Genomic DNA, 287,402 nt, shown 5'->3' with positions numbered 1-287,402 from the left:
CCACTTCCCTGATCAGGAAGTAAAACGAGTCTGCGCCCTTACAGGCTGTCCTTGGCTGCAGGACAAATAGCTGACTGTCCTCACACTGAGGAGAGAAGGAAGATGAGACACCCCCTCTGTCCGAGACCAGACGCGGGGAGGTCTGCAGACACGTGTGCATGGGGGGTGAGAAGAAGGGAGTCCAGTGCCCAAAACAGACAAAGCCCTGAGCCCCAACCAAAGCTTCACACCCAGCCCTGACTCTGCCTGGGGCTGCAAATTGGCCCGACCTGAGTCTGAATTCCTAGCTCTGCCATCTACTAATACTGCAACCCCAGCAAGTCATGCTCTGAACCTCAGTTTTCACAATCTCTAAATGGGTTGTGAAATGGGTTCTAAATGACCAGATAGATAAAAGTCATATCAGTTTTCTGATCATAAAAAGAAATATATGGAGAGAATTTAGAAAATAAAAAGATGGAAGGAAAATAAAAGTTAAATGGTTAAAATTTTGTATACTCCGTTCCAGTCTTCTTTGCATTTGTACATATAAATGTGAATGCTGGAAGTCACAAACATGAAGCCCCTCAGGGTATTTTGTTTGACCCTCACGTAATTCATGTTCAATATGTACATACATATAAACATAAGGAGAATATGACTTATCTTTTAATTTCTTGTTTTGAAGATTAAATGAGATCATATGAGATCCCAGTACATTACCTACCATTTTCTTGGCAAGCCCACCTTCTAATGTCACGCTGTCACCCTGCATGCCTAAAATCTCTTGTTGGGGGTCCAGCATCTAACCTATTTGGAATCTTCCAGACATACCCACAGACCTTCCTTAAGCAAGACCACTCTTATCCTTCTACCTCAGGCCAAGTCTCAATCTTTTTGTGATTTTAACTATTCCTTTCGGAAATTTTCCTGGTTTTTCCTGGGAGGCCATCAGTTATGGTCTCATCTGGACCAAAAACAATGGGTCCCACCCACTGCCCATCTGATGCAGCCACTAAAAGTACTAGCATAGTGTTGGAGGAACTTTTTGTTGATTGTAGACTCATACAATCAACAAACTTGATAAACCTTTAGCCAGGTTCACCAAGAATAAAAGAGAGAGGACCGAAATAAGCAAAATAAGAGATGAAAAGGGAGAAAAGACAACCATACTACAGGGATACAAAAAATCGTAAGCAAATACTACCAACATTTATATGTCAACAAATTGGATAACCTAGAAGAAATGGACAAATTTCTAGAAACATATAACCTGCCAAGAGTGAATCAAGAAGAAACAGGCAATTTGAAGAGACCGATCACTAGCAGTGAAATTGAATTTGTAAGGAAGACGTGAATTTAAATCCCTTCTCTGCCACTTCCTGGCTGTGAAACATGAGCGAGACAACTTTTCTGAGCCTCTCCTTATACAGTGGGAATCATCACTGACCCTCTGTCAATGTAAAGTGGTAAAGAGCAAACAAGATTATGTCTGCAAAGCGTCAAGCCCAGAGGAAACACCTGGATTCAATAAATTAATGCTGCTTTGATAATGGCGATGGTGAACATGAGGCTAAAGCCCACACAGAGGGTAAATGTAGGAGACAGTGGGCTTCCTCACAATGTCTGGGAAGCCCCATAGCTTGGCCTGGGAGGGGAAATTCGATGAACAGACATCCAGCCCTTCAAATCCATTTGTAAATTCCTGATTCTAATGGATGTTGGCAAATCCCTTCAATTTTGTTTCCTAGGGAAATGCTATTTAAGTTCTGCGGGGTGAAACTCCCCAGTCAATGCATGAAAGACCTCCTCCGAGAAGGTTGATCCTAAAACCAGCATCTCCGGTAAACACGGCCCTGTTGTGTGAGATGCTAACAATTACTGCAGCTCTTTGTTCTGTGTCTTTTGGCTGACTTTCAGTTCATGAGAAAGTGTCTGTATTGAAGCCAATTTGAATTGATTTTGCAAGTAAAATTTCAGGGGACAATGTGCCAGGTGTCTCGGAGAGCTGGAGTCTGGTGGATTCTCTGTCATCTGCTCATAATAACCCTAACTCACGTTTGTTTGATGAGCCACAGCTTCCAAAGCTCTAAATTTTCACATGTGGCAATTTTATTCCAGCTACACAATAACCCTGTGGGACTAATATTGTTTTCTCAGTTTTCCCGTTTAATAGATGAAATGGTAAGAGCTCAAATGACGTGCCCAGGCTATATACGCAGTACCTGGCTGCTCTGAGAGTTGGACCCAGGATCTTATTTAAAAACACTATTTCAGCATTTCAGTGAGCATCTACTATGTGTCAGGGCTTCCCCAGTGGCTCAGCGGTAAAGAATCTGCCTGCAATGCAGAAGCCACAGGAGACGCGGGTTTGATCCTCGGGTCGGTAAGTTCTCCCGGAGGGGAGCATGGCAACTGACTCCAGTATTCTTGCCTGGACAATCCCATGGACAGAGGAGCCTGGTGGGCTACCCAGACATAGGGTGGTCAAGAGTCGGACACAACTGAAGGGCCGTGGCACGCATGCGGGCACTACTGTGTGTCAGGAGTGTTGCAGGAGGCACTGCAAAGGCAGAGATGAATAAGGCAGAGTGAGCTGCCTGGTTGGAAGGGGAGACAGGCATGGCCACCACAAGGTGATTTACATTATAATATACACACAGGTATTCCCCTTATAGCTCAGTCCATAAAGAGTCTGCTTGCAATGCAGGAGACCCAGGTTCAATTCCTGGGTTGGCAAGATCCCCTGGAGAAGGAAATGGCAACCCACTCCAGTATTCTTGCCTGGAGAATCCCATGGGCGGAGAAGCCTGGCGGGCTACAGTCCCTGGGATCACAAGAGTCGGACACGACTTAGTGACTAAACCACCACCAAGAGGTAAGCTACTTGCTCCTTACTTCAAGTCTCTCTTCAACATGTTCTCGACAGGCCTCCATTCACTTGAGACATCGTTCCCACCCCCATCCCAACCCCTCCAAAAAAACCCTGCTCTTATCAAAGTACCAACAACCTAAGATTGCCAAATTCAAGGATCAGTTCTTCATTCTCACTGAAAACTTAAGCTCTCAAAAACAAAATTGACAGAGTTGGTTATTCTCTTCCCCTAATACTTTCTCCTCGGACTTTCATAGAACCAAACACTCTTTAAGATTTTCCTTTATAGAAAGCCAAACTTCTCAGTCTCCTTTGCCGAGATTTTGCTTTTTCTCTGATCAGTTTTTAAATGTTGAGGAACCTGGGGCTCAGGCTGGGGCTCCCTTCTCCTGTCCAGCCACACTTTCCCTAAGTTCCCTTCTGGTCCCGTGGCTATAAACACTATCCATATGCTGAGAGCTCTCAAGTCCTCTCCAGCCCCAATCCCTCCCTCGAGTTCAGGCTCATGTATCCATTTATCTTATTGATATCCCCACTTGAATAAGTAATAGTCATCTGAAAGTTCATCATAAAGTTCAGTTCAGTCACTCAGTCGTGTCTGACTCTTTGCGACCCCATGGACTGTGGCACGCCAGGCCTCCCTGTCCCTCACCAACTCCCAGAGCTTACTCAGACTCAGGTCCATTGAGTCAGTGATGCCATCCAACCATCTCATTCTCTGTAATCCCCTTCTCCTCCTGCCTTCAATCTTTCCCAGCACCAGGATTTTTTCCAATGAGTTAGTTCTTCACTACAGGTGGCCAAAATCATCAGGCTTAAAACTCCTGATTTTCTCCCCGAAACCTGTTCCTCCACCAGTTAGTGGCACCATCATTCACCCAGTAATTCAGATCATAAATAGTCATGCTTGATCCCTCTGTATCTTCATAAACCACACCCAATCTGTCAATAAGTCCTGGTGGTACAGACTCCAAATTATGTCTTGAATCCAAGGCAGTGTAGAGGCTCTGTAAGTATTGAATGAAGTGTCAGGAGTGCTACCTTGAATTGGTTCCAGATTTTACTGACTGGTGGGGTCTAGAGGGCTAGGGGGCTTCTCTGGTGGCTCAGTGGTAAATCCACCTGCAGTGCAGGTGACGTGGGTTCGATCCCTGGAGAAGGAAATAGCAACCCACTCCAGTATTCTTGCCTGGGAAATCCCAAGGACAGAGGAACCTGGCAGGCTATAGCCTATGGGGTCACAAGAGTCCAGCACGACTCAGCAACTGAACCACCACCAGAGGGCTGGACCCTGAGCTACATCAAACCAACCACCCACTGCACCCCCTGGCTCAGAGAGGTCAAGTAACTGTCTTAGGATCCTAAGCCAGGAACTGCTAGAGTCCCACTATCCTTGTTTTGCTTACAATAATGGGTCTGGGCAGGAAGATTATGACCCTTGGTATGAATGTGTGTCTTCTCCTACTCCATCCTGAGCCAGGATGACCTGCTCAGGGGTCTGTCTCTCCCACTGGTCAGTGGGTTCACCCTCTCAGAAGAAGCCACGTTTTATTCATGTTACACCTCCCGGGTACCCAGCGCAGCCTGGTATGGGCCTGGCATGTTGCATTAAATATTTTGTTTTAAAATATCACTAGAACAGTTAAAAGAGAAAATACCACATGTTGGTGATCAGAGAGAGCAAAGCAGAACACTCCAACACTGCTAATGAAAGTGTAAATTGATACAACTACTTTGAAAGTCTTGGGCAGAACCTGCAACAGCTGAATATACACTTCCCCTGTAATTCAGTCCTTCCACTCCTGGGTGAATAATCAGCAGAGGCATGGACATAGATTACAGAAAGACACGTACAAGAGTATTAACAACAGCACCATTTACAGTAGCAAGAAGCAAAACAGAAACAGCCCAAATATCCATCAACAGTAAACTGTGTAACAGTCACATAATGGCATCTTCAGAGCCATTAGTATTGAACAAACTATTGCTACACACAACATGGATGAATCTCACAAATACAAGGTAGAGTGAAAGAAACCAGACACAAAACAGTAGACTCTACATTATTTCACATGTATTAAGTTCAGAAATAGGCACACTGCCTCTGTGGTGTTGGGGACAGAGGGGACGAGAGGGAGACTTCTGCAAAGGGTCACGCGCTGCTTCCTGGTCTAGGAGCTGATTAGATGGGTGTGTTGCTTTGTGACAATTCATGGAGCTGAACACATGATTTCTGCACTTCCCTGTATTATACTATACTTCATTTTAAAATATTCCTGATTATTTCATCAGGAAAGTTCCCAAGAATGAATTTTCTCTGTTAAGGCAATTTATGAGTTTTTGGCAAGTTGCACTATTGTGGGTTGGGTTGAATTGGGTCCCACTAAAATGTTGACATCTTAATTCTGGCTACCTGTAATATGGTTTTTTTTGGAAATGGGGTCTTTATAAGTGTAACCAAGTTAAATGTTGTCATACCAAATAAGGATGGGCCCTAAAATCCAACGATTGGTGAAGAAGAGGGGAGGGACTTCCCTGGTGGCCCAGTGGTTAAGAATCTGCCCTCCAATGCAGGGGACACAGGTTTGATCCCTGGTCAGGGAACTAAGATCCCACATGCCACAGGGCAACTAAGCCTGTGAGTTGCAGCTACTGAGCCTGAGGGCTCTGGAGCCCGTACACCACAACTCAAGAGAAGTCCGCATGCCACAACTGAGACCTGATGCAATCAAATAAATAAAAGTTAAAGAAAAAAAAAAAAGAGGAGGGGAGCTTGGAGACCCATAGACACAGGGAAGAAGGTCATGTCATGTGGGGCAGAGAGATCAAAGTTGTGCCTCTCTACACAAGGAAGGTTAGGTGCTGCTGCCAGCGAGAAGCTAAGAGAAAAGCGAGGAACAGATTCTCCTTCGGAGCCCCCAGGAGGAACCCACCCAGCCAGTACCTTGCCTCCTGAACTGTGAGACGTTTTTGTTGTCTTAAGTCTCTTGGCTTGTGGTAACGCGTTAGGGCAGCCCCAGGAATCTAATATAAGGACCAGATTCTAAGCAGGATTACATTTTGATCCCTACTCAGCGTCTTGGTAGAAGGCAGGAAATGTTCCCAAGTGGCAGTTATTATTTAATCATTTTGATAACTCTCCTGTCAACCAAGTCACTTCTCTGACCTTGCCCTGCAAATGGCAGAATCGGTCCATTCCCCCGAGCAGGAAAGATGTGTACTGAACCTGAGGCTCAGGAAGGCGGGGAGAGAGAGAGCAGAGGAGAGAAATGTGGCACAATTTTCAAATATCATCAGTCCCAATCCTCAACTATTAACTTTATGCAAAAATATTATTACCCTTTCTACTTACCTCCTTTCTCATTACATAATAATTCAGGTTTGCTTTACAACAATCAGGAAATAGAGGAAAGAAAATAAATGATTCATAATCCACACCCCAAAACATCCACTGCTTACATTTGAATGCATTGCCTGCCAGATATTTTCCTTCTGCACGTATTTATATTTTCTTTTCTTTTTTTTTTTACAAGAGAAATACCATGCCTTCCTAATTGCCTCCATGTCTTCGCTCCCTTTTTCTTGATAAACACGAATTTTAAAAAATACCCCTGAGACCCATTCTACTGCCCACACACACATTTCTGGTTTTGTTTTCCATCGCACGGTCCTCGCCCTGGGCCTCTTCCTGGACCAGCCCGTTCTTTCACACAAGGAGTCAATTCTCTCTCCAGCCCTGAGTTCACAAGGGGAGGCCTGGATTACAATGCAAATGGCACCAGGGAAAGGGGTGTTTTCCAGAAGCTTCTTTATTATGGTTGTTACCCTTCCCCAAATACCAGATTTGCTTTTGCTTTGAGACCTCAGTTGCAAAGAGTTGAGATAATTACACTCCTCCATGCAAGACATGATTATCCTCGACACCAGGACAGAGAACTATGTTCCTTTACCCGCTCCCTGGCCCCATCCCCCATTCAATCTATCCTGGAAGATGGTGCTGGGCAGCTTCTGTTTCCACTTCCAGACCCACTCCACATTTCTTTCAGTTCGTTCCAGGCCCCTGGAGGCTCATCTGTCGGGTGAACTTTAACAACTTGCTTGCCCCCTGGCTTCTCTTTTGGGTTTGGCCAGTGAACAGTCCCATCAGGACAGTCAGAAGGTGGCAGGAAAGAGAAGCTGGAGTATTTGTCCCCTTTAACTACCAGGGAGTAAGGTCCTCTGGTGGGAGCAGGTGTTGGCCGCATCCCTCAGCTTCTGCGGGGTGCTCCTCTCCAGGGAGCTCTCTCAATTCACTTGGTCCCTCAAGTCTAGGGCGCAGCGAGGTCCCAGGGCTCTTCATAGCTCCTGGACACTTTACCATTGAGGATTGCTTTTCCTAACACTGTGCCCACCTCTGTAAATAGTTCTTGTGTTAACTCCCCTATTATATAATATGTGTATGCCCATCTATTTCTTGCCTGGATCTTGGCAGATACACATATGTAGGTATCATCGTAAATTATGGAATGTTCCTTTGTGTGTACATGTGTGTGTTCCTGTGCATTTAGTGCGTAGAATATTACCATCTTCCAGATCTCACCCTGTCTCTTATTCATTTGGCATAACAGTTTCTATGGCCTGCATTCCCGTAACACTACATGTTGTTTTTTCTAACTGCACGCGGCATTGCTCCAGGCATCTCTCCTCTTACTTCTCCAGCCCCTGTTGAGGAACTGCCTCCAACTTCCGGTGGTCACATGCAACGTCAGGATAAATCTAAATTTTCATCAACTTTTTAACCCAGTATTTTTCAGTTCTTTTCTTGGTCTCAGTTCTGTATTTATGCCAAGCACAGCCATTTCATGAATAAATCACAGTGCTCAAACCTCAAGTCTATGTTGCTTCATTAAACAAAGTGACCTTCAGTTCACAAAAGGTGCTTTTGGAATGTGTTTTCCCTGATTTTTCCAGAGAAAAAAACTTTCCAATCTTAGGTTGTGTAATAAAAGAACTGAGAAGAATCACATAGGATACCATTTATTGAGCACTTCTACGTGCTAGGTTCTCTTCTAAGCCCCATTCTGAGCCATAGCTCATTAAAAGCCTGGGAGAGAAGGCAGCTTGGACTCACTCCAAGGGCTGATTGTTAAATTTTCAAGACTTTTGCAATCCAGCTACTAAACACAACAATTATTAAAAATTAAATTATGTTAACCCATAATTATTAAATAAGTTTACATTAATGACAAACGAACTAAAAATCGAAGACTCTTCGGTTCCTACTTATTTTACTACCTGAACTATTCTCCAGGCTCAAATTATATCTGTTGTATCTGGATAGTGGAAATATCATATAACAAAGCACATCTCTTTCCAACTCCCCGTTCAAAGATGTTACATTGGTATCTTAAAATTGGCTGTGGTGGGAATATTTGTGGAAATCAGCAAACGCTACAAATCAGGAATTACCCCATCCCCACAGCTGGTGAAGCACTTATCAGCAGTGCGATAGCCTTATGAGAATGGTACATTTTCACAAGTGAGGCTTAAAGGGGTTAAAGAGATATCTCGAATCCTAAAGCTACTGAAAGGTAGACTTGGGATTCCCAGGAGAACTCATATAACTCCAGGCCACACTCTCCCAAGGGACTCAGACCAGCGGGGCCAGACGTGATAACTAAAAGGTAAGGTTTTGTTGTATGGCACCTGCAGGCAGACCAGGAAGCTAGGCGCAGGGGGGTTAAGTTACTTGTCCAAGATTGTATCCTTAACAAAAAGAAAGAGGTGGGGAATTTCAAATCAAAGACTCCTGGCCCTAGAGCCATCTACCCACCAGCCTCGGATCCTCTATCGCACCAGAAAGGGCAGAGCCAAAGGACCACTTCTCTGTCCCTGCACGTCCCTCCTGCCTTTCCCTCTCTCTTGCCATGGGTATTCTCTTTATGTTTCTCCCTGCACTGGCTTTTTTTCCCTCTCTCTGCTTCTGCGCATCGTTTCTGCCCTCAGTTCCCAAGTCCTGGATTCAAGAACCTGCCCCAGGCTGATGACTGTTCGGGAAAATACCGAGTTCCCAAGACAAGGACTTACTGGCCCAGCCTGGGTCACATAGCTGCCCCTGGTTTAATCTATGAGTCCAGCAGGGTGGCCGGGCGTGTACCCCACCCTCACAAGGAAGGAAAGCAATGCTTGGGGTAGGGGGTGGGCTGAGCAGACACCCAGGGTACGGATACAGCCTTCTTCCCAGGTACCCAGCCAGAAGGACCACCGGGATGCTCACTTGGCCAAGAAGAAGGATGGTGATGATATTAATCATGCTTCTAGTTCTTAGAATGCACTTTACATGTCCTGACTCAGCTAATACAACAACCCCATGAAATGCATCTTATCCTCATCATCGTCAACCTCATCTTACAGAGGAGTTAACTGAGGCACAGGGCAGGTCACAGTGAGGGGCGAGGCCAGGATTCCTGTCCAGCTGAGTGTCCTTAAGGCTGGCCCGCTTATCTGCTAGATCTATAATCACTGCTCGCATCTGCCAGACCTACCTTTCGGGGCTGTCAGGAGGACCGAATTAGATAACAGTGCCTTGGGGAGCCTCCTAAGCTCTCTAAAAGCGAGAGTCCCTCCTCGGTTTCTGTGTCATCCTTCATGCTGGAATCAAGGCAGAGAGAAAGAAGCAGATGTGGGGCACATTTTAGGTCAGCCTGCCCTACCTAGCTCTCCTTCCACGTTCCCACCAGGAGACTCACCCGCGGGCCTTAAACCATGTCTGCCAAAGGACTCCAGTAAACCTTAACCATGTAACTCAGGAGAGGCAATTAGACCACTAGTCATGGCTAAGATTTCTCCAGTGGGGGCTGCAGGGAAGCAGGAGAGAAGGTGAGTGGAGCGTGCATATTTAATTCAAGATAGCTGAGGGAAGCAGGATTCAGGTGGAGAGGAGCAGGGCTCAAAGAGGAGCCTGGTGGAAGGCAGGGGGCTGCAGAGTGGATGCCGGGCTCTGCAGCAGGGTGAGTGCACTCTGCAAGCCATGGCATCCAGCCCCAGCTGTGTCTTTTTGGGGTCTTAGCCATCAGCCTCACCATGAGCCGGAAAAGGCCCAGCATTGTATAGGTGGGGAAACCAAGGCCCAGACCTACTGAGAACCAGGCCATCACGGTCTCTTTTCTGTTCACCTGGTGACCTCTATCAGCCCTTGAACAAAGCCCTGAACGTGTTCTTCCAGGAAGGCTCTCCCTGCCTGGGGCAGACCCCAGAGCATCACCCCCAGGGATACACAGACAGAGAGACACGGGGCCCCAAACCTGAGCTTCCTCAAGCCCCTCCACTTCCATTGTTCTTGTTGGATCAGAAGTTGTGCCCGTGGGGCAAGAACCTTCATTCTTGTAAGGCGTGGTTCCTGCGAGGCAGAAAAGGAAAGATGACCTCAACAGAAGTAGGTTACCTTTATTCAGGCAAGGAGGGGCGACAGTCGGCCTAACGACCAGGCTGAGCGCCCAAAGGGATCAGGGAGGCTTCATACTTACAGGGAGGTTTGTGGAAGCGATAAGGGAAATGTCAATCAGGCGGGATATTTTGAGTATTCTTTTGTTGAGATGACACTTGTAGTTGGGCAGGGGGTGATAAGTCTTCTGGGTGGGTGTAGGGGGTGGTAGGTTTTTGGACAGGGGGTGATAAGTTCCAGATAGATGCAGCTGGCCTGGAGCATCAGGATGGAACTAAAGTTATGCTTTGTTTTCTCCGAAGTTAGATGATTCAGCAAGAGGCCTTTGAGACTGTTGTTCTCTTTTCTAGGCCCAAAAGACTCCTTCAATTCTCCCTGTCACTTTACAAGAGAACTCCCAACCCTTCTGCCTGGCAGTCAAGGTCTCCCCTGCCCCTGTTCGTCAGCCTTCCTGTCCTTTCCTTGCCAAAAATGGGCAACACCTTCCACCACCCTGGCACCCAGAGCTGCATTCACTGTGGCTGAAGTTCCATGTTTTATATCCTGTCTTCACAATGAGTTCGTCAGCCTGAGGATGGCTCCCAGGTAAGTCTTTTCTGTGCCAGTCAATGAGGCTTTTATTTATCCACAGTCATGTCTTCTCTCCTCCCCCATGTCTGTTTCAACCCTTCTCTATTCTTTTCACCCCTGCAGTAACAATGGGGAGAGCTGCCCAGCATGGAGCCTCCCGCCTGTTAGGTACTTTTATCCACAGTTTCTTAAGGAATCCCCAGCAAGGGGGAGCATGGTCTTTTGTTTTGCAGAAGAGAAACCTGAGGCTCAGGGCTACTAACTGGCAGCTGATAGGTGGGTGGAGGTGGGGGGAGGTGGTGAGCAGCAAATAAAAGTTCAAGTCCGTGTCTGCCTGCCTCCAAAGCCCCTGCTATTGCAACCTCCACCCATTCACTTTGGCGAAGAACGTTGAGACCACCAGCTGTCTTCCATCTTCACTTCCTGCCTCTAAAGGCATCTATATCCACATTCACGGCCACCTCCCTTCCTGTCTCAGGGGATGACTATCCCAACTCCCCAGTGAGGCCAATCTCTCCGCCTGCATTCTTATTCCACTTAGAGTTTAATTTCATCCCACTTGCTCCAAGACCTTGCTCCATAAACAGCTCGCCTCTCTGTGTCCTCCTCTTCAGGGCACCCCTGCTCCCCAGCCCCTTAACACGCTCAAGTCTCTTCCATTATTCTTCAAAACAAATAGATGAGAAAAACTTGATCTGATTCCTCAGTAATAATAGAATCACCATATGACCCAGTGATTCCACTTCTAGGTGTTTACCGGAAAGAATTGAAAACAGTTTAACACTTGTGCACAAATGTTCATAGCAGCACTGCTCACAATTCCCAAACGGCGGGGCAGGGGGTGCGGGGAGGACGGAATCCAGATTTTTGAAACTAGAGAGAGGTGATGGTCGCACAGCATTGTGAAAGAACTAAATACCACTGAACTGTCCACTCTAAAATGGTTAATTTTTTTTTTATGTCCTGTGAATTTCATCTAGATAAACAGGGAGAAAAATCTTGAGCCTGTGTGAACCCCTCTAGCTATCACCCATCTTTCTCCTTCTGAGTCACCAACTGTCTTGAACATCAGTCCGTATTCACCATCTGTGCTTTCTTGTTCCTGATTCACTCCAGAACCCACTTCAATCTGGCTTCTCTGCCTCCGTTGCCTCCCTGAGGCTGTCCTGTCAAAAGCTACTAATAACTTTGTAATCATCAGATCCAATGACTACTTTTCAGCTCTTACCATAATAGTCCCTGACTATCAGACTAATATACCCAACTGTGCCTTGGGTGTCTGGTGGGTAACTCACACTTAATATGTCTACACCTAAACCCCACCACCACTTAAGTCAAACAACTTGCTTGTACAGCCACTGCATCTGTTGGCATCAAGAAAAGAACACCTAATTGAAAGGGATTTAACCAGAGGACTGCATTATTGCATGCATCTAGAAATTCAGAGGAAGGCATTTAGAATTAGTTAATTCAGTGTCCCATGGACCCAGACATGTAATTTCCATCTTTTGATTCAACCATCTGCAGAATAGTGACTTCTTAGGTTTCCCTACCACCTCTACCTCATGTTTGCAAGAGAGTTGCACAGTTCCAGACATCACATTGTAGACATTTTAATAGTCACAAACAGCAGAAGGAGAGGTACATATCCTAGCAGTTTTCTTACTCCATTGGTCAGGATCACTGATTTAGGACCTAGCTTCAAAAGAGGCTGACCAAGCACATATTTGACTTTCTTTTAAACCTTTGCTATGGGAAAGGCTTCCCTGGTGGCTCAGTGGTAAAGAATCTGCCTGCCAAAGCAAGAGACGTGGGTTCAATTCCTGGGCCGGGAAGATCACCTGTAGAAGGAAATGGCAACCCACTCCAGTATTCTTGCCGGGGAAATCCCATAGACATGGACAGAGGAGCCTGGGGGCTGGAGTCCATGGGGTTGCAGAAGAATCAGACATAACTTAGCGACTAAACAACAATAACAACAACACGGGGAAGAAGTCTGTGCCATTTACAACAAATTTTGGAGACTACTGCCCCAGCCCACCACTAAATCCTGCGTATTTTCTAAGTAATTCTCCAATCTGCTGCTTTTTCTCCATACTTTCATTGCTCTGTTGAGGCCTTCTCTATCATCTCTAACTTAGGCTGATGAGACAGACCCCTCTTAACTGGCCTCCCTGCCTCCAATCTTGCTGCCCACCCCCACCCCTCAGCAATTCCATCCCCAACAAAGCTGCTGAAATACAAATATGATCATGTCACTCTGCTTAAAGTCTCCTTTGCCATCAAAACCAAGTCCAAGCACTTGGCAGTCCACACTAAGTCCTTCATGGTGTAGCGCCTGCTGCCCTGTTGATGCCCACAGCATTCATAAGGCTTTGGAATATCAAATATAGTTCATTCTCTGCTATGGCCCCGCCATGGCCTTCACACCTCCTGGCCTTTGCCTGAAGCACCTTCCTCCATCCCTCCCTACTCCTCTCATCTGGCAAACTGTACTCATTTTGTTGAATTCTGTTCAACTGTCACCTCCTCCAGAAAGCCTTCTTAGAACTCACCACCTTCTGTGTACCCAGATTTTCCCCTGCCTGCCTTTTCCCCTGGATTCAACTAACCTTGGGTTGTGTGATAGTGGTGGTGGTCTAGTCACTAGTCATGTCTGACTCTTGTGAGCCCACGGACTGTAGCCTACCAGGCTCCTCTGTCCGTGGGATTCTCCAGGCAAGAATACTGGAATTGGTTGCCATTTCTTTCTCCAGGGGATCTTCCTGACCCAGAGATTGAACTCACGCCTCCTGCATTGCAGGCAGTCTCTTGTATCCCAAGCAAATTCTTTACCACTGAGCCACCAGGGAAGTCCTTGCACTGTGTAGTAATGCAGTATTTACTACTGGAAAAAGAATTCACAAGGAGGTAGACCCATGCGCTTCACACCCCCGCTGTGCAAGGGTCAACCGTATATATTTTTGAGTTTTATTTTTACTTTTTCTTTTAATTTTAAAATTAGAAATTATGGCATTGTAGAAAATGTATAAAAGATTAAAAAGCCTGAAGGAAAAGGTAGAATTCACTCATGACCTTTCAACTTACATTAATGTTGGAATGAATGTCCTCTCTTTTTTATGTGTAAGGTCTTAGGGAGTGGGGAGAGCAACTGTACACCGTGTGTGTTTAAAGCCCATGGTTCTCTGGGTCTCCTGTGGGCTAATTGACTATTAGGATGGCCACTTTAGCTGGGTCTCACTTTTTTCACACTGCGGGCAAACACTGGAGATCAGCAGTGAAGGGCCCTTGATTTCTGAAAATCAACCCTTCTGTCCCTCCAGGTTCTTCCATTAGTGGGAAAGCATATGGAATGCCTCATATATGCATCAGAGATCCTCCATTTAAGAACAATTTGCTGACAATCAGCCATAAGAACCCTCCAGCAAAGGAGACTTGCGTCTTGCCTCTTGGGAAGAGGCAAGGAAGTTTGTTCATCTGGGGCAGGGCTTAAGGAGGTCCCCCAACAAGGAGGGGTTCCCAAGGGACCACTTGTGCTCAGGCCATTTCGCTAGGGAAAGTCTGGGGTGAGTGGGAAGGAGCGTGAGCTGAGGGGTGAGAAGGATGCCTGAGAACATAGATGAGGCAGAGTCAGCACTGCTAGTGGGAGGAGAGGGTTCTTGTAAATCAGCTCCCATTTACTGATCACTGGATGCAGAAGGTGTTGAGGTTAGAGCAGGCTTCTGAGTGACCTACTGGAGTTCGATTTGTGGACAACTTGCTTTTTGCCTCTCATGATTCTGGTTTGCTGGGTCATCAGCTCAGAACCCCTTGCTTTTTAAAAAAAATAAACAAACTTTTTATTTATTTGGCTGTGCCAGGCCTTAGCTGCAGCATGTGAACATCTCTAGTTCCCCGACCAGGGATGGAACCCAGGCCCCCTGCGTTGGGAGCACAGAGTCTTAGCCACCGGACCACCAGGGAAGTCCCATTCCTGCTCTCACATGTGTTAACTTCTGGGCACTGGTTTAAGTTTTGGTTCCATCCTCAATTATCTGGGGCAGGTTTCTTATTCTTTTTCAGTTCAAGTATCTTTATCTATAAAATGTGATTGTGGTAAAGACTAAATTAAATGAGTCTATGAAAGTTCTTGGGTCTCAGCCCCCTTAAACTATTTCCGCTCCATCTCTCTTGATTTTGAGTCATTTTTCATTGCCGCTTTTAGCAAACCCTGCTGCATGTTCATTTTTGGAGGTTTTCCTGACGTGGATGCTATCTGATTTTGACCTGGAATTCCTAGATACCTGCCCCAGGGCCTTCACTTAAAACCTTGTTTCCAGCCCTTGCACAGACATTATCTCCCTTCTTACAAGGGCAGAGGCGAGTTGTCTTGATCTGATTCTTCCATGGTCACCCACTGTTCTGTACAATGAAGCACAGAGTTGGTGACACTGGAGAGTTGAAGCAGGCAACGGGATAGCCCTGGTTTCTCTGAGTTCCCCACACATGACCATTTGGGTCTGCCATTCCCCAGGTTGGAGGATGGAACAGGCTGACCAAGGCTTCCTACCATCAGAGCTGGGCGCACATGTGTACATGCATGTGTATAAGTGTGTGTGTGTGAGAGTGAAGGTTTTGTCCTTGTTTAGGGTTTTGAAGTGACCCCAGGAGATCCTGGGCCGTCTTAGATCCAGCCAGCTTTCCAAATGGTTCCTCCGTCTCCAAAAGTGGCTTCCAGAATTGGTTCCACCTTCTAAGGTTGTTTGCCTCTTATGCATAATAGATATCTGCTCTTCCTTCTTTCCCTCCCACCGCTGAACCCCCCTCCCTAGGCCACACTCAACTTGACAGCAGAGACTGTTTCATTTTCATACCCCCTGCCTATTGTTGGCCCATCCTCTCCACACACAGGTACACTCCACAACTAGCGTTTTGACCAACACATAAGAGGTGCCCATTCAATTTGTGATGAGTGAATAAAACCTGGATAAGCTTTAGGGGGTAGGGTCTTGATATCTCATTGAGCTCAAGGAGTCCAGGTAGAAGTTGGAAGGTCTTGTATCCTAGCCCAGCTCTGCCAGTATGTAATAATGATGACGATACAAATAATAGAATAAGAGCTAACATTTATTCACCAAATTCTACATTGCTATATGTACAAGCTCTTTCTAGCCATTTGTTACCTAACTCAGTCCTTCCTACAACCCTTAAAATAATAATTCTTACCTCCATGTTGGGTTTATCTGGTGGCTCAGACGGTGAAGAATCTGCCTGCAATGCAGGAGACCTGAGTTTGATCCCTGGGACAGGAAGATCCCCTGGAGACAGGAATGGCTACCTACTCCAATGTTCTTGAGTAGATAATTCCATGGACAGAGGAGCCTGGCAGTCTACAGTCCATTGGGTCGAAGAGAGTCAGACATGACTAAGCAACTAACACAACTAACATTTTACAGAGGAAGGATCTGATATCTGATGCTTAGAGGAGTCAGTTCACTTGCCCAAGCCGCCCCCACCCCCACCCTAGCTAATAATTGGCAATTTGACCCAGCTGGGCTAGCCTGACATCTGAGCTTTTTTACACATGTGCCACCTCTCTTGCATCTCCTTGCCCCTGGGTGACTTTGGCCAAATCACTTCTCTCTGGGCTGTGCTGGCCTCATCTGTGAATGGAAGGCCAGGGGACAGATGACATGACGACTAAGGTACCTATTAAAGCTCTCTTTCCACAAGATCAGTAGTAAAGCCAACTGGTAACCCCTCCTGTTTGCACAGGCTTTTACAGTTCATAAAGCCCTTACTCATCCTCCTCATTAAGCAGATTGCCTTGGAAACAAGATTTGCCTACATGGTTGGACCAGCTCCCCAGAGTCACTGCTCGAGAAGTCTTGGCAGGAGGGGCACTTCCAGGAGCATGGCTGCCTGTGCTTACCCTGAGATCCGAGGAGGCACTGTCTGTCCTTCAGGTTGTCTGCCCAGAGGCAGGGGTTCTTCTCGAGAGTAAGCGGTTAGACCAGTGAAGACACCTCCTTACACAGTCTGGGCAAGGAGGGACCGGCAACAGGGCAGTGAGGTTTTTAGAAAACACCTCATTCTGGACAGAAATGCTGTAAACAGTTCCAGGAGGCTAGACGCACCCAGCCCCAAGGGCTGTGGGAAGGGGCTTGACACCCATTCTGTGTAGTTCATGCATTCATTCATTCACACATTCGTTCATTCAACAAACAGATATTGAACATCCATGATGGGGCTTCACTGCACTAGGAACTTGGAATAAACAATGATGCCTCCTCTTAAGGAGCCCATTACTGGGGAAAGATGATTTATCCAGAAAAACAGATAAATTCAACACAATGCGGCATTCTGGCTGAGCGACACTAGAACATTTCATGTCTTCTCTGAACCTGTTTCCTCACCAACCAAACAGGGAAAATAATATCCTATCTCCTGCTTCATCTCCTTCACCAGCATCCCACATCCTATGGGGGCTTCCCAGGTGGCTCACTGGTAAAGAATCCCCCTGCCAGTGCAGGAGACACTAGTTCCATCCCTGGGTCAAGAAGATGCCCTGGAAGAGGAAATGGCAACCCACTCCAGTATTCTTGCCAGGATAATTGCACAGTCAGAGGAGCCTGACAGGCTACAATCCATGGGGTCGCAGGGAGTCGGACATGGCTGAGCAACTGAGCAGGCACACACATCCTGTGGATCACTTCCTGTTTCTGAAACTCACCAGACACTTGTATTCCCGTCCGTTTGCCTCACCATTCCTGCTGGTCTCTCTGCATGGGATGCCCCTTTCCCATACATGTCTTATAAATTCCTACTCTACCCCAGCATCTAGCACAATTAGAAGATGAATAAATATTTGCTCAATGAGTAAATCCCTCAAAATCAAGTTTCTCTCTCTCTCCCCAACCCCCACCCCACTCCTTTCCTCAGTGTCCTCTTTCTCCCTCCCGCCACTCTCCTTCCTCTCCCTCAGTCAGACCTGATTTCCCCAGGCAGAACAATTATTTGCTTGTCTTCCCATTAAAATGCAAGCTTCTCATGTGCAGACACCATGAATGACACAGAACCTCAGTGGTTACTAAACATTAGTAAAAGTGAAAAACAAGTTGGTCAGGAAAGGTATTATTATCTTCATTTAATAATGACTCTTAGGTTTTGAAAAATCCCCAAGAACATGCGAATCATCCTGGAAGGTTAAGTAACTCACCCATCACCCAGGGCCCCAGGCAGCCTCATTTTCTGACCTGAATCTGAGCCATCAGATCACAGTTCTCCTTGGCATTTAAGAAAAAGGACTTACTTTACAAATCCTAAAGCACATTTTCCAACATCTCAGAAATTGGGATGTGGTTTTCTTTCTTAAATGATCCCTAAAATAACAGTGATATATTTTATAAGCAATGTGTCCTTAGATGTGATGAAATCTGTTCATATAACTCAATTATAGGGAAAGCTGGAAGCAACCTGCATTTGGCAGCTATTGATTAAAGAAGTGAGGCACTTTTATGTAGCTGAATCACACAAAATAATGCTAAACATGTTAATAATTATGATTAATTATAAATTGTGTGTGTGTGTATCAAGAAAAACCACTGTGATACTTTGCTTTACTAACAAATCTTTGTTTAAATCTGATATTTTTCTTTTTTTCTTGATGCTTAGGTGCATTTCGAAAAACAATTCTGTATTGATGTGTAAAGCAAGAATGGTGTAAGCAAGAATCACCTGAGGTTAATAAAGTTGCAGGTGTCCTTTCTTTGCAGCTGAGGTTTAAAAGCTCCAAAATAGATAATTCCAATGTTATTTATATTTGATTATTTAAAAAGCGTACTATACTGAAAGAGTTTCTAACTCACAGGAAAGTGGCAAGAACAGTACAAAGAACACATGTATGTGGGAGCTGGGCGGGGAGCATCCTGCATTCTCCGCCTGGGGGCAGTCACAGAGGGGACTGCTCTCTGGGCCACTGCTCCTCCACTAGATCCAGAAGAAAGGCAATTCCTAGACACTTTCTCCCTCTCTCTCTCTTTTTTCTCTTTTCATTATATCATGAACTCTTAGCCTGAGGCCCACATTTCCTCCATGAAAATCTTCACTGCAGGCTTCCTCCCACCTCCACCCTCATCACACTTCCTGGGCTCCTTAGAGCTCAGGTCACATGACTTTGCCATCGGGTGTCACCTTGCCCCTCTGTGAGCTCAGGAGACCAGAGACCAGAACGAATGCTGTTTCGTTCTTGTAGCCTCAGCGCCAAGCATGGTCTCTGACAGCAGAGTTCAAGGAAGCCTAGAATGAATGAATGAATGAGAGCAGTCGAGACGGTTCAGTTGAGGCTGACCCAGGCGGAGGCAGAATGGGGCATCGGGATTCAGGGCTTTGCTCTGAGGCAGAGCAGTGGCTGACCACCTGGTCCAGACCACCCCCTGGCTCCTGCCCCCCGCTCACTAGCACATCACGCTGCTTGGATTTCTCCACGGCACTCCTCACTGCCTACTCTGTTATCTGTTGACTTGCTTGTCTTCTGTCACCCCCACCCTGGCCCTCTCCCTCAGCTGCTCCATAAAAGCACAGGGAACCTGTCCCCTTGCTCACCACTGTATCCCAGCCCTGGCACAGCCAGAGGCACACGGTGGGAGCTTTGCACTCTGTTTTTTTTTTTTTTTAAATTCTCTTTTTATTTATTTATTTTTTCATTTATTTTTATTAGTTGGAGCTAATTACTTTACAATATTGTAGTGGGTTTTGCCATACATTGACATGAATCAGCCATGGATTTACATGTGTTCCCCATCCTGAACCCCCCTCCCACCTCCCTCCCCATCCCATCCCTCTGGGTCTTCCCAGTGCCCGAGCCCTGAGCACTTGTCACCAGCCTGGGCTGGTGATCTGTTTCACACTTGATAGTATACTTGTTTCAGTGCTATTCTCTCAGAACATCCCACCTTCGCCTTCTCCCACAGAGTCCAAAAGTCTGTTCTATACATCTGTGTCTCTTTTTCTGTTTTGCATATAGGGTTATCATTACCATCTTTTTAAATTCTATATATATGTGTTAGTATACTATATTGGTGTTTATCTTTCTGGCTTACTTCACTCTGTATAATGGGCTCCAGCTTCATCCATCTCATTAGAACAGATTCAAATGAATTCTTTTTAATGGCTGAGTAATATTCCATGGTGTATATGTACCACAGCTTCCTTATCCATTCGTCTGCTGATGGGCATCTAGGTTGCTTCCATGTCCTGGCTATTATAAACAGTGCTGTGATGAACATTGGGGTGCACGTGTCTCTTTCAGATCTAGTTTCCTCGGTGTGTATGCCCAGGAGTGGGATTACTGGGTCATATGGCACTTCTATTTCCAGTTTTTTAAGAAATCTCCACACTGTTCTCCATAGCGGCTGTACTAGTTTGCATTCCCACCAACAGTGTAAGAGGGTTCCCTTTTCTCCACACCCTCTCCAGCATTTATTGCTTGTAGACTTTTGGATAGCGGCCATCCTGACTGGTGTATAATGGTACCTCATTGTGGTTTTGATTTGCATTTCTCTGATAATGAGTGATGTTGAGCATCTTTTCATGTGTTTGTTAGCCATCTATATGTCTTCTTTGGAGAAATGTCTGTTTAGTTCTTTGGCCCATTTTTTGATTGGGTCATTTTTCTGGAATTGAGCTTCAGGAGTTGCTTGTATATTTTTGAGATTAATCCTTTGTTGCTTCATTTGCTATTATTTTCTCCCATTCTGAAGGCTGTCTTTTCACCTTGCTTATAGTTTCCTTTGTTGTCTGCACTCCTTTTGAAGGCCTAGGTTCTGCTCTCAAGGCCTTGTTTTTGCCTGTCTTACGAATGCCCTTTAAATTTCAGATGCACCTTTCCCTAAAGGCCTCCTGGGGATAGGAATAACTTCAAGGTCTGTCTTCTTTTTCTCTCAATTTTCCTGACTGTCTTCCTGTTTTCATCCCTGAGTACCTGCTGTGAGTTGCACACTGTCCCGGACACTAGGAATACAGACACGACTCGGGTACACTGGTCCCGATGGATCACTGATGGAGGGTGTCAGAGGAGACCTGGAGGCCTGTGGGCACGTGAGGATGTGCTTCCTCGTGCCCTGAGCCCTATCTGCCTCGACTTGGGACCAGGCAACTACGTCTTTCAAAACTACTTGGGAGGTTGGTTAAACGTAAGCACTATTTACACAGTGGCATCCAGCGTGGTGATTTCTAGTTCAGGATGTTCTGTTCAAACATGGCTAGTTGACATTCTCACAGCAAAAATGCTAAAGCTCTTCTAAGTAAAAGCCTTATAAATCTGTGCCACCATGTATGAGACACATGGAGGGAAATGGGGGAAGGGAGGGTTCCCTCCTTTAAATATTTTTAAAAATATTTTTAATGAAGTATAGCTGATTTACTATGTTGTATTAATTTCTTTGTATACAATGAAGTGATTCAGTTTTATATATATATACACACACATACACACTTTTTAATTTCCATTATGGCTTATCATAGGATATTGAATATAGCCTCCTGTGCTATACAGTAGGACCTTGTTGTTTATCCATTCTATATCTAAAAGCTTACATCTGCTAATCCCCACCTCCAACTCCATCTCTCCTCCAACCCCCCTCCACTCGGCAACAAGTCTGTTCTCTGTGTGTGTGATTTTGTTTCTATTCCATAGACAAATTCATTTGTGGCATGTTTTAGATTTCACATATAAGTCATATTATATGGTATTTGTCTTTCTCTTTCTAACTTATACTTTGCTTAGTATGATGATCTCTTTGTATCCATGTTGCTCCAAGTGGCTTTATTTCTTTCTTTTCTCTGAGTAGTTCAGTTCAGTTGCTCAGTCTCCCTGTCCATCACCAGCTCCTGGAGCTTGCTCAAACTCATGTCCATTGAGTCAGTGATGCCATCCAACTATCTCATCCTCTTTTGTCCCCTTCTCCTTCCTTCAATCTTTCCCAACTTTAGGGTCTTTTCCAGTGAGTCAGTTCTTCACGTCAGGTGGCCAAAGTATTGGAGTTTCAGTTTCAGCTTCAGCATCAGTCCTTCCAATGAATACTCAGGACTGATTTCTTTTAGGATTGACTGGTTTGATCTCCTTGCAGTCCAAGAGATTCTCAAGAGTCTTCTCCAACACCACAGTTCAAAAGCGTCAATTCTTCAGCACTCAGCTTTCTTTGTGGTCCAACTCTCACATCCACACATGACTACTGGAAAAACCATAGCTTTGACTAGACAGACCTTTGTCGGCAAAGTAACGTCTCTGCTGGTTGAGTAGTAGTCCATTGTATACATGTACCACATCTTTATCCATTCATTTGTTGATGGACATTTAGGTTGCTTCCATGTCTTGGCTATTTCAAATAGTGCTGCAATGAACATAGGAGTGCATGTATCTTTTTGAATTATAGTTTTGTCTGGAAATCTGCCCAGAAGTGGAATTGCTGATCACGGTAATACTATTTTTAGTTTCTGAGGAACCTCCATATTGTTTTCCAAAATGGCTGCACCCACTTATATCCCCACCAACAGTATAGGAGGGTTCATTTTCTCCACACTCTCTCCAGCATTCATTATCTGTGAACTTTTTAATGATGGCATTCTGACAGGTGTGAAGTAGTACCTCACTGTAGTTTTGATTTGCATTTTTCTAATAATTAACAATGCTGAGCATCTTTTCATGTGCCTGTGGCCATTTGTATTTCACCTTTGGAGAAATGTCTATTTAGGTCTTCTGCTCATTTTTCAATTGGGTTGTTTGGTTTTTTTGTTGTTGAGTTTTAGAGTTGTTTGTAAATGTTGGAAATTAAACCCATGTCATTTATATCCTGTCATTTATTGATCCCATTCTGTAGGTCCTCTGTTCGTTTTATTTATAGTTTCTTCTGCTATGCAAGAGCTTGTAGGTTTGATTAGATCCTATTTGCTCATTTTTATTTTTATTTCTATTACCTTGGGAAACTGACCTAAAAAAACATTGCCATATGTCAGAGAATGTTTTGCCTATAGTCTCTTCTAGGAGTTTTGTGGCATCATGTTTTATATTTCCTCCTCTTCTTGAAAATAAAGTAGAAAAATTCCTCCTTGGATGTGGAAGAGATAGGTAAAGGAACATTTTTGATCCATTATATATTTTTTTCATGGGATTTCCCTGGTGGATCAGTGATAAAGAATCCACCTACCAATGCAGGAGACATGAGTTCTATCCCAGGTCTGAGAAGATCTCTTGGAGAAGGAAATGCAACCCACTGCAGTAGTCTTCCTGGGAAATCACGTGGACAGAGGAGCCTGGTGGGCTGTAGCCCATGGGCTCGCAGAAGAGTCTGACGTTAATTAGTGACTAAACAACAACATGTTTTTCATAACTTTATTCTGATTATAAAATTAATCTGTGCTAAATTTGAGGGAAGAAAACAGACCAGTATAAAGAAAAAAACAATTTATCTAAATCCCACACCCCTGCTAGATAATAAACTACCAGTATTTTTGGCACATTCTCTTTATTCTCTTCTTTAAGCATGAGGTCAGGTGTAGATCTTTGAGATTGTGCTGTTTGTATAATACCATCCTTTGTTTTTCCACTTGGTATGCCACAAGTATTTTCCCACATAATTAAGAACACATTATCAGGAAGGGAAGCAAGTTGCAGCGTTACACATTTAGCCCAATACCAGGAAACACAGTACCCAAAATAATGATGTGTATTTTCTATGCACACATGGAAAGTGTTTTTGTAAAGCTCTTATGGACACATTTCAAATTCAAAGTAGTGGTTACTCTGGAGAGGAGGAAGAAAGAGACAGATGTAGGAAAACAGGAGATGTTAGCTACACCAGCAATGCTCAAGTTGAAAGGAGAGAGAGAAATTTAAGTTTTTAAATATAACATATATAATTGAAATTATTTTTCAGTTAAACTTTATTATGTGCTCAGCTGCTCAATTATGTCCAGCTCTTTGCAACCTCGTGGACTGTAGCTCACCAGGCTCCTCTGTCCATGGGATTTTCCAGGCAAGAATACTGGAGTGGGTTCCGTGATCAGACTACAAATTCTACGGTAGTCATCATTATATTGTTTAATTTTATGTGGCGGCACCTTGTTTTACTGAAACTTTCTTTTCAGATCAGACATCAGAATTGTGTCAAGTTCTAGGGATTACCCTGGTGGTTCAATGGTTAAGACTCCATTCTCTTGATGCAGGGGGCTCAGGTTCAATCCCTGGTCAGGGAACCACGATCCTGCATGCTGCTTGGCACAGCGAAAAAAAAAAAAAAGTATTGTGTCAAATTCTTAACTATTTTCAATAATTTTGTGATGAACCTCTCTGGGTACAAATCTTTGTCTTAATGTTTGGTGATTCCCTTTGCATGGATTCCTACAAGTAGAATTCTCAGACAACGTCCTTCAATTTACACCCTACCAAGCATGGCACGCTACCATCTACCTCACATCTTCACAAAACTGAGTATTATCAGCTTTAAAAGTCATTAGTAATTTGGTGCTAACTTGCTTGATCTTAATTAGCATTTCTCTTTTACTAGTGGATCTAAACATTTTTTGGTACGTTCATTAGCCATTTTCCCTAAGGAAGGAAGGATGTCCCTTCCTCAGCTTAAAAGGGAGAATGAGAGGCAGACACTGTTCAAGGAGGGAGCAGTGGGGAACCACACTGAACAGCATTTGTTTTCATCCTTGGAGGTTTCTTCTTTTCCCTGCTTGGGAGAAAGCGAAGCTGAGAAAAAGCAGCTTGGGGGCCAGAACGGCAGAAGTAACATCAGCTATGAGTCAGCCTGAAGCTCATAAAGTTAATGTTCTGAAAACGCAGCTCTAACATCACTAACCTGCCCACGCCTTCATCTCCCCAACACCTGTCAAGAGAAAGTCCTCCTAATGGAACCCAATCCACCTTCTTAAGTGTTTTCCTTCATCTGCACGTCACATCTTCCCTTCAGTGGACCACGTGCCACCCTTCAAAGGCATAGCCTGAGTCCTGCTCTTTCCTTTGCTCACATCATTATTCCCTCCACCGCTGTGCCTTCTCTCCTTGATCCCCTCGTCAGTCTTCCCTTCCCTTAAGAACAATTCCAAAGGTCATTTCTTCTTCAATTGTGATTTTGCTCATCCCCTAAAATTCAAGGGTCTTTTCATTTCTTACAGCTTCCATTTTTTTTTGAGGCAGGAGTTAGAGGCAAAGATTTTTTTAAACCCTGTTTTGTTGGGGTCTCCCACTTTTCTATGTGTGTTCCTTGGGTAAGTTATCAAGGAGTCTGAGACTTTAATTAGAAAATTAAATGAGATCATGCAAATAAAGTATTCACAGCTCCTGGCACATAGTAGAATGTTCACCTGCTGTTAATTTCTACCTTGGTTCATTTTGTCTTGCATTAGAGTGATATAGACCATTTTCATACCATCCTCAGCTTCCTTCTAGAGACTTTGCCGGAAGGAGCCCAGTTCTTGCATTTTATATGCCCTCTGCACCATAATATCTGGCACAATGCTTTGTACTCAGTAGCTATTCAATGCAGAGTTGTTGAATTTGTATGAGATTAAAGGCAAATCATTGAAAATTTACTTTTGACCAAAATTTAATTGGTAAGTGAATGGTCTGTACACAGTTTCTATAATAAATAAACCAAGGAAGTAAAGAGAAATGATTGAGTGGGACCTAGGGTTCCAAGGCTGGATCTTCCACTCTTTAGCTGTAAGACGCTGGAAAAGCCATTTATTTCATGTAGAAGTCCTAGTTCCTGTGTCTGTGAAGGGAGATCTTATTAGAACTTACTTCATGGGAGATCTCCCAGGGAAAAGATCAGACATAGACAGTACGGGGCACATAGCAAAGCTATCATTTTATGGGTATAAAAGAAGGCAAAAGCAAAGAATTGAGAATTAGAGTTACTGATAAAGAGATTGAAGTAGGTGTCTCACTAGTCATATTTTCAAGTCCCTAAGAAAGTTACAGTGTTTGTTTAAACTTTGCCTGTCTAGTGTTTTTTTTTTTTTTGAGAGAAATATTTTATTAAGGAATGAAATGTTTTAAATAATATGAATTTTCTGGACTTGATGAGAGTGCCTTAATGCCACCATCTTAAGTCTTACAGAAAGCATATATCCTGCAGCTAGGATGACAAGATCGTAGCACAATTTCATTGTCTTCATTCATTATTGAGCATATATCATGTGTCGGGCATTTAACAAAGCATACTTAAAGTGCAAGGGCAACACATTTTTAAAAGTTTCAAATTAATCTTTTTTGGTATTAAAGCTATAAAATAAGACTCATGAGATTTTCAGAGTTATAGTGCTTCCCGATTTGAAGGAAATGGAGTATTTCTCAACTGAATAAAAAGCCAATAGGGAAATCTGGCTCTGAAGCTTTAAGAAAAAAGGAGAGTTCACACAACTTAACCATCCATTTGGTCTTCCCTGGTGGCTCAGTAGTAAAGAATTCACCTGCCACTGTAGGAGACTGGGTTCAATCCCTGGGTCGGGAAAATCCCCTGAAGGACATGGCAACCCACTTCAGTATTCTTGTCTGGGAAATCCCATGCATAGAGGAGCCTGGTGGGCTACAGTCCACGGGGTCACATAAGAGTCAGACTTGACTTACTGACTAAATGACAACATTCATCCATTTAGAGGAAGAAAAGAGGAAGGGGTGAGGGAGGGAAGAGAGGAAGAGAGAAACAGTAGGTTTGTCCCTACAAGTGAGAAAATCAGGAAACTATCTTTCCTTCCACCACCCCATTCCTAAGCAAAGATTTGCTCAAAATCCTCCAGTGGCTTTCCACTGAGAGTAGGAAAAATTCCAAACTCTAATATCATGTTGTGGATAGTATTTGTTGCTTACAGATTGAATAATATTCATTCTCCCCTTCCCAACAACACCTCTACTTGTTTGAGTAAACACTTGACTCCTAATTTCAAAGGGGATTTGAACTGTCTAATCCTCCAATGCATGGCAATCTCTGGTAATTATCAATGGTCCTTAATCAGTAAGGGAGTCTGTTGCTTCAGTTACTGCTGGCAGCCACTTTGTGACCGTGAGGAGAAACATGCTGAGAATGACAAAGCAATGAGCTAAAGATTCTGGCTCCACTGAATTAACCAACTCTGAAGCCACCCAACTTTGAAGCTCTCATAATGTTAGATCAGAAACTTTATTATATAAGTTAGTTTGGGCTTAGCTTTTGTAACCTGCAGAAGCAAAATCATTATAATGGTTATACACACTCTGAGGCCTTCTTACACGGTGCCTCCTTGTCCTGTCACGTGGTGTCTTACCACTTGATCTCAATGCTTTCTTGCCCCGTTCTCCTTTTGGTCCCTCAAATATATCCTGCTGTGTCTTTTGTCCAAGCCTTTACACATACAATTCTCTCTTTGGCTGGCTAATTCCAACCAATCCTTAGGACTTTGCCTAAATGTTACCTTCTCTGGAATCCCCTGGAGAAGGAAATGGCAACCCACTCCAATATTCTTGCCTGGGAAATCCCAAGGATAGAGAAGCCTGGTGGGCTACAGATCATAGGGTCAAAAAAAGAGTCGGACTTGACATAGCAACTAAATAACAACAACTGACTCATAATCTTGAGCTGAGCTGGATGTCATTCTCTGAGAGGTAATTACACATTATTGAGCTAACCTATTAACAGGATTAATTTATTGACATAGTATTGTATGGTAGGTTAATCAATAGATTCTAGAATCAGATTGCTTGGGTTCAAATCTAGGTTCTGCCTATTATTAGCTGGGTGATACTGAGCAAGTTACTCAACCCCCTTTGGTTTTATTTCTTCATATAGCAAATGGAGATAACAGTATCCTCCCCATATATTTTTATGGACTAATTCTGAGGACTAAGTGCATTAATACATTAAAAGCACATAATGCCAGTACAGAGTTATTTTTGTCATCATCACTGTTGCTAGAGAGGCAGCCTAGTAGAGAGGAAAAGGATCCAAGCCCAAGACCTGGATCACCAAATAATTATCTTTTGGCACCTCAACATCTTCCAGGCTTCTCTGGGCCTCTGTTTTTCTCACTTCTGAAAGGAGATTCCATTCTGTCATGTATATTCATTTACTCAATAAATGTTTATTGAGTACCATCCCTTTTATCATTATGAAAGTTCCCTCTTCCAGTGACATTTTTTAAAGGCTATCTTGTCTGATATCAGTATAGCCAACCAGTTCTTTTATGATTATTGTTGGCATAATATATCTTTTTCCACCCTTTTCTTTCAGCATTTATGTTGAACTAATGTTTGTCTCCTATACACAGCATATTGTTGAATATTCTGTTTTTTTAAGTCCCATCTGACAATTTCTGCCTTTTGATTAGATTGATGGGGCTTGCTTTTAAACACTGGAGATACTATAACATAACTGAACGCTGGGAAAAAGGATCCAGCCAAAGGAGGGGTGGCAAATGTAGGAGAACAATGAAAGGGAAGGTAAATGTAGTAGGTTCTTGAGAAGATCAGCAAGGAGAGGATCCAGAGTTCATATGAAGGAAGTTTTTACAGAAGAGATCCTTCCTCTGTGATGCCAGGAAGGAAAGAGAGGATGAGTACAGATGCAGATCCTTTTATAAGTGTGATGGTACAGAACTCAAAGCATTCACATATGGTGTTTTCTATATTCTCTTGTGGTACAACTCAGAAAATATAATTAGGATGGAAGTACTTTAAAAGCGTTCGAGAGACACAAAGCAGTGTTCTCACTTCTTCAGCCCCTTGTCAACTAGCACAGAGTGGAACTCTGCATAACTAACTGGGACCTGAAGACAGCTGGGTTTCGAGAGGATGGACGCAGGAAATCAGAGGCAGGCAGGGGAGATCTGGAGCCCTGAGCTTGGCCTGCTTGTGACTTGGACCAAAGCCAGGGCTGAGAAGGCAGTGTGGAGGAAAAGAGGCCCCTGTGGATTTGTGCCTAATTCCCTCCTTCATGTGGGCCCAACTCTGCTGGCAGCGCTCACTGGCTCTGAGCAAAGAGGGCTCTGGGTTTGCCCAGTCATTGCACAACATCCTGTCACGTCCACAACCAGAGGCTGCTCATCACCCTGGGTCTAGTGACCGTGCTGATAAGCTCTGGTGAGCAAGCCTCGACTGGACCGCGCCGACTCCTCATCCTGACTGAACTGCACAACCTCACAGGCCCGAAGGCTTTCCCCTCACTCACAGCCCAGCCCGCTTCTGATCCACCCGGCTGCTCAGTGGAGACGCGGGAGTCTGCCGAGCAGCTGAGCAAGCGCTCTGGTTTAATGCAGCTGCATGACAAATACTCTTCTTAAAACTTTTTTAAACAGAAATACAGGTTTATTGTTGAAAAAGCAAAATATGCATATAAAAATATCTATCACCCCCAATCCCCACCCAGAGGTAATAACGCTAACTTTTTGGTATATGCCCTCTCTCCGTCATGGGCTTTCCAGGTGGCTCAGTGGTAGAGAGTCCACCTGCCAATGCAGGAGACATGGGTTCGATCCCTGGGTTGGGAAGATCCCCTGCAGAAGGAAATGGCAACCCACTCCAGTATTCCTGTCTGGAGAACCCCATGGACAGAGGAGCCTGGCGGGCTACAGTCTATAGGGTCTGAGAGACTGAGTGCCTAAGCACCTATGCATGTGCTCCGGGTCATATACAGATATTCTGATGGAATAATATGAACACAAAGGTGAGGGACGGGGTGGGAAATGGAAATCAAGTGCTTTAAGGTCTTTGCGTTTTCTGGGAAGTGGTAAAAAGTGCATTATGTGAACGTGTCCTTTTTATTAACAGTAATAAGTCAAAGATGCACATTGAAATATCTAGAGTAACTGTGAAAAGAATGATAAAAAAAATATACAACTGAACAAGCTGACATAGAGGGATAATGAAGTAATAAGGAAGAAGAAAGGAGAGGAAAAAACTGAAAACATGACACATAGAAAACAAATAATAGCATAATAGATTTAAAACTGAACACGCCAGGAACCATATTAAAAGAAATGGGTTAAATATGTCAATTAAAATGCAAAGATTTTCAGGCTGGATAAAAAGAAAAACAAAATTCAACTTTACGCTACTCTGAGGGCTTCCCTGGTGGCTCAGATAGTAAAGAATCCTCCTGCAATGCTGGAGACCCAGGTTCGATCCCTGGGTCAGGAAGACACTCTGGAGAAGGGAATGGCCACCCACTCCAATATTCTTGCCTGGGAAATCCCATGGATGGAGGAGCCTGGCGGGCTACAGTCCATGGAGTCACAAAGAGTTGGACATGACTGAGCGACTGATCACAAGATGTATAAGAACTCTGAAAAGTTGAAAGGAAATGGATTGGAGAAGATATAACTAAGGAAATCTGGAGCAATGCAAAGGAGACTTCAGATCCCAATGTGTTATTAAAGATAGAGAGGGAAAGGACTTCTAACAACTGTAGAGTAAGGAAGCAATCCCCTCTACACAAAGAAGCAATAATAAACTGGGCAAAATTATGGGGAATATAAACAACAATTTTGGGGCACTGAAAGGTAACTAAAGGCAAAAAAAAATGTTGAGAAGTATTTATTCTTGAAAAACTACTAGCACTGCAGATGAAAACAGCAAAAGTCTCTGGCCTTCTTCCTCTGGCTACTCCTATTGAAGACACTTTCAGCTCAGTAGGGGGGAAATACAGCTTTATCGGGGCTTCCCTGATAGTTCAGTTGGTAAAGAATCCGCCTGCCAGGCAGGAGACCCCAGTTCGATTCCTGGATCAGGAAGATCCACTGGAGAAGGGATAGGCTACCCACTCCAGTATTCTTGGGCTTCCCTTGTGGTTCAGCTGGGAAAGAATCTGCCTCCGACTTGGGAGATCTGGGTTCGATCCCTGGGTTGGGAAGATCCCTGGGAGAAGGGAAAGGCTACCCACTCCAGTATTCTGGCCTAGAGAATGCCATGGACTGTAGAGACCATGGGATTGCAAAGAGTCGGACATGACTGAGCGACTTTCACTTTCACAGCTCTATCACCCCAGAACTGGCCACGGAAACCAGCAACTTTGATGCCAGCAGAGGATGGATTTGAATGAGGAGGCAATGCTTTCCCAACTGAAAGTGGTGGGATTGGGTGGGAGTGGGCCAGGAAAACTCACAGCTTTGTTGTCCCAGCTCAAGGCAAGCAATGAAGCAACTAGAGGTTTAGTAGGGGAGAGCCTGGAAACAAAAGGGTTAGAGAAGAGCTGAGATAAGGTCTCCGGACATCCCTGACTGAATGAGGAGCTACTCCTACCTGAAGGAGACAAGAGCCAACCCTGCAGAAAGGAAGAGCATGGTAGATTTAAGCCTGAATGCCTCGGTAACCATATTAAAAGAAAATGGGTTAAATATTCAAATTAAAATGCAAGGATTTTCAGATTTTGATGACATGAAAAACAACGTTCAACTTTATGCTCCTACAAGAGGTATGTAAGAACTCTGAAGTTTGAAATAAAAGCCAAGGAATCTTGAGAACTGACTTTGACCCAGTGAATACAGGGAGCAACAGAGGGTAGGAGGCTCATAGGCTTCAGGTGTCTGAGCATAACCTCTGCCCAGATTATTGATGATGACTAAATTATGCAGACACAAAGGTGAGTTCTCAACAGCCGGGCTAAAAAGAAACCACAACAAAGTCCAGAGTTTCTAAAACGTATCAGTCACAATGTCAAGTATACTACCCAAAATTAATTGGTACATATAAAGAAGAAAATGTGACCCTGTCTAAAAATTGTTTAAAGAGAAAAGACAATACATACAAATAGTCTTGTAACTCCGTTAGAGCACGCATCTGTTTTGTGCTGGGATCCTCAGATACACCCTTGAAGAAATCTTAATAGCTGTACAATATACCAATTAACAATATGGACTTTGGAGTCAAACAAAACTGTTTTTGCATCTTAGCTTCAATACATACAGGTCACTGATCTCAGGCTCTTTCTTTAACTCTGTGAATTACAATTTCTGCACCTGTATAATGAAAATGAGAGTCCCTACTGCATAGGTGGTTGTAAAGACTAAATGAAATGATAAATGGGAAATGCTCAGCACTCAATAAATGGCAGTGATTAGTGTCGTGATAGGGAATGGGGTCAAGTTTCAGCTGCAAATGCGGGCAAGTGTGAAAATGCACACAGGCTTGGAGCCTCCTGTGGTGAGAACAGGCTATCAGCAAAGAAACCCTTCCAGGGGCCAGCAGGACGACATCCCAAGCTTCCTTGGCTGCCTTGGAGTGGCTGTAAGACTTTCACAATATTAATAGGAAAGAAAACCAATTGCCTTTCTTCTGTTTGTCAGTGTGAGACCCCGGAACTCATCTCCCTAGCACCTGCCTCCTTGCTCCCTCCTGCAAGAGTCACAGAAGGCAAGTGCTCTCATGCCGGTCCTGAGAACATCGTGGAGGGCCGAGCAGGACATGTCCAGGAAAAGGGTTGGCTTCCTCTCAGACTGCCAAGAGCAAGGGCACCCAGGATAGAAGGAGAGTTGAGCTTGAGGCCAGAGAGAAGCGAGGGCAACATCAGCGCTCTTTCAGTAGCTGCAGAGAAACAGAAGAGAGCGGCAGCTACCAGCCCCTGCCTTTAGCTTGTCTTTCATCTTCCACTTCTTTCTTCTTCTCTGACCTCTGAGTCTAACTTTGTTAAAACTCTATGAATTTATTACCTATATTTGCATATTTTTTCATTCATCTCTTCACTTCTTCATACACTCTTTCATTCATCCTTCCAACCATCTACTTATTGATTCATTCACTCGTTGGTTCATGCATTTATTCAAGACTCATCCATTTGTTCATTCATTTGTTCATCCTTCCATTAAAATAACATTCATTGAGAACCTTCTTATGACCATATGTCAGGCACAGTGCAGGTAGTGTGCGGACAGGAAAAACTTCTCTCTTAAATATACACCATCGAGTCCCCAGGACATAGAAAGACGATTGTGGGTTGCTAAGATGAGAATAAAGAATCCATTCAGAGGGAGCAACATTTGGAAATGCACGGTGATGAGAGGGTATGGCTTCCTTGCACAGCAGTAAGAAGTTCCCTTTGGCTGAGCACAGGGTTTCTGGTGGAAGAAGACAGGAGATGGTGCCACCTTGTGTGAAGGTCAGGCCAAGGTGTCTGCCTTGATCCTGCAGGCACCAGACAGCTCACTGGTTTTCCATCAAGAGAATGAGATGCTTGTGTATTTGGGGAGGACACCTCTGAGAGAGGAGAAACTAAAGAATGGATAATCAGCAAGAAGGTTTAGGCTGAGGTCATATTGATGGAGATGAAGATGCAGTATTGGTGGGATATTTCTGAGGAAGATTTGACAGGTCATGTCTCCAAATTTCATCTAAAGAAATGGGATTTTTTTGGGGGGGGCAGGTAAAGCAATTTTACCTTGTATTCTCCATTCTCAGAACATATTAAAGCCATTAGGCAATCCACAACGTTAACTATTGCATGGACCCTTAGATAATAGTGACCAGAATGACTTCCTTGGGGGACAGCACAGACTTACCTGCAGTCCTGAGAGTAATGAAGGCTTGGATTTAAAGAGCTCTTTTTCTGCTCTTTCTTGATAGAATCTTCAAGATGCTCTCATTTTACAAACGAGCAAGTGAAAGTGTTGGTCCCTCAGTCGTGTCCAACTCTTTTGACCCCATGGACTGTGTAGCCCACCAGTCTCCTCTGTCCATGGAATTCTCCAGGCAAGAATACTGAAGTGGGTTGCCATTCCCTCCTCCATGGGATCTTCCCAACCCAGGGATTGAACCCAGGTCTCCCACATTACTGGCAGATTCTTTAGCGTCTGAGCCATCAGGGAGATACATACTGAGAGAGGCCCACAAAGATTAACTACCTTCTCAAGATCACACCGCTTGAAAGAGTTGAGTATAGAACCTGTACCTACTGATGACTCCAACCTTTCTACAATATTGTCAACTGTATGTTAATGGTCATGTAATCAGTAAGATTACTTAGGTAAAAATCATAGACACAGTATACAAAGAAAATAATCACTGTTATAAGAACCAATTTTTCAAACAGACATTTCTCCAAAGACATACAGATGGCTAATAAACACATGAAAAGATGCTCAACATTGCTCATTATTAGGGAAATGCAAATCAAAACTACAATGAGATATCACCTCACACCAGTCAGAATGGCCATCATCAAAAAGTATACAAACAGTAAATGCTAGAGAGGGGTGTGGAGAAAAGGGAACACTCTTGCACTATTGGTGGGAATGTAAATTGATACAGCCACTACGGAAGATGGTATGGAGATTCCTTAAAAACTAGGAATAAAACCACCATATGACCCAGCAATCCCACTCCTAGGCATGTACCCTGAGGAAACCAAAACTGAAAAAGACACATGTACCCCATTGTTCACTGCAGCACTATTTACAATAGCTAGAACATGGAAGCAACCTAGATGTCCGTTGACAGATGAATGGAAAAAGAAGTTGTGGTACATATACACAATGGAATATTACTCAGCCATGAAAAGGAATGCATTTAAGTCAGTTCTAATGAGGTGGATGAACCTAGAACCTATTATACAGAGTGAAGTAAGTCAGAAAGGGAAAGATAAATATCATATTCTAATGTATATGTATGGAATAAAAATGGTATTGAAGAATTTACTTACAGGGCAGCAGTGGAGAAACAGACATATAAAATAGACTTATGGACATGGGGAGAAGGTAGGAGAGGATGAGATATATGGAAAGGGTAACATGGAAACTTACATTACCATATGTAAAATAGATGGCCAACAGGAATTTGCTGTGTATTTCAGGAAACTCAAACAGGGGCTCTGTATCAACCTAAAGGGGTGGGATGGGGAGGAAGATGGGAGGGAGCTTCAAAAGGGAGGGGATATATGTATACCTACGGCTGATTCATGTTGAGGTTTGACAGTAAACAACAAAATTCTGTGAAGCAATTATCTTTCAATAAAAAAATAGATAAATGTTTTTTAAAAAAGAAACAATTTTCCATAAAATTTCTTTTTTAGTGCTTTAAAACATATTTAAGGATTACACACTTGGGCATATACCTTCAACAAATAAGCTTTGTTGTCAGAGGCATCAAAAGGGGGAAATAGGGACTTCCCTGGAATACTTGGATCATTCTATACAGAGTCAATGCCATGCTTCTCCTTATAAAACAGTTTTTTTAATAAAAGTAGTGTTGATAATAGAAACACACCTGAAACTGCAGATAAGACAAAAAGAAAACAGAAATTAGTCAGAATCTCTTTACCCACAGGTAACCTCTGTTAACACTTTTGCGTCTATCCTTCCAGTCTTTGTTCTATGCATTTAAATAACTAGGAAAGTGGGACTGTATTACCCCTAAGAGATTTATCATCTTCTTAAAAACTTAACAATACAGCATCAATGGCTTCTAACATTATCATCGCATGATCTTTAATAACCACATGATATTTCATTACATGTTCAGTTTATTTAATGAAGTCCCTATTTGTGGGTTTGCAGCTTGGGGTTACTTTTTGAACAATGTTTCAAAGAACCTCCCAGTAGACTTGGTGAACCACAAGGTCTGCCGAAGCCTAAGGCTTTTGTTTCCTACATTGATGTTGGGGCTGTGTCTCATTGTGCAGAGGTTCAGCTTACGCAGAGTGAGACTATGCTTTCAGGATAGACTCTCTCGGGGACAGGGACCTTATCAGGAATACATCACAGACTGAGGACCTGGAACTTCCCTGGTGGTTCAGTGAGTAACACGTCGCCTTCCAGTGCAGGGAGTACAGGTTCAATCCCTAGTCAGGGAACTAAGGTCCCAATTCCTCATGGCCAAAAAGAACAAAATATAAAACAGAAACAATATTGTAACAAATTCAATAAAGACTTTAAAAATGATCTGCATCAAAAAAAATCTTAATAAGAATAGGGCAAGTACCTACAATTTTACCATGCATCTAAACATTAGAGAGACTTGAATATGGATATGGATTGCTTCCAGTCCTTGGGTTCAAAAAACAAATAGTGCAAATTCATAATCAAGGAGATGTGATTTAGCTAGTGTGTGCATGTGTTAGGGGACAGTAAGGTCAATGGGCTAACAAGGCTGAGGCAGAAGTAACTTGGGGCATCTCAGGCTGCCTCTAACAGGAGAAAGAATAGGCAAGGGCAGCGTTGGGAGTTCGGCTCTCCTGAGTCAGACCACTGAGGAGTAGCATAGGCAGTTCTGGGTGCCCTAGTTCTGGAAAGATCCAGCAAGGTAGTGTGAACTGAGAAGAAGAGGGCCAAGGATGGTAAGGCTCCTCTTGATGGGGCTCCATGGCGGATGGTTAAAGGCACTGAGAGTATCTGGTTCCAGGGGAGACTTGGGGCCTGTGGTCTGAGAATCACCAACCCCCCAAAGGGTTGCTGGTGAAACCTGTTCTGTGGTTCCCCAAACCCAGGACGTGTGCAAATAAATGGGCGCCTCAGGCTGACAGATTTCAAGTCAGTCCAAGGAAGAACTAACAGTTAGAGGTGCTAATAAATCAAGCAGAAATTTTGGAGGGAGCACAAGAAACTGGGCAGTGGTTACCTCCAGGGTGTGGATGCCATCATCAACTTGATGGACATGAGTTTGAGCAAGCTCTGGGAGTTGGTGATGGACAGGGAAGCCTGGCATGCTGCAGTCCATGGGGTCGTAAAGAGGTGGACAAGACTGAGCGACTGAACTGAACTGAACTGAACTACCTCCAGGGAGGAGGGACCAGTAGGATACACCATTTGAAATTACCCTTGTTTGCATTTGAAAATGCTTTTAAACCAAGGGCATGAATTACATTTATGATGAAGAAAGTAATTTAATAATGCAACATAACAGAAAGGAAAATCAAGAGGATTTACCAGCTAAGGCATTTTGGTGCAAGCATCAAAATCCAACTCTGGCTTCTAAGCGGAACAAGGGGAAAAGGGGATTTAATGGAAGGATGCAGTTGCTCACAGAAATGAAGGGAAGGCTGAAGAAGGTCAGGAGCCCTAGCGCTGCCTGGAGCCCTCGTAGGTGGCTTCTCGTTGCTGTGACTTGGCTGCGTCAGTTTTCTATCCCTATCTCTCTTGGTACCAGACACAGATTCCAGCGAGAAGCAGTCAGAGTGGCCTAGTTGGGGATCATATACCCATCCTCTTGCTGACTGACAGCCTGTAGTAAAATCACTTGAAATGGTGTTGGGCAGATGCCCAAAGGAAACTTGGGATGCTGTTACCAAAGAAGGAAGGGATGTTGAGCAGGATAAACCAAGCCATTCATTACATGCATTTATCATGAATGGAGGGCTTCCCTGGGGGCTGAGTGGTAAAGAATCTGCCTGCCTATCCAGGAGACATGGGTTCAATCTCTGGCCTCGAAAGATCCCACATGCTGTGGGACAACTAAGCCCATGTGCCGCACCTACTGAGTCTCCGCTCTAGAGTCCAGGAGCCGCAACTACTGAAGCCTGAACCCTCTAAAGCCTGCGCTCTGAAGCAAGAGAAGTCACTGCAGTGAGAAGCCCTCACACCACAACTAGAGAGTAGCCCCTACTTGCTGCAACTAGAGAAAACCCGAGCAGCAACAAAGACCCAGCACAGCCAAATAAATAAAATTATTTTTAAAAAACATATAATGAATGGAAGGGCTTCCTAGGTGGCACTAGTGGTAAAGAACCCGTCTGCCAATGCAGAAGACATAGGAAATGTGGGTTCAATCCCTGAGTCAGGAAGATCCCCTGGAAGAGGGCATGGCAACCCACTCCAGTATTCTTGCCTGGAGAATCCCATGGACAGAGGAGCCGGCGGGCTGCAGTCCATAGGGTCGCACAGAGTTGGACACAACTGAAGCGACTTAGCACGCACAATGAACAGACGAAGCTCTCAGGAGGCAGTGATGTCTCCATCCCTGGAGGTATTCTGGACAGACTGGGTGAGCACTTGCTGACAAAACTGTAAAATGATTCGGCCTCTGATGGGGTTTGATGACCCCACATCAACATCCCTCCCAGCCCTGAAGATTTTTATTTATTTCTTAATTTTCTTGGCGGCACCACACGGCATGTAGGATCATCGTTCTCCAACCAGGGATCAAACCCATGCCCCCTGCAGTGGAAGAATGGAGTCTTAGCCACTGGTCCACCAGGGAAGTCCCCCAGCCCTGAGATTTTATGGCTTTGTGATTTGGGGAAAATGCTATCTTTTGGACAGGACAGATCCAGGACCACTGGGCCCACGCTTCTACAGCCAACATACATTTCAGAATCCCACAGTCCAGAGCCAACCAGAGTGAAACGATGTTCTTACTGGGTTCTTGTTTCTCATCTCTCCTTCGTCTTCTTGGTTTCAGTCCATTTTCCTTGCACTTCTGTTGCTTCTCATTTCATGGCTTGAGATCTCAAAGAGTTTATCAGAGAGGCCTGTCGCTGGGGTCAGACTTCAGATTAGCTCTGATTTATCCTTTGCAAACTGTGTGGGCTTGAGAAAATTACTCAACTTCTCTGGACTTACGTATTCTCATCTGTAAAATGAAAGTAAGAATGGTACCAACCTCATAGGGGTGTGGAAGGAATTAAGCAATACATCCAAAATGATTGTCAGAGGATCTGACATAGAAAAAAAGTTTCAAAAACCACCATCTGCCCCCCACCCCTTAGCAGCAATGTCCTCATCAACAAATACTATTGTTATTAAAAGAAGAAACTCCAGAAGAATCTGTCAGAAGTGATTTGGAATCTCTTTACACTTCCTGAGGTAAGAGGTCCTATACTGTTGATTTTCTAAATTCTTGTCCCTAGCAGATTTCCTGGTATGTATGGGTGCTTGAAAGTGAAAGTGTTAGTTGCACAGTAGTGTCCGACTCTTTGTGGCCCCATGGACTGTAGCCCACCAGGCTCCTCTGTCCAAGGGATTCTCCAGGAAAGAATACTGGATTGGGTTGTCATTCCCTCCTCCAGGGGATCTTTCCAACTCAGGGATCGAACCTGGGTCCTCCTACACTGCAGGTGGATTCTTTACCGTCTGAGCCACCAGAGAAGCCCATGGATGCTTAATAAAGGTCTAGAAATAAACTAGTAAATGCAAGAATAAATGAATCAATGAATTGAGGTTGAAAAGTAAGAGAATTTCAGACGGAGGGGGTTTCTGCCAAGGAACCAGAAGACAACAGAGGCCAGGAGAAGAGAAAACCCTCACCCAGTCTTAAGGGAAAAAGAATAGATGAGCATGTTAATCTCAGAGTGACTCACACAGAATAAGCTGCCAAAGAGGTGTCTCAGGACCCCCTTTCCACCACGACCTGGTGGTGGAAACGTTATTAGGTAGCAGGAGGCCCCAGGGGACCAGCTTGAACTATTTGGGTTTCGGGGTTGAAGGAACATGATGGAAGTTTTCAGACTGAGGCACTTGGGTGATCTATTTTGGAGGAATTATCTGGAGAGAAGAAAATGAGAACTGCCTGGTAACCTTTGTGTGACGGCCTTAGGCAGGAAGGGGTGATTCCAGGACACTCATAGCCTGATTTATCTGGCCCGGTGCGCCAAGGGACCCCCATGGGAATCAATGTTGGAAATATGACAACGTGACAATGTGTGAGATGGACAAGTAGAGGCGACAAAGTGCTCGTAGAAAAGAGATGAGATCTTAGACGGGAGGGGATTTTTTAAAGTAAATTTTTTGTTAAGAGATAACAGACATAGAGAAAAGTAATAAATCAGAAACATACAACTCCATGAATTTTCTATTTAAAGGGTGAATTTGTTTGTTTATATATTTATCAGTTGTGCTGTGTCTTCATTGTATTGCAGGCCTCCTCTAGTTGTGGCCCAGGGGCTCCAGAGTGTGCGGGCTCAGGAGTTGTGGGCTCAGCTACCCCAAGGCACATGGGATCTTAATTTCCCAACAGGGGATAGAACCCGAATCCCCTGCATTGAAAGGAGAATACTTAACCACTGGACTACCAGGGCAGTCCCTCCATGAATTTTCAAATGTAAACATGTTAACAGCACCGAGATAGGGAAATGGGTTTTGAATGTAGATGTCCATGAGAAACCCCTGCGGCGGGGGGATTCCCTTGTGGTCTAGTGGTTAGGACTCTGAGCTTTCACAGCTGAGGGCCTGGGTGGGGAACTATTCCACAAGCCATGTGCCACAGCCAAGAAATTAAAAAATAAAAATTAAGGGAAAAAAAAAATCAACCCTGGGGTACTTTGTGGGAATGCAGATTTCCAGGCCCCACTGTCAGGGATCCTGGTTCTGTAGGCCTAGCATGTGGCCTAGGAATTTGCATTTCTGCATGCATTCCCTTCCCCCCAGATTTAGATGATGGTGGAGCATGGACCACACTTGGAGATCCACTAGCCTATTGAGTGAGAACATGCTTTAGAGTTAAGCAGGCCTGGAATTCCACCTTTACTTTGAATGAATAACTTGACCTCACAAGGAAAGTGGGGGCAATGATACTTACTCTTAGGTTTGCTTTGAGGATTAAAAGGAAAAGTATGTAAACCCACGAGAGCTATTTAGCATGGTGTTGGGCATACAAAAAGCACCAATGAATGTAGCCAAGCAGACACACTCCTACAAAGGACAGGGTCTTCCCCAGAAGCCTAGGATGGTGCACAACCAAATAAGACTGAGGGTAGTGTCACACTAGGGTCAGCAACACAGGCTTGGTGTCAGACACCCTGGCGTGTGAGTTCAAATCCTGGCTTCACCACTTCCTAGCTGAGTGACCTTGGGCAGGTCACTTCACTCCTCTGACTCTCCATTTCCTCATCTGTAAAATGATATGCATCTGTAAAATGCATCTGTAAAATGATATGATTGCATCATAATGCCTACTTCACAGGGCAACTGTGGGCATGAGATAAGATGAACCAGTAAAGCCTTGAACCCATGGCCTGGCCCTTGAGAAGAGCTTGATTAAAGTTGGCGACTGCTGCTATGTGTAGCTGGAGCGGAGAAGGTACCACTCCTGAGCCATGGAGAGGTTATGGTCACCTCTCTGTGACAGCATGGGGCCGCGTAATGCAAAGGCTAAGGAGGGTATGCTTCTTACTACCGTGATTATGGGCCAGGCAGGGCCACCCAGGAACCCTCCTCAGGTGTTTATACATTTCAAGGGGGTGGAGACAGGAATGGAGGGCCGGGGGAGGCTTTGCTCCTGATATGGACATTCTTCTTAGCTTCTTCCAAACACAGAGGATGGGATTTGAATTCTTAAAGGGTTGAGGCCATAAGTCGCTTTCTGAGTACACTTCCCAATACTCACATCTGGGGTGGGGCACTATAAATCCGGCCTTTGCAGGGGTTTTCAGGGGTCACCCCAAGGTGCTTTATTTCTGGTGAACTGAATTATACTGGCCGATTCCCCAAGAGATGGAATACCGGCAGCACACCAGCTTAACGTTTACTCTCTCCCGCATGACATTGCTTGAGGCCATGGCTAGAATCAGAGGTTCCAGTCCCGCTACTGATCAAGCAGGGGTAGCCTTGAGCAAATCAGTCACCTTTCTTCAATGTGTATAAGCCCAGCTTTGTGCTAGATGCTGCAGAGTTCAAAGCAAAATATGACAAGTTCCTTTCCTGGAGAGCAGGGCTGCCATGCACAGTTGTGCAGGTTGGAAACTGCCCAAGCCATTTAACCAAGAGAGAGTAGGGGCTCAAGTCCATCCTTCACTCTGTCACATGGGTCAGACCCGTGCCATTGAAAAAAGGTGCTATATAGGCTGGTGGTACCTTCCTTGAGAAGGTCGTGTCTGGCTACTGACACAGAAATATAACTAAAAACTGCATTTCCTTTTAACATGAAAGCAAATCATTCCATTTTCTCATATGGAGGGTAGCTGAGAAAACCAAATAAGAGAATAGAGATGAAAACACTTTGTGATGACATATAAAACAGAGTACAGCTCTAATGATACCACAGCGTAATCATCTTTTGCAAACTAGCTGTGTGACCTTGGGGAAATCACTCACCCTCTCTGGGCTTCATTTTTCTCATGTAAAATGAATCAGTATCCCAGGTAATTCTGATGCTTGTAATCAGCAGGCTTTTCGATAAAACACTGGTCCCTTCCAGGTGCAACCTCCTCTGAACCTAAACCCCAGCATGCTGTAGCAGACAGAAGTTATGCTCGGGGGGATGATTAGACGGCCAGGAAATAATGTCATGATCCCAAACCTGAATGCAGTGACCTTACAGGCACTTGGCAGCCGTGGTTTTGTAGTTCTGTCCCTGAGCTGAACCGGCTGGCTCTGGACACTCACCAATTACACCCGAAGCTCATAGGTCATTCTACCTGGGCTGACACCACCCCTTATCCTAACTGAAAGTTAGGACCAACAGGCCCTAACAGGTTCCCCCTTGGTCTTGCTGTAAACACAAGTCAGTAAATGTCAAAACAAACCTATGTCCAACCTAGAAATTCTTAGTCATCAATAGGCTATAAACACCCTTGGTCAGAATTCACTGTTTGTACATTGACCTGTTTAGTTCCTGACTTCCTCCTCTGACTCACTTGTCAAACATCTACTAAGCCCGGCCTCTTTGTCAGATATTGTGCTAGGGGCCTGGAATATGGAAAAGAATAACAGGAGAGAATAGAAATCCCCCCCATCCCCAAACACACCCACTAGTGCATAAACCACTGTCTGGAAACCAAGCGGTATTTCAGGCTGGGAATCTTTTTTTGGGCTAGTAGGTTCCAAATGTGCCAACTGCCATCTTCATCTGTGGTCTGCGTCCTAGGAAAAATAAGCCCACTTAGGTAATGGGAAGCATCCAAAAGGGAGAAGAAACTCATTAACTTAGAAAAAAATGCAGCAGGGTTTCCCTGCAGGGCCTAGCATTGTGTTTCGTGGACATAAGTCAGAACATTCTGCAGCTGCCCATGTACATTCCCCTCTCCTGTTCCAATTGAAGTTTCGGTCTTACTGTCTGCAGGTTTGTCTGAAAGCCCAGTGGGGCTGACAGCGGTTGAAACAGGAACCACAGAGGCTGGATTGCTCAGTCCGTGACTATCAGATCTCAACCATAATGTCGCTCTAAGCCAGGCAGGGTTTCTTTGCCCTAGATTGCTAATTATTTGTAAAACAAACCTTTAGGTTCTCAAATGCCTCTTCCACTGATGGGAGGGTTGGGAGAAAGGCAGGGCACGCTCTTTCCTCTTCGGTGATGGAATGGGCATGGCTAGAAGTGAATTGGGGAGAAAGTTTAGTTAACACCTACTGTGTGCTCTTTACAATAGCCTTGTAACGAGCTTATACTAGTTTCCCAAATGAAGAAATTGCTGCCATGGTAGATTTGTCTGATTTGCCCAAACTCATACACCCAATTATTTAAAAAAAAAGAAAGAAAAACCCATCAGTTGCTGGTAAATTAACAGCTACCAGTATTGAGCTCTTCTCATGAATTAGGCCTGCACTAAGCACTTTTACAGATATTAATTTATTTATGTTTCCAAATAACTCTATAAGATGGCAATACTATTATCCCCATTTTACAGATGAGAAAACTGAGGTTTAGTTAGGTTGAAAACTTGTCCAAGGTCATACAACTAGAAGTGTGGAAGAGAAATTCGAACTTTAGTCATAGAACTACAATTCAGAGATCCTAGACTCTTGGCAAGCTGAGCTTGAAACTCTGCTGTGTGGAGGAGCAGATTTAATCAGATTGAGAAAAATAGAAACAACAAAACAAAACACCTGTTAAATGAAAGCAATTAGTGGACCAGCTTAATACACTTATCCCTTATTTCAGGTCTAGACTTTCAATATCTGAACTGAAGTTCACGGACAGATGATTGAAGATAGGTTAGTTGTACTGCTAATCAACGAGCTCTTTCTGGAAAACAACGGCTTCCATACTGGGCCAACTATCAGCTGTGGGTCTGATTCAGAAGAGAGCCCCTTGGTGCCATGAAGATCACTACTGAAATATTCTTCCTGGAACTGGCAAATAAAATAAAGCCAAAGTTTATGAGAGAGAGAGAGAAAACCCTCCACTGAGTACAGAGTTGCACTGAAGAAAAGATGTTGGATTTGGTCTCTACCCAAATTGGCTAGGGGGGAAATAGACAAGCAATTCTAACAGCAGTGATATAATTGCTAATATATCAACAAGCAAATCCTGAAAGAGCCCAGAAGAAGAAATGCTGATATTCAAGGATAAAACTGAAAGGTGTCACTAAAAGATGATGTTAGTTGACATGTAATATTTTCTTGTTTTAGACTGAGCAGTGGGCGTGCCTCCCAGCACCCATGACCCTTCCCCACTAGATAGCAGCCCTGAGTTCTGGTTGGTCCCGATCCAATCCCCAGGTTAGCTTCAGGTCCTGGCCGCAGATCCGGGAGATCCCCTGCCCATCGCCCCAGTTTAAAGCTGAGCACACGATCTGTGCTGATCTAACCACAGTAAAGCCAGGACTTCTGTTTGCTGGTTTCGAGCTGAGAACACTCTTCCTCTTTTTCTGGTGACACTTATCCACAAGGCCAGGAAACTCTGCCACATTTTTGCTCCTGGGGTAGCTAGCCTAAAGCAAGACAGCACAAGGAGGACCGCTAAACCGAGAGAGCTACGGAGACATGGAGCTGGAGCCCAGGTCCGCAGCCTACACACTTCTGGGCATCTTTAAGGCCAAACCAATGAATTGCCTTGATTGTTTTCGCCATTTAGAGTTGGGTTTTCTTTTGTCACCCAAAGCATTCTAGCTGATTCGAAGTTTGTTTTTCAAAATGTACAGATATACTCACAAAGTGTTTTACACCTGATATAATCAAGATCAAGTATCTGTTGGGAAGGGAGGGGTCCTCTGGTTTCACGACAGAAAAACTAGCCCAAACTAACAAGCAGAGATAGAATTTATTAGCTCAAGAACACAAGTAGTCAGTGAAGAAACTGGACTTCAGGCAAAGCTGAATACAGGAGTTCAGACAAAGTCACGGAGCTCAGCTTCTCCGCATCTCCCTGCTCAGCTCTGCCCTCCTGCACGTGACAGCCTTGTCCTCAGACACCAACTTCCTTCCCAGTTGCAATCTAGCTCTTAGGACCTCTCATGGTCAAGTCCAGTGGGAACTGGAGACCACATCTTTGGAGTTGTTCAAGCAAATTCCTGGTGGGGCGGGGGTTGGGGAGGTGGTGTCTCTGTTTGGGCCTTGACTTGAGCCCTGTTCCCACTTCTGGACCAAACCCTGTGGCCAGAAGAGTGATCCTCCCCATGATTCATGGCTGGAGGTTCAACTCCATGCAAAGCATGTGGCCGACAGTGGGAGTGGGTATTTCCCCCGAAACTAAATTAAGCAACTGGGGAAAGAGGCAACAAAACAACAGATGTCCCTGACAGCTCACTTGAAAACGCCTCTCGGCCAACATTCCTAAAATAACGTGGATTCACAACAGGTGGATTTCACAGAAAAGCTTGTTAGTCATGGCTCAGAAGTCCTCTCCTGCATTTGCTAACCTAAAACCAGACACAGTTTCTGTGAGATTTTTGTTCTTCTTCCATGACGTGCGTTCGTTGTTTCAACTAATGTTTTCTTTTTTTTCTTTTTTTAACCTGAGACAAATCTTTTCTTCAACTAATGTTTTCTGAGCACCGATGACAATAATGGTAATCATGATCATGCTTCCTGATTACTTACACATATTACATACATTATCTCATTTAATCATTATGTTAGCTCATCAGGTCTTAAGTAGAGACAGTTTCGCGTCCCTGCGGAACACTGGGCAGTGTCTGGAGACAGTTTTGACTGTCACACCTCGAGGAGTACTACAGCACCCAGTGTGTGGGGAGTCATGGATGCTACCAGACACCCTCTGATGCACAAGACAGTCCTTCACAGGAAAGAGTGATCCTGCTCAGAAAGTCCACAGAACCAAGGAAGAAAACCCCTTACAAGCTCACAATGTTGTCCCTGCTCTTATGGATGAAGAAGGAAACTCTGAAAAGCTCAACAACTTGTCCAGGCTCAAGCAAGTTCAGCAGGGGTGAAGCTGGGATTTGAATCCAAAGAACTTGCTTTTACCTAGTGATTGCCAATCTTGGAAATGGAACGCAGTGTCTCTCCACCCTGCCCTCACTCATGGTAAATTCTGGTTCAGTGGGCCAGGGCCCCCAGGAATTAGTTTAACAGGATCACAGGTGATGCAAATATAAGCGGCTAACTGAAGAGCATTTGGAGGCCCCTGCAAGGCACTACACACACCTATGCAACACGCAGCAAAGATGTAGCACACAGCCAAGTCAACAGACTCATGGCAACTTTGAGCTGCAGTGTGGTGAATGCCTAATGATGGGCATTTCACTCCTCTGGTCTTTGCTCCTGCATCCCCTCTGCTCAGAAGTCCTTTCTCTCTCTCTTTGCAAGCTGTTCATCCTCTGGCACATCTAGAATGCTTTCCTGACCTCCACCTCCATGGTCCATTTTAGATGCTCTTTGTGGTCCCAGAACACCCTGAAGAGAATTCTACTATCCCACTCACCACATTGTACCATAATTAGGGATTTACCTGGCTTTCAAATTCCCTAGACTGTAAGTTGCTTGAGAACAGAACCCACATCTATGTGCAGAGCCCAGTGTCTGGCTGTAGGCTATTTGTCCACTATTCCTCTTTGCCACTTGTCTATTCCAGGAGTCAGCAAACTTCCGTCAAGTGTCAGATAGTAAATATTTTAGGCTTTGCAGGTCCTGTCTTACCACAACTCCTAAACTCTGTTGTTGTAGCACAAAAATAGCCATAGACAATATGTAGAAGGTCGAACCTGAGTTCCAGTAAAATTTTATTTTCAAAACGAGGCAGTAGGCCAGATTCAGCTGTGGGCCATAGTTTGATGTTGTTGTTTAGTTGCTAAGTCACGTTTGACTCTTTTCGACCCCATGGACTGTAGGCCACCAGGTTCCTCTGTCCACGGGATTTCCCACACAAGAATACTGGAGTGGTTTGCCAATTCCTTCTCCAGGGAATCTTCCTGACCTAGAGATCAAACCCATGTCTCCTGCATTGACAGACAGATTCTTTACCGCTGAGCCACCAGGAAAGCCCTGTAGTTTGCTGATTCCTGGTCTATTATAATAGCCATTCTTCCATTGGTAAGTCCTCACTTTTAGCCATGCACATTGCAGTTCAACCATCTCCAAAACACATCTCTACTTCCCAGCTTCCCCTACAGCCACATATGGCCATGTGAATAGGTTCTAGCAAATGAGATGCAGGTGGAAACATTATTTGGGATTTCTTGAAAGGCTGTTTCAAAGGGCTGATTCATTTGGGAAGGGCCTCTTTCTGCATCCCCCACCCCACCCCACTCTTCCTCCTTCTTCCATCCTATGAAGGTCTCTAGCAGCTGTCCTGGACCATGAGGTGGCCTTGAGGAAGAAGCCACAAGCTAGGAGAGAGGAGCAGAAAGACAGGGACCTGAGCCCCTGATGACACCACAGAGCCTCCATACTTGTCCTGCATGGCCAACGTGTAGATCTGGACATGAGAGAGATAAACTTCTGTCTTGTGCAAGCTACCACGTATGTTTCTATTACTATATGCAGTAGAACGTAATCTTATCTGCGTGCTAACCCGTGGAAACACTCAACAAATATTTGACGAGTGAAAGGAATGCCCAAAGCATAAAGGAGCACCCCAGAGGAAATGAATTCTGCTGGGGGTGGGTGGGGAGCCATGGAAACAAACAAACAGCAGGGCCCCCTCAGGTTTTTCCGAGGTTAAGCACCCGGATGACTCAAGTGTCTGGCCAGTTCCTCCTGCTGCCGCTCTTCCTCCCCACGAGGGACTTTCCTTTTATAGTACCTCCCATCAACTGCTTTATCTTCTGGGGCATCCTTCCGCACCAAGATTGTCTGTTGCGGAGAATTCAATTTCCCGCAAGAGAAAGCACTATCCCTTGTTGTTGGAGAGGGGTTTTTACTACTAGACACCAAGGGGACGCAGCCTGGAGAATCCCCAAAACAACAAGAAGAGGGACGTCTAAGAGACTGAGGAAATGTAACAGGCCCTTATGTCATGATTTGTTTGCCTTACAAGTCAGTACTTGGGTGGCACAGAGGGAAAAGCCTGGCTTTGGCATCAGGCAACCTTGAACTTGAGCAGTGATTCGGTCACTTAGCAGTATGGCATTGGCCAAGTCATGTCCTTGAGTTCCCCCAACTACAAAGTAAATGAATAACAATGTTCTCATAGCAATCTTCTGAAAATTAAATAATGAAAGAGTGCCTAGCTTAAAGAAGGGGGCCAAATGATAGTTCAGAGACATCTCTGCCTGTCATCCTGACCATCCAGACAGAGGCGCCAGAATGGTAATTGGGATTTGGGTGGATCCCTGGCTTTGGAAGAGCAAAATCTTCCAGCCTTCAAACCTCACACTTCCTTCCTCTCCTCTATTCTGAAACGGCCCTCAAACAACTGTACTTCCCTTTAACCCCCTTCCCTGCTTTAAAGTGATAGCAGGGGGAAAAAAAAATCCAATTTTTTTTTCCAACATTATTTCAGCCCCACCGAAGTCCCATGTGAATGTCCAGTACCCCAAGGACACTCGCAATGTCACACTGGCCTCACACTTTCACTTTCTGATGAACGTGGCCTTGACACATCTCCAACTGAGTAAGTGGTCGAAACCTGGAGGCCCTTTCCATAAAGGTGGCTTACAAACGCAAAATAGTCCACATCCCCGGAGATGTCTGTAAAAGCTATTATAGCCATGCCGGAGAAATGAGCAATCCAAAAAAAGCTGCCAGCAAGGAACAGGATCCCGCTGCATTCACTGTGTGTGAATTGGGTTCCTAGAGCAGCTTGTTCACAAGCCTGTAAACTTAGCACCGCTGCCTGTAAATGGTGTCAAGGAGAAGTGGGTGACCTTCAGAGAGAGGGTAGCGAAGGGGACCCTCAAGCGATGGCTATTTGGAAGTGTTCTGGACAGAGCCACTTACAAGGGGAAATAAAAACAACACACCCAAAGGGAAAGAGGAGTGAATAATGGATATAGGTCTGAGTGGGAAGTAAGCAAACGATCTTTCTTTACTTTTTTTCCCTAGCACCTGTTGAAACAAATGTACCTGTTCATCCTACAGGACGTCCAAATATAACAAAAGACATGTTATACAGTAGGTAAATACAAACATAAGTCTAGTGGGGGCAGGGTGGACAAAAGACTGTGTGTAGTAAAGTCTTTCTCTTAGATTGTTAATGATAACTTGGAATAAACTCAATCAGGGACACTGGATAGTATTAACTCCCAGTGTATACGGGATGTTGTGTTAGACCCTGTACAGATGAAATATTAATAGAAGCCATTCTTTCAATCTTCATTCATTCCATGAAGACCAGTTTAGGTACTCAGCTTTGAGGTAGATGCTGGGAATTCAGTGGGGCACAAATGGCTGTGGCCTTTTCCCATATATGATTATCAAAATATTTATTTATTAACTTATGTATTTGGCTGCGACAGGTCTTAGTCAAGGCATGCAGGATCTTTGATCTTCCTCATGGCATGAGAATTCCTAGCTGTGGTGTGTGGGATCTAGTTCCCTGACCAGGGATTGAACCCCAGACCCTCTGCATTGGAAGCACAGAATCTTAGCCACTGGACTACCACCAGCGAAGTCCCATCCATATAAAATTGATGTTGCAGAGGGTAGAGTTGTAGCCATGAGCAGTACAGGTTCAAATCACCTGTGAAAAGTCCTGGTTCCATCTTACCAGCTGCATGATCTTGAACAAGGTTACCCTAACACTGCCATATCTCAGTTTCCCCATCTACAAAAAGGAGGTGCTACTGGCATCTAGCTCACGGGGTCACAGTAAGGATCAAATGAGATAATAGCCATGATGTACTCAGAACATTGTCTGCCAGTAAGCATGCTTTAGCTGTTTTTGTTGTTTTTATTACTGTTGGCAGAGGGGCTGAGCAGGCTAGCCTTGGGCAAGTAATGACAAATGCCTTAGAACTGTGAAGGAGAGGGGTAGGGCTGCATGTATTGGAAACACCGAGAGAAACTGATCTAGGAGGTGGATGTGCAGTTGGTGGCAGAGTCTAGACTAGGACCCAGGCTCCCAGGTTTTGATCGAGCTTCTTTTCTCCTGATGGAAACTTACTCAAAACACAACTACAGTGGAACTCTGATCCTCAAACTAAAATACAAAAGCCAGTACACTATTGTAACAGACATTAGTCTCACCTATAGCATGGTCGGGCTTCCCAGGTGGTACTAGCGATAAAGAACCTGCTCGCCAATGCAGGAGACATAAGAGACACAGGTTTGATCCCTGGGGTGGGAAGATCCCCTGGAGTAGGAAATGGCAACCCACTCCCGTACTCTTTCCTGGAGAATCCCATGGACAGAGGAGCCTGGGGTCACAAAGAGTCAGACATAGCATGGCCAAGCAGCACAAAGGTTTACCGGGGCAAATGGCAACCAGAATTAATGAGTCAGAAGGCAAACTGTAGAGTCCAGTGGGCCAGGACTCACTTCCTGGCTCCACCACTTGCTGGTTTCATGAACATAAGGAGACTACCTGGCTTCTCCTAAACTTTATTCCGTCAAGGTTTGTGCATGGGTTAGAAAAGAATTTCCAGACATGAGGCAGAGTGAGAGGAGAATAAAGTTTATTACAGTGGGAGACACTGTCTAGTAGCCAGCTTTTATAGCCTAATGATAGAGAAATCCTACTGGAATGGTGGCATTAGGTGATTGGTTAAGATGCTATAGGGTGGGAAATTGGGTGGGTATTTTATGCAATATAAAATACATTCCCTTGTGGCTCAGCTGGTAAAGAATCCACCTGCAATGCGGGAGACCTGGGTTCGATCCCTGGGTTGGGATGATCCCCTGGAGAAGGGAAAGGCTACCCACTCCAGTATTCTGGCCTGGAGAATTCCATGGATTTTATAGTCTGTGGGGTTGCAAAGAGTCAGACACGACAGTGACTTTCGCTTTCACTTTGTGTAATATAGTCAGGGAACTGGCCAGTTTAGATCCACAGGCTCTTGGCAACAGTTGCTATGGGGCTTGGTCAGTTCCAGAGATTCTTGTCCTGTAACCTTGGTACAAGGCTCCACCCCTGTGACCTTGGTACAGGGCTCCAAAGGTTCTTTTCCCTGTTAAGTGAGGTTAGTGATAGAACCCACATTGTGGGGTTATTGTGAGGACTGGATGGTCAAAAATAGCCTTTGTTGTTGCTGCTGCTGTTAAATTTCACGTGCAATTTACTGCGGACATTTCTTAATCATTCAGTTTTTATTATGTCTGCAGATTGGGATCGTAACATACACACTGTTCTGCAACTTGCTTTTAGACTTAGTATTTTTTCAAGCTAGTACTTACAGACAGACCTCATCTTTTTAACATAACATTTCAGAGACTCCTCATAACAGGCATTGTGCATTCTAAATGCATTTGTGCTTTGCATGTCACAACAGCAGCTACAGCTATTCAAAGAGTGTGATATGTGTACAAATGAGCCACACTATATCTCTGGAAATTAAGGAAGAACAACCAAATGAGAAAAGCAAGGGCTGTTTACAACAAGGGAGAGACAAGATGGTCACTTGCATTTTGCAGAAACCGAAAGGCAGGCAGGGGAGTGGAAGAGCTTTCTGGTGGGAGGAATTGGAGGGCTTCAGGTGTGCCCTGATTGGAGACCGTTGGCTTGCGGCAGCTCCAGGCTAACTGAAAGCAGGCTATCCTATTTGTTAGGGGTACATATGTAGCTTTCTCTGGTTGGTCCTGAGCTGGAAGCAGGGACAAAAAATTACAGAAGCTGTCATTTATTAATCAAGTCCTGGGCATTTGGGGCTGATTTTTTACAGAATTAGTGTTTAGCTTCCTGAATTGTCACTGGAAAGAACAAACCGGCTGCCTGCAAAAGTTTGACTATTAACAGGCTGACTACCTGAGTCATTTATTGTAGATAAAGGGTTGGGTTCCTGGGCAGGTTGCAGGTCAAAGTTCTACTTTTTTATGTGCTCTGACCATTGTTTATATATTGTCTCTCAATACATGAGGCTTGGTGGTTCATATGGATGTATGGACCCCTTGCAGTAAATTCATGGGCCACAAAAGGAATCTATAGTTCTAAAATGTCAAAAAACTATTTTTGGCATGTATCCTGGGACTTAGTTTCCTTTTTGTGGGTAGCAATCTTGTCTGCAAGTTTGCGCCCCCACAAAGACCAGATGTTTCCCAGGCTTGGAGCAGAGTACTCAGTCGGCATGCCCTTCTCTCCTGGGTGAGAGTTCAACGAGGTGGTTTTAGTGCTCCAGGGAGATGGTTTGTTGTGCCATGGGAGGAGGTTCTGAATTAGAAGCCCTGGGTTCTGGTGTAACTCCTGCCTCTTCTTAGCCCCGGGCCTTTGGGATGTCAACAGCTCCAAGCCCGCATCCACTTCTGGAGTCCAGCTTACTTCTTTCACAGCCATCTTCCTGGCAACACCATTTGGGAAAATGTTTTGAAAACTGTGCAGAGTTATGCAAATGTAAGTGAATATTATCAAGATGATAGAAATGTTATTGCCTGAAATCATCTTTCCAGCATTTTAAGGAATCCATTAATAAGATTCTTTCAAGAATTTTTTTTTCCCCTGCTGGCATTGTTCTCAGTCAGGCTACAGCGTGGAGTCTTACCTGATCAGCTATTAGGTCTTTTAAGCGATACACAATTTTCAAGTGAGTTATTCAATTAATCATTTCTGTCATATCTACCATGTCCCATTGGATTGTCTGCTTCTGGAAAGCATGGCAACTGGAGAAGGGGGTCCTAACTCCCTGCTCATCCTCCAAACAGATCAAATGGCCTCCGGGGGAAAGCCCTATTAATGGCCAAATGAATTAGTTGCAAGTTGGAAAAAAAGGAGAGAGCCAAATGGTTACCAACACAATTTACCTTCCTTTACACAATGAGGGGGTCCAGTAATTCAGCTAGCTAAATGGGATTGCTACAGATTGAATGGAAATACAGGGTGGGGATGGGGGTAGATTGCTATTTAAGGGCCCCTGGGGGGAATTACTTGATAAAGGATCTTTCCATTTTCAGGAATGAGTCCCCTGATAGAACTGCTTTCTGTAAAGTTGAATTTTTATAATCTAGCTTTCAAATGATTATTATATATTATAAGGTATATTAAAGGATAAACAGAAATTATATTATAGAATATATAAATATGTACATAAAATATGGTATATTCTATGTAACATATTGAATATAATTTTATAATAATAACAGCTATCGAGACAGTGGCCAAAGAGTACATGAACTGTGTGTCTATTTAAGTTTCTCCTCTGAGAGACAAGGTTTAAGGAAAGGTAGTGCCTTGATTATAAGTCCCTAAGAGATTCGTTTCAGTAAGGGGAAAAGATTCCAACTCAGGGTAAAGGAAATATTTCAAATAGCTATGATTGCCATTTTACAGTATTAACCTCCCTATCAGGAAAAAAATTTAAATTATGGAGAACAACTTAGTGGAAATGTGTTTTCATTTGATGATTGGGTTGGAATTTGTTCTAGAAAATACAGATATAGGAGATGTGAGATGGGCAGGCCTCTACTACTTCAATCTGTTTAGGTTAAAATAGCTTTAGGGTAAAATGCATCAAAGCAATGGAGGGGGGAAGTGCCCCAGTTTTAGGGAAGATGAGGTGATGGGTAGCCTTTGTCCTGCTTCGTCCAGTGATGGGTGGACTCCAGCTGTTTGCATTTATATGTACAACAAGGTGGGGGGCATGGGAAGGCTTAAGACTAAGAAGTCACTTTCTTCTTTCACTGAGTCACTGCCCAGAGCAAACAGCACCCATCCTTTCCCTAATCTCTTTTTCCAGCTGTCTCCCAAACAGAAAGACACATATCCACAGAGACAGACATTTATACCTATATCTAAAGCAGACACAGAATCCAGAGAGAGCCTAAGTTCAGTCTGCCGTTCACACGGCAGACACCTTTAACCTCACCTGGAAGGGACCAGTAGTAGTAGTAAGTGTTAGTCACTCAGTCATATCCGACTCTTCATGATCCCATGGACTGTAGCTCACCAGGCTCCTCTGTCCATGGAATTCTCCAGACAATACTGGAGTAGCTAGCCATTTCCTACTTCAGGGGATCTTCCCGACCCAGTGATCAAACCTGGGTCTCCTGCATTGCAGGCAGATTCTTTACCGTCTGAGCCAACAAGTCTCTCCTTTTCAAATGGGAACATTGAGACCCAGAGAGGATTTGTGACTCCCTCGGAATCACAAAGTCCTCTCTTCTGCCTCTGTCTCCTGATGGGCATCACTGGGGAGATTACTACGGAGCATCATTCCTGCCTTGGGGACAGGGAGCCGGGGGTGTTGGGCTCATTAGTTGGGTAATGCTTGCAACCACCTTTGAAGCTGCAGGATAGGATCAGCGGTAAGTATCATTACCTCTGCAAATGAAATGTTTCCCTATATACAACCTGTTTTCACTTGTTGCCCACAGCCACTGGCCACTTGCAGCTGCAAAGATTGCTACCGAGTTCCAGCTCACAAGCATCCATTTGCTCACAGGCTTCAGAAAATAGGAGGGTTGGGTCTGGTTCTTATTATTAAAAGCAAACAAACCCATTATTAAAAGTAAACAGGCAGAACTGCTTTGCAACAATTGAATAAATGTTTCCCAGCTCAGAGGCTGAAATTCACCTCTGTTACCCCAAACAAAGCCTCCCTTATTGGACTCTGAAAGGGGGATGCCAGCAGTGTCTTGTTAAGGAGACTGCCCCCTCTTCCCAGTGTCTGTTACAGGTTAGGCTCAAGAACCACGTTATCTCCAATCCTTAAGACTTAGTAGTTGGCGTTATATTTTGTGTTTTGCCAGTGATGGGAAGGACTGGTTAAGGAATTTGTTCGTGGACACAGCTGAAATACAAAGCCATGAGGATTTGAACTTGAATCTCTATGACTCCAAAACCCATACCCATTCCATCCTAGCATGTCACCACATTAAAGACAGGTCCCCTGTGTTGATTTCAAACAAAAGTTGCAGGCATAGGAGAAGGAAACTGGTGTCTGCCCTGGCAAAACCTCCTGAAATTGCAGGTATGCTTGTGGGGTTGCCAGGAAGAGGGAGCCCTGGACCACCTATGTCACTTAAATGTGTGAAGCGGGTGGAACAGAGACTGTTGATGCAAGTTCCTAGGGCTCAGCCTCTTACTTCCAGGTCTGCCTAACTCTTGGGCCACTTTATGTATTCTGCTGTCCAAACACATCAGAATGAGATTTATAGATCCAGGATCTTGGCCTTGCCAGTGAATCTAGAATTAACTGACTTAGTGATAGATTCCCATTAACCAAACTTATAAGAGACAGATGTACAGATAGAATATGAATTGGCTATAGTAGAATTCTGTTTACCTGGGAGTCTTAGTGCTAGAAGCACTTTAGCAATGGGATTATTCTAAAATAAGTTTTAAAATCTTTAAAATTATGCTACTAGAAACCTCAGAAAACAATTTACTATGAGTGAAATGCAGGGTAATAGGTTTACTATTCCATCAATGACTAGTTGGGGATGACACAGCAGGAAACTATCTTGATGTGGACGGGTGATGTCACCATTATAAATAGACAATGACTCCATCAGAGCTAATTCATGTTGTGAAAAAACGTTATGAATTATAAGGAGTATAAATCTACTTACTGGGAAACAGACAATTCTTCAAAAGATTACAGATAGATTTTCCATATGACTCAGCAATTCCACCATAGGGGGGATGCCCAGGAGAACTGAAAATACATGTCCACAAAAAACCCGTTCACAGTTATTCACAGTATCTTTATTCATAATGGCCAATAGGTGGAAACAATGCCAATATCTATCAACTGATAAATGAATAAACAAAATGTGGTATATCCATATAATGAAATATTATTCTCCCACCAAAAGGAATGTGGTACTGACATGTGCTGTGACATGGATGAACCTTGAAAACATTATATGCCACGTGACAGAAGCCAGACATAAAAAGCCACATATTTTATGATTCCATTTATATGAAATGTGTAGAATAGGCAAATCTATGTTCAAACTGGTTTTAGAAAAGGCAGAGGAACCAGAGATCAAATTGCCAACATCCGCTGGATCATCGAAAAAGCAAGAGAGTTCCAGAAAAACATCTATTTCTGCTTTATTGACTATGCCAAAACCTTTGACTATGTGGATCACAACAAACTGTGGAAAATTCTGAAAGAGATGGGAATACCAGACCACCTGACCTGCCTCTTGAGAAACCTGTATACAGGTCAGGAAGCAACAGTTAGAACTGGACATGGTAAAACAGACTGGTTTCAAATAGGAAAAGGAGTATGTCAAGGCTGTATATTGTCACCCTGCTTATTTAACTTATATGCAGAGTACATCATGAGAAACGCTGGGCTGGAGGAAGCAGAAGCTGGAATCAAGATTGCCGGGAGAAATATCAATAACCTCAGATATGCAGATGACAGCACTCTTATAGCAGAAAGTGAAGAGGAACTAAAACTCCTCTTGATGAAAGTGAAAGATGAGAGTGAAAAAGTTGGCTTAAAGCTCAACATTCAGAAAACTAAGATTATGGTCCCATCACTTCATGGGAAATAGATGGGGAAACAGTGTAAGACTTTATTTTTTTGGACTCCAAAATCACTGCAGATGGTGACTGCAGCCATGAAATTAAAAGACACTTACTCCTTTAAAGGAAAGTTATGACCAACCTAAATAGCATCTTAAAAAGCAGAGACATTACTTTGCCAACAAAGGTCTGTCTAGTCAAGGCTATGGTTTTTCCAGTGGTCATGTATGGATGTGAGAGTTGGACTGTGAAGAAAGCTGAGCACCGAAGAATTGATGCTTCTGAACTGTGGTGTTGGAGAAGACTCTTGAGAGTCCCTTGGACGGCAAGGAGATCCAACCAGTCCATCCTAAAGGAGGTCAGTCCTGGGTGTTCATTGGAAGGACTGATGCTGAAGCTGAAACTCCAATACTTTGGCCACCTCATGCGAAGAGTTGACTCATTGGAAAAGACCCTGATGCTGGGAGGGATTGGGGGGAGAAGGGGACGACAGAGGATGAGATGGCTGGATGGCATCACCAGCTCGATGGACATGAGTTTGAGTAAACTCCTGGAGTTGGGGATGGACAGGGAAGCCTGTCCATCCTGTCCAGCCTGTGCTGTGATTCATGGGGTCGCAAAGAGTCGGACACGACTGAGCAACTGAACTGAACTGAACTGATAGAGACAAAAAAGTAGATGAGTGGTCCCCGAGGCTGGGCTTGGGGAAGTTGGGGAGAAATGTGGAGTGATGCTAATGGGCAGAGAGTGACTTTGAGAAAGGATGAAAATGTCCTAAAATTGTTGTAGCGAAGGTTGCCCTACTCTGTAAATACACTAAAAATCAGGAAATTTTATACTTGCAAAGGGCACATCTAATGGTATGGGAATAAGAAAGCTATTTTATTTCATTTTTGGCTGCAGTGGGTCTTTGCTGCTGTATGCATGCTTTCTCTAGTTGCAGTGAGCAGGGGCTACTCTCTACTTAAGTGTGTGGGCTTCTCATTGTGGTGGCTTCTCTTGTTGCAGAGCACAGGCTCTAAACATGTGGGCTTCAGAAGTGGCAGCTCACAGGCTCTGGAGTGTGGACTCTGTAGTGTGGCACATGAGTTCAGTTGCTCTGTGGCATGTGGAATCTTCCTGGACCAGGGATTGAGCGCTTATATTGTGTCCCTTAGGTTGGTAGGCAGACTCTTCTCCACTGTGCCACCAGGGAAGTCCAATAATAAAACTATTCTCAAAGAAATGTACTGCTAAGCAGGAAATGCTAAACCTGTATTCCTTCACTAGCTCTCCATTTTTGGCTACTCTGCCTGGTTCCCCCAGGAAGCTGATGCTATGGATTGTATCAACAAGCTCCCTTATGCAAGCCATCAAATAATTTACTGTCTAAACTGAAACACTGCTGAGAAAGAAGACTCAGACAGTTAGTTTAGTTGTTCAGTTGTGTCCGACTCTTTGCGACCCCATGGACTGCACCATGCCAGGCTCCCTGTCCATCACCAACTCCGGGAGCGTGCTCAAACTCATGTTCATCGAGTCAGTGATGCCATCCAACCATCTCATCCTCTGTCGTCCCCTTCTCCCCCCAATCCCTCCCAGCATCAGGGTCTTTTCCAATGAGTCAGTTCTTCACGTCAGGTGGCCAAAGTATTGGAGTTTCAGCTTCAGCATCAGTCCTTCCAATGAATATTCAGGACCAGTTTCCTTTAGGATAGACTGGTTGGATCTCCTTGCCATCCAAGGGACTCTCAAGAATCTTCTCCAACACCACAGTTCAAAAGCATCAATTATTCAGTGCTCAGCTTTCTTTATAGTCCAACTCATATCCATACGTGACTACTGGAAAAACCATAGTTGTGACTAGATGGACCTTTATGGCAAAGTAACGTCTCTGCTTTTTAATAGGCTATCTAGGTTGATTATAGCTTTTCTTCCAAGGAGCAAGCATCTTTTAATTTCATGGCTGCAGTCACCATCTGCAGTGATTTTGGAGCCCAAGAAAATAAAGTCTGTCACTGTTTCCCCATCTATTTGCCATGAAGTGATTGGACCAGATGCCATGACCTTAGTTTTCTGAATGTTGGGTTTTAAGCCAGCTTTTTCACTCTCTTCTTTCACTTTCATCAAGAGGCTCTTTAGTTCTTCTTCACTTTCTGCCATAAGGGTGGTGTCATCTGCATATCTGAGGTTATTGATATTTCTCCCAGCAATCTTGATTCCAGCTTGTGCTTCATCCAGCCCTGCCTTTCACATGATGTACTCTGCATATAAGTTAAATAAGCAGGGTGACAATATGCAGCCTTGACGTACTCCTTTTCCTATTTGGAATCAGTCTGTTGTTCCAAGTTCAGTTCTAACTGTTGCTTCCTGACCTGCATATAGGTTTCTCAAGAGGCAGGTCAGGTGGTCTGGTATTCCCATCTCTTTCAGAATTTTCCACAGTTTGTTGTGATCCACATAGTCAAAGGCTTTGGCGTAGCCCATAAAGCAGAAATAGATGTTTTTCTGGAACTCTCTTGCTTTCTCAGTGATCCAACTGATGTTGGCAATTTGATCTCTGGTTCCTCTGCCTTTTCTAAATCCAGCTTGAATATCTGGAAGTTCGTGGTTCATGTACTGTTGAAGCCTATCTTGGAGAATTTTGAGCATTACTTTGTTAGCGTGTGAGATGAATGCAATTGTGCAGTAGTTTGAGCATTCTTTGGCATTACCTTGTTTTTCCAGTCCTGTGGCCACTGCTGAGTTTTTCAGATTTGCTGGCATATTAAGTGCAGCACTTTCACAGCATCATCTTTTAGGATTTGAAATAGCTCAACTGGAATTCCCTCACCTCCACTAGCTTTGTTCATAGTGATGCCTCCTAGGGCCCACTTGACTTCGCATTCCAGAATGGCTGGCTCTAGGTGAGTGATCACATTATCATTGTTATCTGGGTCATGAAGATCTTTTTTATATAGTTCTTTTGTGTATTCTTGCCACCTCTTCTTTATATCCTCTGCTTTTGCTAGGTCCATACCATTTCTGTCCTTTATTGAACCCATCTTTGCATGAAATGTTCCCTTGGTATCTCTAATTTTCTTGAAGAGATTGCTAGTCTTTCCCATTCTATTGTTTTCCTCTATTTCTTTGCATTGATCACTGAGGAAGACTTTCTTATCTCTCCTTGCTATTTTTTGGAACTCTGCATTCAAATGGATATATCTTTCCTTTTCTCCTTTGCCTTTAGCTACTCTTTTTCTCTCAGCTATTTGTGATGCCTTCTCAGACAACCATTTTGCCTTTTTGCATTTCTTTTTCTTGGGGATGGTCTTGATCCCTGCCTCCTGAACAATGTCATGAACCTCTGTCCATAGTTCTTCAGGCACTCTGTCTATCAGATCTAATCCCTTGAATCTATTTGTCACTTCCACTGTATAATCATAAGGGATTTGATTTAGGTCATACCTGAATGGTCTAGTGGTTTTCCCTACTTTCTCCAATTTAAGTCTGAATTTGACAATAAGGAGTTCATGATCTGAGCCACAGTCAGCTCCTGGTCTTGTTTTTGCTGAATGTATAGAGTTTCTCCATCTTTGGCTGCAAAGAATATAATCAGTCTGATTTCGGTATTGACCATCTGGTGATGTCCATGTGTAGCGTCTTCTCTTGTGTTATTGGAAGAGGGCGTTTTCGATGACCAGAAGAATGGAGGTGAACAAACTCTCCTGGGCAAACCAGGGGTCCTGGTTCTGTTGGGGTTTGGTCCCTGCAGGGCAGGTTGGCTGCCTCACTCTGCTGAAGCCGACAGCTCCTACCAGGTGACCCTCTCTGCGTGGCTGCCTCTCTGGGCTCCAGGCTCCAGCTCTCCTTGCCCTTCAGTCCCAGGAGTGGCCATGGCATCCTGCCTCGGCCCCCGGAACCGCACAGTCCCACTGGTTTCCTCCAGCCCTGCCCGTGTCTCTTTCTTAAACTTCCTCCATTTTCAGTTGCACTGGGCCATCTGTTTCCTGCCAGTACCCTGCTGATACAAAACTCCAGATAAACAGCCTGAAAGAGAAATTTGACAAGGAAAAGTGTGGTCAGCACAGTGATATCACTATCTCTTCCAAAGGGCCGTTGCACCAGCCCTCCTTCAGTTTCTGCAGATGGTGGTTAATACTGATAGTAAGTTCTGATAATAAGTGATTTTACTACACTCTCTAGCAGCAAGGATGTTCAGTAAAAACAGTTTTATTTTTTATTATTATTGTAAGTTTTTTTTCTCAAAACACTTTGAAGGAAATGAATATACAGCAGAAATTACAATTTTTCACTATAAGAATATATACATTCATTGAGTTTATCTTGTTCAGAATGTGATGTGCTACCTAAATCTGAGGATTTATGTATTTCATCAACTCTGGAAAATTCTCAGCCAATGTCTCTTGAAATATCTGTTTTCCCCTCCCCTCCTTTTCTAACATTAAGCTTTATTCTCCTTATGTCCTTGTCTCCTAACCTCTTTTTTTCTATTTTCTACTTTCTTATTTCTGCATGCTTTCTTCTGATCTTTCTGATCAAAAATTCTCTTTTCGGTTCTGTGTCTATTCGGCTTCCTAACCTGTCCATACAAAGTTCAAATACACATGGTAGTTTCAATGATTTTAGTTTTATTACTAGTCAGTCAACGTAATTCTTTCACAGTGCTTTTCCTCTTTTCATAGCGTGTTGTGCTTTTGTTTCCTCCTTTATTTTAACCATGTTAGATATACTTATCTCTCAGACTGTTGGATTATCTTTAACTCTCCTGGGTTAAATCTTGATATTAGTTATGTCCACTGACTCTTCTTATTAACATTTTCTTTCTTTGTGTCTGGTTTTAGTTGCAGCACATGGGATCTTTGCTGAGTCATATGGGCTCTTTCCTTGTGGCACATACACTCTAGTTGTGGTACGTAGGCTCAGTAGATCCAGCACTTGTGCTTAGTCACTCTGAAGCATTTGGAATCTTAGTTCCTCGACTCAGGGACTGAACCCATGTCCTCTGCATTGCAAGGCAGATTCTTAACCACTGGACCACCAGGGAAGTCCCTGTCTACTGACTCTTGATCTATTCCTTTATGTAATGTATAATTTTGAATTCTGAACTCATTCCGGGGCCTTTATCTGTGGGAATCCTATGAGGACTTGATTGAAAGTGGGTCCCCTCCAAACCATTTCTCTGTTGCTTCTGTTGGCTTACTCAGGATTATTTCAGGCCAGTAACAAGTTTTTCACATTAATTCTTATGTTGGGCATTTTGGATCTATTCAAGGTAAAAGAAATTCAAACTCCAAACGCAGCTGTGATGCAGGCCTCAGGTTGCACATTCTCAGTGAGAGCCTAAACCAAAGCTATCACACTTTGCATCGGCTACCTGTCCTGCTAGGCACATTGCTTCCTGATCCACCTGTCCCTGAAGCTGTGCCATTGTGGGGGGTGGTTGCAGGAGGGAGGGGGCTTCCTGACTCTGCAGAGGGCTCTCAGTTATGCATCCTTCATACATGGAGGATGTATGGGTCCAGGGCCTCTTTTTCTGATCCCCCTTTGTGGGTGAACATCTGGGCCCCTGGATTACTGAAACCAAGGGCTCCTCCCAGGGAAATAGAGGCATCAGCTCCACATATTCTCTGCTGGTTGTCAGCTTCCTCTTTGCTTCCAGCCTCTGAGGACTTCCTTTCTTTCATGCCAGCTCTGCCATGTATTTGAAAGGATTCTGGTTACATTGTACCTTGAGTGTCTTCATGGCTATAGCTGGAGGGCTTTCAGGTTATAGAATCTGCCTCTCTACAAAAACTGGAAGTCCCCTTTTCAGACTGTTTATATTACAAAATGTTGGGTTTTGTATAATGTGTACTATTTTCCATTTCTAGGTCAACTCAGATGCCTCTGATTGATTAGAAATAACTAGATGGTTTTTCAGTTGCTTCGCATGGTATGTTAAAGGTAGGGTGTTCTCAAATAATATGCTTTTCATCTTCTTTTATTGCTACTCTAACCAGAACTCATGTATTACATACAAAATGTTCCTTTGTCTCATCCGAGTTGTGTGGAACAGAAAAAGCTAAGCTTCAGAAGAAGAAGAAGTCAGCAGGCCTGGGACACTCTTGTTCTAAAAATGCAATGGCGATATCAACTCCCCTGGGAGCCCCGTTCTCAACATCAAGGCTACTCAGAAGCCAGGTTAGTAGTCAGCAGGCATTTGGGAGAATATAAATAAGGAGAAGGATGTCAGAGGTCCCTATATGCCAGTTGTTGTACTGTACCATTGTATTTTTCAGGGTACTGTACCATCAGATTTAAAGCATTTTCTGTATTTTTTATGTTTGTTTGCTTTTTTTTTTGTAATGACTAGTCTTTACTGGAAAGAAGAAATTCCATATCACATTCTGAGTGCGTTACTGTAATTGCTCAGTGGGCCAGCTGGTGTGGCACCAGCTTGTCATGGGTTCCACAGCTGGGGCAACACTGGGCCTCGCCTTTGTGCAGCCAGAACCAGATGACAGTACTGTTGTCTTCTTCACAGATGCAGCCCACTATCCGCTTGTTGGTTATGGAAGGGACTAAATTAGGGTCTTCCTTGGTACCTGAGGTTGCCTTTGGGGCAAGTATATTGTATGGGTCCTGTCCCTTGCATGCAGCCAGCATGACCTCCCTCTCCAGCCCAGTCGCCTGCTCTTCATCAGTAGGAACACCACCTCCAGACGCCATAGAGCGCACCACGGAGACTCCATTTGGACCCCGGGCCCTCAGGGCCTGGGAGGCCAAAGCTCCAGCTCGGGGGAGTAACCTTGACGCCATCACGCCCGCTACAAACACCAGCACACCGTTTGTTTGCTTTTTATGTACGTATTATTTTTGTGAAAAATATTACTAACCTATTGCAGTAGGGTACTATGGAGCCGATTGTGTTACTTGGGTAACCAGGCTAACTTCGCTGGACTTATGAACAAGTTAGACTTAAGAACGTACTGACTTATGGACACGACTGGGTAGGGGGGAAGGAAGGAGAGGGTGGGATGTACAGAGAGAATAACTCCATACGTTATTATATGTAAAATAGATAGCCAATGGGAATTTGCGGCATGACTCAGGGAATTCAAACAGAGCTCGGTAAGAACTTAGGGGGTGGGAGGGATGTTCACGTGGGAGGGGACGTGGGTAAACCTATGGCTGTTTCATGCTGATGTTTGACAGAAGCCAACACAATACTGTAGAGCAATTATTCTTCAGTTAAACATAAATTTTAAAAAATATGTTAAAAAAAAGAAAAGAAAAAGAATGTGCTCCCAGAACAGATCTTGTTCCTAAGTAAGGGAATTACTGTATTTGATTCCCATGATCAGAAGCAGCACACTGGTTTCCAGGCGAGTTTCTAAAAACAGGGAAATTTTAAAATATTTTGATTTGGGCAAACTTCTCAGCAAGGTCCAAGCTTTCAGCTCTACCAGAAGGACTGGAACATGTGGAAATTCAGGGCTCACTTTCCCATTTGGCCTTGGACTGGGGAAGGACTTGGAAGGAGAACTTGCTCTTCAGAGCTTGACAGTCTCCCTGACCAGGTGAACTTACACCTGGCCTGCTTCACTCAGGTGTGCTGCCTGACCCCTGTGGGCATGGGCTTGTGACCCTACTTCTCCAGCATTATTTGGCCTGGCAGCCAATCAGTTCATGAAGCGATAGCTTCTTTCATGAGTTTCCTGCCGCTGTGACATGTTCTGCCCACTGAGGTCACATTTGAGTGTCTCCCAGGCCACCATCCACAAACACATCCCAAACATCTCAAGGTGAGTCATTCCCACAGATAGGATTTGTTGACTCTTGCTAGTTTCATTTTCAAAAGGGGCTCTGACTCTACATTTGAGACAGTTTGATACACTGCGTGCATGCTAAGTTTCTTCAGATGTGTCTGACTCTTTGTGACCCTATGGACTGTGGCCTGCCAATCTCCTGTCTATGGGATTCTCCAGGCAAGAATACTGGAGTGGGTTGCTATGCCCTCCTCTAGAGGATCTTCCTGACCCAGGGACTGAATTCATATCTCCGACTCCTGCATTGTAGGTGGATTCTTTACCACTGAGCCACCAGGGAAGCCCTTAATGTACTGACAACTCCTCAAGGGATTTGGTGGCTCTGGGCTTATAAAGAGTTCTGCTTAGAGGTCATGAGAGTGAGCTTAAACCAATTTTATTTCATAGAAGAGCCATGCTAATGATTAATATATGTTAATAACTCGAGAATTCCTTGGCACTCTAGTGCTTATGCTCTCAAGCTTCCACTGTAGGGGGCCTGGGGTTCGATTCTTAGTCAGGGAACTAAGATTCTGCATGCTACATGGCCAAAATATTTTAAAAAATACTAATAACTAGCCTTTATTGAGTACTTACTATATACCAAGTACTAGACTAAGGAACGCCATTCAGGCCTCATACAGCCTTAATGCCTTGTATTTCCATGATCTGTTTTACAGATAAAGAAACTGAGGCACAGAAAGGACGAGGATGAGCCAGAGTTCAAAGCCAGGCAGTCTGATTCTGAGCCTATCCCCTCAACTATCTCACACAGCTCCCTCTAATGCAGGGACCCCTCACGAGGATCAGGGGTTTTACTAACATTGCCTGAAGTCTCGCAGCAAATTAGGGGCCTCACACACAATCTAGCCACACATTAGAATCAGCTGAGAAGGCTGTAAACCACACCTAGGCCTGGAGCAAATACCATAATGGGTTATCATCTGGGGACTCTAATGAAGAGTAATGGAGAAGCCCTGCACTCTCCTTATACTATTTCTGTACCTCTGAAGTTTCATCAAAATTTAAAAAACAAAAAGTGAAAGTAACTAAAGAACATAGTAGGACAATATTAGCTGAGCAGGAGGGATTTCTCCAGGAATTGTTGATAGCAAGAGGTGCTAATAAAACTGTTACTTACAAGATCCAGAAACGTGTGTGTGAGTGTTTGTGATGTGATCTCATTTATGTAAGGCAAATAGTGACAAGATACACACATACACACGTGCCTATACATCCTTTTAGGAAGATGGAAAGAAATCTGTATGATACATTAAAAAAAATTCTGGATCCCAGTCCCCAGCGACTCTACTTTAGTTATTTAGAGGTAGGACCTGGACATGGGTATCTTCTGTTCAATTTCCTTAGGTCAGGGTTCTTAAATTTGCTGTACATTAGACTTGTCTGGGAGATTTTAAATTAAAGTCCTGAGGCCCAGGCCATAGACCAGTTAAATCAGGCTCCCGTGGGAGTGGAACCCAAGCATGGGTGTTTTAAAATTCCGCCATGGCATATCAATTGCCAAGTTTGAGAACCACATCAGGCCCTTGTGCAGCTCACGCACCCAAGGCTAGGACTCACGTCTGGGAGGGAAGAGAACTGCGGTGTGAGGCATTACAGGGTAATAGGCCCATGGGTTAGGAACTCCCAAGAGGCTGACTGCAGAGATCATACAGGGTCCCTGAGGTCACAGAGCCAGGAGATGGTGGTGCACACCCTAGTCCACGGTCCACAAGGAGGGTGACGGGCACTGCTTGGGGAAGACTTCCTTGCCTTCCCAACTCTCCTTCCTAAGATCGGGGGAGTTGAAATTCCTTCAGTAGATTCATTACTTTATGTTCCTCCTCCTAAAAGTTATTAAAAAAACAAGCAAATACTCCTGGGATGAATTGCATGTTAATAATATCTTGATGCCTACTCACTGAGTGTTGGGTGTTTTGAAGAGAGAAAAACTTAGAGGGATGCTCAGACATGGGGGAAAGCATGTCATGTAGGGGTTGACAGTCTGATTTGTTATTTTCCTGCTCATAATACCTCCGTTTCTCAGACTCACCTTATTAAAAATGCCAAGTGTTATCTCACCTCCAGGCCTTTCCTGCCTTGTGGAAACTCCCAGACTCCCTCTCAAGGTGATTTGGGATGCTTCACTTAGTTGTGAAAGACAAGGGCCTGCCTCTCAGATCTGAGGCTAGCATAGAGCCAAAGAATAAGGAGGCAAAAGGGGTGAGCTTTGGAAAACACCGATAGAGTTGGCGCTTTGGGGGCATCTAAATGCAGGCATGTGGCAGGAAAGCTGGCCACAGGGTCCTTGGGCTTAGGTGTGGGGCTCTAGCCCAAGAGGGCTGGAGACTGGGTAGAAAGACCCCTCAGGCATGGGAGTCAGCCCTCCACAGCTGGAGTCCTGCCTGTCACTTTCCAACAGTAAAATAAAGGCTTGATTGACCACCTTCTTCTCAAGGCTGTGGTGATGATTAGATATAACACAGGTAAAACACCCAGACTGTATACAGTAGGCCCTCGGCCATGTCAGTGGAACATGCCAACATTACAGGCTTGCAACGTGCACTCTGGGACCAGGGTGAGAATCAACCTTGACCTGGTCCCTACTTTTTCAAAGTTTATTTCATTGTGGTAGGAACACATTTGATCTACCCACCTGACAGATTTTAAATGTAGAATATGGCATGGTTAATTATAAGCAGTGTTGTGCAACAGACCTCTGGAAGTTGTTCGTCCTGCGTAGCTGAGATTTCATGATCATTGATTAGAAACTCCCCATGCCCCCACCCTCCAGCCCCTGGTGACCAGCATTCTTATCTCTCCAATTTGATGAGCTTGACAAGTTTACACACTTCATATGAGCGGAATCGCGCAGTATTTGTCCTCTGACTTAGCTGTGTCTTGTCCCTTAGTGAAATGTCCTCAGTTTCATCCATGTTGTTCCATAGGCAGGATTTCCTTCTTTTAAAATGTATATTTATTTATCTTTTGGCCTCGAGGTATGTGGGGTCTTATTTCCCCGAGCAGGGATTGAATCTGCACCCCCTGCATTGGCAGCGTAGAGTCAGGGAAATCCTGGGATTTCCTTCCTTCTTAAGGTTAATGTCTCATTGTGTGTATAGACTACATTTCTTTATCCATTTAACTGCCATGGACATTTAGGTTGTTCCCACATCTTGGTTCTTGTGAACAGTGCTGCAGTGAATCTATTTCTGTTGATGAGATTTACTGAGTGCTTCTTTACTGTAGGCCAGGAGCTAGTCTAAATGCTCTATGGGTAATAGTGCAGGTAAAACTCGGAACAGGCCTATGAGGTTGACACTCCCTTTATCCCCATTTGCAGGTGAAGAAACTGAGGCCCATTTAGTATGGCCAAAGCTTATACCACACATAGGTTTTCACCTGGAGTTTGAACCCAGGCAATCTGGCCCTACAATCAGTGATTCTGATCACTATAATACTGATAATATTAAAATCATAATAATGATAATGATCAAAAGCAAACTATGTGTCAAGGTTATTGGCAAGGTAAAGATGAGAGTTATGCATCCAAGTGACCTTGGGGACAGGATCCAGGGGGTTGCCCAAGAGATGAGTTAATTCTAGCAGTAACACTCATGACTTGGGGAACAGGGGTGGAGAGGGAGATGACGACTAAGAATGGGGCAGGGTGGCCCAGAGGAAAATTATCTTCTACAGCTGTGATATTCAGCTCCATGCATCGCTTTGGTTCATGCAGTTTTCAAAGCCAGATCTTTTCCTATTTGAGTCTGATAGGAGCCTGTACAGCATTTTGCACACAGTTTCTTTTGTTACCCTCTCCCACCTATTTTCCTTTCCTCCTGTTTTGTGCTTCAAAGGATCAGCTCAAGGGTCAAGGGGAACAGCCCAGAGTTGGGGGCTTGTTTTCAGGTCTTTGCAAAGCTACTAATTTGACTCCCCTCCTCCTTGTCTATTTGGTGTTGATCTAAATGACAGAACTGGTTGCGTGGTTAGGCGGTGGAGCTGGGAAAACAAACCACCAGCTCCCAAATCAACCTGAGTCCAATGGTGCTGTTTCCAGGTTAAAACTCCCAGAGGGGCTCTCTGCAGTGACACCACCACCCGGATGTCCTCAGAGTGCCTGAAAAACCACAGACCAAGTCAGGGGCAGCCAGCAATCTCCATAAACTGATGAGCAGGACACAGAAGCGCAATGCCACTTATTGTGCAATGGCAAAAATCAATCTACTTTCCCATAATCCTGCAACTTATTGAACTCGGCATCTCGCTGCAGGATACGCCCCCGAACTCTCCCTAATTACGTATTTGGCTGCTTGCAATCGTGACTTAGCTCTGCAGCCCTGCTAGCAGAGAACGGGCCTCTTAGAAGCCTGCAGCAGCAACAGCAGTTTTCCCGCCCTACCGAGCGCTCCCTAGTTGCAAGGTACTGCGCTAATCTTGCCACCGTGCAAGTCCCCGGGGCCGGCGGCTGCAACCTCCGTGCCGAGCGCTCGCAGCCATTGTGGTGTGGGCGCTAGACCAGCCGCGTGCTGACACTCCCTCTCGGCTCTGCGACCCGCGGCCCAGGGGAGGCGGGGGGCGGGTGCTCGGCGGAGGAGGCTCCCGCGGGGGTTGGATCTTCTCCGCACCGCCCGCGCGCCTGCCGGCTCTTCTCTGCGGCCGGCGCCCCACGCGCCTCCCGGGCACGCGCTCCCAGCCCCGCCCGCGTGCAGCGGCCGCGCGGTCCCGTGCGCGCGCCCTCCCCGCGCCTCCGCGCGGACGCAAGGCCGCGAGCGCGCGTGCGCCCCTGCGAACGTCCCCAGTAGCCGAGCTGTAGCGAGCGCCGGGGCTGGGCGCGCAGGACAGAAAAGGAGGCGGCGGCCGCGGCTGCGAGCAACAGATCGGGGCTCCGCGAGCAGACCCACTCTGCTCTTGGGCGATTTTTTTTTGTTTCATTTCAGAAACATCGGTTAAATTAGAAAATCTTGCATTTTGAAATGGCGCTGGCCCCGGGTCAGCGGGCGATTTTCTCTGCTTCAAGATGGGCTTTGCCTTTTCTGTCGTGGGCACCAGTGGTGGCCTGATTGTCAGTCTTCTCCGGGCATTTTTAAGGCCAGGAGCTGAGCGCTGCCTGTAGGCGCCCTACAGAGCGGTTTGGCTTTTTAAAATTTTTAGTATTATTTTGGGCAGTGAACAGTCTATCTCGGGCATTTCGTCCTCTTTGCAGAAGAGGCTGCGAGTCGGAGGTGGGTCACTCAGAGGGTGAAATTCCTCCCGGGGTGAGCGATCCCCGGCCCCGCACACAGTCCAGGCGGCTCCGAGTGTGTGTCCTGCCCCTGCCCGCGCCGGGAAAATGGAGGCTGTGATTGAGAAGGAATGCAGCGCGCTCGGAGGCCTCTTCCAGACCATCATTAGCGACATGAAGGTAGGACGCTGGGTGAGCGGCTGCGGCCGCCGCTGCGCTGTGACCTCGCTGCGCGGCTTCGCCTCCGCCCCGGGCCAGCCGCCCGGCCCTTGCCTGCGCCGTGGCCGCCGGCCACCTGCGAGAGCGCTCCGGCCCGGGTGTCACCTGCTCACCCGGGGCGCCGCTCCGGGTTCTGCTGGGTCACCGAGCGGGCGGCTTCTCTTGGTTGGGGGGGGGGGGTGGTATCTGATGGTCGCTGCCCTCTCCCGCTCATTGTCCCAGGGGACCGCATCATCTTATTTCCCTGGGGGCCCGGGGCCCTGGCTCCAAGTTTCCATTGTCTGTCGCTGGTCTGAGTGTCTGCGACCCGCAGCGGGTGGATGCTTGGGCGGACACCTGATTCCCCGGGGTACGGGAGGGGGCGCCTGGCGCGGTGGTGGGGAGAGGGGAGGGGCTCTGCCCAGCTGTGGGAAGGAGCCCCCCCAGCCCGAGAGACTGGGAGGGAGACCTCCCTCTCCCTCGTGGGCTTTCAGGTCCACCTGGGGGCGATCTGAGCAAATTAGGTATTAATTAGGCTCTTCCAAAGCTGGTAAGGGTTTGCGTGCCTCCCCTCGGCCCTCCCCTGGGGCGTGGAGCAGAAGTTCCCAGAGCAGTCTTGCGGGGGACCCCACGTCCCCAGACTGAGGCTCCCAGCCCGTAGGCGGGACTGGGGCACCTTAAACAACTGTATCCCCCACCCGCCTAACACGCACAGACACCGGGTTTTCTCTTGGAAGGATTGTGAAGTGTGTGTGTGTGTGTGTGTGTGTGCGCGCGCGCCCGCGCGCCCGCTCGCGCGCGCGTGAGTGTGTGTGATGGGGGCGGGGAACAACACGCAGGCTTTTTCCTGCGAAGGGTGGGACTGGGGATAACCTGATCCTTGAATGTGGATTTTCTGTGCATAGAGATAGACCGGGGCCCTGTGTTACTAATCTAAAGGAAATATAACCAGCCGCGCGAGCTGGCTGGAGGTGGGAATTGGGGGCGGTGGGGGGAATTTTTTTTTTTTTTTTCTTCCCATGTGTATTTAGGGAGCTTCTCTTTGGCTCTAGCCCAGCCCCAGTTTGCCTCAACGGATCCGGGGAGGTGGTGTTTAATTAAAAGCTCGGCTTCCCAAACGAGTGGGCAGGTTTGGAAAGCTGTGCAGCGAGTGGGTGTGGACAGCCCCTCTTCAGCCGCTGCCTGCGCGCCTGGAGGTGCTTTTGTCTGTTGAAATGTAAGGTTTGGAGAGGACTGGGAGATAGACTTTGGGAAGGAATGCTCAGCTGTCATGGCCTGTTTTCCCCTCTTAGCGCCAACTGCCACTCAGCCAGGGTGAACTTTGCCAAGGTGCCTGCGTCCTGGTCTGATCCATTTTGAAATCCTCCTGCAGAGCCTGTGCCTTTTGTCAGAAATTGACATTCGTGGAGCATTCTGTTCAGCGACCCCGCTTGCTCAGGAATGCCTCTAATCCAGCCCCTTGGAATTAGATGGATTATGTCCTGTTCAAAGACAGCCCTTTCATTCCTTTGCCCCCAACCCCCATTGAATAATTGAGACAAAGCTTGGTTCCCTCTGTAGACTCTGGGATATTTCTTGTTAAGTGAAATCTACAGGCCTTGTAATCAAACAAGATTTGGTTGGAGGCACATGGGGATTCTGATCACCAGGGGAAGAATTTGAGATGGGTTAGGAGAACTGCCTGTGTGTTTTGGAGGAGAAATATGGGTGTTTCTAGTCCCTCTGTATAATGCAGACCCAGTGACCTGACCCATGTCCCCACTGCAGTCTCAGTGTGTTCACACCTGATTTTTTTCTCCTCTTTGTTCATTAATCCAGAATCCAGGCTCCGTTCTTACGGGTTGGAACCCGAAGCCCTTCAGAAAGTAACCCACTTCAGGGCGGGCGCCCATGCTTTCCACCGGGTGTCTCCTGGCTGCCCTGCCGTGCTTTCTGGCCAGGGAGGCCAATTTGTGGGTGCTAAGGTGGTGTACTTCTCCTTCCACAAGATTCCAGTTAAAAATAAAGACTTAATACCCTTTGAGTGCTGGATCTGTAGTTTATGATTCCTGAGCTCTTTCTCTGAATTGAGTCAGGTTTGTTCAACATCCTGTTGGGAAGGCATTTATTTTAAAAGTTTATTTTGTTTTGGCAGTCAAAGGTTTTCGAAGTGAAGTGGAGTGGAAGACGAAAACATGCCTTGAGATCTGCAGAATTTCAGACTTTTGGGGAGTAGAGAAATAAGGGAAAAAGGGGGGGTGTCTAATTTCCATGATTGTTTATGCCTAAGACAGTTGCAGAGTGTTTTTCATGGAGTTTTCTTTGGAAAAGACTTCTTCGTGGATTAGAAGGCACTGACATTTTAAAGGGAAATTTTAAAATTTGGGCGTGTAGCGTTGTGTGGTATGCTTATGCACGAAGTTGTCAGCAGTAAAAATCACTGTTTAATATCTGAAGTGGGCTGTCTTTCTAAGGACCTGCTTATCCTTTTTTCTTGAACTCCCACGATAGGTTTACGACGCTTGTGGTCCCCTTTCTGTTTGCTGTGAAGGACACATGTACGTTTTGGAAGCTCATTTGGAATGCCATCTTGAGAATTTTTAGGTTATTTTCTCAGAAGTGATGTTGAAGTGGGGTGAGGAAAGAGTAAGGAAAAAAAATTTTGTTTTAAAGTAGCATTTGATTCTCCAAAATGTACAGCAACACAGGAAGGGAGTCAATTTCCTCTTTGGAGGGAAAAAAAAAAAAAAGAAAACAACAGAAAATGGAGTAATTTCAAGGCTTAGCCCCATCCATCTTCCCAAACCAAAGAACCTCAAGACATGGAAAAGCTGGGGAGGATTCTTTCTGTTTTCTCCTAACAATCCTTCATCTGACTAAGTCCTGGGCTGTCAGGGTGTGTGGTTTATCCTTTTCAAGGGGACGGGAGCAGTGAAGAAACCCTTAGTTTTCTTCCACTGGGATCCCATAGCAGCTGTTAAATAACTTATTGATTCCTTGAGAGGAAACCTTGTGTTTTTTCCCTTTCTTCCACCCTACTGTGGTGGCCACTAATGAATGGTAGTGTGCAAAATCGTTTACTGGCTGCCTTTCCACATAAATCAAGTCGTCTGATGTGAGCTGGTCCCAGAGGGAAGGAGAGACAGGATTCATGTGGCTGGAGGCATGGGCTCATCGGCGGTTCATCTAGGGGAACTGTAGCTTGGAAGTGACTGTGGAAGACCAGATGACTGACTTCTGGTGTTTCAACCCTGTTGACTACATTGGTTGATCCTGAAATCTTTTTGGAATTTCTCTCCAAGTCCCAAGAAACAAAGCTAATGCTTCAAACAGCACATCTGTGCCATTACTTTCCTTAAAATTGAGCTGTGACACATAACATTAGTTTCAGGTGTACAACATACTGATCTGAGATTTGTATTTGAAAATCTTTTTAGTTAAGTAATTGAACCGGCATGTAGAATTCAGTGATGTTTGGAGAGCTTCTAAGACCAGGAGACCCTGGCCAAACTTGAGGTCAGTTCACCCTGTTGATGTCTGTCTTCTTTTAATAATTAACTTAGTTAAAAAAACAAGAAGTTGGATGCTAAAATCACATATTTTCCTCTGCTTTGTTGCTCAAGAGTCAGCATGTTAGGAGCTGTGTGGGGCCCGAATGCAGGGAGAACTTTGTACTGGGCTGGAGAGTGTGTTTGGGGTTATATAATGTGACTGGGGGTGAAAGAATACCTAACCCCACCTTGAATTCCCCACCCCACGTCTCACTTTAGACAAGGGTGTCCTGTTACCGGCACCTGTGCCAAGCAGAATAGGGGCCTTGTTCAGTTTTCTTACACTGCCCCCACCTCTGTTTGCCACCAGTATGCACCCCTCCTAAATTCTACCTAAAATTAGACCTGCTAAAGGGACTTCTTGAATTCCATGGAAATCTTCTGTGGTTCGAAGACACATCATGATATTTTCCCTTACTTATCACAAGATCAAGAATGGGAGCAGTGAATCCAGGGCTGGATAATGATTTCAGGGTTTTCTCCCCCACCCCCCTTACTGTTTTGTTTTGGGGTTGCTGTCAGACAAGAGGTTCACTTCCTCAGTGTTTGTTGAAGGCCTGCTGTGTGAAGGCCTTTTGCTGGGCGGTGAGGAGCCAAGGCTGCCCTTGGACTTGGAGACCTGCTTGTCCAGTTCAATTCAATATGGTGGCCATGAAGGAGGGGCTGGTCGTCCAGCCTGGGGAAGGACATTGGTCAGCCCCTGTCGGACTTCCTTTTGACTCTTTCAAAATAAGGGAAAAAGAAAAGTTTTCTCTAGAAAGATGCTGAAAGTCCAGCCAAGGCCTCCGGCAGTGGCCTGGTCTCTGAGTGAGGTGGGCTGCTCTGTAAACGGTGACATGCAAAGACAGACGAGCCAAGCCCTTATAAAGTACAGATGGGCCCCACATTGCTTTTTCTCTTAGCAAATGGCTGTGTTTGCCCAGGCTTTTACAGCTTCCTCAGTGTAGGCCTCTGGGAGAGGGAGGAGAAGTGAAGATGTCATAAAACCGGCAGCAGGGAACTGCCCGGAATGGTGCCTGTTCAGAGACACAGGGTTTGCTCTCTGTAGATCAGTCTCCGAGGGTTTTCAGGTATAATTTTTCTTGTCCCGGTTTGAGAAGAAGTCTTTTTTTTTTTTTGGTCTTGACTTGAGTGACTCAGTGGGGAGAAGCCCTTATACATCATATTTAACCAGATTGTTTAGAACTTGTTTGATTCTGTGAACCTTGATATTCTGAGATCCTAGTTGGTAATGCCCCAGTTGAGAGGAGGTCATTCCTAGTCACAGTTTGCATGGACGGTAGGCTGACTTTGAATTTTGCCCAGTTCAGCTATCACTTAGTTCTTTATTTTTTCCTATTTTTATTTATATATTTTTTAAGAGACTGATTTTATTTATTTTATGGCTTTGCCATGTGGTATGCGGGATATTCCTGACCAGGGATCGAACCCATGTCCCCTAAGTGGAAGTGCGGAGACTTAACCACTGAACTGCCAGGAAAGTCCCATCATTTAGTTCTCAGACTAACGTGTCCTCACCGTCCTACAGTATTGATCAAGCATTGGTGTCATCACAAGTGTTGAGCTTGATGTTGTATTTTCAGCAAGTAAAGATACAGGGTCCCTAGTTGAGTTTGTATTTCAGAGAGACAGTGAAGAATTTTTTAGTACGAGTATGTCCCACGCGTACTCTGCTGCTGACCTTTTAGTCTTCGAGCTCTTTTTGCCTCTTGGGGTAGAGAGAAGGAAAAAACTAAAACTGTCAATTTGGCCAGCTCACTTGAGGTCTTTAAAGTGCTTGGAGGGTGAAAAGGTTGAAACTATCGATTCATTAGGCTCTTTATCTGTAATCTTCACCTAGGCCCTTTCCATCTTCCCAGGGATGGGCAAGAGCTGGCCAGATTCCTTCTATAGCAAGGCCATTTAGATGTTCCGATCGGGTATGGGAAAATGAGATCATTTTGAGTTTGCCATTACTTCTCGGAACTGCCTTCAGGACACTTTCCCCTAAAGCCCACACCTTTGCAAAAACAGAGAAATACCTCTCCCGGAGCCAAACGAAAGCTCCAGGGCAGGTTCAGCTGCCTAGGACAGCAGACAGGACGCATTTGGGACCCTGGAAGGGAACTGTGATGCCTGAAGCCGTTTAACTCAGATTTTCAGATTGCACTGCTGATATGTCCTTATTAAGTAGCAAACTGGAGAGACAAATGAAATAAATTAATTGGATGAGCACTGAGGAAGCCCATTGTATTTGACTGCCAAGGTTTTTCCTTGAATGAGCTGGAGACTGTGGAAGGGTTCTTCTGAGTCTGTGTCACGCACACACATGTTACATGTTACAAACCCCCCAAAGCAAAATGAACCCACCCCTCCCACATTATCAATGTTTCCTACCTCTTAGCCCAGGGAAGGCCTTGGCGTGGGGCTGTGTCATTTGCTGCTTCTCAATTTAAGATGGTCTGGGGTGCCACTTGGTATACAGGTGCTCTGTATTTATTTGGGCTTCCCTGGTGGCTCAGTGGTAAAGAATCCTCCGCTAATCAGGAGACTCAGGTTTGATCCCCGGGTCGGGAAGATCCCCTGGAGAAGGAAATGGTGACCCACTCCAGTATTCTTGTCTGGGAAATCCCATGGTCAGAGGAGCCTGGCGGGGCTGCAGTCTATGAGGTCGCAAAGAGATGACATGACTTAGCCACTAAACAACAGCAACTGTATTTATTGCGTGTAGTGAACAGGGGGCTGGAAGGGACTCGATGAGAATCTATTACGTGCCAGGATTTCCTGTCATCCTCACATCACCCCCGCTTTACAGTTGAGAAAACTGAGGCTTTGAGTTGATCATTTGTTTAAGGCCCTGGTGAGGTAGACTGGCATTCAGACCTTGGTCTATTTGACCCTGAAGCTGGAGCTCTGTAGAGTATGCCTAAGGTAGAGAGGGGCCTGTGTATTAGTTTCTAGAAGGCAGCGTTTCACTTGCCTGAGTCCCACAGGAGACCCTAGCAAGGAATTGGGGTCACATCGCAGCTCCTGCAGCCCAGAGCCAGCCTGGGGGTATGAACCTGAGCTGAGAACACTGGGAGGACTCGGGGTGCAGGGAGCGGAGATGGGGGTGGGAGGCTCCCCTCTGGCTGTCACTTTTGTGGAAATGATTTAATTTATAATATATCAACGTGTTGTGGCTTCCCTGCTCCTCCTACTTACCAGTCTTCTCTGATACAACCTGTCTTTCTCTCTCCTCCCCTCCCCCTGGCTTCCTAGAAAGGAAAGTCACCCCCAACCTTGGCTTCTGTCCTTGTCCTCATACAAAGCCCCATGGTCGTCTCCGTGACTGGCCAGAGGGTCACCTTTATATGTCCATGGAGCCCATTGGTCCTTGAGGTTGGGTGACTATGCTCATTGGTACCCTCAATTACATGAATTAAGTAAATTCACCCAAAGTTGAGTTAACTCCTCAATGAGAACACCTTGCCTTGAATTCACTTTGTGTCCAGCCCTGGAACTCTCTTGTAAAAGGACTTTCTGTATTGAATTATTTCCCTGTCACCCTCCAGTTGGGTTGAGTCGGTCAAGCCATGGCAAGACTGTGTTTGGGGGAAGTTGATGGAATTCACCAGGAAAACCTCCCTTCTGTGCCAATTTCTTGGCATATATGACCTCCATCATAGTGTCTAAGTGGTTTTTCTTTTCCTGTCTAGTTTAAGTGGGTGGAAGAAAAAAAATCAATGGAGTGCCTTTTGAGCTCTGTGTCTTTTTATTTGCTTTCTTTCCCTTGAAGAATTTGGACAGCAGTGAAAGTATTAGCTGGGTCAGCACCAGCCGCCTCCCAAGTCCTAGAGGTGGATGGTGGGTTTTGCCTGGACCTCGCTCCCTGGCCACCTCCCCCAGGCATGGGTCTCCAGGGGGCCTGAGGGGTGGGTCTGGCTGGAGGAGGAAGAGGCGGTTCTGTGCCCCTTTTGGTAGAACAGACATGGTTACAGCGATGAATGGATTCCCTGGGAGCCATAAGATGCTGATACCTGGACCCTACTCCCCAGAGGGTCTGATTCAGTGCCTCTGGGGTACACCCTGGGCTTTAGGATTTTTAAAAGTACCCCCAGCTGTACACAGTCTGAGCGCCCTCGACATGTTTTCTCAACCTTGCCTCAGTAAAAGTGTCTTTCATGGTGACACAGCAGTGAGAATCTGCTTAACACTACCGGGCTTCAGGATGGTCAATGTTATGTGTATTTACTACAGTTAATAAAAATAAATTTATAGTGAAACAACCTTAAAGTGAATACATTTTAAAAAATAGCAACAGAAAAAAAGCATCTTTAGAATCCTTGGGTGTTTTTAGTTGATCTGTAATAGTCTTGTCGAGTACGGTTGTATACTATCGTGGAAATTGTCAGATACAGTAAGCACTAGCCTCATGTGACTCTTGAGCACTTGAAGTGTGGCTTGTGCAACCGAGGAACTGATTTTTCAATTTTATTTACTTGCAATTGGTTTCAATAGTCTTATGTGGCTAGTGGCCACCGTATTGGACAGCACGGATCTATAACATGACATCCAAGTGAAAACTGCGTGCTCAGCAGCACAGCTCCCTGCCCACATCCTGTTCCTTCTGGCTGCACCATTGCCCCCAAACCCCTGCTACGGAAATTCTGGAGCTGCTGCTGAGCTTGGAGGCAGAGAGGTGGTTTATTCACCAAGTCGTGTCCAACTCTTACGACCCCATGGACAGAGGAGCCTGGCAGTCTACAGTCCACGGGATTCTCCAGGCTAGAATACTGGAGTAGGTTGCCATTTTCTGAAGGAAATGGCAGAGAGATCTGGTTTTAAATCCTGTGGGCCAATTTCTTCATCTCTTTGAGCCTCATTTTCCTCTTCTGTGAAATGGGTCTCATAAAGTACCCATCTTTACAATGTTGTTGGGGCAATTCTGAAATGAGATTGCACTTGTAAAGGGCTTTGCACCATGCCTGACTTACATGCACTCAGATGTTGGCTGCGGTTATTTTCTGTCTTGCGTATTTGGAAATGAAGTGTTCCATAGTTTTGAAATCAATAATTATCTCCACCACTTCTTAGGGCAAACAAGACCCCACCCTTTACTGAGCTGTATTTAGAACTTGCAAATGAAGTTGCAGGAAATGGAGAAGTTGAGTTGTTTTTTTTTTTTCTTCTTGCTAAGTATATAAATCACTCCTGAGTTCATTATAACCTCATCTGGCTCAGCAGGGCCTATTGGCATTTCTCTGTTTGCAAATCTTCTGTAGATAAAGGTAGGGAAGGCCTGGGTGCCTGGCTGAGGTCCTCAGGGCCTTTAATGCTTTATTAAAAAATGCCTTATAAGAGATGTTTACACCAGTGTAAGGGGAGACAGTTGCTTTGTAACTGTCGTCTTTTCCTGTCCACCTTGTTTGAGTTGCGCTTTCTTTTTCTGGAGTGAACACCAGGAGAAGTGGCCTCATTTGCCTCCAGTCTGCATTTTACCAACAGCTTTGTACTGGCTTCTGTCCCTTCCCAAGGCTTGGCCATGTTTGGGTTCTTCCTACCTGCCTACTGGGGCTTCCCTGGTAGCTCAGCTGGAAAGGAATCCGCCTGCAATGCAGGAGACCCTGGTTCAATTCCTGGGTCAGGAAGATCTGCTGGAGAAAGGGTAGGCTACCCACTCCAGTATTCTTGGGTTTCCCTGGTGGCTCAGCTGATAAAGAATCTGCCTGTAATGAGGGAGACCTGGGTTCGATCCCTGGGTTGGGAAGATCCCCTGGAGAAGGGAATAGCTCGCCACTCCAGTAGTCTGGCCTGGAGAATTCCATGGACTGTATCGTCCATGGGATGGGAAAGAGTCGGACATGACTGAGCGTTTTTCACTTTCACTATCTGCCTACTAGCTGTCTACGGCCCACCTGTCTTAGCCAGGCCTTCAGGCCTCCCTGTGATTGACTCTAGTGGAGTGGCCTGCTCTGTGCCCAGTGTCCCCCAATCTGGATCCCCTGGCTTCTTTGAACACTTCCTGTGCTCTTCATTCTTGCTGTTGTCCCACTTGGAGGACCTTCTCTGCCATATTTTGAATTACTGAGATCTTTCTCATCCTTCAAGGCTTCACCAGAAAGGTCGCTCATTTCTCCATCCTCCTCTTTATACCACATCAGGCACTCTTGGGCATTTTTCCACATGCATGTTGATTCTACCTGTACTCACTGCATGCCGCCTTAAGTGGTTGCCCTTGGACTGCCACTTCCTAGCTCTATTACTCTGGGCATGTTACTCTTGTTCCCTGAGCCTTGATTTTCTTACCTGTAAAATGGGTGGAGTAATAGTCTCCTATTTAAGTTGTGGAGGATTAAAAGAGAAAGTGTATGTAAAGGGCTTAGCATGAAATGAGTGCTAGATAAAATGCTCTTATGTCTGAAAGTGAAAGTCGCTCAGCCGTGTCTGACTCTTTGCGACCCCATGGACTGTCCATGGAATTCTCTAGGCCAGAAAGCTGGAGTGGGTAGCCTTTCCTGTCTCCAGGGGATCTTCCCAACCCAGGGATCAAACCCAGGTCTTCCGCATTGCAGGCTGATTCTTCACCAGCTGAGCCACAAGGGAGCCCAGAAATCTGCTGGCAATTTCTAGCAGAGTACCCTGCCCACAGTGGTATTCAGATGCTTCAGAGAATACAAGAAACCTGTCCCTTCGCTTTGATAATGCAGTTGAGACAAGAGTGAAATGCTTTTCAACTTTCAGCATGTAAATAATTTGAGAGAATGCAGTACACATATTCGATAGATATGACAAAGTGCCTGCTCTCTGCCAGGCACTGCTGGCGGCAGGGGAAGGGGGGTAGAAATACACCCATGACCTTGCCCTAAAGTTGTTTAGTCTAGAGGAGTAACAGACAAGTAACTGGAAATCAGTGTGACCAGTGCCATAATAGATGTCAGCATGAGATTTTGAGAGGGGCCAGGGGAAGACCTCTGATTCTCATTTGGAGCTGGGGGACAGAACCAGGGGGAGGGTTTTGGTACAGGTACAAAACCCTCCCTGGTTTTATTTTCTTTACTTAACAAGCATTTGTATGGTACAAACAGGCCTTATACTAGTGCTTTATGGTTCTGTTAATCCTCCCAGAAACCCAGGAAGGTAGTTACAAATGCCTCTATCAGTGAGGGAGTTCCTGCCATAATTCCCATTTTACAGATGGAAAACTGAAGTGCAGAGTGGGTAAGCCATTTGCCCCCATCATACAACTAAGGAGAGGTACAGCTGGGAGTGGAGCCCAGGCAGTCTGGCTCCAGAGTCTGTGCCCTTAATCCACGGGGCTGAGCTGTCTCTTACAGCATTTTAGGATTTCCTTTTCAGATTCCATAGTGGGTATATGTCAATGATCGCTTTGATCATCGTCCTACTGATAACTTTAGGACTCAGGACGAACCAGATAAAGCAGTAAAAATCTAGGCCCTCCTCTTAGCTGCTTCAAGAGGCTCAGCGGGGCCTCCCTTTATTTCAAGAGGGTGTGGGACCAGCCAACAACATGAAATTGTTGGGTGGTGGACTCACCCCGGGGGGGCCGCTGACTCGTCCACAGAAGGAAGTGTGTGGGGCGCAGGCAGGCTGTGGTTCGCAAGGGTCTGACATGGTTGTCCGAGGTGACAACCGCATGACATATGTTTGTTTTGCTGGAGAACCCCCCCCCCCCGTCAGGGTCTCCCCAGTAACAGCTCTGCAGCCCACAGGATTGCACAACAGGAAAGGGGGACCGTGTAGGGGAGGCGGCTGGAATGGCGGCGAGATTAGTTCCCAGGAAGACCTCTAAGTCTCACTTCTGAGGCCCGGCCTGCTCCAGCCCGGCCGCAGCTGAGCGCGAGGTCATTAAGGAAGTCTTTGAGTTTGGTTTAATGGTCCTTCTTTGTTTTGAAGTGATTGTTTACTGAACCTTCAAAGCCCGCTCTCCAGCAGGATGTGATCTGGGGCCTGGATAATTGGATGAAGCACCCCAATAGGAAACAAGTAGCGGGGAGCAGGGCCAGGAGGAGACAGCTGATGGCCAAGCCCCTGGCATCCGGGCCCTGGGCGGCTCTGAGCCACTGCTGGGGGAAGGGGGTCATCCTGCCACCAGGAGTAGACCTGGAGCCAGGGTCCCTGGGAACCTGGCCTCTTTGATGTTGGGCTGGCCTTAATTAGGGACACCCTAATTAAATCACAGAGAAGAAAGCTTTCCCCTACATTTAGCATGAAGTGTTAGCAAATGTTTTGAGAGCGTTTCTCCAGGGATTACTTCTCTAAGATTATGCAAGTAATTGAAAGTTAATGGAAGAAAAAAAAAAACCTGAAGACCTCAGGTTAGTAAAAAATAAAAGTCACCCATAACCACTTGATTCCAAAGTGGGTTGTGGACACACCTTTTAGAGGAAGGCTTTTGAGGCCTTTGCCCTGCCAGAAATTTCTTTTTCCACTTAGCTTTTCATTTAACACTTTCCGTGTTGTAATTAGAAGCCGGGTTAGTTTTAATGGCTGTGTGGTGGTCTGTTGTTTTGTTCATAGTTAACTGATTTAGTTAACACCTATTGGAGAACCTGCTGTGGGCCAAGCTCAGTGTTAAGTGCTGAGGTGTGTGTGTGCTACGTCACTTCAGTCTTGTCCGACTCTTTGCGACCCCATGGACTGAAGCCCGCCAGGCTCCTCTGTTCATGGGGATTCTCCAGGCAAGAATACTGGAGTGGGTTGCCATTTTCTTATCCAGGGGATCTTCCTGACCCAGGGATTGAACCCACGTCCCCTGTATTGCAAGTGGATTCTTTACCTTCTGAACCACCTGGGAAGCTGTAAGTGCTGAGGACACAGCAGTTAACAAAACGGACTCAGGTCTCTGTCCTCTTGGGTCTTACATTCTAGTGGACAAGGGGTGGGCGTCTGGGACAGACAAACTGAATAAGTCAGTTGTGTTGTATTTTAGAAGGGGTGTGTGTGATGGGGAAAAATAAAGCAGGCCCCGTGTGGTTGTTTTTAAATAGGGTGGTTGGGGAAAGCCTCACCTCAAAGAGAAGGTGACATTTGGGTGATAACTTATGAAGTTTGTGGGCATCAGAGAAATAATGAATGTTCCAGGCCCAGAAAGAGCATGTACAAAGGCCCTGAGTCAGGAGCCCAGTTCCATAGTGATTTGTGATCAGGCTATGTCCAGTTTTTCACCATGAGCAGCTCTTCAGCAAATAGATCCTTGCAGTTACACCTTGAGTTAACATTGGTGGTTTCCCCAGAAAGATTTATCCTGGGTCAAAGGCACATACTTTCAAGGCTTTTGAAACCCGTTGCCAAATGCCTTTCAGAAGATGTGTGTGTGTCCACATTCTCCTGTGCAGGTGATTATCACCGGGGATTACTCCTACAGGGGCATGGCCTGTACGTCAGGACTGAGAAATCGCTGAGGCCACAGTATCCAAGGCCTCAGACAGCTGTGGCCTGTTATCTAGAGTGATGAGTCTCAGATCTGTGTGTGATTTCGGCCATCAGAGCATGAGTGTCCCCTGGGGAATGTGTTAAGTGCAGACCCCTGGGCCCCACCCCTAGGGATCTGGTTGTGTTGATTTGGGGCTGGGTGTAGGCATCTGTAGGTTTAGCAGGCATTCCCTGGTGGTGAGTCTCTGTGAGCTTGTGCTGGGAGTCTTCTTTGGGTTAGAAGAAGTGGGGGTGGCTCCTGGGCCTCCCTAAGCCACCACAAGCCTCCTCTGCAGCTCATGGATTGGGTGGGATCTCCCTGCTCTTCCTCCCCACTCTCGTCCCCCAAATCACACCTTCCCGGGATGTCTTCCAGCTGAACAAAGTGACTCATGTCTGAATGTAGCATGATCTCCTATGCTTCCTATCCTTGGCTAATTCTTTTTCTTTTGCAGGGAATGCTTCCTCCCTTCCCTTTTTTCCCCCTCTTCTTCCAGGCTTCCCAGGTGGCACTAGTGGTAAAGAATATGCCTGCTAATGCAGGAGACCCAAGAAATGTGGGTTAGATCCCTGGGTCAGGAAGATCCCCTGGAACAGGAAATGGCTATCCACTCCAGTACTCTTGACTGGACAGTCCCATGGACAGAGGGGCCTGGTGGGCTACAGTCATTTAAGACCCCAGTGAGGAATCACTCCCGTCCAGAAATTTGTACCAATTGCACCTTCTAGTGCTTTATATCTAGAGTGTGGTGCACTCCGGGATCAGTGGCTTACACGGCAGCATTCCTCAACACTCTGGCTTCTTTTAAGCCACACCCAGTGCCTGTGCATAGTAGTGTAAGTCACTCAGTCGTGTCCGCCTCTTGCCACCCCATGGACTGTAGCCTACCAGGCTCCTCTGTCCATGGAATTCTCTAGGTGAGAACACTGGAGTGGGTAATCAGTCATTCCCTTTTCCAGGGAGTCTTCTTGACCCAAGGATTGAACCCAGGCCTCTTGCATTGTGGGCAGATTCTTTACCATTTGATCCACCAGGGAAGCCCAACCTGTGCATAGTAGGTGCTCATTAAATGTCCAAGTCTGGGTGGCCTTGTACGTGACTCATTAAAATGGCAGTTGCCAGCATTTCTGGAGTTCTGGGTGTTAGTCACCCTTCTGCGCCCTCCTTTTCTTTGACTTACCCTCGTTAGGATCCTTTGAGGAGGGGACCACTATGGTCATCGTTTACAGATGAAGATAAAGTCACCGGATGACTGAGTCATGTCGGTCTGGGGAGATCTGAAGCTGGGCAGCCTGACTCCACCCACTAGACCACACTGATCCTTTCAGACACTGGGTATGGCTGCTTATCAGGGCCTTCTATCCAGGCACAGAGATGGACACTCAGTGGAAAGACACTAAAAAAAGAGTAAATGACTGTAGACATAACAGGCACAGCCCTTTTTGGTGGTTCCTGCCCTGGTGTTATTCCTAGCAGCCTGGGTGGGTTTTGGGGCTTGTGGAGTTTGGTGGGAGGGAAAATCTGTTGAAATGGGAAGCGCCAGCATCCATGAAGTGTGCACAGAGCTGTGAGGTTCTCTTCACAGGCATTTTATTGCTGGTGAGCTTGGGTAGGTGGGTGAGGGTGGGCGTGTAAGGAAGCAACTGCTGATTATCTGCAAGGCTGTCATCCACTTGATGGACAGGGGTAATTAGTGGATTAGGCAAGCCCCAGTCAGAAAATAAAAGCCCAGGAATGGTTTTATGATGGAGGGGCTTAAGCAGCGCCTTTCATCAGAGGACCTTGGGAACACTTCATCTTGCCGGATGGGGTGGGGAAGGGTGGCTTTGGGGACGAAGCTGTGACAGGTACCCACTCCTGGAAGTCGCAGATTCCTGCCTTGTGCTTCAAGAAGCGTGGAGTCCAGAGGTGCTCCTGCTTTGGTCAGAAACTTCCTCTTGGAGCTTTGTTTTTGTTTCCCTGAAGGCTGAGCTCACCTAGGGGTGTCCCTGGAAGAAGGGGAGGGATGCTGTGGACTGTGCCCCTCACACTCACACTGGGGAGGGACCTGGTGGCAGGGCTGGGGATGGAAGCCTGGAGAGATGCTCGGGACAGTCTCCCCCACCTCCTGTTAGAAGCCGATCAGTTCCAGTGTCCACAGGAAACCTGAAGACGCGACAGAATCAGCCATAATCACACTGCTGATGGTGGTGACTGAATATTTCCGGTGTGTGTCTATCTGGTGTGTGACATTTTCTGCGCAAAAGGCTTTTCTTTCATGTTTTCTTTTTCACATGGTTGAGGATCCTGACTATTTCTAGGGTGACATTACAGTTCTCCCAGGTCCTTTGCAGTTGCAATCAGGGGTTATATGTTTGGGGAGCCCTTGCTCCCCGCTCTATCTGGGCTTCTGATTGTTGTTCAGTTGCTAAGTTGTATCCTATTCTTTGTGACCCCCATGGGCTGCCACGTGCCGGGTTTCCTTCTCCTTCACTATCTCCCAGAGTTTGCTCAAACTCATGTCCATTGAGTCGATGATGCCATCCAGCCATCTCATTCTCTGTCGTCCCCTTCTCCTCCTGCCTCAGTCTTTGCAGCATTAGGGTCTTTTCCAATGAGTTGGCTCTTCCCATCAGGTGGCCAAAGTATTAAAGCTTCAGCAGCAGTCCTTCCAATGAATATTCAGGGTTGATTTCCTCTAGGACTGACTGGTTTGATCTCCTTGCAGTCCAAGGGACTCTCAACAGTCTTCTCCAGCACCACAGTTCAAAAGCATCAATTATTTGGCTTCTACTGAACCCAGATATAAAGCAGGACCCAACCTGCCTACTGGGCTTCCTGTAGCCCTAGGGCCAGGTCTGTGTATCTTGCTGCTTGCTCTTTCCAGAGTCAGGGTAGTGCCTAGAGGGGCAGATCAGGGATCACATTTCAGCCTAGAGTGCTAAGATGCAGCCTCTCTGGCCCTGGGTTTCTTCAGCTGTGGGATAACAGCAGAACCTGCCTCATGGGGTTTTTTGAACACGTAGTAAGAGTGTGTATCAAGCTGTGCCCCTCCAAGTGTGGTTTATGGACCGGTAGCCTCAGCGTCACTTAGATGAAAGATTAAAACATCCAGGCCCCACCTCAGACCAAGAGATTCAGAATCTGCATTTTTGCAGGATCTCCAGATGATAGGATTCTCAGTTAATGTTGGAGACATGCTGATCTCTTTATCAGGCACCTAGCAACTGTTCAGAACATGGTGATGTGTAATGATGACGGTGGTGACAGTGATGCTTGTCAAGGTGAAAAGGGGCTTGGGAGATGACCTGTCCAGTCATATATCTAACACTTGGGTTCTCATCAGCCGTGGCCACTGGTCAGCCAGCTCTCTCTGGAACCTGACTCCCTGTAACCTGTCCCCGCTGGTCCCTATTTCATTTTCAGCTGAGCCAAATCCTCCTTCCTCTTGAGAGTCCCCTTCGGTCTCTAGCTCCTCTCAAATGGCCCTTTCTCCAACCCAGGCTCCGGGCTCCTCTGTGTTCCCCAAGTGGCAGCCCTGCTGTCTGATTCCCTCAGCTGTCCCCGAGTTCCACTCTCATGTGGGCCGGGCTGGGAGAGGCAGTGGCTGCATTATTTATGGGGCACTGTTAACTCGCTGGGCCGGTTAGTTACAGTTTTTTTCTTCTGCTCCGTGTGGGATGCCATCCCGGGCCTCTGTTTAATACAAAGCTAATAGAACCCCAAACCAGCAAGTGGCCTGCCCAGCCGTTTGGCTGTGGGATATGTGGGGGAGAGGACCAGAACTCGGTGTCCCCAGAGCTCAAGTCTGGGTCGGGAAGATCCCTTGGAGAAGGAAATGGCAGCCCACTCCAGCGTACTGGCCTGGAGAATCCCGTGGACAGAGAGCCTGGCTATACAGTCCACAGGGTCGCAGAGAGTCGGACATGAGTGAAGCAGCTTAGCACACACCCAGGGCAGCCCACTTGCCTGTTTGCTTAAGTGGCCACCAAACTCTTGGGGAGTTGACCGAGATAGGTAGGCCTTTTTCTCAGAAGTAAGAAGATGGCTTTATTCTCCTCCCCACCCGCCAAGGGACCAGGCTGCCTTCAGGTATGTGATGGGGTCGCCAGGTTCTCTTGTCACCGTACTGGTTTGGGATTCACGTCACCCGCCGTTTGTATGAAGCCCCATTTGTAGTTCAACCCTGGCCCTTCCCCTAGACAGCTGCCCAACTCTCCTTGTCCGTCCTTCCATCTCCTGCTTCTCCCAGCACCACTGTGCCACTCTGGTGTCCCTGGAGGAGCCCACATGTGTCCTCCCCGTCTCCCTGTCTTTGCCCCTTTTATTGGAAATACTTTCCCTTCCCCCCTCTGTTTTTCTGTCCTCAAACCCACAGTTCAGTGGGGAAAACCTAGGCTCAGAGAAGTGAGCTGCGTGATGTGAGGGAAGTGGGGGGGGGGGCGGCCCCAGGATGCTCTGCAGGAGGTGACATTTGAACTGGGTGCTGATGGCTGAGGAGGAGTTTTCCAGATTGTCGAATATGCCCCCGGAGGATAGAAGAGAGCACAGCCGGTGTGGGTGAGGGTTCGGGGTGGGGGGCACCCTGCCTGTGGCTGCAGACTTAGAGCCTGTCTTCAGGCAGGCCCCGTTTCTCTCCTTGTAGGAAGTGGGCATATTCAGGCAGCTTGCTAAAGAGAGTCCTCCGCATGCTTGCAAACACAGCAGTTTCCAGCCACAGGGGTCTCTCCTTTCTCCCAGAACCTGGTGTGATCTGAATTCTATTCTCAACAAACTGCCAAGGCTTCAAAACCTCCCTGCCCTCCCCCCCATCCCCTGGCACCCCCAAAGAAATTTAAGAAGGAGATTCCAGAAGGAGAGTCTCGTTTCCCTTTGCCCGTGACTTTGGACTTGGCGGAACCCAGGTGCTCAGCAGGAGTCTTGTTTTCCTTGACTTTGGTCTGTCTGGAAAGCTGTGAAACCTGGCTGTGTTCTCTGGTGAACTCCACAGTGGGGTCTGTGTTGAGACTTTCTCGTAGTTTAGAGGATGCATCCCTGGAGGTTCCATAAATGTGAATAGAGCCCCGCCAGACACAATGTCAGGAGACAGCTTTCTGGGATTTCTTGGTAGGCAGCGCAGATTAGAAAATTAAGGACCACATTGGACTGGCTTTCTAAAAGCCCTCTCAGTGCATATGGTGTCTTGATTGGCAAATTTCTTCTGAAATTTGAGTCTGCTCTCCTTTACCCAGTCTTATTGTCTAGAACAACCCAGGGCTTTTTTCTCTCAGTTACCTTTTCATTTTCCAAGTCCCTTCTCCCTCCTTCCTCATTCCCTCCAAGCTTTTGAATTTTTGTAGTAAAACTACTTTCAGGTGGGTAGAAACTTTTTTTTTCCTTGAAAGAAACTTAAAAAAAAAAAATCTGGAACAACCCAACATCACCTTGCCTTTTAAATTTTAATAACATTTACACACTTACATTTCTCAACAAGGAGGTTTTTGTCTTCTGTTCTTAGAAGTTCTTTTTTTTTTAGAATCCATTAAATTATATATTGCCTAAAACAGGTGGGCCTGATACTCTTTGATAGACTGTCAAATATCTAGACTGTCAAATATCATTAAGTCGGGAGAGAGTGGCTGTTGGCAGGCTTCTTCTGGCAGAGTGGGTGTTCGTAGGTGGAGAGCTGGGTGCTGTACCCCCTAATTGCAGCAGGGACCCTCCTTTTGTTGCTAATTTGGTAAAGACTGAAATGAGGCTCCAGGTGGGGGCAGGTAAGTCATTTTTTTTTTTTTTCAATGTGTTATTCTTTTTTTTTTTTTTTTAATTTTTTTATTTAGGTAAGTCATTTTTAAAGTGGCTCTAGTGGTTGTTTTCAGGCACATTTGTCTGGGGTCTGAGTACTCCATCCGCCTTGTACTAGGAATGGCAGAGATGCTGACCCTGTGTGTCCCGCTGTCTCTTTCCATGTCTGCTTTAACTAAGGTGAACTCAGAGTAGGATGCATGTTCAGGGCTGTTCTTAGGATTGAGAATGAGGGATTCCAGCCTGTGTAGACCGTCTGACCTCAGGAGTTTTTTTTTGGCCACACTGCATAGCTTTTGGGATCTTAGTTCCCAGACCAGGAATCGAACCCCCACCCCCTTGCAGTGGGGGCACAGAATCTTAACCACTGGACACCCAGGGAAGTCCTGACCTGGAGAGTTGTAAACGTCTCTCCCAGCACCCCAAAGGAGATTGTTGGGAGCCTGCAGACGCTTGGATCAAACCTGTCAAAGGTTACTGAGCCCTTACAGAGTGCCCAGCATTGCTCTGGGCACTTGGGATGACTGACCTCACTTCCTCCTTGCACCAACCCGGGGTAGTGGTGACTGACCCATGCCAAGGTTGGACTACCTGCCTGCCGTCATGCGGCAGGTGGGAGAGCTCAGATTCTAGCCAGCAGATTGGCCTCCGGCGTTTGTGTTCCTTGTTTCTTCCCTACATTCTTTCAGTGTTGCGTGATGTCAGTGTTCAATAATGGTGATGGAATTATAACTTTTTTATTGTTGATCATCTTAAAGAGCTGACCTGAGAGGTCAAGTGACTTCCCCCCACATAGTTCACTGCCAGGGCCATGGCTAGAACTCAGGATTTGGTGCTCCTGCACATGGATCCTGCCGTTCTGGTGTGTTCTTGCTGAATGTGTCTCACCCTTTTCTTAAATGCTGTGGATCGTCTCAGTGACCTTCTGCAGGGGTTCCATGGATAGGAGTGGTTGGTGCTAGAGAGAGGAGGACCTAGTTCTCATCTCCTTCTATGTGCAGATGAGAGATGATAGTTCCTTTGACTAGAAGTTGATGCTCAGTGTCTGTGAACTCAGGCTTTTTGTAAAGCGTCTCATGCTGTCTTGTTGACCAGAAAGAGAAGGACTGGCTAGATGAGGCTGTAATTGGTTGGTAACGCTCTCATATTCTGAAGGATGCTGAAGTCCATCTGAACAGAGATCTCTAGTGCCCAGCCAGAGGACTCTGATCTTGGTCCATACCCCTCATTACCTGGATGTAGATATATTAATAGAAGGCATGTTCATATTTGGTATTGTTAACAAAATGGTAATTGCTATAGGTGGGATTTCCCATAATGTCTTCATGGGCCTGGAAAGGTAGCCTGAGCCCTTAGAGGTTTCATTCAAAGCAAATAAAGTTATACTCTTGGGTTGAAGAGACCCCCTGGGGCACAGAGATGGGATGGAGGCAAAGTTGTTTAGCAGATGATGACCAGACATGTGCATGAGTGTTGGTGTTAGTAGCTCAGATGTAGATGCCAAAGAACTTCTGCCAGGAGCCAGTCAGGCAGAATCCCTGGCCTGGTGCAGCTCAGCGTCCCATGGGAGCACATTGCTGCTTGGAGGAATAAATCCAGAGTGTGCAATTGGGCCGAGCAGGTCCCCAGTGCACAGATGCAGAATTGATGGATGTGATCTAGCAGCCCAGGTGAAACAGACTTTAGGGGCTGTGTGGATTGTAAATTCACAGTGCTGTTATTGCCAGAACCACTAATTTGATCTTAAATTTTTTTAAGTGTAGTGATGACTACATTGTTTTCATAAAAATGATGTATGACCCTTATTTTAAAAAAAAACAAAACAGGAAACTATAGCTATGGAGGAAAGTACAAACAGGAAAATAACACATTGGTCCAAATCTCAGCTCCCAGAAATATTCCATTTTAATGTTTGGTAGATGGTTTTCCTGACATCTCTGCACGTTTTCAGACAGATTTGATAGCTTGAGAAATACGTTGTTGTTCAGCCACTCATGTCTAATTCTTTGTGACGCCATGGACTGCAGCAGCCAGGCTTCCCTGTCCATCAACAACTCCCAGAGCTTGCTCAAACCTCATGTTCATCAAGTCATTGATGCCATCCAACCATCTCATCCTCTGTCACCCCCTTCTCCTGCCTTCTATCTTTCCTAGCATCAGGGTCTTTTCCAGTGAGTCGGCTCTTTGCATCAGGTGGCCAAAGTATTGGAGCTTCAGCTTCTGTCCTTCCAGTGAATATTCATGGTTGATTTCCTTTAGAATTGACTGGTTTGATCCTCTTGCTGTCCAGAAGACTCAAAATATATAAATGAACACACTTTTAGAACAGATATTCTGTGCAAGATATTTTCAAAGTAAAAATTATTTAAGTACCTTAAGAGAACTGAAATTGAAATTAAGTAATACTGAAGAAATTGCTGAGCTTCAGATAACTGTTTCTTCACCAGAAGAAACTCATTTCTGACATTCCTCTGAAGCAGTGGTTCTTCACCAGGGGTGATTTTGCCCTGTAGGAACAATGTCTGGGGGCATTTTGTCACATCCAGTGACATCTGTGAATGTTACTGACGTCTAGTGAATGGAGGTTGGAACAGCTGCTGAATATCCTGTAATGCGCAAGACAGCCCCCCACCTCCATCTTGACCAAAGGGGAAAAAAAAATTAGCTCAAAATGTCAATGGTGGCAAGGTTAAGAAAGTGTGCTCTTAAGAGTAAGGGGATGTATGGAGAGAGTAACCTGGAAACATACATTACCTGTAAATAGATAGCCAATGGGAATTCACTGTGGGACTCGGGGAATTCAAACCAGGGCTCTGTAACAACCTGGATGGGTGGGATGGGGTGGGAGGTGGGAGGGAGGCTCATGAAGGGGGAGACATATGTATACCTGTGGCTGACTCATGTTGATGTTTGACAGAAACCAACAAAATTCTGTAAAACAATTATCCTTCAATTAAAAAATAAATTTAAAATTAAAAAAAGACACAATATTATAAATCAACTATATTTCAATAAAAATAAATAATAACTGAAAGAGTAAGGGGGAAGAGGTTATTAAAATTATTAGGTGAAAAAATTAGCTGAAATCATTATGTTTTAACTCAGTTTCAGTTTTAGTCTATTTTGATGGGACTTATTTTTTCTTTTTTTCCTGGGCACAGCTTTAATTGGAAGATTTTAGTTATTTACAGAAGTCCACAGCTCCCACAGAAGGCCCCACTGTTCTGTGCTCCCTGCTGCCTGGGGATTGGTGGGGCTTCTATAATAAAAAAAATGAGATGATTCACTGTATTACAGTTTCTCCATCCTCTCTCCTTAATGACAAAATCAAGAGGTGTCATGTTATTTTTACCTTGTTGAGGTTCATAACATTTATATTCTATCCTACAGCTGTAATCCGCCAGGTGTTTAGGGTTAGTTCTATGTCTAAATGATTCAGTGCCAAACACTGCTTCTCTAACCATGGCTTCCTCTTCTCTGGGTTTATTTTGCATTGACTCTTAGTTGGCTACCTGATCTTGTTGTTGTTCAGTTGTTAAGTCGTGTCCGACTCTGCGGCCCCATACACTGCAGCATGCCAGGCTTGCCTGTCCTTCACTGTCTCCTGGAGTTTGTTCAAATTTGTGTCCATTGAGTTCTATGTTTAAATGATCTGGTGCCAGACACTGCTTCTCTAACCATGGTTTCCTCTTCTCTGGGTTTATTTTGCATTGACTTTTAGTTGGTTACTTAATCTTAGTATACATTTAATGTGTTATGTAAGACCCCACTCTGGTTTGCCCCAGCCAGAACTGCTCCTGCAGTTTAGAGTTTGTCTCAAGCACCATACTTAGAGGGCTTCCCTGGTGACTCAGATAGTAAAGAATCCATCTGCATTGCGGGAGACCTGGGTTCGATCCCTAGGTTGGGAAGATTCCCTGGAGAAGGGAATGGCAACCCACTCCAGTATTCCGGCCAGGAGAATCCCATGGCCAGAGGAACCTGGTGGGCTGCAGTCCATAGGGTTGCAAGGAGTCGGACACGACTGAGTGACTGAGTGACATACCATACTTAGAAGAGTAGAGACATGTGATGGAATATCCCCAGGACCCTGTGGGGATGTGAGACAGGGTCCTGTGTAGAAATGGAATTGCAGTTGGGAGCTGAAAGAAGGAATGCTGTGAATGAATGTGCTGGTTGTCCTTAGTTCTTTGAAAAGACAGATGTGGAAGCAGGATTGATTTAACTCTGTGGATTCCTAGGTTAGAAGTAAGACTGCGTGGATAGAAAGGAAAGCTTGGCTGATGTAGGTAGGTTGCCATGGAAGGTGGCGAGTGTCCTGTTAGCTGCAATATGCTGGGGAACCACCTGTAACCATGTAGTATGTAGATGATGGTCCCAAGCCATCAGCTGAGCAGCTATATTTAGGTAACTCCCCAACCTTGAGATTCTGCTAGACTAACGCTGTGCTGGATGCTTAGTTGCTCAGTCGTGTCCAACTCTTTGCAACCCCATGGACTGTAACCCGCCAGGCTCCTCTGCCCATGGGATTCTCCAGGCAAGAATACTGGAGTGGGTTGCCATGCCCTCCTCCAGGGGACCTTCCCAACCCAGGGATCGAACCCAGGTCTCCCACATTGCAGGAGGATTCCTTACTGTCTAATGCTTGCCAGTAGCCTCCTGTCCTGGAGAGGAGCTGCAAACACTCTGGTTCCCTCCTCCCTGCCTTCTGGGATAAGGAGGAGAACAGCCAGAGTCATGATCAGGTGGCTCCGGGTAGAGTCTTACATGTTCCACGTATTTAGAATTTGGACCCACCGATCATTGGAGCTGGGTGTGTTATTAGTGTCTTCATCAGATATCTATCCTGCTGGACTTACTGATCGATGGCTTTGTTTTGTTGTAGGGGAGCTATCCGGTTTGGGAAGATTTCATTAACAAAGCTGGAAAGCTGCAGTCCCAGCTTCGGTAAGTAGAAGCATGTCATCTCCGAGAAAGTGGCAGCAGCCTTAGACAAAGGATGCAAGAACAGGGACCCAAGAGTTGAACTAGGGTTACTTTTGGAAGTCTTCCAGGTTGAGAAGCATGCATTGGGTTTGCCACTTACTAGCCATGTGTCCTGACCACTGATTCCTATATGTAAAAGCAACTCATATCTGTTCTGCCTCCTTCCGCTGGAATTTTGAGAGTCAAATGAGAAGTCAGTTATATGTAAGGTAGTCAAGGATGACATATAGAGAGTGTTCCCTACATGCCAGGTATATGGTAACAGTTAAATCTCATGACTCCAAGAGGTAGGTATAGTTGTTATCCCATTTTGCTGATGAGAAAACTGAGGCAGGGATAAACTGAATAACTTACCCAAATTCACGCAGCTAGTAAATGAGAGAGCAGGGAATTGAACTGAGGCAGTCTGGCTCCACAGTTCGTTCTGCTTCCTGACTATTCTTACAGAGCTTAAAGTTTAGCTTGTATAATTCCATTTCCATGAATTGTCTATATAATGCAAATCTGTAGAGACAGATGGAGACTAGTGCTTTCCTGGGGCTGGGAGTGGGAAAGGAGGTTGACTGCAAATGGCCATGAGGGACCTTGTTGGGGTGATGGAAATATTCTAAAACTGGATTGTGGTGGTATTTGCATAACTCTGAATTTACTGAAAAATTGTTAACTTAGACACCTAAAAAGGGTGAACTTTATGGTATACAAATTATGTCTCAATAAAGCTGTTTTAAAACAATGGGATCTAATGCTGACCCGCTCTAAAGGGCTATTATTATTGCCTCATCATGTGCTTGTTAATACATCATTTGATATACAATAGGAAATATGGCAACATCTTCTTGTTAAAGCCGTATGCTTTTAAAATCAGTGGGGAGTGGGGTGTGATTGCATTTAGTGGGTTCTTCAAGAGAGCTGGCACATTTGAAGAAGAGGTTGTTTTCATGACCCTGGTCATGGCTGTGGGGATGACATGGGTTGGCTTGGGTATACGGGGATGGTTTTCCAGAGAACAAAGCAGGTAGGTGTTTTCTGGGATGAGAAGCTATGTGGATGGCAGACAGAGGAGGGAGGGGTAACATGATGTTCTTAGGACTTTGCCTGTTGACCTCAGGGGTTCCTGCCCAGAACTTTGGCCACAGGACTGGGCATTCCGTGGCTCCCCTGTAGATTAGGAGAGAACTTGAAAGATGTGGAAATTTCCCAGTCCATTATTCAGCTTCGTGGGGCCTGGGATATCCAGAGCCATGAGTGGGCATCCAGATGGACTGTGGGCTTCAGAATATGGCCCTCTTGCTGCTTGTTGAGTCCTTTGCCATTTCTTTGCTTAAGAACCTGTGATTACTTTGTCCTGGATCAAATCCAATCTCCTCTTCTCAGAATGTAAGGCCCTCTCCCCCAACTCTGCTGCCATCATGGTTCATTTCAAATAGGCTAGTCTCTATCCTGTAGGAGGTCGCCTCCTGTAGTAAAACATGTTAAGTACAACCCCTACCCCCCACACCTCTTCTTATCTGGCCTCATTTAATTTCTGGCAGGTTTTCAGGGTTGACCAGGGAAAAGGTGCTTTTCTCCTTTTACCAATGAACCAGCTAAAGCTTAAAATAATTACCTGATTGGCTGTCTTAAACATACAGAATAAGACTTAATGCAATCTAATCCCCACTGGTACAAAGTACATTATATAATATATTGGGGTTGGCCAAGAAGTTCATTCAGGATTTTCTGTTACAGCTTATGGAAAAACCCAAATGAACGTTTTGGCCAACCCTGTATAGATATAATATGCATATTATATATATAAAGTATTAGTTGCTCAGTCATGTCCAGCTCTTTGTGACCCCATGGACTGTAGCCCACCAGGCTCCTCTGTCTGTGGGGTTTTTCCAGGCAAGAAAACTGGAGTGGATTACCATTCCCTTCTCTAGGGGATCTTCCTGACCCAGGATCAAACCAAGGTCTCCCACATTGCAGGCAGATTCTTTACCTTCTGAGTCGCCAGGGAAGCCACACACACACACACACATGCACGCGCATGTGTACATGTATGTTAAACAATAGGCCCCGTGAGGCAGAGACCATTTCTTCATTTTGTCAAGCTACTATTACCTGGTTGAGAGCACCATGGGAACCTCAAGCCCGTGGTTTAATTTTCTGTATTAAGAGAGTGGATAAGGATAAAAGCAGAGAAGAGGCCGACTCTTGGAGCGTGTAAGCTGAATCACTCCTTTCTCCTGCTGATGGATGCATGTTTGCTCTGCGCCATCAGAGAGGGCTAAGATGTCCTGTGACAAAAGCAGTCCGTGAAATATGGCTCATCGGAAGGCGCTGTTTAAAAGCTCTTAATTCCTCACACTTGACCACAGTCTTTGTTTCCACGGGAGCCCTGGTGACCGTGTAATGCTTGAGGCACCTCTACAGCTGGCTCATTTGGAAGATTGGCCTTGACTTGAGTGAGAGTAAATCCAGCTGTTGGGTCAGATATTAATTATAAATTTGAATGAGTTGTTTATAAATCTCAAAGCGTAAAGCTAACTTTTCCATGGTTTGCAGTTGGTGCCAACTCTTCAAGAAATATGCTTTGAAGTGGGTTTTTGTTTTTGTTTAGTGTGTACGTCTTTGTGTGTGTGTGGTTTTTTTTTTTTTTTTTTGACCAGAATGTTTTCCTGCTCTACTGAAAAATATCAGGCCTCATTTTGAAGCTTGGCTCTAAGGGACTGTTGCCCAGGTTTTCCTGGGGACCATTTCTAGCACCTTCCAAGAACCTTTTGCTTCACAGCTACCTTGCTTAGGCTCAAAGGTCATTTCTTTCTCTTTTTTTTTTCTCCTCCATTTTGAACTTCCTTTTTAAATCCTTCTTCTCATCTTCTTCCTTTTTTAGTCCTTTTTCTTTTTCTCATCTTCTTCCTTCACAACTTTGCATTATTAGGGATGCTCTATAAGGACTGTATTCGTATGTGAACTACTTGGACGTTAACATCAGGCTGTAAACTCTGTTGTACAGTGTTCTTGTGAGTGAGCCTGGGGCTGGCCTGCTTGTCCTGGTTGTTCATAGCCCTGGGATGCAGTGGTGTTTACTTGGTTGAATGACATCTTGGACCATGATTCTAGGAACCGGTAGATCACAAAGTGCTCAAGGCGTCTCCCAGTGCTCAAGAGAACATGAAGAATTCAAGACAACTTCTAGGAAAGTAAATGAGATAGTAACCCCTCTTTGTTCTCAGCTTTTAGGAATTCAGGAGATGCTGTTGAGATAGCATTCTAATGTTGAAAATAATAATATGTCGGTTTCACTATAGTCATGATTTAGGGGGGAAAGTCACATAGCTGGGATCCTATAGTGGGATGAACATGGGATTGTAAGTCATGCTGGGCTACTAGTCTCAGCTGTGGTATGAACTGGTGATCTTGACAATCACTGTGTAGTTATGGTCTCAGTTTTCCCATCTCTAAGATGAATTGTTTAACCTAGATCTCTTCAGGATCCCTTCTACCAATCCATGTAGCTATATTGTTTTCCTGCTCTAAAGTATCTTTCAGCCATACCACTTATATATTTTTTAAAGATGTTTTTCTTTTTAGGTAGAAACACCTGTCTTTTCCTTCTTTGTGAAATTTTACTTGTTGATAATTTTATACCATCAGGTGAAATGGAGTAGGAAGAATAGTTAGCATTTGTTGATTAGTACTGCATAAGCCATACATTATTGGGGTACAGTGCAGTAGGAGAAAGTCTTCTTTAAAAAGTAGGTCCACACACAGTGGGGGAAGGAGAGGGTGGGATGAATTGAGAGAGTAGCTTTGAAACATATACATTACCATATGCGAAACAGGTAGCTCATGGGAAGTTGCTATATAATACAGGGAACTCAACCTGGTGCCCTGTGACAACCTAGGAGGTGGGGTGGGGTAGGAGTGGGAGGGAAGTTCAAGAGGGAGGGGAAACACACACATATACATATATAAAGATATATACACACACACACATACCAATGACTGATTCATGTTGTTGTATGGCAGAAACCAGCGCAACATTGTAAAGCAGTTATACTCCAATTAAAAAAAAAGAAAAAGGGTCCATTAAGCTGATGGTTGTCTATCTAGTCAGGTTTTCCCTCTTGGAGGGTGACTTTCAGTCCCTGGCAGAGACTCCAGCCCTTTTGCTATCACGCATGTGCTGGTGTGAGACATTCCTCATGCTTTTGTTATCTGTTTGCATTTTAGGACAACGGTAGTAGCAGCAGCTGCCTTCTTGGACGCCTTTCAGAAAGTGGCTGACATGGCCACCAACACACGTGGTAAGCAGATGGAGGGATGGCATTCAGCATGTGGGCTCTTACCCTTGGCGGCTTCACTTGAAGATGGAGCTTAAGTTATCAGAGCTGAGCTGACTCATATTTTAAAATATATATATTTTTAACTCTGGGGGATTCTGCATAGTAGATGCTGCAGATCGTTCTTCAGATAATAAAGCACATGAGAAGAAGGAAAAATAAACAAAAGGAACCAGTGTTTATGCCTGAGATGGCTTGATGTGTTTGTCATCACTTTTAACAGCATGCTGGTTGCAGAGTCGTGAGCTGTGTATTTGGTTGCAATTTGTTTTTCCTTCCTCATATGTATCGTCTTAAGATTTTCCTCATTCCCTTGTGGAATGAGAAGCAGTGAGAATGATGGGTTAGGCCCTTTTTTCCTGGGTTCCCATAAAATGAGGAAACCTATTATAAGTAGCATCCTATTGTGTTGTATGTGTCTCCCATGTTTGACTGCAAACCCCTCAAGGTATAGACTGTGACTGGTGTGTGTCTGAACTTTCCCAAAACATAGCACTTGGCACACAGCAGATGTTTAAAGTGTGTTTATTAAATCAGTGAACAAAGGGAATTCTTTTGAAAATTTGTATTGGTTTCAGTGACTATTAAATCGTGGAAAAGAATTTTTATAACCTGTGAAAGGTCTGTAGAGAAGAAAGTAAAACTTTCTCTACCCAGCACCAGCATTAGAAGTATGACATTACCCATAACCTAGAGACCCCCGTTCAAAGGGGGGTGCTTCCCATTTCATTCTGAGACAGAGAATCTCTTCTGCCTCTTTTTTTTTTTTTTGCCTTCTTTCTGGGTCTGCTTGTTTACTGACAGCTACAGGTCTGTTCTTGTTACCATCGTGATGACACTGGAAAATGTGGGTGTCGGGGGCCGGTGTTGGGTGGGTTTGATCCCAGTCATACTAGAGTTAACCTGTGAAGCCCACGATGGGTATGTACCTCTAGCGGACTTCAGTATGTTCTCATTTATCATAGTACTTAATTAAATATTGAAATAAATTTGCAATGAGGGCTCTTCTCATTCAAGATGCTTGAAAACTACTGATATTTCAAGCACTGTCTTGTGACCACAAAAATCAGCATGTTATATTCTGCATCCTGGAGGGGCTTGTAGTTTTTGGTGTGGGGGGAATGCTACCTGCAAATCAAGAATCTCAGTGTAGAAATAATATGTTTGATATGGTAATAGTGGTAGAACAGAGTGCCGAGGGAATATGGAAAAGTGAGCAATTAGCTCAGCTCAGGGAGTCAAAGTTCTCCCAGGAGAGGTAATGTTTCTCCTCATTTCCAAGATGCCAGCGGTGTTTTCAAAGGTTCCCTGGGAGAATGTGATGGAGACCCAGAGCGTTGGTTTCTTCGTCTGGTTTGTCAGCTTGACCAGGGTCTTAACCAGTATCTTTTTAAGACCCTTAAAAAAACTTTCTACATACCACATGTGTGTTTGTTATAAAATCTTTAGGATATACAAGTATAAAGAGGAATAGGACATTCATGCCAGTGTCCACTGCTGTTAGTGCTATTGGGTCTGTTTTATCATATTTTTTTCCATTGCAGCAGCATCTGGGACTGGACTCACCAGTCATAAGGATGTCTTTCTAGAATGACCATCAGAGTGTGTCTTTCTTAAAGAATTTCTCTATTATTTTATGAAAACTTAAGTATCTGATTCTTCATTTTTGAGGCTCTGTGATTCATAAGTTTAAGTTTTAATGTTTAATTACTCAGTGGAACCTAGAGGATGGAATAGAAAGGTATTCTATGATTGTCCATAATTTCCTGCAGTAGGAACCTGGGTTTTTGCAGAAGTTGCTGCCAAGAAGGGTTCTTGGTGGGAAACTGAAAGGCCTGCAAGTTCTTATGGTTGAAGGGAGGAAAAACCATTGTTTGTGCGAAAAGAAATCGGACTAACCTCTGTGGTGCTGTTGGAGGTAGAGGAGTTTGGAGGCGATGTCTTTGACAGAAGACGAATAATGTCGCAGTGAACAAGATCCCTACTTGGATCTATTTTTAAACCATCTGATTTCAGTCATTTTTTAGTGATACCACAGTACTTTACATCTCGAGATGTCTAGAATCTATGTGCATTTGAAGGAAATAACTTTCTGTTAAATGTAGGAGTGTGAGAGCTTACATGACTGAAAAAATGTATGGTTGATGCAAAGAAAGGTATATTTTATGGTGATAAGAGAGAAACATGAAGGCACATCTGATGTTCAATTAAATGTAAAATTAGTTTTATTAAGTTAATTTTTTACTTAATAATTGCTTAACAATTGAAAAATGTAGAACATGCTCCTTAGTTTAAAAAAAGTTATGTAACAAAGTATATAAAGTCTACCCTCCGAGTACCCTCTGCAGAGGTGGGGTTTAGTGTCATTTATAGACTTTTTTGCATTCTTAAACATATATATATAGCAGGAAAAATTAATCATAGAACACTATGTAAATTGATATATAGAATAAAATATATTTTTAAGATCTTTTTTCAAAAAGTGGCTTATAAGAAACATTGTTCCTGTGTTTTTAGTTCCCAGTATAATTATCTTTCTATGTCAGTGCCTGGAGAATCTACCTCATTCTTTCTAGCCACCAAATGGAATTTCTTGTCTGGATATAGCACAGTTTAATCATTCTTCTATTTAGGGATATTTAGATTATCTCCACTTACTGTTAGACATCACACTGCAGTTAATACCCATGTGTACATGCTTTTAGAGATCTATGGGTAATCTCTTTTTAATGGTTGTATGCATCTCCAGGGAAATGAAGAATCTGTTAAAAAATGCTTCAAGCTGTTTTGGTCAGCAGCAAATGTATTTTGGCTCACAGTCATTACAGGCTGCAGCTCTAATACAGTTTGCAGCTCTAATACAGTTTGCAGTTTGATACCTACACACTGTGGAAAGGCCAGTCTCTTGCTTAGTGCGTTTATTTATTTTTGGATGTGCTGGGTCTTTGTTGGTGCATGCAGGCTATCTCTAGTTGCGGTGCTCGGGAGTCTTATTCCAGTGGTTTCTCTTGTTACAGAGCGTGGGCTCTAGGGGTCACAGACTCAGTAGGGGCTTCATTGCCCCGTGGTATGTGGGATCTTCCCAGACCAGGGATCAAACCCATGTCCCCTGCGTTGGCAGGCAGGTTCCTAACCATTCGACCGCCAGAGAAGCCTGCTTAGTGCCTTTAGATGCAATACTTTTCAAGCCCTTGTTTTAAGTAAGAGAAGGGAGTAACAGTTATTCTTATGTGTCTCTTTTGGACAGGCATCCAGAATCTCAAACTAGCGGGTCTCTGGTTTCCAAAATATTAGCATTCCATATTGTTTCCCAGAGGAAATGGCTCTGAAAAGTTTTTGTCCTTTTTAGCAAATATTTCGCACTGGCTGTGAAAATAATTTATTTAGAAAAATCTTTTAAACGCTAGTCATTATGACAGCAAAGTCAATCTAGTCCTGTAACTATAGTTAAGTAGCTATGAATGTGGAAATAAATTAGAGCTGTTTTGTTCATTTTTTTTTTTAAAGAGTATATGCTGCTACTGTAATGTGTGTGTTTAGGTTAATAATTAAACTATAATGGAATTTAAGAATTAACACCATAATACATACAGTTCTGTATTTTGTTGATCTTTGCATTCTGGAATGAATATCCAGCTTGTGCTCAGTATGATAGTATACCTGTTTGCGTGTTACTGGCCACAGAGAATTAGTGTCTTGGCATTTGGTGTACAAAGAATGCCTGACTTCGTGAAGCAGGGTCTCCATTCTCCTCGTGTCCATGATGGAGCAGCACATGGGCTGTCATGAAAGTGGTTTGAACTGACTGGGGCACAGTGGTCTGAGTTACTTAAAGAAAAGAGAAAGCACAACAGTGCAGGGAGGCTTCTCAGCCCTCGGTGGTCAGTACTGGGGAGCAGTGTGCCTCCTCCTGTAAGCGTGCAGCCTGGTGCCCGCCAAGCCCTTACCCACCCCTTTCACTGCAAGGCAGGGGCACGTTGCTGATGAAATGCTCCGCCTTAGTCAGCACTGGCCCTTCGTGGCCACTGCTTCATTTGCTGGTGTCAGCATGGGCCTTTGGAGAGCATGATGCTGGGTGACTTTCATTGCTGGCTGCCTCTGTGTGCTTCTGTAATTACTTTATAGCTTTGAACAGCCATCTCTGGGATGTTGAGATGATGATGCACCAGACCCAGAGTGAGGAGTTTAAGATTCTAAGAAGGAAGGAAATGGATCCCGGCCGACTGGATGGTCTCTAATCACCTTTGTTGAATACATAACACAGGCCAGGCTCTGTCCTACATGTTTTACATGCAGTGAGTCTTTTTATTCTCAGAACAGTTCTCTGAGGTCAGTGCTTATGATCTTCATTCTAGATGATGAAATCTGGATGAAGAGAGCTTATCTAAACCAGCCAAGGTCATATAGCTTGGAAGTGGAGAGACTGGAGCCTGGCCCAGAGTCTGGATTTTAACAACTAAATTATGATGCTTTATGTAAGAAGCTACTGGGTTTAGTATAAACTTAAGTTTGCTTTTTTGGGGGGATCTGCATGGCTTGTGGGATCTTAGTTTCCTGACCAGGAACCCACACCCTTGGCAGTGAAAGCGTGGAGTCCTAACCAGTGGACTACCGAGGAAGTCCCTTAAGTTTGCTTTTAAATTTATTAATCGTGATTGCATTGACAAGAAACCAATCTATGTAGCACCTTGAAGTGATGACTCGGTCGGAAGTTGGATGCTGTGTTTGTCTTCTGCTTGGCCAGCTCTGTAACCCTGACTGATTTTGTTTCGCTTCTTCAGGCTTTGATTTCCACATTTGTAAAAGGGGTTTTCCCAGGATCTAGTCGGGCCTTAGATAGTTGCAAGTAATCTTTTTTTGGCTCTAATATTCTATAATTTAAAATCTCGCTTTGGCCATATTAAATCTTAAAATACAAATTAAGTTGGACAGTCAAAATTTTCTTTTTCTGTATTATCTTTACAGTTTCTGATTTTTGCTTGGGGGACAAAGGAAGTGGAGGTAAGCAGATGATAAGGATTGAGAAGGTTAGAAGAGACCCTCTGTGTATGCGTGAGGAGGGCAGATGGAAGCTGGAGCTTTTAGGACACCCAGCGAGGTCCAGACAATCCGAGGTGGACTTTAACCAGTGAGCCCGGATTGTTGAGGTTCTGTGAACTGATGAAGACAGTCTCCAGGACGCAAAGTGAATAGAGCGGTTGTGGTTCATAAAATACGTGATGTTTTTTAGTATGTGCTTAGTCGATCGGTCGTCTCTCACTCTTTGTGATCCATGGGCTGTAGCCCGCCAGGCTCCTCCCTCCATGGGATTTCCCAGGCAAGAATACTGGAATGGGTAGCCATTCCCTTCTCCAGGGGATCTTCCCAACCCAGGGATCGAACCCATGCCTCCTGCCTTGCAGGCAGATTATTTATCATCTGAGTCATCAGGGAGGCCCTTACTCTGCTGCTGCTGCTAAGTCGTTTCAGTCGTGTCCAACTCTGTGCGACCCCATAGATGGCAGCCCACCAGGCTCCCCCGTCCCTGGGATTCTCCAGGCAAGAACACTGGAGTGGGTTTCCATTTCCTTCTCCAATGCATGAAAGGGAAAAGTGAAACTGAAGTCGCTCAGTCGTGTCCGACTCTTTGCAACCCCATGGACTACAGCCTACCAGGCTCCTCTGTCCGTGGGATTTTCCAGGCAGGAGTACTGGAGTGGGGTGCCATTGCCTTCTCCAGGGGATCTTCCCAACCCAGGGATCGAACCTGTGCCTCCTGCCTTGCAGGCAGATTATTTATCATCTGAGTCCTCAGGGAAGCCCTTACTCTAGAGTTTGATAAATGCTACGCTCCCCTTATGTCACTGATGGATCTTAGTTACTTAGGAAGCTTGTTTTAAACTACAGATTTCAAAGGCTACATATGCATGTATGGCTCAGTTGTTTTGCTGTCCACCTTGAAACTATCACAGCATTGTTAATCAGCTATACTCCAATATAAAATAAAAAGTAAAAAAAAAAAAAGTACAGATTTCAGAGTCCTGCCTGAAGATTATTGATTAATTGAGTGGAGCTTAGACCCCTTAGATTTTCGAAGGCTTCGCAGGAGAATAAGGCCTCTTGCCATCTTGCTGTTACCCACCTGCCCAGTGACATCTCTGCCCATGGCCGGCAGTTCCACCCACAAAAAAATGCCCTTGGCTCCCTGCATCCCTTTAAACTGTTGATCCCTTCCTTCTTGCACTTGTGAATTCCAGACCCAGGGTGCCCTTCCCAGCCCACCCCCTCTCCACCCCCTTTAGATGCTTGAGGATCTTTGGCTTATCTTCCTAGAGCCAGTTTAAGAGTCAGGTTACCTGTGAAATGCTTGCCCTCACCGCCCCCTCCCTCTGTCCCCAGGGTAAATGGGGTCTCCCTGCCTCCTTGTGTAGTCACCATCCTCCCCGCTAGACTCAGCCACCTCCAGGGCAGGGTCTGGGTCCTGCTCCTCTCTGAGGAGCCCAGGTACCCAAGTGCTAATAAGTATCTGGTATTTAGGAAGGTGCAGACCACATTGCATGCAGTCCTCGGTGGGTCTGGGTGAGGAAGGCTGTCATCTCTGGAGGCCGGAGCCTGGTGACATGGGGTCTTTGGCCAGATTCCACTTAGGAGTTCAGAATTCGAATCTTGGGACCCCTCTCGGTGGTTGAGTCTCTGGATTATGTGACTTTATAATTCACTGTTGCCCAAGAGGGCCCAGCACATCCATGATGGGGGTCACAGGAAGTGGGCAGGTGGATGCATGGCAGCTGTCTGCTCTTGGCTGGAATTGGAACAGAAGGGGAAATCTTCCTTTTTAGGGAAGGAGGTGCCAGCAAGCTATTTCCAAGAGACAGCCATACTGGTTTTGTTTGCCCACAAGTTTTATTTTTTTTTATTTTTTTCCAACTCCATCAAAGCTCTATTAGCTGGAAGCATTTTCAACCCGTTTCTTATCTCTGACAATATTCCAGCAACAGCAGTCCCACAAATAACTGGGCCTCATTACTTGAAGGTAACTGCTCCTTGCCGCCGCTCCCCCCCCCCGCCCCGCCCCGCTCCCCATAATCATATCAGGCTTGAGTCTAGCACTGGCAGTCAACCTAATACACAAAATCTGAAATTATCCCTCAAATGTCTTCGGAATTCTCCAGTCTCTTAGGATATTTTCCTACTATTACATATCACTTTTCACCACGCTTGTCAGCAATCCAAAAGTCAGCATTATCCCCACTGGGTTTCATATCACTGGAAAACATGCAACCAAAACCCACTTCTTTAATTCAAAGAAAATTGCAAACACTAGTATCAGACCAAAGGGGCTCCCCAGGTGGCTCAGTGGTAAAAAATCCGCCTGCCAATGAAGGAGATGCAAGAAAAAGGGGATCCATCCCCGAGTTGGAACATCCCCACTATTAGGAAATGGCAACCCACTCCAGTATTCTTGCCTGGGAAATCCCATGGATTGAGGAGCCTGGCCGGCTACACTCCATGGGATCCCAAAGAGTCAGACAAGACTGACCACAGAGAAGATTTCTATTTCTCTTTGAGTCTAGTGCTCATACCAGTAAGTAGCAGCACTGAAAATAATTTCCTAAAATGAAGGCCCATTGTAGTCGATTTAGTACCCTGGTCATATAAACCAGAAAGGGACAGTAATATGGCTCCCTAACACTGAGAAAAAATTCCAGCTCCACCAGCAGTCCCAAAGCTGAAATTATAAACTAGTTCCTGCTCTCCCTCCTCCAGCTTGTGTCTGATAGCAGGCGCAAGCACAGCGGCCGCTGCCGGACGCCATGTCTGCCGGTCGGTTGGTGTTTCTCTGAAAGTCGGTGCCGTGGAACTTCCCACCATGGCTGAGTTAGATCCGTTCGGCGTCCCCGCTGGCGGTCCCGCCCTGGGGAACGGAGTGGCCGGCGAAGAGGACCCTGCTGCGGCCTTCTTAGCGCAACAGGAGAGCGAGATTGCGGGCATCGAGAACGACGAGGCCTTCGCCATCCTGGACGGCGGCGCCCCCGGACCCCATCCTTACGGCGAGCCGCAGGGGGTTCCAGATGCTGTTGATGGCGTGATGAATGGAGAATACAAGAGTCGGCTTCGGAATTTGCTGTAAACTCGCCTGCGTCGTGTAGAGACGCGAAAGACTCCTCTGCCCTTGGTACGAGACGAAAGCCCCCACAAGTTTTATTTTAATGAGGTTGTTTAACTGAGACTTCATTGACTCTTAACTTCTGGATTGACTTTGGTGTTTCAGACCTGAACTCTCTTTCATGTAATTAAGGCAGGATTTCTACCTAGGAAGCTGCTCAGCCACAAACTGAAAAAATAACAATAAAAAAGGTCATTGTGTTTGTGCATGCTCAATCTTGTCCAACTCTTTGCGACCCCATGGACTGTACTCCACTAGGTTCCTCTGTCCATGGGATTTTCCAAGCAAGAATACTGGAGTGAGTTGCCATTTCCTTCTCCAGGGGATCTTTCTTCCCGACTCAGGGATCAAACCTGCATCTCCTGTGTCTCCTGCATTGCAGGAATCTTTACCTGCTGAGCCAACGGGGTAGCCCCAAAATAGGTCATAAAAAAACTTTTTCATGGGCCTGGAACTGCATATTCTTTGAAGATGACCTTAAAGAAACCTGGACAGTTTCATTCACTTAATTAAAAAGAAAAAGGCATAAAACTGCAATCTACTGATCTCTAGATGTGGCTGTTGATCACCAAAATGGTTTTATACTCAGATAGTCCAGTTCAGGTTCCTTAATCATTTTTGGTTATTGTCCTTAAAGACTCTTAAAAGAGGAGAGTCCTTATGAGTATTTGAGGAAACAGCTCAGTTGTAATTTTTCTTTAAAAGCCAAGTTTATGGTTTTGAAACATTCAAGGATAGTGTATTCATTTTTCTGATAATCTTATTCCAGTTGAGGCTTTAGAAGTATTGGGGAGCAAAAGGAGCCCAGCAGAAAGCATTACAAGCCTCAAAGTATTACGGAAAACTGGCTGGTGTGAATTTTACTCAGAGTCTGGATATAGTTCTCATAGGGGCACCTTGACAACCCTACACAGGCTCTAAGTAAAATTAATGCCAAGCTCTAATATTCTGGAACCCTGGCACGTTATAGATGCCCAGGAAGCAGTTGCTGATTTGTTAAATAAAAACTGATGAAGTGAAGTACTTTGTATCTTGTTTACAGAGTGGATGGACCAGCAGCTGTATTCTCTGACATTTTAAAACATGAATCTGGGCAGATTGTATTGACAGTGACCTAGAAACTCTATTGCCTTTCATTTTCGCGGTTTTGAATTTGACCTCTTGATTTTGATTCACATGAATTATTCCGAGGAAGCCCGAAGCCAATTTTGCTCTGCTGGTAGTTACATTTTGAAAATTCTCGTTGTTGTGTTCTAGGTGGGTATGGGGCGTGAGAACAAAGCTATGAAAAATAAGAATATTTGTAGTTGATTAAAGCAGGAAATTGGCAAGGCCAAGACAAAGCAACGCTTTTCCTCTTATTTCTTGTTTATCTCTTTCTAATTGTGTTGCTTTATGCCAGAGCTTGACGTGTCCTGCGTGCGCTGTGGTGAGTGACCCCAATGTGGTCCTGGCCTCTTGTGGAGCTTTTAGGTTGGGCCACGGCCATTCTCCGTGATAGAATTTTCTATGGTGATGACAGTGTTACACATTTTCACTGTCCAGTATGATAACCAGAAGCCGCCTGAGGTTATCAAGTACTTGGAACATGGTTAGTATAATTGAAGAACTGAATTTCTGATTTTTAAATTTTAGTTATAAACAGCCACATATACCTAGTAGCTACCGCATAACCCAGCATGGATGTAAGGGCTATAACAGTGTCTACAAAGAAAGGCTTATTTTGCCTTTAACAGTAAATGTACTAGTTTATGAGTCACCTGATTTATTCTGTTTTATATCTACTATATTGAGAGTTTACTAGGTACTTGGTAAAGAATGTAAAGAGGTGCTGTTTCTGAGGCATTGGGTCAGTGGGTGGTAGAAGAATCTAGACAGGCATGTAAGCAATAATAATTCCCAACAGTGAATGCTTCCCACTTGTTTTTATAGCATATCTGTTTCATCTGTTTTATGTATTCACGATGGATAAGATATTGTTCCAAAGGGGCAGGGGGTAATTGGATCTTGAGTAGGGAAGGAGGTCTTACCCTTTTTATGTATCAGGTACAGACATGCATACAATACATATGCAAACCTACACACATCTGTGAAATTAACATTTTATGAGGAAGGGGGCTGATTAGGAAAAATGTGTCCAAAAAGGCTCTTTATGGGAGCAGAAAAAAGGGACAAGCTTGACAAAACTGCTTTGTGATGAAGCCTAAGCTTTTAAGACATTAGGTTAGCCTTTTGCTTCTTGTCTCCTTCCAAGTACATTTAAGTAATTTTCATGAACTTGAGAAGGGTGATTGCTATTGGTGTATCTCCTTTATTTGAAATAACTTGGCAAAATGAATCCATATTAACAGACCGTAGACTCATCGAAAAGTTACCTAGTGTTGAATAATAAGTGGATTCAGAGGTAGCCAAGACTGAGTGTCCACCTCACTGTTATATGTTCACTATTTGTAAATATTCTTAACCGTGATGAATGCAGAGAACAATTTTAATCCTGGGTTGTATCAAACAGTCCTTTAATAATTGGGCTTTATAGCTGTAATCCTTTCCGTGAAGATGTGTGTGTTTGTGTCTGTCTATACACATAGTATCTATACAACCAATATCTATAACATATATAACAACCTGTCTATATAACATAAATATATATATACACACAAGTATGTGTGTGTGTGTGTTGTTAGTTGAAAGAATTAAAACATTAGATTGGTCTTAGAAGTTTCTTGCCTAAAATGACAGAGACACAAATTCTGTGCTCCAGGATGACTGGTTTCTATGCAGAGCTCATCCTTGATATGCTTACGACTTTGCTGAGGGCTCTGGGGGGACCAAAACCTGGAATAGTTTTAGTGTAGCCTCATTAACAGAGCTTCCCTGGTGGGTCGGTGGTAAAGAACCCGCCTGCCAATGCAGGAGGTGCAAGAGACGTGGGTTAGATCGCTGGGTTGGGAAGATCCCCTGGAGAAGGATATGGCAACCCACTCCAGTATTCTTGCCTGGGAAATCCCATGGAAAGAGGAGCCTGAAGGGCTGCAGTTCATAGGGTCTCAAAAGCGTTTGACATGACGGAGCGACTAAACAGCAGCAGCCTCATTAACTTCCTTAAAGCCCCTCAAGCTACTCCAAATTTGAGTATGTGTATGTACATCTATATTTATACTGAATACCTATGAGTTTCAATCATATGAAGTGTGAAAAAACTTTTGTGAATTATTGCTGTTTCTAATAATATGTAACCTAGCTAAAACTGTATGCCTATTATGTAAATACAGTTTCAAGGAGCTATCATTGACCTAGTAAGTGGTGACATAAAAAGATGTAATGCCTTTTAAAATGAGTTGATAAATGTACATTTTGCTTTGAGTTCCATCATTTTGGTGTTTTACTCCTCTGATGGTGATTTAGTCAGTAAGTCATATCCGACTCTTGCGACCGCATAGACTGCAGCCTGCCAGGCTTCTCTGTCCACAGGATTCTCCAGGCAAGAATACTGGAGTGGGTTTCCATTTCCTTCTCCAAGTGATATTTCCCACCCAGGAATCCAACACAGGTCTCCTGCACTGCAGGCAAGTCCACTCTGATAGACCTTGAGTATTTTAACTCTTTAGCACAATACATTTATTCCTGCATGTTCCGTTTAGGATAAAACAGTTTTTGTTTTTTTAATGGCACTATGAATATGAAGTTTGTCTTAACCATTTTCCATTTTCTTAAAGTTGTTTTTTGGTTTGTTTTATATGATACTCAGACTTGGTGTTGAGTCTAGCACGGTAAGGTGGTTAAACATTTTTTTCTTTTACAAATCACACTATAGGTAAGGACTAGAAATAACAAAGGAATCCACATATTTAGTGAGTATTTTTATTTAATAAACTTCTAAAAGAAAATTTTATTTTCTGTTCCCCCCCCCATTTTTGGGTCGAAGGAGTTGGGAGATGGGGACTTTATGTATCTGATGGGCAAATTTGTGTATTTCAGGAAGTTTGGAATAGTGAACTGACATCACTACTGCTGAAATGAAAATCCCTCCTCTGCGTCCTCACTGATCTTGATGTTAAAACTGATCCCTGACAGCAGCACTGGTCTCCACTCTACAAGTGGTTATTATTGTTGATCTTTGGTTGGGTAGCAACAGTTGCCAGAGATGGGCTGTTTCCTTGTGGTTCCTTATGTCCCGCCTAGATGGTATTTGACTTTTCACTGCATCTTCTCAAAATGACACTTGAACAGTTATTGTGTGCTCACCAGCAGGGCACTAACCTGACTCCCACATTTACTTACCGGTATCCCAGATGTCCAGGGCAGGATGTCCCCAGAATCCTAAAATCCTCTACCAGGGAGAGCTCAGGATGGAAGAATCCCACACCCATGGCCGAGTGTCCGGTTAAGGCTCATCCTCCCATTAACCAAGAGAAGCATTTGCTCCCCCTGAAGTCAGTAGTGTTTCCTCTTTTTGTCTTCCTTGCCCTGGCGATGCTTGAATTATCATGCGTACTGTGCCGTTTAACCCCAGCAGCCGTAATAAAGGCTGGTGAATTACGCGGTGGTGGTGGCCGCGGCGGCAGTGGGGAGGAAGGTCCAAGCGTGGTAGGGATGTGTGTTTTTATGGGTGACTGAGTCGGTCCGTGCACGCGGTTGTTTGTGTTGTTAGGCAGTTTGCATAATGAAGTGGTTTACTCAGCAGCTCCGTCCTTCCAGCTGCTTGCAGGGCTGTCTGCCTGGGGCAGTGGGGACTCTCCCACCTTCCTGCCGACCCTAGCTCTTTCCCTTTGCTTTTCATTTTGGCTTAAAATAACTAATGCCCCTTCACCCCATCCTGCTAACCACACACACAGTCACGTTTGGTAAAACATAAATTACCATTCATGAAAAAGTGCAGTTATTTCAATTCATATACATGAGGCATTTTTTGTTTTTTTAAACAATGCTTGTAGAAGATTGTTTGCCATAGAGTTGTGAACTTGGTTTGTTCTGCCTGTTGTAAAAATAACCATTTGGAGTGTAAATGTGCATTGGAAGACACTTGGACTTGTCAAAGTAGTGTTTTTCTAGGCTGAGTCTGTTTTGCCTGATCGTGTAGCTGCCTCCCCTCTGCTCTGACAAAGCCCCAGCCTGAAAACATGCACCAAACGTGAAAGCTGCTATGAACTAAAATTTTCACCTTAGCTGTTTTCGTGTGCTTTGCTGGAGGAAAGATCTGGTGTTGGGAAATTGCTCAGATAAGAGAGAAAGAATATTCAAAAGGTCTTCTGTCACTAGGAATCTAGCAGTGAATTCTCCTGGTACATCGTAAAGAAATTTGATTTTTATACACTACTTTTGGAAACATATCTGTGACCTGACATGAGAATTACCTGGAGTCTGTTGCTTTGTTTAAGGCTTTGGTCTTTGATTTTTAGAAGGTGGAGAGGTCTGTTCTAGACCACATATATCTAGTGCAACCTTTTCATTTTTACAGGGTAGACTGTGAGCTGAAGTCATTTGCCTGAGGCTTCTCGGCTCACGGAGGGACAATGGGATTCTCACTCTATGGCAAGGCCTTCTGTCCCATGTTTTCCCTGAAAGCCTCCTGGCCCACTTGTTAATTTCGCCTCTTGAGACCATTCAAGTAGGAAAGATCATGAGCTATGGGAAAAAGCTCTGTCCTGGGCTCTCAGTTGGTTATCATTAGTCAAGATTTTTGTTGGCTTGTTTATGTGGAATCCTTGGTCATCTGGTTTTCCAAAGCAGTTTTCCACTTCCATTGCAGTTCTTTATGAAAGATGATTTTGTTTTCCTTTAACTCGTATGTGTGTGTAAGTGTGTGACAGCCTGTTTTCTTGTATTTTAATAATTTGTTATGTTTGACAGAAGCATATGTATCTGTAATAATAGCTAGGCTTCTTTCATATACATTGTCTTAGTTTTGTGACTGTATCTTTCTATGTGCACGTGCACACCTACATGCGTACACACACAGTCCACACACATACACACACACACACACACACACACACGAGTGCTTTTCGATTCCCAAATGTTTAAAATCGCCATGGGACATCTTATGTCTAGTGAAAAGATACGGCTTTGGAAATCTGCAGCACTTCCTGCTGTGAGTGCCAGGGCCCAGGGACCCTGGTTACCATGGAAACCAATATGGAGCCGCTGGGTGGTGCTTGCCTTCAGAGCTGCATTTGAGTGCATCTCACAGTCAGCTGCATTGCTGCTTCTTCCCCACTCCCCACCACCTTTGAAATTAGGGGAGGGGGAAAAGCTGGGTGGTTATGAGTAGAAAAGAAAATACTGTTTTAGCTAAGGCAGAATGAGATCTTTAAAATGTACCCTTTTAATGTGATCACCTACAGTGGGGCAGAACCGTTCCCTGAATATGGCCAAAGGTACCTGATAAAATACAAAGAGACTGTGGAGGAGATAGTGAAAAGGAGACCTTCTTCCTGTGTTGCTGACCTGCGGCTTCTCCGTGGTGCGTGTAAGGCTGACTCGGCTTTATTCCCACGGACTCTGTTTGAGCCCATTTAGTTTGTCCTGGGGGCTTGACGGCAGACAAAAGACCTTCAGCTCTTGGTGTGTGCCTGCTCTCCTCCGTTCCCTGACTCCTCTCTCTCAGAACCTACCCGGAGAACCAGATCTGAGAGCCTGGAGAGCTCGTCCGGATTTTCGCCCTCGATTTGCCATTTAAGCACGTGAGAGCCATCTGTGCTTGTTGAAAGGGAATGCTGATTACGAGAGCAGTACTTCATTCGGATAGTACGATTTAAAGCAAGATGTGTTGCTTATACTGGAACTGGAGGACATAATGAGCCGTGTAAACACACCCCCTGACCTCCCAGGGGTGGTGGCGATCCTGCTGGTCAGGGGCCACAGGTGGGCTTACAGCATGTCTGTGCAGGAGACTCAGCGATCCCCAGCGCCAGGCTCCCACTGCCTATCAACCAACTCCTGTTTCCAGAGATTGGAGGATAATAAAATTGCCTCCAACCTTGTTAGATGGATGCCTTTGTGCTCTGGTGTTTGTTCTTCCAAATGTGTTTGTATAAAGCAAATATCAGGAGTGTGTTCTGTTTAGAAACAGTGAAGTACCTTGGAGTCTTTGACTATTGCAGGCGGCTGAGATCTTAGTCCAGCCTTGACCTTGAGGGTCTTCTGAGGGCCCTCTACCTGTTGAGGCTCTCAACTAGCCCTTCAGCTGCTCAATCTCACTGAGGAAGGTAGTAGGAACCTCGTTCTGCAAACAGGGGAAACCGGATGGTGATTTGAAGTGCCGTGGTTAAAATGCCACACAACTCTGCAGCCGCAGAGCCTGGTGTGTGTGTATCCCCTCTTCAGGACCCATCAATCCACGCTCTTTCCATCTCTGAGATCAGTTGTATTTATGGAGTCACCTGGGAATTTAGAATCTCAATCCATCACTAGAGACATTTTGGGCCGTGTAATTCTTTGTTGTGTGGGGCTGTCCTGTGCGTTGAAGGCTGTTCAGCAGCATCACTGCATCTCAACCCTTGAGTTTGTTAAAGTCAAAAATATGTAGCCATTCCTGAATATCCTCTGGGGTGCAAAATGACCCCGGTGGAGAACCACTGAGCAAGACCGCTTAGGTGTTCTTCTTTGACAGCTTAATGGACCTGTGGCTCTGCTTTTTCTTAAGGCAGTCACGAAGAGCTTGATTCATTTAAGCTAGGCTTTAAATTATTCATAACTCAGGATATTAGAAATTCGACGGTCCATGCATGGTTTCATCTGGGAAATGCCCACCATGCTGAGTTGTGCATAAAACTTTGTGACTAGTCCACATCTTACATATATAATAATAATTATTATACTGTTCATTAGATTTGAGGTATTACAGGAACATGAATAAATTTTGATTTTTATTTTAACATCGTATTGTAAAATGTTTCCTACTTTTTTGAAGTATGATTGACAAATGAAAATTGTGTATGTTTTGGTACTACAGTGAGATTTTTTAATAAGTTCTACAGCATGATAACTAGATACACATATTGTATGTTGTGAAATGATATCTACAGTCAAGTTAATTAATATAATAGACTCATCACCTGACATAGTTACCAGTTTGTGTGGTGAACGTTGAGTGTTTTAGTTGTCTCCCTCATGCCCAGGGATAGGGAATCCGTCACCTTTGGAGTGCCTGGAATCTTCCTCTCCCTTCTCTCCCGCCACATATTCCAGCTGATCCCTTAGGGTTTCTTGCTGGCAGTCTGTCCCCTGTAAAGCGTTTCTCAGTCCTCAGAGGGGGTTAGGAGCTGCCCTGCTCTGCTCCAAGCCCTGAACCTGGGCTCCTCCTGCCCTCTCAGCGTTCCCCTACCAACCCGTGAGCTTCTCCAAGACGAGGACTCATTCATTCATCAACAAACAGTGAGCTGGTGGTATGCCTGGCACTGTTGTTCCTTTTTTTAAAAAAAAATTGAGGCGAAATTTACATAGCACAACATTAGCCAGTTTAAAGTGAACGATTCAGTGGCATTCAGTACATTAACAGTAATGTGCAACCATCACCCTTGTCTATTTGCAAAAAGCCCTTCAATTCAGTTTAGTTGCTCAGTTGTGTCCAACTCTTTGTGACCCCATGGAAAAAGTCCTTTCATCACCCCAAATTAGACCCCGAATCCAAGATGAAGAAAGAGTTCTGGAGATGGGTAGGGTAGTGGTGCTCGTTGTATAACTAGGTGAGTATATTTGAATGCCACTGAACTGTACCCTTAAAAGTGCTTATATTGCACAGAGGATTTTTAGGGCAGTGAAAATACTGTGTGATACCATGTAATGGATACATGTCCTTAAATATTTGTTCAAATCCAGAGAATGTACAACAAAGTGAACCGTCATTTAAGCTATGGACTTTGGGTAATGATGTATCTGTGTAAAATTCATCAGTTGTAACAAATGTACCCCCTTTATTGGTGAATGTTGATGGTTGTGGAAGCTATGTGTGTTTGGGACAGGGAATATATAAGAAATCTCTGTACCTTCTCCTCAGTTTTGCTGTGGACATTTGAACTGCTTTAAATAAGTAAAATCTTAATTAAAAATAATTATGATAAATTTTATGGAGGTATATTTCACCACAAAAACCAAAACCCAGGCCCATTAAACATTTATTGCCCCCTACCCCCAACCCCTTCCCCTCCTTGGCAGTGTTTCGTGTTTTATTCATCATTATTTCCTCAGCCCCTAATGTGATTGTTGGGCTTCCCTGGTGGCTCAGTGGTAAAGAATCCACCTGCCAATGCAGGAGACACGGGTTCCATCCCTGGTCCAGGAAGATCCCCTGGAGGAAGAAATGGCAACCCGCTCCAGTAGTCTTGTCTGGAAAATCCCATGAATAGAGGAGCCTGGTGGGCTACAGTCCATGGGGTCACAGAAGAGTCAGACATGACTTCGGGACTAAACAACAACATGGCTGTTACTAAATATAAAACTTTGTTGAATGAATGAAATGAGCTTTTATTTTAACTTTGATTTGTGTTTGTATATTTCTTCAATGGCTCTTTAATGGGAAAAGTAGGAAAAGTTATCTTTAAGGAAATTCATTTAAGGGGTTTCTTCCCTACTGATATTGCCATAGAAATGCCTCTAAAACCAAAGGTAATTTGTAGTTTATCTGCTCATCTTGGTAATTTTTTAGTTTACATTTTGGGCTAGTAATGGTGGACTGGTTCTGTACCTGGTGGTGTGCTTGTCTGGTGCACTTGGGAACAAAGAGGTGTTGAGTCTTTCAAATACATGTAATGATGTCACATCTTAGGATGCTAAAGTTTTTGATTACTCTTTCCTATACGGAGGAGAAAGGAAATGTAACTATTCTTTCAGAAATCAACATTTTTACCCCAATTTTGTCCTTGAAGAATGGCTGCCTTGTTGTTAATCCTTTTCTTTTTGCTCACAAGTCACAAAATCTTGTTTTTCTTTGTTGCTCTATAATTTATAAAATTGTATTGCAGTTGGCTTGGGTAGAATTTACTTAAGCATAGTTGAGCCTCTAGATTTTCTTTCTGGCATAGACAAAAGCATCATTAATTATGAATATGAATTCCTTTTGCAGAATGACAAGACTGAACATTTCCTCATGCCCGTATCCCAGCTGTCTCATTCTGATGCTCAAACAAAGACTTTTCAGAGATTGTTTTTAATAGCCATGGTATCAGATACTAAAAAAAAAAAAAAAAAGCTGAAAAGAATGCAAAATAGCTACAGTTCATCTGTCTAGGAAAAAAAAAAAAAACATAATGAAAGGTTTTGGTTTTATTGCGGCTGTTTCTACCCTTGTGATTGCATTTGAGGTCTCAAAATTTTGGCCATGGCCACAAACCAAAAGATCATTTCCATTCTCAAAAGTGTTCTGCTGTTGGCAGGTGCGAAATTCCATTTGTTCAGATGAACAGTGCTTGAGAACCCCAAGGCTTCGGTCACCTTGTGGCCTGCCCTCCAAGGAGCGGAAGCTCACTCTTGGTTTGGTCATGGAGGTGGTGGGGTTGGAGGTGGCGGGGTTGGAGGTGGTGGGGTTGCTGTCGGGTGGGCGCTGAGTGCTGAGCCCTCACTGTGTGGCATCGCTGACCCACCGTACTCACAGGGCAGCTTCTGTTCCTCCCACTGCAGGGGGTGCCCTGGGGTCTGATTCCCAAGCCTTCAGGCTTTTCTCCGCCGTGTTCCATTGCCTCTGTCCTGAGTGTGTCTGTCTAGCCATTGGTTGACCATCTCAGTGAGACAGTTTCTGGTGTCCTCACTTGCTTCCTTCTGCATCACAGGGGCCAGGAGTGGCCGCGCCAGCCTACTGTCTGGTGTATTCTTACCCCATAAGAACTGAGGCTGCAGGGAACATCTATCATGTAGTAGGGCTGAGCCCAGCATGAAGGAGGCTGCTCTTGGCTGCTGATGGCCTCTGATGGTGATGGGCACACGTTGATAAATGGCTTCTCCACCCTGCTCTCATTCCACATGAAAACGACCACAAAAATCATTACAGCGTGAAATGGAGAAGACAGTAAATTATTCTGGTGCGCAGGCTGCCCTGTCGTTAGAGTTAAGAAATTGCATAGCACGCTGGCAAAGAACCTTCGATTTGAATTAAATCACAGGCTGCTTTTTTTTTTTTTTTTGCCACATGGCCTTTGGCAAGTTGCTTAACCTCTGTGTACGTCAGTTTTCTCATCTGTAAATTGGACTTGCTAAGGACACCTATGCAGGGGGAGAGTCTTTGAGAAGGTGTGTAAAGGGCAGAGTCCAAAGCCTGGTCCACAGCTGCCTTCAGATGCTGCTGTTATAAATAAGGAGAGCTCCTATGTATCAGCGGCTTCCCTCGTGGCTCAGGCTGTAGAGAACCTGCCTGCAATGTGGGAGACTGGAGTTCCATCCCTGGGTTAGGGAAGATCCCCTGGAGGAGGAGATGGCAGCCCTTCAGTGTTTCAGTATTCTTGAAATACTTCAGTATTCTTGCCTGGAAAATTGGAGATGACCCTGGCAGGCTACAGTTCATGGGGACATAAAGAGTTGGCCACGGCTGAGAGACTAACAGCTTCACCTTTACCTGTGTATCAGGACACCCGAATGTGCCAGGCACTGTGCTGTGTGCTTGGTATAGATTGTATAAACGAATCTTTATAGAGAGTTGTTCTTAGATGGGTGGTGTTGATTTTAAACAGTGGTCAGATTGCCTCGGTCATTGAAACAGTATGAAATAGATGCAGGATATGTACCTTTTCATTGTGGATATTTTAAATAACACACACCCCAACAACGCAACAACTGGGAATGGTGCAGAAGAGTCCATTTCATGCCTGAAATAGCTTTTCCAGCGTAACCACATGCAGGAGCCTTGGGGCCGGCTCTTCTCTCTGCTGAGAGAGGATTGGTGATGCCACGTGGAAGGTTAGTTACTTGAGTTTATCGTTTGCTTTATTTTTTTTTAATCATGCCACCGCTTCCCTGTGTTGTTTTGAGCTTGGCAGTCTATAAGGATTCCAGAGTCCAGCTTTTCACTTGGGAGGAGGCTGAACACAATAACCCTCCGTTTTGTTTCTAACACTGACCTTTGGAGTTCACTGCATGGGGGGTGGGCACGGGGGTGGGGGGCAACCTTCTTCCTCTGTGCTCTGTGGCTGCATCCCCAGGTGGCCTTGGATAGATCATGGACTTGCTTTCCTATGATTCGGGAGCTCCTTTGCTGTGGTCTAAGGAAACCACCACTGTGGCCTCGAGGGTCTTTGTGGCCTGGCTTAGCTTTCCTCCTGTAGGAAGGAGGGCTGGATAAGAACAAATGCAGATAGCAAGGCATTGGAGGCTTCCCTGGTGGTTCAGCAGTAAACAATCAGCCTGCTAATGCAGGAGACATAGATTCATTCCCTGGGTCAAGAAGATCCCCTGGAGAAGAAAATGGCAACCCACTCCAGTATTCTTGCCTGGGGAATCCCATGGACAGAGGAGCCTGGTGGGCTGAAGTCCATGGGGTCACAAAGAGTTGGACACATTTTAGCGACTACACCACCACCATGGCGGGGTGTTAAAGGCAGTGAAGGGTAGTGATTGGAGTTCCTGCAGCTTCTCTTGCTTGGCTGAGGGACGTGCCCTTCATTCATTCGGTAGAAACCTGTGCCTGGCCCCAGTGAATGTTCTCTTGTTCTCTGAGGCGTGTAACAGGTTGTCAACTTTCTCTATGAAGAGTACTTTGGTGGTCAGTTCCTGGGTGTCTTTTCAAAGAGATGACTATAATAGAAGTATTCTGATAATATACTATCAGTGTAATAGGTATATTATATACTATTAATACAATAGAAATGTTACTGGATTCTGGAAGCTAAGTGCCCTAGACCTGGCATATAAATAGCCTTTGTTTTTTCTTATAATCCTCCTTCCTACCTTTATCTTGGAGTAAGGGCCTCCTCTCTGAGCACATCCTTGCACAAGTCTTCCTTCTTTGTCACTTTTAGCTGAGAGCGGAGGCCACAGCTGGGTGACCCAGGTTCCTGTAGGTTTGATGTCTGGAGGGATGAAGGCCTTTTGCAGGTGGCTTATCCCTCTCCTGGTCCAGACTGCCTGACTTTGAGTCTTGCAACAGAGAGACAGACAGAGTCCTGGTACCCTGTCTCAATGCCTGATGACTGAGCTGGGGACTGAGTTGTTCTGCTTGGGAGAAGCGCCATGTTCTAGGATGTAGTCTGAGCCAGTGGGAAAAATGTTGCCATTCAAAAACCCCTCCGAGGGGCCGGTTCTGTCTTTCACGCTTTATGTACTGAAACTCTCATAGGACTCTTCATTTTCCCTGTGTGTTTCCCAGGCTTAGTGTATAAATAGCAATCGGGAGAACCCGACTCACTGGTTTGCTAACCCTAGATCCTAAAAAAGAAAAGTTCTGGAGAGGATAATAAAAGACTAAATGTAAAGAATGTCTTGGCAGTGGTTAGAGGAGATTTTAATTAAATCTTGAATTAGTGGGTGTGTGAGGTTTTAATTCCCTTTTTGAGGATGACTGTTGGGTTTAGTCCTGCTTAGATCCAGGTATAAAGTGTTGTATGAATTTTTCGCCCATTGAAGAGTCACACAGCTTTCCAGGCTCTTTCAGTTAAGCCTTGTTGTGAAAGTGTGGGTAATTTTGAGATGTTCACAATCTGTAAATCTTCTGTTGGCATTCTCTGAAGTTCGTTTTGAGCCCAGATATGGAGGAGTTACAAGTTGACTGATATTGTGGGGTTTTGCATTGCGTCCAGGTTTTCCATTGTTACCAAATGGCAGTTGGTTCTTTGGTTCAGCCAACATAGTCTGAGCACGTTCCATGGTTGGAGGATAGGGCCAGCTTCTGGAAAGAGCTTCTAAAGCAGATTAGACAAGGATTCGGGCCCAGAATGGGAGAGAATGCATGTCCCTTAACACCTGTCTCTCAAAGGAGAAAGGGACTGTTTCTATGGGTGTTTGGAGTATGAGTTCCTGAATCTTCCCTGGTAGACAGGGGATGAATCTGATCTCTCAAAGCACAGGGAACCATGTAAGACAAGTGCATGTTCACCATGCAGAGGCCAACTCCAAAAGCCAGAGGGTCACTTGTCAGGTAGACTCTGTTATACTTGCTAACCCTCCTGGTTAGCAAAAACCAGGAGATAGAGGGAGGGAAGGAGAAAGGAAACACACAAGCCATGGCGTTAGGCTTTAGAGGTGAAGATTTTGAATTTGTCTAATCAAGCCCTTGGGCAGGTTATATTTAGCAGGGTTTTCATATGACGTCTAAGGGATGGGAAGGTCATGTAAATGAATGAATGTAGCCAGCGTGCCAACAAGAGAGCGTGCACCCTGTTTGGAACAGGCAAATGACCCTCTGACCAGGGTTATATTGTTGGAATTTGGGCCTCGATTCTCGGATTTTTGTGAACAGCGCTGTGATGGTGGAAATGTCCCATGTCTGTGTCATCCAATATGGCAGCCACATGTGGCCCTTGAGTTCTTGCAGTGGGGCTAGTATGACTGAGGAATCGAATTCCTAATTTTGTTTTAATTGAATTAATTTAAAGAGCCACATGTGATTCGCAGCTACCATGCTGGGCAGCGCAGCTGTGGATGCAACCAAAATCTGAGCATTACGGGAGAGCTTCTGACTTTTAAGAGTTTGCCAGTGAGATTTGGCCCATGGGCCGTCACTCTCCAACTTCTACCCAGAGATTCAGAGGAGCCTTTAAGAAATCCTAATGTTTGGGCCTCTCTCCCAGACGGTCTGATTTAACTCATCAAAAGTGGGGTCTGGGCATCAGTATTTTCTGAAGCTCCCGGGTTGATTCTAAGTGCAGCTGAGGTCAGGAATCACTGCTTTCACCCCTGAACATTGGAGGGTGATAGCACAAGATCCTTGTGGGTTTTGAAATGCTAAAAAAGTCTCCAGTGTGCAGTTACTTTCCAATTCTACACATGGCCAATAAATATGGTTATACTGATTTCTTAGAGCAATTGCAGGGATTAAATACAACCATTTGTTAAGTGAGGAGAACAAATGTGAATTGAGATGCCGGTGCTCGGCTTGGCTCACTCACTAGCCAAATGACTGCCCCTCCCAAACCACCCTTGCCTCTCTAGGAGACGGAAAAATGTCTTTTTCTACTACCTTCTCAGGTTTTCCAGCTGGGGCCCTGTAAATTGGCCTGACGCAAGACAGACTAACAAGAGAAAAGCATACAAATCTATTTAATGTAAGTTTTATGTGACACAAGAGACTTTGTAGGGAAATGAAGACCCTGAGAAACGGTTAAACCTGAGTGTTTTTATAGTTAGTTTGATGAAGACTGGAAAGTCGTGGGAAAACATGACGGCCCCTAAGGGAGTGAGCGGAGGGTAGTTACTGGGGAAACACAGCAAGGTCTGTTTGGTTGGATCCCTCCTGGCCTCCTTCCGAGGTCAGTGAGTCCTTCCTGCACCTGCCGTTTCTCAAATCCCTTTGGTTTAAGATATTTCTGACACGAAAGTGGCATCTTGGGGGACAGCATATCATGATCCCGAGAAGGGATTCAGACTTCGCCTTGGCACAACCATGAATTAGCACTTGCTGTAGGATTTCTTAAGAATAGCCTCAATCAGGAATATTTATATTTTTTAAGACTTTTATTTTTTTGATGTGAACCATTTTTAAAGTCTTTATTGAATTTGTTACAATATTGTTTCTATTTTCTATTTTGTTTTTTTTGACCGTGAGTCAAGCGGGATCTCCGCTCCTTAACCAGGGATTGAACCCACACCTCCTGCACCGAAAGGCAGAGTCTTAGCCACTGGACCCCAGGGAAGTCCCTAGGGACATTTAACTTATCAAATGCCCGTGGTCTCCTAAACTCACGCAAAAATGGCAGATATCTGACAGACCTTATGTGTTGATCTGAGTCTGTGATTATTCCAAAGCTGGTGTCACTCTCAGAATTGCAGGTTGAAATAGAATTAAAAGGAGAGAAAGTGAAGGAAGGATAGGCATTTTATAGTTTAAGGAGTGTTTTTGGCATGCATATTTGTTTTTAATGAAAAAAACCAATGAGTTACCACTGGTCTGTAAATCCCAGTGTTGGAGACTAGATCTGCCTTGTTTATTGTGTTCCGGGGGCCCTGTACATTGTAGGGGCTCATTGAACCTTTGTTGGATGAGAAAATGAATTAGTGCCTACCAGACCCCACACCAGCATGTTGGGATTATTTGAGAAAGTTACTTTTATGTCTGTTCTTACAGGATGAGGGATTTGGAGAAGTTCGTTAGTTTCCCCAGGGTCACAGAGCTATGGCAGAATCAATATTTTAAAGTCTGGAACTGTTCCTACAGGACTATGCTAACTTTGTTGCTTTTATAAACATGTATGCTGCTAACCCTGAGCTAATATCATCTCTAAAATTGTTGCAGTGGATCAAAGGGAGAATCAACTGGCATCATGGTTTGGGAGGGATCAACCCTAATCTGTCGCCTCCATACTGGGGCTCTACCTCTGAAAGCTCTTGGGGATCAAAGACCTTTGAAGTAAAGTGAAACTGTAAGTCACTCAATCGTGTCCGACTCTTTGCAAACCCATGGACTGTAGCCCGCCAGGCTCTTCTGTCCGTGGAATTCTCCAGGGAAGAATTCTGGAGAGGGTAGCCATTCCCTTCTCCAGGGGATCTTCCCAAGCCAGGGATTGAACCTGGGTCTCTGGCATTGCAGGCAGATTCTTTATCATCTGAGCCACCAGCTAAGCCCCCAATAGACCTTTAGGAGAAGAGAGATTTTCTGATGTCCTTCACATTCGGCAGTGTGACCAGTGAACACACAGAGGCATCTAGTGAGTACCTGCTGATCTGATTCAGATAATATAATGTCTCTTATATTACTTTTTCAAAGAGAAGGGAGTGAAACTTTTAACTTTCAGAAGTAAGAAGGCACATTTTAAAATTCATGGTCCTCTGCCAAGAGGTGATTAAAAGAGTTTTCAAACTGTCTTGGGATTTATATAACAGAGGTATGTGATTTCTTTCTGGAATATACTGTTGTAACCCTCCCTTTCCCTGGTTCTGTCCTGCTTTACGCGGATCTCTGAGCCTCCCTGTCCTCTTAAAGTAAAAGAAAAGTGAAAAAATCATATACACTGCATCCCTTAAAAGCTGGCATGAATAATTTAAAGGGTTGGTAGGCTGTAACCTTGTGTCCCCAATCTTGCCTGCTGCTGGCCAATGAGCTAAAGATGTTTGTTTTAAATAATTGAAATAATTGGAAAAAATGTGAAGAGTCATATTTTGTGACATGTGACAGTTAATGTGAAATTCAAATTTTGAAGTCCATCCATCAAGTTTTGTTGGAACACAGCCAGCTCCTTTCTGTCCACAGCTGATCTGTGACTACATTTTTGTGCGGCCTCGGTAGAGTGAAGGAGCAGAGACTGACCGGCCCACAGAGCCTAGAATATCTACTAAATGACCCCTTGCAGACAAGTTTGCTGATCCCTGATTGAAAGCAAAGTAGCTTGGGAAGAAGGGGTAGGGGATGGGAGTAAAGGTAGAAAATATTATTCTTTACTTTTCCCCTGCTTTGGGTAAAATTTGAATCTCTTAAAAATCCCCCCCCCTCTTGATTTGCATATCCATAAATTCGGAATCTAGACTGGAGAAGACAAAAGAAAAAAATTAACAAGTGGCGATTGTGGAGACAGCAAGAGAAAAGGTTCTTTTTAAAATATTTTTAAAAACATTTTTTGGCCACACCATGTCGCGGGATCTTAGTTCCCTGACCAGGGATTGAACCCACGCCCCCTGCAGTGGTCGTCTTGACCACCGCATTGCCAGGGAAACCCTCATGAGAAGGAAGGTTCTGATACAGTTCAGCAAAAGGATTCTTATGGTTCTCACTCCCTTCCCTTCTGTGTCTCAACCCAGCACCTTTAACAGTTTGAACAGCCAGCTTTATTGTTTCCATCACAGTATGAGAATGTTCATCTGACTGACTTTATTATGGCTACAATGATGAGTGCTTGACAGGACGCAGTGAACAGGGCCAAGCTCTCTCAATCAACATGGGCAGGGGGCCTGCAGCAGACAGGGTTCTTTCCTAGAGTGAGGTTGCATTTTGCCCTTCTTGTGATGGGGTTCACTTTACATTGCATCTGAAGCCCCAGACCTTGGATGAACAAAGAATTCAAGGGCACTGAGACTTATTTCTTGACAACTTGAGTGTCTTAACACTGACAAGGTGTTGGGTCTCCCTGTCTCAATAGGAGTGGTCTTGGGAGTCAAACAGTGACCCTGTTAATTTGCCAAAGTTTCAGTCCTCAGTCGTATACGGCTGAGCCAGGGATGACATTCCTTCTCTCCCATCTACTTTCTATAGGATTTAATCTACTTTTTACTGCAGTATCTTTACTCTTTAAGGAATTTAATCTTTTTTACAGGCTTTATGTTTTCTGCACATTAAGAATGATGTCCAGGTGTGTAAGTCCTGTTACACATGCTCAGTTATGATGAATTTTTTAAAAGTTAATTTACATAAATTACATAAAATTTATTTACATGAAAATTTACAAGAATTATTAATGACAATTAATTTCCTTGCCACGCAGTGTCCTTGTGTATCTGATTTGGCCTCAGAAGTCCTTTGCCATTTTTGTCTTTTTTCTAATTGAAGTATAGTTGATTTACAGTGTTGTGTTAATTTCAAATGCACAGCAAGTTTATTCAGTTACGCATGTATATATGTATCTTTTTTTCAGATTCTTTTCCATTAGAGGTTATTACAAGATGTTGAATACAGTTCCCTGAGCTATACAATAGGTCTTTGTTTATCTATCTTCTATATGATAGTGTGTCTCTGTTAATCCCAAATTCCCAATTTATCCTTCACCAGTCCTTCCCCTTTGGTAACTACAAGTTTGTTCTCTATGTCTGTGAGTCTATTTCTGTTTTATAAATAGCACTTTTTTAGATTCCACATATGTGGTATCATATGATATTTGTCTCTCTGTCTGACTTACATCACTTAGTATGATGGTCCCTAGGTCCATCCGCATTGCTGCAAATGGCATTATTTTGTTCTTTCTTATGGCAGAGTAGTATTCATTGTGTGTGTATATATATGCCACAACTTTATCCATTCATCTGTTGATGGCCATTTAGGTTGCTTCCAAGTCTTAGCTATTATAGATAGTGCTGCAGTGAACATTGGGCTTGCCTGTATCTCTTCAATTTAGAGATTTCATCTTCTTTGGATATATGCCCAGAAGTCCTTTTTATTGATTAAAAAAAGAGTGGGGGGGGGTGTTGAGTGTGATAAATGAATGAAAGCAGTGTACCTTAAATATTATTCATATGAGCAAGGCCTACCTCACAAACTTGTCAGAATCAAAGGTATTACAGAAGTGCTTTAAGAGATAGCCCACTATATGAATATTCATAACACCACTATTCACCTGAAGGAAAACGTGGAAACAGCCCTGCTGTCCATCCTGGGATGAATGGATAGCAAATGTGGTATATCCACAGAATGAAATACTATTCAACTATAAAAAGGAATGAAATATGGTATTTGCTACAACTTGGATGAACCTTGAAAACATACTATGCAAAAGTCAGGCAAAAAGGTCTCATGTGATTCTGCTTATGTGAAGTTTTCAGAATAGATAAATCCATGGAGACAGAAAACAAGTTCATGGTGGGAAGAGGAAATAGAGACTGAGCATGGGAAGTTTATTTTGCAGCAATGAAAACATTTTGGAATTAGATAGAGGTGGTTTTTGCACAATGCTGTGAATGTACTAAATGCCGCTGAATTGTTCACTTTAAAATGGGCTAATTTTATGTTACATCAATGTCACTTAAAAAACATAATTTTATGTTATGTCATGATTTCATTTCCAATAAAAGCATATATGCACACACATACATATGCACACATTTAACTGGTATCAATACCACTGTGTGTAGTACACCTGCTGAATTGCCAGGAATTGTCAGTCCTCCATGTCCTTGGTTTCCAGGCTGTAACAGAGGAAGAGCTACACACACCTTTGCACATGGGGAGCGCGAAACTCAAGGATGATGGAACTTGATCGAGGTCATGTCACTAGAAGTGGCAGTTGTAGAACTGGCTCCTAGGTTTTCTTGTCCGTCTTCACTGTTTCCATGTGATGGTTGCTGGCAGGGCGGCAGAAGCTGACAAACTGGACAGACGAGGGAAGGATCAGAATTCCTCCTGAAGCTTCAAGTCTGCCTCTCTCAAAGATAAAGTTTCTTGACAGTCCCCACTGTGAAGCAGACGGGTTAGTCTTTGCTCTGACTCTGCCCTGCTGTGTATTTTTGGCCTGGTTCTTTCCCACTTCTTTGAGCTGGTTTACTTTCTTTTAAAATAGAATTATTAAGAATTATAAGAGGATCATTAGGAATTCTTAATAAGATGTGCAATGCCTGGGAGAGGTGTAATGAATGTTATCTATTACATATGTAACTGCCCCTTGTATTAATAGAGTCTGGTTCATTAAGTTTTTTGGCAAGCTTCAAGGAAAAAAGCCTTGTGCCTTTAGAGGTATATTTGTATAGAGTTGGTGTGGGAGGCCCAGAGTGACCTTAAGTGGCGCTCCAGCTGGAATTGTGGGCATTTCCCCTCCTGCTCTCTGACGAGGACCAGCCTTCCGGTGTCTAGGACGGCTGGGGCTGCTCTTGCAGTTGGGTAGCTTTGACAAAACCAGAAAGACTAAAGTGCTCTACCAGCAGTTCACCTTGAGCCATTTTTCAGGTGGATCTGGTCTCTGGTTCTGTGAAATATGGCAATGTTCGTGAAATGCTCTTAGACTTCACAAAAAGGGAGAAAGAAAAGAAAAGCAACAGTGCTTTCAGCTATGCTGACGCATCACATCTTCATGCCCTAACAGGAGGCAAGAGAAAGATGCTTCTTCAAGCCTTGGTCTCCTTATCTTCCTGTAGTAACAGAAATTGATGCAGCCATCTGTGCTGCTTCAGAACAAACAAGAGTGAAGTCATGGTGCTTAAAATAGCACAGGGTGGCGGGGTTGACAGCAGCCCTCACTCTCTCTCATCTCCCTTGGGGACTTTGACGCAGGATTTTGGCATCTCGGCTCGTGTTGGGCTCACTCTGCGTGTTTGTTTCTGGGTCACGCGTGTGCTCGTGATCAGCGTTGACCCCCGTGCAGCCCTCTGAGGGGTGCTTTTCTGCAGGAGGAGGAATGTGTGTGGTCTCCTCTTGGTGTTTCATTTCCCCGGCCTGCCCTCCTTCACCTCTTTGGAGCTGTCATTGCGTATTTGAGAACCACTTTAAAGCCAACCTTGCCTTACTAACATAACACATCAGTCCAGTGTGGAGCTTTTCATTTCGAGCTTGGAGAGTCCCTGAAGGAGATCCTGACTACTTAATCCCAGAGCCAAGGACATGGATTGGGTTCTTGAGGTTTTACTTAAGAGGAAGTATTGGGTCAGCCAAAAAGCTCATTTCGGTTTTTTCATACGAGCTTACAGAAAAACCTGAACGAACTTTTTAGCCAATCCCTTAGAAGTCAGCTTGATTCTCTTTCCCAGACAGTGAATGAAAGGCTTCATTTCTCACGATGCCCTTCTCCCTAATTTTAAGTGGAAGAAAATAATATGATGATTTAATGCTGCCTTTGTGTTCCTTACAGTCTAGGTGCGTCTTGTTACTCCACACATGTGTTTTTAAAAAATGCATCTTCATTCGTGTTCCCTGTGATAATGATAAAGCATGAATTCCAGGTGGCATCTCTAAAGATGCAGTGGGGATTTGGCTGCTTAATTTCTCTTAAAACTTCTGCAGAACAGTGCTTATTAGGTGCAGAGACATGTACCCTTAGCGTGTGTTGTGTCAGTTGGGATTTTTCCGGTAAAGCCACTGAAGAGGGCAGAAATTGAGCTCTTGTTTGTCTTCTTTTCTTGTACAAATAGTTTTGATCACAATGTTTATGAATGGAGGATCTCAGTCTCTTCTTCCTAAGTTGTGTTTACAAAGAAAATGGATGTTGATCATGGTAGGCTTTCTTGGGGAAGGAGTATAGTGGCAGAGAAGTGTCTAAGGAGGTCTAGATACACTTGGAAGGGAGCCTAGTTTAGGAAGATGGTGGTAGGGGCAACCCAGACCTGATGAGCTTAGCAACAGGGATGAGAAGGCACTTCAAGAATACACACACACACACACCCCAACCCGGGAAAATGAAGGATGCCTGTGTCTTGTATTTTAAAATGACACATGTGGGTTTTGTTTGTTTTGGGTTTTTGATGACCAGGCCTTTTGGACTCATGGATCTGTATCTGAAGCCGTGTTAAAGAAATGATTTGAAGTCTTCAGTGAGAGAAGAGCCCGAAAGCCACCTTCTTTCATCTGCAGTCTTTGCAGTTATTTTCTTTAACCACGTTAGAGGTGGGACAAGTTGGTTTCAAGTAATTAAGAGCTGGTCCTTAACCTCTGCTGCTCCCTGTCTTCAGTATAACCGTCCAAATGAGATGCGGTGAATGCTCTTGATAGGCCCTGGGGTGTTATATAAATGGTGTTTATCATAAGCCCACTTCGTTATTTTTATCCTCTCAGATAATCAATTCTAAGTGTAGTAAGTTTGCTGAGAGCACCCGTACACTTGCATTTTAAGCAGCGCCTCCTTGTTGGTGTCTGAGGCCCCTTCGCAGGTAGGACAGTCATGCTCAGTTGCTTCAGTCGCGTCTGACTCTTTGCGACCCCCTCGACTGGTGCCCGCCAGGCTCCTCTGTCCATGGGGCTCTCCAGGCAAGAATACTAGAGTGGATTGCCATGCCCTCCTCCAGGGGTTCTTCCCGACCCAGGGATCATACCTGCATCTCCTGCATTGGCAGGTGGGTTCTTCACCACTGACGCCACCTGAGAACACAGTCAGAAGTTCCTAACCACAGCCTGCAAGCCTGCATGGGGTGCCCCCCTCCCTCCTGATCTCTGCCCTCCTCCCCACTGTCTCTTGATCCACCCCAGTTTGCTGTGCTCAGTCATACTGGCAAAATGTTTTTCCATCCCAGGATCCTTGTACTTGCAGGTCCTCTGGCCGGAAATGTCCTTCCCCAGACTTCTGTATGGTTTCAGCTCAAATGTAATCTTGGAAGGCCTTTCCGACCAGTCCAGATAAAATACCCCCACCCTCCTAGGAGGTACTTCACTCTCCTTCCCCCAGTCATTCTGGTTCACTGCCGTGTTTGATAATTATATGGAATTTTAATTTATTTGCATGACCTCTTTTCATCTCTTTTCTTTTCCATTAGCATGTAAGCTCTGTGAGGGCAGAATTTTATGTACCTCTGTGTTCACAGTACCTGGCGCTCAGTAAAGATTGATTGAATGTATGAATGGACCAGAATTTTAAATGAATGAATTTAAAAATAGCTTGTGCTTGCAGACACATCCTTCTGTGGAGGTGATATTTGGATACTATTAGTAGAGCATGAGGGAGACTCCTACCATCTGCCTTTATGTAGTGGAGGGAGGCTCTCTGTTGTAACTATCCATTTTCTTTTGCCAGAACTAAACCAAGGAGAACAAATATTAACTTTGCTTAGTCAAGTGGAATGAACGCATTTTAGCACATGAGCTAGAAAGGTCATCACTTTGCCTTGTGTCCCTGAGTTTGTGTAGACAGAGACACTGAACATTTGTAAAGAAAAACAAAACAGCCAAAACTATGTGATTCATTTTCTTTGACTCATTTCTGTCTGGTACCTTTTGCAGTACTGTTATTGTTTAGATGCTAAGTTATGTCTGACTCTGCGGCCCCATGGACTGTAGGCTCCTTTGTCCATGGGATTTCCCAGGCAAGAATACTGGAGTGGGTTGCCATTTCCTTCTCCAGGGGAATCTTCCTGGCCCAGGAATTGAACCCACATCTCCTGCATTGGCAGGCAGATTCCTTACCGCTGAGCCACCTTGGAAAAGCCCCTTCTGTAGTACTATAGCTTCTATGAAACAAAAAACCTGCCTTGAATGTATTCCCTAGCCAGCTCTTTTTTATTTTTTTTCCTCCTCCCAGTCCAAGAAATCTAGGCTATATCTAAAGGGACTGTTTTCCACTTAGGATGTCTAGTATTAAGTGTGTATATTTCAGATTTCGAGCAAGCTATGTTTTAAAAGCCAGGCTGGGTGGGTCATCTCAGCTTGTGCAAACATTCGGAGCCAAACACGTTTTATTTGCCCCTTGGCTAGCGTCATTTGTCACACAGTCTCCAAGTAGTAAGACAGTGACACCCACGCAGTTTCTCAGGCTGTGCTTTCTACTAATTGTTTGTTTAATTAGAAAATGAGTAAGTATTTATAGGGAAAATCTAAAACTGTGGGGCTGAAACCTTCTCTAATTGTACCATGTTATCACCATCTCTTAAGGATTGCACTTTGGGAGTGTGTGGGTGGTGAGGGTCTTATTTTGCTGCCGGTGTTTGCTAAGAGATTCTGCTGAAGGTTTCAAGGGCAGCAAAATGAAATCCAGTGGCAGTAAACCCACTCTGAAAGAATGTTTGAAAGCCAGATAGACTAAAAATGTCTGTCTCAACCACGAGGCTTGTGTGCATTCAGCAGCTTAGGCTGGGAAGCTGGTACATTCAAGACATCTTTGAAGACCCGTAGCTGCATGGGAAAGGGCCCGTGTGTACCAAAAGGTGTTTTCTTTTACGTCATAGGAACAAAGTGAGTCACACGTTGATAAGCTCTGTAGAATTTGCTGGATGAAAGCTCAGAAGCAGGTGAGATCTGAAGATAAAGCTAAGAATGGAGTTTGGGTTCTGGGTAGAGGAATTGTCTTCAAAAGGGTGGTCGATTTTGACTGATTGGTTGAATACACTGAGACCTGGATTTCAATTTGAGTGCTTTAGACATCTTTACATTTTGATTTTCTGGTCACATTCAAAGGTATGGATTTCCACCACCACCCCACCCCCCAACCAAATCTGGCGTGCTGTTAACAAGTGTCAGTATATATGTTAAGTTGACCTTTTAGGTCTAAACAGAATGGCTGAAACAAAATGGCCAACGGGGAGGAATTTTTTAGTTTTTTAATAAAAATTAATTTATTTTTAATTTTTTAGAGGAAATTCCCTACAAATTTCCTCATTTCACCAAGGAAATGAGGACTTTGTCTGCAGACCCAGTAGGGGTAGGCAAGAGCAAGGGGAGGTTGAGACTGGAGAAGAGATGGGATCAAATTCCTGTCGTAGCTCTTAACTGAGGTTGGCCACCTAACTTCGTGTCTTTTGGATCAAGGAGGTCTGGGGACACCTCCTGTCTACAGTGTCCTGGTCCATGAAGACGTTTGTAGCTTGAGAGCCAGGATAAAACAGTGCTGACAGGCTGTGACTTGTGGGGTGATCGTGCTACAGATGGAGAGTGGAGACACCGTCATGCACCCTCCTCCAGCCCCCTCTGCGGCCTTGGGGGAACTCACTGGGCTGTTTGCCCTCCGCTGCCGCCATCTTGCTTGTAGAGTCAGCCAGTGGGGGTGAAAGCCTGGAGCTCAGCTCCGCAGCTTAGCATCTCTGCAACCTTGTAGTAATTACAGAACCTTTCTAAGCCTCAGTTTTCTCTCTTGAGAAATGATAATAACACCTTGCAGGGCTATTATTTTTTATTGAAGTAAAATATATATATAACATAAAATTTACCACTTTCACCATTTTTTTTTTTTTGGCTGTGCCATACATCATGTGTGATTTTAATTTCCTGACCAGGGATTGAACCTGTGACCCCTGTAGTGAAAGCACAGAGCCCTAACCACTAGACTGCCAGGGAATTCCCACCACTTTCACCATTTTTAAGTGTACAGTTCAGTGGCATCAAGTAGATTCACCTTGCTGTCCACCCACCTCCAGAACTTTTTCATTTTCCCAAAAACTTTTTCATTTTCCCAAAAGCTGATAGATACCCTGTACCCAAAACAATAACTCCCCATTCTCTCCGTCCGCCCCCCCCACCGCCCCCCCCCCCAAAAGAACTGAGATCTGAATGTGGGATTTTTGGCTCCATGGCATCTTTTCTACCATATCACATCTCAAGAGGGTTTGCTGTCTTAAATGTTGGACATCTCCTAAGAATCTGTTATGTTAATCGGTACCATCTACAGAAATGAGTTTTCTCAGTGAATGTATACTGCATTCCATGATCTGTCGCTAAGGGTGGATGAAGAGTCTGGGTGAATGAGGCTCCCTGTTCTGTTCTGCTGAAGTTCTCATCAGTGATGAGGACATTCCAGATTTCCCAGGAAGAGTGACCCACAGGTGTCCTGTCTGCACCTCCAACGTACAAACTAAAATCAAATTCTAAGAGGGAAGGAAATGGAGGCGGTCTTCTCCCCCAAGCCTGCTCCCTGAATTGTTCTTCTTTCCTTTTTATAGAGCTCTCAAGACTTGATTTCTGTCTGTGGTTCGCTGGAATATTTCCTTGCTCCTGAAATGGGAACCCTGCTCTCTGTTCTTATTCTCACCCTCTTTTCCATCTCTCTCTCCTGAACTCCACCAGTGGTATCCCAGCCAGTCTTCTTTCTCCTCTCCTAGCTAATCTCCATGTGCTGGTGGATTTTCTTTCCAGCAGTTCAGATCTGAACACCCCACTTCCCTACTTGGAAACCCTCCATAGCTCCCCTTTGCTACTAATTAAAGTTCAGACTCTACCAACTGACCTTCTAACCCTCTGCCTGCTGGGTTCATTCTGAAATGTGTGACCCCCTTCATTCTCCCTCAGCTCTCCCATCCATCAAGCAGGAAGACAGGACCCTACAAGGAGGCCGGAGACAAGGAGTAGAGAGAGAGTGTAGCCAGAAAGAAATCCCTGAAGGCTTCCTGGAGGAGGGTGCAGTGTAGAGACAAAGTCAGCAGAGGCCTAAAGATGAGGCTGAGTAAGTGAATGACCTTCGGATGAAATTTTATGAACGAAGGTCTATAGAGCTGGGAAAGGGGAGGAAGGCAGTATTGCCTGAGTAGCTTGAGAGGGGGGGAAATAGAATTAACTGGTGTGCAGATTATTGAATTGAGCAGAGGAATCTTTAAAGAATCCTAGAGAGAGAAAAATGCCTTAGATTTTGTGGGGCTAGTATTTGTTTTTAGTGTTGAAAGGCAGCTCTGCTTCTTGGCTATATGCACATTCAAATGATTTCCATGCTGAAAGACACCCAGCAGATTACCTGGTAACAGAACTTTGCATTAGGGTCATTTACCCTCTCCCTTCTCACTGTCTGTATTGGGAAGAACAGGATAAAATCAGATACTTCCTCAACCCCAAGATAACCTCAGTTAAGCTGCAACTTTAATTTTTTGTACCACTCAGGAAAAAATCCTGCCAATGAAACTGTGACATGCCTTTCAGAGATGTTAAAAGTGTGGGACAAAAAAGGATTGGCCACAGAACTGAGTCTAGGATTGTTCTGGAATCAGTGGAATACAGTATCTGCTTCCTAGGGTTCTTGTGGACAGTGCCAGACAAACAGCAGTAACTCAAATTGTTGTGGTGACGGTGACGGCGGTGTTAACACAGAGAAGGAAGCAGGCCTGGAGGCTGCAGTGACTAATGACTTGATGTAAGCATAAGTTCTCAAGGAAGTGCTCTTTCTGCAGATTTTGCAGATTTCAGAGTGGTTGGGTCTCTGAACAGGCAGGAGCCCTTGTTGCCTGTAATTCTGTGTTACTGCAGGCTGTGACCGTGGGTGCTTTTAGGCACGCTGCAACCCAGTGGTCACCGACCTCTCCCAAGCCCGAGGGGGGCAAAGGGCTCAATTGCAGAGCCTGGCCTCTAATCTCTCCTTAGCCCTGCACTCTGATCTCCACACTCCCAACCATTAGAGAGACGTTTTGTAACCATAAATGGTCGGCTGCAGGCTAGAGTGCCTGGGTGCTCCCAAATTACAGGCCAGTGGGAAGCTGCGTGGAGAACCTGGACTCCGGCCCTTGTGGTCGAGAAGCCTTTATGTAGTGACAGGCCTTGCTGGGAGGAAAGGGCCACGCCCGGGTCTCAGGCGACTTTAATGAGAGCTGTAGACTTGGTTGCCCCGGGATGACAGGTCGAAATGAGGTCTGCGGCTCCATGGCATGAAACCACCCCTGGGAAAAGCCTCGCAAAAGCGTGGGTGGCAGCTGGGGGATTCAAGAGGGGGTGGCCCTGTAGTGCTAGCCCCTGCCTGCCATCTCCACCTCCACCACACCTACTGGTCGCACTCAGGTGTCTGGTTTCTTCCCACAGATCAGCAGGGCTCCCTCTGTGTCTTGCTCCCGCTCTGCAAACACCACTTGGCCGTCAGCGACTCATCCTTGGGTTTGGACCCAGACTGGGCACCCTTTGGTCCTCACTCAGCCCCAGTTCCCTGGCTCATCTCTTTTGTCCTGTTTTTCTACCATAATTTTCTGTTTTCTGTCTTTGCCCTTGGAGAATGGGGCTGCATCTTATTTATCTTTCCGTCTCCTGTGGTTTACACATAGTAGGTCCTTTACAAAAGGGCACTGGACAGAGCAAGATAGCAAAGGTGGTACTCTGAGGGTCCTTGCAGGAGGAGGAAGGCAGCTCTTGAATGTGGATGAACAGGGGGCCACATGGGCCCTGCCGAAAAAGGGAAACGAATGCACAGAGTCTACTGCATTAAGGAGCATGGGGGCAGGGGAGGGTGGGACAGCCCTGCTCTTGACCTTGATGGAGTCACGGCTCGGGCTGGTGAATGGTTCGGGGCCAGTCGTGCCCATAGGAGCTCAGGCTCCCACTGGCCTCCTGGTCCTGCTCTCAGAGGCTTTGGGAGGGGTGGGCTGTGGACCCGCCAGTGAGCACCAGTTGCTAGGGTTTTCTTCACTCTAGGGACTAGTGTCCTTGGCTTTTCTTTGGCGAGGCTTCTAGAAGCAGAGGACACCTGAGGCTACGACTTTCTCAATAGACGTGCATTGTTCACTTGGGTTTGAGCAAGTGACTTGAGAAGAGCTGCAAGCATAGTTAGCGTGCTGCTAACTCCCCAGAGGGAGTCTGGGGCTGTGGGTGGAGGAGACGTGCTCGCAGACCTCGGGGTGCAGGTCAGCACCGACGGCCTGGGTCCTGAAGACCAGGTGGTCAGCTCCTGCCACAGCGGCCCCAGCCCTGCAATCCAGTGTCTTCATCTGGCTAAAGAGGGCTGCTGCCTCTGGGGTCCGAAGTGGCTCAGGGTCACGGCTCCATCACTTGGACCCTTGGGGAGATGCCCTGGATCTCTACCCGCTCTGTATCATGGCAGGTACTTGTCAGGTTTAGAAAAGCTGAAGGCGGGAAGGGAGGTGTTGGTCCTTACAAATGGAAAAAAAAAAATTAACCTGTGCCTCCCCCATGCCTGCCCTCCAATATTTATAAATATAATAATAGCTTGATTTTTACTCTCTGGAGCAGAGGTTCTTAACCGTGTGTCAGAATCACTTGGGTAGCTCTTTGAAAACTTGCCAGACCCCGTCTTCAGAGGTGGTTCGGAAGGTCCAGGGGAGAGCGTGGCTCCTGAGTGTTTTGGAAAGGCTCGCCATCTCCAGGTAATTGTGATGGATGCTCAGATCAAGATCTGCTGCCTTAGATGGGAAAGCTTCCTCGGGGCAGAGGTGGAGTTCCACGTATCTTGGGGTCCCCTGCACCTTTTATCTTTCACTCAGAGTGTTTATTGAACACTTGTGGGGTTGACCCCGGAATACAGTGCTGAGCACCACTGATGTTGTTCCTCCTGGAATCGCCCCCCTGGTCAGAGGGGGGTCCCTTTTTCTCTTAGATCCTAGAAAGTGTGGAGACCAGCTTCTGTTCCTTCTTAGGCATCACTGGATCCTGGTTTTTTTTTCCCCCAGGTGCCATAGAAAAGGTACCGGGTAGCAACAGCATTGAGGTTATTCCCTTCCCCACCGTGAATCTAGAACCCAGCTCACCCAGAAGGGACCCCTGGAGTACGGTCAGTGTTAGCAAACAGGATAAATAGAGCTAAAACTCCAACCCCGACCTTCCCATTGAGACTAAACAATAGAACCTTCAGACAAGACTGGACTGGAGCCTGCCCCTTTCTCTCTAATGTAAAAGGAAACCGAAGTTTCGTGCCCTTCCATTCACTCCTTGTATTCATGGGTTTCCCCACGTACTCGGCAAACATTTCCTGAGCACCAACTAGACACAGAGGATGCAAAGATGAATGAAACACAGCCCCAAACCTTAGGGATTGCTTAGTCTAACCTGGGAGGTGGATGTGCAAACCGACACTTGCAAAAGAAGGTTTAACAGGTTCTGAATGTGTGTTGTGCAAACTGTGAACAGGCTCATCACTAAAACATCTTTGGTGGTTTTGATGAATAGAGAATCCTTCATGGATCTGCGCTGATGCCCAGATGCCCTGCCATGACCCCCAGCTCCATCTGTGAAGGGCGAGGCTGGGCCAGGCAGGAAGGCTTGCACCTTGAACGCGTTACCTGGTCAGGAGAGGCTCTGGTTTGTGTTCTCGCTCAGCGGTGTCTGCCCCAGTGGCTTTGCTAGGATCCCACTACCTAACCATTTCTTGTGTGATGGTCACATGCATATGCCCAACTGCATGGTTCTTTTTGAACTAGCCTGAGACAATCGTGGCTTCTGTTTCTAAGAACGAGCGCTTTGGTGAGAACTGGGGATCTTGAAGCTTGCCCTTTGTCTAGATACTGTAATAACCAGCTTGTGCAGGCAGGAACTGTTTGCAAATATCCATCTGTTTACAGAACAGCAGCAACAAAAAACCTGGGGGAAATAAACTGACACATCTAATTTTCGAGTTGTTTCTAGGTGGTAGGTTTTATGGGTGATAGCGTCCCAGCCTTTTTACTTTGCACTGTTCCCCTTTGGTTTTGGAAAAAGCAATCAGCTGTGTTTTTAAAAACATAGATGGGTTAGTGAGTTTTTCTTACGGAAACTCTCTTTCCTCGGAGGGTGAAGGTTCTGAGTGATAAATGTTCTAATGACCAAGCTCATCCTCCTGCCCTCTGGCATCTTGCTTGGTGGCTGGCTCTGGTTTTTCCTGTTCACAGATGGGGTGCCTCCTTGTCTCCCATTTTCTCTGTAGATTGAAAATGGCCTCAGGGCTGGGAGGTGACACTTTTCAGAGGCTAGACTATGATCCAAATTAATTGTGTGTGCAGGAGTTCAGCGGTGCCTCTAGGGTGTTGGTCCCTCATCCTTTTGCCCTCCTGGGGAGGAGGACACTGAAGGAAGCCCCTTCCCAGAGGGGAGAACCAGGATTTCTGGGGGTGGGGGGTGGACCCAGGAGGACGGAAAGCATGGAAGATTGTGGGGGCTTCGAGGGCTGAACTAGCATGAGGTTGTACCACATTCAGAATTTCAGGACCACTGGTGCCATTTGCTCTGAGAACTCACTTCACAGAAGTGTCATGACTTTATGGATCCCCACACGAAGGCTTGGGCTTGTTTTTGGCCAGTAGCGGGAGGCGTCTCAGCCCAGGCATGTGGGAGCCGGTTAAGCTCTGACCCAGGAAATGCCTTTCTTTTGGAGGAGCAGGGCAGTGATCCCTGCTGTTGCGGGGGATTTGCTGATTTATTGCCTTGATCTTGCCTCCCCCTTTCAAGGGTGTGTGTGTGTGTGTGTGCGCGCGCGCCTCTTTCTAAATACCAAAATATGCCTTCTAATTATAAACTTGTGTTGTTGGTTCCTTGCCCCCTTCCCTCCGCTGTTGACTTTTTGGGTTTAAATGCTCCTCTGTTTAAGGCTCGTGTTTCCATTGGCCCAACCTACTCTAAATCACTCAAATGGTTGTGCTTTTTTGAAACCTCACTCAGGGCTGCCTGGTGCCTTTTCATCCCCCATAGCTGAGCCCAGAGAAGAGTAGGGTTTTCAAAGTTCTGAAAATGTCCATGGGTAGACCATCTTGACGTTCAAGATGGCATTGGGACAGTTGTGTGGTTTTGAGGTCTGCCTGGTTAGCTAACAATGACCATCCCACCTGCCACATTTGAGAGGGGACAGCGAGGCTGGCAGAGCCTTTGAGTCTGTGAAAATAGAGACTCTCTCTAATTTTCTGTGGCTTTCGTTGTTTCAGTTCCTTGGGAAATGGTCAAAGGTCTGGTTTTAACAGACACAGAGTCAGGAGGAGGCATTATTCCTTCTAGTGGTGTATATGTGAATTTATTTCTACTTAAGTCGTGATTTTTATTTGGACTCTCATTTAATTCTATGTTCAGGACAGCTCTCACTGCTTGAAGTTGATTTAATCGTTCCTTATATGAATACCCATTCCTTTCTCTGATGTCTTCAAGGTACTTTTAGTTTATCCTGTTTCTTCTGAGCGTTTCGTTAATTTTTCAGGCTAGATTGAGTAGGTTCTCTACTCATCCATCCACCCACCTGCCATCCACTGAGCAGGCATTGAGTGCCAGCAGTGTGCCAGGCACGGTGCTTGATGATGCCGACTAGACGTGTGAGTGACAGTCCTCTCCTTCAGGGACTTGGTCTAGATGGACATTCTCCTGGGAAGCGAGCCCCAGGGGAAATGGGATCTGAGGCTGGGAGGGGCGTCTGTAGGAGGGCAGGGGGGGCACCCAGGTGGCAGGAGAATGGTCCCGGTGTCGTCCCACCAGTGTGCTTAGGGAGAGGCTCTAGGTGATGACCAGCTACTTTTATGTGATCTCTTTGGATCCTGTGACAATTGTGCTTGGTCTCTTTCCTCCCAAGGATTTCTGTGGACTTCATAATTTAATCAGTGGGAACAGCATGATTTAAGTGTGCCGGCTGTTTTTTTCTGAAATCAAATCATAATTCTCAGCCTTAATCTCCTAAGAAATGAGCTGAGTAGCTCCGTGTGATTTTTAGGTAGCTTTTCTGGAATAAGCCTAGAGTGGTGATCCATGTGTTGTGATCCAAGCATTTTGCTTTATTTAAAGGGAAACCTTCCTGATATTATCAAATAAAGGCCTGCCATATCTATGATCATTCCTGAGATTCAAGTTACTGAAATGGATTAAGACTAATGGGGAAATTTTAGTAAATGATTACTCTCAGCTACACAGAATTTGAGCTTTAAATCAGTGTGGTAATTTATACCATTTGGCTATTATTTATTTAAAGTTGCCCTAATGTCAGAAGTGGGCTTCCCCAGTGGCTCAATGATAAAGAATCCACCCACCAATGCAGGAGACGCGGGTTTGATCCCTGGGTCAGGAAGATCACCTGGAGAAGGAAATGGCAACTCACTTCAGTATTCTTGCCTGGAAAATCCCATGTACAGAGGAGCCTGGCAGGCTACAGTCCATAGGGTTGCAAAAGAGTCAGACACAACTTAGCTACTAAATAACACTAACAATGTCAGAAGTAACTGTTCTGAACAGGCAGAAAATAATTTTTGTGGCAGATGGTGGAATTTATCTCTGATCATCCATGATTCATCTTTTTGCAATAGTAACATCAAAGATCATTGATTACAAATCACCCTAACAAATATAATAATAAAGAAGTTTGAAATACTGTGAGAATTACGAAAATAGGACATAGAGGCACTAGTGAGCAGTTTTTGTTGGAAAAGTGGCACCTTGCTCAAAAAATGGTACTTACTCAATGCAAAGTTGCTATAAACCTTCACTGTGTATGTGTGTGTATACATATAAAAGCATTATCTGTGAAGTGCACTATAGCAAAGCACAGTAAAATGAGTTGTGCCTGTTGTTTGAGCCTCAGCTTGTTCTTTCCTAGAATGAGCAGAAGATACTTCTTTGATGAGACGTTAAGTAAACCGTCAAGGCGTTCATGTTCATCATCAGGTTTGCGAATAGGTGGGTCACATGTTGCTCCTCGCAGAGTAGTTGTATGAATTATGACCTCTCTCTGTTAGGACAGCATCTGAGACCTAGATAGATTACCAGCTGGTTATAGTTACCTTGTTAGTAGTGACCGAGCTGGGTTTAGGGTGAAGGTTCTTGGTGGTGTTGGCATAAGAATATGCTTCATGTGGTTTAGTGTGAACCTTTGAATGTTTATACTTAATAAAACTCTTGTTTTTCTTAAAACTCCTCATAATTTTGATTTATCCTTTGCTTCTGATCTCTGCTATATAATTTATAAATGAGCCTTGCATTTACAGACACTGTTATCACCATGGAAAATGGCAGAGACTGAGGGCTAGGTGGGAACTTTTGCTTCTGTTGTGCTTCATAAGACAGTGAATCTTTGCTAACGATGCATTTCTTTTAAATGAAGACTGGATGGGAGAAGAGGGTCAAATGCTTAAAAATAGGTTAATAATTCATCTGGCCAAGATTCTCTTCCTCAGGATTTTGCTGGCAACTGTCCTCAGGAATGCCTCAGGCCTGTCCTTTCTTTCTTTGGAGTTGAGCCTGCTATTAGCTGGCCGGTTCGTGATGCTGATTTACCTCATTACACTCATGTAGGGGAGTGGTAAGATATTTCCAGAAGCATCCGCCCAGCGCTGGGAGCTCTGGAATGTAAATAACCTGAGACAGGCTGCTTTGCCTGAATCAGTGATAGGAAAGAGGATTTTTTTCTTTTTTTTTTTTTTTGTAGCCAAAGCCTCCATCTGCCTCCCAATGGGCACTCAGGGAATCAGTGAGTTAAGATCTTTTTAAGTTTTTACCATTCTCCCAGGGTAGTGAAGAGCCTACTCATTGGAATAGACTCTGATGCTGGGAAAGATTGAGGGCAAGAGGAGAAGGGGGCGACAGAGGATGAGATGGTTGGATGGCATCACTGACTCAATGGACATGAGTTTGACCAAACTCAGGGAGATAGGGAAGGACAGGGAAGCCTGGCATGCTGTGGTCCATGGGGTCGTGGAGAGTCAGACACAACTTAGCAACTGAACAACAACGTTACATCTAGTGGTTCTGTGGACTGTAGACTTACCCCATCATTGTCACAGAAACTCATACGTGTTGTGTGTCCTAGGAAGAAAAGGAGTATTTTATGCATAGTAATGTTATGAAGGCCTGTTTTGTACTTTTTTAAAGATAGCACGCATCATGGGTAGACCTAAAGATTATCATTCTAAGTAAAGTAAGTCGGACAAAGAAAGACAAGTGTCATATATATTACTCATATTTGGAATGTAATTTTAAAAATTGATACAAATGAACTTATTTACAGACTCACAGATTTCAAAAACAAGCCTATGGTTACCAAAGGGGAGATGTGGTTGGGATGGGGAATAAATTGGGAGTTTGGGGTTAGCATCTACACACTACTATATATATAATAGTCAACAAGGACCTAGTGTATAGCACAGGGAGCTCTATTCAGTATTCTCTAGTAATCTAGATGGGCAAAGAATTTGAAAAAGAATGAATTATATGTATATCTATAACAGAATCACTTGGCTGAATCACACCTGAAATTAACACAGCATTATAAATCAACTGGACTCCAATAAAATTTTTTAAAAAAAGATAGTACATATCTCCTCTTCTCTGATGTTCTACCTACATAGTTGTAATGAATAAAAACTTATAAAAAGACAAAGCTTGTGGAAAGGTATTAGCAGGCTGTTTTGGGACTAAGCCGCGCAGTGTGCTTGGCATCACTTAGAGCCGCAGCCTTTCTGTACTGTCCTCAGTTGTCACTGCGCAGAGGACTGCTGTGTGGGAAGCCCCAGCCCCAGTTTTTACCCCCTTGTTGGCACAGGAACCGGTCTGGACTCTCCTGTCAGGTCCACCTTTCTGAATTCCTACCCATCTTCTCCCCGACTCACATCTGGCTTGTGCCCCATCTGGGCATTCCAAAGAAAGGCCAGCCCCCGTGTGTCTGGGCACAGAACTGAATATGTCTTGGTTTTAAGTCAGTTACTTCTTTTGCCGTGCCACGTGCCTTGCGGGATCTTAGCTCCCCGACTAGGAATTGAACCCGTGTCTCCTGCAGTGGAAGCACAGTCCTAACGACTGGACTGTCAGGGAAGTCCCCAGTCACTCCCTTTTGAATGTTGCCCACAAAGGGACAGATAGCTTGGAATACAGGTGGTCCAGGTGAGGCAGAGAATTCATTGTGGTCAAGCCATGGTGTGAATAAGATTGCAGAGGTTAACTCCTCACAGGTATTTCCCACGAGGGCAGAACTTTAGAGTGTTTTAGGTGGTTATTCATTAAATCAGAACCCATGGGATCAATGTTTGGAAGCACTTTTGATGACAGTTATTATAGTTTCCTATCCATTTTTGAAAGATACAAAGGTTCACTGTCTCACTGTATCCATTGGAGGTGGAAGGAGGAACTGGGTGTGTTCTAAAGGCCCCTAGACAAGACAAATACTGCTTGTTTTCTACTTTTAAGAGGAATGCTTGTTGTGCCTGTGATTATCTTTTTTTTTTTTTTCCCCTTTATGCTAGTCCTGGTATCCCAGTTAAGGGTGGGAAGGGGAACATTGGACTGAATTGGTGAAACGTGAATTTCCTACATCTCAGAAATTTAGGGCTTATTTGGAGGAAGCAGAGTTGTGCTGCCTTCTAAAACAGTTTTGATTTTAAATTATGTGTAGATACAGATGTGCATGCACGTTAGCTTGCTTCAGTAATGTCTGACTCTTTGCAACCCTATGGACTACAGCCCGCCGGGCTCCTCTGTCCATGGGATTCTCCAGGCAAGAATACTGGGGGTGGGTTGCTGTTCCCTTCTCCAGGGGGTGTTCCCGACCCAGGGATCGAACCCAGGTCTCCCACATGGCAGGCGGATCCTTTACCATCTGAGCCACCAGGGAAGCCCTTGTACGATAGGAATGCCAACAGACCGTGGTGTAGAACTGCCCTGTCCCACACTGTAGCCACTGGCCACGTCTGGCTGTTGAGCACTTGGAAATGTGAGTAGTCTCAATTGAGATGTACTTTCCAGTGGAAATCACACACTGGATTCCAAAGACTTATTATGGGAAATAAAAAGAATTAAAGTAGCTCTTTAATAATTTGTATGTTGGTTTCATGGTAAAATGGCAATATTATAGATATATTAGGTTATATAAAATATATTAAAATTATTTTTTCCCATCTCTTTTTATGTTAATGTGGTCACTAGAAATTTGAAAATGTGGGTAGGAAATTAGAATGGGTATTCTCTGGGTCTCATCCAGTTATTAAAGAGTTTATGACTGGGTAAACAGAAAGGGAGGAAAGATGAGAAGGAACCCCAGGGATGGTTGAAATGGGTAGAATATGCAGGAAAGGGCTTCAGAGGCAGGTGGCGGTTGGATGAGTTTTGAAGTTGGGGAGTGAAGAGTCTTTAAGGAAAAGGAAACTGCATGGGGCTCCCCCTGACACATAAGGCAGGGCCCACCCTCTGCCCCCGAGGAGGAAGGAGGGTCTGGCCGACAAGCACAAAAGAAGCTCTCCCTCTAGGATGGCAAGTGCAGCAGCTTGGAGATGAGAAAGCTGAAACCCAGCGAATAGGGCATCATTGGTCCCCTAATCTGGGGACCAAGGTGAGCCAAGCCCAGTGGATTTTCCTGTCCCTATGCTCCTCGGTGATGTAGCAAGTTCTTCCTGAGTGAGGAGTTTTTCCTGCTGGCTTTTGGTGGGGACTGGGCCTCCCAGCGGGAACTTGGGTCCCAGAACAGCTGAAAATGACTGCTTTGCTTCTGAAGGTTTTCACATTGTTCTTTATCTGGCCTGTGGTTTCAGGAATGAGCCCTTCTGCAGTCAGGAATCATCAGTGGCCTTTATTTAGAGGGCAGAACCCTGGAGACATGCTTTTAATGTGACGTGTTCCCAACAGTAGGCACGTCTGGCCAAAAAATGCCAGCAAGGACCGTGTTTAGTAGCTCAAAGCAGGCAGAGCCATTCGGTATTGCTTCTGTGAGTGTGCTACATGCGTGTGTGACGAATGTTCTTCAAGCGGGCGTGTCACGCTCAAGTTCTCGTTTTAGACTTACATGCCTGACCAATGGGCGCTATCAGTTGGCTTTGCGGCATATTATCAGCTTAAGCCAGATGTCCTTTGCAAAAGGCTCCTGTTGCCTGATGCTTTCATACCACCTGAGAGGTGGCTTTTCTTAATTCATAATTTTATTTTTTTAATTTTTAAAAAAGTGTTTTGATGGGAACCATTTTAAAGTCTTTATTGAATTTATTACAAATATTGCTACTGTTTTATATTTTGGTTTTTTGGCCCCAAAGCATGTGGGATCATAGCTCCCTGACCAGGGATTGAACCCACAGCCCCTGATTTTGAAAGGTGATGTCTTAACCACTGGATCTCCAGGCAGGTCCCCTTGGATAATAATTTTTAAAGTTGCCATAGGCGTGTTTGGGGAATGATTTGTGAATGAGAAGGCAGAAGTAGTCCAAAGATTTGGGTTTAAGTCGGATAGATTCGATTCAGCAGATAACAGTGGCCAACATTTAATGGCCTCATACTTAGTGGCAAGCACTGTCCCGGGCAGTCTTTGTGTATTAACTCACTTAGGCCTTATGGTGACCCTGTGTGCTAGATTAATGTTATTTCCATTTCACAGAGGAATGAACTTGTGCAGAGAGAAGTAAATTGACATACCCAAAGTCAAAGGCTAGTAGATGGAAGAGCTGAAGTTTGAATCTAGGTCCTAAGCAATGAACTGGGCACCTGATTTAACTACCAAGGTCTTGCTGGGCCTAGAGATGGATATGGAGCAGTGAACAAGTCTGATGGATGTGATTTTGCTGCCAGGTCATACTGAATTTCTGAGCCTCAGTTTCCCCAACTCTAAAACTGGTACCTAAACTCTGTCCTCCCTACCTCATGAGATGTGTTTTGTAGCCTCAGTTGCCCTGTGTCATATTTGTGTTTGGAGGCAGTCTCAGGTGGTCGAAGGCTGTGTGCGTGCATGGCTTTGGTTTGCAAACATCGAGAAGATGGAGTAGAAACGGGAGGGCAGGAGAGAGGGCTGAGGAGAGGCTCCTGGGATGTGGTCGTGATGTGGTTGTGTCGGGCACCCAGCTGGTCACGTATTCCTGATGATCTGGTTCCCTGTCGTCGCTGTGTGCTCCGGCCGGAGTCACACTCCTCAGCGTGAAGCAACTGGAGCTTGATTTCACAGCCCTTTAAAATGCCGCCTCCTCGCCGCCCTGGCTGGCCCGCAGCGTGCTTTGGTCACCCTCTGGGTATCCACTCTTCCCCTTGCTGCCTGATAATAAGGTTACACGCAGAGTGTTTGAGGATGGACTCTGGGCTGCTGGCTAAGTCTCGGATCCTAGGGATGGCCTTCCATTTAGGATTGAAGGAGTCCACCCTCAAACAGCTCACAGTATTTTCCTTCAAGCACAAGAACAGAATCCAGAGCCTTTAACTTTCTGTGTCTCAGCAAAGAGTATCGCACCCTTTCCTTGGACTATAGTGCTTTGAGTCCATGATCCTTTTGAGATCACGGTGAGAGGCACCTTCGTGACTCATAAAAGTGAGTTGCTCTCAGTGATTCACGTTTAGCACTAAATTCTTACTCCGGGAGCCCTGGTGTGGGTCATTAGTATGGATGGAGCACGCTGAAGAACCAGGCCTGGTTCTACGGGCTTTTTATATATGGCTTCATGTCTGAGCCTCACAACAGCCTCGTAAAGCCAGTATCGCAGCCCTAATTGTGTAGACAGAGGAACCGCGGCCTGCCAGAGTCATGTGGTCTCAAAAGCTGGTAAGAAGCAGGGCCCCCAGCCCTCTGTCCACATCAGAGCATTGTTTAGGTGAGGGCTGCTTCCTGCTGATAATGATATGTATATCCTAGAGGTTTAAATGCTTTGTGCCAGTTATGGGAAACTTTTTCTATAAAGGCTGCAGGGTAAATAGTTCAGACTTTGAGAGCGTCTCTGTCACAGCTGCTCAACTCTACCATTGTTGAGCGAAAGCAGCCAAAGGAAATAAGTAATTGGGTGGGCCTGGCTCTGTTTCAATAAAACTTTATTTAACTAAAACAGGCAGCGGGCCAGATTTGGTCTGCAGGGTGTGATCTACCATCTCTTGACTTAAGGTTTTGTCTGAATGGAGATGGCTATTTTTATTAGGACTATTATTTCCTGACTGTTTTGGAAGAAGGACAACAGATGAGCTCACCAAAGATAGAAAGGGTCACTTTTTTTTTTTTTTGGAGGCAATTAAATCACGATCCATTCTTACTTGGGGGGCTTCTCACAGAGTCTGGATATTGTAGAAGCTGTGTGAGGGCTGGCTATATGCACCCCACAGCTTGGCGAATGCAGACGTGGAAGCCACGGGTGTTGGATAAATTGGGCATTTTTCATCTCGATGTATTCACAGCTTTTTGATGTCTGTTTCATGGTGATTTCAAGACCCTGCAGCCTTGGAGTCTCACTTAATCTCACTGACTTTGCATTGAAATATCTCTGGGCATACCTGCAGTTTGTGCGGAGGGTGGCTTCTGCTTCTTGCCTCCTGAATCTGACACCAGGGTGTTGGGTGGCTGCTGGACATCCTTGGGAAATGCCACTGAGCTTCCCACCGGCTTTGGTACCAGGGTCCCAGACCTTTCCAAGTTAATGTATTATCTGAAAATGGAGTGCACACCTATGGGTGCTAGCCTTCTCACCTAGCTGAGGAGCTCAGTGACCTGCTTTTGTGGGCCCGAGGAGCTCGAGGAGGGGGACAAGGTGAGTGTCCAGGGAGGCTGTGCAGTCTGTCTGATGCCGCCTGGCGTGTATCAGGTTTTTTAAGCAGTTCTCCGTGGCGTGGCCTGACTGCTAAAATGGCAGAAACCCACTGTCAAGGGTGACCTAATGAGCCCATGGTGGGTGCTTTGAAATACTTATAATCAAGCAAAACCCAAAACTAAACAGTGTCAACAACAAAACCGTCTCACTGGGATCTCTCCTCCACCCCCCATGCATCGGTGCAGTATCTCTGAAGCGGCTCTGGGAACTCCTGTGTTCTTTTGTCCTCGGTGATTTCCTCTGTAAAAGGCTTTGAGATGCTGGGGCGAGTCTTGCTCCCTCCTGATTTCAGACGTTAATAAAGAACCTGATGGTCCATGCCTACCTTAAATAGGATTCTAGCCATGAAGGAGGAAATCTGCTTCGGTCCTATCGCCCACCTTGGTTGCCTTCCTCTTCTTGAAACGTAAGGTGAGTTGGAGACAATTATTTCCAGGATGGAGGTCTCTAGAGTCATGTCCCATCCTTTGGGACGGATTGGGTCACACCAGAGACCTGTGAGTGACTCCAGAAGCTCTCGTTTATCCTCTGGTTTTAGGGAGAGAAGTTCTAGATTTCCATGCCCATGACCTTAGCCTTGATCCTGTGTTCTGTTACCAGAGATATGACTACATAGTTATATTTCAAAAGGTTGGAATTGTCCTACTTTCTACCACTGACCAGCTATAACACTAGGAATAAGTGAGAAATTATTTCGTAGTACTTTTGAAATTAGTTAAAAACATGATAATGAGAGTAGAAGGAATGGTAACACTTCAAAATGCACACACACCTATGTATTTTTGCTTATTAGAGCTTGCTTTATTAAGGATAAAAACTGGCAAACATGAAAACTTTGATGTCTAATAAAAGCCCAAAGCAAATTGTTACACAAAGGTCCCAGAATCTTGGCTGTATCCGAACAGAAATTACGTAACACGTACATAAATAGTATGAATTTGTAGTTTGAGGTAGTTCTTAAAGATATAGATAAAGTTCTTTTATTTTAAAAAGGTCTGTGAAATGCAGCAGATTATTTTTAACCATGTAGAAAAGAGCTATTAGCTATCATCCAGTAGGTAATATAACATATTTATTTAGTGAAAATAAGTGAAAATTTCCTTCAAGGTACTGGGTAATAGCTGTCTAATAGTTCTTTTCAGTCTGAAAGGTTTAAAACTCAGGGGCATTTAGTCTTTTAAAGCATTTGGAAAATCTTATTTCTATGGCATCCAAATACTGCATTTCATTTTTCTCAGTAGTAGTTTAAGTTTTGAGGGATCTTGCCATTGGATTTCTTGCAGGTTGTCTGAATTATCAAAGTATGGATTTTTAACTTTTAAAAATCAGTGGATGTGTAAGAGATGTCTTATCTAAAGATAATTTGAGAAACTCCAGTACTTAGTTGTTCTTTGTGATCCAGGAAAAGAGGTTTAGAAGCTTCAAAAATTTTCCTAGTATCTGTTTATTTATTCCATTTATTTACAAAGAAATGCTGATTAGATGACAGCTATATTTAGTTTGCATTTTCCAGGTCATAAACTGTTTAATATGTAATTGACTAAAGATGAGATGACCTATCCATTAGGTTAAAGGACTAAAGCTTGTGAGCTCAGCCTTGGTGATATTACCTTGAGAGGAAGGAAAGAAAATACAGGAGAAAATGAATTCCTGGTTTCCTGAAGGAGCTGAAACAAGATAGCCCAGGACTATCTTTAAAAAGTGAATTAAATGTAATGAAAAAAACCTCCACTGTCCATTAAGTGTATTTAAAGTACTTAACATTACTTTTTCTAAGTTAACCGTGGAGAGAGGGGGAGACATATAGCAGGCTTGATTGGGATTCATTTGCCTTTAGCTGCCTTAGCAGCCCCTGATGGTACCATAGTCTCTTTGAAATCAAGTGAGGTTCATTGACCTTTCTGACCCAAAAGAGCAAAGGTCATTGTGTCAGCACCTGGGCTGAGGGAGAAGGAAGCTGGGGTTTTGTCTGTGTGGGAACATGGACAACTGTTTCCATTGAAAGCTCAGAAGCGCTCAGAGTAGTAAGATGCATGTGTTTCTTATTGCTTTCTGGGCACTTGTGATAAGGAGTTGAAGTCAAAGGCCTGGGCTTGAAATTAGAAGTCATGCTGAGCTGTAACAGAGAAAATGAGATTTGGAAAATAGTTAAAAAAACAACAAAACAATTTGGTAAAGGGGTGTGCTTTCCGTTTGAGATGTCACAGTGGCTGCATGTTATTGTAGCTGCTCTCAGATAAGTGTCTGGGGTTCTTGTGGGGAAGAATAATTCCACCAGCCACCTTGCGTGTACAGGAGCCCCTGTTTTGTTGTGTTTGTGGAAAGATGTATTTTGACTAACTTGAGAGGGTCTCTGAGTCAGGTGAATTTTTTTGACTTTTGGGTCCCCAGTACTTATCACACTGCCAAACTAATGGTCAACCCCCACTAGATGCTTAGGATTAAATGACTGTGCATGCCATACCTAACTTTATCCAGTTTATCTAGCCAGAGCCATCCTCAAAAATGACTCAAGGAGCAGACACATTTCCACAAAACATTTTAAGTCCTTTTATATTGATAGTTACCAGGTCATAAATGGATGACTTCAGTGTCCTCATCCCCCTCTTTGGAATGATCTCCTGGTGGCTCCATAATTTTCTGTCCATTGTGTTCAGATGTCAAAGCCTTTCTCACAGCAAGGCAGGTTTTTGTTTTCCTCATTTTGACTTTCATTTGTTAAAATTAGGTCTGGGAAACACCCCACTGGCTGCTCAAGGGACACCAGGTGGAGACAGTAGGTAAATGTTTAGACATCAGTACTGTTTAACGAAGTTGGAGACTTAAGTGTAATTTCCTTTTTCCTTCCCCTTATGAAAAAGATTAATTATGTTTATGTGATGCTAAAATTAAATTTTGGTAATATGTGAAAATCAGATAGTTTGAAACTCAAATGGTGAATATATCAAGATTCTGCTCTTTATGATCCATTGTGTTATGAACAAATGTATCCATTTGTGAACAAATTTGTTAATTAGAACTTCTTAACGAGTGAGCGTTCTGCCACCATTGGCCACTCAGGTGCTGGCAGTGGGTCTCAGGGACTTTGGAGGACAAAGATGATTTCATCTGTAGCTGAGATCAAAGAAGACAGAGATAAGGTTGCCAGGGAAACCAAAATACTGCAGAATTAATGTGCTACTCATGCATTTCAATGTGGTTTGTGGTTTGGGAGCTCCCGCCCCCACACACACACAAGTGATCATACATATGTGAAAAGGGGTGATGCCCATGTGCCTAGGTCTTCAAGGAAATGACCCCAGGCTTAATATAGCTCAAACTGTGGGGCTCAGGGGATCATATTCTGTGCCCTTTTTCTCTGTGCTTGAGCATCAGCTACTAATGGTGTCCTTCCAGTTGGTTTTCATGAAAATACACTGTGGGATCTCTCTTTAAGTACTTTCTGTCCATCCCACACACACACTTCACAAACCTTTTTTTTAAGTTTATACTTTATTTACAGTTTTTATAAAATATTGCCTATATATCCATTTTATACAATAAATATACCCCTGTGGCTTATGTAAATAGTTTGCACTTCTGAATCTTCTACCCCTATATTGCCTCCCCCCCTCCCCTCTCCCACAAACTTAGTAACATTCTTCTTGATTTTTAAAATAAATTCTTGGTACAGAATTTTAAAAACAAGAAGCAGTTTTCCTCTTACAGATGTATAAAAATAACCTATAATTTCACCATCTGGAAATACCTAACATAATATTTTGTTGTACTTCTAATATTTTTCCATAAATATGCATATATGTATATACGTGCATATGTGTATAATTTAACTGTGTGAATGTATATTATTGTAAATATATTTATTTATTACATATAAAATCTCTAAGTTTGGGGCACAGATTTTAATTTTTAAATTATATATATTGTGATAATTCTGGGCCACAGAAACATTAACACATGTGAACATACAACTGTTTCTTTAGCCATTTCCTGACTGTTGGTTGTATCTTTGTTGTTTCTAGGGATCCAGTATTATACATGATGCCATAGCAAGCATTCCTGTGCGTCTTTTTGCATATCTTATTTCCCTAGGTCAGAGTCCTAAGGTTGAATTACTGAGTCAGGGCACAGGTATTTTTAAGGCTTTTGTTCTGTATTGCCAGATGCTTCTTTTGGAAGGATTTGGCAAGATACCCTCCTACTGGATGGTGGGTAAGCTGTCTGAAGTAGGTTTTATTCTCCCCATTTCACAGATGAGGACACTGAGACTTAGAGAAACAGAGGCTGTTGACTGTTTTCATATTTTCTTTAAGTTACAATGAAGACAAGTAAGGCTGCCTTAAGAGACTCATATTTCAAGATTGGGTGGGCTAATGTGTATGTTACTAGCTGAGAAAATACTGGCTCTTTTAAAGCTTAGTGAGACCCACGTGGGTTGTTGGAAGAAGAAGGGAATTAGCTGAAACTGTTGGAGAAGGGTAAGCCGACTTTGGCTAATGTTTAAAATTGAGACGTTTTTCTCCCCAGAATATAGTGTCCCCTCCCAAGGTGTTTTGGGTGTGTCTTGTTAGCACTTTGAGCTTTTGTTTTAAAAAAAGTCTACAGAGTTGGTGAAAGCCTTATTTGCAGTGGTTGATTCATTAAAAAAAAACTTCAGATGTGTTGCGCTCAGGGCTTTTCCTTCTGCCTGTGTTTTCATTCATATCACTTCCACCTCGGAAAGTATGTGTTCCGCACCTGTTTCATTTCAGAGCTTAAACATCCTTCCACTTAACTGTGCATTTTATGCAATGCTAAGTACTTGAAACCAAGCCACATGGTTGTGCTTCTGGAACTATTTTCCGTTTCAGACTTGCTATTTATTGACAATGAAAGGTGAATAATTTATCTTTTCGCTGAATTTAGTTGTCTGTACTTTAATCTGCCCTTTGGAAAAAAGTCACATTCTATGTATTCTCATTCTCAATAACTACAGTTGTAAGGAAGAGGGGAAAAAAGATCTGTCCACCAGTGAGCCAGTTCTTTTGTTTAACATCTGGGACTGATACTTTTTTAAAAATTTTCTTTTTGAAGGCACAGATGATTTGTTTAAATTAATAGATTTAACCTGTTTACTAGATACAAAATCAATATGCAAAAATCAAGTTGAATTTCTATATTCCAGCAAACAATAGAAAATTAAATTTTAAGATCATTTTAAATAATATCCAAAATATAACATTTATGGGAATAACCATAATGAAATAGGGCAATCTTTCATGGAAATATGCTCGTAAATTTATGGAATGCGTGACTGATACTTTCTGAACTCTTTTCTGCTTGCCTCTCTTCCTTTTATCCGTGTCCATGTTGTTGATAAAATTAGAACTCATCTTCCAGTGGGGAAAACTCTGCTACAGGATAAAGCTTCTTGATTCATTTATTGGGGCCGTTTGAGCCAAGGGAAATTACAAAAACGAAGGGATTTTAAAGTTCTGCCACCAATCCAGTTGTCCACCTGGCTGTCCTTCTTTCTGTCTGTCCCTCCCTCCCTCCCTCCCTCCCTCCCTCTTCAGTGCTTTCTACTCTGAAGCATGTTGCCAGGCTCCGAGGGGGAAAAGTACACAGGCAGAGAAGGAGCTCATGTTTATTGAGCATTTCTATGTTCCAAGGCCAGGGCTGGATGCTTTCCATCTATTCTTACTGAATTTTTGCAGCAGCTGCAAGAGAGACACTTTTAACCACTTGTTGGGGGGCTCAGAGAGGTCCTGGGACTTGCTAAGGTCATGGTTCTTTGGACCCGTGTCTGTTGGGTCTCATTTTTCCTGCTCTAGTACTGTTCTGCTTTCTGATGGAATCGCCTGGTGTTGGTCCCATGGTGCTTACAGGTGTGTGTGACAGCCCCTGTCTTCACTGGCCTCCAGTGGGCCGGCTGGCCAGAGATGCTGCCCTCTGTCCCTCCCCGTGGTCCATGGTGGGGTTGTGATTTGCCCCTTCTCTTTGCCCGACCTCATCTGCTTCCTCCAGACCAATTCTCTGCTTCCTGCTTAGTTGTGCTCTATCCCCCAAAGTTCTTGCTTTTTGTAATTATATCATTGAATGAAATATATTAACAGACACAATCTTGAATGTGAAGAGAACTTGTTTTTCTGAAAACTCCATTGTGTGTTTTGGAAAGACTTGAAAAACAACTTATTAAAAAAAAAAAAAATCCTGGTGTTTTAGATGTGGTTGAGCTGCATTGGTATAAATTAAGAGGGGGCATGGTGGTGGTTAAAATCTAGAAGGATTCTTCTCTTTTCAAGTAGTCTGACTCTCCTTAAAGGAACCTGAAATCAGACATTGCAGGGCGTGGTTTTTTTGCTAGAAAGATCACAGACCTCCCGTTCAGCTGATCCATACTCGAAAGGAAAGACCTTTGCCCTTTATCACAAAATTGAGGAATGAATGTTTTAAGTCAAAGTAAATTATTTAAGGGGTGTATATATAGTTTCTGAGTCCTTCCCTGCTCTGAATTCTTAAAGTAATCAAGCAGCCATCTCATCAGACAGGACAGTTTTTCCACTGACCTAGAGTGGCTGCATTACCTCGCATCACTTCTGGTTGATTGGTGGGGAATAGGCGTGAGTGGTGAAAGAACAGTGACGGGGCTGCCTGGGAGTCTAGAGAGCAGAGTTCTTACCCGGTGTGACCAGTGGTAAGACCTAAGGGAAACCACTCAGTTTCCTCATCTGTAAAATGGGATGAACAGTTCTTGTCCAGCACTGCAGTTAAGGAGCATCCAGCTAGTCAATGGTATATGTGAAAGTGTCTTTTCATATAGTGTTAAAAAAAAAGTTAGGCTCTCAGTGGTGTCTGACTCTTTGTGCGACCCCATGGACTGTAGCCTGCCAGGCTCCTCTGTTCATGGGATTTCCCAGGCAAGAATACTTGAGTGGGTTGTCATTCCCTTCAGGGGACCTTCCTGACCCAGGGATCGAGCCCGCATCTCCTGCACTGCAGGCAGATTCTTTACCATCTGAACCACCAGGGAAGCCCTTTCACATAGCAGATGCTCGTAAACATGATAGGCTTATTGTATTTCTCTGTCTTTATAATGTTTATGTTATTCACTATTATGTTTATCAGTTTTGAGGGGAAGAAGTTTAGCAGAAATCTGATTCAGTTAGGCTTCCCAGATCCCAAGTTTATGAACATTTAGACATGATGGTCCTAACGCTACATAGAAAAGAAGTTTACAGGGCAAGTGAATACTATCAAAGATTGTCTATTTAACAGCATCTGTTCTTATGGCACTTTGGAGAAGTTTATTTACACAGTTTCATTGTGAGAATTTTACATCTTCATTAAAACAGGTTTCTAGGATTTCTGCTTGCCAACACCTTTTAACCTCGCTCATTTCTATATATACATTTGAAAAATGAAGTGTTTTTTTTTGTTGTTGTTGTAAATGTATGATTCATGTTGTTGTATAGCAGAAACTAACACAACTTCATAAAGCAATTATACTCAAAGATTTTAAAAATGGGTAGTTAACACACCTATTTGTATTGCCAGTTCAGCTTTTTGATGGATTCAAAGTGGCCTTCTCAGTTAATTAAAATTCTTTACCTCGTGGGGGCTGTTTCTGTGTTTCGAAAATGATATTTATCATTTGTTTGCTTTTAACATTAAAGCAATAATTACTAGTGATTAAGAAAAGCATCATTGCCTCTCCTACTCATTCTTTGGTGGCCTCAGGGTCCTCGTCACCCTCCTGATTGAAGTGGCAGGAAATAACGTCTATGAGGGGTGTTAATCTAGAAACTCCGAGGTTATTATGAGGGAGGCGTTTGGGGGAATTTCAGCTTCACGCTTGAACGGTGGTGATTAGCTCTGTGGTTTGGGTGCTCTCAGAGCTCCAGGGAGACCAGAACTGCCCTGAGGATGTGGGGACAGCAGGTGTCTGTTTATCCCATCACGGACCCTGCGGTTTCCTGACAGTGCTCCAAAGGGCACGGATCTCCGCCAGGGAAGGAACTTTGGAAATGGAATGTCCGAGTGTGATCTTTTTTCCTGTTTCAGACAGGACTCTTCTCCTTCCAAGCTTGTTTTTGGATGACTGGGGCTTCCTTTGAAGCTCGGTTCAGTAACATTACTGAGTGCTACAGTGGGGCCAGTTTGGGGTTGTGGATTTGATCACAAACACTTGCATGCAGCTTCTTAACTGTCTTCTCCATTGATAGAGGGGTAGCAGTATTCAAGCTTTAAACCTTTTGTAGTCATGACATTTGAACTTTCCTTGGATTTTTCTAAGGTTAAAATATATATATATGATTAACATCTTTTTTAGATTTATAGTCAAAGGCTACATTCTCTGACTTAAAGGATGATAACCATAAAGCAGTCACTGTCTTCTGCCATAAAAATATACAGGAATCACAGTTTCATGAGAGACCTTGTTGGGGAAGTTTCTCAGGCGATTTTTATTATGCGCAGTAAGACTTGGGAAGGACCATCCTAACTCCCAACTGAAATTAATCTAACTTCTCTGTAAACTCCCAAACCTGTTTTACCTCCTTAATTTATCTAACTTGTGTCTTCAGTCTTCTATGAGAGCAGACTTTCTTTGAGGGCAAGTTCAGGCTGACTTGATTTCATGTTCCCATAGCAGCTTTCACACCTGGGCTCGGTAGGTATTTGTATGAAATGAATGAATGAACAAGTGCTTGCATCCGCAATGTAGCTATTGAAACCCAGCCCTTTAAACTTTTAGAGGCAGATCACCCCTTCACTTAAAGATTCATCGGGAGAACGCTGCTTTGGGTGAAGACTCTGAGGCCCAAATGTGATGCAGAAATTCCATTCCTGCCAGGATGTGAATGGAAATGACCACCTGTTTCCTGCAGGGCCCAGTGTGAAACAGCAGCTGGGCTAAGGCCAAGGGTTTGCAAATGCTCTAACCCCCTCGTGCCTGCAGTTCGACAAGTGTTCAGTGCTCATCTTCCGGTACCAAATTCCTCCCGCCCCATCCCACCAGCTCATTCACATTAGAGCCCTGTCCTCTGCTGCTGTCTCAGAAGAACTGCTTCCTTGGGCTTTTATCCACCCACTCCAGCCCTCTCGGACATCTTAGCCCTGTACATTCCTCATTTGGGATTGCCTGTTAGTGTACATATCTTCTATTGTCACCATCCTAAACCTCTCCTGATTCTATTTGCTTCTCTAGTTAACCATCCCATTTCCCTGTTCTATTGCATTTCACAGGATATATCCTTGGGAGGCATTAAATTAATACATTCATTTAAAAATCTAACCACCTAAAAAAAAAAAAAATCTAACCACCTTAATCTGAACTCTGTTTTGAGGGAGCAAGATGACTCCTTAGAAAAGCAGAAACAAATGTACTTGCTTCAGAGTAGACAGTCCTGAGCCTGGTGCTTACTTTTGTAGCAGGACCATGGTTTCCTGGTCTTTGGGGTAAATGTCTAATTCTCTAGCTTGTAGTGATATCAGAGCAGGGGACCATGTAAGGTACAGGGGACACAGCAGAAGATTAAAACATCCTTCCCGATGGGGGAAGGGATAATTAGGGAGTTTGGGATCAACATGTACACCTGCTGTGTTTAAAATGGACAGCCAGCAAGGATCTACTGTACGCATAGGGAAGTCTGCTCAGTGCTATGTGGCAGCCTGGATGGGAGGGGAGTTTGGGAGAGAAGGGATACAAGTATACACATGGCTGAGCCCCTTTGCTTTCCACCTGAAACTGCCACAACATTGTTAATCAGCTATACTCCAGTATAAAATAAAAAGTTAAAAGATGAATAAAAGATCCTTCCTTAGCCATTTCCATGCACACCAGAGCAAAGTCTCATCTTAGTTTCAAGTTTTATACCTGTGAATTTTTAAATGATGTAAACAAGTCCTGAAAGGTACAAGATCAATAGAGTCAGTTGCCATTGGCAAATACTGCCCACAGCAAATGCTGACCGTTGGGTCCCCTAAAGAGGCTCTGAGGCCATCACACAGCTCAGGATGGGTCAAGGAGTCCCACATGCCAAGATGTGAAGCAGTCGCCTCTCCAAAGCGCCTCCGCGAGGGTGCTGGTGTTCAGAGGGGTTGGTTGTGCAGGAATCCTCGGAGACTCTCCATCTGCGAGCTCTGAGTGACAGCCGGGTGTGCGTTTCCTCAGCAAGGATCATGAGGACTCAGTGATCACAGCTAAAGGAGCAGGGAGGGCTCTCAGGCAAATAAAGCTTAATTTGTCATAGCTGTCAGAATGATCGTGTCACCCTGGCTGCCCTCTGGAAAACTTTTTGGAGGTAAGCTCCCTGAGTTAATAACCTTTGTGACTGTTTCCTTGCATTTGGAGTCTCAAAACATGTTTAATAAAAAAAAGAAAGAAATCTCTCTAGCATAATTCCACAGTGATCAGAGAACAGACTCTGTATGATTTCAGTACCTTTAGACCATGACATTTTTGTACCTTGTTTTATGTCCCTGGATATGTTCCAGTGTCTCCTAGTTTATAGTCTATGGGAACTTGAATAGAATTTGTATCCTACTGTTAGGTGAAGATCTTATAAATCTTAATTATGTTGAATTGGTTCACAGCGCTTTTCAGATCTACTGTATACTCCTTCTTCTCTGTATATTCATTCTATTAATTTTTGAGAGTTTGATATTGAGACTCCAACTAAAAACTTAATTAATCTACTTAAAAATTGTAATATATAGTGGAACTATATATTATTGTTATATATAGTAAAGAAGACAGAACGCCAAAGAATTGATGCCTTCCAACTGTGGTGCTGGAGAAGACTCCTGAAAGTCCCTTGGACAGCAAGATCAAACCAGTCAATCTTAAGGGAGATCAACCCTGAATTATTCACTGGAAAGACAGATGCTGAAGCTGAAGCTCCAGTATTTTGGTCATCTGATGCAAACAGATGACTCATTGTAAAGGTCCCTGATGCTGGGAAAGATTTGAGGGCAGAAGGAGAAGAGGGTGTCAGAGGATGAGATGGCTGGACGGCATCACTGATGGAATGAACATGAACTTGGGCAAACTCCGGGAGATGGTGAGGGACAGGGAGGCCTGGCGTGCTGCAGTCCGTGGGGTTGCAAAGAGTTGGACACGACTGGGCAACTGAACAACAACAACAACATAATATAGTAGTCATATGTAACTATTCTGTATTTTCCAAGTCTCTGGTAAATGTGTTATACTTTCATAATTTAAAAAATTAAAAAAGAGGGGAAAAAAGAAATCTGGCAGTAACTGCAGATAAACCCAGGAACCTGTGTCTGAGGCCGCTTTGGGTGCTGTTCATAGCCCAAGAGGCCCGGCAAACAGACCCTCTCACCTTTGTGTTCAGGGCCTTCCTCGGAGACTTTTTCAATACTTGGTGTATGCATAGGGCATTTTATTCAATATTTGGCCTAAGTGAGAATGTTTAGACAAGATAAACTTTCTCATTATTTTGTTTAGCAACCAGGTGGAAGACATGATAGCAATCGAACAAAAGTGAAATCAGGATCATAAAATAAGTGGAGTCCACCTCGAATTAGGGCTATTCCGGTACAGACGGTAACAGCTCAGGACATCCACGCAAGAGCAGTGATTGAGCACTCACTGTCTCCTGGGTCTTGCATTGCTTTGGAAGGTGTAGAGATGAGTAAACCACTCTTTCCAGCCTCAAGCAGCTTAGCATGGCAGACGGGGGCTAACCCACAGTAGGTGATGGTGATAAGGACTTTGCTCCGGCTGGAGGGAGGTGGGGGATTTTTAAAGGAACAGAGGCGTTAGGGCCTTTGGCTGGGCTATGTCAAGCGTTACACTTTTCTCTATTTATATGTAAATTTATAGCTGAGCTTTTTAGAAGAGAAGCCCCAGGTCTTCCAAAACATTGGGACCCATAGCCATGTTCCTGGGTTGTTAAAACCAAACTGGACAGCCAACCACCACCACCAGCTGACCCCGGATCTGTTTTGTCTCAGGCCACTCCAGAAGGCTGGGAGTGGGTGGATGGACAGTGATGGAGCCTCAGCTTAACTGCGTTTGGCTTTGAGGAGCCCTGAGTCTTATTCTGTCAGCACGTGGGCCTGGGTAGGCAGGATCAACAGAGACGAGAGTAGTGCTGAAAATGGTTTGAGTTGTGGAGAGACAGACGCTGGTAGACCGGGGGGCTCTGGGCGTGGCGTGCACAGGATGGAGCCAGGGACATGTTGGGACACAGATGGGGTGAGTGAGGGGCGGGGTGGAGGTGACCAGGACTCGAGACCAGGTGCCTGGCGAGGTTCAGAGGAAAAGCAGAGCTGTGAGCGGGGTCATGTCCGCTACCTGGAAGAGACTCTGACCGGCACAGGTTGTCTACCTGTTGTGTAGACAGCCTTAATTTCATATGTGCCTTTGGTAGCTCAGTGGTAAAGACAGCCTGCCCATGCAGGAGATGTAGACAACGTGGGTTCGATCCCTGCATCGGGAAGACCCCGTGGAGGAGGAAATGGCAACTCACTCCAGTATTCTTGCCTGGAAAAGTCCATGGACAGAGGAGCCTGGCAGACTATAGTCCGTGGGGTTGCAGAGTTGGACGTGACTGAGCTTGCATGTATTTGGTGTCCCAAAGGTCGTCCCTGTTGTGAAATCAGTGTGTGGTGTTTGCTGGCTCTGAAAGTAAAGGACATTTTGTGTCAGTGAGGAGATTCATGGGTCAAGGTAGTGACTGTTGGCCTGTGCTGTCCTCACGGCCCCCGGCTGAGGCCGCTCGCCTGGAATCAGAGTCCGAAAGAGCCAGCCTCTCCAATCCCCTGGCTTCCTTGCTTTGGACCTCAGTGCTAGCGTGCGAGGTGCTTTAGGCTCGGAAACAAAGCCTCGGGGTCCTGGCTGATGAGATGCCTGGTGCCCCCGCCATTGGTCACTATTTGCCTTTTCTTATACAAATGGATCTTTGGCTTCAAGTGTGGTTGGCAGCTTATCTAGGTGATAATGCTGTGAAAATTGTGTATTTAAGAGCACAGTGGTGAGTGGCAGGACACTGCAGCCTACCAGGCAGGTTCTAGAGTGCCATGTCTAGAAGTTTCCAGAAGGATGGAAGCAATGAGAGGCGGTATCTGCTAACTTGGGTTCTACCTTTAAATGTTGGCAATAGCAGAGCCCACTGCTGTTTTTGGGAGGTGGGGGTAAGGATTTTGTGCTAAGTGCTTTACATGCATTATTTTGTCTACTTCTTACAACTGCCCTATAAATAAGTCCTGCTTTTACAGATGAGAGTAAGCAGGCCTGTTGGGCTACGTAGCTTGCTCCAGGCCACATGACCCGTGAGTGGTGTTACTGGAATTGGAACCCAGATGTTTCTGACCCCAAAGCCTGTGCACTAGACTAGCACATTTCAAACATGAAAGTACCTATGAATTACCAAGAGTCTTGGTGGGATGCAGGCTGTGATGTAGGAGGTCTGGAGCACGTGGCTCCCAGGTCTTCCTGCTGGTCTGTGGGTCCCCTTGTATATAGCAAGGGTCTACACCACCTGGTATGTGGCTGGATTTCCTTGATTCTCACTTCCACTCTTTGTAACCCAAGGACATCAAGTCTTATTTGCTCCTCATTCCTTAGAATTGCAGAGAGAAATCATGTAAATCTTTGAAAATCAAAAAAAAAAGAAAAATACCAGGGGCATCCTTCATCCTCTTCTCCTTCCAGTCTTTTCTCCTCCTCTTCCTCCAGGTCTGTGCTCTGCTCATCCTCCAGCCCCACGTCACCTTTCATCCCCGTGTGAATGACACCATCTCTGTAAGGGGGATCTGCTTGTCTGTCTGTGGCTCTGTTGATGTGTGTAATATGCTTTTAAAAAGCTCACAGTTAAAATGAAGACTTACAGATGCTCGCAGAGGGAATTTTAGTTGTTCGGATGATTCACTTAGGGAAACCCTTCATTCTTCCAGGGTGTGGGGGAGACCTTGCACTGCGCTGTCAGAGAAGAGAGCGTCTCTTGGGGCAGGCTCTCTGTGGGTTGGGATGGAAACAGTGCCCGCCCAACCTCCATCAGGACAGGAGGCTATGTAATGCTGGAGGTGCTGTGTCTGTCTCAGCGACTGGGAGTGTAGGCACTTGGGGTCTGTTCTGGGGAGGAGCTTACACAAAATCCATCTGTAGTGTAGCTCAGTGGTCAGATCTTGGGTGTCGGAGTCAGGTGCCCTGCGAGCTCAGTACCCAGCTCGCACATTCCTTAGCTGTGTCACTTTAAGTGACATAGTTGCCCTGAATCTCAGTTTCCTCATCTGTCAAATGGGCATGATAATAGTACCTCCTCGCGGGGTTGCTGGAAGAACAAAAATAAATTAACATGTATATAAAGCTTACACCTTGACCTGGCTCTTGAGCACTTCATATATGTTAGCTCCCATTGCCCTGTTTGCCTCGTGGATTATCTTGGTGGATAAAACTTTCCTGTAGATAGTCCAGGATGACACAAAATCTACGTGTGTTCCTTCCAGAGGGTGCCATGGCATGATGGGGCGTGAAGTACAGACTTTGGAGCTAGACGCTGTTTGGATTTGAATCCTACATTGACCCACACACAGCAGCTTTCTCTTAGCCTCAGTCCTCACCTTTAAAAATGGGATGGGTGGGTAACTTAACACTTGTTTCAGAGGGTTGCCATAAGCAAGGATTAGATGCAATTATATCAGGTGCTTCTTGCAGTTTCTGGCCCATCGTAGGCATGCGATCTTAGGAATCTATTAGGCAACTAACAGAATGCCTGTAACTTGGATGTTCTGTAAATTGTTTTTGTCAGTGGGGAAAGAACCCCCGTTGGGGTTGATTGCCTTTGCCATCAGCATCCTCAAATAAGTAATAATCCCCAAATAAATTCCTGGTGCAGGACAGTGGACTTGAACGTGTGAGCCCTGTCTTCTCCAGGTTCTGCCATCATGTCTTCTTGCCCTTTTCTGGAGCACCTGCTGTGGGGGCTTGTGGGCATGGAGGCAGGGGTCCTGCTGGGCTCACCCATGGTCCATCTTCCTTGGGTGAGCTGTGGGAGCCCGCCTGCTAATCAGGGTCATAAATGCCAGCCCAGGGCTGGCTGAGCATCCTGAGGCTGGTTTGTGTCACTGGATTTAGTGTCCTGTGGTGGTGGTTTAATTGGAAGAGATAATTGGCGTGCGCGGTGTTCTGGGGAGCACGACCGGGGAGTGAGAAGGCAGGGGTGGGAAGCTGGTGGAGCTCAGGCTCGCTCCTGTGATGGGAAAAACGCCTCCTCCCCCGCCAAGCTTGTAGCCTCTTCCCTTTCTAGTAGCCTCTGCTCCTTCTAGTGGCCTCCTTTGCATCTTGCATCACAGCTAGTATTCTGTCCATTGGGTAGTTCTGTCTGTAGCAAATGGTGATTTTTTTTTTTTCTTCTGCTTGAATGCAGTCCATGTGGCTCCCCAGTGCTTCCTTTCCTGGGTCCCTATGGCCGGAGGAAGTTCACATACTCAGGCTGGCCTCTCACCTCCCTACCTGACCCACTGGGTGGTCCCTCAGGGACCCACAGCACTGCTTGGGCTCTGACCCATCCTGTCCCCTCCGTGACTTCTTTCTGGCACCTTCCTGCCTTCCTGGTCCTGGGTCCCCTCTCCTCGTCTGCAGCTGTGTTGTAGAGGAGGAGCTGAAGCTGGGGATTTGGTTCCTGACAGCCCCCATTTGAATCCTGGCCCCAACACATTCTCCGCTTGTGATGTTGAGTAAGTGACACAACCTCTGTGAGACTTGGTCTCCTCTTAACAAGTCGAGGTGTCTGCTGTGTGGGCTTGTGTGGAAGGGGAAGTGTTGAGTGCCCAGGGCATGCAGTGGTGCTCAGAAGTGTTGGCTGATGCAATGATTGGCCTCCAACCTCTCCCTGATCTTCAAGTCTCATCCTTTGAGCACTCACTTAAATAGCCTAATGGAGCAACCAGTTCTAGATAGTTTACAAGGACTCCAGATCTTCAGACAGCCCCAAGGCACCATGAAGACACCATCAGAGATGCCAGGGAGCTGGAGATGATAAACACAGCCTCGGGTATTCTCTTGAGAACTGGGTGGTAGCTTCTTAAGGCCCTGGAAGGTTTTCTCTGCACCAACTTTGAGCGGCAAACAGGAATGTGGGGAGGACACCAGGAGTGGAGCAGCATCCCGTGAGAGGCTCCCTTCCCACCCGGGTGTGCAGGCTGACCAGGGGCCGCGAGCAGACTGCTGGCTCATGAGCCGCAGTAGCCGGGAGATGCCTCGGGAGACCTTTCTTAGCACCAGCCCCTGTGACGGTCACCGTGGAGATGCCATCCCTCCTTCCTTTCTCTCTTGTCTGCTGGAGCAGAGGCTGGGGCCATGCCCAAAGGAAGAAACCTGCAACTGGATAGCCCAGAGAGAACTTGCAGGACACTCTGATCTGTCTTCACTGAGCTTTGGTCAGTTCTAACCACCCTGCCCTGTGATCAGGTACATCTGATCACCTCTTTTTTTGAGGGCAGGCGGCGTGCCTCCCAGCAGACCCTGCCTCAGGGAGTGGAATCTCGCCGGATCCCCGTCTCCGCCTATGAACTCCTGCTCAGGCGGCTCAGGTCGCTCATTTCTGAACTTAAGGCTTCTCAGGGTCCTTTTGCCTGGGTCTGCTTGGACCATGGGATCGTTTTCTAGCTCAAGCATCATGGCAGAAAAGGCAGCTGAAAAGCTGTCTGTGGGCTGGACCAACCCAGCACTGTGCATGTAGAATGTTCTCTGGGAAAGAATCCAGGAAACATTAGAAACGCTCCGTGTGATGAGAAATCCTCCTCCTCCTGGGAGATTCATGCACCCCAACTTCCTCTCCCACAGCCCTTCTGATTGGGGTTGGTTTTGCTTTTGTCTGGTCCCTTCACCCGTTCTCATCTTCATCATCCTTGTGTGCGCAGTGTTGTGCTTAAGATGCCTGGCCCTGGAGTCGTCACACTTAGGCTTGAATCTCAGCCTCCCCCATCCTGTTCTCATCAGACTCTGCACAGTACCCTACGTGTAACGGCTGCTCATTTTGCTTACATCGAAGGTGCAGACTGTGGAAAATTGACCCTGTAAGCCCCCTGGAAGGTGTGAGGGGGCACTGGGGACATTGCCTGCATGTAATCCTGTCATCTGGATTTCTTGGATGGATACCCTGCCGTATATGAGGGTTTGCTCATGAAAATGGATGTGTAGCCTTCCTGTTCTGCCGCAGTGCCAGGGAGCCTGTTCATCAAGAAATTTAGAAAAAAGAAAAGAAACTCAATGTGTTTAAAGAAGACAGCATAGCTGCACTTGCAGCTGGGGCATTTGAGTGCCTTTCACAGTGGTTCTCAAAGCTGCGGTTTGTGTGTGTGTGTATTCAGGGTGTGGGGTCCCTTGACTGGCCTTCTCTCTCAGAGCCAAGACTGGGCTGTCTCTGGGGGTAGAGTTTGCCTCGCAAGCAGATGGTCTGCACCAGCTGAACCTGGCCCTGAAAGCCGCCTGTGTGGGGGAACTAAAAGTCTGTGTCTGAAAAGTACCGGTCTATCTCAAGTTTTGGGTTTTATGATTAGCCTTGAGTTCTCCACCACACACTCTTTTCCCTGGACTGGACCTCCTGCCTGTAAGAATGAGTCAGAATTATTGTGATAGGTTCAACTGCAAAGATTTGAAGGATCCTGCCCCTTGCCAAGAAACTCTTGCCCTGGTGGAGCTATTTGCATGGTTTTTCTTCGGTGTTCCCTAACTAGAATTGTAAAAGGCCCACTTTGCAGGCAAGCACCCTGAGGTTCAGAAAAAAATCCTTCCCAGGATGACGTACCTAGCAGGAGGCAGAACTAGGACGTGAGTCTGATTCTACCCGACAAAGAGGACAACCACTCACACATGTCTTCTCATTCACTCTTCTTTCTGGCTCCCAAGTCCTGCAAAGAAAGCCATTCCTTCCCCCGGCCCCCTGAAAAGGCATGATTTGCATATTTGGATCTGAAACACGCACACCCAAACTCCCGACAGGCTGGGGGCCTCATACCATTCCAGCCACTGAGGTTGGTAGCAGGGGACATGTGGCCACGTCGTTCACAGCATTCGTCTGTGAAACAAGCACAATGAGCTGAGAGCATCAGGAAATTGCCAGGCATTTGCCAGACATCTGCCATTTGTCACGTGGTGGGAAGGGAACAGCTCTGTGAGGGGGCTCATTCATTCTCGTGCTCACAGCTCCCCGCACTGGGCACATCCACCCCTTTGGGTCAGTCTCCAATCCCCTCCCGCCATCTGCTGGTTGATCTCCCTTTATCTGGACAGACATTTATTTCAGCGCCATCGACACACCTGGCATGATACAGGGCTGCTTGGCCCTCCCAGTGGCACCTGAGACTCAGCCAAACCAAACCACCGCCTCTTGATTTCCGCGTCTGTTCATGGAACTCCCAGTTGAGGTTGTCTGGACCGCAGACGTCAGACTTGCCTCTGATTCCCGGTCCTGCCTTGCTCACACTCTCTCGGCTTTCAAGGTGGACAGGTGCGGCTGCCTGAAGCCCTCTCATGCCCATCCCTTTCTTTTCTCTCTGTCACATCGCCCCCTGAGTCTGGACTGCCTTCGGTCCCCTCCTGTCTGAACTTTGGTCCCTGCCTCTCATCAGCCCTCCCACAGCCGGGACAGACTGGTCACCGCCCTGCCCTGCTCAGGAAAATGGCGCTCCCTTGGTGTCTGAACACAGCCTGTGGGTTTGGAGTTCTTCTGCAGCTCATGTTAAAGCCGTGTGTGTGGGCTCACCCCCCCACCCCCACCCCCCGCCCAACTCGGCAATCCGGTCCTTGGGAGCAGAGCTGCCTTGTTCTTCTTTGTCCTTCCAGGTCTTTGCACACCCATGAGCCTTCCCAGATTTGTGTGTGACGGCTGACTAGCATGTTTAAATGCAGACTTGGAGGAAATCTCTCCCCTTTGTTTTAAGCTGGTTTAGCCTGCAGTTAACAATTCACCTAGGGAAGCTATGGCTGGTGGCTTTTTTTTTTTTTTTTAATTTGTCTATGCTGGGTTTTAGTTGCAGCACACGGGATCTTCATTGCAGTGTGCAGGCTCTAGCTTCCTGACCAGGAACCGAACCTGGGCCCCTGCATTGAGAGCACAGAGTCTTAAGCACTGGGCCACTAGGGAAATCCCATGGTTGCTAGCTTTGATTAGCTGATAAGAGAGAGGGCGTTTTTTCCTGTGTTCTCAGGGAAGAGCAAGGTGGCAACATATTTTACAAGGTGTTTCTGTGTTTTAGATGTTCTTTATTTTTTTAAAGCCAAATGGTTAAATTGGATGGTCTATATTATAAGCTTCACTCTTTCTGGCCAGTTTGTTAATTCAACAGATATTCACTGTGCAGATGAGTGGTTTGGGGAGAAGGTCAGGGCACCAAACTTTTTTGATCTTTGGATTTATTTATGTTGGGGAAAAAGAAAGTATGGTGTTCACATTGCATTTTCTAATAATTTTAGCCTTTCAGTACTTGCTGCCTGTGAAGTTGATGGATCAGCACCTTAATGGAAATTATCTGGGGGAAATATGACAAGTTTAATTTATGCATGCAGTTTAGTCCCCTGTGTTCTTTGTAAGAAGGAAAATATTTGTGTGGGTTCTGATGACAACAAATGAAGTTAAACACTTTCAGTAGGGTAACCATACCCTGTGACAGCTACACTGAATAATGTGGGGAATCTCTTGTTATTGGATCCTTCGGATGAAACCCTCCTCTGGATTAGCTGTCACTAGACTGCTTCCTTTAATCCCCAGGACTTCATTCAGCCTCTGAAAGGGCCAATAAAGGCAAGTAGGTCGGCTTGTTGTTACTCATGTACAGGGGTGGGGTTGCTTGTACTCTGACCTTACTGTAGGGCCCCTCCCCTTATTTTCTGGCAACTCCAATCAGCGAGGGTCTTTTGAACTGAGAGACTCAGGCAGCTCATGGTAGCACATCCCCCGAGAGAAACAAAACCCAACCAAATCCTGAACCCCTACAGTTCAATGTCAAGCACCCCCTTGAGAATCCTCATGTGTCTCCAAGGGTTAAGGAGGATTCTTTGGGAAAAGCAATGGGGACTAGTCCATGAGAGGTCACTGCTTCTGCAAGACCGAAAGATGATGCTGCCGTGCTGGCCGTGTTCCCGCCCCCAGGACTGCCTCCCAGCTCTGGTTTAGAGCATCCCGCCCCCTCCCTTCCTGGGGCCGACCCTTCAGCCATGAGACCGTGACCAGCGAGAACACGGCCCCGCCATCAAGGGTGCCTCAAACAAAACCTAAGGCCATTAAATTTTTAATTAAACTATTTCACTGTTGGGGATATTGTGACTCATGTTGAAAATGAATCACCTACCTTTTTATCTAGCTCTTAAAAAATAGATCCCTGGTTAAACATTTAAAGGTCAGAGTCATGGTGATGGCAGTGGGGCCCGTGTTTTCTTTCCTTGTGGGTTTGGGTGTGGAATGGGAAGAAAGGGGCGGGTTTGAAGGAGGTGGTTTGTGAGGAGTTACCTTTCTGGTAAAGGGATTCCAGGTGATCAAGGTGGCTGTGCTTTTCCTATTTACTTTTCTTTTGCCTCCTCTTGTCTTGGTTCTCCGGAGGGATGCCAGGAAGGGGCTGGAATGTGGGCGAGGATGGCCTTTGAACTAGACCTCCGAGCTCAATAGGAGAAACCGTATTCCCCGTCCAGTCATTCTAGATAGTGTTTCATTTGCCCTGTCGGAGCTCCGTGAGGCATCAAAATCTCCATTGTTCAGCTTTTTAATTTAATTTTGTACTCAGGCAGAGAAGAGATGTTTGGAGATTCTCAGAGTGTTATTGCTGTGTGCACAAGGCCGCCGTTCCTGCCGCTGAAATGTCTGTCCTCACAGGGGTCTGTCCCTGGCATTATTACTCGGCTATAAAACTGGCTGACTTAATTAGTTTCAGTGAAAGTGAAAAATGAAAATGAAAGTGCTAGTTGCTCACTCATGTCCAACTCTTTGTGACCCCGAGGACTGCGACCTCTGTCCATGGGATTTACCAGGCAAGAAGATTGGAGTGGGTAGCTATTTTCTTCTCCAGGGGAATCTTCTCAAGCCAGGAATCGAACCTGGGTCTCCCGTGTTGCAGGTAGTTTCTTTACCATCTGAGCCACCAGGGAAGCCCTTAATAAGCTTTAGGTGACTCCTAAGAAGCTTTTCTTCCTGTTCTACATGATGGGAATTTCTGGGGAAGAAATTGAGGGCCTCAAAAGTGAAGGTGTGTGGTTGACATTGGGTTTTACGATGGTATAAGATCAGCTATGAAATATTTTGAGCTTCCATTGCCCGCCAAGATCTTGCTAGGCACCCTTGGGAGTTGGAGTTGATCTGATGACCTCTCAAGCGCCTTATCTAGACAAGTTGAGCAGAAGCTCTCCATTTTCTGATTGCCCCATGCCATTTTCCCAAAGACAAACTTCAAACTTTGCATATCAAGCCCTAACTCATAAGTTTCTTTGCATCTGATGGAGATGATAAGCAGCAAGAAAGTTGAAGCAGTGGAAAGCAAAGAAATCTGCTGTGGTTTGTGCACTGTTATTCTCTGGCCTGCAGTTGATGGCTCTTTGGGGAGAAATGTCCGCCAGGGTAACAGAGCATTAATGGTGTGTTGGGAGCAAAGCAGACACATGTTTCCTGCGTTATATGAATTCTGGGCCACATGACGAAGGATCTCTTCCAGTTCCAAGAGTCTAAACTCTGTGGTGTGTGTGTGCATGCTAAGTTGCTTCAGTTCTGTCCGACTCTTTGAAACCCTATGGACCATATTCTGCCAGGCTCCTCTGTCCATGGGATTGTCCAGGCAAGAATACTGGAGTGGGTAGCCAGGCCTTCCTCCAGGGACTCTTCCCGATCCAGGGGTCAAACCAGCGTGTCTTATATCTGCCGTATTGGCAGGCAGGTTCTTGACCACCCACCAGTGCCACCTGGGAAGTCCAAGTATTTAACCAGCTAGAGATGTCAAAAAAAGTCTTTTGAAACGAATCTGAAAAGATAAACCAAATCTATTTTGTATGAATATGTTTGCATTTCCATTGGCTTTAATGACATCTGTTACCCCACCCCATTTCTCAAGTGATTTCTTCCTTCACAACTTCTCAGCTTCTGTTATTCAGTAAGTACTGTTTTATTTTTTGTCCAACATATTTTTTTTTTAACTTTTTATTTGATTTGATTTTGGAGTAGCCAATTAACAATGTTGTGATCGTTTCAGATGAACAAGGCTAAGGGACTTGGCGATTCATATACGTGTATCCATTCTCCCCCAAACTCCCCTTCATCCAAGCTGCCACATAACACTGAGCAGAGCTCCAGGTGCTATGCAGTAGGACCTTGTTGGTTATCTGTTTTAAATGCAGCAACGTGTACATGTCCATCCCAGACTCCCTACCTTCCCCCTCCTCCCATCCTTTCCCCTCGATTCAGCAGGTGTCTTCTGAGTGTTGCTCATGCTGAGCGCTGTGCGGTGGACAGGAGCCCCGCCTGCAGGAAGCTTAGTCCTGGTGGAGGAGACGGAGTAAAGAAGCAGTGGCAGGATGCCGTGTGACAGGCTGTGATGGACACAGAGGTCAGGCCAGAGGGGGCCCCTTGCAGGCAGAGCTCCTGGAATGCTGCTCAGTCCTGGCGACACCCAGACGGGGTCACATGGGGGCACAGACACTGGTGAGAAGGGCAGAGTCCCAGCGTGTGCCGAGATGAGAGACAAGGGCTTAGGGAGGCCGGGGTGTTTGGAGGCTGCTAGGATGCCTGCTGTCTGGAGCGTGTGTGTTGGCAGTTTGTACCGATTGTGTGTGTGTGTGTGTGTGTGTGTGTGTTTTTCTGCAAAGATTCTCAGGTGCCAGTTTAAAAGAACATTCACAGCGATCTGCCTTTTTGTCTGTTGACTCGAATGGATGTCAACTCTATGTGATGCAGGTGAAATCCTCCTCCCGTGAATACTAATTACCTCTGATACTGAGTACAAGGAAATTTGCCATCAACCAACTTAGCAAACATCTGTCCAAACCATTTGGAGCAAAGCACAGCGTCTTTACATTTTCCAGCCGTCATAGCCCCGAATGTGATAAATCTGTTGCTGTGGAATGACTTTGAAGGTGTGCGGAAGTCCTTGTTAAGCCCGAGACGACATCACATCTGTTCCCTTTTACGCTGGTTCTTAGAACCGTATCTCAGCCTGCTTGTTGTTAGTTCATGCTTTGGGGGGTGGTTTCTTTTCCTTCTTTTTCCCTTGTGTCTGGAGAAGCCTCTTCTTCTTGCCCTTGTGTTTATGGTGCTGAGGGTGAGTGGGCTCCTGACTTCTGGAGACTCCTGGAGAACCAGGGCCATCAACCACAGAGCTGATCTGGGGAAGGCTGGGCAGGAAACCCTGTACTTGATGTCCCCTTGGGAAGGAAAGGAGTGGCCGTGGGCTCCTGCTCCTCCTTGCTGTCCTTCTGCCTGGTCACGACGCGTACAAGGCAGGTGTGGTTTCTGCAGGGTCACCAAGTCTGCTTTGCCAGCTGCCGAAGCATTTGTTTTGTCAACTGCAGATCACATAGGAAAAACTTGGCCCTCATCCTCTGTCCCGTTGACATCATCTTTGGAAACCTGTCTTGTGATAATGTGGAAAGATGCGGCGGTGGCTTCCTCTCCGCCTGGGTGAAGGCCAGAAACGTTTGAAGCAGAAGAGTGTGTTTTGAGTACTCGTCCGTTCGCTTGTGAAAAATTGGTTCAGCTGGGGGATGGCAAGTGGTTCTCTTCAGCTTCCCTTGAGCAGCCTGGCCAGCAGCCTTGGGGGCGTGGGGATTGCACTTAGAGAAGCAGTGAGTCTGATGGAAGGTGCCTGGGCTTTGGAGACAGAGGACCTGATCTGCAGGCCACCAGCTCCCTTGCATGTTAGCTGTGTGACCTGCGGCAGGTTACTCACCCTCTCTGTGTACAGGCAGCTTGAGAATGTTTTCAGGAAGTGTTAGATACCAGTCCATCGGGAAGGGATACTTTCACACAATACTTTGTGCAAGACTGAGAAAATATGCATAGCCCATGTAAAGAATCCCCCTTTCAAGAACAGAATTGGGGGCAGGATGAAGGATAAGGGCTAGGCCACCTTTTGGAATACCTGCAGCATCTATGCCTCGGGTTCCTCATCCATGATGGGAATAGTCATGCCCAGCACATAGTGTTGACATGAATATTAGAAATCTAGTACATTCATTGCCCAACACAAGATTGGTGGCCCAAGCAAGAACTGTAACCTGTGGTTGTAAATTTTGCCAACTGCTTTTATTATTATTATTATTTTTTAATCTCAGAAGTCTCTAAAGTTTGGGTGTGCTCTGGTTTTGAGTGGTAGAGTTGGTAAGTGGACTCTTGGAGGGTGACCGGAGCCTTGAGGTGGAGACCGGTGTCTACAGAGACCCCCTTTATGTCCCCACCCGCTGCGGCCACATATGGATCTCTTTTCTCCCTTGGAACAGCATTTTAAGCAACATTTTGCTGCTTAAAAAAAATTCCTTTTTTTGAAAATTTCTGGTTTGGGCAAGATCCCTTCTGAAGGACCAGATGGTTTTTCAAGGACCTTCTCACTTCCCCTCTGGTTTTCTCATTTCTGAAGAGTAGAAGAACTGAATTTTAGGTCTTTTATCATTGGCCAGGAAAATGAAGGTAAATGGGTTAAGGGGGTTAATAGCTTTGGGATCTAAATGTCTGCCCCACCCGACCTGAATGGGGACTGTCTGGGACCCCGCTGGCCCTCTGGTGGGTACCTGTTCTGCAAATGGGGGAGAGGTGTGGGGTCCCTGCCTCGTGGCGGCAGCTTCTGGTCGCCCAATGACTCTGCCAGTGGGCCGCGTGGCAGCCACATCAGCACCTCTTCCAGGAGGGAGGAAGCCCTCACTGGATACCCAGGCTGCCTACAAAGCATCTTTTTGCCACCAGCATTCTGGGAAGGAATCCTGGAAAGAACGTTAAGCACAGACTTTTAAGTCTGAGGTAGACAGACAGCCTGCCCTCACCCTGAGCCGAGAGCCTTTCCAGCTGTGGGTCTCCTGCTTACATAATCCTGATTGGAAAGACATTAGGATTTGCTACAGGCAGAGAGCCGCTGAAATGCTAGTCCTTAGGTGTGGATTTATGCCAGTTAATCTGATTGTTTGCTAATCAATCCCTGTTTTCCTAAAGGGGCTCAGAATCTGAAATGAAAAAGCAATCAAGATTGCAACAGCTCAATGCCTTACTGCTCAAGGGGTGAATTGAGAAAGAATTTAATTCTCTCCTGGATATTATCATCAGTAGCAATCACTTCAGACTCAAAAGGGAGTGTGTTAGAGGATTAGGGGTAGGGGGTGGGTGCTTACTGGATCCACTTATTCCATCTTCTTCCTTTCCAGTCCCTCTGTTCCATCATAAGATTAATATCTGTGATGAGCAGATGCCCATTTATGTATTTATCTAACGCTCCCTTGAGACCCTCCCAGGTGGCATGAGTGGTAAAGAACCTGCCTGCCAGTGCAGGAGACATAAGAGACGTGGGTTCGATCCCTGGGTCAGGAAGATCCTCTGGAGGAGGGCATGACAAGCCACTCCAGTATTCTTGGCTGGGGAATCTCATGAACAGAGGAGCCTGGCGGGCTATGTAGTTCATAGGGTTGCAAAGAGTCAGGCACAACTGAAGTGACTTAGCATGCATGCTCATGAAACCATGGACTCTTTGGTGAGGCATGGTCTTACTTGTTTTATACATCCCATCCACAGCGCCGGCAGGTGGGCAGGACGTACAGCATCTCGGTGGGCCAAGCCCACACAACAGAGCAATGCCGATGGGGTGTTTTTGCTGCCCGAGACCAAGCACACTTGCAGCAGTGGCGGCAGCAGCAGCACAGACCGAGAAGGTGCCTGAGCCCGTGTTCTCAGCCCCACCGGCTTCCCAGCCCACCCACAGGCACGGGAACGTCGCTCTATGTGCAGCTCACAGCCCCGGAAGCACGTGTTGCAGACTCAGGCCCAGGGCAGTGCAGAGCCTCTGACACAGTCACGGCAGAGTGTTGGCTTGTTCCTCTGTATGCTGAGCGTCTTCCTGTTGGGTCTGGTTGATCTGTGCCCGCAGCTGTAAAATAAATTGCATTCCTGTTTTGGTTGGAGGCAGATGTGGCCCAGAGTCGCGAAGACCTGAGGTTGTCACCTCTGGTGATGGCAGAGGAGAAAGTGGTCCTGGGGAGGGACGGGGGACCCTGCCGGTTCCAAGGGCCCGGGGGCCCAGGCAGGTTCATCCTGTGATTCTGATGGACTCCTTCTAAGGCCACCAGACTGCTCTGGTTGGTGAAGGCATCAATACGATGAGTCCTGTGCTGGACTCAATTCCTCCTCCCGAACCATCCCCAGAGCAGAAACTCAGGCTGAGGTGAAATTGCCGAGCTCCTTTGACATTTTTCATTTTCAGTAGTGGGCAGATACACATAATATAACAATTTCCGTGTTTATATTTTAAAGTGCCATTTTTCAGTGTACAGCTCAGCGTGGTGGTGTTATTCACTAAGCCGTGTTTGGCTCTCTGTGACCCCAGGCTCCTCTGTCCACAGGATTCTCCAGGCAAGAGTACTGGAGTGGTTGCCATTTCCTTCTCCAGGGGATCTTCCCAACCCAGGGATCAAACTCGCATCTCCTGTGTTGGCAGGCAGATTCTTTACCACTGAGCCACCAAGGAAGCCCTTACAGCTCAGTACTGTTAAGTGTATTCACGTTGTCTTGCAGATGGGAAAGTCTCTGGAACTTTCCCATCTTGCACAACTGAAGCTGTATGCCTTAGGTGACAGCTCCTCGTCTTCATCTTACCCCAGCCCCGGGCTCTTCCACATTCTGTTTCCATGATTTGGATTGCTCTAGCCACCTCCTGTAAGCAGAATCAGGCCATATTTGTCTTTTGTGACTAGTTCATTCAACAGAATGTCCTCAAGGTTCATCCACACCATAGCCTGTGTCAGGATTTCCTTCCTTCTTAAGGTTTGACAACATCCTTTCGTAGAGCTCCTTTGAGTATGTATTTGTATGGCTTAAGAGAGTGACTGATGGACTTGGGTGCCCTTTAGCTCGTCCAGATTCTATTGCTCATTTTTTCTGAGGGCCCCCTGGGCCACTTCCTCTGCTTTTAAGAGGTGTTATGATTCATATAAACCAAATACGACTGTTAACATTTGTTGAAAGGTTTTTCCAGTGCTTCACTTGGGCCTGGAAGTCACAGCTACCATTCTGTTGAATAGCTTTGAGTGGATGATACTGTAAAAATATTTATTAGTTGCACCGGGTGCAGCGTTAGGCGTTCTGCGTAGAATAGCCGCCACATTCGTGCTGACCGTGTGCTTGGCCCTGTGTCTCGTAGATGCTGTCTCGCCGAGTCCTCTCAGCAGCCTGGTACTGTTGCTCCTCTTTGTAGAGATGAGGACGCAGGCTGGGAAAGGTGAGGACTGGTAGGGCCTGGGGGAGCTGGGGTTTGAACCCAGGTCTGACTCTGGTGGTTGTGCCCTTGAACTGCTGTTCTTTAGGGGCACTGGCCAAGGCCTGGGCTTTCTGTTAGGAACACAGGTGAAAGGTGCAACAAAATTTCTAATTCGGTGCACAGAAGGGTTTTGGGATATGTGCATCAGAAATGACCAGGGGTTAAGTAGGTTATTGCAGGCAGGCTTGAGAGCAGGCACTTCCTGAAGGAACATCTCATTCAGTCATCTTTCACTGGCCAAGTGAAAGATGTTTTCATGAAAACAAAGTGTTTCTCATGAAACAGCCCTGCTATCAAAGAGCTTCCAATGGATTTGAGTGACTTTATATTAGTTTGAAAATAGAAAAACTGGTAGCCAAGCACTTGCCATTGTATCTGGGACCTCGGCCACTCACCCCTGACTTTTAAATTAATGGATTAATTACCATCTTAACCATTTAAAACATATAGCTCAGTAGTATTAAGAATATATTTATTGTTATGCAATAGATCTCCAGAACTTTTATCAACTTGCAAACTGAAACTGCATACCCATTACGAATTCTCCCTTTCCCCTGCCCCCAGCCCCTGATAACCACCATTCTCCTTCTCGATGAGCTTGACTGTATTAGGTACCTCATATATGTAGACTCATATAGTATTTGCCTTTTTGTGATGGCTACCCTCAAGGTTCATCCATGTTTGTAGCATGTCACTGGATTTCTTTCCTTTTTTAAGGCTGAATTATATTCCATTGTGTGTGAGCACCACATCTCGTTTATCTGTCACCCACAGGCAGATGTGCGTTGCTTCTGCCTCTTCCACCATGCCTCTTCTTTTCAACCTTTCTGTGCTCTGGTTTGCCTTGGGGTGAAGTTACCCCACAAAGCTTGACCTTATTGTTGGCTCCATCTCACACTTGGCCCATGCCTGTGATGCTGTGGTCGCTTGGACTCCTTAGAGGCCCCCAGACACACCCTGTCCCTTCTTCTTGTTCTTCCCTTGTCTCTGTCTGGAATGCTTTATCTCCCCAACCTTCTGGATGCTCCAGGTGATAGTCTTAGCCTGCCTGTGCCTTTCTGTCTCAGCTTAGACAAGCTTGTCTTGACTTTGCAAATCTGGAACCTTACCATATTGTGTCATCCATTCCCATTTACCTGTCATTTTGTACCATGGGAGCTATTTTTAGAGCAAAGACTGCTTTATTGACTCATCTTACTGTCTGTGCGTGGCGGGTGTAGAATATTTATTAAGCACAGCAAGAGTACCATCCTTTCAAATGCAGGAGTCTCCTCTTTCTCCCTCTGCCCTTTTCTCTTTGCCATGAAAATCCATGTCCCAAGTTGAAATTGAGTACTTTTGGGAATTCCCTGGCTGTCTAGTGGTTAGGAATCCATGCTTCCATTGCAGGGGGCACGGATTTGATCCCTGGTCTGTGAACTAAGGTCCTACAAGGCGTGTGGCACAACAAAAAGCAAACAAAAACACCTGAGTACTTTTCTCTGGTAGAAGCACTGTGATGGGATGTGGTCAGGTTCAGTAGTACATGGTTTAGATATGGAATGGGTTCAGTTTGTCCTCTACTCTGAGAACTTAATTACCATTCACCACATTGTTTCTTTGGGGGTAAAGAAATCATGTCTGTTTCCAAAATGACTGAAGTATAAACAGTTGTCTGGAAAGTGCACTTCTTTGGTAAGTTGAGGTCTGCTGTTGGTTTAGAAATCAGAGATGATTTTCCATCCCCATAATGAGGACAAAGATGAGTGGTCCTCTCTCCAACAGGAAAAGAAATCTACTCATCTGCCCAGAAGGGAGAGGAAAAGGGTATTGCAACCTCATTCGTAGTTGAGTAATTCTTGAGAATTTAAAGTATGATTTTTGAAAACATAACATACGTGTTGGGCCATTGGTACTAGCCTCGGTTTACACCAGGTTTCAGTAGTAGATAATACCCCATTCTGTCCTCCAGCCATCTGGTTGGGACTGTCCCTTTGCTGAGAGTGAATTTGTCTATTTTAGTTTGCCAAAAGACAAAAGATGACGGTGGCGGAGCTGGTAGTGCCATGACTCAGATTCCACTCAGACCTCATTCCGTATTTGACTGGGATAGAAATGAGACTTTAGGATGCCCACAACTCATTGCCGATGGGAATGGTAGCTGCTGGAGTTGTGCAGTGCACGACCTGTGCCGCCGTACATGGCAGCCTCCTTGTTAACCTAGTAGTTTAGTATTGTCAGATGCCCTCATCCGTCCCTACCCTTGGGTTCACTCGTGTCCGTATCTGTCTCTCTTTCATAGACACACAGACACACATGCATTCAGACACATTCACCTTGAGGTCATTCAAATGTCACTGTTTTTCCTGTTTTCTCACTTGGGACCAAAAGAAATCTGATGCCAAGACTTCTACCTGAAAGGTCAGTTTCAGCTTTGTAATAACTGGTAATTGTTCTCCTAAAATAAACCAGCCTCTCCAGGGCTGGAAGCCGGTCTTTTCAGCTGTCTGGACGCAGAGCCATTCTCACCTAATGGCCATGTGCCTGTGCTGTTTCCTGTAACCCTGCACGGTCATCTGGAAATGTGGCTCTCAGGCCCACGGTGGGGGAGGACCAGCTCCTTTTCTGGAAGGAAACGAGCCTACTCCTGCCAGTCCCGCCACCCTCGTCCTCCGCCTTCTGCTGGGGAGCCACTCTCTGCCTTTGTCATCCCCCGTTGTTACCACTGGTTTGGAGTGGCCGTCCCCATCTCTGTGGGATGCTCACCAAACTGACACTGATTCTTCCTGAAGCTAATTCCTGCCTCTGACTTTAAAGTTTGCTGATGAAGTACCATTACGATGGTTTTCTGGGTTCTTCCCGAAAAGAATGCTGCGTTCCTGATTAAGAACATTTGTGGGGGGACTTCCCTGGTAGTCCAGTGGCTGAGATGCCAAGCTCCCAATGCAGGGGGCCCCTGTTCGATTCCTGGCCAGGGAGCTAGATTCCTACGTGACACGACTAAGAGTTCACATGCTGCAACTAAGAAAAATCCTGCAAAAAAGAGCAAAGATCCCATGGGCCGCAACTAACACCTGGTGCAGCCAAATAAATTTTAAAAAAGGTTGGGTAATCCTGGGGAGCTGTATGGCAGCCTTTTGGGGCAACCCCTGCTCACTGGTGCTGTCTTCATATTAAATCTATTCCGAAGAAAATAAGCCCCCACTTGGGTGTTTGGTATCAAGGAGAGCACAATCTCTGTGCAAACCTTTTTCATTTTTTCCAGTTCTGCTTTTGGGATTCTTTATAAGGCCCTGAGCACACTGGAGTTTAAAAATGGATTCTTTGCTCACACTTTTCTGGCTCCTTCTTATATGAAATGAGGTAAGCTTGCTTCAGGACGGTGGTCCTGGGTACTGCTGCCCTGGCCCAGAGTGACTGATGAAAGATGCAGATGCTGTCCAAAGCCACCTGGGAAGTGGTGAGAGACCCTTGGAGGTGGCCTTTTCATGTCGGCTGAATCTAGAAGCCTCCACTGCAGGCCAGGCTGCTCCTCCTAGCAGCACATGTGGGTGAGGTGTGGGGGTCCCCTTCAGTCAGACTTGCACCCACTTTTATGATAACCATCCCCCCAGCTTACCCCATCCCCCTCTCCTAACCTGGGCTACGTACATGTACCTTCCTGGGAATTGGCCAAGAATCCATGTGCATGGATCTAAAAACAATGCCCAGGGCCCTGGGAGAAGCCATCCTTAATGATGCTCTGCAGGAGTGACTAAAGAGTCATATCCATGGGGACTCCCCAGGGGTCCAGGGGTTAACAGTCCACCTTCCAATGAGGGGGCGTAGGGTTGATCCCTCACCACGTGCTGCAAGGTGCAGCCAAAAATTAAAAAAACAAAAAGAGGCACATCCTGATGGGTTTGTGGGTACATGTACGCATGCGTGTGCACTGTGTATACAGCATGTGAACACAGGGCATATCGTTATGTTTTTGCCATGTGCAACCTCCCAAGTGGCTTAATGATACCCCCAAGGTCCTTCGCACTTTCTATATAGGCGACAATTATGAATTTGCAGGTAGCATTCAATGGCTGGAATTAGAAACCAGCTCTGTCCTTAAGACCTGCGAGGAGCCACCTTCCATGGCTGGCTGTTCTTGTTTTGTTCAACCTCATGGAACGATGGCAGCCATTGCCAAAGAAGCCCTTTGTTTGGGAAGGGAAAGTTTCTTCAAATAACCTCCTCTCTTCCTAATCCTATGCTCGCTTTACTCCACAGATTATGGGGTTTGGGGTGGGGGAAAGCTCCCTGCACTCTTTCCCTGAGGGTGGAGCAGAGTAAGGTCTCTGGCCCTAGATATATTTCAGCTGAGTCTAGGCGACTCAGGCAAGGGCTATAAAAATTACGGTGACAAGCTAAAACTAGGTTACTCCTAAAGCCTCCTTTAGTTTGTAAATTCTGTGACTCCGAGATGCCGAAGGTCCTTTAGAAAGTGGCTTTAAGAAATCTTGGGGCTGACTGCTGAGAATACCATTTGGTAGGTCCCTTGTCCTCCTTCACACGCTGCCAAATGATTGTTGTCATGGCAACAGAGCTGCTCCTGCAAAGGCTTTTCTAACAGCATATGAGGGGATCTGAAGCTTCCTGAGATTGTTAGTAATTATCTTCTAAAAAAAAATGTACTCTGAATATTGCAAACGTTTTAATGGGCCCTCTTCCATCCTAATGGCGATTTTTGAGGTTCATTATCAGCCCCGTATCTTGAAACAAAATGGCTTGATTCTTTGTTTTCTTTCCTTATTTTTCTTTTGTGTGTGTTCTTGCCTGGAAGAAGAGGCATTGAGTAGATGCTCAAATATTTCAATTGAAAGGTTGGCAGATTAGCCAAACATTGATATAAATATTCTTTATCATATTAGCATTTAGATATGCTCTTTCCCTAGCTGACATTGAACCTTAAACCAGGCAAGCCTCTCAGAGCTCACAGCTTGTGGATCTAGAAGTCCTGTTTTTTTAATTTTCATAGCGGGGGCGCTGAGTGGATCCACAAGTGAATCTTACTTGTAAAGAACCTCTTAGCGCCCTCTCCTGGGAGTATGATATTATCCAATTAAACTTTGTTTTTCTTTTTGTCTGCAAATATCTATTGAGTCAGAGATGGGTCATGCATCTTCCCCAACACTGAGAATTCCGTGGAGCCTCAGATATTGTCACTGGAGGTCACCTGTGAATTGAAGGACAAAGGCCCAAGAAGTAGTAAGCCCGTGCTGAGTCACCCAGGACAGCATTAAAAATGCACATAGTTATCTGAGAGCAGGGAGGTGAGCTAGTGATTGTCTGGTCCCCTTATTCACTCCTTCCCTCCACTATTCCATCCTTAAATGCAAATGCTAGAGGCTTCTGAGCTGCTCATCCTCCGAAAGGCAGAAGAGAAAGATTACTCCACGCCCACCTTCCATACTGAGTTCTCTGCAGGCTTCTTAATGTCCCAGGCATGGGGTGAGACCCAGGCTATTTGGTGACCCACTCTCAGCTTCCGTTGACTCACTTTGCCCTCAGACATTGTCGGATGCTCCCAAGTCTCCTCTTTTCTTTGGATCCTATGCTGCCATTTCTCTGCTGGCAGGAGGACATCTGGGAAGGGGTTGGGGAAGCTTCACCAGCAGGACCCTGTGCCAGCCGAAGCCCCCGAGTCCTGTGGAGGTAGGACATGGTGAGCAGTCACATTCCACACGTCTGCCCTCCGAGTCCAGGGCACCGGAGCCTCATCTGGTCTGTGAGGTGGCGGATTTCTCAGGAAACGGGGGGAAATGAATTGCTTTTGGATTTTTATTACTACTTCTTGACCTTGAGACTCCATTGGGGAACTAGGTACTATAACTAGTTTGTACCCTTTATAAGTGGGCTTCCCAGGTGGCTCAGTGGTAAAGAATCTGCCTGCCAGTGAAGGAGCCACAGGAGATGTGGGTTCAATCCCAGGGTCAGGAAGATCCCCTGAGGATGAAATGGTAACCCGCTCCAGTATCCTTGCCTGGAAGTTCCTATGGACAGAGGAGCCTGGCGGGCTACAGTCCCTGGAGTTGCAAAGAGTCAGACACGACTGAGCGCGCACGCACCACCCTTTGCAAACAGGTGGAGGTTGGGAGGGAGGGCTGGCCAAGGACCCCTTGGTGGTTGCCACAGTGCTGCTTCCTTGCTTGCCAGAGCTCTAGACCTGCTTTCTTGTTTTTGGCTGTATGAGCCAGCCTCTTGCTGGCTATATACCAGGGTTAGAATTTCAGTTGCTCTTTGATCAGAAACCATCCAGTCATTCAGGAACCACTGGGGAAGGTACAACCCAAGATAGAAATCAAGGGGAAGACTAAGGTGGTAATAAGTCCATTTGAATGATCTTAGAGGAATTTGGCTGGGAAATTAGCTGCAAAATGGAATTCTGCCTGGATTTTATGGAGCCACCAGTGGAGTCTCAGCCCAAATGCAACCTCTTTCCCCTTAGAATCTTAAATCTTATCTTCTGCTGATCGGTTCCTTGTTGGTGTGGAGTAGAGTGGGGAGGAGGGAGATGCACTAAGAGAATGGGGAAGAATGGGTGTTACAGGCTCAGTACTCAAAGCTTGGTGTGTCTGCCAGGTCCCACGTACGTTTGTTGAGCACCTACTATGTCCAAAGGTGTGCACACATCCCATTGTGTGCTGATTTACGAGATGTCGGTGTTGATAGAAAACCATGGGATGCTGAGTTCAGCTAAGCAGGGACTGGCCGTTTCTGGGACACTGTCCTGCAGCGGCCCCACCTGGGATGGGTCAGTAGCCTAAAGGGTGATCTGTGGGAAGATTCTCCTGGCAAGTAGGGAAGGGTCCCCTGCTTGAATAAACAGTACCTCCGTGCCACAGGAAGCTGGCAGGGGGCGATGCGTGCTGAGACAGTCCGTGCCCACTGATCCCAGGGCCTCGCGTGCCCACCAGCCCGCCCACACACAGTCCAGCGAGGAAGTGGTGGCGGTGTGGTTTGAGTCTGGCTGATGACACAGATGTCTGAGTGGCAAGGTTTTTATTTTCTTTCAATCACAGGATGGGGGTGGAGAGCAAAAAGCTACCCTTCTCATCCGCTAAATATGTTGGTGCATATTAGCAACAGCGAGATGTTCTCAAGAACAGTTCTAACTATGAACTCAGCCATGGATGAAAATCCTGATTTCTCCTGTGCCACCGTGGGCAAGTTGCTTAATTTCTCTGAGCCCCTTGGCCTCATCTGTAAAACGAGTATAATAATTCCTATCTGACCATGCTACCTACAGGAGGCATATAATGAGATTTTAAAATTGAACACATTGTGCTTGCAAGTGCCTGTTAGGTTGCCAACACCGAGTAGATGGTAGCTATTCTTAATAATTTGGAAAGCAGCAGAATTGCTTCCTGAGAGATAGTAAAGTCAGCACATTCTGGCATGGTTCAGGGAGGTACAGAAGCCCCTTAAAGGGACAGAGTGGTACTTTGGCCAGCAACACTCAAGAGAAACCTGATTCTAGATACTGGAGGTTTTCAGCAGTAGCAGCAGAGCTCGAGGGTGGCATCACAGACCCACTTTCTGGGGTCTCATCCCTTTGGAGGCAGTGGGTGCCTCAGGCTCTTGCACTGACCCCTAAAACCATAAACTGCCCTCCTCTGCCTCTAAATTCATCAAGTGACCCTCTGATTTAGCTGAAAAATGACGGGGAGATAGTGCTCAGATCAGCAGCTGTGAGCATCTTATCTGCCTGACAATTCAGCTTCATGAGCTAAGAAAATGATGTGTGGTTTTGCACATCAGCCCACATCTGCTTTGCTGGCACAAGCTGGCGTCCTGGGGTCCCTCCAGCCTGGCCCTGGTGGGAGCATCTTTCTGCACCTGTACCCCAGAGGCAGACCTTGGCAGCGGGCATGCACGGTGACAGATGTCGGGGAGCCAGCGGCATTTCCTGGTGACACCCCGACCAGAGCTTTTCAACCAGGCTCCACTCCATTGGAGACGAAGGTGGGCAGAGTCCCCATCGGAATGCCTTCGCTCCTTCTCTGGTTTTTCCTAGAAGTGTGAGCGTGTTCGTGTTGTTGTGTTTCCACATTACCAGTCTCGCTTTGCTTTTAAAACAGCAACAAAGGAAGAGGAATATCGGTCTTTGTGGCTGCCAGTACCGTGCCTGCCAGAATCTTGTGCTTGCTGGTCTCAAGCCGCCAGATGGTGGTGGGACTGTGTGTGGTTTTTTTTCTTTTTTTTCTTATTTCCTCTGCTTTTTGAAAAGTCGTGAAGTGGGAGAAGTTGGGAAAGGTGAGTCTGACTGAAAGATTGTCAGCTGATAAGTTTGCAGTATCTTCTACCCCACCCACACATGGGCACAAGGATGTCTTCCCAAAACGTGTCACCGACCCTCCTTGGCCTTTGCTGCACACACAGTATCGGGTGTCCTGTGAACACCAACCTGGATTGTCCCACGTATCTCGGCCACATACAGGAGCCCAAGAATACAGTTTCTGAACAGGAAACTGCATGTTTTTCTCTTCCTTGAAGATGGAAGCATGTTAGGTTTGCCATTGTAGCAAAAGGGAAGTTACACTTCCTTTGTCCGGGAGCTTGCAGGGTTTATTTTTGAAAATCTTTTTAAGTTTTTCCACATTTGACCTAAGCCACCTCATGAAGACAAAGGGTCAGATCCTTCCACTGCTTAAAATACTACTCACGTTTCTCATTCGTTTGTTTCCTTGAGATCAGATTGTGTATTTGTTGCAAGAATATTGTGGTGATTTAAATAGCACATTCAGAAAGCTGGTGCAGTGGTAAAGAATCTGCCTGCCAATGCCAGAGACACAAGAGATGTGGGTTCGATCCCTGAATCAGAAAGATCCCCTGGAGGAGGGCATGGCAACCCACTCCAGTATTCTTGCTTAGAGAATCCCATGGACAGAGGAGCCTGGAAGGCTACAGTCCGTAGGGTTGCAAAGGGTCGGACACAACTGACCGCAAGCACAACAACAGAAATGTTTGGATAGTTTTGAAGCCATTTTCAGGACTAACATAATAAAGTACTTGGACAGTCTTCAGTGATTTGTGATGACCAGTGACTCCCCTGAGTGGGCTCCCTCATGTGGCTGATATAAATGATAGATGGTCTGCAGGGTAACTTGTAAGACCAGGAACTGATTGTTTATCCCTCCCCTCCATGTAAACAGGTACAGGACATCAAACGATGCCATCTCTCCCAGTGGTCCATCTTTTTGTGCCTAAGGATAAAAATAAAATGCTAACGAAGCCAGGAGAAACACAGTTTGTTGGTTTGATGTTTGGATAGTCTGAGTGCCTCCTTTGACCTTTGATGAAAGTGACGGTGCCCTTGACAGGAGCCGGCCGCCTCACCAGGACACAGCGAAGGACACGGACGCATGTCTCTGAGCAGGAGGAGTAGCAGTGAAGGCAGGACTCCTGAGGGGGCACCCGGGGCTTCTCTGCTTGTTAAAGGCAAGCGCTGGGTGCTGAGCAGGAAGGCACTGCTGATTTGTTGCTTCGTGAATTTTCCAAGGCACCTCCCAGCCCGAAGTTCACCCTGAAATCTGTGGCTTCTGAGTTTAGATGAGCCACATCCCATGAGGCTGTCTCTTCCGCTCACAGCACTGGAGTCAGACCACAGGAGTGTCTCCTCGATGGTTGTGGAATATGGGATGCTGGTGCTGCTAATCTCTCCTCCAGCATCCTGGTTGCCCTACGATCATTTCTCTTAAAATGGTAAAGGGGGTCATCTAATCCAGCCTGGAGGTCACTGGGAAGATGTGCTTTCTTGAGCTTCGAGCAGGTGTGCCCACCTCCAGCTGAGGTCTCCCTGCCTGGGGTCCTCAGGGCTCCCCGATGACCCTGCTGTTGGTCTTGCAGTAGGGGTCCACCTAATGGCCTTTCTGATTTGGTTCCTTGGACTGAACCTTTGCATAAAGCAGGGACTTTGTTGGCTGGCGCCTCACAGTTGAGCCTCCCTGGGCATCAGAATTGAGTTCCCTTCTTCCTCTTAGAATTCAGGTTTATTTAATATTTTTTTTCAAAACCAAAAAAATCTCTTATTGAAGTCTCAGAGTACAGTTAGCTTAATTGCAAATAAAGCAGCCATCTTCAAGACTAGTAAAAAGATAAGTCATCCCAAATCACAGGAAAAAAATGAAAAAAATACCAGATGCTTATGCTCTGTACCTCTGATTGTACATAAACCTCAACAAAGAAGGGTTAAAACTTCAGCATGTGAGGAAATTAATCTCCTGATAATTTGCAGACTTCACTATGATCAAAACAGAAACATCTTTCATTAACAAAAGAGTAAGAATTTTAGTTTTGACATCTGTAGAACTAAAAGGGACATAGGTCCTGACTAATTCAATATCCATTTTCATTCAAACGTATGAATAAAATGATGTGTTCTGAACTTGGTTTTGCCCAGAGAGCATATGCCCTTTCTTGCTGTGCTTGATGTATATATTATAGGAACAGCCTATTACCTCTCTCTCTATATATATATCCACATACACACACACACAAAACAAAATGTTACAAGGAGAGACAAAAAAAAAAATCTCTATTTCCCAAGTTTGTATAATTATACGTATGGAATTCAGGTTTATACCCAGGATGCACTTTAAGACTCTCACTCTCCCTTTTGAAGCCTGTGTGTGTGTGTGTGTGTGTGTGTGTGTATGTACTGAGTTGTTTCAGTCGTGTCCAACCCTTTTGCGACCCTATGGATTGGCTCCTCTGTCCATGGAATTCTGTAGGCAATAATACTGGAGTGGGTTACCATTTCCTCCTCCAGGGGATCTTTCCGACCCAGGGATTGAACCTGTGTGTCTTATGTCTCCAGCATTGGCAGGCGGGTCCACCAGCGCCCCTGAGGAAGCCCTCTTAGCCTGTGTACCAGCACTTAAACTTGTGAAATGAAAGCGTCCCAAGCATGGCAGGGAAAGTGCAGGGGGAGGGAGCCAAGCTTCACAGTCAGCTGCGATGCTGGTGTGGTGGGCGCAGAGCCGTGGGCATCGCCCGGGACGGCGGGTGGGACACCCGCTGGGCTGGCCAGAGCAGTGGCCGCTGAATGCTGAGGCAGTTTCTGCGATGCAATGCTCAGACAGTGCTCTAGTCAGCCTTCAAGGTGAAAAGACACCTGATATTTCACAGTTCTGGGCTCAGAGAGCAGGGGCTTGAGAGGAAGGAGAGAGACACCCTGTTTCCTAGTTTACTGAACCCTCAGCTTTCCAAGCTGCCGCAGGTAATTGCGGAAGCGGTCCTGGATTTCATAGGAACTTTCCTTTCCAGTCTCTGTTAGCAGAAGACTGATGACACAACTGTCCCGAGCTTTGCAACATGAAAAGAAAAAACAGAGAGAGATCTTGGGCTGGAGACACCTTCAGGAGCTGGTTAGCCAGGGAACCTATCTCCCTGTTTTGAAGGCATAGGTCACTAAGAGATAGACTTTCTGCAGTCAGTTGACCGTGGACCTCTCAGCCTTGTGGCTTCAACTTCCACCAATGACCACTTGGTTGGTGCATAACTGTTGGTGGTGAGGAGATCCTTCCCAAGCGGACCTTCTGGACCTCTCCTTTATTATTATTATTATTTAAAAAATTTTTTTGGCTCTGCCACATGGCATGTAGGATCTGAGTTCCCCAACTGGTGATCGATCCCATGCCCCCTGCAGTGGAAGTCTGGAGTCTTAGTCTCTGGTCCACTCACTCCCTTTTGAACTTTTGTCTTTGAAGATGTTTAGGAAGAAGGAGCTGTCAGGGAATTGGCAGTTCCTCCCTCTTCCCCTCTTGAGTTCTTGTGGCCAGACTAATAATAAAATTGACACAAGACAGATGAGCAGGAGAAAAAGAGGCATTTTAATTCCTGTGTGTGGAGGGCTCATAGAAATGGGACTAAGGAAATAGCCAAACTTAGCAACTTGTAGACTTTTAGATGAAATGATACATCTCTAAGAAATAGGCAGGACAAAGAAATGTAGGCTTGGGGTGGCCAATTAGGGAAGAATCTAAACAGAGTTTGGGCTTGGGGTAATTAATGAAAGAGGTAACAAGGTTTGTTTACACAAGCTTGGCCCAGATGCTCATTCTGTCAACAAGGGTGTCCTTCCGTCTCCAGATTCCGGGAGCACACCTCTCACAGGAAAGATGTCATTCTTGCGTTCGGGGAGACAGAAAGGAGAGTCAGAGTGTCCCTCTTGCATTGGCCGTTTCTCAAGCTCTTTAATTCCAAATAATCAATATGCCAGTATGGCATGTTTGGGGGTGACACACCCTGAGCCCTAATGGGACAATTCTGGCTTTGTTCCTTTGTACTGTTACCCTGCTTTCTGTGCCTCATCCATTAGCCAGGTCGTTGGAGAAGGATGATATTAGATGTGGGAGAACTGGGGACAGTCACATACTGACTAGCATATCATTGTGGGCGGACACTTCGGCCAGGGCTGAGGTAATTACTCTGGCCTCCACCTTGTAGGACTTGAGTGATTACTGCTACATCAGAGCCCTGCTTAAGTGGCCCATCGATGTAACCAGGGCTCTTTATTTTTTCTATAATAATGTACCGATCTCTGCCTGCAGTAAGCTCAACTTATTGTAGACTTCTCTCTGTGTACATACATTTCTTCTACCTGAGTTGTCAGCTTAACCAAGGGTCAGATGTGCGTTCCGAAACCTGTATATGCCAGTTGTACATCGTTACATTATTTAAGGTATATAAATCTTTGGGATGAATGTGAAAAATCAAGATTGGTGGTTCCTGAATAAGTGGAATGTTTAGAAAGCTAAGACAAAAGCAAGTTGCTTTTCAAAAAAATATGTAGATTGCCATCAGATTAAGTGGGGATGAGGCTGTTGTAAATGATTAGGGACAAAAATGATTTTTAAAAATCTAGGATACCTCAGATTGTTTCTCAAGAATCCCCAACTGGAACCCATGGACGGTGCATTTGGAGTGTGATGACAGGAAACACCAGTGGGCAATCATTTCTTGGGAATATAGTCATCAACAGTTGAGTCTAAGCACACAGACACAGCCGGTGAATGGGGGAGCTGGGCTTTGAATCTGCGTTGTCTGACTTCAGAACCAAGCGATTAACCCTTTTGGCTTGACTGCTCTTCTTCCTGACCCTCACACTAATTCAGGAGACGGCAAGGAGATTGTGCTAAGACTCCAGACCAGCCACAGTGGGAAGCAGCTGCTATGGGTGTCCTGGGGCTTGCAGGCTCCTTGGGGTCTGCCCGTCACCCTCCAGAGCCTCAGTTTTTCCATTTATAAAATGGGGACAGTAGTACCTACCTCCTAGGATTGCTGCAAAGATCACGTTCCTTGCACCATTTCATAGCTATCCCCGCAGCCAGTCTGTGAACACTTCCAAGGCTGGGCCCTCCACCTTTATCATCTTTGAAGTCACTTTAATCCTTGTTGCATGGTAGATACTTATTAGAGGATGTGTTGTGATTCCCCATCCCACAAAGATAGGTTGCCGTTCTAACCCCTGGTCCCTGTGAATCTGACCTCAGTTGGACATGAGGTCTTTGCAGGTGTCATCAGGTTAAGATGAGGCCATTAGGGTGGACCCTAGTCCAGTGCAACTGGTGTCTTTATAAGAAGAGAGAAATTTGGACGCAGATACACCCAGAGAAGAGGGTGCCTTCACGTATGTCTCATGTGAAGACACACATGCTGGGAAATTGCCAGGTGAAGATGGAGGAAGAGATTGGAGTGATGCGTCTACCTGCCATGGAGGGCCAGCAGCCACCAGAGGGGGCAGGGAACAATCCTTCCCCAGCAAGTTTCAGAGGGAGCAGGGCCCTGCTGACCCCCTTGATTTCAGACTTCCAACCTCCAGAATGGTGAGACAGTAAGTTTCGGTTGTTTTAAGCCAACCTGGGGGGTACTTGGTTACAGCAGCCTAGGGAACAGATGCAATACTGAATAAATGTGGAATTTGTGTCTTCGTGTGCCCCCACGTTCATACTTCGGTAACCTAAGCTCTAGACTTTTTACTTCTTTCTATTTTATTTTTATTTATATATTTATTCAACTTTATTAAAACCAGGTTATTTTAGGTTTTCCTAGAGGCTTTATAGGAGGCTTTTAAAGGAGGCTTTGCAATATCATGTTAGTTTCTGCTGTACGATGAAGTGAATCAGCCACATATATACACACACACACGTATCCCCTTCTTCTGAGGCCTCCCTCCCACTCCCCCAGCCCACCCTCTGGGTCATCACAGAGCTCCGAGCTGAGTTCCCCATGTGTAGTAGCTTCCTGCCCGCGACCTGTTTCACACGTGATAGTGTGAAACAGTATATGTGTATATATATGTGTCTACGCTGCTTCTTTCCACTGATTATCTCCTTTGCAGATCACCTAGTTTCAATCGCCTACTGATTTTGTGCTACTTTTTAATAAAAAATCTTTGCTTGTTACCGGAGGACGTTCTCAGACATACCACACAAAAAAGAATGAAAACTGTTGCCATCAAGTGTTCGTGCGTCCCTCAGCAGTGAGTGACGGACTTACTGTTCCTTTTGGCCACAGGGTGGTTCCCGGTGCAGGGAGGACGCCTGAGGCTGTTGCTCCCTTCCCTCTTCTTTGAACTGGCAAGAAACAGAACCAAATCAAAGTGGCTTTAAAAATAAGGAAGTGTGTGTCTTTGCAGAACCGGAGCCCCAGGTTCAGGGGAGCAGGCTCCCAGTGTGTTAATTTGGCAGCTTTGTGAGCTCACCTGGAGACTGGGGCTCCTTCTCGGTTCCGTCCGCAGAATGTGCCTTCTCCTAAGGCAGGAGTCCCCACTGCTGTAAAGACGGTTAACCACAGCAGCTGGGCAGCCTGCTTCCTGTTCTCACCCTGTGGGGTCTCTTGTGTGTGTTGATCTTAAGATCAAGGATATTTTCCCCAAAGGCTTCCCCAGCAACGTCTCAGTCTCTTGTCTCGTCCCTGATCTGCCAGAGCGGGTGGAGTGAGATCATGTCTCAGTTAATCATCTGACAGAGGACCCCAGTGCCCCATACATTCTCCAGATTAACAACTCCTACTCATCTTTAGTAGCCAGAATAATGCCCCCCGCCAAAGACATCCATGCCTTCAACCCCAGAACCTGTGAATATGTTACTGTACATCACAACAGGGGCTTTCCACATATCATTCAGCTAAGGATCTTGGGGTGGGGAGATTATCTTGGGTTATTAAGGTGGGTCCAGTACAGCACGAAGCTCTAAGGAGGAAGAAGGAAGATCAGAGTCAGAGAAGATGTGAGGACAGAAGTGGAGGTCAGGGAAGAGTGAAGGTGCTACTACTGACTTGAAGGTGGAGGGAGGTGCCATGAGCCAAGGAGTGCAGGCAGCCTGTGGGAGCTGGAAGAGGCAAGGAAAAGGATTCTCCCCTAGGGCCTCCAGAGGAATGAAGCTCTCCCAACACCTCGATTTTAACCTGGAGAAATTGATTTTGGACTTCTGACTTCGAGAACTGTAAGATAATAAATGGGTACTGCTTTAAGCCACTAAATGGGTGGTAATTTATTACAGAAGCAATAAAAAACCGGATAAACAAAATCCTACTGTGTCACACAGGGAACTGCATTCACTATCTTGTAATAAACTGTAATTGAAAAAAATCTGAAAAAGAATACATGTATATACATAGCTGAATCACTTTGCTGTGTACCAGAAAATAACACAACATTGTAACTCAACTATACTCCAATTAAAAAGAAAAAGCCAAAGCGAATACACCGTTGTTTCTCCAGGCTGACCTTGAATCAGTATACACCTTTGATAACATAATAAGAATCTTGTATTGATTTTGAATCTTCTATTGTATGCACAGAGAAGATACCCAAATATTTATGCATTCAACAAAAGGCAAACCCATTCCCTCATCCTGTCTCTACCTAGCCAAAAATACTACCATTTTGCCCTCCAAAACAGTCCATGTTGGTTCCTTCGCTCAGCCCCAGTGCCGGGTGCCGGGAAAGCAGAAACAAGTAAGATCTTGTCCTCACTCCCAAGCTGCCGAGACCGTCTCAGTCATTTGATTCCATAAATATTCTCACTGTCAGCTCGGAGCTCGTCCAGATGTCTGTTCTGGCTTTGTAACTAGAGCCAGTTTCCTCTGAAGCTTTTCAAACCTGCTGATTTTTTTGTTTTTAAGTTTTAGCAAGGGTCAGGAAGAGCAGAAGACATTGTTAAGCACATCCACAGATAGAGCTATTTTTAGGGGCCCGGAGTGGCAGAGATCCGCAGTCATTCTGACGGTTGGGTCCTGGCGTCCACAGAGGAGGTTAGCTGCCTGCCTCCTGCCCTCCTGCCCCTTGGACAGAGAGGCTGCTCTTTGGGACTTTTCTCTGTGGTTCTTCATTTCCTCCTCTCACAGGAAGCCCTGGGTGCCACAGAACAGGGGGTCCCCAGCCTCTGAGATCTAATGCCTGGTGATCTGAGGTGGAGCTGACGTAATAATACTAGAAATAAAGTGTACAATAAGTGTCATGCACTTGAATGATTGCCAAACCACCACCGCCCCCCCCCCCACCCCGCCCTTGGTCTGTGGAAAAATTGTCTTGCATGAAACCAGTCCCTGGCGCCCAAAAGGGTTGGGGACCCCTGCTGTGGAGCAGCGTGGAGGGGTGCACACAGTCTGTGATGGACTGCTTGTTAGCACACCCCAGTTCAGTTGTTTCCGGGAAGCCTTGGGCTTTCCCGGGGATGGTAAGTGTCAGTGGCAATCTGTGAAAGTATCTGGGAAGCTAACAGAAATCCAGGACCAAAGGAATGGAGTTTGGGAGCCAGGCTTCGAGGTGATCTTTTCCAACCATGGCATTCTGTTTTGAGGAAACTGAGGCGTGGGTAATCAGTGACACAGCTCTCGGTCACGTGTGAAGCAGCTTAGTGAGGACCAGAGCTTAGTCCTTGTATCAATTGTGGACAGTTCTAGGCTCGGGAACCGAAATAAGCGAGCTGAACCGTGAAGCCCTGATGCCCATAAGAGTGTAGATAAGTTAGCTTAGCAGGGTGTTCTGGGCTCTTAGCTCTGCTTCCCATCTCCCGCTGTCTGTAATAAGTGCCAAGTGCTGAATGGATAAATGCAGACTCTGGAGGTTTGGCCTGGGTTGGAATCCCCCTTACTAGCAGCGTGACCTTGTTCAGATTACCAAAGGTGCTTTCCTTGTCTGTGAGGTAGGGGTGATAGGAACAGCAGCATACCAGGTGAGCTGACTTAGTGAGTTCACATGTGCAAAGCAGTCACCTTGGGGCCCAGCACTTCCTCAGCTCTAACAAACGACCTCCTTCCTGGGACCTGAAGCATCTCTCTAAGCACTTTGGCTGACTGCATGCTTTTTCCATCATGTGACTGCATCCTAGGGTTTTATTCAGCCCGCTCCCTAGAACAAGATGTTGTTTCTTGTTTTTACTATGGTAAACAACATTTCAATGGCTATCCTCATAGGTAAGGATTTGCTTTCACTCTTGTGTCCTCCGATAAAATTTTTCTGAGTAGAATTGCTGGGTCAAAATGGGAGCTTGTTTTTGTAAGACGTGTCTTGGTAAACGCCGCCAGATTTTCCTCCAGAAAAGTACTAGTTGACACTCTTACCAGCTGTGAGTGAGTGCGCCTGTTTCCTTGCGTCACCAGGTCATTAACTTTTAATCAAATGAAGGCCCTGGAAAAATAGGAGAGATTTCTTCTGGGGATCAAGTGTTCCTAGTCCTTGCTCCTAAGAACCTGAAGGGAGCCCGGACAAGTGGCGCGTGTGATAACGGCGCCCTCTACTGGTTCTCCCTGGTGGAGCAGTGCGAGCGGCCGTAGATGGTCCGGTTGCCACTGGCTCTAATTGAGATGCCAGGAACTATAGGGCAGTATTTTACCCTTCTGGCCATTTAGAAAGTCAGCCTCAGATGACCTTTAATTCTCACTCAGGTTCCTTTCCAGAAGTACTTAACCAGCTAGGGGAGGATTTACTCCGAGGGAGCCCCAGTACTGTCTGGAGTCATTTTTGGATGTCACAAACTGGGGGCGGGGGCCGCTACAGGCTTTGGCTGGTTGAGGCCAGGAGTGCTGTGAACCACCCTTTAGCAAAGAATGGACCTGCGCCTATGTATCAATAGTGTTAAGACTGAGAAACCCTGTTTTAGAAGAATGGCTGAAGAGGCTTCTTTTCAGGCTAAAATAAAATATAGAAATATCAGATATTTATCACCATTACTACTATTTTTTGGTTCTGGAAACCTGATAGTTTTGCAGAATAAAATGGAAAATAGGTGGACGTGAAGCAGCACACTGGCATTTCTAGGAGAGAAGGCAGAGCGGAAAATACGGCCCATAATAAATAATGTCACGAGTACTAATGAAGGAGGGAATTTTTTTCCCTATTAAGTTGACTTGGTTAAACCTGCAGGAAATTCCTGTGGCTTTCCCTTGAAGATCGTGTCTATTCTTTTTAAAAAGATAGTGCTTCTGGGGACAGTTTTCTTTCTGATTTCATGAGCCCCAGTGTTTTCATAACATTTATAATTGTGCTTTCCAGTGCTTGGTGCAGAATTACCATCTGTAGTTACTGTTTGCCTCCCCCTCCTCCACGCCCAAGTAAATGCTGATATAAATGTTGTTTCTAAGAGGAGGAAGGAAGGGAACTTCAAAAATAATCTTAGAAAAGGGTGTGCCTGAAGGGAAAAGTATGACAAGAATTTTGGGAAAAACCAAGCCATATTTCAATGTACTTTGACATTGGCTGAGTTTGAGGACTTTTCACACTGGTGTTACCCAGACCCATCAAAAAAAAAAAAATCCCCTATTGTTTCATTTTGCTTTAGCCCTGCTCTTCTCTACACTACTTGAATTCTAGAATATGTGACTTTATGCAGTAGCTTCATTGGCTGTTCTGAATAGTGCTAGAAGGATGATTTTGCCAAAAGTGGAAAACGAAACAAAACTACAGCTTTTCCCTAAATATCAGATACTATTTTAATCATCTTCCTTGAGAAGTATTTTTGACCCAGTAAGTTGTAAAATCAACTTCTGTGTCACAGTCAGTATAATAAAAAACAATAGAAAATATTAGAGAGTATTATTACTTATAGTAAAGATAGCTTTTATTTTGGTGATTATTTCAAGATGTGTAGCCATATATATATATATATCTTGGTGGTTCAGACAACAAAGAATCTGCCTGCGATGCAGGAGACCTGGGTTCGATCCCTGGGTCAGGAAGGTCCCCTGGAGAAGGGAATGGCTGCTCACTCCAGGATTCTTGCCTGGAAATTCCCATGGACAGAGGAGCCTGACAGGCTACAGCCCATAGGGTAGCAAAGAGCCAGACATGACTGAATGACTAAGCACACACATTTATGTCTGTGTGCACAAGCCTGGTGAGAAGTCTGAAAGACAGTGGCTTGGGTTATAGCTCAGTGAAATCTGGCTAGTTTTTCAATTTTTTCATTCTTTTAAGGATCTCAGTGATTTTGACTTGTCTCCTGTCCCTCACGTTTGCCTCTGTTGTTTTTCCAGGTGGTACCAGGGAGATCGGATCTGCCCTGACCAGGATGTGCATGAGGCATCGGAGCATAGAAGCCAAGCTGAGGCAGTTCTCCAGGTGAGGACCATGTTTCTCCCAGATCTCAGACGCCCCTGATGATTTCAGGTTAAGAAAGCGCTGACGAGGAGCATCACTCGCCTTGAACAGCACGGGTTTCCCGGTGACGTGAAATCCCCGCGGCTTGTCTCTCATCATAGCCTGTCGCGCTGCTTACTCACTGAACAAGTTTTTTTTTTTTTTAATTTGTTTATTTTTGGCTTCTCTGGGTCTTTGTCGCTGCGTGTGGTCTTTCTCAAGTTGCGGCAGTGGGGGCTACTCTTCAGCTGTCGAGCGCAAGTTCCTTGTGGTGGTGGTTCTCTTCTTGCAGAGCACATGCTCTAGGCACGCAGGCTTTAGTAGGTATGGGGCACAGGCTTAGTTGCCCTGTAGCATGTGGGATCTTCCCAGACCAGGAATTGAACCTGTGTTCCCTGTATTGGCAGACAGATTCTTAACCACTGGACCACCAGGAAAGTCCCCAAGCATCTGCTATGTGTCATTTCTTTCTCCTGCCTGGAGAATCCCATGGACAGAGGAGCCTGGCGGGCTACAGTCCACGGGGTCACACAGAGTCAGACACGACTGAGCGACTAACCGTGCTATGTGCCAGGCACTGGTCTGGGCCCTGGGAATAAGGTGGAGAACTGGATGGCCTGGGTCCCCGCCTCGCAGAGCCCATACCCCCCACCTTGGGGTCTTCTCTATGTGTCTCTGCTCACTCCATCAGTGTGGGGAGCCGGGCATCCCACTGAGACCTCTGGGCCCCACCCCTACAGGACCCTCTGAGGAGGAGAAGCTGCCGTAATGGACAGTGGGGTGTGCATGCCATCCTGTTACCCGGGCCCTGAGTGCATCCTCCAGACCCACCTAGGAGGGCAGTGGTGGCTCGCAGAACCTTCCACACTGCCAGCCTCATTGTTTCACGTGCATCCACAATGGGTAGAAATGACAGTGGCTGGCATGGGGATTTGGAGTCGCCAGTGTTCCAGTGAGAGTGGGACGTCCTTCCAAACAGATCAGCGTAATCGTCAGTCTTGCTGAGTCTGCTTTGTGAATTGCACGTTGCGTGAGAGGCTGCCAAGGGGGAAGCCCTCTGACCCTCTTGCAGGGCCATCTCAGGTTGCCAAATGTAGCAGGAAGCGCCTAGTCTTGAAGTCACTCGGGCCTGGGTTTGAATCTCGGGCTGGCCACAAGTGTGCTGCAATATGGGGCTGGGGTCTCAGCGCCTGGCATGAGTGTAGGAATCCCTGAAGGGCTCTTGTGCAGACGTACACGGTGTCCACACAGCAGAAAGCACTCACTGGAGCTGGTGACGAAACTGAACTTCCTCCTCCCCTCCTCGCCCCTGGGGAGTACGCCCCGTGATGGCACCTCCTTCCGCACCCATCATCTTGTTTACCCTCGGGCCAGTCTTGCGACCCTCATCCCATCGTAGTGATGAAGAGACGCCAGTTCCATCAGCCACCGTGTATTGAGCACCTACTATGTGCCGGGCACCGTCTTAGGTGTACGGGGCATAGCCCTGACTAGGACCACATTCCGCACTCACAGGGCTTATGCCGCAGACGCTATAGACACCTGCCAGACTGTCAGGCGGTAATGAATGGTAGGGGGAGAAACATGTGGGGTGGGGTGGGTCGTGGTTGCTAGATACAGGCTGGGCAGGGAGCATCTCTGTTCAGAAGGACAAAGCTGAACGGAGACCTGGAGGGAGTGAGGCTGGAGGAGGACGCGCGAGGGTGGGGGCTGCCGGGAGACTCTGGTAAGAATGCGGGGAGGTCGTACCAAGAACTTGGAGATTTTCAGCAGGCCCAGGATCAAAAAGCAGTCTGAGAACTGCGTTTGTCGTAGTTCTCACCACCATCATTCAAACAATTTATGGGCATTTTCTAATTTTCGACAACATTGCTGTTATATAGGCTTGGGTTGATTTTCCTTCCATTGTACAGAAAACCCTGTGTCCCCTGACTTATGATTTCTCTCCATGGGGTGCTGTCTTTCCACTTGTCTAACCGCGATCTGTTTGGAAATCTGCACAAAATAAGAAGGAGACCTGGAGACCCTCATCCCTCTGATCCTCTCTAGGCTGTCCGCAGTCTGCAGTCACAACTCATTATCCTGAATGCACATCAGAATCACGTGGGTCTTTTTTTTTAAAGTAATTCTGGGGCCCCACCCCAAGTTTCTATCAAGTATTAGGTGAGGCCCAGGTGTCTTCTTTTTTAAAGTTTTCCAGCTGGTTCCCTTGTGCAGCAAGGGGCATGACCCCTTTGGTCTGCAACCTTGATTGTGAATACAAGTGTTGGAATTTTTTAAAAAAGGCGATGAGAAGGGGTCACACCAACCGGTCACGTGTACAGCTTCTTAACAGTCATTGAAAAGCATCCTGAGGACACAGTCATTGTGAAATTGGGAGGCTTGGAGGTGAACTTGGGCTTAGGGTGCTGCCTTGTCCTGCTTCAGGTAATTGTGATTTGGGTGTGTTTTGACAACCGAGTGTAAACCTTGACAACAGATTATATCTGTGTAATTTCTCCTTCTCTTTGTCTTTTTGTGCAAGTGCTTTAATCGATTGTCTGATAAACCCACTTCAAGAGCAGATGGAAGAATGGAAGAAAGTGGCCAACCAGCTGGATAAAGACCACGCGAAAGGTACGGGGCTAACACATGTCAGTCTCAGATGGCAGGTCACCGGCTGCTGCTTGTGCCTCTGCGGGGGTCACTGATGTCACCTGGAGGACCCGCTCCTCCCCCGCTGCTCCTGTGGGCCTCTCAGTGTTGGAGGGTGAGGGATGGGAAGTGATCCCACCACAGGGCTCAGTGCTGGGTTTGGGGCATGCAGCGTCACTCAGGGGATCCCGTCATCATCCCGTGGCGTCAGTTGTGATCAGCTGAATTCAAAATGATTATAACCTCAGGCTTAAATGCTAGAGACTCACACTTCAGGTGTTTCAGCACATTTTGAAAACCAAACTTTTTAATGATTTTTGAAAACCGGACTTTTAGGGAGCCTTCAGCCTCCTGCCCAGAACTGGCCATTCTCTTTGTATATACCTTCAACCGGTGGGTCTCAGAACCTCATGTGCCGGCTCTGGGGACTGAGTGGTCCAGACAGTCACCACCCCTGTCAGTCTTCCTGGAACCAAAGGGTAGGGGTGCCGGTGGCATGGAAGGGTCAGAAGACCTTGCTCCCAGCATCGTACAACCTGCAGTGATTATGGTGGAGGGAAAGCGTGTGGACGGGTCTGAGGGATGAAACTGGAAAAGGTTGACTAACAGTGATGCCAAGAGCATATAAAAGAGAGCTCTGATAGATGCCAAGAGCATATAAAAAAGAGCTCTGATAGGTTCAGGGTGGGAGGGAGGGAAAGGATTGGGGTGGCTTTGTGGGAACTGGTCAAACTGGTGATTAATTGACTATGAGGGTAGCAAAGGAGAGAAGTATCAGAGCCAACTGTCATTTCAGATATTCGTGCCTGGGTGACGGAGATGCCAGCAACAGAAATGGGAAAGCTCGGGGTGGGCATGAGCTGGTGGGGGAAGAGAAAAGTGTTTGGTGGGGATGTGGGTCGTGTGGGCTGCCCCTCCTCTGGGTCCACAGCGTCCAGCCTCAGTATTAATGTAAACGTAAGGCAGCCAGGCCTTTCCCACTTCTCTCCCATGTGGTCTAGTTTCTCCTGTAGTCTGAGATGCTCATTTTTGAATTGTAACATCTGGCCAGCATCTATCCACGTGGATTCTTCTTGGAGTGAAGCCCTGTAGATTTGGGCCTTGGGAAAGTAGATAATACTGGAAGTATTTCCTGATACTTATGCTGAGAAATTGTGAATTTTAACATTTTTATTGAAGTCTTCCCAAATGCCATCTTTTCTCAGAGCTGGTATGAATGAATACTGAAGAAAAAGACCCCGGCGCATTTTGTCAGTTTTCATGTTCATAACCCCTTTGCTGTAAAATGGCATCAGAAGATTTTTTACCATTTCGTATTCCAATAAAGCTATTTATTGCATGTCAGAGTTTATGCTTTCAGCAATAAAAGTAATGGCTGTTACTAAAATGTTTTCTGTTGAGTTAAGTGGTAAGATTGTTCAATATTCTTCTCTCTCTTAGAATATAAAAAAGCTCGCCAAGAGATAAAAAAGAAGTCCTCAGATACACTGAAACTGCAGAAGAAAGCCAAAAAAGGTAACTCTACAAATTCTGCCATTAATATATGTTGCTTTGGGAAAAATGAACACCTGCTTGATTTTTCTTTGAAGTAGAAAGTCTTCAATCAGACTTCCTTACATATAATGGTCCTGTGAACAGATAGGAACTAATAGAATCTATCAGGACCAAAGTCCCCAAGTGCAGAATATCTGTTAGTTTGAGATACAAAGTGGTACTTGACTTGTTCCTTCCCCCAACCTGATCTCCAAAATTTGACAGTTTCCATGTCTATTGTGTGTTGTGATGAGACCTATAAATTTCTTGGAAGCCTTGGGATAGTACATAAAAGCCTCTATGCAAATGTTCTATAGTAATTATTGCAGAAATTATGTAATTTTCTCCTCCATCCTTCATAGCCTATAATCTCCAAAACCCTTTATTAAGTCTTGTGAGTATGTTAGAAAAGCCTGCAGTGGGAGCCTGGGAATCATGCCTGCATAGGGAGATTTTTCATGAGTGTTCTTGAGGGTGGGAGCCAGGTAAGGAAAGTGAGACTGCTAGCTGATCATCCCCCTAGCCGATCATCAGTTACAGACCAGTTAATTATCAGATCCACAACCCAGTTTTGTTCTTCCAGCTTGAACTGGGAGTTTGAAGAGAAAAAAATCTAGCTACATCCACTTTGCAAGCATTTTATTAAGACCTAACAAGATATAGGGACTCTTTTCTTGAACTTGAGAATGTAACATTCCCTCTAGACTCTTCTTCTCAATACACAATTTCGAGTTTGCTGATAAAATGGTTCCCCCTCTCCATCAGGATGCTCTGTGGGTGGGTAGTTTTTAGCGTTTGTTTGAAACAACTTTTTTAGGTAGACATCTCCAAAACCAAAGTTCCCCTTTCCTAAGCAAGTGGTTCTCACTTGGAATTAAAAGAAACATTGGGAGAGATGGAACACTTTGGTAGAAGAGGAGTGAGGATAGGACAGACTTTTCAAGCTAAATGTCGTCTCTCCCCACCCCCACCCCCGCGCCCCGGTTCTTGTAATAACCAGGAGACCATCTCAATATAAAGGCAGCAGGATTTTCACTCATGATCAGTTTTTCAATTGGTATTGGCCCCAATTGTTCCTTTTGGATGTGTTTTCCTGTTCTTGGTGCTTCTGCAATTTACATTCTAACTTAGGCACCTGGGAGCTAGTATTCCACAGGTGGAATAGGTTTTGTGGCCAGTAACATTTTAGTGACTCTAGAGGCAAATGTAAATAAAACTGCCGCCCTATTCCATTGTATCTGAGGTTTCTTGGAAGAACAGGTTGGTAAAAATTTGGAGCTGAACTCTACCTAATTGACACCATGCCAGCTTTGAGATAAGAGAGATGAATGGGTTTGCAGAGAGGGTCCAAGTCTATGGACTTGAAAAAGATTTGGGAGTTTGGTGGAAAGGTTGAGGTAAGGAAAAAGTAGCTGTTTTACTTTCTCTCTTCCAGAATTTTCTTTTCAGAGGCCTTAAGTTCTTGGCTGCAGTGATAATCCTTTTATCTGAATTCTGCCTGGAGACTGAAACGGTTTTTTTCTGTCACTCAAAGTCACTGGCATTGTCCAATTAGCGGAATTTGGACCTGCGGGGAATGCCTGATAGGTGGATTGCAATGCAACATAAAAGGAAGTTTCTGGCAATTAGACTTGCCCAGCACCACTTGGGCTGTCTGGAGAGGGTAACAAGCTTCCCATCAAGGCGCCGGATGGAAAAAGTCAGGAAACATAGGGTGCCGGACTGTATTACGTGAGAAGATGCTGCTGGTCCTGGGACTTGGGATTAATCAGCTTTTGATTGATTATTCAGGCACTTGAACCTGAAGGCTGAGACAGTGGAGGCTGTGATCAGGGGTTTCTGATCCATCTTGTCAACCCCAGTCCTATAGCTGATGGCCTTGGGCACTGTGTTCTTCCCAGACAACAGAGCCGTGATGGTGTCCTTATGTCTACAAGCCAAATCAGATCAGTAGCTTAGGGTTTTTCAGATGATTTTCTAGTTGATCCAGGGAACAACTGGAAGATTATTTTTACTTATTTCCTTTATAAAAAATTTTTTTTCTTCTAAATTATGTAAGTGCCTTTTAAAAACTCACATTGGTGTATTTCTGGGGTGACTGGAGCTTCCTAGGAGGTACCAGTCATCCTTCTGAGTGAACTCTTATTATGAAGTGCTCTTCTAGAAGATATATGGCCTGAGAATGGACTAGAAGCACTGCCAGTTAAGGGCTGGAGGAAATCTGGTTATTTGAGGCTCTCAGTTATTTTTGGGGGTCTGGTTAGCTGACGTTTCCCTTTTTGCTAAGATGCCTCTCTATCGCTTTCATCTCCTTCAAGTGGTAGCTTCCTAGGCTCTTGGCTTATAAAGTGTTGGTAGATCCTTCTGAGATTTGCACCATGTGTTAGGATGGTTTGAATACATTTTTTTTTGTCCTGATAGAACTAAATTTGGTTTATACAGCCCAATAATCACTTCCTTTTAAATGTGTTTTCAGGCAGTTGTTGAGCAGCTTCATGTCATTCCTTTTTTCAAAACTGTGATCTTTGATCTAAAAATTCTTCTGACTCTTCTTTTCAACATTTAAATGCCTTTATGCATTTAACTGTGGATTTGGCATTCCCTTTGACATAGACACATATGGGATGTGATTTTCCCTTGCTACTAATTTTACCTTAAATTTCACTCTGCAGATAAATCACCTTTTACCACATTCTGTATTTGACACTTTTTTACTATCCTGTAGATAATGGTAGTTTATAGCCTAAAGGTATTTAAATATCACTGTCAAAAAGTGTTTAATGTTTTTTGGGGTTTGATAAGACTTTATCTTAAAATCGTTTTAAAACAACTTGACATTTGCTCCAGCCATGGGTGAATATACCTATTTTTGTGGAAGGCAGGCTTCTTGAATACCTATGGGGCATAAACCTAGGTGGGAGTTGGGGGCTGGAGGGAGAGAGGGTCCCTGCCCTCCAAGAAGTTCCAGGCGAGGGCCAGGGGTCCATGCATGGGGCAGGGTCAGTCTTGCTGACAGGTCAGGGCGACAGGACAGAGGTAGCAGGAGGGTGGGAAAGTGGTGTGGGACTGACCCAGAAGCCCAGGCTCTGAGTGGCGTCTCTTGAACCCTCATCAGGCCCTGCTGCTTGACATCAGCTCATGACTTTTGAAGTCCTAGAGTTGGCTGTAACCCAGCTGGGGGAAGTAAGAGCGGATCAGAAATGAGAAACATTCTGTGCTATTTGCCCACTTCTGCCACCTCATCATGCAGTCAGCAGCCTTATTTCTCATTTAATTAATTCTCATATTGTTATTAATTTTACTTGAATAATTATGGTAAAGCCTTCCATTTCCATCTATAACTACTTTTATCAGAGACATTGAGGGAGGAAACTGCTGGAACATTTTAATATGTTAACCCTTGAGCCTGACCATTGAAATAGTTGAATGTGTCATCTTTCACCAGAGACTGCAGAGCTGATTTTATAAACCTAATAAAGAGACTCCCAGAGTCCCATATCAGCATATTATTCACTGTTATGTGAAAGTTTTAAGTTCTTTAATTTTTTTTTTTTTTTTTTCCGTTTTCACCCCAGCTTGAACTTTGGATGCTGGCTTCCTTAGTGACTTTCCAAGTTACAGTAAATTACACCTGAAAGCTTTTCTTGTGAAAGCATCTTAATTGACTTCTTACAGGAATATATTCTTCCTCTCTCTTTTTAAGGAAAAAAACCTTGTTGCCTTCTCTAGGACTGACGATTACAAACTAGGAAGATGTCTGTTTAGATGGGAAGTAAAGACTCTTAGCAAGGCGGGGTGGGGGACCTGGGTTGCAGCTCTCAGTGGCTGTGGGTTTAATCACCCTGATATAAAATTCTGTGGCAAACCATGGACTGTTTTAACACAGGTAAGACTGCTGCCCGAATACCAGTTTGACTTTATTATTTTCCTTTTTGTGTCAATTGTGTATCCTGCACTTTCTCACCGTGTGCCCCCTGCCAGTGGACGCTCTCGGTAAGTCTCTCATGCTGAATCTCTGGTGGCTGGTCACGGTGTGGTCCTTGCTGTGGGCTTTCCGTGGTTGTCCAGACCTACGCTAGTTGCTCCAGTTTTCCTCCCAGTTCAGAGCAATCAATGGTGCCTACTTAATCTTCCGCAACTTTAGGAAAATAGTGTGTACGTGTGTTTCAACCAATCATTTTCTTTTTTTGAAGTTTGACCCTTTAACGGGTTAGCTTAACATTCTAAGAGTCTTTACATCCTCATGATTCAGTATTAGACTCATGGAAAAAAGAAATACAGAGTGACTTAAACCCTCATTTTCACAGGAAAAAAATATATGTATACATACATATCTAAGTGTATATGTGTGTATTTACATCACAAACAAAACATGGAGAGCTATACTTAATAACTTCTCAAAATAATTCCCAAATCGGATTTGGTTTTATTAAGCTTGCCAACTATCTTTAACTTAGTCTGCCCTGGACCATTTGGTTTTTTCAAAACCAATCATTTATTTAAAAAAAAAAAAATCAAAAGTATTTCTTATTTCAGCAGAGTTTGTGGAATGTTTCATTTCGAAGTTATCAGATCTTCAAATTCAATAATCACAGTGATTCTTCTTGACTAAATGTTGACCCTCATTCTGTGGGTGACGGCGCTACTGAAACTTCAGGTTGCTTTCGGCGTCTCGTGGCTGTCCTTCTGTCTTGGAAAGGTCTGTCTGTGGGCTGTCCATGTGGTTTCTCTTGCCTGAGTGTGCCTGAGTGTTCTCTGAGCCTTTGTACTGAACAGCTCTAAAGAAATTTTTGCGTTGAATTCTGTCGTCTCCGAGGAACCCAAACCACACGGTCCCCTCTGGCAGGTGGGGCCGGGATGACCTGCTGTCTCGGGGGACACAATTCTGCCCCTTTCCCGTCATGGTGACTTTGGGGTAACGCCCCCCCACTTTTTAAAAGTGATAATCCTTTCCAGTCCTCAATGCTGTGGTTATGACACAGCCTCGTATACCTTTGGGAGGAAGGTAAGACACAGTTCCCCTTCTGCTTATTGTGCTAAAATTCATGTAACATAAAATGGACCATGTTAACCCCTCTAACGTGTACATTTCATTGGCTTAAGTGCATTCCCAATGCTGTGCAGCCGTCACTACTGTCTAATTTCGGGATGTTTTCATCACCCCAGAAAGACATCCCCTGCCATTTAAAACCGTCATGCCTCATTCTCCCTCCGCTTCAGCTCCTGACAACCATTCATGTGCTTTCTGTCTGTATGGATTTGCCTATTCTGGACCTTTCTTATAAAGGGAATCACATAATATGTGGTCTTTTGAGGACACAGAGTTTTATGAAAACCTTTGCTTGGAAGCCTGGCGTGAGTTCGTCTATGAAATAAATGGGGCATGCTATTTGTTTTAAATGATGGGCAGTGGGATTAGGGATGAGGGAAGGAACCACACAGCCTTTTGACTCTCTGACTTGGATTCTGCTCATCCTAGGAAGAGTCCCTGCAGCCCCCTCTAGTTCTCTCTCTTGCAGGGGCTGTCTCCCAGAGCTAAGCCACGGTGACGTACGATCATAGCAGTGAACTTGGGCGTAAAGATGTAAGAAAGCTATTTGACTTAAAGCCCTCTTAAATTTTATTTTACAAGTTTTAAATCATTTTTGAACCTGGACATGTGTATTTTAACAACATTTCATGATAGTTAAAATGTCTTGGTTTAACAAAAGAATATATGTATATATATATATATATGGAACTTTCTTTCAGTCAAGTCAGACGTATTTGCCTTGAATCCTTCAGAAGTATTTACCTTGAATCCTGCATGAGCAATAACTGAGGGCCCCCACAGGGAAGACATTTATAACTCAATGAAGTGTACTGAGACAGGGGTACATTGCTCCCTCCAGGAACGGAGACTCTAGTGGAGGCAAGCCAGTTATAGTTGTCCCTCGGGATTCAAGGGGATTTGTTCCAGGGTCTGCCGCATACCATGAGATGCTCAAGTCCTATAGTCAGCCCTTCATATCCGCGATTCCATATCCACGGACTCCACCAAGGATTGTAAACAGTACACAAGCCACGGTTGGTTCAGTCTGCGAATGCAGAACCCATGGGTTTGGATGCCGATTCTGTATTTACTGAAAAAAAATCCATGTGCAAGTGGACCTGTGTTCAAACCCGTATTATTGAAGGGTCAACCGTAGTTCAGTCTGGTGTGCTCAGCGCCGTGATGAGTATCAGCAGAGAGTGCGGCACTGGGGCAAGGCAAAAGGAACCCGTTTACGCTTGGTGTGGGCAGGTGATGAGGAAGATGAAAAGGGATCAGCTGGTGGAGAATGGGGCAGGGGCTGCTCAAGGTTCAGGGAAGGGTGTGAGCCATCATCATTTACACGTGGGCACCAGAACCGAAAGGAAGGGTGACCATGCTGCAGGGTGGGGGGCATTTATTGTGTGACCCTGAGTCAGCTTTAGGGGTGAACTGCGAGCCACGGTGACCCCCACTGCCCATCCTCAGCTACCTGCCTCCAGATGGTTCTATTACTCAGCCCCATTTCTGATCACATCCCATTCTAGACTGACTTTCCCCCAATCACCCTTCTTTTCCTCCACGTGGAGAAAGCAGAACGCTGGAGTGATGCCGAATCCTTTTCACTGGCTCAGTGGTTTCCACGGCCCTGGCCACATCAGGGTGAATGTTTGCATTTCCTGCTGGTTTCTTCTGTGCTTACGAAACTGGCAGAAACCCCTGATGCCCCAGAAACTGCAGTCAACGCGTAGATGGTTCTCCCTGCTCAGTGGTAAAAACCGAGTGTGTCTCAGCCCCCTCCAACCGCCCCCCTACCCCCGCTTCAGTTTTTGAGGAGGAGTAGCCCTGGGAGTCCTCTTGCCCGGAGGGAGCTCCCACCTACAAATCTGAAGTCTGGGTTATCTGTTGGTGGGTCACCTGGCTTCCTTGCCAGGCATAGTACAGAGGCTCTGTTCCCTTTGTCCAGTTAGGGGAGATGGAGAAGAAGCAGACCGCTCAGAAAGTGGTGTGGCCCACACAAAGAGACCCTTGGGTGTGCCTCCAGGCGTGGTCAGAAATTGTCCCCCCAGGACCTCCTGAGTGACTGGAGTGAGCATGGAGCTGGAGGTGGCATGCCCCAAATTGCTGGCAATCCGAACTGCGAGACCCAGCCCTGGAAGGAGGCAGCAGCACCAGAAGTCTCCCCTGGATGTTTTCTCTAACCACCTCCCTCTGATGCATGTCAGCTCTCTGAAAGATGACACCCCAAAATAAAAATCCTTCCTGAATGCTGAGATGAGGGGCTACAAAGAGCTGGTTCATGGTTCTAGGCTGTTTTCTCCACTTCCCGCTTCCCTCCAGTGAGCATCCCTGGAAGGGGTAGATTGCCACATCAGTGCAATTGGGAAACATGTACCTTGAGCCAAAACCAACGATTGTTCTCTATTGGAACCAAAGCTGGAAAAGTTCCCTCTGAGGACAAGGGGGTGGCTGTAAATGCAGACAGGTGATCCCTGAGACCCTCTCCAGGGCTTGTATGACCACTTGTAGCCTTGCGATCTCTCTGGACTTTTAGATGCAGCTGCGCATAACACAGCAGGGACGACTGTTGAGTCACTGCTTCCTTCTACACTTGGGAAAGGTGTGATAGGAGCCTGCGAAATATTTGAATGGGTACAATTTTACTCGATGGGACAACCTGTGTGAAGTGGACAGGGGAGGACTTTTTAATGAGTCAGCATTGGAGAGCTGCGGCCTGACATACGTTCTGGCCCAGGAAACGCCAGGTAAAGCCATCAGCAGAGTGAGCAGGGAGAAGGGAGAGGTCAGTGGGTGCAGCCAGTTGTGCCAGCCTGGGCTAACAGGCTGATGGGGAAAAGCATACCAAAGGGCAGCCTGATGCCTTCTGTCTTAACAGCAAGAGTGGTCAGACTTTCCTCTTTAGACCCCATGTGGTTCGGTGAGCTGTCCCTGACTGTGGTCAGTGGAGATGTGGGAATCTAACCCAAGAAACTCCCGCAGGGGACTGTTGTGTATGTGGTAAAAGTGTGGAGTCTTCGGAGGCCAGGGGATTCATATTTCATACCTGGGAATGCTAGGTTATAAACAGACTATGCAGATCCACCCGAGGCCCAGAGCTGTGAGCTCCTTTCCTTTGCAGAGCTGGTCTCCGGGAAAGCCTTGGCCTGCTCCAGCTCATCAGGTGCCTTGCTTGTGACTCTGGCTGCAAATGGCTGATTGTAGGAGTCAAAAGAGATGCAGAGAAATGTCCCTGTGCATGAGGAGACTTTGTCAAGGTGTAGATCACCTGGCTTCCCTGTGGCTGCATTTAGAGGCTGGGAAGATGCTTTTAAGGGGGCAGGGGGAGGACACAACAGGAGCCCCATGCTTTTCTTAGTGTTAGTTTTGCCAGAAGATAAAAAGGACGATGTGCTTGAAATACCCATCCCCCACACGCCATGGTGTTGATTAACCCCGTGAACGCTGAGCGGGTGGTGTGGTGCAGGGCTAGATGGGCAAATGGGGGTATAGTCCTGCCTTTCTCAAGTTGCGAGCCTGTCACAGTTTTCACAGGGTTAATTGTTTCACTTCTGGTGCCTCTCTTTCATTCATAAATTCTCCATGATTGCCACAGAGGAGCCCTGTGAGCCGAGTGTGTTTTGCACGTTCAGGACGTAGGTGTCAAGGGCCTCCTCTGGGCTAGATACCCTTGGCGGCTCTAGTGCCTCTGCACTCAGGCCATCCCCAGGATCGCAAAGGCCTCTGTTTTCTGACATCAGTTCTCTGCACCAACCAGGTGTCCGCCAAGTCACATCAGTTCAGATACTAGCTACCTGGGGTGGGCTTGGACCCCATGGACTAAGAACAAGATTTTCTCCACCTCAGTCACCAGCCGCAAGTGAGATCCACAAGCTACCCACCTGTGTGCCCAGCCAACCTCAAATTTAGGGTTTCCCATGAACCCCCTCAGGTTTGACAGTTTGTTAGAATGACCCACAGAATTCAGGAAAGCACTGCTTTTTAGGGCTGCTGGTTTACTATAAGGGAAAGAAATGAACCCCCAGGTGAGGCGCTCCATAGGATGCAAGGTGGGGCCAAGGTGGGTGCAGTCTCCTTGCCCCTGACAGGCATGTCAGTGTATTTCATTGGAGCTCACTGCGCCAGAGTTTTTATTGCATTTAATCATTATGGAGGTAGGCTGTCTCCTGCTGAGATGCCCAGGGTTTAGGAGGAGGGCTTTAAAGATGCTGTGTTACTGCCAGTGGCGCCTAACACTTCCTAAAGCTCATCATGTGCTGGGTCTGGTGGTGAGTGCATTATGTGAATGAATCCATCTGCTTTCACGACCATGTGAACTCGGTGCTGTTTTTTATGTTTAACAGATGAGTGGAAACTGAGGCACAGCCTGTTGAAAGAATAGCGGACATTGAGTTTGTTCGAAAGTGTTCAAGCCCAAAAGCTTCCAGTCTTGTCTGATGACATCTCTCCTTCTTTTGATCTCTGGTTGGCTTTGCTTTGGAAAAATCAATCAAAAACTGCTGCAGGATATTAAGGGTAGAAGATGACGTATGTAGGAATAATAAGGACAGCTACCTTTTGGTGGAAAGAGGGCGTTTTTCATTCCAAATTCTAATCTTCAGCATCACCTTGCATGTCTGTCTCTGAAATTATATCCTGTATTTCAGTGTTTATATCCCTTATTGCATTGACTGCAGATGCCATCAATGGTAAGATGCATTATTATTTTCTCAATGATGAAAAAAAATTTTTAAATGCTGTGTAAACTATGACTCCTACTGACTGTAAGATAAATCTTAATTTTTAAAGTATAAACATGAAAAAGCAGGCATCTTCAGATGAAACACAGTGTTTGCATGAGTGTGTCAGGGACATATGGAAGTCATTTTATGGGATTCTAATCGCAGAGCTTATGTGTGCTATGAGCATGAAGCTATGGAGAATGCAGGCTTTTGAATGGGAAAGACGGAGAGTTGGCATCTCTCTGCATCCATTCCTAGCTCAGGGGCTCTTGCACGCCACCCTAATCTCAGTTTACCCCTCTGTCAAATGGGGGTGGTAATTCCTGCCTTGAATGTTTTTGTAAAGATTAAGGAAAATGTAAATGTTGGGAAAATATGGAATCTTGGTTTCATTCCAGAAAGCTTTGTGAGTTCTCCCTACCTACTTATCAATTCTTTTTTTTCTCCTTTGAGGGTTCTGCTTTGGTCCATGACATGGTGCCTATTAATAGTGCTTTTGCCCCAGGAGCACTTTTTTGTAAAGAGAGTAATCATATGATTTCCCCTGTTGGGGAAAGTAAAGGGGCTGCTGGCTGTATTCACCAGAATTCTCCAGCATGAATCCAGCCAAGACCTGGAAACTCGCAGGGGAAAAAAATTCTCGAGACTGAGATGATTTTTTACAGAAAAGGCCACAAGCAGTGCTTTACTCAGGAATTTTGTCTGGAAAGCCTGTTTAAGCCCGCTCTTCTTTTGGCTGATGGGCGGCCCTGGAATTTGTTCGTTTTCCAGTGTTAAGCCATTTAAGGGCACAATGGTTGAATAAACTCAGTAAGCAAACTCAGCTCGTGCTATTATATAGTGCCTCATGCATGCGCGCTCAGTCACGTCCAACTCTTTGTGACCCTCCCCCCCATGGACCGTACCCCACCAGCCTCCTCTGTCCATGTGATTTCCCACACCAGAATACTGGAGTGGGTTGCCATTTCCTCCTCCAGGGGTGTCTTCCCAAGCCAGGGATCAAACCAGAATCTCCTGTGGCACCCGCACTGGCAGGGGGATTCTCTACCGCTGAGCCACCTGGGAAGCGCCTATCAAGGCCTCATTCATTTGCAAATACTTGAGTACCTGACTTCCAGGCAGGTGTGCTGAGGTAGAAGGTACAGTGCTGGGCAAAAATATTCGTGGTTTCTGTCCTCGTGGGGCTTCCTGATCACCAGGGGCGACTGCCGTCCGTGGAAGAACTGGAGACGTAAAGATGAAATGAGAACTGGGAGGAGGGTCAGGAAGGCTGTGTAGAAGGAATCTCTGAGAATTAAATACGAGAATTTAGCCACCGAGGGTTCAGGGAAGGCTTCTGTGAAGAACTGTGACCTAAGAATGAACAGATGCCCGACAGCTGGGGCGGAGGGAGAGGGGATGTTTAGGTGGGTGGAGCCAGACGCTGGAGCAGTGCCTGGGAAGTGGGCACGGGGTGGCGGGAGATGGAGAGTGGTCTCAGAAGCTGACCCACGCGTGTCTTGCAGGACAGGCCATGTTCAGGACATTATTGTTTTGGCTGCACAGTGCGGTGGCATCCAAGGTCTTAGTTCCTCATCCAGGGATCAAACCCATGCTCCCTGCATTAGGAGTGTGGAGTCTTAACCACTGGATCGCCAGGGGAGTCCCCACTGAACTTTCTTGAAAGCAGTGGGAGCTACTGAAAAGTGATAAGATTTGCATTTTGAAAGTAATTCAGGGCTGTTCCAGGCACGTTCGTCCAAATGCGGTCAGAATGACCTCTTAGGGACTGATGGAGCCGTCCAGGTGAGAGATCGAGGTGGTGCAGTGAGGGCGGCAGAGCAGAGATGAAATAGGAGACAGAGTCAGGTCCACATCGGAGCTGTTGCAGTCATCGGCAGTGGCTCTCCTAACATTGCTGATGGGAGGGAAATGAATGGGCTTTTGTGTGTTAAATCAGTGCTAACACAACTCCAAATTTGTGGACCTAAAAAGATGACTGTAAGAACCAGTATCTCCAACTGAGACATGGAATGATTTCTTCCACGGTGTTTCTTTTTTTTTTTATAAATATATGTTGTGGTTACTGAATTTAAGAAATAAACATTGTGTTTCTAGGTTATGATATATCCCACATGGAAATGTATTCACTATGACTATAATTATAGCAATCTTTACAGATTATACTTATTTTAGACTACTATAATTTGAAAGTCCTTTAATTATAACATAATACATATTTAAAATAACTTGACTAATCATAGAATGATTTAAATTTATATTTACCAGATTAGGTAACACTTGGTTCTAGTCACTTTGCTTTCCTATGTCAGTGTATTTTTAGAAATCAGTGTCATTAATCACAGATAGATGTGCGCCTTACAACTTGTGAAAGGAAGTAAAGATACCCATTTCCTCAATTTCTTATAATTATAGGCTAGTATTGAAAGAAATTGCTACCATAATTAAACTTTCCACCTCTGGAATTAAGAACATGCTGACTTGGTCCGTGGCCCTCCATGGGTCCTCAGCTGGAGCATCCTTGGAGAGATTGAGAGGCTTACAAGAAGGCCTTGGGGCCCGCCACAACCACGTGGCCTCACTGCAGGCTTGGCCAGGCTGTTTGACAGGTGGTAGAGAAACAGGGAGTTTCATCACCAAAGGGCTTGTATCATATACACAGTCAGTGTGCGTGGATTCAGCTGCACAAGCCAGCATTTTGTTTACTTATTTTTAAAAAGGTTTTGGCTGTGCCTTGCTTTTGAGATCTTAGTTTCCTGACCGGGAATTGAAGCTGGACCCTTAGCAGTGAAAGTGCAGAGTCCTAACCACTGGGACTTCCCTGGCAGTATAGTGGTTAGCAGTCCGTGCTTCCACTGCAGGGGGCATGGGTTCGATCCCTGGTTGGGAGACTAAGCTCCTGCCTGCTGTTCAGCCCAGTTAAAAAAAAAGAAAAAAGAATAGAGAAAATTCTCAATTTCATGGGACTGGGGTGCCTGCACACTCGCCTCCCTGCAAGTCCCCCTGGAGAATGAAAGAGTGCTCTGACAAGTTTCTTGTCCACAAAAACTCATGAAACCTATGACTGTGCGACTGGGTGATGTGTGAAACTGGCTCCCGGGCAGAGAAACTGGAAGAACAGGTAGAATTATCGGGGTCAGGGAGGGATGGTAGCTGATACACCTAAAAAGTTCTCAGAGCAGATTCTCACATAATTGTTGGATAAAATCCCTCCGTATGGAATTAAACACTGTGTTTAGCTGCACCCAGCACACGTGTGTGCTCACCTGACCGTGAGGACTCCGTGTACGGACCACTGACTGTACTGGAATGCCATCTAAGGCATTTTCAGGGACAACCTTTGTCCCCGATTTTCCCTTCTTGTGCTAACTTAGAACTTAACCCCTGCCAAAAATCCAGTGACTTTTGCTAGTTGGATGTTCTTGACACCTGACTGCCTTTCTGGCTCCAGAGGAAGCTTTCTCATCTGCTTGTGAGAAAATAACAGAATATATTCCTACATTCAAGGCAGTTTTCCCTGACACTGTACTTTTTCAAACCAAATAACACATTGCATCTAAGTGTTCTCTGGGGCATTCTTAAAGAGGAGGGTATGTGGTGACTGGTCAGGTCCCTTTCTAGGTGGCGGGTGGAATCCAGTCCCTCGACTTGAGGCAGCTGATGGAGGAGGAGCAGGAGGAGTCCAGTGTCAGAGGGTCAGGCGGGTGCGCTCTGTCTGCCTGCCTGCCCCTGCACTGCCCTGGACAGTTCTCCCCTTCTCCCCTCCTCTGAACTGGGAGCAGGTTGGCTTAGAGAAACCCTAGTGCTCCCTCCATGCTAACATTCTGTTTAAAACACCTATTGAGTATCTGTTGTATGCATTTATTAAACACCTGTTGAATACCCATTGTATACACCTATTAAACACCTATTGAGTACCTGTTGTATACACCTATTAAACATCTGTTGAGTACCTGTTGTATACACCTGTTAAACACCTATTGAGTACTTGTTGTATATACAGAGAGCATTTCACTGCAGACTAGGCTGGGAAAGTCCATGCCTCTGTCCAGAAGGAGTTTAGAGATTTCTTTTTCTGGTTCAGGTGATAGGTGAGCCTGGGAGCCCAGTGTGGAAGCTCATGAGCTGGTCTCCTGATGGTCACCTTCTTGTCCTCAGATCAGATTTACAATAGCCATGCCCTCTGACACAGTATCTATTTGCCCAGGTTTATCCATGTTTATGCAGACTTCTTCTGTAAATATTCTCAGTCCAGGAGCCAAACGGTGTGTGTTACAATAACTTTACTCAGCAGTTGTGATGAGAGCGGGTATAGACAGCCTGTAAATGAATGGGCGTGATTGTGTGCAAATAAAACTTTATTTACAAAGACAATTGCCTCACCAAGTTCTTGAGTTGTTGAAAAGTCTCGAAATGGGTGCCTCTGCGTATCTGGGGTCTGTGGATGGGGCCAGGTGATTCCCAGGCATGGGCCAGCCTCAGTGCCCAGGTCCCCTTCAGTCCTCCACCAGCAGAGCTCTGACTGCGGGTCTTTTTGTTGCTGGGCTTGTCCTACAGGGAAGGGCCTTCAGGACCCTCCATCAGGGAGTTAAACTAGCTGCCAAGGGTCCCAGGGGGCTCCCCAGAGCCAGGAGAGCTGATGTTCACCCCCTTTGTATCCCGGGACAGACTTCTCTTTCAGACAGAGGCTCTTTCATTGAGCATGACCCAACAAAGCCAGCTTGTGCCCATTTTTGGAAACATCCACAGGCCTTCACCTTGTTCTTCATATCTTGGCCTCTTCAGAATGCAAGTCAGGAGACGTTACCCCAGGACATTTTACTTGTCATAAATAAGCTAGGACAAGCATCCCCTTTGGGCACTGGAAATTGGAAATGGCTGATCCTAGAAAAACAGCTTCTTCAGATCCTTTCTGGGTATAAATAAATGAGTTTTTAGAAGTCCTGGGGAATTGTGGTTTCCACTCCAGCAGGGACCCGAGGGAGGAGGACACTGCTTCCAGGAGCTGCTGTTTCAGCAAGCCAAGCTCCGGGCTTTGTCTCGTTTGCAGGGCGAGGTGACATCCAGCCCCAGCTGGACAGCGCACTCCAAGACGTCAATGACAAGTATCTCCTATTGGAAGAAACAGAGAAGCAGGCTGTCCGGAAGGCTTTGATCGAAGAACGCGGCCGGTTCTGCACCTTCATTTCTATGCTGCGGCCCGTGATTGTGAGTCAGTGGAAAGTTCCAGAAGGCTTAAACTGCCAGTTCCGAGGAGACCCTCCTTGTTTATCTGGAGGCGCTGAGAAGCCGCCCTGTGTCAGGAATCATGATGGTGGAGTCACGTTTATGAGCCAGTAGTTGTCTGCAAGCTGCTGATGGCCGCACGGCCCTCTCTGTATTCTGAAACTGGTGGTTCCGCTTGCTTTTTCTCCCCAAGATGCCCCACAGAGTTGTTCCCAAAGTTGGTCCCCAGACCAGCAGCATCACCTGGGAAGTGATTAGAAATGGGCATTCTCAGACCCAACCTAGACCTACTGAATCCACAACTCTGGGGCTGGGAACCCCACCCAGTCATCGGGGCTTTTTAAACAAGTCCTCCAGCTGATTTTGAGACCCGGTGACCAAGATGAGTGCCAAGGAGTGACTGTGAGGTTAATAGAGGAAAAGCCTCAGTGAATCCATGCAGATTTATTTTTGAAGTCAGTCAGTTGTGTGCCTTGAAGAGTTCTGCTGGAGCTTTTCTTGAGGCTGATAAAAATGCACCAGCTGCCGTCCCTCAGCCCTGGCAAAATGCCCAGATTGGAGTTGTTCCCCTGAGCGTAGTGCTTTCCCGTGAATCGTTCTTACCTGGGCCCACAACCCCAGCTTAGCTCCTTGGTGATGTCATTCTTCTACAGTCCATAGTTTGCCTCACTTGCCATTGATTAAGCTGATGAAAAAAAAAACAAAGACAGGGCTGTTAACCTCCAGTGAACACACATGTGCTGTTACTTCGGTCTGTCAAATCTGGACCAGAATATCCCCAAATGGTGTTATCTGCTGAAGCCAATTGACTTCCAGGGGGAGGGGGCGGGCGAGCCTTGGCTTGCGGAGGGGGCTGTGCTGCAGGATTCCACCCACAGGCAGACTGCCCCCCCTGCCCCCAGCAGGGGTGCCGGCCCCCAGACACTTCTAGGAAGGCCCATGTGTTTGCTGTGGAGCTCACAGATCTCTCCGTGGTTATGGCCGATTTCTTGTTCTCCATTTCCCCAAAGAAAGGGCTGGTAAATGGCTTCAGCACAGATGTATCAGTCCCGGTGCTCCTCTTCTGAAAAGCTGAAAGTATAGATACTGTCCCTAAGAAAAACAGCTGGATCCAGATGATAAAGTGAATCATGCACAGTAACAGGTTGTAAATTACTTTCAGGAAGAAGAAATCTCAATGCTGGGGGAAATCACTCACCTGCAGACCATATCAGAAGATCTGAAAAGCCTGACCATGGACCCTCACAAACTGCCCTCCTCAAGTGAACAGGTAGGCGTCTTGGGATAGGTGCTCAAAACAAACCCAAGAGATGAAGGTTCAAGGTCCTGAGGGTTCCTTGCGGCAAAACCTCATCTGAAATGGTACCGTGTTTTACATTGTGATATGTGGCTGTCATCCTCACAGGTCATCATAGAGCACCTACTGTGTGTCAGGCCCTGCTCTGAGCTCTTACATAGACTTCCTCTGTGAATCTCCACCATTATCCCCATTGTACAGAGGACCCTGAAGCACTGAAAGATAAAAGTCACTTAACCAGGCAGTTACTGGTAGAACTAGGATTTAAACCAAACTCGCAGTTTCCTCAGCCCATGCTCTTAATCATGTGTTTGCCGACCCTCTAGAGGTAAACTCCCCTAGGAACATGACGGTGGGGTCTCTTGGTTATCACTCTAAATCATTCTCTCTGGATTTCTCCCATTCTAAGTAAGGAATGAATGAGGATCTCACTTATGAAAAAGGTGACTTTATGTTGACTCATTTGGTTCATGTGACATTAATACTATGTTCAGTAGAGCAACAGCTGAAAAATCACATGCTTTTGCTTTTGCCTTTCATATGAAATTCTTATTGTTGCCTTGGGAGCCAGCTCAGCAGACAAATTTGGGAGCTTATATTTTCCATCTTGCAAAATTGCTTTCATTAGACTATAGCCTGCAGGCATTCATTCACTCAGTAAGCAGATATTTATTGAGCACCTACTATGTGAATAGAAACTAGAGCTTACATTCAACTAGCTCTTTGTCAAGTAAGGGAGACAGATGTAGGAGTCAAGAACTGGTTTGTTCTTGATTCTGTCAGGTTTTATTGGTCAGATGGGGACATGAGTAACTATCAAGTGGCTAAGATGTAAGGTCAGTTCAGTCGCTCAGTCGTGTCCGACTCTTTGCGACCCCATGGACTGTAGCACTCCAGGCCTCCCTGTCCATCACTAACTCCTGTAGTTTACTCAGACTCATGTCCATTGTGTAAGATCAACACATCCTAAAAGCATTATCATCTGTGTTGTGCTGTAAACAAAATCCCTATAGATTCTAACCTTGGTGTAAATGTCTCTTGTGAACTGTAACTGTAAATCTTTTTCTTTTTTGACAGGTATGTTGTGGTTTTCCTCTCCCTTCCCCATTAATTATATCTTTGCTTGTCTCAGAAAAAGGATTATGACACTGATGGATTGGTACTATGATTCTTCCATTGAAAAGAAAACTTCACAACATATTTTTCTTTGCTCCCCACTCCTCCATGATGGTGGAATTTCTACGTTATGACGGTTGTTAACATTTGACGGATAACGTTTCCCTTCTCAGCACTTTGCTGACCCTCCTGCTCTGTCCCCTTAGGTGATTTTGGACTTGAAAGGTTCTGATTACAGTTGGTCATACCAGACCCCACCCTCTTCTCCGAGCACCACCATGTCCCGCAAGTCAAGCGTCTGCAGGTAGGTGAAGCCAGGCTGGGCTGTTGCCTCGGGGATATGGCATTTCGCTTTACACTCATTGTGAATGTTGGAGCCAGTCTTGGGCTGTGAAATAGTGCATCTTAAACAGGAAATGGTGATCGGGTGAAAGGGTCCCATCACAACTCTGGTCTCACTCTTTAGTTTTGGAATTAATTTTGGGCTAGAAGGAAAAATCCCATCAGACCTTAAATTGGTGGACACAGCTTTCTCTCTCAGGGTACATGGTACAAATCTCCCCATTTTATGAATTCTCACTGGATTTTCCTGTTTAGCAGAGTAGGAACCAATGGGCTCCCAAAGGGTGAACAGGGGTCGCTTCTCGTGCAGACGCAACTCGCTGTGGCCAGAACAGATGAAGGCAGTGACGGTGGCTCCCGCCCTCATTTGCTCCCCAGTCTTTGTCTCAGGGCTTCACAAAGTGAATAGAATCCCTGATCTGTTCACCTCTCCCACCACCACCATCACTGCTATTGTTAACCTGGTGACTCAGGGTCCATCGGAATAGTCCTGCCATCAGTTGGCAACACCGTTCCCTGGCAGCGTGCTGTTCAAGACCGTTCTTTACTTGCTGATGGCCAAGTTGGTTATTCTCTTCCTGTGAGGGTAGAAACACCCTCATGCATCACGTCCTTCTTGGTACACTCTCCCTGCTGATCTTTTTCTTTGACTTTTCCAAGCCGAATGGATTTCCTCTTCCTGTGACTTGGCGTTGAGAGTAAAGAACAGGATGGAGCGTGGGAATCTCTGTCTACACACGTGTGTCTGTGTGTCTTTGATTTCATGTTTGAGCTCGTGTGGTGTACAGGCAGCAGGAAGTTCAGACTTGAGATGCTACAGCCTGACATTCTGCAGCCCGAGGATGGTGTGTGGTTTCTTGTCATCTTTTCTGTGCTGTGTGTGTGTGTGACGCATCTCCTGAGGATTTTTCCTATTGAGGATTTTTTCTTCGTTTGGTAGCGAAGAAAACTTTATCTTGTTAGTATAAAACAAAGCTGCGTGAGTCTCTTTCTGTAGTTTTAGTGTCAACAGAAAATCCTGTCACATGGATACCGCCAGCCCTGAGCTTGCTGTAGTGAAATTGCCATGAGCTTTGCTGTCAGTTCTCCACATGCCCTGTTCTGTCTGACGGGCGGGGCGGGGAAGCAAAACTCATGATAATTATCCTTGATCTCCTCCAGCACGCTTCGCTATATCTGTTGGAATGTTAGCACCAAGTCATTCCGGTATAGAACACCAGAACAAGGTAGTCAGCCCTTGACTATCTTATTAGCTGGCCGAGTTTGTGAAATTTGACAGGAATCTCTTGCGGAGTTAGGAGCAGAAACCACAAGTCTTCTAATCCCAGTCTGGGTTGTTTATTTCACGCCTTCTGACGCTGCTACAGCTGCCCTTTATCTGTCAGCTCTGCCTGTTTGGGCCAGGAGACTTTGTTCAGTTTTCTGGGTTTCATAATTTGAGTGATTAGACAGAGTGTAGGACATACTGCTTACGACTGGAAATGGAACAAGCAGAAGTCCAGAGGGCAAGTGTCATTTTCCAACATCCTGTTTACTGTTCCATCCTGGAAGCAAACAGCTTCGATTGATGACCTTTAGTCCCTGAAAGCTGCCTGCCTCTTGCCAGGTGTTCTGTTTGCTAGGCTCACAGATAGTTGAACAGAGAAGTACCTGTGTTCAGGGTCAAGCCATTCATTAAACCACCAACTTTGTTAATATTAATAAAATGTAAATACATGAACACAGTTGCCTCACGTATGAGTATCTTGAATGAGGCACACTTAGGATGCAATCACCTTGAGAAATCTCTTGGTGCCAACTGATGGTTGGCCAGCTTGATCCAGATGGTTCACCTGAGGAAGACACTTGGGTGCTCCAACTAGGTCATGCTGAAGCCTTCATGTGGTTTTTGTGAGTAGAGGATATGAACCTTTTTCCTGCCTCAGACATCGAGTCCCCTGGCTTTGCTGGTCGGTGACACAGCAGAGCTGGGCAGCACTTGACTCTTTAAAATCACAGCCTTGCATCCTAAAGATGCCTCATGCACCGTCGGAGAACCACGTCTCCACAGCTGGTCCCCCCCTCTCCCTTGCTCACAGTGAAAAGACCTTTTGTTTACTCGCTTAATGATTGGGTGTTTTGAAAACATGCCTCCGCGCTGCGCTGCTTCTTGGGCGGGGGGCTGGTTGCATGATGCGCTCTCCCCTGTCACCCCTGTCCTGTCCCGCTGCCCCCGCAGCAGCCTGAATAGCGTCAACAGCAGCGACTCGAGGTCCAGCGGCTCCCACGGCTCCCACTCGCACTCGCCCAGCTCCCACTACCGCTACCGCGGCTCCAGCCTGGCCCAGCAGGCGCCCGTGCGGCTGTCCAGCGTGTCCTCCCACGACTCAGGCTTCATCTCCCAGGACGCCTTCCAGTCCAAGTCGCCGTCCCCCATGCCGCCTGAGGCCCCCAACCAGGTAAGGGTGCCCTTGGCCCCAGGAGCGGCCGCCACACCTGAGGCCCTGGATCAGCCTTGATGGCTGGAACCAGAGAGCTTGGACAGACCCTAGTCGTCTGACACGGGGAACCTCTGGTTTAATTTCTCATCTTTAGATGAGCTGATCCCCTAAAGGGAGAGATAAGGTAAGTGGGGGTTAAAGCTTGTGATCAGGCTTCCCTGGTAACTCAGACTGTAAAGAATCTGCCTGCAATGCAGGAGACCTGGATTCGATCCCTGGGTGGGGAAGATCCCCTGGAGAAGGAAACGGCTACCTACTCCAGTATTCTTGCCTGGAGAATCCCATGGACAGAGGAGCCTGGCGGGCTACAGTCCATGGGGTCTCACAGAGTCGGACATGACTGAGCAACTTTCACTCACTCAAAGCTTGTGATCACCATGCGGGTGATGGTTGTCACGCTGTTGGAGAGTTTTCACACTTATGTAGACAGACTCAGAGTCTTGGCCACTCTCTGGCGTCCCTGTGCCTAGCTTGTCATGATGTAGTCATTATCCCATTTGCACAAGGGGACAGAGATTCTGCTGTTGAACAACGCCTCGGAGCCCTTCCTTGGCACTTTCAGCTTCCTTGCATCAATTTGTGATGAGGATGAGAATAAGAAAGTATCTTCAGTGGCCATGCAGGTAATTCTGTTGGCACCTTCCTCCTGGGAGAAGGGAAGGTGTTGAGTCTCTGAATACAGTTGGGTTAGATGGCACTAAACGCCCAGCCCAGTGGGTTCAGAAGAACAGAAGGCAGGAGCTGGGCATCCAACACCCTTCACCTGCTCCGCTGGGTCCCTTTTTTGTGTCAGTGGGTTGGCGTCTAGACTGGTAAGCACAACGTACAGACAACCAGGAAACGTGAACATCCAGGATGTCCCCTCAGCGCCATCTGCTGGGGAGCGTGGTGACTGCAAGCCCATTGCATATTAGGTTTGCCAAAAAGATCATTAGGGTTTTTCCAAAGTAAGACGTTACAGAAACTTTTTTGGTCAACCCTATATAATACATTTTGATACCAACCACAGCCTTTGGCCCAAGATCCTTTGGATTCAGAAGGTCACGTGCTTGTCTTGTTCATCCAGGTATCCAATTTGCCTGACAGTCAACAAGTATCTCCTGTGTGCCAGGTACCATCCTAGGAGCGCCTGCCTGTTATCTGTATAGTCCTGCCAGCAGCCACTTGGAGTGTTGTTATCCCTGTTTTGTTGGGGGAACGGGCTCAGAGATGTAAAGCAGTCTGCCCGAGTGGCACAGTTGTATGACCTGTAGTCAGGGATCTGAAACAAGGGTTTTAGCAACTGGTCCAGTGGCCTTTCTGCACCACTCTGGCCATAAGGTGCCCCTAGCAGAGTGTTCTGGGGAGCGCTCCACGTCAAGGAAGCATCTGTCATGTTCTGGGAGCCAGACAGCCACTCGCATGATTCGTCTGACATTGGTGAACCCAGGGCTGCTCAGCCTGGAGCCCCGCCTTTGGCATTTCACAGCTGTCCCCGGGGGCACTGTTGCATCTCTCTTCCTGGGGTCGAGATTCAATTTTAAAAAGAAATGCTCAGAGCTAGGAGCTGCAGCTTTAAGTCCTCTACTTGTCCTAGCTGGGGCGCTTTGGCTCACTGTCTGAGAGGTCCTGTCTCGTGTGGCACTAAACTGCACCTGCGTGTCTCGTGAGCCTAGAGTGAGCATGGTCGGACAGGGAGCAGGGATTTGCAGCTCCTCAAAGGCTTCTCTAACGTGCAGCGTCATTCTGTGTGTGTTCTTAGTCAACTGATGCATTAACAAAATCTTGTGTGCTGACACCCCTTCCTAAAAAAAGAGGCCATGCACTCCAGCCTTGCTGTGCGTGTGTGGATCAGGCTGAATGAAGCGGGGTTTCTGCCTCCAGTCATGTCGAGGGAAACAGAAGGCGGGCTTGTTGCGATTTACTTAAATCTGAAAGCCAGTGCCTGAGATAAATGCTTGGCTAAGCAACTCTAGGGTAGTTTGAGTGAACTCAGGGATGCTGCAGAATTTAATTGAGAATTCTGTTTTTCTTGAAAAAGGCATTATGGCTGCTTCAAAGGCAGAGGGTAAATTTAAGGAGATTGTACACCTCACACAGGCCAGAGGGTGTAGTTTCCTGGGGGAAGTTTTATTACCTTTATTTGGGTGGGAGAAAGGGAGCACACATCCATAAGCGGGGCGATCCCTCAGGTGCACGGGTGTAAATGAATGCCATGTGGCAGGATGTATTCAGAATTCTCCCACTGTCCCCCACTCTGCTCTTTACAAGTTGTGCCACATGTGCCCAGGAGAGATGGGACCACGTCTGCAGCGGGGCTCCTGCCTAGAACCGTCCACTCCATCCACTCAAGGGGCTCTTCAGAAAAAAATGAGCAGAAGTCAAAGGAAATAAGAACCTGTAGTCCTGGGGTGCTTTACTGTTTCTTTTTTTCAAATTGAACTTATTTTAATTAGAGGAGCCAAAATAAGTAGTTCTGGTAAATTATAATGGTAACTGGCTTTTGTTTACAGTTGGTTAAGCACTACATACATAGATACACACACACATGACCTCATTTAATCTTCATCCAATAGATATTATTGATCTCTATTCTAAAGAGGGAGGAAAAATGAGGTTTAAGAGAGATTAAACCCATGGTTCCTAGCCTGGGAAGTGGCAGAAAGGGGACTTCAAACTTTCAGACTTCAGTCTGAACCTGGACTGCTAACTAAACACTGAGCTGGGGAAGCAGCTGGGACCTCCAGTGTGGGGTCTGCCCTTGCTTTGGCTCCGAGCAGCCGCGTGCACATGGAATGCCTTTTTGGTTCCTTGCTCTTGTAGGATGGGAGCACCAGCTTTCAGATTTAAGTAAATTCAGATTTAAGCTCGCCTTCTGTTCCCCTCGACATGACTGGAGGCTGAGACCTCGCTTCATTCAGCCTGATCCACACACACACAGCAAGGCTGGAGAAACCTTCCTTTGGTCGGTGAAAGTTGGGGGACAGACACGTGACTCTGGCCTCCTTGCCAGTGAATACAGGGACACATCCAGGGAGAGAGTAAAGAGGCTCAGACTTGCTTATACGGATGGGCTGAGATTGCAGTTAACAGAAGAAAACTGAAAGCAACGTCTGGGTGGGCCCAGAGCATGCCCCCCGGGGGGACACACTTACATGGGAGAGATGGTCATTGTCACTCATCCATTCAGCACTGCTCGGCACCTGCCACGTGCCAGGACAGGACCAGTATGTCAAGATGGAGTGATGAATTAACAGGCAGTCTCTGCCTCGGCTGAAGCTTAGGACCTGGGAGCAGGTGCCTGGTTGACACTAGGAGACGGGTCGGGACTGGAGGTTTATAATCAGATCAGCCTGAAGAGATGTTTTGTCAAGGCAGACCTCAGTTCTGTGATGTCTCAGATCTCACTGGATGGTTCATCCTCCCTATGACGGCCACTAGAAACATTGCCCTAACCAATGGACTTGACTGCCCACAGCCTCAAAATCACCCCCCAGGCAGAAAGACCTAAAATCATGTCCTGTGAGGATATAGCTTCACAGCTGGAAAACCACCCATTAGGGATTCGGAGGCTGCATGTGACAAAGGGGGAGAATCCAGGAATTAGAGCCATTCTAAGGAGACAAGGGGTTTCCCTGGTGGCTCAGCGGTAAAGAATCCACCTGCAATGCAGGAAACGCAGGTTCAGTATCTGGGTTGAGAAGATCCTCTGGAGAAGGAAATGGCAACCCACTCCGGTATTCTTGCCTGGGGAAATCCCACGGAGAGAAGAGCCTGGTGGGCGACAGCCCATAGGGTCACAAAAGAGTCGGACGTGGAGCCAAAGCCCAAGCTGGGGCGTCAGTCCTCATGTAGTAACAGCCGGGCACCCGAGAGATGTAAAAGGAGGCGCAGGGAGAAGTGCCCTGGGGAACACAGGAGCCCCGCACCGCGACCAGAGCCCCTCTCCCGGGCCAGGCACGCAGCCCATGCACTACACACACACACCCCGACGTCAGCGTCCCGGGCGCGCCACAGTCCGGCGGGTCTGGGTCTCACTGGGCATCACGCTTCCTTTCCAGGGCTTGGAAGCCTCTGTGTGGGCGCAGCTTTGGGGGGAAATAACCCTAACTCTGCTTCTCTCATCCTTCTCTCTGTGCATGTCTGTCTCTCTCTCTGTTGCGTGACCTTCCCCCCCCCCCCGCCCTCCCCCATCTTTTTATTTTTTACGGGTGACCTTTTGTGGCGGCACGCGGTCCCCACGCGTGGTCCCTCCCGGCTGCAGAACTCGTCGAGCTCGGCCTCCTCCGAAGCCTCGGAAACCTGCCAGTCGGTGAGCGAGTGCAGCTCGCCCACCTCGGTCAGCTCAGGCTCCACCATGGGCGCCTGGGCGTCCACGGAGAAGGTGACCGGCTGGGGTCCCAGCCCCTCCCCCGCCCCCCGCCCCGCCGCGGGAACCCAGAGACTCAGAATCTCCAAGAGCGGCCCCTCTCGGGACAGAGGGAGGGACGAGACTGAGGGGTTTTTCGGGAAGGGGTGCCTGGCTCCTGAAGCAGTGACCTTGCGGTCACCCAGAGGGAGAGGAAGGGGTATGGGGAACTCGGAGGTGTGAAGGCTTCTTCCCAGGACATGGATGGTCATCCATCTTTCCTCCTCCCCCTCCCCTGCACCCCGCCCACCGTGGCCACCTCGTCACCCTGTCTTTGGATGTGACATTCCACCGCGTCAGAGGCTGTGTGCTTTCCTGCCTTTTCGTTTGCAGCCCCCGCTTCTTTGCCCCAATTTAGAATCTGCTCCTGAACACTCTGATGATTTGGAATCCTGGAAGGAACAGCTTCAGCTGATGGTGTTGAGTTTTGAAAGCTGCATAATGAGATGAGCAAATCACCATCACTGTGAAATTATTAGTGGAATAATCGAAGACCATTGAGCACTGCACATATAGGGACACCGATCATTTCCAAACTATTCTAAATGTAGATACAGTATTTTCCCCCACTGAATGCTTGGTGTCAGATAAACGTGCATTCTTTGCCCCCTGGAGCTCTTCTCTCGCATCATGGACTGTCCATGAGCAGCAGAGTCCCTGACATTTGTAAATACTCAGGTCTCCCCCATCCCTTGAATGTCAATGCCATCTTGTACCTCCACGCTCATCCTGTTGTATTAATTTTTTTTTTCCTTTTTTCCTCCCCCCCTTTTTTTTGTTTCCAGTTGTCTAACGGGTTTTCTCACTATAGTTTATCAACTGAATCCCATGTGGGGCCCGTAGGGGCGAGCCTTTTCCCTCATTGCCTGCCCGCCTCCCGCCTGCTCCCTCGGGTCACCTCTGTCCATCTTCCAGACTACGCTCATTATTACACCATTGGGCCCGGCATGTTCCCGTCATCTCAGATCCCTAGCTGGAAGGTTTGTGTCTCTCCCCCCTCTCCCCCCTCCCTCATTGCTTCTGTGCTCGCCTCTCTTCTGCCCCCACGATTCTCACCCCGATTCTCCCCTCAACCCCTTCCTCTCACACTCTGCCTTCTTCCCCATAACACCTCCTCCCTGAGTAAATTCTCCCGGGGGGGACCAGAAACCAGCAGGCAGCGCTGAGGCAGAGCTGTCCACGCAGAGCTGAGGTTGGAGTGGCTGGGCTGTAGGAGACACCAGTTAACCCCGGTTAGGCCCCAGTAGACCCAGATGGAGCACGGTGGGGATGTCTGGTTCCTGAGTGTACGTCCCGGTTCTGCCCTCCTGGGGGATTCCTGAGGGAGCCGCTGATACCGGGGACTGTGTACCCCAGACTGTTCCCCTGAGTCCCTTATCGGGGCATGGTACAGAACCATGCCCCCAGATAGGTTTTGGCTTTTTTTTTTTTTCAAATCTTCAAAGTCCATGCAGACTTTATTTTTCAGTCTTAATGGTTTATATTAAGACATATAAATCAATAGACATTGCTTTAAAGCAATAAACATTGCTTTAATATAAAAAGTTTTTATATTACTTCCTAGCAAGTACAATTGACGCCCAGAGGATATTTCGAGAGGTCCCTAACTGGAATAGTAGGCCCCTAGGCAGCCTACATTTTGAACAAGTGGTGCAGACCTCTCAGACTCCTCAGAATCCTTCTTCCAACCCAGGGGCCTTCCCTTCCTCTGTGAGGACCTCAGAAGGCACGTCCCCAAGTGCCCTTTGGGGCTGCTTCCCTGAAGTGAGGTTCAGCCTCAGGGAAAGTGTCTGACGTTCCTTTAGTGCTCCCTGGTGGCCAGGCTATGCAAGTGCGATCAATTGAGCCCATAGGCCAGGGGCTCCCTCAGACAGCGGGGGAGGGCCTAGTCCCTGGGGACGTCTCTCCACTGGCTGGTGCCTTTAGACTCGGCAGGCAGTTGGTCAGCTGTTTGGTGGCTGTAAGAGTCTCCCCCAGGCTCCCTGCCCAGTTGTTGTGGGTTTTCTGTCTTTGGGCAGATATGAGGAAAGGAGAGGTACCCAGGGGGTCCCCAAAGGACTGTCCATTCCCTTCTGCTAGCACTGGGTGAGGGGAGAAGGGGCTGCTGGCTTGTCCCGGCGTGAGCTCCCCCTCGGGGACCAGCCGCCTTCTGTGGGTGGGCAGCTGTCTTGGGGGGTTCTCTGGCCTCCAAGTGGAGGCCGAGGCTCTGGCGCCTGACCATGCTTGCTCCACTCAGGACTGGGCCAAGCCAGGACCTTACGATCAGCCTCTGGTGAACACCCTTCAGCGCCGCAAAGAGAAGCGAGAGCCAGACCCCAGCGGAGGAGGCCCCACTGCGGCAGGAGGTGCCCCCGCCGCTACCGAGGAGGCCCAGAGGCCAAGGAGCATGACCGTGTCGGCCGCCACCAGGGTGACGCTCTTGTTTTCTTCGGCTGGCCGGGGCCCTCCACACCAGGCCAGGGGACATGTGCTGGCCGGCGGCTGGAGGGACCTGAGCCCTTTTCCCTGACTCCCTGGTCTATGGCATTTAGAGGGCCCCCAGGGAAGGTCTCATATGGGAGTTAGACTCTAGAACTTTCTAGAGCCTGGGTAGGGCCCAAGCAAGCTGACAGCCTCCTGGGCCCACAGACCAGTGGTGGTCATGGGAACAGAGTAGGATCCAGACAAGGCCCCACTGGAAGAGTGGAAAGGCTCCGGGGTTATCAGACAGGGACTCATGGCCCCGGGGGCTCTCTCTTTGCTCCCCCCTACAGCCTGGAGAGGAGATGGAGGCCTGTGAGGAGCTGGCCCTGGCCCTGTCTCGGGGCCTCCAGCTGGACACCCAGAGGAGCAGCCGGGACTCGCTCCAGTGCTCCAGTGGCTACAGCACCCAGACCACCACCCCCTGCTGCTCCGAGGACACCATCCCCTCCCAAGGTAGGAGGCAGCCTAGGCTTTCCAGCCCGGCTTCCTGAGTGGTGTCAGGTGAGGACGGGGGGCCCTCCCTCCTGGGAGGAGGCAGACGTCCGTCCAGACACCATTGAGCATCTTGGAATGCTCGGGAGGGCTCTGCCTGTGATTGTTATGTAGCTGCCATCCAAGGAAGTGGCCAGACTTTCACAGCTTCGCTTGTTCTTCACCTTCAGGGTTCAGGGCAGTTCCCAATGTGAACACAAGATGCTGTTAATGGTACTTTATCATTTGTGTTTGGCACTTTATAATAAGCACTTTGGGCTTCCCTGGTGGCTCAGAGAGTAAAGAATCCACCTGCCAATGCAGGTTTGATCCTTGGGTCAGGAAGATCCCTTGGAGGAGGATGGCAATCCACTCCAGTATCCCTGCCTGAAAAATCCCATGGACAAGGTTGCAAAGAGTCAGACATGACTGAGCCACTAAACAGACGAAAACAGACTAAGCACTTTATTGTCCCATTTATTTGTCACAGCCACTTACATAACATGTATGCGTGCTCACTCAGTCGTGGCTTGCAGCCCCATGGACTGTAGCCCACCAGGCTTCTCTTCTCTCCAGGCAAGAATACTGGAGTGGGTTGCCATATTCTCCTCCAGGGGATCTTCCCGACCCAGGGATCAAACACTGCATCTCCTACATTGGCAGGCAGGTTCTTCACCACTGCGCGACCTGGGAAGCCCATGTGTATATTTATCCTCATTTTACCTACATGGAGACTGAGGCCCAGGGTTCACACAAGTAATAAGAAGCAGAGCTAGAGTTTGAAGCTAAGATCTTGTCAAGAGTCTGAAGCCCAAACTCCTAACCTGTTCCAGCCAAGTTCTCTATGAACCGCCTCTCTGATCTGTCTCCCCAGACAGCCGCAAGGCCAGCATGATGGCATCGCAGCCACTCGATCTGTGCGTTGGCCAAGCCTGCTGGCAGTCCTCCATCGAGGTCTCTGACAGTGGGTCTCAGTGGAGGGCCGTCTTGCTCCCCAGAGGACACTTGGCAACATCTAGAGACATTTCTAGTTGTCACAGTTGGAGCGGGTGCTACTGGCGTCTAGCAGACAAGGCAGGGATGCTGCTAAACATCCCGTAATACAGCCCAAAGACCCCCACACCCCCACCCCTGGACTGACCTGGCCCAGATGCCAGAGTGCCGCTGTTCAGAAACGTACTCTGAGGTATTTGGCCGGGACACCTCCCGCCCACGTGACCCTGTGTTGGGAGGAGGTGAGCACACTGCACTGATAGAACCTGTCTTTGTGCATAGGTTTCAGAGACTCGTTGCCAGTTCCATTGTTTTTCTAGTCTTTGCACTAGTGAGCTGATCATGAGGGAGATCTGTATGGTCCATGTGGGGTTTGTTTCTCACATTATATTCCAGGCTGGAGAGGTTATTTCCTCCTTCCACCCTCTCTATTCCTCCCAGAGGTTCTCAGAGGTAGCGTTTTGCGTCCTTCCCAGCTCAGCAGCATTTGAGTGCAGGCCTGTTGTGTCCAGCTCTGCTCTGGGTGCTCAGGGCTCCCTTGGTGAACAAAATGACAATCCCCGTCAGGGAGTTCTTAGATGGTGGGGGCCCGGAAACCCAGGGAGGCTTGGGATAAAGTTGCGGGTGAAATCCCTGGCTTCTGGGGCCTTCTGTCTTCCCAACACAGAAAATGAAAAAGCACAGCCACCACCTCGGAGATTTCTAATCGCATCCTATAATCAGTTTCAGATTACGATTATTTCTCTGTAAGTGGTGACCAGGAGGCTGATCAGCAGGAGTTTGACAAATCCTCCACCATCCCAAGAAACAGCGACATCAGCCAGTCCTATCGAAGGATGTTCCAAGCCAAGCGCCCAGCCTCAACCGCGGGCCTTCCCACCACCCTCGGACCTGCTATGGTCACCCCAGGGGTTGCCACCATCCGACGGACCCCTTCCACCAAGCCTTCTGTCCGCCGGGGGACCATAGGAGCTGGTCCCATCCCCATCAAGACACCCGTGATCCCTGTCAAGACCCCCACTGTTCCAGACCTCCCTGGGGTGCTCCCAGCCCCTCCAGATGGGCCCGAGGAGCGGGGTGAGCACAGCCCAGAGTCGCCGTCTGTGGGTGAGGGCCCCCAGGGTGGCACCAGCGTGCCCGCCTCAATGTGGAGCGGCCAAGCCTCCATCAACCCCCCTCTTCCAGGCCCGAAGCCAAGCATCCCCGAGGAGCACAGACAGGCGATTCCAGAAAGCGAGGCCGAAGACCAGGATCCCCCAAGTGCCACTGCCTCCCCAGGCCAGGTTCCAGAGAGCGACCCTGCAGATCTGAGCCCGAGGGACGTCCCTCAAGGAGAAGACATGCTGAATGCCATCCGAAGGGGCGTGAAGCTGAAGAAGACCACGACAAATGACCGCTCAGCCCCGCGCTTCTCTTAGGCTCTCAAGAAATGCTGCCAGTGGGGAATGAACTCTCTAATTAATAAGACCTAATTTGTCTTGATCCATTCCAATCTATAATCAAAAGATTTTGTAGGCAACTCAGAACACAGCTCTTTTGAAAGTACACCTTTAGATAAGAATTAAAAGTAACATATGTAACTGACATAACCTTGATCTTTTAATTTGTAAATATCAACAGTTTTCTTTCTGCACATTTTAATCTTAAGTTCCTCTTTTGATTTTTCTGAAGGTGCCAAATTCCATTTAACTTTTTTACAAGTCTTTGTAAAATTTTAAATGCATAAGGGCGGGGGGAGGTCGGGCAGGGGAACCACAAAGTTAGTGAGTTCAGAAGAAAGGATAACTATACTTAGCTTTTTTTCTTTTCTTTGTTTTCCTGCAAGCTTTTGTAGATGCATTGTAGTAGTCTGGCTTAGGAGCAAATTCAAGTTATTTTAATGTACAAACAAAATGGATAAGGAGTAAAAATCCTTATCCAAGCAAACTACTTTCGGGATGAGAAATGCGGGAGTCAGTTGATGAGCAATATTTGGAGTGAAGTAACTCTGGAAATGGTAGACTGTGTTGGGATTGGGGGGAGGGTCGGGGGAGGGGCACACTGTCAACATAGCCGATCCTGTTACATTTAAGGGTAGCCTCGTAGGTTGAAATTTCTAGTAGCTTCATGGTAAATGCATCCGAATAAGCCATACTGGATTGCAGTGTTTGTTTCTGTAGGGTGTTTAAGGACTTCCTTTCTCCCACGATTCCTCCTGACTGCACACAGCACCCACCTCCAGTCCTGTGCATGCGGCCACCGGGTAGACATAGAACCCCCACTTCAGTTACTCGTCTGTTATACCCACTTTCATTGAGTCCAAATGCATCCAAAATGGTAAGGCAGTTTTAAAAATGTGAAAACATTTAAAAATGATAGCAGGGAATTCTTAGATATAGCAAATGCCTTTTACTTAACTGTGCCCAGCAGGCTGGGTGCGTTTAAAAGCCCAAATATTTTGAAAAAACTCGAGCGGATTTAACAAGGGTAACCAGCTTGGAGTCGAGCAACTTGCCAATGTGTTTACCAGTCTGGGGGCTTGTTTTTCTTATCTTCTTTTAAATAAGTGGCAGTTAACTGGCTTCATACTAAACATCGGAGAGGAGGATTTCTTTCTTGTCACCTGGAATCTGACCACTATACTGTCCTCTTTTGTATCCTAGGTAATGTTTTTTGGAATGGATTTCTGTCTTTTATTTTTTAAGTGAAAGTTAAATTTGTTATAATGCCCATCCCCTAAAGCCAACAGAGATTTGTAGATTTAAAGGATCACATCCGGGGACTGCAATGGTGTTTTAAAAAAAAAGAAAGCCAGCCTCTTAATGGGGTCAGTTCAAAGTGCTCATTTGGGACCGAATCTCTCAAGGAGAAAGAGCCTGGCGGGTCTCCCGGGGCCTGCAGATCTCTGTTGGTGGCAAGCTTCGGCTACATACTCTTATGCTTTAATACATAACTGCATTGGATGTGAAAGAAATGTACCTGTATAGTCACTGTTCTATATATTAACATTTAACACTGCTGTGATCGCTCAAGGACATTTTATGTTATGGCTTTAAAGCAAAGGCATGATTATTAGAAACTATTTAAGCTTTTTTTCTTTGAAAAACAAGCTCCTTTTACAGAATATAAGCAACAGTAGTGCCTGTGGTTTAGCCCACCAATCTTGATGACTAAAAGTAGCTGATGCATTGTGCATATGATGCTTGAGATGGTTTTTGCAAAAGCAGAAATCACTGCAAGGTAATTACGTTAGATAAAAGTGGTATTTTAAACCTTTGAAATAAATGGATGTAACTGTACCCTGGTACAGCTTTTCACTTGTTTAGTTTTTAAACGTTAGTATAATCTGAATAAATTTAATATAAAATGTTGCCAAATTCAATGTAGAAAGAATGTGACAAAACACCTTTGGTAGTTCTGTTTGTGTTTTTGCATATTGTAAAAGCAGTGTCACAGCTGAAAATAAAGAGATCGTTTCTAAAGGTAAATTATTGTGGTTTAGTTGCTAGTTTGTACTGAGAGTTGACCTCTCCCTGTGCAGTTTTTTGTTCTAAACTTGTATAAATAACAATTGTGTAACGTGTCTCCCTTCTACCTTGTAACAGTTGCTTCAGCCTACATTATAAATAAAGAACCACTAGAAAAAAAAGCCCTGCATTTCAAGTCTTATTAAAATTCAGGCTGAGGTCTTGGTCAAATGTTAGAAGATGAGCTGAAACTCACATCGAGCTTAGTTAGAAAACTGACATCATTTCTGTGCACCCTAAGAACACTTAGTTGCCTGACCTAAGTGAGTTTAATGTTAACAGTTCCAGTGAGTTACCAAGAACTCAGACTAGCTGGGTTTGGCTGAATTTTTTAAATGGCTTTACCTTTAGAAAAAAAAACAAAAAACTTCATTTAGTTTTTGCCACCCTTACCTTTGTGTCTGCAGACAATCCAAGCTACAGTAGAGGAAGCAAAGCTGGGAAACTGCCTTTGAAATGAGTATCACAAAAGTGCCATTCAGATCGAATGCTTTAACCCCAGCCACCAAACTCCAATCCTGAGAACCCCATAAACTGCATGCTTATTTGCTGAACGTGTGCTTAAGAGTGGTCCTTTAATCAAAGCTAAAATTCCATGAGTGGAATCTAGGAAACAGGAAAGTTATCTTACACACTCACTACTGGCATGCCTCTCATGCCTTCCACTCATTACAGCTGAGTTAAGCCTTCAACTCAAGTTTATTCAAGTAACTCTTGTATCTGGTTCTGCTGTGTAGTTTTCCCTTGATAGCATATTTATCAATATGACTTAATGGGGATGAACAGAACACATCTGACTGACTACATTTCACATACTTTTCTTTATATGCATAACTGCTAAGAAAATGACAGCGGCCCAATCATCCAGCATGTCACTCCTCAGAACACGTCAGTCATACCAGGTGGAGTTATTTTATTAGGGCAAGTGTGTGTCCTATTAACTCATCTCACTTGCGAGCGTGACTGTGAGGCATCTTCCTCTACATGGGCCGCTCCCGGGGTCTGGTCACGATATGCCACCACAGAGGGGGCAAGTCACCTTGCTTTCGGGCTGGGGGCAAAGCTTCAGTTCGGGGACCACCAACCGGGGTTTCCTCCTGCAGCTGCTTCACCTAAAAGGGCGGTAAGGAGGGAACAATTAGAACAGGAGTCAAACTGACGGTCCGACCTCTGTTGTGGAGCAGTGTCAGCGTTGTTTCTACTTTGTCACATGACACTGATCCTCACTACAGAAAAGGGCTGTTTATACAGAACTGCATTATTTCTATGCCCGTATTTTAACTCAGACACAAAAGCTGTTCTCCTCAAAGGTTTTCCCATTCTAAAACAGCAAAGCTGAGAACAAACCCTCCTACCCCACCTCCTACTCATTAAGCAAAACCCTGACAATTACTACTCCAAGTTCCCCTTGTTATGGCCCCTTCACCTGACCACTCCCCCCAGCGTGTTCTCGTGTCTCTGCAAAGTGGTCTCCGAAAGCACTGTTAAGAAACCTCAATTTGAATACATCAGGGATGTTAATTTAAAAGCCCTCCAAATAGCAATCAGGTACCAATGTGCTCAGTCCTGCCCCCTGCTGCCTAGCTACTCCTGTTCCAGCAAATCTCGGAGACCACCACTGTCCTAATAGAGGAGGAGAGCCAAGGCACCCACTTTCCAGAGCCATGGTTTTTTGAACCTCCCTACAGAAAACCAATTCTGGGTTGTGGCAAACCTGGGCTACAGTACATGTGCTGTTTAATAATGTCGATGGAATAAGTAAAGGAGGAAGGTTTTGGGGAGAGGTTATCAAAGCGATCAACTGCAGAATGAATCTGCTGCTCTCCATGAACAAACACACCTCAAGTTCCCAAATGCTCACATACTTCTTGGAAAACACTGCCGTCCTTGATCACAAAATCATGACTTCAAGTAACCCAATATCCCAGTAACCAGTGTCCTCTTCCAGCTCATTTACTTAAAGGCCCCTTGAACATAACTTCTTGAACTCACAGAGGCTCCCAGTTTCCATGTTCTCCTACCTAACTGGCCCTTCTCTGCATCAGTCTCCTGTGTACGTCCCTATTTGACCCAGCTAGACTCCATCACGAAAATCACTCCCTATGGAGGAACTTCAATTCCTTGTCGCTCTTGACAGAGAAGAGCCACACAATCTACCTTCAGGCCTGCACCCGTACAGCTTAGTATTGCTAAAGAGAAAAAAAAAATTCCTGGAACAAACTGGAGTCACAACACATTTATTCCCAGCCTCACATGGGCCTTCACCACCCCACAGCAATCTTACTGCTCCTCTCCAGCAAGCTCATCCTCTGCCCACGCTTATCACACCTTTTCATGTTCTACAAACATGCTTTGCCCACTCCCTGGCTTTTCCTTATTTCACTTAAAAAAGAGAAGCCCGCACATGAAAGTCTGTCATTTCCCCACCATCTAAACTTCTAACCCAGAAGTATTTACCTACAGCTTCTGTCCAATAAGAATGGAGGAAGAATCCCTTCTCCTCTCAAAGGCCCCCACACAGGCTCGGGATCCTCAAAAATTTTCCTTCTGTACCTGTTCTATCTTGATTCGGCATTACCAGACTCTCCCTCACCCCAAATCTCACCAGTACGCATGCATCATTATTTATTTTAAAAGAAAGTAATCTCTAAGTCTCTAGTTACTGCCCCATTTCTTCGTTCTCCTCAGCAAATGTTCAAGAGTCATCTCTCCCTCACGTTTTCTCCTCCTCACCTTCCGATCAATCTTTGTGTGACAGATAAGCTCAAGTCAGGGCCACTAATGCCCTCTCTGTAATTAACACCTTTCGATGTTATTTCCAGGACTCTAGACCACATCAAAGATGACTGACCCTGACCACTATTCCTGAAACACTTTCTCTTGGATCTAAGGATCTCAAACCTTTCTGTGGCTCTCTGCCAGCCTCCACTTAATCCAGTTCCTCTGCTGTGGAGAGGGAACCGGGAAGAGGCCCCCATTCCCTCTTCTGTGGCTTTTAAAACAACTGATAACACCCACATTTCTATCCTGAGCCCAAATCTCTCCTCTGAGTTCCAAATTTGCACATCCAGTCACTGTCTGACACCTGCATCAGATGTCTCACAGGATTCTCAACTTTTACATTTTTAACCATTTAAAACCGAACACCTGATTGTCCTGACATCTGTTTTCTCTTCTCTTCCCTATCTCAATAAACACCACCACCAAACTCCACATGTTGAAGCTTAAAACCTGGAAATCATTCTTGATTCTTCCCATCTTTCACTCCACACGAAACCCCCACCCCAATCCAATCCCTCTTCACATCCCTGCAAACAATATCCTGAAGCTGCTTCCTTCCACATCCACCATACCCATCCTAGCGCTGGTTGTGTAGTCTTTGGACTAAACTACTGCAATAACCCAAACTGGTCTCTTCCCTTCTCCACTTGCCCTCTCCAATTTATTTTTCACACTACCGCAGACTGAATTTTTTAAAATATAAATCAGGGCTTCCCTGGTGGCTCAGTGGTGAAGAATTCACCTGCCAATGCAGCAGATACAGGTTCAATCCCTGATCCAGGGAGATTCCACATGCTACAGAGCAACGAAGCCCGTGTGTCACAGCTACTGAGGCTCTGCTCAAGAGCCCGGGAGCTGCAGCTACTCAAGCCGACACACCTCGAGTCTATGCTCAACAACAAGAAAAGCCACCTGCAATAAGAAGTCTGCAAACAACAACTAGAGAGTAGCCCTTGCTTGCTGCAACTAGGGAAAAGCCCTCACAGCAATGAAGACCCAGCACAGCCAAAAAATGAATTAAGTTTTAAATACATACATAAATCAGTCATCATGAGTGGAAAAACACCCAAGGCGCTGGTGGAGAAGGTTAATAGATTATAAAGTCAAGCAAAGGATTATGGAGGGGAAGGAGAAGAGAAGCAAAATTAAAGAACAGAAAAGCCCAAAGACCAGGAAACACATTTAACCTATTTCTAAGATGGTTGTAAATGTATTGAACACACCTGAGAGAGAAAGTATAGGTAAGACTCACCTCCCGCTCCCAGCTCTCCCTCCGCAGTTTCTTCCACTGCTCTCTCTTAGCAAAGTAGTCAGGATACATCGCCTTCTCCGAAGGATGCCAGTCATCTAAGCACCACTCGGGAACCTGTCAGGAGTGGAAATCACAGCGTCATTCCACAGGACACATTTACATGTCACGGGGAGGGCCTTCTCACGAGACAAAAATCAATGTATTTTATAACAATTCTAAGTTCCAGACTTGCTTCTGACACTAAGCCATACATAGCAGAGGACCAAAATAAAGGAGAACACCTTAGACTGAAACCATCTAGGACCAAAAAACAGCAAGGTCAGTCCAAAGAGAACTGGCATCGTCCCTCCCCTACCCAAGCTCTCTAAACATCCAATGTGGCTTTATGTTATTTGGAAATACCACTTAGAATACTAAGCGCCAATTGAAACTGCTTAACTTCAAGATCCAAAAATGAGTTATTGACCCATTCCTTAAGCACTTTCCTTTGTCAAAATGTTTACTGCAAGACCCTGGCTCTGAGTTTGGAAAGAAAAGTCTTGATGGCATCTGGGAGAGAGGAAACTGATGCTGAAAAAACATGTAACTGTCAGAAAGGAAATCTAGCTGCCCTTAAAAAGGCAAGTGGTTTCTGGGGCTGAGGTTTGAAATTCGACACACCTGTGGTCCTCACCTACCTTGTAACACTCGTATCTCTCATAGGAGGTGCCCCCCGGAGACTCAGGGAAGGTGTACGGCTGAGGATGCTGACCATGCCAGAATTCTTCCTCTGCCTCCCTCAGCAGCTGGGTGGCCTTCACCATGTCCTTTTCATTCTTATGTTCATCAAACCGGGCTCTCAACAAGCAAGCAAAGTACCGGTATTTATCCCTTAAACCAAAATGGTTTTGGAGATTAGAAATGTAATCTACTCGATCGGGAAGTATAACTATCTGACAGTTATCTGACAAGAGGGGTACTTCCACTAATGCCTCCCAGGTGAGTAATGCAACTTCCCAGCTCCTCCCCGAACCCTGTCAATGGAGCAGCCGCATCATTATGACAGCTTTCTTGGTAGTCCCCCCCAAACACCAGCAGCAAAAAACTATTGTATTAATAAACACAGCCTAACTTCTTTCCCCATCTCCTCTATAGGAGGATCATTCAATTCATTGAATGACAGCTTACGTAACTTCCTCCTACCTTGTGCTAGACACTGAGCTAAATTCTGGACACAGATGTGGGAGGCAGGTATTACACGGTGGCACAGTGTGGCTCAAAACAGACCTGGGTTCAAATTCTGAATCTGACACTAGCTGCAGGACCTTAGGCAAGTTCTGGTCAGGTTCTAGAAAGTGTTAGTGAAACTGTTCCTCAGTCGTGTCTGACTCTTTGCGACCCCCATGGACTGTAGCCCACAAGGCTCCTCTGTCCGTGAGATTTTCCAGGCAAGGATACTGGAGTGGGCTGCCATAGATGCAGAGATCATTTATGGGGCTTAAAATTTTTTTTATTAAATTTTTAAAACAATAATTGATATACAATGTTGCATTAGTTTCTGGTGTACAGCAAAGTGAATCATTATACATACACTTTTTCATATTCTCTTCCATTATAGCTTATTATAAGATACTGAATATAATTCCCTGTGCTATACAGTAGATCCTTATTATAGACAATAGTCTGTATCTGCTAATCTCAAACTCCTAATTTATACCTCCACCCCAACTTCCCCTTTGATAACCATAGTTTTGTTTTGTCTGTTTGTCTGTTTCGTAATTAAATTCATTTGTATATTTTAGATTCCAAATATAAGTGATATCATATGATATTAGTCTTGTCTGTTTGACTTACTTCACTCTTTTTTATGGCTGAGTAATAACAGGGCTTTGATAATCCAGACCAGAGATGATAAGGGCCTGAAGCAAGCCACAGTGATGGATGGTGACAGGAGAGAAACATTTAAACTACAAATTTATGAGAGCAGGCTCTGGAATCAGATTGCTTAAGACTGAGTCTTAGCTCTGCACTTACTAGCTGTGTGATCTAGGGTAAATTACTTAAAGTCTTTAGGCCATGGGTTCTTCCTCCATTAAGGTGTTAATAACATTATCTGTATCTTCAGGCTGTCCTTAAAGATGTGAGAAGCTAAAACATATAAAGACACTTCACACAGTTCTGGGCACATCCTCAGTGCTCAATGTCAACTACTAATATTATTACAGTGGGAAGAGAATTTACAAAAATCAGTGTCCAGTTGTACATGGCATATAAGTATGTATATCTCTGGCAGTGGGGTAAGTTTGGAGCACCTGAAAATACTACTAAGACTTAAAGCTGAGTGACTATATTACTAGTAATGCCATTAGCTGAGGCAGGGAATTTGGGAAGAGAGTCAAAATTAGGTAGTGAAAATAAAAATAAGTTCAGCTTCAGCATACTGTAGGTAATCTAACAAATAGTTAGAAATACAGCTCTAGAGACAAGTCCCAACAATAATGAGGCTGCACAAGGTATATACAGCAATAACCAAGAGTCTAGAATGGACCCATGCAGAACAAATAGCACTGTGAGGGCAAATGGAAGAAAAAAAAATATCAGGAAAGTACAGAGAAAAAGATGTTAGGAGATTTAAAGGAACGCTGAGTTAGTGTTATCATGGTAAATACATTTATCCTTTCCTCCAAGGCTAATATTAATATTCCCAGATGTAGTTCAGCACTGCCTGAATTCTTGATGGCTTGACTTCCTTCATCTTATAAAACTGGTAATTCCCTATGCTGTTTACATGTGTCCATCTTCCCCATTAATCCACAAACTGCTACAGCTAAGAAAAAAGCCTTGTTAACATTTATTTATTCATCAGCCAGCATAGAACCTGAATAGCAAATTCTGTCATAAATAAAAAAAATTAGGAAAGTAATGAACCCTACAGCCTTGAACCTCGCCATCCTGCTGCCTAGCAAAGAGAAGTAAGTCGATGACTTACAATCATCCCAAATATATAAAATCTGGGCTTCAAGGACGCCCTTCACAGCTTTTCCAGATATGCTCAGTTTCCTATTGCTTAGAAGTTTTCCTCAGAAGCCCTTCTCCTTAGACTAGGTTTTAGGATTCTGCTAAGGGAGTAGACGCTTTGCATTCATACATCTTGGGTTGTTACCCCAGCATGCATTGCACTTAGATCACAAAAATCCGTGTTTTAAGACTGTGTTCTAAGACTAGTTCCAGATGGACAAGAGAGGGAAGAAGAAAATTATACGGGAGATAAAGAATTACATGGGATGAAGCTAACAAAAAGGACTGGATAAAGCTATAAAGAGGAAAGCTGATGGGGGTGGGGTGGGGGTGATGATGATGCTTTGGAGTTAAGACACCTGAGTTTTAACCCTGGCTAGGCCACTTACCAGCTGCAGGGCCTTGAGCAACTTACTCTCTTGCCTTTTCTCATCTATAAAATAAGGCTAAATCACCCCTAATTCCCAGAAGTGCGAGGACTAAAGAAAAGAACGCACTTGTTATTACTGCCAATATTAGGAAGAGGTCACAATAGGAAGAAAGCTATTAATGAGTGAGCGCTGGAGGGACAACAAAGTCCATCTGTGGTACTTTCTTTCTCTTAATTGTTATGCAACCCTCTGCGTGGGTACCGTGTCCGTTTTCCTGATTAGAAAACTGAGCCCGGAGCCAGATAAACAAGTCTTCAAGGTCTCCCAGATGTGGGCGATGAATTCCGCATTCGAACCCGGGTCTAGAGGCGGGCTTATGGGGGCGAGGGGCCGTGTTCCCACCCCGTCCCCGAAGTCCTTGAGCCGCCCGGTACCAAGGGCCTCTCAGCCCCCGGGGCCAATTCCCCGCGCCCTGGCTCCCCATATCCCACCTGTGGATGCACCATGATTCCAGGTGTCGCAGCGCCCGCTTATAAAGCCGGAGCACCTTCTGCTGGTGGGTCAGATAGGCCGCCGAAGACAAGAACGCCATGACGGCCGGCTCACCTTCAGCGGCCCCGGGGGCTCCCGGGAAACCGGATGTCAGCGGCGAGGGGGCGGGGCTGCTGGAAGGGCGGGGCGATACAGGGCCGTTTCCGCTTCCGTCGAGGAGAACGTGGGGCTGCAGTCATGAGTCGTTTCAAATTCGTGGGTAAGAGTTTGCCAGCATTGGGGTCATTTCGATTCCCGGGCGTCGCGCACCGCTGCTAGAGGGCCCAGGACGTGAGCTCTCCAGCTCTTTGCCGGGTTGAAGGTGCACCCCTCGGAAGAGGGCGCGGGGAGGCCTCTGGGTGCTGGTAATGTTCTGGTGCTCAGTCTGGTGCTGGCTTCACCGGTATGCTTATTTGTGAAAACTGACGAACTTCGCAGTTATGACTTGTGCTCTTTCCAACATGTTGTTGTATTCAATAAAAAGGAAAAAAAAAAACTACTAAAAAACTCAAAGCCAGACGTTGTATTCTCCTGTAGCCTCCGTGCACCTCCCACCCCTTACCGTTTGTTTGGCGGAGAGGAGGATGGGGTATGGCTTCGAGGGACGCGGTCACTCACTGATTCGTATCGTAGCTCATATCACAGTTACTGAGGCCTCTGGTGGGCCAGGCACCGGCCTAGGAACACAGGTACCTGCCCTTAATCTGCTGGCACCAACACCTGGTGGGGAAACTGGAAGACACACAATGGGAAGAGAAACAAGTTCTGTACTTGGCAAGTACACTAACCATTCAGCATCGGTAGAACAAGAGAGGGAGAATTCGACAAGGACTAAAGGAGTAAGCGTATTTAGTACCAGGCACTCAGGAAAGGTGGGGGGCGGGGGCGATGGGGGGGGCGCGGACATTGTGAGAGCTAGGATTGGAAGGCTGACTTGGGACTTGAATGGGTTGCTGAGTTTAATTTTACTGTGTATAGAGGTTCACTGGAGGCTTTTGACAAGGAGCATTCCTTAAGCAAATCATTGGGTGCCTGTTTCCCATTGGGAGCCTTGGGCTGTGGGATACAGCAGTGGGTAAACAGGGCATGCGCCTTCTTTGTGAACTTTCTAGCTACTTGATGTGGGAAAATGACAGCCCTTCTGTAGGTTTGGTAGGTCACAGGGAGAGGCAGGGAAGCATATCAGAACTTATAAAGGGCATTGGAAAAGGGAGAGAAATGGGGGAGAGGTACAGATGCACATTTAGCAGCTGAGTGTTTATGACAAGTAAGGGAGAGTAAACATGATTCAGGGTTGGGATAAATACCTCAGTATGAAATGGAAGCCTGATTAGTTTGGCAGTGGATGGGCTATGTAAGGAAATCCATTTGGATTAGGTAAATGTGAGAATCTTAACAGGACATCAGGTGGAGACAGTTACTGGCCAGTTGGAAATGTCTTGCATTCAAAGAGGTTAGGATTATAAACTTAGATCTAAGTTGTTTTGGGCAGTTTTTTTTTTTTTTTTTTTTACAAAGATATTGTGCTAAGTATGTGGAATTATAAAGAATCTAGTGGTACAGTTAGTTTTCAGGCTGGAGACAGTCAAAACAAATGCAGAGGAGCGTGGCACCTTACAGTACCATGAAAGAGGTTTTTTAAAATACTGTGGGAGAGCCTGGGATGGGGGACAGGTAGGTCCTCAGAGGTTGTAGACTCTTTGCAGGTATGGTGTCTCTCAGCCTCTGTATTACAATCTGTGATATAATTGATGGGGTAGATGGGGTGAGAGCCACGAAACACTCCACAAAGAAAAGGAAACACACTTTTTAAAAAGTTTTGTGTTTGTCATAAAAACTTAATCCTTGCCTCAAGTTATGTCTCTTTAAATCCTTTCTCTAGCCTCTAGAGTGGTCTGTATAAAAAAGTCAGCTACATTTTTCTCCTGCTTCAGATCTTTAACTGTCCTCAGGATAGTTGAAGTGCCTTAACGTAGCATTGGAGAAGGAAATGGCAACCCACTCCAGTGTATTCTCTGGAGAATTCCATGGACAGAGGAGTTTGGTGGGCTACAGTCCATGGGGTCGCAAAGGGTTGGACACAACCGAAGTGACTCAGCACACAGCCTAGCATACAAAGCCTTTCTATGGTCTGGTCCTGCCCGCTTTTCCAGCCTCATCCTTTTTATGCTCTATAAACACTTGGAGGTGCTGTTTCTTGCTTCTGAAAAGGTTTTAGAGTGGCAGTTTGGGACCATAATGTCCCCGCTGTCTCTCATATCCTCTTGCCTGGTTGATTTTTACCTACCCTTTACTTTACCACATTATTTTATAATTAAAATACTTATGTATCTGCCTTTCCCGTTAGTCTACACTCTTTTAAGGCAGATGCTTGGTGGTATTTGTCTTTGTTCCCAGGGGCTTATCTAGTACAGTGACTGTTCAGTGGAAGTATGAATGAATGAGTGGGTAAAAGAAGACGTGTAATTTCAGTATAGGTGGTAAGAAAATTGATAAAAGAATCTCAACCAGATAAGCTAGAGAAGACTTCTTACAGAAGGTGGGTTTAATTGAAAAGTATTTCTTTCTGTATGCTCTTCATTTCCACTCTCCAGGGGTAAACAATGTTTAAAATTTATATCCTTCCATAGTTTTTCAATTTATATGGAGACATAAAAATAGGCAAACATATCAGATGTGTGTCTCTTTATAACAAAAATGGGATCATACTATGCATTCTATCTTTGTTATGTGAGTTTTTTCCATGCCATTTAAAAAGTTCTGCCTATGACCCACTACACAAATTTCTGCCTATAGTACTCATGAGCAGTACTTTGGAAAACAACCTTTTAGACCCATGGACAGTTGTTCCATGAACAAGCTTTACATGTAGCAGTTGCATGAAGAATTACACCAGTGGAGGAAGTTCCCTGGTTGGTCTAGTGGGTGGGATTCAGTGCTCTCACTGCCATGGCTGGGGTTCAGTCCCTGATTGGGCAACTGAGATCCCGTAAGCCAAAAGGTGTGGCCAACTTTTTTTTTTTTTAAATAATAGAAAAATTAAGCCAGTGTTATAAAAGGAACCTTAGATTTTTATTTAGGAAAGCTGACTATCGCCAGGTTGTAATCCTACATTACCCCCCTCTCAAAGCACATAACCAATGGCTGCCTGTGTTTCTAATCTGGGGAAGGAGGGCATGAAGCAGAAGTATTTGTGTTTATGGGAAATATTGCTCCCTCCTAGGAGACACTTCAACATTGTGTCTTAGGTTATACTTGAGACTAATTTCTGTGACATTGTCTGCATATCATACCACAAGTGACCATCTCCTCAATCTGAATAGCAATAAGAATCTATGCTTAATCATTGCAAAGTAATAAAATTTGGAATGGAGTGGAGCTTCCTTTTCAGTGCTGGTGAGTTCCTGCTCTAAAGAGTAAAGTCGCTCAGTCTGATTTTTTGCAATCCCATGGACTGTAGCCTGCCAGGCTCCTCTGTCCATGGAATTCTCCATGCCAGAATACTGGAGTGGGTAGCCGTTCCCTTCTCCAAGGGATCTTCACAACCCAGGGATCGAACCCAGGTCTCACGCGTTGCAGGTGGATTCTTTACCAGCTGAGCCACCAGGGAAGCCCTCCTGCTCTACAGCTCACCCACCAAAGGTCACTTAAGGGCCCAGAGTGAAGGATATACCCCCGGGTGATGGGGTGATGGTAGTGGTATGTAAATCTTGATGCATTTACAGAATTTCTCTGGATGTCTTGTGTTTAACTTTGAAATAATATAGTGCCCTTCTAAAATTAAAAGCTATGTTATCCCCAAGATTTTCCAAAGTAAAATTGATACTCCAGGGAATCTCAGGGTGTTACATACTCTGGAATAACCCTCGTTTGAAAAGCAGAGGTTTAGAAGATTCCCATCTAGTAGCCTCTGTGCCCACTCCCATCAGATGAATCAGTGAGAGAGCAGCTTGCAGTAATTAGTAACAACTACCTCAACCTCAGGTTGATCCTAGGGGATCAACCAGCTGGGGGCTCTTAGGGACTGTCAGGAGCACTCCCCTCAGTGTGACGACTAGAAATGAACACAGACATTGCTGGATGTTGGGAGCAGGGTTGGCAGGGAGGGGAGAGGTTAAACGAAGCGAGGGACAGTAAAATCACTCTCCACTGTGAACCTCTGCTTTACAGCACAATGAATTTCTTCCAGACTTCTACACACACCTGTGTGTGGGATGCCCTTTCTCTTTGTCAGCTTTTAAGCTTCAGCTTTCTACAAGATCTAGATCTTCTGTGAAGCTTTTTCATCGTTCTTGCCAAAACTGTTTGTGCTCCTTCTTGGCACTCTGAAGCACAAAGCTGTAAAGTGATTATTTACAGGCTTAAAAGTGTATAAAACTCCTACTATATACCAACCATTATGCTAGGTTCTAGGGATACAGCATTGAAGAAGATAAACGCTTCTTGCCTCATGTTGCTAACAGTCCAGCTTATTTTTGTTTTTTTAGATTTATTTTTTTATTGAAGGATAATTTACAGATTTTTGTTTTCTGTCAAACCATCTTATTTTATATCACAAGTTTTATTTGCAGTTCCTATATAGACTAAATTCCTAGAAGGCTGGGACCAAGTGACAGGTCTTGTTCATTTCTATACCCCCTAACTCCTTACATAATATTTTGGCATAGTGTGGGTCTTCATAACTATTGGGTGAATAAAGAAAATAACTTATTGCCCTCTCTGCATCTCCACTTGTAATTCAGTTTCTCTGCATTGCAAATAGGAACTCTTGACTGTTTCCCGATGAACTACCCTGACTCCATTTGCCCCCTTCAGATCCCACCTTCTACAAAGACACCAGAACGAGAGGTCCAGAATACCAATCTTGGAAGCCATCAGTGCTTCTTGGTGCATCTGGTGTTTTAAAGACAAGCATCTGTTACATGGTTGAGTTTGCTCTTTTCTGGTCATTCGCCTCTCTGCACTTCTCTCGACGATCACTGTGTTATTTCAGACCCCGGATGCTTTATTTCTGCTGCTTCCTCTTATCTGCAGTTTCCTGTCTTCTGCTGGGTAACTCCCAACTTATCCTTGAAGATTCAGTTCAAAGAAGTGCTTCTTTCTGGAAACCTCTTTTGGACTAATTATCAGACTAAGTTGGGTGGTCCTCCTGTGTGTCCCACAGTGCTAGTATCTACTTATGATTTCTTTCTTTTAAAAAGAAACAAACTTGTTTATTTGAATCTTTAAGATACTGTGTCAGATCTTAGTTGTAACACACTGAATCTCTGACTCTAGTTGTGGCCGGTGGGCTTAGTTGCTTTATGGCATGTGGGATCTTAGTTCCCCAAACCAGAGATCAAACTTGCATCCCTAGCATTACAAGGCAGATTCTTAACCACTGGACCAACAGGGAAGTCCCTTAATTGTAAGTTCTTAATTGGCTATTAAGGAGTATGCCTTGCCAGTTCTGCAGTGAGTTTCTTGAGAGCTGGACTACTGGCTTTCATCATGGTATCCCAAGTGTCTAGCACAGTGACTGACAAGCAGTAGGCACTTAGATTTTGTATGAATGTGTGAATGAAAAGGTTAGTAACTGGACCTTTTATTAAAGTAAAAATTTCAAATAGAGGCCCTCCATGATGATGTGTTTTGTTTTTGCTTTCCACAGATATTGGTATCAACTTGACAGATCCTATGTTCAGAGGAATTTATAGAGGGGTTCAAAAGCATCAAGGTAAACTTTTCTTTTGGTAAGCTATTTATGAAGACAAATTTTCTGACCCAAGGGAGAGCATAAAAAGCTTAACCCACCCTTAAAATTGAAATATTAAAGGATTTAATGTGCATCTTGGCTAAAACTATAAACAAAGTGAAACCCATATCAGCTATATTGGTAAACCACGGTGATGAACATGTGTAAAATGTTATCAAGTTTACAACTTTGAACATAGAAACTGAGATAACCATGTTCATAAAAGGCAAGCCATAGTGCTTCCGGTTCCGCCGCGGAGGCACGTGAAGGTCGGTGAGTTGGCGCAGCGTTTGTCTCCGGCCGCGGGGCGGTGCTGTGATGGATCCCTCCTCGTCGTCGTCCTCCGCGGCGGGTATGGGCTCAGTCGACCCGCAGCTGCGGCATTTCATCGAGGTGGAGACCCAGAAGCATCGCTTCCAGCAGCTGGTGCACCAGATGACGGAACTCTGCTGGGAGAAGTGCGTGGACAAGCCTGGACCAAAGTTGGGCAGTCGGGCTGAGGCCTGTCTCGTGAATTGCGTTGAGCGATTCATTGATACAAGCCGGTTCATCGTGAAACGACTGGAGCAGATGCAGAAATCCAGGGCAGGCTTCTCAGAAAGCCTTTCTGACTGACCTCAGCATTACCTCTTTGGAAAAGGAAGGTAGTTCAAGATATGAAGAGCAGTTGATGGGATGGTTGAAGAAAAGGCCGTAGGGGAATTGGCTCCCACCTTCGTCACTCTTGGGACGTCTTGTCCTCTGAGAATGAACAAGGACCAGTGTTCGGTGTGGGTGGGGATTTGAGGGTTAGATGTGTTTGGGGTTGTGATTTTTTAATGCTAATCTTGTGAAAACAACTGATAGATGAATGGAAAACTACTAGATGAATATTACTCTATGTGGGACGATGCTTTTCTCGTAGTCCCGTTAACTGCTTCTTATAATTTTAATAGTGGAATTGCTCTATAATTTGACAGTGGAACCACATAGGTAATAATCTGTTAATTTGTTTTTTGTGTGGGTTCATTTCAGATTTCTGGGGATACCAGTGTACGTCTTTGTGTCTCAGGGCAGCAGTCGGGGAAGAGTACTTTGGTACTTAACTGTAGGACTCCTTATCTAGTGTTTGACTACAGGTGATGGCAAAAATGTATGGTATCTTCATACAGTACATTCCAACTTTCTGGATTATCTCCCTCCCTTATACTGTGATTCACTTAAATATTTCTATAAAGTATGGTCTCAAGCTAGGACAGGTTGCTTGAGAGTCTAGAGGCCTTTAGTTAAAGGAAGCTAGCCAGTGAACATAATTTTCATACTAAACTGCCACAAGGAAGAAAGTTAACTTACCGTGAATATCAGGGTCCAAAAAAATTTATAAAGATGTGCCTAAATGAGAAAATTAAGATTTGGGCCAGTCAGAAACTAACAGCAGTATCAGGTAGAGGTGCATGCCTGTTGTAAATAAGGATAGTTTCCATTTACTGTATCTTTTCATCATTGAAATAAAAGCTTCTAAATGAAAAAAAAAAAAAAAAGCAAACCATAAACCCAAACAGACTTTTCGCCCTTTTGGTCAACAAAACAGAAGTACAGTTCACCTATTTTGCCTTATGTGGGTTGCTTTTTTTTTTTCTTTTTAAAGATATTGCCAGGTCTTATTATATGATAAGCACTTATCAAATAGTATTGATTTGACTTTGATTTAGTAACTGTGATTTCTATGTTTTCTTTCAATAGAGGATAATTAAATTATAAGCAAGTTTTTATTTACCAGATTTTTAATGTGAGCTTCATCTCTTACAGATGACTTACAGGACGTAATAGAGAGAGCTGTTCAGATTGGTGTTAAAAAGGTAACATTTCATTTTTGTTATTACGATTTTTTAAAAAAAACCTAAATTTTGGTTAAAATACTGCAGATGAGAAAGAGCCAATGCCACACTTAGCATTTTGTGATATGTATTGTCATATTAGCAAGTTAATGAAATAAAATATCAAAATATTATGTTCTCATCAGTTTAAGTGACACACACCTTGTGGGTGGTTCTTCCATGCGATCAGAAATGTGGTAAATGGCCAAGTCTTCTTGAGGAAGTTTTTTAAAACCCATCTGAATTACCAGGCTTCTTAAGAGGCAACTATTAGTAGATTTTATAACATAATTTAGCTTTGGTTAGAAGTAAGCAATCATCAGAAAGATATATCTCCAATCACCATGTTTAGCTTTTATACTGTGTATAACATTTCAAGCAACTGAGAGAACACTTTAATTTTTATGGTAATAATTTGATAATCAGGAGAATTCCTACTACTTTTAGAGAGTTCTAAGCAAATGAATTTTAGCTCTGTCAAATTGTTTGAATAGATATTTCTCTTTAACTGGTATTTTTTAAAGTAGCAAGCTAGCCCACACATGCTCACAGGGAATAAGATTTAAGTTCCATATGGCTTCCTGGCAGCTCAGTGGTAAAGAATCCGCCTTCCAATGTAGAAGAAGACACAAGTCTGATTCCTGATCTGGGAAATCCCACATGCCATGAAGCAGCTAAAGTGCTGTACCACAACTGTTGAGCATGCCCTTTAGAGCTGGGAGCCGCAAATACTGAGCCCCCACACACCCTAAAGCCCAAGCTCTGCACCAAGACAGTCCCCCACAATGAGAAACTCGGGCACCAAAACTGGAGAGTAGCCCCCGCTTGCCACAAGTGAAAAAAAGCCTGCACAGCTATGAAGACCCAGCCCAGCCAAAAATAAAAATAATGAGTAAATAAAATATATATATACATATATAAAAAGATTTAAGTTCCATAGTGTGGTATCAGGGCACTTAGTAGCTATTGCTTGTAAGTTAAATAAACCTCAGTTTTAAAAAGTGACCAGGTGAGTTCTGCAGGTTGGTATGTGACAGTCAAAGAGAGAGAAGCATTTTGGGAAAAAAAGCAGGAAAGCACATTTGGGAAACTTGTTGACAAAGTGGACTTATTTTATTCCTTTCTGTTTCAGTTTATGATTACAGGTGGAAATCTACAAGACAGTAAAGATGCACTGCATTTGGCACAAACAAATGGTATCCTCATATTACTTTTACCTCCCACAATGTGAATTAAGTTATTTTGAAGAAGTCTTTCTGAGAACTGCCTCAGGTGCAGATACAGCAGATCATGACTGTAGACACAGCAGGAAGATAGACTGATTTCAGTGGGACATGATTAAGATGAAAAAATTCAAAGTGCCCATTGTCATATCAGATGAACCCTCTTGTATTTAATAAGAATTGTTTTAAGATTTCAGTTAATGAGAATTAAGTTCACTAGGCATAGAATTTAACCTCAGATATTCCCGATACAGAATTTTTGTGTGTATACTGTAATATGTTTTAAGATATGAGTTGCTTTTAAATAAATAGCAAATAGCTCTTTAATTTAAGCTACAAAAGATATTTATTAAAATATTTATCATGCAGATTAGAGACACTGTGCAAGGCCCCAGGAATGCAAGTAACAATATAGTATATAACCCTTCATATGCTCACTTTATAGACTAAATAAATACAGGCATATGAACATAAAGTTTTGGAGTTGGTTCCTACAAGAACCCTAGTTACATAAAACACCGTCCTTTATCTGGCATTTATTTACTTAACCTTTTTGTTGTTTGTTTTTGCTGGGGAGGGGCTGGGCGCACACTTCATGTGCTTGACACTAAAGAATTAGGCATTCCATGTTATTTTGCAAAATACTGATTTATTCATTAAAAGCTGTTATTTATTGAAATCTTTTGAAAATGCATACTTCAGGATTCATTGACACTTTTTCTTAGTGATTAAAGTCCTAAAAACATCTTCCCAGAGGCTTTTGATGTGTATAAGAATATTACCTTCCATACTACCTTCCATAAATAATATTACTTCCATATTACCTTCCTTATTCATTATCCCCAAACAGATAGGCTTTTAAAAGTTCTCGGTTCTTCCACTCTTCCACTCCTCTGCATGTTAAAGCAGTTTTCATATTCATGTCCAAAAATGGCATTAGTATTCCAGAAATTCTTATGTGATTAATCCAGTGCATTTCCAATAGTTTGACTAGTTTATGGGTATTGTTAAAAATGGACCAGTTGAAATTATGTGATATTCTTTTTTCATATTAAATATAAATATGGAAAAAATACTTTGAAAATAATCCTAAGCATTATTCTGTGCTAGATATGTTTTTCAGTACCGTTGGGTGTCATCCTACAAGATGTGATGAATTCGAAAAGAATGACCCTGATCATTACCTGATGGAGTTACTGAATCTTGCTGAAAATAACAAGGGGAAAGTTGTAGCCATAGGGGAATGTGGACTTGGTAAGTGTCAACTTATCCCGTTAGCGTGACTCAGTTTGAAAATAGCTGATTTGTTCTTTACAAGTCATGAGTAATTCTTGATTCTTTTTTATCTTTTCAAGATTTTGACCGACTACAGTTTTGTCCCAAAGATACTCAGCTCAAGTAAGGAAATTTATTGTCTTTAGAAATTTTTGTAAAATCTTAAGGGTGGTTTTTATACAGTTTTTATCAGTTCAGAATGTAGTTAGGTTAAGCTTCATGGTTTTTTGTTTTTTTTCCTTTGTATATAAGAAGTTAAGTGAAGCATATTCCATGCATGCTTGTATGGAGTTTGTGAGGGGTGGAAGAATGCGGTTCCCTATCGGTTTAACCATCTAATTTATTAGAAACAGGGATGATTTTTACATGCTAGACTTTTGATTTTTGTTTGTTTGATAATAAGTGCATTCATACACGAACCATTCCAGTGAAATAAATTCAGTTGTGGGGCATATGACTTAAGAGTAAAAGATATTTTTTAAAAAATATAGGGTCAATTACCAAAGCTACAAAAGCATATTTCACTCTTGTTGGGCTTTGGATATTGTGATTGGAACTTGAGAATCCTTTTGTAGGAGCCATGTTGAAAGTGGTGTCTTCTAAGAAAACTCCAAGCTCACAAGCTTCAGAGACCTCCTATAATACCATTGCCTATAGCTGTTAGTTGGAGTTCCTGTTGCCAGACTGTTGGGTTGTGTTGAAGGCCGAAAAGAAAAATTGCGTCATGGGCTTAATTTAGGACCTAGGCATTTTGTTGAGTTTCAGGTACAGTGTATTAATTATCAGATGGCAAAACAGAATGAGCTTCTGGAGGAGGCTAATTTAGGTATTCATCTATTCAGTAAATATTTATGGAGTAATATGTGCCAGAACCTGCTGGGAACTCATAGTATACAAAACTATAAATAAGGTGTAATATCTGTTCCTCAAGCATTTAAGAATAAACAGCCCTTCATCCTGCTTAGGTTCTCAAACAAGACAGAGGAGTCTGGATCAAATTCTCTCTTAAGATACTATCTAGCTTGCTCATAATATTTAATAACCATTTTTGTCATATGGTCTTGATTAAGCCAGTGCTTGATGGCCTGAAGGGACTTTATAAGTTATACCTGCCAGAAGTGTACTTCCTCCTGCCTCCTCCGCTGCCTACACACGACAGTCCCAGTGTGTCTGGTCCATGGGAAGTCCCCACAGTGAGGAGCAGATTGACCGTGAGTCTGTTGTACCCTGGACTCCAGGGTCCAGAATTCCTGAAGGACCATGACCACGTGATGCAGGATGGGGTACTGTTCTATGGACTCTTCCTTTCAGGCTTCACGGTAATAGAGCCTTTCAGAGCTGTTTAGTTGGTAGCATGTTATTTGCTATGTTTTTTTAGGGACGTTTGACTGATTACTGGTAGGATTACTAAATCTCTGTACCTTTCCTGAATACCATGTAGGTCAGTTCGCTTAACCTTAGAAGTTCACATATTCACACTTAAATAGAGGATCAGTTGTCTGTAATAGTTCCTTAGGTTAAGCCACCAGGTCATAATACCTCCACTTTCTTTTTTTTTTTTTTTTAATACCTGCACTTTCATGGCTGTTTTTGGCCAAGATGAGCCTCCGGAAGTGAACAGATTGTGTGGTGTGACCATCAAGGACAGTGGCAGAGTCCCCCAAGATTTCTTGCCCATGACTTTATCCAGATGACATAAACTGATTCTAACATGCAGCTGAAATGCTTTAAACCTGATTAGTGTGTGTGTTACATGAAAACATTGATAGTATCAGCTCTGCGGATACTTCACCGTCATCTTAAGATCAGAACTTAAAAACAGTATATGTATAGCAGTGCATAGTTCATGGGCTTCTGTGGTGGGTCAGTGGTAAAGAACCCGCCTGCCAATGCAGGAGACTCAGGTTCGAGATATTCCCCATGTTGAGAAGATCCCCTGGAGAAGGAAATGGCAACCCTCTCCAGTATTCTTATCTGGCAAATCCCACGGACAGAGGAGCCTGACAGGCTACAGTCCATGGGGTCTCAAAGAGTCAGACATGACTTAGCGACTAAACAACAATGTGTAGTTTATGCTTCAGCACACATGCCAGTTGTCCAGGTGTTGTCCTGTAATAGAGTTGAATTCCATTGGTTGAGTAAATGATTACCAAGTGTCTCCTCAGTCTGATACAAAGAAGAATAAATATGGCAAAAGCCATCACAATATTGTAATTATCCTCCAATTAAAATAAAAGTTTTAAAAAAAGACTTGGTTCTTATGCCTCTACAGATAGTAGAGGACATAAATAATTAAATTGGTTGGAAAAGCTATCAGAAAGTATGTGAACAGCAGAGGGAAGGATTCACTTTCTGGGGCAGTCAGATGGTTTTGCTCAGGTGACAGGATGTGACTGAGGCCTCTTCCAGAGCAGGTAAAGCTAAGGACAAACTAAAGTACCATAGAAATTTTAAATAGATGGGCAGTTCAGTTTGAGATTTCATTTTCTTACAAAACATCAAATGACAGTTTAAAAAAAAAAAATGACACACCAGTAGTAATTGCATTTGGATTGTTGTCATACAAACAGATAACCTATGTCATCTGCCTTTGCTTCCTCCTTTCCCATAGGGTGTACTAACAGCATCACCCCTATTCTCTGCCACATAGCACTCTGTCCTTGTTGCCACATTTCTCACACTGTAATAAGTGGGTTTGTGTTAACCCCTTCCACTCCCACAACACATTAGTGTCTCTGAGTTCTTCAAAGGCCCAGACCAAGCCTTCTGCATGTTCTAGTTCCTATGCCACCTAGCACAGAGCATCTAGTACTCTGAGCACCATGTAAATGTGCACAGAATTTTTAATAATGAGGGAGGCATCTTTTTGATCCCTATAGAGCATCATGGATAAAAAGTTTATAATTCACATTTTACTGTTGAGTGAGTCTGTTTGAAGAATTTAGATTTTGGTCTGTGCCTACATATGCCAGTTGTCCATCTGACACTATTACTAGTGCGCAGTTTGTTATTGTTTTGCTTTTTAAAGTAAAAATGTATAGTCAGGAAAATGATGTATGAGAAGAGACAAATAGAAAATAAATTAGTATAATGGATTAGGAAGGAGGCAAGACCAAAAAAAAAAAAAAACACCAGAAACCCGCTACTATGCAGTAGACAAAGTATCTGGGGTTAAAAAAAAAAAAGGCAATAGATAACATAGTATTAAAAATAAGACCTTTTGAATCAGCAGACCTTTATGTTTGAATCATACCTGCCTTTTGGTGTTTTCCTTTGTAAATTTCAATTTCCTCATCTTTAAAACGGGGATACTGTGCCTGCCTTTCTTAACATTTAGTACGTCAAGTCCCTTGTACTGTGCCCGGCAAAGAGTCAGCACTGAATAAATGTTAGAAATATTGCCATCCTAAAAGAAGACAGTGGCTATCATTTTTGTCTGGGGCTTTTGAAAAGTTGGTTTTTTTGAAGAGAAAGAAAAGCAAGTAGATAAGGAAAAGACCTGATTTAGATATGGGAAAGTTCGCCTTTAAGCATACCCTGCATTTTCAGTTGCTCTGCCTGGTGCTACACTCCTTTCTTTGTTGCAGGTTAAGAGTTAGGTTCATTTGAGTGGGAGGAATTTGCTTTGGGCATTTTTCTTGGGATTTTAGAATGTTGATACTGTATTTAATCAGACCAGATAGAACTTCAAAATAATCATTTGGGGCTTTAAGGAACATAAGGGCTGATGGTATGGCGTGTCTCACTCTCCCATTTGGCTGATGCGAGATTAACACTGGATTAAGGTGTACTGCTGGAATGCTTGGGTCTTTGGATTTACATCAAGCCAAATACAGGCATTCCAAAGAGATATCAGGGGTTCAGTTCCAGACTATCACAACAAAGCAAGTCACGGGGATGTTTTAGTTTCCCAGTGCATATAAAAGTTAGGTTTACACTGTATTGTCTGTCAAGTATGTGATAGGATTATGTCTTAAAAAACAATTCACAGACTTTAAAAATGCTTCATTGCTAAAAAACGCTAACCATCATCTGAGACTTCAGCCAGTCTTTTTGCTAGCTTTTTGCTGACCCTTTTTGCTGGTAGAGGGTCTTGCCTCAGCATTGATGGTTGTTGACCAATCAGGATGGTGGCTGCAGCAATTTCTTAAAATAAGACAGCAATGAAGTTTGCTGCATTGATTGACTCTTCCTGTCACGAACTGTTTCTCTGTAGCATACAGTGCTGTGTGGTAGCATTTTACCCACAGTAGAACCTCTTTCAAAATAGGAGTCAGTCCTCTAAAACTCTGCCACTGCTTTATCAAACTAAGTTTATGTCATGTCATTTCAACAGTCTTCATAGCATCTTCACCGGGAATAGATTTCATCTCAAGAAATAACTTTCTTTGCTCACTGTAAGAAGCAACTTTTCATCCATTAAAGTTTTATCATAAGATTATGCAGTTCAGTCACATCTTTAGGCCCTGCTTCTAATTCTGGTTCTCTTGCTATTTTCATCACGTCTGTAGTTACTTCCTCCACTCAAGTTTTAAACCCCTCAAGGTCATCTGTGAGGGTTGAAATCAACTTCTTCCAAACTCCTGATAATGGTGAGATTTTGACCTTTTCATGAATGTTCTTAATGGCATCTAGAATGGTGAATCCTTTCCAGGTTTTCAGTTTATTTTGGCCAGATCCATCAGAGGAATTATTATCTATGGCAGCTATAACTTTACAAAGTGTTTTTCTTAAATAATAAGACTAGAAAGTAAAAATGACTTCTTGACCCATGGGCTGCAGAATGGATGTTGTGTTGGCAGGCATGAAAACAACGTGAATCTCATTGTACACCCCCATCAGTGCTCTGGGGTGAACAGGTGCATTGTCAGTGAACCATAGTATTTTGGAAGGGATCTCTTTCTGAGCGTTGTCTCAGCAGTGCACTTAAAATATTCAGTAAACCATGTTGTAAACGGATATGCTGTCACCCAGGCTTTTGTTATTCCCTTTGTAGAGCATAGGCAGAGTAGATTTTTAGCATAATTCTTTTTTTCTCCTTTCCCTCCCCGTCCCCGCCCCCACTATTTTGGCTGCATCACGTGGCATGAGGAACTATCCTGACCAGGGATCGAACCCATGCACCATGCAGTGGAATTAGAGTCTTAACCACTGGACCACCAGGGAAGTCCTAGCGTAATTCTTAAGGGTTCTAGGATTTTCGGGTTGGTAAAATGAATATTGGCTTCAACTTAAAGTCACCAGTTGCATTAGCCCCTAACAAGAGTGTGAGTGTATTCTTTGGCATTGACTTCACATAATGTTTCATCTGCATTGAAAATCTGTGGTTGAGTATAGTGACCTTCATTAATTATCTTCACTAGATCTCTCGATACCTTGCTGCATCTTCTACATCAGCACTTGCTATTTCACCTTGCACTTTTTTTTAAAATTTTTAATTGGAAGATAATTCCTTCACAATATTGTGATGGTTTCTGGCGTGCATCAACATGAATCAACCGTATATATACATATGTCCCTTCCTGTTAAACCCCCTTTAAACCAAACTTTGTGATTGTCTTAAGAATTTTTGCAGCCACCCCAAACTTCATCCTGTATTTTATGTTATAGAGATGGCTTCTTTTCTTAAACCTCACAAACCACCCTCTGCTGGCCTCAGATTTTCCTACTGCAGCTTCCTCACCTCTCTCAGCCTGCACAGAACTGAAGTTAATTGGGATCTTGCTCTGGATCAGGCTTTAGCTTAAGGGAATGTTATGGCTGGTTTGATCTAGTATCTAGACCACTAAAACTTTCTCCATGTCAGCGGTAAGGCTGTGTTGCATTCTTATCATTTGTGTATTCAGGGGAATAGCACTTTGTTTCCTTTAGGAATTTAAACTTGGCATTTACAACTTGCCTAACAGGCTCAAGAGGCCTAGCTTTTGGTCTGTCTTGGCTTTAAAAGCGCCTCCCTTGCTAAGCTTAAATATTTCTAGCTTTTGATTTAAAGTGTGAGACACGAAACATTTCCTTTTATTTGAACACTCAGAGGCCATTCGTTGTAGGATCATTAGTTGGCCTAATTTCAATATTGTTGTGTCTCGGAATAGAGAGGCTCAAGGAGAGGAGAGACGAGGGGACACACACACTGTTTATCAGCTTTGCTGTCTGGTATGGGCAAGGTTTGTGGCACTCCAAAACTACAACTATAGTAAGATCAAAGATTACTGATTACAGATCCAGTCATGAAAACATGGTAATACAGTACAGTACAAATATGATCATGAAAAAGTTTGAAGTATTGCAGGAATTACCAAAATGTGAGACAGAGACACACAGTGAGCAGATGCTATTGGAAGAATGGCACCGGTAGACATGTTTCATGTGGAGCTGCCACAAACCTTCAATTTGTAAAAAACAAAAAAACAGTCTGAGAAGCTCAATAAAACAAGATATGCCTGTAATAATTACTGGTACTCTGAAGTTGAACTTTTCAAGCTCTTGTCCTTAGCTATTGTTGACCCTAAAATCAAAGAAGCAGTAATACAACCAGAAGCAAATTAAAACTTCACTAAAAAGAGCAAATCTAATTCAAGTAGAGATTAATTCCCATTTCTGAATTTTTAAAAACCCTAAGTAAAAGAAGCAAAGAAGTCTCTTAATAGGTGCCACTTCCTGCCCTTTAGCTTCTGTTATCTTGTTACCACTGTGGGTTGTTTTTCCTTTTAAGCCAATAGTCATATGATGTTAACTACCAATTATCCTCAATTTGTATTATTAGGAATGATGTTTTACCTCTTAGTTTTCTTATATAATACCTAGTTATTAGCTTGAGCACATCAACCTTTCTTTCCTCAAAGTATATAAAATCCCTGTAAGCACATTGTTTGGGCATCTGTTATTTTCATAAATTGTACTTTTGCCTTCTCTGTGATAGGAAGGCTTATTTCCAAGGTGATCATTAGATTGTGTAACTCTGTGTCTTGGTTGTGTGGCTGTGTGTAGCCAGAAGCCAGAAACAGAGTAAAGTTTACATAATGACTAGAGAACACTTAACTGCTGACATTTGTATTACTTTAGAGGTTATGGAAGTAATGACTAGTAGTAATTATTAAAATATTTTTTCTTCCAAGTGTTTGTTTATATTTTCTACACTGTGAAGTTTCAGCACCATGCTAATTAACTGAAAGTATTTTTACTTACTCTAGTCCAGGAGAATCTGAAACAAACAAACAAACGATGGATAATACAGAGACCACCAACTTTGGGATGGCTGTTTCTTTGAGAAGTACATTTCTATTTCTGATTTTAAAGTTGAACACTTTCAAGAGTTTTACAAAGGAGGTGCTCTAGGAAAATAGTTGTCTGGCATTTCCAGGAGATCAGATATAGGAAAACACAGCAAAGGCGATTTAAGTTAAACAGAAAAACTGTTCCTCCAAACACCTTAATAAAAGCTAAACCCTTGTCTGTAACTCCTGATTTAGCTTAAATTGCATGACCATTAATGAAATAGAGAGGGAACACCACTGAAATGAAAGGAAATATGAACTTCCACCCTGTCATGTCCTGTGATATTGTCATTATTTGCTGGGAATAGGAAGAGGCTTCTTGAAAGCCTCTTGTGTGTTGTGATCTTTTTTTTTTTTTTTCATTCATAAAAGGTAGATTTTATATTATCACACTTTATTGATATATGAAGTTCAGTGTTTTTTTTTTAAACTTTATTTCCTTTATTTTTATTGGAGGCTAATTACTTTACAATATTGTAGTGGTTTTTGCTGTACACTTATATGAATCAGCCATGGATTTACATGTGTTCCCCATCCTGAACCCCCCTCCCACCTCCCTCCCCATCCCATCCCTCTGGGTCATCCCAGTGCACCAGCCCCGAGCACTTGTCTCATGCATCCAACCTGGACTGGTGATCTGTTTCACACTTGATAATATACATGTTTCAATGCTGTTCTCTCAAATCATCCCACCCTCGCCTTCTCACATAGAGTCCAAAAGTCTTTTCTATACATCTGTGTCTCTTTTTCTGGCTTGCATATAGGGTTATCATTACCATCTTTCTAAATTCCATATATATGTGTTAGTATACTGTATTGGTGTTTATCTTTCTGGCTTACTTCACTCTGTATAATGGGCTTCAGTTTCATCCATCTCATTATAACTGATTCAAATGAATTCTTTTTAATGGCTGAGTAACATTCCATTATGTATATGTACCATAGCTTTCTTAGCCATTCATCTGCTGATGGGCATTTAGGTTTGCTATTATTTTCTCCCATTCTGAGGGCTGTCTTTTCACCTTGCTTATAGTTTCCTTTGTTGTGCAAAAGCTTTTAAGTTTCATTAGGTCCCATTTGTTTATTTTTGCTTTTATTTCCAGTATTCTGGGAGGTGGGTCTTAGAGGATCTTGCTGTGATTTATGTCGGAGAGTGTTTTGCCTATGTTCTCCTCTAGGAGTTTTATAGTTTCTGGTCTTACATTTAGATCTTTAATCCATTTTGAGTTTGTTTTTGTGTATGGTGTTAGAAAGTGTTCTAGTTTCATTCTTTTACAAGTGGTTGACCAGTTTTCCCAGCACCACTTGCTAAAGAGGTTGTTTTTTTTCCATTGTATATTCTTGCCTCCTTTGTCAAAGACAAGGTGTCCATAGGTACATGGATTTATCTCTGGGCTTTCTATTTTGTTCCACTGATCTATGTTTCTGTCTTTGTGCCAGTACCATACTGTCTTGATGACTGTGGCTTTGTTAGTAGAGCCTGAAGTCAGGCAGGTTGACTCCTCCAGTTCCATTCTTCTTTCTCAAGATTGCTTTGGCTATTCGAGGTTTTTTGTATTTCCATACAAATTGTGAAATTCTTTGGTCTAGTTCTGTGAAAAATACCGTTGGTAGCTTCATAGGGATTGCATTGAATCTATAGATTGCTTTGGGTAGAATAGCCATTTTCACGGTATTGATTCTTCCGATCCATGAACACAGTATATTTCTCCACCTATTTGTGTCCTCTTTGATTTCTTTCATCAGTGTTTTATAGTTTTCTATGTATAGGTCTTTTGTTTCTTTAGGTAGATATACTCCTAAGTATTTTATTCTTTTTATTGCAATGGTGAATGGTATTGTTTCCTTAATTTCTCTTTCTGTTTTCTTATTGTTAGTGTATAGGAATGCAAGGGATTTCTGTGTGTTAATTTTATATCCTGCAACTTTACTATATTCATTGATTAGCTCTAGTAATTTTCTGGTAGAGTCTTTAGGGTTTTCTATGTAGAAGATCATGTCATCTGCAAACAGTGAGAGTTTTACTTCTTTTCCTATCTGGATTCCTTTTATTTCTTTTTCTGTTGTGATTGCTGTGGCCAACACTTCCAAAACTATGTTGAATAGTAGTGGTGAGAGTGGGCACCCTTGTCTTGTTCCTGACTTTAGGGGGAATGCTTTCAGTTTTTCACCATTGAGGATAATATTTGCTGTGGGTTTGTCATATATAGCTTTTATTATGTTGAGGTATGTTCCTTCTATTTCTGCTTTCTGGAGAGTTTTAATCATAAATGAGTGTTGAATTTTGTCAAAGGCTTTCTCTGCATCTATTGAGATAATCATAAGGTTTTTATCTTTCAATTTGTTAATGTGGTGTATTACATTGATTGATTTACGGATATTAAAGAATCTTTGCATTCCTGGGATAAAGCCCACTTGGTCATGGTGTATGATTTTTTAAATATGTTGTTTGATTCTGTTTACTAGAATTTTGTTAAGGATTTTTGCATCTATGTTCATCAGTAATATTGGCCTGTAGTTTTCTTTTTTTGTGGCATCTTTGTCTGGTTTTGGAATTAGGGTGATGGTGGCCTCATAGAATGAGTTTGGAAGTTTACCTTCTGCAATTTTCTGGAAGAGTTTGAGTAAGATAGGTGTTAGCTCTTCTCTAAATTTTTGGTAGAATTCAGCTGTGAAGCCATCTGGTCCTGGGCTTTTGTTTGCTGGAAGATTTCTGATTACAGTTTCAACTTCCATTCTTGTGATGGGTCTTTTAAGATCTTCTATTTCTTCCTGGTTCAGTTTTGGAAAGTTATACTTTTCTAAGAATTTGTCCATTTCTTCCAAGTTGTCCATTTTATTGGCATATAGCTGCTGGTAGTAGTCTTTTATGATCCTTTGTATCTCAGAGCTGTCTGTTGTGATCTCTCCATTTTCATTTCTAATTTTGTTGATTTGATTCTTCTCCCTTTGTTTCTTGATGAGTCTGGCTTACGGTTTGTCAATTTTATCTATCTTTTCAAAAAACCAGCTTTTAGCTTTGTTGATTTTTGCTGTGGTCTCTTGTTTCTTTTGCATTTATTTCTGCCCTAATGTTTTAAGATTTCTTTCCTTCTGCCAACCCTGGGGTTCTTCATTGTGTGTTGTGATCTTAGACAAGGTCTTATACCCCCTCTGACATCAGCTCTTTCCTATTCTAGGGTTATTTTGAGAATTAGATGAGATAATGGTATGAGGCACTTGAAAAACCTTTTTATAAAGTACTCTAAAATATTCAGGACTGCCATTTTATCATGTAGTTTTCATTTTTCTCAAAAAGAGTATTTCAGTTTTTGTGCTCATTTGTTTAATAAATCCTCTGTGTTTAGTTCTTTAAGGGAATCCTTTTTGCTTAGTGGCAGTAACTTCTTGTATAACAGCACATGAAAAACACTGAGTATAATGCCTGGCTTCTCCCTGGAATGAGTTGATTCCCCCTGGAGGTGGTCAGCGAGCTTTGGGGACAAGGGGCTGGCCATGTCTCTTCTGCCACCAACACATGCTTTGGGGAAAGGATCCATGGGTACTAGGAGGGTGTCCACTTCATTTGTTGGGATTTAGTCAGAAAGCTAGTTAAAAGTAATTATTTGGGGAAACAGTCCCCATCACTGTAAACTTAAACTTTATAGCTCTTTATTTCCAGCAATGAGATAGTAAAGAACTACCTAATTACCTGGCAGTTATAATGGAAAAACTAACAGACATTTCTGAAAATAATTTTGTAATACCAGAAAATCAAGCAACCCTTTAAGAAGTCTTTATAAAAGCCTTTAGCTAGGTCTGATGTATCTTAAATGCCTGAATTCACTATTTCTGTTCTATAATTTCTAGAGAATAAAAGTTCTTTAACTTAAAAATCATTTGACAATTATCTTTCTCATGCTAAAATAAAATTCTTAGGAAAAAAAAATATTTTTTGCATTATGCAGGTATTTTGAAAAACAGTTTGAACTGTCAGAACAAACAAAATTACCCATGTTTCTTCATTGTCGGAACTCACATGCTGAATTTTTGGGTGAGCTAAAGCTAATATCTCATATAAAAATTTGCAGAAATCAAGCTCTTTGCTAAAAGGTGTTTCTGTTTTAAATTCACAGACATAATGAGAAGAAATAGAGATCGGTGTGTAGGGGGAGTGGTAAGTATAGAAATTACTTTTAATAAATGATGCACAAAAGTGCTTTGGTTATTAAGGTTGGCCACTATAAAGTAATTTAGATGTCAGCAATAAAGTTACTAAGGTTCTGCTCTCTCTTAAATTGAGGGCATATAAATTTACTGTTGAATCTATGGACCAGATAAGGTATAAATATAAACCACACTGTTTTAGTTGCATTTACTTTGTTCAGAGTACAAGAATGAGTACAAGAATTCTGTTCACAAGAAAATCCCATGAATTTAGTTCTACACCTTGTAACACTCTGCATGATCTTTTTCTCTGCTTCTTCCCTCAGCCATTCTTCAATGTTTTTCCATTTAAATTTTGAGCAAAGTATAAATTTAAGCACTGTTTTCAGCTTTTCACTAATTTCTTGTAACTGTACTTGTTATTGTCACTCTGATTAGAGACACATTGTCATTTCTGTAGTTTGCTTCTGTGAGCTGTGGTCATTCAGTTCCATAAATATTATCTAACACTTAGCTTGGATATCCATAGCAGTGATTTTTGTGGTTTTTTTTTTTAATCATAGACTCTTTTGAAAATTGCCTCAGAAAAATGCTCACATGTACAATTTTCACATGTGATTTTAAGGGAGACTCACCGATCTCTAGCAAAGCTGTGATCCAGGTGTATGAAATCCCATAGTCACACTGTGCCAAAAAGGTGGAGCTGGCAAGAAGCACATACTGTATGCCCACATTACATTGCTTTGATAGTTTTGTGTATATTTTCTCAAGATTTCAGCCTCTGCTTCCTAGTTCATACTACTAGTGATATGCACGTTTTCTACACTACTGTGGTGTTCTCATCGGGCACATTTTCATCTGTCCTTTCAGTCAGTCAGTTCACTCACTCAGTTGTGTTCACCCCTTTGTGACCCTATGGACTGCAGCACACCAGGTTCCCTGTCCATCACCAACTCCCAGAGCTTGCTCAGATTCATGTCCATTGAGTTGGTGATGCCATCCAGCCATCTCGTCCTCTATTGTCCCCTTCTCCTTCTGCCTTCAATCTTTCCCAGCATCAAGGTCTTTTCCAATGAGTCAGTTCTTCGCATCAGGTGGCCAAAGTATTGGGAGTTTCAGAGTTCCGCTTCAACATCAGTCCTCCCAGTGAATATTCAGGACTGATTTCCTTTAGGAGTGACTGGTTTGATCTCCTTGTAGTCCAAGGGATTCTCTAGAGTCTTCTCCAACACCACAGTTTAGTGCTCAGTTTTCTTTATGGTCCAACTTTCACATCCATACACGACTATTGGAAAAACGATAGCTTTGACTAGATGGACCTTTGTCGACAAAGTAATATCTCTGTTTTTGAATATGCTGTCTAGGTTTGTCATAGCTTTTCTTCCAAGGAGCAAGTGTCTTAATTTCATGGCTGCAGTCACCATTTGCAGTGCTTTTGGAGCCCCCAAAAATAAAGTCTGTCATTTTTTCCATTGTTTCCCCATCTGTTTGCCATGAAGTCATGGGACCGGATTCTGTGATCTTAGTTTTTTGAATGTTAAGTTTTAGACCAGCTTTTTCACTCTCCACTTTCACTTTCATCAAGAGGCTCTTTAGTTCTTCATTTTCTGCTGTAAGGGTGGTGTCACCTGCATGTCTGAGTTTATTGATATTTCTCCCGGCAATCTTGATTCCAGTTGTGCTACATCCAGCCCTGTGTTTCGCATGATGTACTCTGCATAAACATTAAATAAGCAGGGTGACAATATACAGCCTTGAGGTACTCCTTTCCCAATTTGGAACCAGTCTGTTGTTCCATGTACAGTTCTAACTGTTGCTTCTTGACCTGCATACAGATTTCTCAGGAGGCAGGTCAGGTGGTCTGGTATTCCCATCTCTTTAAGAATCTTCCACAGTCTGTCGTGATCCACAGTCAAAGGCTTTGGCGTAGTCAATAAAGCAGATGTTTTCTGGAACTCTTGCTTTTTCTGTGATTCAGCGGATATTGGCAATTTGATCTCTGCTTCCTCTGCCTTTTCTCAATCCAGCTTGAACACCTGGAAATTCTTGGTTCATGTCCTGCTGAAGCCTGGCTTGGGAGAATTTTGATCATAAAAGAGACAGACACAACTTAGTGACTAAACAGCCAGGATAATACAGTTGACCTTTGAACAGTGTGGTGGTGGTTAGGGGCACTGACCCTGGGTGCATTGGATATCCATGTATAACTTACAGTCAGCCCTACGTATGTGGGTTGCCCACATAGTTCTGCATCTGCAGATTAAACCAACAAAGGATCATGTAGTACTGTAGTATTTACTGTTGGAAAAAACCAGATGTAATTGGACCTTCTCGGTTCAGGCCTGTGTTGTTGAAGGGCCAGCTGTAGTTTTAAAAAATTAACATCAACAACAAATCCAACCTGTTTGACCTTTATTAAAAAAAATTGCCAAATAAAGAATAATTTTCTACAGTGGTTTCTGAGGGTTGTATTTCAAATTATCTTGGTGCTATCAGAAGCTCTCTCTCTCTAGTCAGCTGGAGATGCTGAGGTAGAACCGACCCTTTTGAGCAGGTGTGTTAAGTTTTATTTTTGAGAAACACAGATCCACAGTGTGTTCAGACTCTAGGTGCTGTATTAACACGACATCACTTGTTTAAAGGAGTCATTTCACTTATTGTTTTGATTACACAAATAACAAATATATCAAAAGTGTGAACATTTTTGCTTTATCTTTGAAGGAGAAAAAGACCATCTTGATCCTTTTTGCTTGCTGAGCTGATATAGACTATGTAACAATTTACAATTTAATGATGTTCTTACAATCTCTTTATAGATCTTAAAGTTTGTCTCTTAATTCTCTTTTAGGGAAAAAAGTATCCTCTAACAGAAAAATTGAACATCTAAAATTTTAAAGTTATGTACATGTCCACTTTTCCTTATGCCTTGCCTAGAATGTGGCTCCCTCCTCCAGTCCCCTTCCTAGAGGTACAGAGACCTCAGCACAGCCATAGACAGAAATTCTAGCAACCATCTCCTCCTTTCCTCATCACATTGGAGACGACAGGCTATAATTGTAGTTTGATTTGAAAATAAAAACTGTAGTGGCCACCTTTGAAATCCCATATTCCAAATATCCATATTGCATTAAGCCTATTAAGGTTATTTAGAATTTTAAAGAAAAAGTATTATAATAAAATTGTGCCTTCATGTCCTTAGGTGCATTCATTTGATGGTACCAAGGAAGCAGCAGCTGCTTTGATGGACTTGGGTCTCTATATAGGGTTTAATGGTTGGTAGGTCCTTAAGTGCTTTTAACTTTTATATTAAGCAGATTCCTTAAATTGTTTTATAGTGAATTGCTGATAAAGGTTTAAATTTGTTCTATGAAAATTTGTGTATGTGTATTGTATTGATCTTGGTCTGTGCATTTTAGTAATAAATGTAAGAAATAATATGTTACTATTACAGATTAAAGCTTGAAAATTATAAACTGCTATCCTGTGTTCCAGTGATGGAAAACAATTTTTTGCTGATGTCAGCAGCTAGCTTTCTCTAGCAATGCAGTTTATTTTCAGATCATTTTATCCCTTTAAAACATGTTTGTATTCCCAGCATTGCATATACATATACACAAGTGATATCCATCTATGAGGGAAAGGTCACACTATGACAGTCATCTTCTGTGTCTGTAGGCCAAGAAACGGAGGCACAGAGAAGTTAGGAAACAGGTGTAAAGTCACTCAGTGTGAGAACTTTATACTCTTCCTCACTTGGTGACCTTCCTGCTTTTATATACACTTAAACTTCAGGCACCCAATGCAGTCCACTAGCATGCTGGGTCCCTGGGCTCAATTTCTTCCAAGTTTTTTAATTTGGCGTTTTTACCAGTGTCTTTTCTCAGCTATCAGTGTAGTTCAGTAAATAAATTGCGAAATAGTAAGACTTCCTTCCCCTCTTCAGTGTTCTAGTTCATTATTTTTATTATATATATTTTTTTTACTAAATTCCATTTTTGAAAATAGAAATATGAAACTATTTTGCTCTAGAATTAAGACTTAAGTAAATGTCCTAGATGTTTCTTTCATATTTTAAATTAATCAATGATTTAATTTTATAGTACATTACAGGTGGCTCAGTAGTAAAGAATACTGCTGCCAAGCAGGAGACAAGGGTTTGATCCTTGGGTTGGGAAGATGCCCTGGAGAAGGGAGTGGCAACCCACTCCACTATTCTTGCCAGAAAAATCCCATGGACAGAGGAGCCTGGTGGGCTACAGTCCACGGGGTCGCAGAATCTCAGACACAGCAGCAGCAGCAGCACCCTTAGGTGAAATTGTGGGTCAGCACGCCCAGTTCTGGCCTGTCCCACAAGGGGCTTCCAGGAACAATCTCCATTCAGAGAGCTGGCAGTAAAATAGTCCTATTTACACAAGAGCAGAGGAAACCCAACATGGGCAACCCAGGCTTCCTTAAACATAACCAGGGGACCATCAGATAAATGAGGTGAACCAGCAGAAAGAAAAAGACCCAGATAAACAGAAAAATTAACATTAGAGGAAACTATTTAGGGAAAAGCACTTTAAAAGAGATCCTTTAAAGATTTGAGATGTTTCATCTGTAAAATATGAACAGAATGCTAAGGAAAAATACAAAAGTAAGAGCTTCTTAAAGATTAAAAAAAAACTTAAAAACTTTTAATTTTTAAAAAAGATTCAAAATTAATGTGTTAAAAATAACAGTACCACTGGAGGAAGCTAGGGAATCAACACACTTAAAAGATTTTTTTATTTACCTCTACCACTGAGTACCTAATAGTAGACAGGAATTTTCTCTTTATACAGGTATTCTAGCTAATAAATGACAGGCTGATGGAATTATAGTATTATTTTGCAACTCCTTATGAACTAATCAGTCTAGGCATTGGGGCATCCACATCTGACTTAAAGGACAACTGGATATTATGTGGTTCTGGACAGAAGATCATACATACTACTGCCTATGAAATTCTTGCAAAAAAATAAAATTCAACTTGAATCCGATCAAGATTCTGGATTGTACTTTAGAGCTCCTTGAAGAAATGCAGAGGACGCAGGACCCTGTTAAAAGACAACACACAGATGAAGTCAAGACGGGGAGATTATCAGGGCAAACAACTGGTTTTCTTCAACATATTTTATGGGGGAAAAAAGATGCTGGTGAAGTTAATAGGTTAAGAAATTTAGAACACTGATGACCAACTGTAATATTTGTCCCTCATTTGAACCCTAGGTCAAACAAAAGGAGTAGGTATGACAATTTGAATACTAGATATGATAAAGAGTTGGATTTTTCTTAGACATAATAGTATTGTTTTTTAAAAAATCCTTATGCTTAGAGATGTGTTAAAATGCTGAATCCATACAACAACTTTCCTTATATAGGAGACAGTAGGGGTAAGTGGATGCACAAGATCAGGAGTTGATAACTGATGGGGCTAGATAATAAATACAGGCGGAGAGTTCTATATATTCTAGTTGTGTATCTATTTGAAACTCCATAAATAGTTATAAGAGGTCTTGAAATAAAAAGTGCAACATAAAGACAGTATTAGTCATCATCGCATTATATAGCAAACCATCCCAAAACTCACTGGCATATTACGTTAAACTTTAACACTCATGGGTTTGAGTCTGGTGGGGTTTAATTGATAATGTGAGCTCTCTGCCACAGGGTACATGTTGGGTTCAGATCTTCACCCTGTGTTTTCATTCCAGGTGCCTAGACACCCAGGTAGCAGCTACTTGGCGCATGCTAATCTCAGAAGATCCTGAGATTGCCATTGTAAATCATAAAGGTGCATTCCAAGCCTCTGGCCATATCCCATTGGTCAAAGCCAGTCTTGAGGCCATGGCCAGATTCAGGTTCCTTCTTCCTACTAAGAAATGGCAAAGATGCAGATACATAATTCTGTCAAAGGAGAGAGAATTGGGACCAATAATCCAGTCTGTCTCAGAGTCTGAAAATGAAAATCAATCCCCCAGAAAAAGAGGTATGAAAGAAGCAGGACCTAGGAGACCAATTCAGGAGTCCTAAACTTGACTAATCAAAGTCCCAGAGGGAAGAGAGAAAATGAAAGAGGAAACGTCCTGTTTTTCCATAATGTTTTCCCTGAGTTAGGCATGGGGGAAAATCTCAATCAGAAGGTTCCAACTGCCTAAATGGATGAAAATGTTTCATGCTCGGACACGTTACCAAGTTTCAGAATGTCTAAGAGAGTAGTGGAAGATTCTACAAGTTTCCAGATTTGGGAGGGTGAGGAATGGGGGGTGCAATGCAAGATCTTTAAAAGATTGTTTAACATAGACTGTTACAGAAAGTTATTGGATGATCAACTGGTAAACATAAAAAATTTCATCCCCTGAAGTGAGATCTGCTTGGAACAGGTCTTAATCTGGATTCTATAAGGAAAGGATGTGCAAACACTTTTCTAAAGTACACTTCCATTGTAGCCAACCAAAGTTTTCCTTCAAGATTTTGGGTTAGTTTTGCAATCTGTTTTAGACAAGTTTATAGTATGAAAAACTTGTTATTCATTAAATACATTTTTATATATAAGTAACCTTTCTTTTTAAAGCTCACTGAAAACTGAGGCTAATTTGGAAGTTCTAAAGTCAATACCTAGTGAAAAATTAATGATTGAGACTGGTAAGTTTGCTTTTAGAACTTAATTTTCATTTTAAACCATACCCCCAAGAGTTAGAGAAAAGTAATAACAAATATTTTATTTTGAAAAGCATGCTTAAACCTCAACAATTATACTTGTCAGAAAGTCCTTGGGGAGTTGTAATAGAAAAATATTCATGCAAGCGATTTTTTCAATCTAGAAGCTTGACTAAGCCTAAGCATTTAAAAATGCAGTGTGAGACTATGTGGTAACTAAGGAGATTATTTTATTAAACAAGAATGGATTCAAAAACCATTCAGAATTTTTTTTATACAATGGCTTAATTGTACAATACTTTTAAAGTAATGCAAACATTTAAATCAAATTGGGTTTAAGAATTTTAGAAATTGTTGCCTCTCAGAATACAAAGTTCAGAGCTAAAAATTCTGTCTATAGTCTGAACTCGAGGCTCTTCTTACACACATGGAGTTTTTAAATAAAGTCAAGACTGAGTCATTCTGAAGAAATCAGGTATATTTCCTTAGGGAAGTCATGAAAATTATTAATGGTTGTAAAATGTGTAAACTATTTTAATTCTTTATTAGAGAGTTAGGTAAGTAAATAATCCCAGTATTCAAAGCACAGTTGGGGACTTCCCTGGCAGTCCAGTGGTTAAGACTTCATGCTTCCAATGCAGGGGGCGTGGGTTTGATCCCTGGTCAGGAAACTAAGATCCTGCATGCCACACTGTGCAGCCAAAAAAAAAAAAGCCACTGTTTGACATTCAGTAGAGGCAAAAAAAGTTTTAAATGTTTTCATGTTACTACTGTATTTTATTTTAGCTTTAGATCATTTTTTAAAAGCATATTGTTAGTGGGGGAAAAGAAGAATAAAAGTTTTAAAAGAATGTGTACAATTTAAGATTTCATCTTGTACTTTCTTAAAGCTGTTTTCTGTTGCCTTTTACCATTTAAGCTGAATCATGGCTTATATTTTTTATTGATAATATCACTAAAAAATAACTTGAAAAGGTAAATCTCTTTGAGAATCTTTCTTTGCTTACCTTTAGATGCACCTTGGTGTGGAGTCAAAAGTACACATGCTGGATCAAAATATATAAAAACTTCATTTCCTACCAAAAAGAAGTGGGAAAACGGGCACTGTTTGAAAGACAGAAATGAACCCTGCCATATAATGTAAGTAGCTTGTTTTCAGGGCCTTCAGAATATTAAAGTCAATCACCAACACTGTTTACAAAATTAATTCAAGGTACAGAATTAAAGTTGGATGAAATCCAAATGATGTTATCAAAAACCATTTTAATGCAGTGATTTGGAGGAATTTGTATCAGCTTTTTTTTTTTTCCCATACCCTCTCAACCCAAAGTGGTTTTACTATAGCAGTAAGAACTTGAAGTGATTCTGGTCATTTGTCATTTTGTAGGGAGGGGGAAAGCTCTTAAAGCTCTCCATAGATAGAATTACCTTACCTGGCTTAAGTTCTGTTATCTTGCAGGTTTCCTGCTGATGGTTATAAAACCAATCTTAGCAGGAGACCCAAATGATTTCACAGCTTGAATAAACCTAAGAAATAACACTGTTCTTTAAGCCTCTGAACAAAAGGACAAATCATAGAAAGGATTTCCTTTTTCCAACTGGAAAAAAGTGCAGAACTTTACAGAATTTTACTTCCTTGGGAAAATCAACATTTGCAAACTGGAAAATTTTAAACTACATTTCAGAAATAAACATGCCTCTAGTCTAATGCTGAATACTAATTAGCATCTTTTTAACAGTTTTAATTATTTGAATAGAGATTACCCCTCCCCCCACTTTAGACTGTAAATTCCATGAAATACATTCTGGAGCTCTTGTCAAGTATCAGGGGAGACACAGGTTACTGAGGCCCTCACCCCACCAGATAAGCAGGTGCACTGTGCCAGGCACTTTGGGTCAGGCATTAAACAAGTCTGACAAAGATCCTCCTGGTGCAAACAAGCAGATAGGAAGTATAATCCAAGACAGCAGTGCTGTTATAGGGGTAGGGACACACACAGGACAGAGCAGCTGCCTGCCCTGAGGGGAAATAGAGCGCTTAACTCAAGTGACATTTCAACTGTTTACTGAGCTGGACTGGGAGTTAGGCCAGACGGAGATAAACACACAGCTTGAGTGAAGGCAGGCTGGGGAAGAGCTGGGAACAGTGACCGCAGTGTGGCAGAAAGTAGGATGCTCAGTAAGTGATAGGGAGGACAGGCCAGCGAGTGCAGCCCATGTGCCACCATCTGTGGTTTAGATTTTATCAGGACCCAAAGGATTTTAAGTAGGAAAGCTATTGAACTGGTTGGTATCAATCAATCCATGTGGAGAAAAGACTGGAAGGGAGACTGGTGGCAGGAATCATACTGATTTCTCAGTATTATGTATTAATTTCCAGTTCCAAGTAGTCTATAGAAGAAAACTCTGTAATTTGCTAAGAAAACCGGGTCTTTAGTGTCACTTTAAATGTTAATAGATTTTCTTTTAGCATATTTTGTCAGATAAAAATTTCATAGTCACTTCATTTAATATATGTTACACAAAGCATTTGTCACTATTATAGAACTTAAAAGTTCCAGTTAATTGCTAATCTCTGTTTATTGATTCCTCTTAGGTGCTCATATTTTAAAAACCCATAAAGGGAAACAAAAAGCTTAAGACAGGGAATATTTAAATGTTTAATTTGACTGAATTTTCTAATTCATGCATAAGAAATATTCTGTCTACATGCAATATTGCTAGAAAACACTGCTGATAATTACCATCATTCTAGGCAAAGAAAGTGAAAGACGGGCACCTTTCTGTTGCAGGGCAAAACCTACAGGAAGAGAAAGCACCTCTCTCCCCACCCCCACCCCACCCCCAGTGCACTTCCAAGTCCCGTGTTCTAGCTTCCTCTGCTGTCCCCGTGCTGAGGATGATGCGGCAGTTTCTTGCTGCCCTTTACAACTAGTTATCTAAGCAGTGGCTTTCAAACTCTTCACTGCTATCCCCACAATACCACACTGTGTGACTTGGTACACACTTGCATATATAAATATAACCCAAACAAAAATGGAACACTATTTCCCTTACTAAATGCAAGTGTACTTTTAATTTTTTAAAAGTTCATCATGACCCACTAATGTGTAATGACCCCCAGTTTAAAAGGGCTTGTTATTTTCACTGGTTAGTTCCACAACTGTGGGACACATAATATGGGCTGGCTTTATGATTTACTTGAACCTGGTTCCTGGCTCTAGTTACATGCAAGATTGTCCCAGAAATTTATTTCTAATTGCTTTGTTTTAAATATCCTAGCAGTTAAACTTTTCTGTTAACACTGCTGAAAACTTTAATACATACTGTTAGGCTTTTTATGCTAAAGATGCTAAACAGTATCTTTTCATTTATGTGAAAAAAGATAAATATCTTTAAAACAATATTTATTTAGAAATTTAACCATCTATTTTTGTTTTGTTTTAGTCAAATACTGGAGATAATGTCAGCAGTAAGAGATGAAGATCCACTGGAACTAGCCAATACACTATATAACAACACTATTAAAATATTTTTTCCTGATATGTAATTGATATGTGTCTCCCATTTTCCCACCATGTATATAAAATTTCATGATAAAACTTAAGTTTCAATAAAGGAATTCTCTGGAAGTTGTCTAAAGAGGTATCATATCACTGCATACCACCCATGAAGTCAGATCAGAATTTTCTAAAATCACTTAATTTTGGTTTAAAATAGTGAAAAGCCCCCAAAGTATTTCATTTTGTAATCTCTTTAAAAGTTTAAAAGGACAATGTTATGACAATGCTGCAAAGACAGAATGGCTTATACTGATTTTTACATCAAAATTAAAACCATTAGCACATCCTGGTTTATACCAAAGTTTAGCTGCTATAAATAAGCTTACTTCTCAACTCTCACGGTCTCTGATCTGAATCATTACTTTGAAACCCAGCTCAACTACAATGCTAATCTCAAGTGTCAAAAAAGTCTCAGTCACTTCTGACAGCCTATTTTCCCCTTAATTGCAAAATACTCTACATACATATAGAATTTATCCTCTGGTCCAAGTTGTTTTATTTCCTTGATTTAACATAGTTTCCCCTGATTTGCATTTTTATTCTCTTGCACCCATTTTAAAGAAAAACTAGGGTCCCGAGTTGGATACATCACAGACTTTCATTGAGGAATCTTTGGCACAGTTGACGCACCATATTATTACATCTATTAAAAAGTTATTTGTTCAAATTTGTCATAAAAATGTGAAAACATTTTATTCTATGTACAATAATGTACACAAATTTAAATAGGTCACCAAAGAGACCAGAAGTAATTAAAGAGGTATATTTACAGTAGCACATCACAGTAAACGGAAAACCATTCACAGATTCAACACTGATACTGTTTTTGTGCTTGGTTACACACTGAAGTGAAGCAGATTACTCCATTCTGGATGAACTGAATTTTAAACAGATACCTCAATGATCAGTAAATGCTATTTTAATCAGTATCGTCATCAATCAGTTCTTCAGCTGCCGTGCCTGTGTGCTGAATCACTCCGTTTCTTTCTCTCTGAGCATCATCATCACAATCTGTACTGTCATCTTCATTCAATTCCCTGTCAGATTCGGCAGCAGCTTCTCGTATAGCTTCCTCTGGATTTTCATTGGGTGCAATAAATCCATTGTTGTTAGATGTATTTGTGTTATCCTTGATATCATCTTCAATGTACACTTTTTGATGGCACATTGGACAAGTATCTTGAATGTACAGCCATTTCCGAAGGCAAAGTGCGTGGAAATAGTGATTACACGGTGTGATACGAGCAGATGTTGTAAACTCATGGTAACAGATTGCACATACATCATCTATTTCTTGTAGGCGGCTCCCCTTTATTTCAGGAAGTGAATTAATTTTTTTTACAGCAGTTCTACGATTCATGAATGTCTTCCAGCCATTTTTCGCTTGTAAGTAGATGTTAAAATAGGCATGTAAGCACATCATACAAGCCCGGATTTTACTTCCTGACTCAAACATCATAGTATAAGCCCCATTTCCAAACATTACTACTCCAAATATAAATTCAATAATATTGCCTGTTGAACGAACATAGTAGACATAATCATCAAGCTTTTCCCAGAGGACATTATAGTAGCCATCAATCATGAATAACGTATAAACAGTGAGAGAAACTATTACTTTTAAGCAGAGCTCCACACAAAAGGCTGTAACTGCAAATAACCATGTATTTAGTGCATAGTGATGCCAAAGAACATAACTGAGTATAACAGGAAGAATAAACAGGCAAGCAGAAACAAAGAGCACAGGAAAATGTCTACGAAAAGATGACACATGAGAGGCACTGAGCGACATTAATACGGGGTCTGTCATTCCATGGATGAAATGCAGGACTGCTGTTAATAAAAGGCACATGTTTCTGCTTAAGCGAATAAGTCTCTCTTCTGGTCTTAACCCACTTAAACCAGTCTGAAGAGCCAAAATGAAAAATAAAACAGGTGCTACAAAGCCAAGTCGCCTGTCGTCTTCTTCAGTCGATCCAATGAAGGCCAATATTCCAAGACCCAAGTAGTGGGCTACTGAGGAGATGACAGCACTCATGCCCAGGACAGTGAGTGTGGAGTCACATCCACTAATGATAAGGTTGCAAATGAGGTCCCAGAAGTCATCCCAAGAGAGAAAGAAGGAATCCGTTTCACTGGCCATTCTTAAAATGTACACTAACACTGTAGCCTGAGCTGTAACTCTTGTCAGCCAGAAGACTCTCAGGACATCTGGGAAGCGGATCCTCTTCCAAGTGTCCTCCATTAACAACTGTAACCCATAAATTCGATACATGTGCCTCACTAAAAGGTAAACGTATCTTGTGGAATAATAAAACCACTTAAGTTTCACTGCCAAGACAAGCACTGTATTTAATGTGAGAATCAAGGAAGAAGTAAAAACTAAAGTCTCTCGGATGTGTAACGGTAGTTCTGTGATTAAGCCTATTACAGGAACCAAGAGATCCAAAATAATTAACTGTGAATAGATGGAATGAATTTGGAGTAGTGTGATGTATCCAATTCCAAATGTTAGCTGTAGAACAATGAGTGCCATCCACAGCGAGGGCCCTTTTCGAGGAAGCAGCTCAATTCCAAAAGCTGATGTGTTGTAGGCACCATAGAAGTCAATGTGCAAAGCAGCATAATAATTTACCAACACTGAAGTCGCAGCTAATAGAAAGGCTGAGCTGTACATGTAAAACTTGAAAAGTGATCGCTGTGACAAGATCAGAACAATACTGGATACAAATATACCTAAAAAAAAGAGAGAAAGAGGTCATTCGAATGAAACTTTGTTAAAGAATGTTTTTCCATTAAAAGTTACGATATTCTTCCTTTAATAAGTATGAACATTTTCAAACTGATGAACATTATGCCTCAAGACAATTTAGGCTTAAAGGCCAATAAATGTTTTGTAAAATCAGAGTTCAACAGGACAGATCAAACATATCCTTAACATCTTACTCCTTATTTTCTAATTTTCAAAGTAATTCAAGTAGCATTATATCTCCAGAAACCAAATTACTAAAATATTTCCGAGATTGTTGTGATATACACAGTTTAACAAGCTTTAAACTTGAAAGAATGTATACTGTAATTTCAAAATTATTCAAAAATAGTTTTCTTAGATACACCTGTCATTTAAAAGTGGACATTTAATTTCCAAATACATGGGATTTTGTTTAAAGTATCTTTAATATTAATATCTCATCTTGATACCAAAGCATTTAAATGCTTTCTTCTCTGAAATTACCCTCTGTGTTTTTTTCAGCTTAACTTTATTGAGGCTTTCAATGGGTAGGTGGAAGGTCTCTCCAGGTGAATGTCACATTGCACCTGAAAATATGTGGGTTATTTTCAAATATCCCTTGATACTGATTTCTAACATAATTCCACAGTGATAAGAGAACAGACTCCATATGATCTCAATATCTTTGGACCATGAAATTTCTGCACCTTGTTTTATGCCCCTGGATATGTTCCAGTGTCTCCTAGTTTACAGTCTATGGGAACTTAATAGAATTTGTATACTATTGTTGTGTGAAAACTGTATCAATCTGAATTATGTTGAATTCGTTCACAGTGCTTTTCAGGTCTATTATATCCTTCTCTGTATACTAATTCTATTAATTTTTGAGAGTTTGATATTGAAACGCCAACTAAAAATCATTTATCTACTTAAAAAATTGTAATATGTAATTTAACTATATATAACCTTGTTTTGTATGTTCCAAGTCTCCTGTAAATGTGTTATCATACTTTGATAATGTAAAAAAATTTGAAGAAAACCTTAAAAAAATAGTTAAGATAATTTCATTACAAAAACACTAAAAATAAGCAAAATGGACAACATTTATTCCTATTAAATCTGAGATTTTTCTTAAAAGTGTTCTTTAGGATGTCAAGTTTAAGTTTTACATTTATAGTTACTCCTATTTCCTCCTTTTACTTAAACTGTGAACTCCTGCTGGCTCTTATTTTTCCTGCTGCTTAAATCTGAGAATTCTCCCTTGGGTCCAAACTCACTTTCTGTACATACTTTCCTACAGATACCAAACCTGTCCTCCACGTTTCCTTTCTCCTTATGTTTGAGTCTTTTTCTTCAAATGTGTGTGTGTACCAAGCTGCTTCAGTCATGTCTGACTCTTTGTGACCCCATAGACTGTAGCCTGCCAGGCTCCTCTGTCCATGGGATTCTCCAGGCAAGAATACTGAAGTGGGCTGCTGTGCCCTCCTCCAGCGGATCCTCCTGATCCAGGGATCAAACCCGCATCTCTTTACATATCCCTGCATTGGCAGGTGGGTTTTTTGTTTTACGGTTTTTTTTTTTTTTACCACTAGCACCACCTGGGAAGCCCTTTCTTCAAACAGTCATCCTTCTGATTATTCTTCAAACTAAAGTAGCATTCAGAAAACCAAAATGTATTTTAGTAAGCTTCCCCCCCTCCCCAACTCCATAAGCACCAATATACGGTCTCATATGCACCATCTTTCTTGGTGCTCTGACAAATTTTTAAGTGAGATTACAATAAACATTATTATCCAAGGTTTCAACTATGGAAACCACATCCAAATATTCACCTATTTCTACTTCTGCACTGCAACTACAATACTCAGAATTTCTAAAACCTAAACCTAAACTCACCTCAAACAGCTCTTCCTTTCAATTTCCAATTTCAGTCAGAGATACCATTATTATTCTTTTAGCTGTACCTCTGGACCCCCATCCTCAAACTCTGATATTAGTGACAAATTCTACTAATAACTATAGCTCCCTTTTCCTCAATGACACCCATCTATTAGTCTGTCTCAAAAACTCTTTCATTCAAATTCACCTACAAGCCACCAAAATGCCTTTCTTAATGTCTGTGGCTCAAAATACTGCAGCAGCTCTTACTGATTAAAATCTACAGGTCTTGTTCTAACATTCAAGGACCCAATTTGCTATAAAGTATCAATATCCCTCTCAACACAGGAACCAACACTTCAGATTTCTTTCTTAAACACACCCCTTCTTCTCTGCTGTAATTAGTTGTATTTACATTCTTCTCTTTGCCTAGCAGGATGGCCCCATCAACTTCCCAAATCCCTGACTGTCCAAATCCTACCCATCCTACAGACACTCAGACATTACCTGATACTGTAGTTTATAATTGTGTGTGTGCGCTTAGTTACTCAGTCATGTCTGACTCTTTGTGACCCCATGGACTGTAGCCTGCCAGGTTCCTTTGTCCATGAGGATTCTCCAGGCAAGAATACTGGAGTGGGACGCCATGCCCTTCTCCAGGGGATCTTCCCAACCCAGTGATAGAATCTTGATCTCCCACAGTGCAGGTGGATTCTTTACCAGCTGAGCTACCAGGGAAGCCCCAGTTTATAATAACCTGACCCTAATATATAATGTGTCCTTGATAGCAAGCAAGGATCTGAAGTTTTACATCTATGGATTCCAAAATATTTTGTAGAAAATAAAGTCCAATTAGTATTCACTAGGGAAATAAACATTTCTGTTGAATTCTGAATTATATTTTTAAAGGCAACCATGAAAAACAGCCCACTTGGAAATGAAAAATTATGACAAGACAAAGCTGAGAAATCAAGCCATGGAGTACAGAAAGTGACAAACTCCAAACTAAACATCCATCTCCCCATGTGACTTCAGTATGTAACCAAGACCGACAACGCACGTTACAACGCAGGTGTTTCACAACCCACTGCAGTCAGAAGCAAGAGCCAAGTTCCTCCAAATGATGACTGCCCACAAATTTTATTTTGGGCCAATCTGTCAGGTCATTTGTGAGAAACAGAACAAAAGGGAACAATCACCTGGAAGGTAAATACATCGACCTCCGTGCAAGAACTACCCGATTTGCTGAGCAAGTGGACCACTAATAATCTCCCAAAAAGCTGTCAGCTGGGAATGGCCCTTTCAATAGAAAATGGGCTTTTTTTTTTTTTTTGAACAGGATGAGAAACCCCCTTCCATGGGATGTAACAGAAAATAGAATTTATTCAGCCACCACATGCCATATGTAATCTTACTTTCTCTACACAGAAAAACAAAACTCAGTAGTTTTCTCCTGAGACAAAACTTAATCTAAAATAAGTCAAAATTAAATCAAGATAACTTCAGTTCTACTTTATGCCACTTTTTAAAAAGGGAGAGAGTTAAGTAGGAACTGTAAATTATTTTTAACTTGCTAGTCACAAAGTGGTAAATTAATCTTTACCTGTCAGCATTCATGAACTTTGCTATAACTTATAACCAGACTTTATTCTAATAGCTTTTTTCCCACCACTAAAGCTTATTTTTACACACAGATTAAGGAATGATTTGGGTTTTTAGAAATACTTCCAGATAAAAAGTGCCATTTTGCTTTCTGCAATGTACCAAAAGAAAAAAAGAGAATATGACAGGCAAATAAGGCAGTGAGACTACAACTTCAAAGACTGGGTATCTCCTTGTGAGTAACAATCTTATACTACTCTTTCCTGATCAAAATCACTCCCCAAGATTTAATAATGACCAACATTTCCTGGTGGCTCAGTGGTAAAGAATCCACCTGCCAGTGCAGGAGACACAAGAGACACCGGTTTGATCCCTGGATCAGGAAGCTCCCCTAGAGTAGGAAATGGCAACTGGCTCCAGTATTCTGGCCTGGAAAATTCCACAGACAGAGGAGCCTGGTGGACTACAGTCCACAGTCCATGGGGTCGCAAACAGTCAGACACAACTGAGCACATGCATGCCACCACAAACATTTCGAGAATAGTGTAACATGATTTTAATTCCCACCCAAAGTTTGCATGCATATGAGGTTCTTAAATTTTTCCTTTATACTCATGTTCCCGTGTATGGAATACAGAATCAGCTCTCATTTTCACAGGAAAAACGTAAGTCAACTTTCCAAGTCTCTCAAGAACTCTTCCCTCTCAAGGCCTTCAGGAAGTGTTGTCAGTAACACCGACATTTCATTTCATTTTCACAACTCCAGACATTCAACTCTTGATATTTAACCTGTAGGCCTAAGAAAATTTAGCTCCTAGACAGGAGTCCTCACTAGGATTTAAGAGTGACCTGCAATAAGTAATTAAGGCTATATATAAATGCTGCTTTACAAGGAAAAATCACCTTGGGACAGTGGCAAATAGAACTAACTAACATCACAATTTAGGGATCTGGTTCTCCAGTGATTAGAGTTTTACTAAAGTGCTCAAGGCAGGAAAAGAGGCTAGAATCCGAATCAATTCAGGTGCTCTGAAGCTACAAATGAATTCAATTCATGAAAGAGTTGAGGGCCTTTTCAATTTGGATTACCAAAAGTAAGCCAACAAAACAAGCAGACCAAAAAAAAAAAGCCCAAACAAACAAACAAAAAAACCACCATGTACATCATACAACAAAATGTTTAACTCTTTTATGTGTAAAGTCCATTCACACCATTAACCATTCTGAAGTTTGGGACTAAAAACTGGAAGGAAATAATAATAATACAACTCCCCAGGTACCTTCAATACCTTTAATATATAACCTAAAGCAAGCTGTGGAAAAACATTTCAACACCTGACAGAATAAAGGTGAAACAGTACTAAAATAAATCTTATAACTGCCCTATTACTCCCAAGGGAAACCTATGCAATGAAATGTAGAACAAATAAAACATCTTGAAATGTTAATCTGTAGATGTACCTGACAAACTATAGCATAAAATTTTTTTCTATCAAACTTTTAAAAAAAGATACTCTTATTAATAAGATAAATTGCTTTTTAATTTTAACAAGTATGTTTTTATTAAAAACATATGAACATGATTTTTTTAAGTCCAACCCTATAGGTATTAAATGAAGAATTAACCAAATTTTGCATAAACAAACACACTCATGGATAAATACTTCTTTTTGCTTTTTACCCAAAGGAGATCCCATTATAACAACAGAGTCTTTTTCAACCTTTTCAAAAAACTGCATTTCTGAATACTCAGTGGGCATCTTCTTACTTATTGACCATTCATGTTTCTTCCTCTGTGAAATGCCAGTTTATCTTTTGCTCATTTATTTATGGAGCTGTTTTTCCTTGCTGAAAATAGTCATTTAAAAAATATTCTGACTACAGACTCTTTGTAGCTATCTGTAATGCAAACATCTTCTCCAGATGTGAGGCTGCTCTTTTCTCTTTCTGATGCTCCCTCTGATTAACAGAGGTTTTTAATTTTAATATCAATGAATTTATTATTTCATACATTTGCTTTTATATAGTTTTAAAGAACTTTTCCCTTACTCTAAGATAAAAACAAAAAAGTTCTACATTTTCTTCTAACTTTTTAAAGTTCTGCTTTTCACATTAAGATACTAATCCACTTTGAACTATCTATATACTGATGTGAGGTAGGAGTCAATATAATTTTTTCCATATAAGTAACTAAATTACCACAAATTGAATAGTCCACATTTACCTCAAATGTACTTCAATTCTACCTCTGAAACACATCAAGTTTCTCCACATACATAGATAGTCTGTTTCTGGGCTTTCAACTCTATGCTCTTTATTGGTCTAGTTGTCCATCTCAGTGGTTCTCAACCAGAATCAGATTTTGCACTAATCATTTGGCCACAATCGCGCCACCCCCACCACCAAAGAATTATCCCTCCAAAATGTCAATGGTATCTGCTCAGACTCCCTAGGCTACCCCAGTGCAGTCAATAATTACAATTGCTTCACTTTGTTTTTACAGTCACAGGTTTTCTGAGTTCCTTCTACAGCACCAAAAGTAAGTCACTTTTTGCAACAACTTCACTGCGTGGCTGTAACTAGTACACATATGAATAGATTCTCTTTCAACAGAGATTTAGATTAACAATTTTTGTTTTGTTATTACCAACAATGCTGCAACAAATATTCTTGCCCACATTTTCTCTAAAACTGTATCTTCAGGCCAAATATTCAGAACTAGAATCGTGAGTCAAAAGGTATAATGAATTTTAATTTCAGTTGACAGTGCCAAGTGGCTTTACATAGAAATAACAGCTTACCAAAACTGTTTAACATCATCTATTTTCCCATATCTTTGCCAAACTAGTTTTTATTCAAACTTTGAATTCTTTACCAATCTTGTAAGTAAAATTTTAACTGCATTTCTTTAATTATAAATGAGGCTGAGTAATTTTTGTTTTGCTTATTGACCTTGTGCATTTCATTTACTCTGATATGCTTATCCTGGGGCCTATTTTCCTCCGGGAGTAAATATTTTTCTTATTGGCAGAGTAAAACTCTTACTAGTACTTCAACTAAATATGACACAAATATTTCGCCCTTAGTGTGTCATTTAAAAAAAAACTTTGTGAAAAAGAATTTTGTCATCAAGAAGTATTTCATTTTTATGTACTCAAATTTATCAAAACTTCCCTTGTAATTTCTGGATTTTCTCTTATGTTTAGAAAGGCCTTTTCAAGCCAATGAATTGTCATTCTATGAGTAATACTATTAAAACAAACTCCTCTGCTTGCATTTTCTGCCTTGGAATTAGATTTGCTAATTCAGCATTACACTGCACTGGGTTACATTTCATTTAGCATTTAACACCTCCTAAGAATAGCTTAATATTCTTAAAAATTAAATATATTATGATATGATCTAATTTGGATCTCCAAAATGAGATGCTTTGTATTCTGACCTGCAGAAGCCTCATATTAGTTTGATACCATAAAAATAACAGTTTCTTGTAGGAGAGTAAATTCTTTAGACACTATAAATAAAACTGGATGCAGAACAGATTTCCATCTTGACAATTCCATCTTAAAGAAAAAGGTGAGACTGACAAATTTTGAGATTTATATTCAGTAGTACACAGAGGTCTACAATTATTAAAAAACTAACCAGGGAGAACAATTGATTTCAACTATCTTTGGGTATCTTTTACACACAAACCTGTCACTTTGAATAACAAACAAGATCCTTCATTGTTTTGCTGTTCAGTTGCTAAGTCGAAACTAACTCTCTGCAACCCACCAGGCTCTCCTGTCCTTCAATGAATGGTCCTCAAATATTTAGGACATTTATTTTTATTCAGGGTGAAATTTTTTACCACCAAAACCAGTTTTTAATAATTTTATTATTCTTACAAATATGATAAATTGGTATAATTACATTGTCATAATGTGAGGAGCTTCCTTTGGGGCTCAGATAGTAAAGAATCTGCCTACAATGCAGGAGACCTGGATTCAATCCCTGGGTCAGGAAGATCCCCTGGAGAAGGAATGGCAACCCACTCCAGTATTCTTGCCTGGAGAATCCCATGGACAGAGGAGTATGGCAGGCTACAGTCAATGGAGTTGCAAAGAGTTGGACATGACTGAGTGACTAATACACACAATGTGAGGAGCAGCCAAGAGATAGACTTGGAAAATATTTTGTATCTTTCATAAAGTCTGACCCAGAGAACATTCTGAGATCAAAATTTTCAAATAAACAGCACCAACATTTTGCTGATGATTTCCAAAAACCAAATTATCTGTAACACAGTAGTATGGTCTTAACTGAAGTATAAAAATTTTGTTTAAAAGCTATTAATACTATGTTTACTAGTAGCTAACAATTAAATGTTCCTTACTAGATTCCAGATACTTTTACAAGAGCATATAGCCTTACTTATTGCCCTTAACACTCTATAAGAGAGATACAATATTATGGTTCATCTTCAAAAAGGTAAAGAAAAGAGGCACACAGCTAAGTAACTTGACAGAAGTCACATTCTTATTTAACCTGTCAAATACTAACTTCCATGATTTGCTACAAAAATAAGAAGCATGGATATAGTACAAAGAAAATACCAGTTCAATGTTCTTCAACTACCAAAGAGTTAATCAAAGAAAATACTCCTTTAAAGTTCCCTAGCCTGAAGCTCAACCATGAGCGCCCTGCACTGAAGTACCTGTTATACAGGCCAGAACATTCAAGGCATTGGCTACACTGCTGCCAGAATAACTCTGTGAATCCTCTCTAACCCAGTTTTGGGTTTTTTTTTTTTTTTTTGGCTCCTCCTCCTTGGCCTCCTGCCTCCTCTCAAAGCAGACTAGGGAAAGCCCCTCCTACCACCCTCAAATCCCTTACACTTGTTATTTATTGCCCAAAACAGAACTGAGTAATTTCAAATTTCATCAAGTTTTCTAGGAGGCTGTTAGCTTCTACTCTCTAGCAAACTTTCTCTTCTCCTATGGGGTTCAGGAATAGAAATGATCAATGTTCTCCATTTCTCAGTCTCCCCACCCCAGGAATCAGCACAGGTGCTGACTACAGGCACGTATGTTGTCATGTCATCAATTAAGGTGGAGAGGTGTGTGTGTGGGGGGGTGGCAGTCATGAGTTCAGCTGGGACCACCTTTCTACTTATATAATGAAACAAGCAACTGCCTTATTATGATGAGGAACTTCTAAATGACATGAATAAAATGCTTTCCCAACAGGTCCCTGTTCTTATTCATTTCACTGTAACATTATTTAACTAACTTCATTTTTATCCCCCCCCCCAAATATCAGGATTAAACAAAATATGTTAAGTACAAAACATTAAGGTTGCTAATTCTCTTTTTATATTGTAGCAGAAAACAGTAGTTTCAGGTGAATAATATAATGATTCGCTATTTCAATATACTGGAAATCACACAGCTCCATTTTTGCTACAAATGATGAGGGCATCACATTTTTGCAGCGGTAAGTGGGATTACGTTACTGACCAGTCTTGTGCTAAGGAACATCACATTCACATTTGTTAGTTTTAAGGCCTAGCGTTATGATCATTACTATACCATTCTGCATCTGGATTACAGCTGTACTGAGGAAGAAAATGAGGCACCCCTGATGTCTTAAGACAACGTTAAGACTAGGATCTTGCTGTGTATCAACCTCTAGAACTTTCAGTTTCCTCGCCTGTAAAACGAAACTATTCATAACACCACCCAACTTCCTTTGAGGGATTTTTGAAAGTCAGGTTAGATAACACCAGTGAAAATGCACTGCAAAAGTAAAGTATCAAAAAATGTCAAGGGTTGTTATTTATCGCTGAAAAGAAAACTCAATATTATTTTTTAAAAGAATAAAGTAGCAACAGATGGCTTCTAACTCAGACAGGCTTAGAAAGGATCTCACCATCCGCTCGTCCTCAGCAATACTTCAAAAGAACTACCTCACTAAAACCTGACACCCTGATTATTTCATCAACAAAATCTGCCACGTTTCAATTCCTTAAAAACTTAAACAGAAATGCTTCTCACTCCGGCAATGCAAGAGAAAACGGGGAATGAAGTACAACATGCTTTTCACACTCCACTGTTACAGAACGAAGATACTGATTTTCATAAATCTCATCAGTTTCTAGCCACCTTTTTATAACCGTTCTCAATACCTTCTCCTCTATTCACGGAAAATTTTAGGACTCATTATCAAGTATCACCTTCTTCATGAAGGTCTTTGGCAAGTCTCAAGATTTGATTGCCATTCTCTTTCGTGTGGGTGTCATTCAGACAACAACACACGAATACTGCGCATTTTGGAAAGGGGGAAACTGAGGCCCAGGCCTTGGCACGACGAGCCCAAGGTCACACACGGCGAGATGGCAAAACGTAAGCAGAGGTGCTGTTTTTCCAAGGCTGTCCGTAGGACGCGACTCACTCCCCAAGAGAGCAGCAGGCACAGGGCCACATGCTCGCCCATCGCTGTTTCCTCCCCACCCTCACTCAAGAGGCAAAAACCAACAGGAGGCTGACTCGCCCGGAGGATCGCTCTGCTGTCAACTCCGACACAAGTGTCATCTCCTCCTCCCGCCCGGCCCACAAAGACGCCGCCCCCCCCCCCCCTCCTTGGGGTAGGGGGTAAACAAAACTAGTTGACACACACACGCCCCACCCCCCCATCCACCTGCACACGGCCGCCCTCCCACTCCTGCACTTCTCGGCCCGCTGAGCCGTCCCCGGACGCATCCTACCCCGTTCCCCTCACCAAGGAGCCGGAGGAAGATCTGGAGTCCAATGCAGAACCGGCTTTGGCTGGAATCGTAGTAGGAGTTGAAAATGGCGTCGATGATGTAGAGGCAGGGCACCCGGAGCGCCACTTCGAGCGCCGCCCAGACCTGCTGATGGGCCATCCGCACCTGCTGCTGCGGGGGCCCCACCGCCGCCATGAGCCGCTGCCACACCGGGGCTGGGCGGGCCGGGCAAGGCCGCGCGGGGCAGGGCCCGGGACGGCGGCCGGGGGCGGAGGCGAAGGCAGGCGACTCCGCCCCCGCCCTCCCTCCTCTCGTGTCTCTCTCACGGCCCGCCCCGCCGCCCGCTCGCGTCTCTCGAGCTGGAGCAGGCGGCGGAGGCGGCGGCTGAGGCAGCGGCGGCGGCTCCTGGGAGGCCTCCGGGTGTCGGTGTTTCCGGCCGGCTACGGTCTGGCTCCTCCTCCCTCCACCGCCTCCCCCGCCCGCGGAGCCACCATCTTGACCTCGCCCGCCCGCCCGCCTCTGCCGTTGCTGCTGTTGCCAGACCGGGAGGCCGCGCCCGCGGTCACGCGAGACCGCGGAGCCCGCGCGCCGACGCTCGCGTCATAATCCGGCGCTAGGGGCGCTCCCCGTGCAGTCATCACGCTCGGCGTAGCAGACGTCCCTCTCGTTGCCATGGTTTCTGCGCCTTCGCGGCTTTTGGCGCCACCCAGTGGCGCAACCTCCGGGTAGCTGCCTCACCCCTAGAAGCGTCGGGGCAGTGTGGATTTCCTTGCTTCCGTGGGCGGGAATTATTTGTTACTTCAATAGAGCCTATTAAACGTCCCATAAACATGATTCAGAGCTGCTGGGAGTTGGAAAGCCAAAAGGCGCCGCCCGCCAGAGCCACTCAACTCCACCGACAGGCCGGGTCTGAGTGGCCGACCTTCCGGCGAAGATGCTACCAGGCCGCCTGGGGTTCTGTTGCAGGCGTCGCTGCTCGCGGGTTTTGGAGCAACGCTGTGGTTTGGGCTGGGTGTGGTAAGCGATACCGAGAAAAACATCCCTTTGCACATTATCCTTCCTGTCTCCTACCCGATTGGGCAGAACTGCGGACACTAGTTGGCCACATTAGTATTATGTAAAGGGCAAGACCTCTGGCCTTGGTATTTAGGTCACATCTTTGAGGTACGAACACCCAGGCAATCCCTTCTCAAGGCGGAAGAGACCATACTTTTTAATGTTTCTGTGGGGGATTAGAACATAAGACCAAAATAAGACACTTTGACATGATTATTTTAAGTTGAAGATAGTTGAGACACAGCAGGAACAAACAAAAAGCTCTCCACCTCAGCACTTAACCCTTCTATTTGCCTAAATGATCTTAATTTCGTGAAAGTCGCTCAGTTGTGTCCGACTCTTTGCCTGGAATTTTCCAGGCCGGAGTACTGCAGTGGGTAGCCGTTCCCTTTTCCAGGGGATCTTCCCAACCCAGGGGTTGAACCCAGGTCTCCCACATTGCAGGCGGATTCTTTACCAGCCGAGCCACAAGGGAAGCCCCAAGAATAAGGGAATGGGTAGCCTATTCCTTCTCCAAGGGGATCCTCCCGATCCAGGAATCAAACCGGAGTCTCCTGCATTACAGGCGGATCCTTTACCAACTGAGCTATCAGGGAAGCCCTCCATTTGCCTGAAAATCAGACGTAAATTTCTATTGGTAAAGTTGTGTCCTGCCCCCTTACCAAGAGGACAGCTCAGACTCAAAACACCCTCAAACCTTATTAAACTAATCCTTATCTTCTATTAGTTTTCCCCATATGTTTACCTTCCCAGAGTTTGCCATCCTTGAAAGCCTAAACCCCTTTTCCTTTTATCCATTTCTCTACAATATATGGTTCTTCGTTAAGATGCTGTATAAGCCCCAAACTGTAGCCACCTCATTGAGTTATTCAACACTTAGCTTCTCCCAGGCGTCTGTGCACTGCATGAGTCAATAAACTCTTCTTTTTCTCTTGTTAATTTTATTTTAATTTTTATCAGTTTAATTTCCAGGACCCCAGTCACAGAACCTAGGAAAAGGCGTTTGTCTCTCCCCTTCCCTTTCCTATCCATGTTTTAACAGTTTCTGATTTAAATCTGATGCACAGATTTTTATTAGTATAAGAATTTCTAATTAAAACTAAATACCACCTTGGGACCAGAACTTTCAGGATGGTGGCACAGTTGTTCTTTCAGATAGGACTTCAAGCAAGTCTCTTTAAACTCACTAGGTCTCACTTTCCCCATCTGTAAAAATGAAGGTTTGAATAAGATCCTGGCAAGGACTTTAAAATACTACCTTAAAATTAATTTATAGAAAAATTGTAGGAATTTTGAAGATAAAAGATAAGCTTTCAAAGAAATAGCTGCAATTCACTGAATCTAATCTCTCTGGCTTCTACATTGGTTTGAGTGTTGCACAGCTCATGTATATAGTAAACAGAGTCTACCCAGAACAATAATGTGGTGTCTATGTATTAATAAATTACCCATGTTAAAAAATAAAATTCTGTTTCGTTTGACAGTGGTTCAAAAGCCTTTCAGTAGCTCTAAAGAGTCCTTAGATGTAGAATGTGTAAAACTTAGTTTGAATTTTCAGTTTATATTTTCATCAGCCAAGTCTTTGTTACATGCAACAGGAACTGATTCTGGGCTATCTGAAGCAAAAGATTTTATTAGAGAATTGTTTTAATTATTTCCTCAAGATTTCAAGCTCCAAGAGTGACCATGCAATTGGTCAAGCTTATTGGATTATATCTCTGTACCCAGGGCTTCCCAGGTAGCACAGTGGTAAAGAATCTGCCTGCCAATGCAGGAGACCCAAAAAATGCAGGTTCGATCCCTGAGTGGAGAAGATCCCCTGGAGAAGGAAATTGCAACCCACTCCAATATTCTTGCCTGGAAAATCCCATGGACAGAGGAGCCTGGGGGACTATCGTCCATGGAATTGCAAAAGAGTCAGACACCTCTGAGCACACACACAGGCATCTGTACGGAAGCTGCACCAGAGGGTAGATACAAGCAGCTCCCTTAGTGGAAGAAAACAATAGGAAACCAGCACTTAGAATTTCCACCCCCCCCCCATGTATTATGTATTTTTTCCTTTGAATGAAAGATGGGGGTGCTGGTAGGAAGGGTAGGGATTGATAGCCCCCCCAAAGGATAAATACATACCATAACTTTATCTCAGACCTTGGGAATTAATTAAGAAATAATCTCTGATCCTAAATTACTTTATAGTTTTTCTCATTAAATTTCAGATACACTCATCAAGACCAGTGAATCCCATGGCCATGTGCCCACCGAAACACCACCCACCGTAAAGCGGGTCCCTAGGTCAAAGGCAGTATTAGGCAGGACACATTGATGGATCAAACACTTGGAAATCATTGGCTAAGTAGTCTGACCAAAACCCTGTGGACAGGAAAGGCAAACCCATACCTGGAGACGGGAAGATTCTAGTCAGGGTCAATCACTGTCCTTCCAGGAGTCCAGTGTAATCAACTTGCTATCAAGCAGACGACATATGAGGTGCTCAGGGCTGAACATGAGGGAGTGGCCAGCTAGTGAGTGGAGACCATGTTGTTGGCCTCTCAATAACCTGCATTTCTGGACATGACGATGCGCATGAGCCCATTATGCCAGTACTGGGTTAGCTGGTGACGCGGCTGCTGGTTAACTGGCCACGCCTATTTACTTGGTTGTTGAGTGCCTCTACTGTGGTGGACTGTCCCCAGTAGGCATTGTTATACAACCCAAAGCTCTTTACTCACATGCCCAAGCCCATAGATGTCTCCGCTGCTTCTTCTCCAGGCTTCCTAGTCCCAGATCTTTTTCATTCCAGGCCCCTAATCCCCTAGCCATCTTATTTGCCACTTGCCAAGAAGCTCTAATCTTAATTCAAGCCACTTCCCTTTCCACACAAAATGGATGATCAGGAATACTGCCCCAGATTCCCCTGTCATTTAACACTACTGAGTAGGACTGTAGGGCAGCAAAAGTCTGTTTTTGTTTTGAACCCATATCCCAACAAACCAATCTGTGAAGTTAGCTTGGGCTTTTTTGGCCTTCGTCAGCTAGACAAAGAGCCTCTCAAGCAGCCTCAGCTGTGAGTCGTGGGAGGGACCGTGGTGCGAAACTTGTAAGTGCGACATGGGAGCCTGGGCTGCCTGCCTGTGCACCTAATTTCCCCTGGCCCTGCTTGTCATCAATCCCAGGAATACCACTTCCACCTTATGATGGATTGACTTGGTGGGTCTGACAAAACTTAGGGCACCTTGGGCTATAGGGTCGCTTGATGCCCCACGAGATGCTCAGTTCCTACCAAGGCCCATCAGCATGCAAGGAGCCATTTGTGAATGACATATTCTCCACTGAAGATTCCTTGGCCTTGCTACAGAAACTAGAAGTCTACCTTGGGATTCTCCAATTGGAGTCTGCCATAAACTCCTGTGACTGCTTTGCATATCAGGTACTCCTGTCCTGTAGAAAATCTGCCGTATCAAATGGCTCATGCATTAAAGCTAATTACACTGCAGCCTGTACCTGCTACAGAGCCTCTCTGTGCTCTGCATCCCACTGAAAACTGGCAGCCTTTCAGTCAGTGTATGAATCAAGAGCAGTATTCCCAGGTTCTGAATTCCCACAAAGAAGGCTGGAGCTTGATGTGCTTCCTTGGTGGCAGAATAATACTGATAAAATGAGTGAGATGCAAAAATTCATTCTTTATTGTGGAGACATCTTGACATTCAAGCAGACCACCGGACCTTAAAAATTTCACTGATGTAAAAAAGATGCTGGTTCCTACTAGTGATTATTTCTTATCCTTGGGACTACAGTATGCTACCTACATATCTGGCCCAAGTAGTAATGATGTCACGAATGTAATAGTGACGTTCTGTGGAAGGTTCAGATGGTCCAGGTCTCTCCAGACTACATCATGACAGAGGGTGGGTGGGTACTGCGCTCTGTCCTGGATGAACACAGTTGCTTCTGACCCCACATCCTCAGGCCCAGTTCCAGACTCATGGCTCCTGTTGGTACATGTAGGTTAGGTCCTGAATCTCCTTTGGCACATAGGCCCACCTGAGCATGTTGAAAGTAGACAAAGTGAAGGGAAATGAGCTTTAGAACTGTTTTGTTTTTTTTTTTAATAAGAGTATGCATAGCTTTGATTTTAAAATAAAACTCAATTA

General features: G+C 44.6%; 6 protein-coding genes and 1 long non-coding RNA gene across 18 annotated transcripts; 3 read left to right on the top strand and 4 right to left on the bottom strand.

Annotated features, from left to right (window-relative positions):
• Positions 1-62,719: 62,719 nt before the first annotated feature.
• LOC122451077 (cytochrome c oxidase subunit 5B, mitochondrial-like) lies at positions 62,720-63,213 on the bottom strand. Its single transcript, XM_043483604.1, has one exon. The coding sequence runs from the start codon at positions 63,184-63,186 to the stop codon at positions 62,797-62,799; it is 390 nt and encodes a 129-aa protein (XP_043339539.1). The 5' UTR covers positions 63,187-63,213; the 3' UTR covers positions 62,720-62,796.
• A 5,759-nt stretch (positions 63,214-68,972) lies between these two features.
• Positions 68,973-229,671, top strand: MTSS1 (MTSS I-BAR domain containing 1). Of its 7 annotated transcripts, XM_043483435.1 has the most exons (16): positions 68,973-69,582; positions 93,173-93,234; positions 97,492-97,565; positions 193,249-193,333; positions 195,876-195,967; positions 197,426-197,500; positions 201,500-201,511; positions 212,319-212,476; positions 213,657-213,764; positions 215,114-215,211; positions 217,468-217,687; positions 222,902-223,096; positions 224,353-224,526; positions 224,870-225,032; positions 226,767-227,120; positions 227,229-229,671. In XM_043483435.1, exons 1-16 carry the CDS (start codon positions 69,511-69,513, stop codon positions 227,459-227,461), a joined length of 2,175 nt encoding a protein of 724 aa, XP_043339370.1. In that variant the 5' UTR covers positions 68,973-69,510; the 3' UTR covers positions 227,462-229,671. The 7 variants fall into 7 exon arrangements, with proteins under 7 accessions (XP_043339370.1, XP_043339368.1, XP_043339369.1 ...); XM_043483433.1 differs by lacking the exon at positions 222,902-223,096 and adding an exon at positions 221,973-222,092 and having other exon boundaries at positions 226,767-229,671; XM_043483431.1 differs by having other exon boundaries at positions 68,974-69,582; positions 226,767-229,671.
• Positions 212,471-222,653, bottom strand: LOC122451004. Its single transcript, XR_006272287.1, has 4 exons — positions 222,384-222,653; positions 213,456-213,565; positions 213,098-213,179; positions 212,471-212,737 (listed from the first exon to the last, which is right to left on the bottom strand). It is a non-coding gene; the product is annotated as an uncharacterized LOC122451004 (long non-coding RNA).
• Positions 229,672-230,445: 774 nt separating the features above from the next.
• On the bottom strand, positions 230,446-237,602 carry NDUFB9 (NADH:ubiquinone oxidoreductase subunit B9). Its single transcript, XM_043483445.1, has 4 exons — positions 237,442-237,602; positions 234,260-234,452; positions 233,583-233,696; positions 230,446-230,661 (listed from the first exon to the last, which is right to left on the bottom strand). Exons 1-4 carry the CDS (start codon positions 237,540-237,542, stop codon positions 230,530-230,532), a joined length of 540 nt encoding a protein of 179 aa, XP_043339380.1. The 5' UTR covers positions 237,543-237,602; the 3' UTR covers positions 230,446-230,529.
• A 27-nt stretch (positions 237,603-237,629) lies between these two features.
• TATDN1 (TatD DNase domain containing 1) lies at positions 237,630-269,302 on the top strand. 6 transcript variants are annotated; one of them, XM_043483439.1, is made up of 12 exons: positions 237,630-237,701; positions 243,132-243,197; positions 245,004-245,053; positions 246,204-246,267; positions 247,405-247,548; positions 247,650-247,692; positions 258,791-258,876; positions 258,959-258,999; positions 262,189-262,265; positions 265,585-265,655; positions 266,684-266,810; positions 269,118-269,302. In XM_043483439.1, exons 1-12 carry the CDS (start codon positions 237,680-237,682, stop codon positions 269,218-269,220), a joined length of 894 nt encoding a protein of 297 aa, XP_043339374.1. In that variant the 5' UTR covers positions 237,630-237,679; the 3' UTR covers positions 269,221-269,302. The 6 variants fall into 6 exon arrangements, 5 of the variants coding, with proteins under 5 accessions (XP_043339374.1, XP_043339378.1, XP_043339379.1 ...); XM_043483441.1 differs by having other exon boundaries at positions 237,678-237,701; positions 243,132-243,213; XR_006272286.1 differs by lacking the exon at positions 269,118-269,302 and having other exon boundaries at positions 262,189-262,261.
• LOC122451003 (mitochondrial import inner membrane translocase subunit Tim8 A-like) lies at positions 243,224-244,967 on the top strand. The gene has a single exon (XM_043483446.1). It carries the CDS (start codon positions 243,534-243,536, stop codon positions 243,828-243,830), a length of 297 nt encoding a protein of 98 aa, XP_043339381.1. The 5' UTR covers positions 243,224-243,533; the 3' UTR covers positions 243,831-244,967.
• A 513-nt stretch (positions 269,303-269,815) lies between the features above and the next one.
• RNF139 (ring finger protein 139) lies at positions 269,816-282,756 on the bottom strand. Its single transcript, XM_043483438.1, has 2 exons — positions 282,207-282,756; positions 269,816-271,969 (listed from the first exon to the last, which is right to left on the bottom strand). Exons 1-2 carry the CDS (start codon positions 282,385-282,387, stop codon positions 270,153-270,155), a joined length of 1,998 nt encoding a protein of 665 aa, XP_043339373.1. The 5' UTR covers positions 282,388-282,756; the 3' UTR covers positions 269,816-270,152.
• Between the last annotated feature and the right edge of the window lie 4,646 nt (positions 282,757-287,402).

Source organism: Cervus canadensis, chromosome 12 (assembly GCF_019320065.1).
Source record: "Cervus canadensis isolate Bull #8, Minnesota chromosome 12, ASM1932006v1, whole genome shotgun sequence".
Lineage (NCBI taxonomy): Eukaryota > Metazoa > Chordata > Mammalia > Artiodactyla > Cervidae > Cervus > Cervus canadensis.
The sequence above is the reverse complement of the archived record's forward strand: the minus strand, read 5'-3'. Positions and strand labels throughout refer to the sequence as shown.

What these genes read in the sequence shown, in the direction of transcription:
- LOC122451077 (XM_043483604.1), bottom strand. Translation starts at nt 63,186, where the DNA reads ATGGCGTCAAGGTTACTCCCCCGAGCTGGAGCTTTGGCCTCCCAGGCC.
- MTSS1 (XM_043483431.1), top strand. Translation starts at nt 69,511, where the DNA reads ATGGAGGCTGTGATTGAGAAGGAATGCAGCGCGCTCGGAGGCCTCTTC. An exon ending in CTATGCTGCGGCCCGTGATT is followed by an intron (nt 212,477 to 213,656) that starts GTGAGTCAGTGG and finishes AATTACTTTCAG; the next exon opens with GAAGAAGAAATCTCAATGCT. An exon ending in TGCCCTCCTCAAGTGAACAG is followed by an intron (nt 213,765 to 215,113) that starts GTAGGCGTCTTG and finishes CTGTCCCCTTAG; the next exon opens with GTGATTTTGGACTTGAAAGG.
- NDUFB9 (XM_043483445.1), bottom strand. Translation starts at nt 237,542, where the DNA reads ATGGCGTTCTTGTCTTCGGCGGCCTATCTGACCCACCAGCAGAAGGTG. An exon ending in AGAGATACGAGTGTTACAAG is followed by an intron (nt 233,697 to 234,259) that starts GTAGGTGAGGAC and finishes CACTCCTGACAG; the next exon opens with GTTCCCGAGTGGTGCTTAGA. An exon ending in GGGAGAGCTGGGAGCGGGAG is followed by an intron (nt 230,662 to 233,582) that starts GTGAGTCTTACC and finishes CCGCCCTTTTAG; the next exon opens with GTGAAGCAGCTGCAGGAGGA.
- TATDN1 (XM_043483439.1), top strand. Translation starts at nt 237,680, where the DNA reads ATGAGTCGTTTCAAATTCGTGG. An exon ending in GCATTTGGCACAAACAAATG is followed by an intron (nt 246,268 to 247,404) that starts GTATCCTCATAT and finishes ATTCTGTGCTAG; the next exon opens with ATATGTTTTTCAGTACCGTT. An exon ending in AATGAACCCTGCCATATAAT is followed by an intron (nt 266,811 to 269,117) that starts GTAAGTAGCTTG and finishes GTTTTGTTTTAG; the next exon opens with TCAAATACTGGAGATAATGT.
- LOC122451003 (XM_043483446.1), top strand. Translation starts at nt 243,534, where the DNA reads ATGGATCCCTCCTCGTCGTCGTCCTCCGCGGCGGGTATGGGCTCAGTC.
- RNF139 (XM_043483438.1), bottom strand. Translation starts at nt 282,387, where the DNA reads ATGGCGGCGGTGGGGCCCCCGCAGCAGCAGGTGCGGATGGCCCATCAG. An exon ending in GATCTTCCTCCGGCTCCTTG is followed by an intron (nt 271,970 to 282,206) that starts GTGAGGGGAACG and finishes TCTTTTTTTTAG; the next exon opens with GTATATTTGTATCCAGTATT.